The sequence below is a fragment of the Muntiacus reevesi genome, chromosome 13 (genome assembly GCF_963930625.1).
Source record: "Muntiacus reevesi chromosome 13, mMunRee1.1, whole genome shotgun sequence".
Classification (NCBI taxonomy): Eukaryota; Metazoa; Chordata; class Mammalia; order Artiodactyla; family Cervidae; genus Muntiacus; species Muntiacus reevesi.
Window position 1 is genome coordinate 17319065 of NC_089261.1, and position 227367 is coordinate 17546431.

Here is a 227367-nt window from a genome sequence, read left to right on the forward strand (position 1 = left end):
GTAGGACTTCCATAGTGGTCCAGTGGTTAAGAATCTACCTGACAATGCAGGGAACATGAGTTCAGTCCCTGCTCCAGGAAGATTCCACATGCTCTGAAGCAATTAAGCCCATGAGCAACTAGGCGCACAGGCTTTAGCAACTACCGAAGCCTGAGCACCTGGAGCCTGTGCTTCGCAACTAAAGAAGCCACTGTCATGAGTAGCCCCCACTTGCCGCAACTAGAGAAAGCCCACACACAGCAACAAAGACCTTGCTCAACCAATATTAAATAGATTTTTAAATTATTTATTTTTTTTATAAAAGAGGATGTTGAAGTGGGATGCTTTGGGTCTTGGTTTCAGCTGAGGCCCCCATGAGCCAAAAGTAAGATGTGATATTCAAATAGCTGACATTTCAAAGCAAGATGCTAGCCTTGCAAAGTTTTCAGGCAAACACAGGTTTGTAAACATTGATCCAACACCCACCTCCAGAGTATAAAAAAAATTGAAGTTGGAAAATGGGCAGAAGATTTTTTGCAGGAAGTATTCCAAAGTGAAGTGAGTCTCAGTCCCTCTTGGGAAGAGGAGAAACAATTACTCCTGGCCACAAAGTTGTAAGAGAAAATTCAGGCAGTCAACGGTTAATAGCTTGTCATGCTTTGCCCGGACTGCTGGTGGTTGGGTATCTGACTCAGACCTGGAAAGTGTATGGATTGTCATTTTGTGGCTGCAGCCTATCACAGGATGAGGGAAGAAGGTTGCAGTGGAAGCAGGTGCCAAGGATGCATGTGTTTCCCGTGAGTTTAGTAGATGTGTAAAGACTCAGCACAAGCGAGAAAGACAAGCAAAGAAAACACTGAAGACAGTCTTTTATAATCACATCTCCAAAGTCACATTCCATCTTTTCACTGGAGCCTATTAATGAGAAGCAAGTCACTAGGTCCAGCCTTCAGGGTAGGGAATCACAAAGGGTCTAAATACTCGGAGGAGGAGATAATTGCTGGAATGGGGGGGTGGGGGACAGTGAGGCTGTGGTCATCATAGAAGTTTGTCTACCACATATACTGATTTTATCAGAGCAGCATACCATTGGCCAAAAGTCGGCTATAATCAAGACCCAGACCTACAACGTCTATGATATGAACGGTTCCTACTAGTCTCCTGTGCCGTGTGCGCATGTATTAAGTCACTTCAGTCCTGTCCGACTCTGTGCGACCCTAGGGACTGTAGCCTGCCAGTCTCCTATCCATGGGATTCTCCAGGCAAGAATACTGAAGCGGGTTGCCATGCCCTCCTCCAGGGGATCTTCCCAAGCCAGGGGTCAAACCCGCATCTTTTACATCTCCTGCATTGGCAGGTGGGTTCTTTACTACTAGCGCCACCTGGGAAGACTCTCTTGTGCCATACAACCTGCCAATCATCTGTGGTTGTCTGAGGAGATGCTTTATCATCTTTTTCAAAACATTTTATTCTCGAAATTTTCAGCCATTTATAAAAATACTTGTTTCTCCCCTTTCCAAGAGGGACTGAGACTCACATCCCATTGGAATACTTCGTCCAAAAAATCCTCTTTCCTTTTCCAAACTTCAATAATATCAAATAAAAACAAAATAAACCTGGCCCTTCTGGTTTCACTTATGCCCAGCTCTTTCCCCAGAAACTGCCAGCCATTAAAAAGCCAGTCTTAAAAAAAAAAAAAAAAAAGCCAGTTTATACATCATGTTATTTCATCTACTATAATTCAACATGAATCTCCCCATATCATATTTACCATTACAGAGTTAATGAGACTTCCTTAATTTCATCTAATACTATCTAGTCAGTGTTCATATTTCTCCAGGGACAGAATTATAAATTCCTGAAGACATGGATTTTTGCCCCTTTCCTTCCCTGCTGTGTTTTCAGTGGTTAGGAGAGTGCCTAACTTGTAGTTAGTATTCCCTCAAGATTTATTGGTTGAATAATATATTTAATATCAAACTTGTCATATGTTTTGGTGGTGGTTGTTCAGTGAATAACAAGAGGCATTTCTGGAGAGAAAGGATGAAGGGAAATACAAAAATGTTTCCTCTACTTGGAGGTCTAGGATGAGAAGTTTGTTTGAAGAACCAAGTAGCTGTTCCAAGTAAAACAGAGCCCCTGGTCATTCTCAGACCAGAAGGGCCGTCTGCTGCTGAATCAGCAGGAAACAGCGCTGGGGCCATGGGTAAGGTACAGCTTGGCAGCGTGGCGGCAGTTTGGCTGATGATTTCCTTCTATGTTTCAGCATAATTGAATTAGCATCCATGGAGACCGTCTCCCAGACATCAGCACAGGCACCGCTGTGGAACGGGCACTGCCATTCATCCACATTATGAGGCACTGAATTGCCATCCAATCCTGCATGACTCCTCATTGCTTTGTGTGTGCTCATTAGAGGAAATTAGGTGGATGCTACGAGCCTGGGAACAATTAAAATCTTCCCACTTCACCGGTTCCCAGCAGTGGTGCCCAAGTTTCCCTAATAAACTCTCAGGTTTGCTCAGCTAGTGGGCATGATTTTGTGGGTGTGCTTTCATATTTTGAGTAATAGATATCCAATCGTGTTGCTCTAGCTAAGGATATGAACTGTTAGGACATAGAGGAAAGAGGATTTACAGGGACAGTCATAATAAGAACCAAGCAGAATAGCATCCATGATGGATAGAGCCATAACAAGGAGTCCTGGGGCTCAGCCCAACTGGGAAGAGCCTTTCTCTAAACAATGGGGCTTGACAATGGGCCAAAGTCAAGGGCCGGGAAGGTAGCGCCCAGCGTTGAGTCTAGGGGATAAGTTAAGACTAGAAGCTGAGAGGATTAAGAGCAGGATAAAGTAGGGATTGAAGAGTGGCATTGGGCAAGTGACTTCGAACTAAGGTTGAGAACGATAGGAGATGGCAATATTGAACACATTCTGAGGTTAGGTAGGAGTGGCCACTGAAAGGAATTTTGTTTTATGGACTGTCGGGAAAGGGTAACAGTTGCTGGGATGCAGAGTCATATGGGAGAAAAAGCAGGTCTTTGGAGAAATATGAATTTTAGATTGAATCCCAGTCTTACCATGATTAATGGTTAAACAACTTAACCCCTAGGCTCTTTGCCTTATCAGTGCAGACAGGAAGACATCTCTCTTGAAAAGTTTGGAGGATCAGGGTTGTTCTAAGGATTGGGTGTCATAGTTTGAGTTGCACCAGAAAGGGATGTTAAGATAAGGATTCGAGTGCAAGTAATAGTTTTCTTTAGGAGATGATGGAAAGGGAGTAGGAGATGACGCAAGAAAGCCATTGAGGGTTTGGCTTTCAAGCTGGGACCACTCTGGGCATCAGAAATCATCTGATGGGGAACTCATCACATGCCTCAGAGTTAATCCAACTTGGGAGTGAGGAATTTTTTATATTTATTTTTATTTATTTATTACTTATTCAGCCATACCAGTTCTTAGTTGCAACACAGGATCTTTAGTTGTAGCCTGTGGGATCTAGTTCCCTAATCAGGGAGGAGACACAGGTCCCCTGAATGGGGAGCATGAAATCTTAGCCACTGGATCACCAGGGAAGTCCCAGATCTGGGAATTTTGCACATAGATTCTCATTGGTCATTGGCTGAGTGTGCTTCTAGGGACTTTTCATTCCCTGGTACTTCTGGTCTGCCTTGGGAGTGGGGCAGGCTGGTCTTCCTTACCTCCCAAGAAAGTCCCCGGGCACAATGATGCCAATGCTGTCAGATGGAAGTTGGCCTTTCCACTCTGATGCAATAAGTTCTGATGAGGCACTTGACAGTTTCTACTGCTGACTGACATGTTGTCCAAATTTGGAGATGGTCCCCTAAGCAAGCGAAGAATGAAATAGTAAATGCCAAGTCTTCCTGTGTTCCAGAGAGAGGGATAAGACCCCCAACATGATGGGCAAAGGAGATAAACGTGTTTCATTGACCCTTACTTAGCCTCTCGCCTAACTTGAGGGTCCAAGAGGGTTCAGGGTAACAAATGAAGAGAGTAGGAATAAGAGAGGAGAATTTCTTTACAGTGAGATGATGGAGGGCGATAACATTTTATTCTCCCCACTCCATGGGGGTAAGAGGACCATGCTCCCTGATCTAAAGCCTAGTGGGAGAGCTTTGAGGAGAACACTTGTGAGCATGATCTGTGTCCCATGGAGAATGGAATTCCTGTGGATTAGAGTCTGACTTGTGCCTGAGAAATGTAAGAGGTGGAAGGCTGACTGAAGAGGGTTGCAGTCTGAAAAGCAGCTGCACCCCCACAAAAGTCCAGTGTTTTCCTTGGTGGAGGAGAAGGAGATGGGGTGGGGGAGGGGAGAGAGAGAGAACGTGCTGACCTAGAGATATATGAAAGACACTTTGCCTAAGAAGGCTTCTTGGAGGGATGGTGAGACCCAGTCTGTGGAGGTGAACCACACTGAGTCAAAGCCAGAAGGAACATCATCACTGCACAGTCAGACAGGCAAGCCTGGTTCTGGAGAAGCACAGGTGAGAGACTGTGCACACAGGGTCCCCAAAGACAGGCAGACATTCAGTGCATCGGACAAAGTTTCAAGAGAGTGCATTTTGCAGAATGCAGAGCCACACTCCGCTGTCAGGGTGGGCACACCACTATGTGCTTGCAAAAATGTGGAAGGAGAAGGCTTTTTTAAAAAACAAATATTTATTTATATGGCTATGCTGGGTCTTAGTTTTGGCATGTGGGATCTCCTGTCTTTGTTGCAACATGCAGGATCTCTAGTTGCAGCATGGGAATTCTAAGTTGCAGTATGTGGGATCTTTGATCTTCATTGTGGTATGTGTGATCTAGCTGCAGCATGCAGACTCTTAGTTGTGGCATGTGTAATCTAGTTCCCTGACCAGGGATCAAACCAGGCCTCCTGCATTAGGAAGACAGTCTTAGCCACTGGACCACCAGGGGAGCATTTTTCTAACTTGCAAAATACAGTAAGCTGAGCACCCATAAGGCTGTGTCTGAAGGCAGAGGAGGTCTTTTTTCCTTCTTCCTACAAAGGTTTTGTTCTGTTTGGGAGCCAATGGAGACAGGTCCAAAGTTCATGCAAACAGCCAAGGAGGGAGTGGAAGCCAGCAGAAATCAGTTCACAGCAGTCCTGGTCAAGTGAGACCTTTTCCTCCCCATCACCTTTCCCCTGTGCCCTTGCCAACCTTGGGAGGTGGGCAGAGTGGCTGGCTGGGGAAGGAGTTGGAGGGCAGGGTTCCCACTTGCTTAGAGTAAACTCTAGAAGCTGCTCTGGTCCTTTCCCCAGCTGCTTCTGCTGGCAGCGAACCTGAGGTAGTGAAGTCCAGAGGTCTGACCCTTGCACTGGACTGGACATGTCCATCATTGAACTGAAATGGTTTGGGGGATCAGAGACGTCATGTTTTTCTTACCTGCAAATAAGCAGATGAGCTCGAGGGCCTGTCTGACCTTCATTCAGAGACAAGGAAGACCAGTCCTGGAATTGCTCAAGAATTGGGATCATACCCCACAAGCCCTGCTTTTTCAGTAAGCAGGTTATGAAGAGAAAACCTCCCGTAGGTGTTATACATAGAAGGCCATGAATAAATGGCAGCTGGTTGTACAGATGAAGGTTCAACCAGAATCTTCAGATGGTTAGAGTGAATCCCAGGATATTTGTATTCACTGATGAGCCCTGAGCTGGACCTGCTCTTGGCCCCATAGGAGGAATGAATGATGGACAGCAGCATCTGTGTCACCAAGCAGATTGTGGGGGGGCCCTCTGCCCCACAGATGACTGCTGTGAGTCAGCAGCCCCAGGAAGGTTACATTTGCCTTGTTCATGATGCCAGCTCCCGCGAGAGCATCTTGTTTTTTCCTATCAGACCCAGTTAGAGAAGGAGACTTGCTAGTTATTCTTTCTGAAGCTAAACCTCAGGATAGATTGGCGATAGCAGTAGGGGTGGGAGCCAAGACTCCATGCTGCCCACACCCACATCAGAGCACAGCCAGCTGATCTGGCCCCCAGCTCAGATCTCAGACAGGTGCTGACAACAAAATCAGAACTAAGAGGAAGGGGTTTCAACCCACAACTGGGGCCTTCAGTGCCTTCTTTCCTTACTGGAAAGCCGTGATGTGCTCTTGTATGTAGGCATGTTTCAAGATTCAGAGGAGAGCTCTAACCGAGCTGGTTCCTGTTTTCTGTAAGATGTGGCGCTCTGTGAGGGCGTGGCTATCTCAATTCATCTTTGAATCCCTGGGACCTAGCCCAGGGCCTGAGCAATGTGATTAAAGGGGTTTAAATTAAAGGGTTAAATTCACACAGATCAGGGTTTGAATTCTAGCTCTGCCACTTACTCGCTGTGTGCCCTCAGGCAGGTCACTTCACCTCTCTGAGGTTAGTTTCCTCAGTGCAACCTGGAGATGAAAATACCTGCCTCCCAGTTTGAGGGAAGCATAACTATGTTTAACATGCTAATTACAGTGACTGGCCCCCAGCAAAATAGAACTACATCATCATTATTTCCATCATTTGCTATTGACATCTTCTCATTTCATCACACTTATGTTCAGACAGTTCTGGTTCTCTTGTAGAATTTAGTGGGAAAGTGGCCGGATCAGTTATCTACTGACGACACTTTCCATTTTGGGTACAAATCCTTAGTTACACAGACTGTAGAGGTTGTCAGAGCTAAATATACTTTTTCATTATCAGATAAGAAGCTCCCTTCTGCAATGTCTGCATGCTCTAATTCGGTTCCCATTTGGTCCTGAGGGAAAGTAATCTTGCATGATGCTTCAGCTTTAAAGCTAAAATCGAATTTACCACCCCAGTCCCTAACAGGGCAAACCCAACACATTTACACACTTTCAAAATGCCCAAGAGAATAGCTACATCTTTTGTTTCAAGCCAGTTTCCTCCAAGTCAGTTTTCTACTGAGTCATCTCTCTGAGCCTCAGTTGTTCCATCCGTAAAATGGGGCCAGTGATACCCTCCTCTCTCAAAGGATTGCTCTGAGGACGGATGAGTGACCAGAAATCTCAGACCATTGGTGTTGGCATTCCACTCAGGTCTGCAGCACCAGTGGCGGAAATCAGGCGCTAGTCCATCATCATTGTTGGCCAGCATCAGGTCCAGGCTGGATTTGATCAAATTTGCTCTGTTGAGCAAAACTGATCAACTACACCTTTTGTGAATTCTGATCGAAAACCTGATCTGGTGTGACTTCCAGATCCTTCGTTTTTGCCACTTAACCATCTACATTTTTGCCACTTAACCATCTCAGAACTCTATAAGTACAGGAGCATGGAAGGGAGGCAGAGTTCTTTAGGGGAATAGAGGGGTCAGGCCAAGGGTCTCTGGGCGAGAGTGGTTAGAGATGGAGCTAGAAGGAAGCAGGACAGGATAGGCAAGGTGAGGAGGCTGCCTGCCATGGAGAGGCATCTGAATCCTCTCCCTTGAGCATCAGGGAGTGGGGAGAAACATCGGGACAGAAGATGCCTTTCCCTCACCCAACTCAACCAAGTGACCACACATGGAAAAGTCCCCAAGGAAAGAAAAAGGAGAGGTGAGAGTGAGTAACGCTGTGCCTAGCACCTTATATATAGCATCTACTTAATCCTCACAGTAACATGATGAGGTGGGTATTCCTATCCTCATTATACAGAGAGATGATTGTCAAGCTCAGAGAAGTACAGTTCTCAATATTCCCCAAATGAGTCAATCTTCAGCAAATATTTACTGAGTGTCAGGCACTAGGCAGGTTAGATCAGGTAGGCAGAGAAGAGGAACGGTTTCAGGTGAAGAGTAGAGGTCCGCAGAAGCCAGAAGCAGCCTTTGTTCTCCCAAAGTGCTTGGAATAATGGTGACGGCAACCCGTAACCAAGGGCAATCAGAAATAAAATAGACTCACAGACCCAGGAGGAGGGGGGTCCCCTAACCTTGTCTCCCTGAATCATAGGCTTCCCGAAAGCAGAGAAATGACAGTAACACTTAGTAAGCACTTCGCTTTGTGCTGAGCTGGTTATGAGCTCGCTTCAGTGCACCAGCCCTTTTAACCCTCACAATGACCCTATAAACCGAGTAGGATAATGGTCCCCATTTAACAGATGAGCTCACTGAGGCTCAGAGAGGAAGTATTGGAAGTGTTGCACAGCTTGGAAGTGTTGACTGAGGAAAAAAAAGGCGGCCTAAAAGTTGAGAATTATTTTATTTGGCTGACTTTCTGAGGACTCAAGCCCAGGAGGCAGCCTCTCAGATCACTCAAACGGACTGCTCTGAAGAGGTAAGGGAGGAGCCAAGATACAAAGGAGTTTTTGCAAAAAAAAAAAACCCCAGGTAGTTGGAACATCAAAAGATTACTGTTAACTAAAGAAAACCAGACATCGCAAGTTAATGAATCTAGTGCTTTTCTGTGGATGGGAAGATGCAGGAGTCTGGGCTCACTGAAATCATTCCTTCGATTTGTACCTCAGCTATCTAGGGCCAGTGTCCTGTTCTTTTCATCCTGAGTCCCCTCAGGGTGCACCGTCTGGGGGGTGGCTGCAGAGGCTGAGGGTCTGGCAAAGGGCAGTAATGACTGATGGCTTGATGGCCACGGCATCCTTTGTTTGCTGATACGGTAGGCAACAGTTTTCATTCACAGAAGTAGCAGAATTGAGATTCAAACTCAGATGCACCCAACCCTAGGGTCTGTGTTCTGAATCCTGCATGTTACACCATCCCTTCCAGAACCCTGCAGTCCTGAGCTCACCCCACTTCCCTGTGGACAAGAGTTGACACCCTCCTGGCGCCTAAGAACTGTATGATCTCAGGTCAACAGATCTCAGCCTCTTGGAGCCTCAGTCCCCTCATCTGTAGAATGGACACACATGGAATCACATGGGACTTCAAACTCGGGAGATGTGCTCACTGTCCACGCTCCTTCCCTCTGAGGGGCTCTCATACCATCCTTACTGTTTCATGGAAAAACAAAGACCAGGAGTCCTTGGAAAGGTGAAACAAAGTCTGCAATTCCTCACTACTGCTAGACCATCAGACCTAGAGGCTGGGGCTGAGTCTCATTCCTCTTTTTTCCCCACAGAGCTGGTCACATGACATGAAGTCAATAAATGTTTCTTCTAAAAGCACACGCATTCACATATACACATACACAAACATACACTGACTCACACATAGCACAGGAAGGAAATAGGTCAGCACATTCTCCCCAGATATCTCTGAATTGTGACACTTTATCTTTCTTTTCGCTTATCTCCATTTTCTGACTCTCCTAGAAAGCACACATATTATGTGTGGCATCATCTAAGATCCTGAAAGATGCCACGTCCCATTTGTACTATTTGTTACCTCTAGGAAATTGGATGAGAAGGACTAGTTAATTAAGAAGAGTTTTTAACCCTATATTTGCATTCTTACTTTTCAAATTACTTTTGTAATTTGTTATAAAGAAAAATATAAGCCATGTAGCACATGAGGGCAGAAATAGGGTGACAAAATTTGCCTTTAAATCTGGGCTCATCTACTCAGTAAGCTGTCTCAGTTTCTTCTGCAAAATGGAGGTAAAATTGTTATTGTGTAGAGTTCATTGTAAAGATTAAAGATAATGTGTTAAAAAGCAACTGAGCATATAGTAAGTGATTAGTAATTTAAAGTAGTTACAGAGGACTTGTTTGGGGGTCATTTTTCTGTGGCTATTCTACACAAGCAGGTGCTTCTCTAGGAATCTATATAATGAAAAATACATCTTTATCAGATGCCTAAAATTCTGCATCTCACCACAGTGAAAACACATTAGAGAACATAAAGGTGCATGTGAAATAGTTTATCTGCTTATATTTTCTAGTACTGAACTTGAGATAATTAGATAGCATCACCAACTCAATGGACATGAATTTGAGCAAACTCCAGGAGATAGTGAAAGACAGGGAAGCCTGGCCTGCTATAGTCCATGAGGTTGTAGAGTGGAACACAAATTAGCAGCTGAACAACAAACATTGAACTTGACCCCTTATGCTCCCATGGCTTCCCTCATAGCTCAGTTGGTAAAGAATCTGCCTGCAACGCAGCAAGCCCCAGTTTGACCCCTGGGTCAGGAAGATCCCCTGGAAAAGGGATAGGCTACCCATTCCAATATTTTTGGACTTCCCTTGTGGCTCAGCTGGTAAAGAATCCACCTGCAATTCAGGAGACCTGGGTTCAATCCCTGAGTTGGGAAGATGCCCTGGAGAAGGGAAAGGCTACCCACTCCAGTATTCTGGTCTGGAGAATTCTAAGAACTGTATAGTCCATGGGGTTGCAAAGAGTCAGACATGACTGAGCAACTTTCACTTCCACTTTTTTTCCTTATGCTACCTTAGATTCAGCAGTCAGTGACAGATCTTGGACTTCTTCAAGCTGGGCAGAAAAATCTGGAGTATCTTGTTTTATTTATGTCTACTTTCTTTTTGTATACCACCACAGAGTCTTCCTCTGGCTAGAAAATTCACCAAGATCACCCTCCCACCCACCCTCATCCCCATAAGATGAGGAGGAAGTGAGCTTTGCCCCAGATATGGTGGTGAAGTGAGCTAATCTTTGCTTCTGTCTTTGGGAATTTGCTTGTCTGTTGACCCAGCTGCCCTACACATGCTCACAAAAACCTTCTGCCAAACTTCATTAGCCATTTAGGCTTCTGCAGTGCTATTCTGAGTCCCTTATTTTCTGGCATTAATTTAAAGCAACATTTTCTCACCTCTGTCGGCACGCTGCCACGAGTTAGAGGTTTAAAAAAATGAATTGCAATGGATTTTGTCACAAATGGCTTAAAATCAAAATGTTTGGTTTCATCTCCTCTTTCATTTCCAAATGATGAACAGCAGCTGCCTGTAGCACCTGTTAGGAAGGACTCAGACCATTCCCAGGCTAAACAAAAATAAAACAAAGAACAATACTGAAAAAACACCATGGCCTTATTAATTAATATCTTTTGTTAATGAGTTATGGATGTCTGCCTTGGGCATGAAATCAAGGGCTGATGGCACATCTGACACCACAAATGTAAAAAAGCACTTTCTCTTTTACTCCAAAGAAGCAAATTGGTGGGAATTCCATGTGGTACAGTATGGCAATAATAAGTTACTGTTTATGGAATGACACTCTGAGCTAGGGATTTTCCATATACAATACATCTTACAGAAACTACCCAATTATCAGGACAGTTTTCATTGCAAGTGTCAGATAACCAACTCACACTAGTTCAAGCATAAAGGGAATCATGCAAAAGGAGTTATTTGAATCCATGGACTAACAGAACTGAATGCATGCTTAGAATCACAGGAACCATCCTCCACAACTGGCTTCAGGAACTTCCTCTCTATAGCTCTCATTTTAACTTACCTCTTTTTGTCTTAGCCTGTTCATCACATTTCCCCCTACTGTAAATAGGCCTGTTCCATGTGAAGAGGAATGTGGTTGCCATTTCCTCAATGAATATGAAGTGTTACTTCCTTCCAACATGGGTATGTCAATCCCAGGGGAAAATTCTTTTTGGACTGTTTGGGTCACATGACCAATCTGTGAACCAATTGCTATTGCCAGAGGCTTTGACCAGAATTGGGTTATGTTCCCATCCTTTGGGATGGAAGAGAAGGAAGGTTAAAAAGTCAGATCAAATAGGCTGATATAACAAGGCCACTGTGAATAGCTGGGCAGGTCACACACTGCACAAGGGCACCAGTAGAAGGACTAAAAAGGAAACAAAAGCCGCCCTGTGCTCTGCTCAGTAAGCCAAGCACTCTGGCCCCAGAGACATCTGCTAGAAGGAACGCCTTTTCCTGATTTACACAAAGCTTTCAAACAAGCCAGCATCGGCCCTGAGCAAGACCAACAGTTACTGCTGGCCACTGCAAACTCTAGGAAGTAAGTGATAAGGATCTCACTTATACGATGAGGAAGCAGAGATCCATACAGATAAAGTGACTTCCCCAAGTTTATACTGCAGGATATTTTGTTGTTCAGTCACTCAATCGTGTCTGACTCTGCAGCCTCACCGACTGCAGCACACCAGGTTTCCCTGTCCTTCACTATCTCCCAGAGTTTGCTCAAACTCATGTCCATTGAGTTGGTGATGCCATCCAACCATTTCATCCTCTGTCGTCCCCTTCTCCTCCTGCTTTCAATCTTTCCCAGCATCAGGGTCTTTTCCAGTGAGTCAGTTCTTCACATCAGGTGGCCAAAGTACTGGAGCTTCATCTTCAACACCAGACCTTTCAATGAATATTTAGGGTTGATTTCCTTTAGGACTGACTAGTTTGATCTCTTTGCTGTCCAAGGGACTCTCAAGAGTCTTCTCCAGCACCAGTTTTAAAGCATAAGTTCTTCAGTGCTCAGCCTTCTTTATGCCCCAAATTCTCACATCTGTACATGACTACTGGAAAAACCATAGGTACCTTTGTTGTCAAAGTGATGTCTCTGCTTTTTAATATACTGTCTACATTAGTCATAGCTTTTCTTCCAAGGAGCAAGCGTGTTTTAATTTCATGGCTACAGTCAACATCCACAGTGATTTTGGAGCCCAAGAAAATAAAACGGCGGGGTATAGTATAGCCAGGATTTGAATCCAGCTTTGTCTGGCTCCAAAACCCATGCTTTCCCCATAAGAACCCATGCAGCCAATTGTGGGAAGAGTAGCGCTCACCAGTCTCCTAACAGAACAAGGAAGAAGTGAGAAAAGTTGATTCTTTGTGCCTCTTCTCTCTGAAAACCCAGTTAACCCCACGGGAGCAGACAATCTAACCAAGAAATCCAAGCCAAACCCAAGACAAGACAGTTCACAAACACTGTATTTGCAAACAGCTTTGAAAGTCATGGCGTTTCCCTTAAAGAGGTAATTTCTTGCTTGGAACAGTGAGAAATTAGATGCAATCTGTTTTGATTTCTTCCCAATTTAGGACACGCTTTAGTGACCAATCTGAAGACATGCCAGCATCCTTCTGTCTCGAGGATATGTTAGCTTGGTTTATGTCTCTGTTCATAAAGAAAATCTAAATCATCCAGCAGGAAAAGCGGCCCAGGATTTATATGGGAATGTGGATTCAGGCTGAGCTGTCTCTTTCTGGTTATTATTATTAATAATAATAATAATTACCATTCACTGGACATTTACTACATGTCATGTCTGGTACCTGAGCCATCCATCACCACACAGCCCTATGAGAAAGTTAGGGTGGAGGGTATTTTAGCTATTCAGCATCTGAACAGCCATCCTGTTGGGGGAAAATCACCCACTGGGAGATTCTTGGTGGGCACAGGGCCCCTTTCGCTCCACAGAACCAAAAGAGACCAGAACTCCAAGAGCCTCCCAGTATGCTTCCTGGACATTGCCTTTTTGCTTAAACTACCCAATGTCTGTTTTTCTTATTTGCATCCACACACTCTGCTACATAAAAGTGTTATTAGTCCCCATCTCACAGATGAAACTCTGAGACTTAGAGTGCAGGACTTGATTTTATTTAGCTTTTTATTTGGCTTTTTAATTTATTTACTTATTTATTTTGGCTGCACTGGGTCTTCACTGCTGCATTCCTTCTCTGGTTGTGGACAGTGGGGACTCCTCTTCATTGCAGTGCGCGGGCTTCTCATTGCAGTGGCTTCTCTCGTTGGGGAGCACGGGCTCTAGGCACTCAGGTTCAGTAGTTGTGGTGCACTGGCTTAGTTGCTTCTGCATCATGTGCAATCTTGCCAGACCAGGGATCAAACCCATGTCCCTTGCCTCGGTAGGTGAATTCTTAACCACTGGACCACCAGGGAAGTCAAAGACTTGGCCTTAAAAAGTTGAAAAGCTCTAGAGGGGCAAAGCAGAGTTCCAGAAAGGCACTGGAGAGGCATCATGCAGTTAGCACAAGCATTGCTTTGTTGTCTGATTGACTCGGAGATGAACGCCAGCTTCATCACTCACCGACGAGGGACCTCCGGCAAGTCACTTCATCTTTCTACCTCCATTTCTTCCTCCAAAAAATGCAGACAGTGTGCCAATAATGTGGAGTTCTTGAGAGCATTAAAAGAAGCCATGTATGGACTGCTCTTAACCCAGCATCCAGCTCACAGACAGCACTCAACCTAGGAAACCGACCCGTCTGTTATTGCTTGTATCCTCTTTCTATCGTAATTACGTTGTAAGTGGCATTCATCTTTATCTGAGCATATAGTAAGATTCTATCTGCTTTATTTGTCATCCTCCCTCCCCTAGAATCATGGTTGTAGGAAATGGAGTGTGAGGGGAGCAATAACGCTGCCAGCGTATCCTTGACTAGAGGAGTGGGGGTGCGCTGACTTCTGAAACCAGCCACATTCGCTCGGGTTCCCTCTGTCTCAGGAGGGCCCTGGCGCAGACCAGCAGAGGCGCAGCCTGTGCTCATTGATCACACTAATGACGATAGATTTCCGCCCCTTCGCCACTTGATCACCAGCTGCCCCGGGTTTTATCACCGTTTCCCAGGGCAGAGCAGAGCACCCCCAACTCCCTCTCCCGCCCATGAGGGCCATTTTGTCTTACTCTATGTCACCCAGAACAGAGCCAATTAAAGAACTCATTCATTTCTCCACCCTCCACCCCTTTAATTACAAACAGTGCTGAGAGTTGAATAACACAGAACAAAAGACGGATTTATTTACCCCAGGACATAAACAAGATTATCAGAAACCAGCATTCAGAAGCCCTGAGCCCCTGGGAGAATTTTAATTTGCTGACCCCTGCCTTACAGAAATCTCAGGTCTTTCCACATAATTATAAAACCCCAAGAGTTCTGTCGGCTTGAATTATTTGTTGGCACACATTCACCACCCTGGCTCCTTGCTCTCACTGGCCAATTATGAGCATCTCTGTTGGGGCTGTAAACCAGGCTCTTATGAGACAATGCAGGAAGCCTGATAGAAATTCTCTTTTCCTGGTGAAATGTTCCTACTGTAGGCCACCAGGAGTGACTGAGGTATATTAACAGGAGCAGGGAGGGGGCAAAATTACATTGGTTGGTATGTGTTTGGTTACAAATCATTTAACCTCACATCAAAATGTCATTAAGCCCAAAAGGGAATCTGTTGGCTCCTGTAATGGAAGCATCCACTATTGAAGAAATTTTCGAGCTCAGCTCAATTCAGGGGCTTTAAGCATGTCATCGGGCATCCCTGGTGGCTCAGTGGATACAGAATCCGCCTGCAGTGCAGGAGATGCAGGAGACACGGGTTCAATCCCTGAGTTGGGAATATCCCCTAGAGGAGGGTGTGACAACCCAGTCCAGTATTCTTGCCTGAAGAGTCCCATGGAAGAGGAGCCTGGTGGGCTACAGTCCGTAAGGTTGCAAAGAGTCAGACAAGACTGAAGCGACCGAGCACAGCGTGGCAAGCATGTCATCAGGCTCAATCTCTGTATCTCCCACCTGTCCTCTTTGTCAGCAACTCTCTCATAGGAAAGATGGTCCCTGTTACCCCAAGCTTCCAGCCTATCAGCTCCTAGAATAGAGTCTCACTGGATCACCTGAACCAATCACTGTGCCCCCTGGAGGACAAAATATACCCATTGGCTAAATCAGGGTCACATGCCCAATCTCATATCTGGAATTTGAGGCCAATCCTATCTGAACCATATGAACTGAGGGAGTCAGAGTGGTGAGTCCCCCTACCCTCTTTGGGATGCTGTTCCCAGAAGAAGGGAGATGGATGCAGGGCTGATAAAAACAATGAATATCCATCTGAGTACTCCTGTGGGATTAGGGATTGCAGAGCACACCACAGTCTTCCTGGGGCAAATTAAAGTGGTCACTTTAGTATCTGTTACAGGTTGTTGAATTGTGTCTAGGAAAAAAGGTACAATGACAATATTAAAAGTTTCCAAATGATGAGTGCCTACAGTGTAACAAGCCACTTATATTGTTGCCATTTCTGTCCTCAACCATATTATTATCCCCACTTTACAGATGTGAAGCCGGAGGCTTTCGGGGGATTAATCAACTGGTCAAGGTCACATGGCTAATAAGTCAAAGCTATGATTCAAACTTGTGTCACCAATTAGAACCCAAAGTCCAGGCTTCTTTCCTTAATATGAAAGGCTGCTAGGACAGACTTCAGAATATTTCCAATTCAACTCCAGACTTTACCATAGGGATAAGTGACTCCTCCTCCACTGACTTCCAATCAAGAATATTATCACCCCTGTTGATCTTAGAGCATCAACATCTCAGTTTCAAATAACCATCTTAATAGTGAAGGTACTAGTACAATTGTATGAGGCAGGAGCCATCATTTGCTGAGGATGTGCTATGTGTCAGGCACCGTTTCAGGTATTTGTTGTTTCATCTTCACAGCCACTCGCTAAAGTGGAAGCTTCATCTCATAAAAGCAAAAACTGCACAGGTTGGGGCAAGACTTGGATTTGAATCCAGGTTCAGCTAATTCCAGTGCCTCTTCTCTTACCATGCATGCTTGCATGCTAAGTCGCTTCAGTCGTGTCCAACTCCTTGCGACCCACTGGACTGCAGCCCACCAGGCTCCTCTGTCCATGGGATTCTCCAGGCAAGAATCCTGGAGTGGGTTGCCATGCCCTCCTCCAGGGGGTCTTCCTGACCCAGGGATCGAATCCACATCTCTGTGTCTCCTGCATTGGCAGGTGAATTCTTCCTCTCTAGCGCCATTTGGGAAGCCCCTTCTCTTTCCATGAGAGTTAAATAAATCTGCTTTCTCCCCAGCAACTTGTCCCTTCTTTCTGTGGATTTAGACATTGTAAGCCTTTAAATTAATGCAAGTTCTTGGGAATGTTTGTGAGTTTCTTGTTTGAGCAGCTGTTTGTAGGTGATGCGGTGCTGCCAGTGAAGATGAGCACTGAGGATGGAAGATGCTCAGACCTCACTTGCCCTCGCACGGAGAGGAGGTGGGGCAGAGGACTGGCCTGCAAACCCTGGATGCCCTGCAAACCCAGAATGCGCTGACGATGGGCAACTTGGTCCAGGCGTATGAAGCGTGACGGTGAATTGTATGCGTCAGCTTGGCTGGGCCATGGGGAGGGGCCCAGATACTTAGGGAAACGTTATTTCTGGGTGTGTCTATGAGGGTGTTTCTGGATGAGCTTAGCATTTGTATCGGTGAGTCAAGAGGTCCTGCCTCCCCAGTGCGGGTGGGCCTCAGCCCATCACCTGTTAGAGACTCGAGGAGTAGAGAAGGCTGAGTAGAAAGAAAGGATTCTCTCGGCCCATCTCTCCTGACTATTCTCTGACTGTCTCTCCCTGACTCTCTTGGAGTTGGGACATCAGCCTTCCGCCTTCAGGCTCAGACTGGAGCCTCACTGGCTCACCTGGATCTGAGGCCTTCAGGCTGGGATGGCAATTATACCACGGCTCTTCTGGTGTGTTCTACTCAGCCTCCACGTCGTGTGAGGCAATTCTCTATAATAAATCTCTGCATATATATACATAAATACACACGTGCAGCCATCCTCAGCATCCACAGGGGATTGGTTCTGTAACCTCCACAGACACAAGAATCTGTAGATCCTCAAGTCCCATTGTCCACTTTTGTATCCACAGTCCCACATCTGCAGATTCAACCAATCGTGATTATGTAGTGCGTGCGTCCTAAGTCACTTCAGTCGTGTCCGACTCTTTGCAACCCCATGGACTACAGCCCGCCAGGCTCCTCTGTCTATGGAATTCTCCAGGCAAGAATACTGGAGTGGGTTTCCATGCCCTCCTTCAGGGGATCTTCCCGACCTAGGGATCGAACCTTTGTCTCTTGCGTCTCCTGCATTGGCAGGCAGGTTCTTTGCCACTAGCACCACCTGTGTGTATTTACTGAAAAAAAAAAATCTGCATATAAACGGACCCTGGCAGCTTTTAAACCCATGTTGTTCAAGGGTCAACTGTATATATCCTATAGGTTCTGTTTCTCTGGAGAACTCTAACTAATACAGAGGACCACAGAGCAACATCATCTCCCTGATGAGGGTGCTGGATTTCTTCTGAAGGCAGTGGAAATTCCCACTGCCCGTCATCATCCAGGAATGAGGTCACACAATGAGGATGTGGAGAAGCAGGTCTTGGGCTGGACAGTAGGTGCAAACACCAAGGCAAGGCAGTGTCCTGAGCTGCACGGGCACTGACACAATGGAGGGGGACGGGGGTGTCTGTAAACGTCCAGAGAGCTGGGTCCATGATCTCTGACCACGTTCTCTCCAGTAACAGTTAGGAGCCAACACTTCACTTCCGCTCCCCTCCCACTGGAACATTCAGGCAAGTCAGCATAAAAGTTGCAACCTGTTCTTTGCTCATGCCACCGTGGGTGGCAAGGTCTGTGCTGGGCTTGAGGGAAGGTGTGCAGGGCAGAGTGGCAGCTGGAGGCAGAAGGAGGGGAGCTGAAGTGGAAGGAGTAGTGCCTCATGGGAAACGTGAGGCAGTGGTCCAGAGAACCACAGCTGGCTGCACTGACAAGCAAGATGAATTTGTGAAACATGTATGTGGTCCCCAGTGGAGGAAATCTGACTTTACAAGGGAAAATAAAAAGAAGAAGGGGAAAAAACACACACCCAGAAAGAAAGGAAGAAAGGGGAAGGGGGAGGGAGATTCTCGAATTTGAGAGGGATGGAAGCTTGAACCTCATAATTAAGGCCTTTTAAAAGGAAGCACAGCACCACAGACTGGTAAAATCTTGGACCAATTTGGTGAATGAACGAATGAATGAATTTTAAAAACTATGTGCCCTGGTGCTGGACTGAGCCCTTTCCAAGGCTCATTCAATTTATTCCTTACAATGGCACCAAGGTCAGCATGCCTGTCTTACTTTGTAGATGAGGCTATTGAAACTCGGAGAGGTTTAATAGATTTCTCAAGGTCACACAGCTCAGAACTAGTACAGCCAAGAATTGAATCTAATTCACTCAAACTCCAAATCAGAGACTCTTAACTGCTACACTCAAGCTTCTTAAGGACATGATCTGCAGAACAACATACTCAAAGATCTCTGTTTAAAAGAGGAAGGGAGAGGGAGGGAGGGCAGGAAATTTGCCCAAATAAAATTGGAAAAGGTAACGTATTATCACTCACTTGGAAAGTCAAACAATGCAGCAGCAGGCTGAGAGGCTGTGAAGGGCTATTATGGTTAGCTATTGCTGTGTAACAAACCAGCCAATGATAGGTAATTCATGTACCAACTTTGCTAGACCACAGTCTAGCCTACTAGTCCAGGTAATGTTGTGAAGGTTTTTTTTTTTTTTTCAGATGAGATTAACATTATATCAGTACACTTTCAGTGAAGTAGATTTCCCTCTACAATGTGGGTGGGCCTCACCTAATCAGTTGAAGGCCTGGAAAGAAAAAAGGGTGATGTCCTTTAGGGAGGTCAGGGAAAGTGTTAGTTGCTCAGTCATGTCCAACTCTTTGTGATCTCATGGACTGTAATCCACAGTTCCTCAGTCCATGGGATTCTCCAGGCAAGAATACTGGAGTGGGTAGCCATTCTCTTCTCCATGGGATCTTCCTCTTCCTGACCCAGGGATTGAACCTGGGTCTCCTACATTGCAGGCAGATTCTTTACCATCTGAGCCACCAGGGAAGCCCCAGATGTCCTGTAAGGAAGAGGGAATTCTGCCTACTGCTGCCTTTGGACTTGAGAGATAAAGATGGATATTGATTTTGTTTATCTTGAAGATGCTGATTAATACAAACCCTAAAATTAGTGGCTTAAAACAAGAACCATTTTTTTATGTTCACTAATCCTGTGGCTTGGGATCTAGGCAGGGCACAGCCAGGACTACCTGTCCTTCCTCCACAATGGCTGGGACTTTAACTCAGAAGCTTCTCCCAGCTGCAGCTGGAGGGTGCAGCTGCCAGAGAGCTTTTTCACTTAACCTGTCTGGCACCTCAGCAAGACAACTTGAAGGCTGGGCTCTGCTGGGAACCCAGCCAGAGAGGATCTATGTGCCTCTCAGAGGGCTAGCCCAAGGGTATTCACACTTCTTAGATGCAGTCCAGCATTCCAGTGAAAGAGATGGAAGCGGTATGGCCTTTTATGGACCACCCTTGAATGTCACATAGCTTCATTTCCACCATCCTCTATCTGTCTCAGGGGATGGGACAGAGGCCGCAGCTCTCAATGGGAGGAGTGTTAGAGGTTTTTCAGTAAGGTTGTAAAATCGCCACAGAGGCCCTAAATTAATCTGTTTAATTTTGCTGAACCCAGCTTTTCTAAGGTTCCACTTAGCGGCTGTTATGGGTTGAACTGTGTCCCCCTCCCCCAATTCAGATGTTGAAGTCGTAACCTCCAGTATCTCAGAATGTGACCCTACTTGAAAACAGGGCCAGAGCAGATGTAATTAAAGATGAGGTCATACTGGGGTAGGGTGGGCCCTAATCCAATATAATTGTGCCCTTATAAAAAGGTGAATTCGGGGCACAGACACAAACACGCACATGGAGAGAATGCCACTAGAAGCTAAAGGCAGAGGTTGCGGTTATACATTTTTAAGTCAGGGAATATTAAGGATGGCTTCAAAACCACCAGATGCTAACAGAGAGAAGCATGGAACAAATTCTTACAGACTTCAGAAGGAATGGACCCTGCTGACACCTTGATCTAGGGCTTCTAGCCTCCAGAATTGTAAAACAAGAAATTTCTGCTGCTGAAGGGCTTCAGTTCATGGTTCTTTGGTACAGCAATAAAGTAATACAGGCATAAACTCCATTCATTCATTCACTCATTCCTGTAGCCAAATTCAAAGCCCTTCAAAGCATGGTTCCTGCTGATGGACACTTCTTTTCCTCCTCTTCCCTGTCATTCCCTCCCTGAAATTAGAATTTTTGTGAAGACTGAGTAAAATAAGATATGCAAAATACTTGGTAATAGGAAGAACATTATAAATACCGATCCACTTTCTTTGGCCACTTGTCCATTCTTGGTCACTCCTGCTTATTCCCCTGACCCTGCCCTGTTGATTTGGTTTTTTTTGTTGGGCCCTGCATCTTCAGCCTCCCTTTCAGACACCTAGGTTCCCAGTCTCCTAAAGAGTTGGAGCCTGACTGTCTGTTCCTACACAAGCTCCTCCTAGGTCTATGCAGAGGCCCCAGGCAGCCCCAAGGACAAGCAAGGGGCTTATAAGAATAGGAGCATCCAGGGAAATAAGTCTTTGAGACATGTCTAGCTTTGATATAAGCAGCACAATAGAGGGAAGTCTACTTGAGTCGTGTGGAGGGAACATTGCTAAGCCATGGCAAGAGACTGTGCTCAGTCTAGGCTCTAGCAAATATTAGCTATGTGACTTTGGACAGGTCTGGAAACTTCTTTGGGCCTTTGTTTCCCCATTTATGCAACTCAGATGTCCTCAGGGATCTTCTTTCCTTTAAGAGCTAGACAAGGTTGATATGGATATCCTTTGTAAAACTAGAAAAATGTCACCCTCTCTCCAAAATTTCTCTGAAATCCCAGGAATACTTTCCTTTTGTTCTTAGTTGGATTTAGGGATCATTTGGATGTGCCTCTCAAGGTGTCCATTTCTACACTGGGACAAACAAAGCAATTCAGAGCCCCACTCACTCTCCACTAAGTTCACGCCTCCCACAAGGTGTGTCAGAAGGCACGTATCTTGTGTTTGCCTCCCACCATTGGTTCTCCCATTGTGAACCTAGTTTTCTGCAAAGCACTCCTCACCCACCTCAAGCCAAGAGGATGTGAAAGTGACACTATCTCTGGATCCAAGCATGAGCACATGATCCGGCCCTGGCCAATCAGAGCCTTCCATCCCCCTGGCCACAATGATTGGTTCAAAGACGGTCATATGATCCCAGCCCATCAAATAAAAATTAGCCTGAGGTCTTTTTAGAGAAAACTATTGGGAATCAGGGCTTCCACGGTAGCTCAGCTGGTTAAGAATCCGCCTGCAATGCAGGTGACCCGAGTTTGATCCCTGGGTCGGGAAGATCCCCTGGAGAAGGGAACGACAACGCACTCCAGTATTCTTACCTGGAGAATTCCATGGACAGAGGAGCCTGGTGGGCTACGGTCCATGGGGCCGCAAAGAGTCGGACACAATTGAAGTGACTTAGTACAGCACAGCACACATTGGGAATCCATGCCTTAGAATGAACCAAGGAAAAAGGAAAGATATAAAAAAGATACCAAATGTCAGTGACATTATTCAAGACCCTGAATCCAGTCATGTCTGGTGTATTCAATTTCGTAAGTGAATAAACACCCCTAGCTTATTTTGTCTTAATCCAATTTGAGTTGTATTTCCATCACTTGTTGGAAAGAAATCTGAGTAATATTAAGCCTTCCTGAGCACCTGAGAGAGTGGATGAGTGTACAGCACAGCAATGCAAATAACAGAAATTCGATATTTGATATGCTTGTTTCTGAAAGTCCTTTGGTTCACCCAGGTTCTACCCGCCTCTGCGGTGTGGCTCAGTGTTCTCCACCCCAGGTTTGTTTATTCCTGGCATAAAGTGGTCCAGCAACTCCTTCTACAGCAGCCTCCCCCCTACAAGCAGTTCTAAAGGTATTTCCATAAACAAAGAAAATTTCCTCCCTGAGGGGAATTCTTGTACCAGCTATGAAGAAAATAAAATTTTCCCTCCATTGCGAATAAAAATAAGAGGCTGGACAAAACCTCCTCTATAATTCCATGCAACTTGAAAACTCTGGAGTTCAAAATACAATAAAGCTATTGCAATCGTGACCTAGGAGAATATTTTTCAAAATGCAAGTCACAACCCACTGCTGTGCTGTGCCTAGTCGCTCAGTCATGGCCAACTCTTTGTGACCCCAAGGGCTGTAGCCCGCCAGGCAGCTCTGTCCGCGGGGATTCTTCAGGCCAGAATACCGGAGCTGGCTGCCGTGTTCTCCTACAGGGCACAAACCATTAGTGGTCTCAGAACCAATTTACTGGGTCATAACCTGTATTTTTTTAAATGAAAGAGAATAAAACAGAAAATAACAGAAAACACCATACATAATAGTGGTGAATAGTGGTTCATGAAAGTTTTATCTGAATTAGAAATATGTATGTACTATATGCACACATCTGAAATGTATTTCTCATTGTGGTACCAAATGTATGAAAGATAATGGTGTAACTCAGTATTCACTGACAGGGAAAGACTTCAGTAGGTTTTTAAAAATTAGTATATTTAATGCAGCCTAATTTTTGTCAAAATAAGAGATAAGATATAGACATAGATAAGATATAGATATAGGTGTATCTGGAAAAATATGGAATTGTATATACCAAAAAACTAGATAATAATCCCTGGGTAGGGGGGGTGGTAGTTTTTCCCCACATGTATACTTTTTATCTTATGAAACAAAATTCGTTCTCAGGTTTTTTCTTTTTTAATGCATGGATCCGAGAGAATATTATACTTAGCGAAGTAAGTCAGAGAAAGATAATTACTATGTGATGTCATATGTGGAATCTAAAAAAAAGAAAAGAATCTATATATAAAGTGTGTATGCTTTCTAAAATCTAATTTTAAAGATACATATGCTACTTCTACAGTCAAAAATTTCTTAAAGCCTATTTTTATTTTGAAACATAAGTATACTTTTTGAAAAGAATACCTGGAAGAAATATACCCAGGTAATAACAGCACTTTTATTTTTGGTTAATTCTTTGTAATTTTCCTACAACCAACATATGTTATTATGAAAGTAAGAAGAAAAAAGTTCATTTTGATTTCATGATTGTTCAGTGGGAGAAAGAAGTTTGCCAACAAAAATCAGAAACTTGGAAAACATAATTAGGGGTAGGACAGTGTGGGGGTGGCTAGGGGGTGGCAGATATGCAAATCCTTTGAATGGATTTTCTACTTCAATGAGTTCCTTTTCTTCTTTTAGCTACTGTCTGATGAAGGTATATGTTAGAATACAGCTATTATATATTCCGAATGTCATATTCCTCAACACCTGTTTGAAAGAGCATATTTTATTGAGAAAAAAGTGTCACTGAAGCTAAGAGAAAGAAAGACAGTTTCTACCAAAGTGCCAGAAGTCGGGCAACTGCCAGACAAGAAATAGTTGTGTACTTCTGAGGCTGTCCTTGAACAGGATGCAGACAGCGGCAGAGGACAAAGCCAGAGAGAGAAGGCAGAGAAAGCCTCTTGAAGGTAGATGTCAGGAAATTGAAAATTGGGCCACCCCATCCAGACTGTCTAAACAATGATGCCTAGAAGAAGGTAAAAGCAGGAAAATTGCCTCTGAATGGGTAGTTGAATTGTGAGTTCAAAATTATAAGTTATGAAAAGAAATTATAGGGAAAACATGGGGAGAGAGGTAGGAAAAGAAGGAGGGAAAGAGATAGAGGAAACAGCATAGTAAACTAAATTCTTAGCTGTCACTTTTCAGAAAAGCAGGGTTTTGGAGGGGGGATGCAGCAAGGGGGAAGAGATGCTTTTGGGATCAGATAAACAAAAATATGGACATTTCAACTTCATCTTGGTAATGATCAATCTAGCAGCCTAGCCTAGCACACTGCGCCCTCTAAGGAAGAAACTTGTGCCCAAGGTCTGTACCTGGAATAGGAAGCCATTTGTTCATCTCTCTTTTTTTGGAGGCCTATACTTTTCTCTTTGCTTCTGTGTGCACAGTGGCGAAGAGAACTGACATTTACTTTTATTTGTGCCTTTGTAAAGTAATGCTTGCTCATGGGTTAGGCAAAAACAATGGAAAAGGCTATCCAGTGTAAAGTAAGTTGTGCTTTTTGCTAGTCATCTGCTTGCCACTGCAGATCCACTTCTGTGGCACCAGCAGGTTCTCATGCCCTCTGGCTTCTAGGTGGGTTGATCCAATGGGAGACACAGGCAGGAGATCAGAGGAAAGTAGCAGCGTGTGTTTAAGAAAAGGCAGCTTATAGCCGGCAATCCGCAGCATGCCTCAGCTTGTAGACAGACACATCACTCCATTCTCTGCCTCTGTTGTCACGTGCCCTTCTATTACTGAGTCCAAGCTTGTTCTGCTTGCCACATGACAGGCCAGTGAATCAGAAGATGAAGTGTCGGGACAAGGAATAGTGACTTTATTTGGAAAGCCATGAGTCCGAGAAAATGGCAGACTAATGTCCTAGAGAATTACCTTACTGGGCTCTGGATGCTAGTTTCTTTGATAGAATAAAGAGAGGGGAGGTAAAGAGGTAAAGCACAAAGTGGTAAGTTGTTGAAAGTAGGGGGCAGGTTCTCGGAGATGTACCATTATGTTACTTTAAGGCAAAATCCCTTTAGTGATTAACTTGTAGCAAAAAACAATAGAATACAAAGGTTAAAGTAAAAGAAACAGATCTAATATGGAGTCAGATTTGTTATTCCCTACTATAGTTCTCCTTGCTGTCCTCTGTCTCTATGTCCAAACGTTATTCTTCTTATAAAGACACTGGTCATGAGTTTAGGGCCCACCCTAATCCAGTACAGCCTCATCATAACATGATTATAACTGCAAGTAATCTTATTCCAAACAAGGTCACATTCACAGGTGCCCCAGGGTTTAGGACTTGAACGTATCCTACGGGGATAGGGGACATGGAATTCTACTCATTCAGGTAGGAAGTAGGCTAGAGTATACTGAACAGGAAATTCTGAGCTACTTGGAAATCATGGGAATACGTGGCAGGGGAATGTTCTCCTACCTGGGATGGGAGTGGGAGGGTGTTGATGAAGGTGTCTTTTTTGTGGATGTCTTTTTTTTTTTCTTTTTTCTTTTTTTTTTTTTTTTAAATATTATTTTATTAGTTGGAGGCCAATCACTTTACAACATTTCAGTGGGTTTTGTCATACATTGACATGAATCAGCCATATAGTTACACGTATTCCCCATCCCGATCCCCCCTCCCACCTCCCTCCCCACCCGACTCCTCAGGGTCCTCCCAGTGCACCAGGCAAGAGCACCTGATTCATGCATCCCACCTGGGCTGGTGGTCCGTTTCACCATAGATAGTATACATGCTGTTCTTTCAAAACATCCCACCCTCACGTTCTCCCCCAGAATTCAAAAGTCTGTTCTGTACTTCTGTGTCTCTTTTTCTGTTTTGCATATAGGGTTATCGCCACCATCTATCTAAATTCCGTATATATCTGTTAGTATACTGTAATGTTCTTTATCTTTCTGGCTTACTTCACTCTGTATAATGGGCTCCAGTTTCATCCATCTCATTAGAACTGATTCAAATGAATTCTTTTTAACGGCTGAGTAATATTCCATGGTGTATATGTACCACAGCTTCCTTATCCATTCATCTGTTGATGGGCATCTGGGTTGCTTCCATGTCCTGGCTATTATAAACAGTGCTGCGATGAACATTGGGGTGCATGTGTCTCTTTCAGATCTGGATTCCTCAGTGTGTATGCCTAGAAGTGGTATTGCTGGGTCATATGGCAGTTCTATTTCCAGTTTTTTAAGAAATCTCCACACTGTTTTCCATAGTGGCTGTACTAGTTTGCATTCCCACCAACAGTGTAAGAGGGTTCCCTTTTCTCCACACCCTCTCCAGCATTTATTGCTTGTAGACTTTTGGATAGCAGCCATCCTGACTGGCGTGTAATGGTACCTCATTGTGGTTTTGATTTGCATTTCTCTGATGATGAGTGATGTTGAGCATCTTTTCATGTGTTTGTTAGCCATCTGTATGTCTTCTTTGGAGAAATGTCTGTTTAGTTCTTTGGCCCATTTTTTGATTGGGTCGTTTATTTTTCTGGAATTGAGCTTCAGGAGTTGCTTGTATATTTTTGAGATTAATCCTTTGTCTGTTTCCTCATTTGTTATTATTTTCTCCCAATCTGAGGGCTGTCTTTTCACCTTACTTATAGTTTCCTTTGTTGTGCAAAAGCTTTTAATTTTCATTAGGTCCCATTTGTTTATTTTTGCTTTTATTTCCAATATTCTGGGAGGTGGGTCATAGAAGATCTTGCTGTGATTTATGTCGGAGAGTGTTTTGCCTATGTTCTCCTCTAGGAGTTTTATAGTCTCTGGTCTTACATTTAGATCTTTAATCCATTTTGAGTTTATTTTTGTGTATGGTGTTAGAAAGTGGGATGTCTTTTTTTTAATTGAAGTATAGTTGATTTGCAATGTTGAATTAGTTTCAGGTATATAACAAAGTGATTCATATATATATACACATTCAGATATATATATGTGATTCATATATATGTATGTATATGTACGGCATATGTATACATATATGAGATGTGAGTTCAGTCCCTGATTCGGGAAGATCTCCTGGGTGAGGCATGGCAACCAACTCCAGTATTCTTGCCAGGAGAATCCCATGGACAGAGGAGCCTGGCAGGCCCTGGGCCGTAGGGTCGCAAAGAGTCAGACACGACTGAAGCAACTTAGCATGCAGCCATATTCATATATATACATGTACACATGGTGGTGGCTTAGTCATTAAACCATGTCTGACTTTTACAACCCCATGGACTCTAGCTCCCCAGGCTCGTCTGTCCATGGGATTTCCTAGGCAAGAATACTGGAGTGGGTTCCATTTTCTTCTCCAAGGGGTCTTCCTGACCCAAGGATCGAATCCCAGTCTCCTACACTGCAGGCAGATTCTTTACTGACTGAGCCATCAGAGAAGCCCATAGATATAGATATTTTCAGATTCTTTTTCCCATATAGGTTATTACAAAATATTGAGTATAGTTCCCTGTGCTATACAGTAGATCCTTATTGTCTATTTTACATACAGTAGTGTGTATATTCTACTCTGAAATTCCTAATTTATCCATCCACCCCATGGAGATGTTTGTGGATGTTAAAGGAAATCTCCCAGTAGACTAGGGAAGTTAATCACCCCCATGCCCCCCCGTCCCTGGTGGCTCTGAAATCCCTTGTTTTGGCAGACCTTACAGAGGTAACCCTAGGTTATTTTGCTGTGTGAACATACACACAACAACAACACACACACACACACACACACACACACACACACACCCTTGAAGCATACAGCCAGTGCAGTAGAGTGCTGAAAGAACCCACTAAGTTCAGAATCACAAAACCTGGATTCTCAGGCCACCTACACCACTAACAAAGTGCTAGATCCCAAGAACTTCAGTTTCTGTCTTGGTAAAATGGGATTCACAATCCCCTTATTCCAATCTGTCCTGCAGCCTCACACATGGCACCCTGAAGTGTGAAGGATTGGAAAGCTTTATCTGTGGAAGTAGCTTCCACCACATCCTAGCTCCCCAGTGGGGGAAATTCACAAAGAATACTCCTGCAGCCAGTACCACCTCCCCTGCTGCTGGGTCTGGTGAATCAAAATAAAGAGAAACTGGAGGAGAGAGAGGTTAATTTTACATTTTCTCCTCTTTGTTTACAAAGATTCAAATTCACTGCCCTCCCCCTGGGGTGTAATTTAGAGTGCAGTCCGGCCAGAATGGGCCAAAGAGCCCCCAGGGGGCCATGCAGCAGGTAGTCATCCTTCTTTAATCTAATGAAATACAGGAATCAGTAGAGTTAGTGCTAATACACATAATCCAGTGATATTTCATCCTGGCAGCAAGTCATCAATAGATTTTGCCAGTTACCAGGTGTCACGGGAGCCCCAAGCTTTACTTTTGCCCTGGGCCCCATAATTTGTAAATCCAGTGCTGACATTTCAGTAAAAACACCCAGAAGGAGTTCTCTGGGTGCTAGATGCAACACAGACAAGTATATTAAAGATATTCAGAAAATGATGACTTTTCCAATAGGTTTTTAATGCTAGACATATGTAGTACTGACTGAAATGCAAGTGTTTAGCAGATTTGGAAATTTCACTTGGGCTACCCCAGCTGGCACCAGACACATTCTCAAATTTTTCTTCTACTTGATACATCTATTTTTAATCCCTTCAAATGCTTTTCTTTGGGGCAAATTGGGAGGATAGAATACCTGTCGCTTCACGTCTTTCAGTTTCCATTTTGCATAAATCAAGCAGGAATTAAGAATTAAACAATCACTTCATATCTGAGTTGTCAAACATTTCATTGTTGGGGGATGTATTTGCATATCTGAAAACACGTTGGCCTCTCAGTGTTTAAGGGATGCAGAGAATACCCAGTAATGCCTAGAGATGTATCTGTGAGAGCAGAGATGAAGCTGACGATGGGGCAAGATGCCCCAAGAAGGTCACAAGTCCAGATCTTGAGATGAGGAAGAGGGAAGATTTCCAGATCTGACTAAGTCTGACTTCCTGGTTATCTCAGTCAACACTGACTTAGCTTGGGTTCTGCAGAAGCAGACATGGAACAAGAGTTTGGAAATAATTGGGAGGCTGTCCTGGCAGTCCTAGAAAGGGAGTGGGAAAATGAAATAGGAAAGGGTAGAAGCCAATGCTGGGTCCTCGGTGAGCAGGCAAGTGCTACAGGCAATGGGGTTGCCCCAGGGCAGTCCTTAAGGGGACCTCTGGGGGACCACAGAACATGCTCCAGAGATGTCCTACCTGAGGGGCCAGGAGGCGAGGGATTAGCCATGAACTCCCATTAGATGTTATTTTCATGTCTACTCACGTGGGTGTTAACATCTTGCATAAACAGGCTTCTCAGCTCAAAGACAGTAAACAGGCCTGCCCTGTGGTTTCAAAACTGTGAGCCGAGGCACCCAAGGGTGCCACAGAAAATTCATAGGAGAAGATAAGGAAATTTTACTTTTTTGAGGGAAACACAACATCTATCCAACCCTGTGTGAACTTTTAGTCTGAGGCAGCTCACTGTTATAGTTTGATTTGTGTCTTCCCCCCAGATTCCTGTGTTGAAGTCTTAACCCCAGGACCTTAGAATGTAACCTTATTGGGTTGAATACCTCTAGTGCTGGGGAGCTCATTCTTTCTCAGTGGAACACACCCCTTCATGAATGGAAAAGAGAACTAGCATGCCTTGAGCCCTTGCTGGTACTAGACTCTATACAGTCATCATTTCACTTAGTCCTTCCAACTATACAAAGTGGGCATTATCATTACTATTTATATATGATACATGATGAAACTGAGGCTTGCAAAGGTGAAGTAACTTGACCGAGATCTCATTACCAGTAAATGACAGAGCCAGGATTTGAACACAGGTCTTTTCTATTCCAAGACCCTTTCTACTTCCAGTTCTAATATGGCTCTGACAGGTGGTCATTAATAAAAAAGGAAATGAGCTAACATTTATTGATCACTTCCTTTTGGCTAGGCACTGTGCTTCACCTGAATTACTCACTTGGTTTCATCATTGTCCTATGAGATGATCACTGAGGGTGCTTTAGTGACTGAGTCAACCTGATCCCAGAACTCATGCCTTTTATTTTTTTAAATCTTTATTGGAGTATAGTTGCATTACCATGTTGTGTTAGTTTCTGCTGTAGAGCAAAGTGAGTCAATTATATGTATATGCATAGCCCCTCCCTTTTAGACCTTCTTCCATCTAGGTCACTGCAGAGCACTGAGTAGGGTTCCTGTCTCTACAGTGGGTTCTCATCAGTTATTTATTTTATACAAAGTGTATCTATGTCAATCCCAATCTCCCAGTTCATCCCACCTCTACTCCTCCCTTGATATCTGTAAGTTTGTTCTCCACATCTATGTCTCTATGCTTTGCCATTAAGTTCATCTGTACCATTTTTCTAGATTCCACATACAAGCGATATTATACAATATTTGTTTTTCTCTTTCTGACTTACTTCAGTCTGTATGATCATCTCTAGGTCTACGTATGTCTCTGCAAATGACACTATTTTGCTCCCTTTTATGGCTGAGTACTATTCCATTGTATATATACCACATCTTCTTTATCGATTCCCCTGTTGATGAATATTTAGATTGCTTCCATGTCCCGGCTATGGTAAACAGTGTTGCAGTGAACATTGGGGTGCATGGGTCTCTGTGAGTTATGGTTTTCTTCAGGTGTATTCCAAGGAGTGGCTTGCTGGGTCATATGGTAGCAGAACTCATGCCTTTTTTGAAACAACATTTTCCTGTGTGTTTCCCCATATTGAACCCAAACCTTCCTATTCTTTGGGCTCATACAAAACTAGTTGAATTCTTCTTTGCCAAGGCTGTCCCTCAAACCATATGAAGACAGCCCTTTGTTCTGCTCAAGGCTGAACATATTTCTCATTCTATCTTATTTTTCTCATCCCCACCCCATATTCTGAACACAATTCAGTTTATCCTCATCCTTCTGAAAATGTTTTCTGATGGCTTAATGCTGTCTGCAAAGAAGGCGGGAGGACCAAAACTTCCTGTAAAAAGGAAGGTCAGACTCAGTCTTTAGACAATGGCAGGAAAATAATTACTTCCAAGCATCAGCATCTGGAACTATGTGGCTGGGTGTTTTGAATTTTATGGAGAGTCATCTTGTAGCCATGCCTTCTAAAGAAAAGGTGAGGTCATCGTGCGGCTGAGATGATGTCATAATCCTTAGCCGGTCAGGGGTTAGAGATAAAAGGAGTCAGATTGATCCAGTGTGAAATAATGCCAAGGATAAAGCATGTAAGTCAGAACATGTACAATCAATCTGCAAGCTGGAACCTATCCTATAGGGCTACTGGAAGGATTAAATGAATTAACGTATGTAAAGTGCTCAGAACACCTGGCACAGAGCCTGCAATCAATAAATATTAGTTAGTATTAATATCTGTGTGAAATGAACACTACTGCACAAATGGCTAAGTCTTCCTGGGAATGGGGTGTCAGGACATAATACTAGTTGCCACTTAAGTAGGCCTCCTCCTGTGCTCAGTCTTTACATAATGATCTGTTTTAATCCTTGACACCTGTGGCACAGTCACTTTTCCCATGCGAAAGCGATGGAAGTTTAGCCTCATCCAAGGTGTCTTGTCCAGGCTCATGTGGCTAAGAGGTTGGATTTTAGAATCAAACAGGTCTGGCTTTGAATTCTAGTTTACACACTTTCTGTGGGTCCTTAAGCATATCATTCAGTCTCTCTGAACCTCAGTTTTCTAGTCTGTAAAACAGGGTAAGGAAATATCTTCCTTAAAGATGTGCTGTGAGGACTGAGTTAATACATGCAATAAGACAGCGCAACATCGAGCACATTCCAAGCACTTAATTTCATTCACTTCATGCCAACTAGATGGGGAAACAATGGAAACAGTGACAGACTATTTTGGGGGGCTTCAAAATCACTGCAGATGGTTACTGCAGCCATGAAATTAAAAGAGCTTGCTTCTTAGAAGAAAAATTATGACCAACCCAGACAGAATATTAAAAAGCAGAGACATTACTTTGCCAACAAAGATCCAACAACAAAGCTCATCAAGCAGTCAGGTATGGATGTGAGAGTTGAAATATAAAGAAAGCTGAGCTCAAAGAATTGATGCTTTTGAACTGTGGTGTTAGAGAAGACTCTTAAGAGTCCCCCTTGGACTGCAAGGAGAGCCAACCAGTCCATCCTAAAGGAAATCAGTCCTGAATATTCGTTGGAAGGCCTGATGCTGAAGCTGAAACTCCAATACTTTGGCCACCTGATGTGAAGAACCGACTCATTGGAAAAGACCCTGATGGTGGGAAAGATTGAAGTCAAGAGGAGAAGGGGACGACAGAGGATGAGATAGTTGGATGGCATCCCAACTCAATGCACTGTGCGTGTAAGCAAGCTCCGGGAGGTGGTGATGGACAGGGAGGCCTGGCGGGCGGCAGTCCATGGGGTCGCAAAGAGTCGGACATGACTGAGCAACTGAACTGAACTGAACGTCATGCACACATAACATATACATGTATACATTTGTGTGTGTGTGTGTGTGTGTATGTGTTGTGTCTATGAGGGATTTGAAAGATGAGTAGGAATGGTTGTTAGGTGAATAAAACAGAGAAATCTCACGGTAAAATAATTGAGGGGCTCAAGGCCACATAGATCTACCCAACCCAAGGCACTAGGGAATTGTGGCAGGACAGGGCAGAGTTTGGAAGGAAAGAGACGCTTGTAGTTAGACGAAGAGAAAGGGTCAAGGTCTTCAGGCCTGAAAGAAAAAATCAAAGTTTGGAGAACGTGGCTCCCTGGCTAGCCGCCAGCTGCCAGCCAGGGGCCCAGCGGCCTGGGCGAGCTCGCGACCCCGCCCCTATTGATCCCAGCCAATAGGAAACCCTCCTCGGGGCGCGCCGTTGCCAGGCGACCGCGTGGGCCCGGGCCCGGCAGTTATAGGCGGTGGCTTTAGCTCCATCTCGGCCGGCGGCTGCAATCCTAAAAATGGATTTCCGGGGACCACTCCATGGGCCCCCCTCAGACTTCTTCAGCGAAGTTTTATTTTTTTAGTTTCATATTTTATTTTTGTTTCTAGAAGACAAAGCTGTACCCTTCCCAAACGGGAGAAAAACATAAAAGTTTGTGACTTTCTTAAAAGTGAGTGCGGGGCTTGCCTGATTTCACCCCGTGGCAGCTTCCTTATCCTGTTGGTAGGAAACCCAGGAAGACTTGCTTTTCCAATTCCTACCCGGTCAGAAACCTGTCTGGAGTCTCATTAGAACCTGTGAGTCAAGGAGAAATTGTTGGAGAGCCCTTGACACCAGTGACTGCTGACGCAGAAGATTCTGGGGGGAAAAAACAAAAACGTTCCCTGCTGGACACAGTTTAGCCTGAAGGATTTCCAAGATGACCAAGGTACCAGTCACCAAGAAGATGCAGAGTGCCCCTGCCTCCGGGGCCCTCTTGCCCTTTTTTGCCTCAGCTTTCCTAACACAGGTGAGTCTCTTGTCTCTTTGTGAAAGCAGTCGTGTTTTCAAGACAAAAATTAGGAATTAGCCTCCAGACCAACCAGGGACATCAGGAGAAAGAACAGTCAGGGTGTAATTAAATTGTGACACATCCCTGTTGCTATCAGTGGTTGGTTACTCGTGAAGAATGAAAATGCCAGCCAGAACGGGGAGCTGGGCCATCCTATTAGCTAGTAATTCCAAAATGATGGAATAAATCGGCAGTGACACTGTAGAACATCAGGAAAAAATTAAGATGAATTGTAGGTTTGCCATCGCAGAAATTATTTTCAGAGATCCGCTGTGCTCAGGGTACGTGCACATCCTCTCTCTTTGTGGAGGGACTACAGAGTGTCAAACTTTGGGGTTTGAAGCCTGACTTGACGTCTCCCCAGCTATTGAGATGAGTTGCTTAGCATCTCTGAGGCTTTATTTGCTCCTGTCTATGAAATGAGAACAGGAACATCAAGTAGGCAGAAACAGTGTGAGGACTCAGTAAGATATGGAAATTGTTTAGGGTGATGCCAACACTTGATCATGTATGTATGGGACAAGAAATACTGTTGCTGGTTTGAAAGACAAATCAAAAATAAGTATGTGTTTAGTGCTGGGTGTCAAATTGTTTCTGGTTTTTAATGATCAGAACTGGACAGGCCAGTTATGTCTGTGTTAAATGTGTCTTTGTTATTGTATCTGCACACCCATGCTTAAAAATACGCATGTTTACCCCTACCTTGGCCAAGGTAGGTGAACAGTGGGAGGGGAACAAAGCCTATTACTGGCTCTGTGGTCCACCCACAGTGGTATATCTTGTGGCTCAAGGTGCTGCCCCAGGAAGGAGGGCTTTGGGAAAAGTCAAGGCACAGAAGGGAGTTTAAAACTCACCCGCGCTTATGTGGTGATCCAAAGCTTTCCTGAGCTCCTACTTTCTAAGGATTGACACAGCTCTGTGCAGCCTTCATTGCTCAGCCCTCTTATTGAGTGCCCTCTGAAATATGCAGTCTTCACCAGTGTCTCCTCTGGTTTCAAAATGCTACACGGAAATGGGTTTTATGCATAGCAACCCCCTCTGGGAATGAACTTCCCAGCATAGCAATGAGGGAAGGGAAGGAAGTAGATATTTCAGAATCAGCGCTGAGTGTGAGCGCATGGCCAGTGGACCCAACTAGCCTGACTTTAACCCCGGATCTGCCTCTTTGCAACCCTGTGACCTTGAGCAAGTTACAGAACTTTACTGCTCCGGTGTTGCCTGTCTGTAAAATGGGGATATCATAGGACCTCCTCTTGGGATTGCTGTGAGCATGCTCTGGTATGTCCAAAGTTGAAGAACAGCACTTCCTAGATTTTCGTTAACATGGTTGTTTCATTCATTTAGTGAACATGTTGCATTTCTCTTGTGTGCTGAATACCTGCTCTTGTAAAATTTAAAACTTGCCTAAAAAATATTCTCAATCTGTAGTGTGTATGTTGGGGTAGGAAGTGAAAGAGATAAGAAACAGTTCATTGTGATGCAATGTGATAAATGGTATCGCAGGGATGTATCATTGGGTGTAGTGGGAATGCAGAGGACAGGTAATTCAGGCTTGTGTGTGTGTAAGAGAAAGAGAGAGAGATTGGAGAAGGAAGGGGTCATGTAACCAAGTTTTCCATCTTGGGTTAGAGACATTGGGGAAAGTGGAGGAGGATGCAGAGGTTGAAAAGACCATCTCTGTCTTGAGAGGAGCATAGATAGGATTCTGGAAGGTCAAGAGCAGGGAAGCAGGCTTCCAGGCATCTGTTGGATAAACAAGACCTCAGGCACAAAGCCACAGAAATCCTGCTGTCCACACCACACTGTCTAGGAGATAATGAAGACCCTAGGGTGTCCCTGGCTGACATATGAAGTATTATGCCTTTAGAAATTTCAACTTTTTAGAGCTACTGTAAAGCATTGATTGCTTCCCTGGTGGCTCAGTGGTAAAGAATCACCCTGCCAATATAGGAGACACAGGTTCAATCCCTGGGTCAGGAAGATCTGCTAGAGAAGGAAATGGCAACCCGCTCCAGTATTCTTGCCTGGAAAATCCCATGGACAGAGGAGCCTGGCAGGCTGTAGTCCATGGGGTTGCAAAGAGTCAGATGTGACCTAGCGACTAGACCACTAAACCACAACAAATGCCAGGCAGTCAGGTGTCCAGTGAGGCGTGATTTGAGGAAGAATCTGGCTTCTCAGGGGAGGAAGGTGAGACCAGCTGGGCTTAATGGGAATGCCACTTCCTGCCGTGTGCTGGTGTAATGGGTGACACCTGGCGGCGACTCCCGAAAGTGTCCTGAAGCCCTCTGGCCATTTTTCTTCTCACAGGGTTGGAAGTTGCTTTATTATAACTAATGTTACAATAGGACTTTTCTCTGCACAGCATCTTCCTGTAGATTTTTCAGCGGAGGGAGGGAGTGTGAATAATGTATGCAAATCCTCTGCTTGAATGTCTTGTTGAGGAAACCTGCTGCTGCTGCTGCTGCTAAGTCACTTCAGTCGTGTCCAACTCTGTGCGACCCCATATTCGGCAGCCCACCAGGTTCCCCCATCCCTGGGACTCTCCAGGCAAGAACACTGGAGTGGGTTGCCATTTCCTTCTCCAATGCATGAAAGTGAAGTCTCTCAGTCGTGTCCGACTCAGCGACCCCGTGGACCATAGCCCATCAGGCTCCTCCATCCATGGGATTCTCCAGGCAAGTGTACTGGAGTGGGGTGCCACTGCCCTCTCCAGAGGAAGCCTTCTAGCCTGCCCTAAATCAGGTGCCCTAATCTGTTTCAGGAGTTCCTTGTCCCTTGTCCCTTTGTTTCTCAAGGAAGCAAAGAGAAGTTTAATGGGATTAGCCATGGGGGAGGGAGGGAGCAGAGCATATGTAGATTACCACGGGTCCACATTTTCTTCCTTGGAAGAGACTGGAACAGAGAAGGGCACTTCAGACACCCTCTCCATGTTCTGGAATGGAAATGTAGGGAGGGCATTTGGCAAAACTATATAAAGGCATGGAATCCTTGATAGAAGCTCTGTCTCTGGGTGGCAGAAGGGAAAGAAGCATCCTTAGTTTGGGCAGACCCTGAAACAGGCAGGAGCTAGACTGGGTGCTTCAGTGAATCCTAGCTTTGTGGTTAAAAGATCAGATTCTTCAGCAAACGACATGGGTTCAGACCCCAACTCTGACACTCAACTATGTTGTGGGTCCTTGAACAAATCAGTGCCTCTCTGTGCCTCAGTTTCCTCCTCTGTGAAATGGGCAGCTTGTATTTGATCTAAGGCGTCTTCCATTTCAAAAGGCATGACCATTTTCTGCGTGTGCCAACAAGAAACAAAACTCACTGACTAAACTGTGCCCTACTTTCAATTATAAGAAGTACCCCAGTTTCAGAGATGCTGAAATGAGGAAAGAAAATGCACATCTTAGAATAGAGGAAATCCAGCTAAAAGTGTTCCGGTCTCATAGGGTTTTGTGGGGATTAGATGAATTAATATGGGTAAAGCTCTTAAAACAGGGCCTGGCGCAGAGTAAATACTAGGAAATGTTAGCCATTATGACACTGTTGCTTAATCTTTTAATTGACTCTGTGATAGAAGTGTAGTTATTACACCCCCCCAGCCCCCACCCCCACTTTGCACCTGAATAGACTGAGGCTTGAAGAGCCCCAGGGTCTAGTTCTCTGCTGAGAGGTAAGTTGGCAGATTCAGGGAGATAGAGGCAAGCTATATACAGTCCCATCTAAGAAGACGACCTTGGCCTGAGCATCACCGTCCCGCACCCACTACCATCCACTCCAGCGGTAAGGATGGAGTTGCCCAGGGCAGCTCGTAGAAGTTCAGCCCACCATCCAGTCGGGCTATCTGAAATCAGACAAGCACAGGTTTCCTCCAGCAAGAGAAACCTTGACTCCAGCATAATACATTTCCACTGCAAACATGAAGCGATTTTCCTCTTTGTTCAGATAAGAGAAATTGTGACCTGAAGTGGTAACGTGGTGAGTCACTGGTCTTTGTTGGAAGTGGACTTGTCACTCGGTAATTTCTCTAGTCTCTAATCATGGAGACTATGCCCCCTGCCCTGAATCAGTGATTACCCTGAAAAATAAAATAAATAAGAGATCTGAAGACCACTTGAGGTTCAGGTCTAAAAAAATCCCAACCAGTTGCACCTTCATTTTTATCATCACTTTTAGGCCAGGAAGATAGCAATGAGTCCTTTTCTCTCCCTAAGGGATTCTTCTGGCTCCATTGTTACTGCATCGAGACAGTTGCAGAATTCGAGTTGTTGCTTTGTTTTGTTTTCTTTCTGCCCTGAAGCTCTGGACTGGTGACGCTTGCCTCAGTAAATATGGCTGTGTCTAATTGCAGACCCATGTGACAGTCGGCTCCCTCCATGATAAATCAGGGTGTCGGGAGGGCATGTGTTCATTACCTTCTGACATGGGAAGAACGATAGGCACTTTCTTTATGCTGGACAAAATGAAGTAAGTTCTTTGTCTCATCCGCGAAGAAGCAGCTGCTGAGCATGGAGGGGTGAGGGTGGGGATAGGAGGGGAGCGGTAGAAGAAACACATCAAAGAGTCTAGTTGATATGATGCAAGCTTAGTGACAAGGTAAGTTCTCTGCCTTTGAAATCAAACAAGGTGGGTTCGAATCCGCTCTTTGACCCTTATATGAGGTTCTGTGAAATGGCCTGAATAATAACAGGGTCTACCATGTAGATCTTTTGAAAGGATTAAATACAATAATGCGTGAACACAACTTAGTGACTGAACAGCAATAATATCAGCATAATTTTGTGAAGGATGAGATGCCTTGCAGGAGAGAGTTCATCCTGATGGCAGAAATGCATGACCCAGTTAAAAAATCCTAGTTGTAGGAAAGGGAGTGCCCTTGAGCATGATTTAAATCCCTTGGTTTTAACTTTCAACCCAGTCTTATGATTCATGTTTGAATACTATGGAGAGACAGAAGCAGGTTTTAAAAAAAAGAAAACCTTATCTATCAATTAGGATCATTCTTGGCTGCAAGTAAGAGAAAAACTCAAAAGCAGTGACCTAAACAAATGTGAATTTATTTTTCTTATGTGAGAAGTCTGAAGGTATTTGCCCACTGGCATTGGTTCAAGGAGGAACGGTTAATGTTAAGACTGACAGGTCCTTTTCCCTCATGGTCATAGAATGGCTGCCTCATCTCCACCCATTACATTCATATTCCAGTAGAAAGATGATAAAATGAATGGTAAGGACTATTTTTGTCTCTTTAGTGAGGCAAACAAAGGCTTTCCAGGAAAATTCCCAGCATGTTTCCTCTTATGTCTCATCTGCTAGGGTACTGTCACCTGTCTTTTATTAATTGCAAGATTGGCTGGGGGTGGGGAAAAAAAGAATGACTGGGAAAGTGTGTATCTATCCTGAGTGTGGAAAAGCAGGAGCAAGAGAGAGGTGAAAGTATTGGAGATGGGGATCAGGTTGACTGATCAGCAATAACTAGCACAAATGACTTCACAAAAAATCAGATATTGGGGGTCCCAAGCAATACAGTAACCTAAAAAAAAAACAGAGAGAGACAGCTCTTAGCCTGTACCACAGCTGTTTAGGGATGTCAAGGGCCTTTGTCCGTAGTGGTACTTTAAAAAACAGCACAGAATCCACTGAAGGGCTGAGGAGGTCAGGATAAGGGGGAGGTCATCAAGGGAAACATTCATTCAGCTACTATTTACTGAACTCCAGATATGTGCTAAGTGTGATTCTAGGTGTTGAGGATACCTAGAAGTGAAAAAAGACAATCACGTGGGACCACCTTCCAGAAACTGAAAAAATATAGGGAGTCAGATGAAAAGAGATCCAAGATAGTGGACTCTCTATATTCCTTTGACTCCCTTCTGTTTTCATCATTTGGAGAGTGGAGGATGGGGGGGACTTAAAGAATCAATCTCTGATTAGACAAACCTTTGCACAACCATAGAAAGAGACCTATCCTTGACCCCTTTTCAGCATTCCTGCAGCCTATAAAGACTCAGCCGTCATCTGTTCAGTTCAAAAGCTGCAAAATCCACGTGGGGTTCAGTGGCAAGTAGCACTTACATAAAATCTGACAGAAGCCAATTAAACCTTTCTTGGACTGAACAAATAACATATTTTTCTCAGAGACCTTTTTGACAGTTAAATTCAAAATCATAATCACCAGTATTGGGATACCTTCTATCATGAGATGGTGGCATTTTCCCTTCTGAATTCCTGTTTTCAAACTCTGCTGAAAAAATTTCTTGCAGGCTCAATTTTGATCGAATGTGTTTCTGTCTAAGTTGGAATTTATGCAGTCGGCAGTTGTATTTAATAACTCAAAAGTTAGCTCTGTTAGATCTTCCTGCAAGCGTGGAAGTGCTTTGGGATTTCTGGATTTCACTAAGTGGGAAGATTATACAGTTGGGATGATTTCTGGAATGGGTTCAGTGTTGTCAGGGGCTTCAAGGGGTCCATGGCTGGCTACAGCTCAGTGGCAGAAAGAATGGAAAGTAATGCCCCATTGTAGGCTGGTACAGGATCAGTGTGACCCTCTGAGATGTCTATTAAATATGTGTGACAGGTGTTTGGGATGCATTAATATGAATCAGTCTTGGGGGCTTCTCTCAGGAAATCCACAGTTCTGTTGGAGAGAAAATGCATAAGTAACCATGAATCAAAATGGCAAATAAGTCAAAAAGAAAGGTGAAATATATATTAGAGTTGGAGACAGAAGCAAGTTCTATCATGGGAAGAAAGGTGCAGTAAAGCCATCTGACCTGCATCTTCAGTGTTGGCTGGATGTGGACTTATGATATAAGACACTGAATCATGGCTGGATTTTCTTATTTTCTAATGCATCAGGTTGAGGTGGAGTTTGTTGCTATTATCCCCCCAAGGAACAGGTTCTATCTTGATGCCCTGTTGGACAAAAGGCTGTTCCACAGAGCTCCGGTAGGTAAATCTTTCCATGCTCTTCTCCACGCATGAAGTTACCCAAGTTTCTATCCTGGGGGTTTTCAAATTAGGGAGGACTTAGCTCCACGAGTTCCCATTAAATCTTTCAATAACTGAAAAGTTCTAATGTTTTACTTCCTTTAAGACTATGATTTTCAGCAGCACAGGGTTTCTCAACCTTGACTCTATTGACATTTGGGGCCGATGTGTTGCCCTGTGCATTGTAGGATGTTGAGCAGCTCCCCTGGTCTCTAGCCATTAGATGCCAATTGTGACAACCACAAATGCGTTGATATTACCAAATGTCCTCTGGGGACCAAAGTCATCTTGGGTTGAGAACCATGGCAGTGCAGGACCACCCAAGTCCTGAGTACCTTTCCCCAGCTGAATGGTGAAACATTCCCCATTTAAATAAATGATGCCATTGTGTACCCAGTTGTTCAGACAGAAACCTGAGCTTCATCTTTGCTTTCTCCCTCTTCATCGTCTCTTATGTTCAATCAGCTGCCTCAGGGGGGGCACTCTGTGGACACTGCCTCCTTCCCCAAGGTCACTACCTGATCCAGGAAGCCCTCATCTCCATCTCTAGCCTGGACTATTCCACCAGCCTCCCAACTGCCCCCTTTACCTTCAATCTGACCTTCTTCCAACCCATCCTCTTTCATTACAAGTGTGATATTGCCATTTCCCTGGTTAAAACAATTAATGGCCCTCAAAATGAAGATGATTATCTTTAATAAGGTTTAAAAGGCTCTGCATGATCTGGTCTCCACCGACTTTTCCAGCTCCATCTTTCATTACTTGGTCTACTTGGAAGTCACACTGAATTTCAAAGGTGCTGTACCTTCCATCTTCTTCCTCCTTGTAGAACTTTCTCCCCTTCCTCTCCTCCCCACAAAAAAACTGTAGTTTTCCACAGCAAGATGTTTCCAGGGTTCTAAACAGTGGTGCAATGGGTGTGGCCCTTGCTGGGAATTAGGAGGTCAGTTTGGAGTATGATCTCTCTCTGCTACATAGCTGTATGATCTTGGGCAAATCACTTCACCTCTGTAGTTTCTTCATATTCATATGCAGAACCAAGAACCCTAACCTCACAGTCTGGGGGTATCCTCCTTGCCATATGACTCCAGAGAGCAAATAATGGCTACCACTTATTAAGCATCTATTATGCCACTGCTGTGTTCTGCATATTTTATTAAAGTTAGCTCCTTAGTCCCATGGGGCAGATGCTATCATTACTCCTATTTGTAGAGATAAGAAAGCTGAGGCTTGGAGAGATTTTGTAACTTGCCTAGAGATACCCAGACACGTAAGTGATAGTATTTGTCCAGGACCAACTAACTAGAGAGATTCTATGTTCTTAAGATCAGCCTGGTTGCCTGCAGTAAGAAGGAACAGTGGACAAGTATCTCTCTAAAAGGAGCATCTGTCAGTCGCATTTTTAAAGAGTATATTCAGGAAGTCTCCAGCAGAAAAAGGAAAGTGCCAATTTTAGCTGTAGGTGATGTAAACAAGAATGTGACTGTGCCCCGTGACCACAGACAAGGATATTTGCATTTTCTTGAGCTCTTGCTAAAATATGCCAGTGAACTTTTCTGGAAGAGAAGCACAGCTGGGGACAAGGAGGGGCGAGGGTGGGGGGAACCCCTGTTTGTGGCTTAGATGCATCTTTCTGAATAGTGCTCATTTCAATGAAGGTTTATCAGCCATTTCTAATTAGAGTCACATTTCTAAGAAAGGCATATTTTGATGCTGGGTCAGTACACTGTCAAGACCTGCTAGATAAAATGGCAAGGAAGACAGGCCCAGCTAATGAGGAATGAGGTTCTGGGGTGTGTGTGGCTGAGATGTTGATCACCATAAACAGTTTAATTGGTTTGAATAATTTGGATAAATATCTAGTTAAATGGATTTAGTCTAAATCCAAGCTCTGACCTGCTGAATTTTTTATTTTCTACCTAAAGGAAAAAATAACCCCACATCATAATTGCCTGTTAATTTGTCTGGTCCCACCAGTAGACTTGGAGCTCATTGAAGGGAAAGGACTCTGCCTTGCTCACAAGTCTACCCCCAGAGCCTAGTACAGTGCCTGTTGCAGGATTTAAGTTCAGTATGAGAATAGTCTGTATTCTCAGGACCAAGGATAGCTCTACATGGCAAGCGAGGCATCACATCCCCCAGGGTAACTGTAAATTTCACTTAGACAAAGGCCATGGGTGTTTTATGCACCGGTACATCCCCAGCACATACTGGGTGCCCCATAGAGATAACATTCTGACATTTGCTATGTGTATGACTGGGGGCAAGTTGCTCTCTGTGTCTCAGTAACTTTTACCTCACATACAGAAATAATAACAGCTCTGGCTTTGTAGGGTTGTTGGGAGGATCAATGAGATAATGCTAAGGAAAGCCACTGGCAGGTGCTCACTGAATGCTCTCTCTCCTTATTTCCACTTGGGGATTGAAGCCATTGGCTCCCCAAAATATCAAACATTAAAACATATAAATACTGACATTTCCAGAGATGATGACTCTCGTGCTGATCGTTTTTTATACGTTCAGGAAATGGCAGCCAAAAGGGTAACATGACTGAAATGTATTGTTTCCAAGGGTCCCTGAAGCAAATGCCCAAGCGGCAGTTAGCACATGGTTGTCACCTGTGTTGCTCTTGCTTATTGGCTGATCCCATCCTCTGCTAGTCAAACTGCTTCTCTGGTATTTTTAGACCTTCTTAAAAAGTTCTCTTAAAACTCAGGAAGCAGGCGGATACCAAGGAATCTGAGAACATGAATCTGGCATTCTCGTAGGAAATGAACGTGGTGGTTGTGGAGGAGCATTCTGCAGGATCATGGGAGCTAGCATGGGCAGCCTGATGATTCTTTAACCCTGACCAGTCTTCTCACCTTTTCCCTCCCTGACTCAAACCAACAAATAACCCTGCTTGTTCCCTTTTTTGTGCAGCTCCAGGGCTTGAGATTTAATTGTCTCAGTAAAAGGATTAATTCTTGAGTTTCCTAGTCTGGCCAGACAAACCCTTGTCAGGGGTGATTGACTTAGCACCTGGGCCACAGATCACTCCAGGGCCTGAGTCCTGCTTCCACTGTTGCTCATCTGCTCTGTGACCTTAAGCTACCTGTGTCTCCTCTCTGATGAATTGACCAATCCCATTCACTCCACAACACTGAGAGGTAGGCAATATTTACCGCACTTTGCAGGCGAGGAAACAGAGGCTAAGAGAACTACCCTCCACCTTGCTGCCCTGCCCCAGAAGCACAACCCAGCCTGCTTCTGTCCTCTGGGTTTTCCCCGAGGGTATCAGAGACCAGCTCACCAGCCCCCACCTGCAGGGGTCACATTTTATGCCCTTGAGCATCACAGTGGCTGGTCTCTCATTTGATTTGAGCTGAAGGATGCAGCCTCCTCCTCCCTTTGGGTTCATGACTCAAAGTGTCCCAGCAGCTGCTGTCAAATCACTGCACAAATCTCTTTCCCTCTCCCCTCTCTGTTTTTATATTCTCAGCATGGGGATACAAATGGAGAGTCCCATGTGCTCCTGCCGCTACCTCAAAAATGCCTTCCAGGTGGTCTTTCTCACCTTCTTTTGGAGTCTGATGTCTATGGCATCTTGGATCCATACAGGGATCCATACAAGGACAGTCTGTACTGCTGCTGCTGCTAAGTCACTTCAGTCATGTCCGACTCTGTCGGACCCCATAAAAGGCAGCCCACCAGGCTCCCCTGCCCCTGGGATTCTCCAGGCAAGAACACTGGAGTGGGTTGCCATTTCCTTCTCCAATGCATGAAAGTGAAAAGTGAAAGTGAAGTCACTCAGTCGTGTCTGACTCTTAGCGACCCCATGGACCGCAGCCTACCAGGCTCCTCTGTCCATGCGATTTTCCAGGCAAGAGTACTGGAGTGGGGTGCTCTTGCCTTCTCCAGTCTGTACTGTCCTACAACCTATTTTACTTGTTATCCTACCATTTATTGAGGATTCAGAATGTACCAAGTGATTTATATTTGTAAATTTGTCTTACTTGAGGCTTTATGACAACCCCATGATGAAGGTGTTGTCCCCTCCATTTTATAGCTGAGAAAACTGAGGCTCAGACACAGAAAGGAACTTGTGTGATGGAGAAGCTGAGGACTCAAAACCAGACCAGTCTGGCTCCAAAGTCCCATTTTGTTTTCCCCTCTCTGCATGGGGCCCAGAGCTGCTACTCTTTTATTTGCTGAGATGGAGACTTGGCTTCACTTTCAAGCCCCCAAATTTAGGTCTGAACTGTGCTCCCCCAGCCCGCAACCTCCCCATTGCAGAAGCCCTTCTGAGCTCATCAGACATTACGGGAGCATCCTGGGCGGGGGGGATGTCACGGTGTCCACAGAAGTCTCTTCAAATGCATCCATCTCACGGTTCCTCACAAAACAAAGTGGCCCCTTTTCTTCCTTTTTATTGTTAGAACCTGGTCCTACTGCAAACTGTCTTGAAAGGAAATTAGACCTTGCCTGCCTATGAAGGAAGAGAGCCTCTTTGGGCACCTAAAGGACCTGAATTTAGCCCGAGGTAGGGGCCTTAATGAAGTAGGTGGGGAGGTTGGTCAGAGGTCAGACACCCTCTAAGCAACCCCAGCCCTGATTCAGGGAGAGTCAGAACATGTCACACTCCACAGAGAGCAGTTTTCACTCCACCGCAGGTTTGGAGGCTGTGTGCTGTCGGTCTCCTCTCGCTCCATCCTCCACCCACCCTCCTTCCTCTCTGCTCTCTCTCCCCACCCGTCTCCCCTTTGCATCATGAAGCCTAACAGTATTTGCTAGCTCCTCCTGTGCTTCCTTTTAGCTTCTTTAATTATTATAGCAATTTCATCTATTAAAAAAGGAAAAAACCCAGGACAGCCTGGCCACTTGGACACCGAGGGGAGGGAACCGTTCAGACCAACTGCCAAGCCATCCAGTCCTGCAGGCTCTTGGTTTCATTAATGTTCTTTCATCTACCCTAGATTGTAATGGGAGGCTGGTCTGTGATTGTGTACTTTAGGTAAATAGATCGTTAGGTAAGATTGATAGCAGAGCAGAGCAGTCCAGGTAGTGTTTTAAGCCCAAAGCAAAAGAGCACAAGGGTGTCTCCAGCCGTAAATGACAGGACCACAATTCATGCAGTTTCGGTGAAGGGTGTGTCGGGGGCATTTTCAGCATAAATGGCCACTTTCTGAAGGTTTGTTTTTCCTGCCTTCACAAAGGGAGGCTTGCTTTTCCAGCTAGACACAGAGCCATAAGCCTTCAGGCAAATGAGAGGTTTGTTTTGATAATGAACTTGATATCGAGTTACAACTCATTAATATAGACCACACAATGTTATTGCAGCTAATTTCTTCATTTTACAAAGCCTGGTTCTTAACAAAGCATATTGTTGGCCCCAAATGAATTTAAAAAAAGAAAAAAGAGTAGATACCACAAAGGCTCAGCAGGTTCAAGGCAGACATGGCACAGCTGTGTGCAGAACGTGAATGCACCGCGGCCGCTGCCTCTGATTCTGCCAGGGTCACGAGGCACTCAGACTGGGGCTTTGTATTCAAGGAGAGGTAGATGTCAGAGCCCTGGAACCAAAGCCAAAGCATTCTTCTCTTGTGTTCAGGAGGCAGTATAACCCAGACCAATGCTTTTCCCAGAAACTCTGAAGACGGGGACTCGCCACCCAAAATCAGAGAGTCTTTGAGAAACCTTGAAGGGCGTTTCGGCAGCTTTCTGCCCACAGCCAGAGAACACGATGTAACATTTTCTGTCAGATGAGCCCTGGTTCTGCTGTTGCCCAGCTGTATGACCTGAGGCACGTCACCACTTTCCATTCTAAGCCTCAGTTTTCTCAAGTGCAAAGTGGAAATAAAGATAGTCCCCAGGAGTCTCCCTCTGAGAGAGGGCTGGCCAGATGTAGGTGCCGAACTGAGACGTGGTCTGACCCTCTGCACTCTCCTCCTAGTTGCTGTCAGGCAGGTCTTCCACTCAGGAAGGTTCCTCTGACCTCCCTTGTCTCCTTTCTCCTCAGTTGTGAGGGGTGCCGCAGTCAGAGCCCTCATCACACACCTGCTCACAGGTCTGCACCACCACTAACAGAGAGGGCCATCGACAAGGGGCCATCATTAATCTTTGTATTCAGTATGTACAGCCACCATTTGCAGCACACCTATTATGTGCCAGCCTCACGGAAGGCAGGTGATAAATGTGTGTTGACGGAATTCCTACAGCATCTTCTGCAAAGAGAGGACCTGTTATCTCCTTGTACATCTACTCGCTCTGAACAATACAAATCCGATTTAAAACGTGTTGCTGGAATTCCCTGGCAGGCCAGTGGTTAGGACTCCACGCTTTCACTGCTGAGGGCGTGAGTTTGATCCCTGGTCAGGGAACTAAGATCCTACCAGCCGTGCAGCATGACCAAAATAGCAACAACAACAAAAATTGCTTTCGGTATTTTTTAAAATTTCCACTCCTTGCCTTTAGGTTTTCTGTCAATATTCTAGAAGTCTCTTTACTTCTGGGGATGTGGTCTCCTTGCCATCTTTGGTGAAATCCTTTTGAATACCTGAGTACACTGAAGCTCTGTGGAGGTCAGGTTTTCCTTAGGGACTGCACCCATTGCTTTGTTATTTGAACTATGCATAGTTATTCATTCTTATTTCATTCATAGTTGCTATTTAATATTCATTTAGTTCATTCATTCCCATTTCCTTCATTTCATTCAATATTTCATTTTCTAGCCTTACCCACCTTTCTAGCGCCATGTTTGTTTCTAGAGACCTTGGCCACGAGCACATATCACTCTTGCACCAAGTCTTTAGAACATTTCTGTTTAAAGTCTAGTGAGGAATGTGACCAGGATTCTCTTCCTTCCCAATACAATGCCAATCTTCAGGTACATACACTGTGGTCACCTTTCCCCAGAGTTGCCTTCAGGGTTTCCTCCTCTGTTGGTTCCTTGTCTGTTTTTCAGTGGATTCCTATATCTGTACAGAGGGTAAATTTTTGGAAATGCAAATGAGAAATACACTTTGGGTTTATAGCAGAGGCCTGAAAACTGGCCTCTCACCACTGAAATACCTTGCATCAGGAACAGTTTTGCAATTTCTCACATTCACCTGTGTGTTCTGAAGCCTTTTACACGATAAGATTTTTTTTCTAAATCATTTTATTCTCACTCAAATGCCTTAAAATTCTTTTCTTGAGGTATACATAGAGAAATGTATATAGATATGTGTACAGTTTGCTGAGTTTTTACGTGGTTGAAAGATCCATTCTTGGAACTGGAGGAATCAACCTGCCTGACTTCAGACTCTACTACAAAGCCACAGTCATCAAGACAGTATGGTACTGGCACAGAGACAGAAATATAGATCAATGGAACAGAATAGAAAGCCCAGAGATAAATCCACGAACCTATGGACACCTTATCTTTGACAAAGGAGGCAAGGATATACAATGGAAAAAAGACAATCTCTTTAACAAGTGGTGCTGGGAAAACTGGTCAACCACTTGTAAAAGAATGAAACTAGAACACTTTCTAACACCATACACAAAAATAAACTCAAAATGGATTAAAGATCTAAATGTAAGACCAGAAACTATAAAACTCCTAGAGGAGAACATAGGCAAAACACTCTCTGACATAAATCACAGCAAGATCTTCTATGACCCACCTCCCAGAATATTGGAAATAAAAGCAAAAATAAACAAATGGGACCTAATGAAACTTAAAAGCTTTTGCACAACAAAGGAAACTATAAGTAAGGTGAAAAGACAGCCCTCAGATTGGGAGAAAATAATAGCAAACGAAGAAACAGACAAAGGATTAATCTCAAAAATATACAAGCAACTCCTGAAGCTCAATTCCAGAAAAATAAATGACCCAATCAAAAAATGGGCCAAAGAACTAAACAGACATTTCTCCAAAGAAGACATACAGATGGCTAACAAACACATGAAAAGATGCTCCACATCACTCATTATCAGAGAAATCCAAATCAAAACCACAATGAGGTACCATTACACGCCAGTCAGGATGGCTGCTATCCAAAAGTCTACAAGCAATAAATGCTGGAGAGGGTGTGGAGAAAAGGGAACCCTCTTACACTGTTGGTGGGAATGCAAACTAGTACAGCCATTATGGAAAACAGTGTAGAGATTTCTTAAAAAACTGGAAATAGAACTGCCATATGACCCAGCAATACCACTTCTGGGCATACACACTGAGGAATCCAGATCTGAAAGAGACACGTGCACCCCAATGTTCATCGCAGCACTGTTTATAATAGCCAGGACATGGAAGCAACCTAGATGCCCATCAGCAGATGAATGGATAAGGAAGCTGTGGTACATATACACCATGGAATATTACTCAGCCTTTAAAAAGAATTCATTTGAATCAGTTCCAATGAGATGGATGAAACTAGAGCCCATTATACAGAGTGAGGTGAGCCAGAAAGATAAAGAACATTACAGCATACTAACACATATATACGGAATTTAGAAAGATGGTAACGATGGCCCTATATGCAGGGCAGAAGAAGAGACGCAGAAGTACAGAACAGACTTTTGAACTCTGTGGGAGAAGGGGAGGGTGGGATGTTTCGAAAGAACAGCATGTATATTATCTGTGGTGAAACAGACCACCAGCCCAGGTGGGAGGCATGAGTCAAGTGCTCGGGCCTGTTGGGCTGGGAAGATCCAGAGGAATCGGGTGGAGAGGGAGGTGGGATGGGAGACCGGGATGGGGAATTCGTGTAACTCTATGGCTGATTCATATCAATGTATGACAAAACCCACTGAAAAATAAAAATTAAAAAAAAAAAAAAGAAAGATCCATTTTTCTTCTTCACCAAAAACAAGATGTAAAGCATTACCAGAATCCCCCAAGCTCCCTCAAGCTCCCCAACCCCCGCCATGGTAATCATCTTCCTGACATCTATCACCATCAGTATGTTTTGCCTGTTTTTCAGTATGTATAAATGCAATCATACAGTCCATACACTTTGGAATCTGGCTCCATTTGTCTATTACGAGATTCATTTATGTTTTCACGTGTAATTGTCATTTGCTCATTCTCACTGTTGCTGTATTGTGTTCTTATGTGTGAATATACCACAGTTTATTTATCCATTTGCACATTGAAGGACTTTTGGGTTCTGCAGTTTTGGAGGAGAAGGGGATAGAATTATTATGAAAATGCTGTTGTGAATGTTTTCTGTACATGTCTTTTGGGGAACAAATGTTCTTGAATACATATGCACACATATGTATTCTTGAAGATAGATAAGTAGGTGGGTAGATGATGATGTTGATGAATCACTGAGTTGAATCCAGCTCTTGTGACCCCATGGACCACAGCACTCTCCTCTGCCCTGCACTGTCTCTCGGAGTTTGCTCAAATTACTGTCCATTGCGTTGGCGATGCTGTTTAACCATCTCATCCTCTGCCTCCTCCTTCTCCTTTTGCCTTCAATTTTTTCAGCATCAGGGTCTTTTCCATGAGTCCGCTCTTCACATCAAGTGGCCAAAGTATTGGAGCTTCAGCATTAGTCCTTTCAATGAATATTCAGGGTTGATTTCCTTTAGAGTTGACTGGTTTGATCTCCTTGCTCCAAGGAGTCTCCAAGGGACTTTCAAGAGTCTTCTCCATCACCACAATTCAACAGCATCAATTCTTAGGCATTCACCCTTCTTTACAGTCCAACTCTCACATCTGTACATGGCTACTGGAAAAACCATAGCTTTGACTCCACGGACCTTTGTCAGCAAAGTGATATCTCTGCTTTTTAATATGCTGTCTAGGTTTGTCATAACGTTCTTTCCAGGGAGCAAGCATCTTTTAATTTCATGGCTGCAGTCACTGTCTACAGTGATTTTGAAGCCCACGAAAATAAAACCTATCACTGCTTCCACTTTTTACCCCTTCTATTTGCTGTGAAGTGATGGAACCAGATGCCGTGATCTTAGTTTTGTGAATGTTGAGTTTCAAGCTATCTTCTTCACTCTCCTCTTTCACCTCGTCAAAAGGCTCTCATTCCTCTTCTTGAGGCGGTACTATTAGAGTGATATCATCTGCATATCTGAGGTTGTTGATATTTCTCCCTGGCAATCTTGATTCCAGCTTGTGAGTCTTCCAGTCCAGCATTTCGCATGATGTACTCTGCATAGACATTAAATAAGCAGGGTGATGATATACAGCCTTGTCATACTCCTTTCCCAATTTTGAACCAGTCAGTTGCTCCACATTCTGCTCTAACTGTTGCTTCTTGACCCACATACAGGTTTGTTTCTCAGGAGACAGGTAAGGTGGTCTGGTATTCCCATCTCTTTGAGAATTTTCCATAGTTTGTCATGATCCACACAGTCAAAAGCTTTAGTGGAGTCAATGAAGCAGAAGTAGATCTTTTTCTAGAATTCCCTTGCTTTATTCCATGATCCAGCAATTGTTGGCAATTTGATCTCTGGTTCCTCTGCCTTTTACATACTCAGCTGTACATCTGGAATTTCTCAGTTCACGTGTTGCTGAGGCCTAGCTTGAAGAATTTTGAACATAACCTTGCTAACATGTGAAATGAGTGCAATCGTATGGTAGTTTGAACATTCTTTGGCATGGCCCTTCTTTGGGATTGGAATGAAAATTGATTTCCAGTCCTGTGGCCATTGCTGAGTTTTCCAAATTTGCTGTAATATTGCGTGTATCACTTTAACAGCGTCATCTTTTAGGAATTGAAATAACTCAGCTGAAATTCCATCACCTCCACTAACTTTATACTTTGTAAGGCCCACTTGACCTCACACTCCAGGATGTCTGGCTGTATGTGAATGACCACACCATCGTGGTTATCTGGGTCGTTAAGACCATTTTTGTACAGTTCTGTGTATTCTTGTTACCTTTTAAAAATCTCCTCTGCTTCTGTTATGTCCTTACCATTTCTGTTCTTTAAAGTGCATTCCTATGTGAAATGTTCCCTTGATAGCTCCAATTTTCTTAAAGCCTTCTTCTAGTCTTTCCCATTCTATTCTTTTCCTCTGTTTCTTTGCCTTGTTCATTTAAGAAGACCTTCATATCTCTCCCTGCTATTCTCTGGAACTCTGCATTCAGTTGGGTGTATTTTTCCCTTTCTCCCTTGCCTTTTGCTTCTCTTCTTTCCTCAGTTCAGTTGCTTAGCTGTGTCTGACTCTTTGTGACCCCATGGATTGCAGCACGCCAGACTTTTCTGTCCTGCACCAACTCCCAGAGCTTGCTCAAACTCATGTCCATTGAGTCAGTGATGCCATCCAACCATCTCATCCTCTGTTGTCCCCTTCTCCTCCTGCCTTCTATCTTTCCTAGCATCAGGGTCTTTTCCAGTGAGTCAGTTCTTCACATCAAGTAGCCAAAGTATTGGAGTTTCAGCTTCAACATCAGTCCATCCAATGAATATTCAGGACTGATTTACTTTAGGATGGACAGGTTGGATCTCCTTGCTGGCCAAGGGACTCTCAAGAGTCTTCTCCAACACCACGGTTCAAAAGCATCAATTCTTAGGTGCTCAGCTTTCTTTACAGTCCAACTCTCACATCCATCCTTAGATATGCAGACGACACCACACTTAACGGCCAAAAGCAAAGAACTAAAGAGCCTCTTAATGAAAGTGCAAAAGGAGAGTGAAAAAGTTGGCTTAAAACTCAACATTCAGAAAACTAAGATCAGGGTATCGGGTTCCATCAATTCATGGCAAATAGATGGGGAAACAATGGAAATAGTGACAGACTTTATTTTGGGGGGCTCCAAAATCACTGCAGATGGTGACTGCAGCCATGAAATTAAAAGACCCTTGCTTCTTGGAAGAAAAGTTATGACCAACGTAGACAGCATGTTAAAAAGCAGAGACATTACTTTGCCAACAAAAGTTCATCTAGTCAAAGCTATGGTTTTTCCAGTAGTCATGTTTGGATGTGAGAGTTGGACTATAAAGAAAGCTGAGCACCAAAGAATTGATGCTTTTGAACTATGGTATTGGAGAAGACTCTTGAGAGTCCTTTGGCCAGCAAGGAGATCAAACCAGTCAATTTTAAAGGAAATTAACCCTGAATATTCACCAGAAGGACTGATGCTGAAACTGAAACTCCAATATTTTGGCCACCTGATTCGAAGAACTGACTCATTGGAAAAGACTGTGATGCTGGGAAAGATAGAAGGCAGGAGGAGAAGGGGACAACAGAGGATGAGATGGTTGGATGGCATCACCGACTCAATGGATATGTGTTTGAGTAAACTCTGGGAGTTGGTGATGGACAGGGAGGCCTGGCATGCTACAGTCCATGGGTCGCAAAGAGTTGGACACAACTGAGCAACTGAACTGAACTGAACTCATATCTATGCATGACTACTGGAAACACCATAGCTTTCACTAGACAGACCTTTGTTGAACCTTTGTTGGCAAAGTAATGTCTCTGCTTTTTAATATGCTCTTTTTAATATGCTTCTTTCCTCAGCTATTTGTAAAAACCTCCTCAGATCACCACTATGCCTTCTTGTGTTTCTTTTTCTTTGGAATGGTTTTAGTCACTGCCTCTTGTTCAATATTACCAACCTCTTTCCATAGTTCTTTAGGCACTCCATCTTCTAGATCTAATCCCTTGAATCTATTTATCACCTCCACTGTATAATCATAAGGTCATACCTGATTTATGATTTAGGTCATACCTGAATGGCCTAGTGGTTTTCCCTACTTTCTTCAATTTAAGCCTGAATTTTGCAATAAGGAGCTGATGATGTGAGCCACAGTCAGCTCCAGGTCTTGTTTTTGCTGACTGTATAGAACTTCTCCATCTTTAGCTGCAAAGAACATAATCAATCTGATTTCAGTATTGACCATCTGGTGATGTCCATGTGCAGAGCTATCTCTTGTGTTGTTAAGTGAAGGTGTTTGCTATGACCAGTGTGTTCTGATGACAAAACTCTGTTAGCCTTTGCCCTGCTTCATTTTGTACTCCTAGACCAACTTGCCTATTTCTCCACGTATCTCTTGACTTTCTACTTTTGCATTCCAGTCCCCTGTGATGAAAAGGGTATCTTTGTGTGTGTCTGTCTATGTGTATGTTAGTCCTAGAAGGTCTTGTAGGTCTTCATAGAACCAATCAACTTCAGATTCTTTGGCATCAGTGGTTGGGACATAGACTTGGATTACTGTGATGTTGAATGATTTGCCTTGGAAACGAACTGAGATCATTCTGTCATTTTTGAGATTGCACGGAAGTACTGCATTTTACACTCTTTTTGTTGACTATGAGGGCTACTCCGTTTCTTCTAAGAGATTCTTGCCCACAGTAGTAGATATAATGATTATCTGAATTAAATTTGCCCATTCCCATGCATTTTAGTTCACTGGTTCTTAAAATGTTGATGTTCACTCTTGCCACCTCCTGCTTGATCCCATGCAGCTTACCTTGATTCATAACATTCTGGGTTCCTATGCGATATTGTTCTTTACAGCATTGGACTTTGCTTTCACCACCAGACACATCTACAGGTGAGCATCATTTCCACTTTGGCTCAGCTGCTTCATTCTTTCTGTAGCTATTAGTAATTGCCCTCCACTTTTCCCCAGTAGCATATTGGACATTTTACGACCTGGGGGACTCATCTCCCAGTGTCACATCTTTTTTTCCTTTTCATACTGTCGATGGGGTTTTCCAGGCAATAATGCTGGAGTGGTTTCCCATTTCCTCCTCTGGTGGGCCACATTTTGTCAGGACTCTTCACTAGGCCCATCTGTCTTGGGTGGCCCTGTACAACATGGCTCATAGCTTCATTGAATTACCCAAGCCCCTTCACTACAACAAAGCTGTAATCCATAAAGGGGAGGTAGATAGATAGATAGATGCTTATCACAGGTATAATTTGTTAGGAATCTTTCCATTTCTATTGACAGAAACAAACTCATAGAAGAGAAAAAGAAAAAGACAAAAAAAGGAATCAGTGGGTCACATTATAGAAGACTCTAGGGCATGTGGCTTTAGTTATAGCATCCAGGAGCTTAGATAAAGTCATTGGGAATCCGCCTGGCTGTGTTCATTGTTCCTCTTTACATCTATGGTGGTTCCATCCTAAGGCAAGAAATCTCCACTGTGTGTAGAGTGGCCATTAGCAGCTCCAGGCTGAAGTTCCTCTGGTTTCATAATAGCAGGAGAAGAAAAGCTTTTCTTTCTCAAATGAACCATCTGAGTTATCCACTTGGGTGTTGTCCACACCTGGAGCCCAGAGAACCAAAGTCACCCACACCTGAACCACACACACTGAGGAACAGCATTGATCATGTAATTTTTAAAACTTTAGACAACCTAAAATCTTCATCAGCAGCAGTCAAATAATGTCATGTGTTGGGTTCGCCAAAAAATTTGTTTGGGTTTTTCCATAAGATGTTACAGAAAGACCTGAATGAGTTTTTTGGCCAATCTGATACATGCATCCTATAGAATATTACGTCAGAGAAGGCAATGGCACCCCACTCCAGTACTCTTGCCTGGAAAATCCCATGGACAGAGGAGCCTGGTAGGCTGCAGTCCATGGGGTCGCTAAGAGTCGGATACAACTGAGCTACTTCACTTTCACTTTTCACTTTCATGCATTGGAGAAGGAAGTGGCAACCCACTCCAGTGTTCTTGCCTGGAGAATCTCAGGGACAGGGGAGCCTGGTGGGCTGCCGTCTATGGCGTTGCACAGAGTCGGAAACAACTGAAGTGACTTAGCAGCAGCAGCAGCATAGAATATTACATAGCCACAAAAAGTAAGGTAAATCCTTATGTATAGACATAGAAACCTGACTGTTACATATTGTTTGGTGGGGGAAGGGTGAGATGATTGTTTTATGTACAGTACAGAGTGTGATTATGTAATTTATTGTTCACAATATAGATACTTATCAGGGTGAAAGGGGATGCTGTAATTATTTACACTGGCACATGTATAAATCAAGATTATCCTGGGCAAACATACATGAAGAATGACTAGAATTATAATTATTTAAATGTCTATATATCTGTGTCTATCTATCTATCTGCCTATTTATGTATGTTTGTTTTAAGAAAGGCATTGGGGTTGACCCTAGGAAGTGTGAGAAAGAGCAAAAGGGGTCTTTTTTCTTAGTTTTTTTTTTTTTTTTTTTAAGTTGCAGTAGAACTTCATGCACAAACTGTTTTAAATTACAACTCAATTAAGTTTTACAAATAGATAAAATCTGTATAATCACCCCTTAGTCGATATGGGTGACATGACATCTTGTCATGGAACAATATTCTCTAAAGTTTTTTCCTAATCAATACTGCCTGGATTCAGCCCAGAAATAACCACTGTTACACCTTTTTTTCATCCCTGGAGAAGGGAAAGGCTACCCACTCCAGTATTCTGGCCTGGAGAATTCCATGGACGCTATAGTCCATGGGGTTGCAAAGAGTTGGACACGACTGAGCAACTTTCATTTCACTTCACTAATTTGCCCATTTTTGAATGTCATATAGTGAAGTCATTGAGTATGTTCTGTTCTGTGACCTCTTTTGCTCACCATTACACCTGTGCAGGGTTTCTGCCTGCAATGCAGGAGACCACAGTTTGATTCCTGCGTTGGGAAGATCCCCTGGAGAAGGGAAAGGCTACCCTCTCCAGCATTCTGGCCTGGAGAATTCCATGGACTGTATAGACCATGGGGTCACAAAGAGTTGGACACGACCGAGCAACTTTCACTTCCACACCTGTGCAACTTGCCTTATTCTTTTTTATTAGTGGGTAATATTTCATTGTTTGAATTTATAATTTACTGATACGTGTGTTACCCTTTGATGGACATACAGTGTTTTCAGCTTGGGACTATCATGTATAAAGCTATTTGGACATTCTTTTATATTTTTTGTGTGAATATACATGTACACTAAATTCTCTTAGGAGTTGTGGGGTCATAAAATAGCAGTATGTTTCATTTTATCCGAAGCTGCCAGCATTCCACATTGTTGGCCATGGATGGGAGTTCCGGTTGCTCCACATCCTCATGAAAACTTAGTCTTTTCAGTTGCAGCCGTTCTAGGGGATGCACAGTGATGACTCACTGTGGCTTTAATTTCCAGTTCTCTGATGAACAATACTGTTGAACATCTTTTCAAATGTTGGTTGGTCATTTGATTTCTTCCTTTGTGAAGTATCTGTTTCAGTTTCCTGTCTTTTTAAAAATTGATTTATTTGCCTTTTTATTACTGATTTGTAAGAACTCTCTATATGTTCTGTATATGAGTCCTTTGTCACATGAGTGTACTCATCCAGGCTCTTCTAGCTCCTTTGCATGTGTGCTCACTCACTCAGTCATGTCCAGCTCTTTCCGACTCCATGGACTCTAGCCCGCCAGGCTCCTCTGGCCATGGGATTCTCCAGTCAAGAACCCTGGAGTGTGTTGCCATTTCCTGCTCCGGGGGATCTTCCCAACCCAGGGATTGAACACGAGTCTCTTACCTCCTGCATTGGCAGACAGATTCTTTATCACTGCCCCACCTGCAAAGCCCCTTTGACTCCTTTAATGATGCTTTTTGATGAGCAGAAGTTCTTTTTTGTTGCTGTTATTTTTCAGTTATTTTTTTTAAGTTGAAGTATAGTTGATTTACTATGTATTAGTTTTTGGTATACAGTAAACTGATTCAGTTTATACACACACACACACACACACACACACATTTATAAGTTCTTTGTCATTCATTTCCATTATTGTTTGTTGTAGAATATTGAATATAGTTTCCTGTGCTATGCAGTGAGACCTTGTTGTTTATGTCTTTTATAAAAAGTAGTTTGTATCTGCTAATCCCAAATTCCTAATTTTACCCCTCCCTCCTTTCTTTTTCACCTTTGGTAACAATAAGTTTGCTTTTCATGTCTGTGAGTCTGTTTCTATCTTGTAAATAAGTTAATTTGTATCATATTTTTGAATGCACATATAGGTGATATCATATGCTATTTGTCTTTCTCTTTCTGACTTTTTCCACTTAGTATAATAATCTCTAGTCCATGTTGCTGCACATGGCATTATTTCATTCTTTTTCATACCGAGTAGTATTCCATTCGGGACTTCCCTGGTAGCTCAGCTGGTAAAGAATCTGCCTGCAATGTGGGAAACCTGGGTTCGATCTCTGGGTTGGGAAGATTCCCTGGAGGAGGGCATGGCAACCCACGCCAGTCTTCATGCCTGGAGAATCCCCATGGACAGAGGAGCCTGGTGGGCTACAGTCCATGGGGTCGCAAAGAGTCAGCCATGACTGAGTGACTCAGCATAGCACAGTATTCCATTTTGTGTGTGTGTGTGTGTGTGTGTGTGTGTACGTACCACATCTTCTTATCCATTCATCTGTTGGTGGACATTTAGGTTGCTTCCATATCTTGGCTGTTGTAAACTGTGCTAGCATAAGTTCTTAAGTTTAACAAAATCAAACTTATCAATGCTTTTTATTACAGTTGTTGCTTTTTTCTATATTTATTTTAAGGCCACAAAACAGTTATTAATTTTGATTTAAGCAGTCAATTTTCTACCAGTGTGAATGCATATTTACTCTTTCTGATCTCTTTATTCTTTCTTATGGGTCCCTATTTCCATCTGGGATCATGTTCCTAACAGCCTGGCCGCAGACTTGCTTTAGTGTTTCTGACTGCATGACTGCTGCTGGCAAACTCCCTCAGCTTCTGTGTGTCTGTAATGTCTGCATTTTGCTGTCATTTTTGAAGGATGTTTTTATTGTATAGGTGGGATTATTTATTGTATAGAACTATGGGTGGGCAGGATGAGTCTGTTTCTATTTTGTAAACAAGTTTATTAGATGGTTGTTTTTGTTTTTAGCAATTTAAAGATGTCACTTCATGGTCTTACGGCTTTCATAATTTCTAGGAAGGACATTTCTCTCTCTGGAATTCTCACCTAGACTTTTATTTCCATAGCTTTTCAGTGTCTTTGAAATATTATTTTTGTAATTTATCTTTCTAAACCCGATGAAAACAATGAGCTTTCACTAACTGCCACATCCTACTTAGAAGTCTAGCTCCAGCTTGTGGAGAATTCAAGCTAGGAAACTTGCTTCCTTTCTTTCTTTCTTTTTTTTTTTTTTTGTTTTGTTTTGTTTGCTCATTCATCTTTCCTTTCTTATTTAATTATTTTTGCTTTTTTAAAATTTAGTTAGTTTTTAATCAACTTTTGGGGTACAATTTACATGCAACAAAATGCAAACAATCTAAGCCTATAGTTGAACAAGATTTGACAAGTGTACATACCCACCTAATCAAGACCCCAGTAGACTGAGACTAGTTCAGTCATCTCCCAGAGGTCCCTCCTGGCCCTTTGAATTCAGTGCCTTCCTCCCATCTTCAGCCCCAGGCAACCCCTGGTGTACTTTCTATCACTGTAGATAAGTTTCGCCTGCCTTCAAATTTCCTGTAAATTAAACCTTACAGTATATACTCTTCCATCTCTGGTTTCCTTCATTCAGTTTTTCAGACGTCTCCATATTGTTGGGTATACCAGTAGTTTGTTCCTTTTATCATTGAATTGTTTTCCTTCAGATGAATATGTCAGAGTTTATCCATTCCTTTATTGATGGATACTTGGATTGGTTCCAGTTTTTCTTCCTTTTTCAAATCTAAAATGCTATGAGTAATTTGTGGTATGTTTTATAACTGATGCAGAGAGCTCAGTCCCTGCCCTTGTGTAAGCTTCACACCAGAGGAGGAGGTGAGTGTTGGACAAGGAGGTGAGTGTTGGACAAGTAATTTCAAGCATAATGAGTATTGCAGAAAGGCAAACACAGGCTGCCCTAGGAGCAAACAGCAAGAACACCTGGTTTACTCCAGGGCTTCAGAAAAAGCTCCCTTGAAAAGCATTCAAGGTAAGAATCTAGGATGACCAGGAGTAAATGAGGAAAGATTGTGGCAGGCCCTGGGGCATAACAGAAAACTCAGTGGAGATGGAAGGCAGGTGAAAAGTAATACACCACTGAACATAAGTGAGAGACACTGTGATGGATATCTTTAAAAATCTTTATTTGTTTCAACTGAGGTGTAATTGACAATACCATATTATACTGATTTGAGGTATACAGCGTAATGGTCCAATGTTCATATATAGTGTAAGTGACCAACACAAATAGTCTAGTTAACGTCTGTCACCATACCTAATTACAGAATTTTTTTTCTTGTGATGAAAACTTAAAATCTACTTTCTTAGCAACTTTCAAGTATGCAATACTATATTATTAACTGTAATTGCTGTGCTGTACATTACACCCCTATGATGTTATTTTATAGCTGGAAGTTTGTACCTTTTGTTTCATTTCACCCACCTCCAGTAACCACTGATCTGTTCTCTGTCTCTGTAAGTTGGGTTTGGGGCTGTTTTTTAGAGTCCACATATTAGTGAGACCATACAGTATTTGTCTTTGTCTGATTTATTTCACTTAGCTTAATGCCCTCAGGATCCATCCATGTTGTCACAGATGGCAAGATTTCATTCTTTTTCATGGCTGAATAATATTTCATTGTGTATATCTACCACATTTTCTGTATCCATTCATCCATTAATGGACATCTACACTGTTGTCATATCTTGACTATTGTAAATAATGAACATTTAAAAAATATTTTTCATTTAATATTTCATTTAATGTACTATTTTAAGTGTGAGCATACAATAAGCTCCATTTTTACCAGTGAACAGACTAATATCCAGAAAGATGAGGACTTGTCCCAGGTGACACCAGTCGTGGTAAAGCAGCATTTGAACCCCGTTCTGTCTGGTTCCAAAGCTCATGCTTCCCCCCAACCTGAAGTCAACACTGGTTAGACTGATTGCAGTAGAGATGAAAGAAAAGAAACAGGTTAGAGAAGCATCAGCCTGCCTGTCCTTGGCATGCACTAGACAACAAAATATATACTTATCTATTAAATGAATAAGTGTCTAAGAAAAGGAAACACTCTAGCATATGCTTGTGTTTACTAGTATTTATCTAATTGCTTAAAAAGAAAAATAGAGATAAATGTATCAAATCCTATCCATTCTTCCCTCACAATGTCACATTATACAAATGTAGATTTTGCATATGCGTGTGGGTGGGTGTGTGTGTTTTGTGGTCAGAGGCAGGCGCTAGAAGAAAGTGGGATCAGAGAAATACCAAGAAGTGTTTACAAACTAAAGGGCAGCGGGATCTATCAGTTAAGCAAAGTGAGATAAATGGAACTGCCAATTAACTTCGTATTCTCAGAAGCAGGGAGCAGAGCACGCATCTCAAACAATGAAAGCGTTGCTGGGAGCTTTCATATTCCGTGTTGTCTCCATGTAATTTGTTCCCTTTTACATAGAAATATATGGTATTAACTGGGGGATGTGATTAGAATACAGGCGGAGGCTCACTTTGATGGGAAACCCACAGGCAGGCGCCTAACAGCCGCTGGAGATCAGAGACGGTCTCTCTCCAGTAAACTCACAAATTGCAGGGCCCACAGTCTGCCTAATGAGTGAAGAGCACTGGGGCCGAGATTGCAATGTTCCAGAGACCCAAGCCTCCCACTGGGGTCTGGCCTCACAGTAACAGTAATAGGCTGAGAAGCCCCGCAAGCTCACCTGTTCCTATATGCTGCCTGTACTCAGGTGCTGTCCACAAACTCATCCATTTCATCCTCAAGCAGACATAAGAGGAAGATGATCCAATTGTCCCCACTTTAGAGATAAGAAAACTGAGGGTGAAGAGGCTCAAAGACAGGGTCAACCGTGTGGAGCCAGGAGCTCCTTCTTCCTTTTACTGAAGCCCTTGATTTTACCCTTTGCTCTATCCTGCATCCACGCCTCGTAGGGGACAGGGAGGAGCCGTGGCCTGTGGGTTGAGAGCCTCCCCGTGCTGGAAGGCCTGAGAGACCCCACTCCCACATAGACCAAGAGACTGTGCTCTGGAGAGAGCGGGGTGATGATCCCAGAGGAAACCTGAGTAGTCGGAATCTTAACGTTCCTAGAATACATGCACCCATTCTCCTAATTTGATGGCCAGGAAAACAGGTCCTGAGCAGGGCCAGTGAGTCTGTGAATGTTTCTTCCATCAAACATGGCCTTCAGGGTATACCTGTGGGATCAAGATGAGCATCCCCAGAAGACCTCTCCGAGGTAATAAGAGAATTAATAGCAAACGTTTGTACTCGCTGTATGCCAGGCACTGTTCCACTTTTACGAAGATGAGCTACGTAGCCTCTGTTTACTCCTAAAGGGTAGGCATGGTTACTATCTCCCTGTTTTACAGATGAGGAAACTGAGGCACAGAGAGTCTAAGAGGCTTCTCGGAGGTGACTTCCGCCCATGTTCCTACTCTGGAGTATGCCCATCCCTCACTTTTCGCACAAGAGCTCTACACCCCTCTAGAAAGAGCCATCAAGTCTCATGCTTCCCCTTGTTCCTACACGGTCACTCAGAGCTTTCTCTCCCTTCATGATAATCCCCCAAGTTCCCCCAAGTCATGCACTCGGCTTACAGGAGCTTCACATCGCTCCTCAATAACATGGAACGAGATCTGTGTTTTAGCATTTGTGTGCAGGAGCCAAGGAAACTAGCCTGGGTCTTAACTGTGACCTTCAATAAGCTTATACGATGTGGAGATTGACATGTGAGCTCTACCCGAGAGTCCATCAGCTGAGTGAATAAGAAGGAAGTGGCACATCCACATCATGGAATCCTGTTGTTTAGTCAGTAAGTCATGTCTGACTCTTTGCAACACCATGGACTGTAGCCCACCAGGCTCCTCTGTTCATGAGATTTCCCAGGCAAGAATACTGGAGTGGGTTGCCATTTCCTCTTTCAGGGGATCTTCCAAGGATCAAACCCATTTCTCCTACTTGGCAGGTGGATGCTTTACCATCACCTGCATCACCTGGGAAGCCTACAGTGGAATTTTATTTGACCATAAAAAGGAATGAAGGACTGATGCATGTAACAATGTGGATGAACCTTCAAAACACGATACTCAGTGAAAGGAGCCAGACACAACAGGCCACATACTGCAGGATCCATTCATGTGAGATGTTCATTGTGGGCAAATCTGTAAAGACAAAAAGCAGATTGGTTAGCGGTTTCCAGGGGCTGAAGAGACTAGAGGGTAACGTAGTGATACCTAAGGAGTATCTTTTTGAGCTAGTGAAAATGTTTTAACACTGACTGTGATGTTCACCTGTCTGTGAATGTACTAAAAATCATTGACTTGTACACTTTAAATGAGTGAATTGTACAGTATGTGAAATATATCCCAATAAAGCGAAGAAGAAAAAAAAAAAGAGGAAAAGGGAAGACAGGAAATTGGAGAGAAGAGGGGGAGGAGGAGAGGGTGTTTTATTATTGTTTTTTTTTTTTTTTTTGGCTACACTGTGTGGTGTGTGGGATCTTAATTCCCCAACTAGGGGTCAAACCTATGCCCCCTGCAGTGGAAGCCTGGAGTCTTAGCCAGTGGACCATCAGGGAAGTCCCCTAGGAGGGCATTTTAGAGCCTGGATTCCAACTCCAGACCTATCACTTTATAGCTGTGCAGCCTCGAGGTAGTAGCCTCACTTCTCCTGTCCAGTAATAGCTGAAGATGAGAGCAAACACTGTCAAAATGTTGGCCAAGCAGTAATGGCACGGACACCGGATCAGCTGTTAACCCTTCTGTTGCTGGATCACGTGGCGGTGCAAGGGGCGTGCAGATGGACTGGGGTGACGAGGGGGCACCAGGCTTTGCCAACCAGTAAAGAATTATGCCTTCAGAGTTCTAAACTCAGAGTGTGCTAATGTGAAAGAAACCACCTGAAATTCGATTTGTCATCAGTGGTGACAGAAGCCTTGACTGGCGCGAATTCATCAAGGCGTGTGGAGCTTGTTTCCGCCTGCGTTTTCCCGAGCGTGGTTTTCCAGTGCGGAGATTTCCATGTAATTAACATGAGTTCATCAGTGTGCCCAACTTGGGTTTCCATGGAGACTCCCTGGGCTTAATTAACGTGGCCAGGGTTGCGTTGCTGTTCCCGGTTCAGGCTAACCTCCACTTGCTTGCCATTTTATTTTTTAATAATACCCCACGTTTAATCGGTGCTAATTATTGCTCCTCTGCTGGTGTTCACCTGATCACTTGGCAGTTCTTTTTTTCCTTTTTCTTCCTCTTTCTTACTTTTCCTAATTCATTCCCCTAGAGGATAAAGGGGGTGGGATGGGGATGGGGGTGAGGAATAAAACCTCTTCTCTTTGACAACAGAGGTAGAACCCTGGGGGGTGGGGGGTGGGTAAAGTACCAACATCCCACCGCACATCTCGGCTGATAGAGCTCGTGGCTGCAGTACTAGGGACATGGGAGATAAAAACCAGGCAGGCAGGTTTGTGTAAGGAGATGAAGACTACACAAGCATGACCTTATATGGGGCCTTCCTCGCTTCTGCCAGAGGAGCGGACGCTGAGTCCAGGCCTGAGAAGTCGCCATATTTGGAGAGAAAGACGCTTGCCATGTAGATTTCAAAACGATATACAGCACACAAAGCTCCCAGGCTTATCTTCCAACAGTCTCCCTTGAAGCCCAGAAAGGGGTGAAAATTGCAAGCAGAGGGCTGACAAATGGCATTCCTCAGGGAGAGGGAGACGCTTTCTAGTTTTATTGGGTTAAAAAACACTTGCATGAAATTGCATTTCTCAAATCTGCAGAGCGGGTGAGCTTCAGAGGGCAGCGGGAGTTTAAAGCCAGATGAATCTCTGAAAGCTAATGTAAGCTCCATGGGAATCAGCCTTACCAGAGAAACAGTGGTGTGTGGTAGTTAAGAACATAGACTTAACAGCTATGCAACCGCAAGCGAGTTACTTCACCTCTCTGAGCCTCAGTGTCCCCATCCACAAATTGGAGATAATTGTACTTACTCAGGGGGCTGTATGAGGATAAATGGGTCATGAATTGAGACAGCATCTGGCAAGTGGTAAATCATCAGCGAGCCTTAGTTCCTACTGTTCGCTGCCTCCCCGGTGCTCCTCCTCAGGGCCTGGCAGAGAGCAGGTGCCAGTGAATGATTGTTGAATGAATGAATGTGATGAAATAGGATGCCAGAGCACTATTGAGGGCAGCAGGAAGTACCTGTGTTACCCAGACCTGTGTCTCTTAACTCATTTCCTAAGAGCAGGGATTTCAAATTTAAATAAATGCCTTCAAGGGCCATTCAGAAAATACAAATGAATAAAGTAGGCTTGGAGATGTGGGGACACACCTCTCTAACACTGGGGGAATCCAGCCAGACCCAGCCTTGAAACCTGGTCAGAATCAGGAGTCACTCGACCTGCCCAGACCTGCGGGGACCTGTGGAAACCTGCCCGGCCACGGGCTCAGTCCCACACCCCATCGCTGCACTGAGATGATGCAGAACAAAACACAGTCCACCTTTAAAGTTCAGTTTCTCTCCAGCCTGCAGTATCCATAGTGAATTAAGGGAAGCATTGTCGTTAACTTCTTGGCAAATTTGCCAGATGTCAGCCAGCCAGTGTGCCCTCGCTGCGCTCCACATCTGGGACCAAGGCTTCAGCTGTCACAATAATGAATTGCCCTGCTCACTTAGGCTGGGGAGTGGATCCAGGATACCATGTTGGGTTGAGAAAAGAAGTGCGTCACCAAGAAGGACACACCCTGTAGCTTGTTCACAAGGCAGCAATCCCAAACACACATGGCCGTGGGATGGATGAGAGAAGAGTCTTTTCAACACAGCTCTTTAAAACTGTGCCTGGGGGTCTCAAGTTTGTGTGAAGGGGCCACACAGGTGGAGCATTCAGCTCCTCCTCGCTCATCTCAGCAGTGTTTCTGACATCTAGCCTAGGACTCAGAGGCTGAAATGCAGATGCTCAGTAATAACGACGTGGGTATTGGTGGTGGTTTAGACATGGGGGCATTCATCAAAAATACTTGCACTCCAACCATTTGGTTTAAAAGATGTGAGCAGCTTTTTAATCAGCCTGACACCTGGAATCTACATGCCTCAGCATTGGGCGCTTTGGCTCTCTCTGCATGATTCCATTCCTTGGAAGATTCTCATATTTCTTCATTAAGTGACCAACGCTGGGGAAATGATTCCTTCTGTAGGAGAGCAAGATCGTGAGATTGCGTCTACATCAGCAGAATAGATGTTTAAGATAATTAACAAAAAATGCAAGACCCCCAGGTGATGCCTGTGTCCACTGGGGGTAGGGGGTAGTGGGGCTGAAATCCAGGAAATTCCAGGGATTTGTCTCCAGAGCCCAAATCTCAAACATCACTCCTAACTTATTCCCATGGCCTAAAAGCTGTGGAATGAGTGAGTGAATGAGTGAATGGATAAATGAATGACTCAGTGACCTGTCAGGACAAACAGCTACCTTTACAGTCAGGACTGGGTTAGAACCCCAGGTCTATCACTTAGAGGCTGTCAGGTCTTGGTCAAGATACTTGGTTTTCTGAGCCTCCATATTCTCCCCCATGAGAATCTCAGAAACTCTCCTAAATCTGCTATGTAGATTTTGTAAAACAAACCCCAGCATTCATCCGTTTCTCTAAGCAGCAGCTGTGCTTTCTAACCCCGAGCTTGTTCATTTCATCAGGAGTAGGCTTTTCTCCAGACCAAAAACAAAAAATATTGCCTTGGAATTCTTTCTTCTCCCTCCTGCACAATCTGGCTGGTACCTACCTCCACTTTCCCATCCCTGGGAAGACCCCAACATCTTAAGCCTATATCCACTTTTAAAAAGCACTTGTGCTGATCTCCTGTGACAATCATTCCCCCCAGGGACCCTCCCAGATCTGGCCAGCCGAGGTGGGAGATGACAGCAGGACAGGGACCAGGGTGGCGGCCAAGCATCATGTTTCAGGGTCTGGGTTTTGGAGTTAGGCTAACCTGGGCTCGAAACTGGCTCCTCCTCTGGTCAGCTGTGCCACTTTGCGTCTCTTGAGTTCCCATCTGTCAAGTTGGGGTTTAATGTAAATCGTTCACGAGGCTTGAGGTCCGGAGCTGACGCATAAGGAGTATGGTGACTGAGGACCATCCATCCTCCCTTAGCCTGGCCTCCAGGGTCCTGGCCTTGGTCCTCACTGGCTTCTTGAAAGTGCCGAATCTCTAGAGTCTACCGGAGAATCCCGTCTCAGAGACATCGTGGCGCTTGGGCAAGCCTCCTTGTCAGGAGACGGGACAGATTTCACACCACACTCAGGCCATGATGCCTGGAGGCTGCTACAAGCCACCAGTGGTACAAAAGATGAGTTTTATATGTACAGCCACTTTTAATCTTGATAATTATGTGTTAATTTTGATGGTGCATTAGGAAAACTTTAACAAGCCCTTCAAAGGCATAGTGCCATGGATATTATTGCTTAAGAAGAAAAGTAGATTGGGTTTTTTGTTTAATATTAATGTAAAGAAAAGTAATAATAAAAGAAGTGGTATGTGGATGCCACAGTAGGTTATGATGATTGTGTGTGAGTGACTCAGTTTCAGAAAACTTGGAATCAGGCAGAGGGGGGCAAATGTCAGGTTTAAGTGGCAGGGCAAGTGGTGGTGTCTTTACAAAGTCCTGAAGTACAGCCGAGATGGCTGACCTTGACCCAACCCCAGAGCAGCTTTAACTCCCCAGTGTTAAATGGGGTGCTCTGGATAGTCCTCCAGTTCTTTTTAGTCGTGTTTGGCCTGGCATGTAGCACATACCCGAAAAGCAGTTGTGTTCTTATTGTGGTGCTTAAGAGGAGGTGATTGTGGCCAGTTGACCTAATGGGTTCAGATTCCTGTCAACCCCACCAGCAGCTGTGTGACCCTAAGCAAGTTACTTAACCTCTCTGAGCCTCAGTTCCCTGAACTGTGAATGGAAGTTTTCCTCAGACCAGTTCTGTTTATCAGAGGCAAGTCTTTTCCATGAGAAGCTTGCTCCCAAATCATGTACAACATGCCTTGTCAGCTTGGACTCTGTGCCTGGCACCATGTCGAGCAATTTCTGCCAAAGTCAGACAGTGCGGTGGGGCTTAAGACCACACGGTTGAGATTTTATACCCCAGCTCTGCTGCCAAAAAATCCTGGTAACCTTAGGCAAGGTACTTCCTCCCGGGAGTCTTGATTCCCTGATCTATAAAGTGGAGGGGGTGTCCTTCATTCCTGTGTGGTCTCATTAAGCAAAGCTTGGGTTGGCCCCTTTGCCAGCCATCCAGATGTTTCTAAAATACAGCAGTTCTGACACCGCAGAGACCAAACATGTGGGTGATTATCTGCATTTTTCACATTTCATTTGTCATCTAGACAGGCTTTAAGTACATGGATAATGAACTCAGAATTCCAAATGAACTTCACCCGATTCCTCTCCCGTTCTCTGTTTGAGGCGAGAACGTTTTCTTTGAAGGAGATGTGGAGAATTTCATCCTTTTTTTCCTGCTCCCAGCAGAACTCCAGGGCTTGCCCAAGCCTGCATGGTGAGAAACTGACTTGCCAGAGGAAGAAGGCAGATGCTTCAGAGGGAGGTTAAGCTGGCGGTCAGACACGCAGGCTCTGGAATTCCAAAAGCCATGTGTTCTAGTCTTGCCTCTGCCACTTACCCACTGCGAGAGTTAAAATCTTAGGGGCCTCCTCGAATGGATAATAATGCCGGTCATTGGATTATTATCCAGCCTGGATAAAGTAAAATAGTAAACATAATGTATTGTGCCAGTCTTCCATGGCAACTGTAAAGACACTATCCCATGAGGTTTGGTGCTGTTCTTATACCCATTTTACTGATGAGAAACCTGAGACCCAGAGAGGCTGACCAGCTTGCCCAGCTTCAGAGGTAGTGAGTGGTGGAACTAGGAGAGGAAACACTGAGGAAATAATAAACCTGTGGATCGTTACAATTGCAAAGGAACGGGTGTGAGAAGAAATGCCATGAGGGGATCTGTGGTTTGGGGCAATGCCTCTTAGGAACGGGTCCGTTCTGACAAAAGTTTTTGTCCCGGTGACATGCTGATAAATGTCTAACAGCTCTGCGGGGAAAACAAAACCAACCAAACCATCCAGGTCTGTAGTGTTCGCCGGTTTCTGTGGTGCAAACACTGTGGCCAATTTCAAGCTACCGACGCGGCGTCGCTGAGCACCGAGCGAGGACAGAAACCCTCGCAGTCAGCCCCCACACCGTCGCTCTCTTCTCTTTTTTGTCCCCACGTGACTTCTGGTCTCTCTCGAAACCACCCTTCAGCTGCCTCTTCCGGGCCCCGTCCCTCCACCTGCGCTGCTGAACCCTCACAGAAAGTGCTGGTGCAGATGATGTGTATCCGTGGGGCCCCACCTTACCTCCCCAGAGGCAAGCTTCTGACTGTGACCAGACCAGTCAAAGTGATGAGGTGTGGGGTCAGGGAGCGATGTCCTTCCTTGAGCTCAGCGGTCCCTGCACACGGCAAAGACAGTTTTCAGCCAAATGGACAGCAGTGGAACCATGGAGAGAAGTGGCTCGGATGTCGTTAAAATTTCATGTACTCCTGCTGCACGCAAAATGCAGTGGGGTGGGGGGAGAGACCCGCCAGCCCCCGAGCCAGTTTTCAAAATGAATCAAGTCCACAGCTCCTTCCTGCCACAGCCACCCCCTCCCTCTGAGTTCTTAATGTAAAGTCTGACAAATGTAGAGCCGCCTAATTAACGTGCCTATTGTCTCCTAAAAATACCTCTTCTCCTGGCTTTCCTTTGGCGAAAAGAGCAGAGTGGTAATCAGACAGAAAGGTCACATTATACCAAGAAATGGGACTGTGTTGGACGAGGGCCCGCATCCCCCACCCCGCTGCCCAGATGCGTGTCTTGGACATGTTTCCTGTCTGCATCTCAATAACTGAGAAAGCAAAGTCGCCTTCAGAGAAACCCGTTTGCTGCTGGCCCAGGGAAGCTTAATGGAGGGACCCCTCTCCTAGCTGAAGGATGGGGTTTTCCCAGCTGCCTTACACAGCAGAGGCTCTTGCTCAACCACCTTGCTGCCTCCCACCCTGCCCTCCCACGAGCACCTGCAGGGATCCACTTAACCAGAGTGAAGACACTGGCTCACTCTGGCGGGAGGAACATAGGTGGTCGTTTCCATTGGGGTCCTTTGGGAAGCAGGTACCAAGACAGTTACAAGGGCGGGGGGATTGTTCCTGGCCATGCCTGTGATCATTCAAAAGGAGAGGAAGCAGGATTGAGCAGGGCGAGCCTCAGACTGTGATGAGGTCTGACACTGGGGAGAAAGGGGAAGAAGACGGATTGAGGAGGGAACATGTGAGGCTTCCATGCAGCTCTGAGCATCTTGGCCGGCCCCACGCAGAGCTTCGGCGAGCCTGCCCTTGGGAGGAGTTGGGCAGAAACGGCCAGCCCAGGACCCTCCTGTGCTCCGTCCCCACGGGGCTGTCCCGGCAGTGAGTGTCCACAGCGCCGGCGCTTTGCTCTCACATCTCTCAGGGGCTTGTCCCACGTGCAAGGGTGAAGTCATCTCAGGATGCTGGCTTTGTCTGGTCCAGCCTCAGGCCTCCCCTCTGTTCCTTTAAGCAGTTTACCCTGTGTTCCCAACAGCGGGCCACGTTATAGGCAACAGAGCCCCAGTCGCTAGGAGCGGGGGTTACATCCCCATTTCAGAATAAGAGGCGGGAGGTGTTCCTTAGCTGCAAGGACCTAGGGCTAGAGAGAGACTTTGCCACGCCCTGGGCTGGAGAGCATGTGCAGGATGGAGTTCCAACCCTCGATGTTCCAACCCAAGTCGCAGGAGATGGAGAAGGAGACTAAGAAGGATTTACCAATTTCCAATTTGACAATTCCAATTTCCAATATGACAGTTTCCAATTGTCATAAAGCCTCATCTCTATGGCCCACAAAAATCTGGGAAACTCCAATAGTAACCAGTTCTGCCTCCCTTTATTCTCAGCATTTGTATACATGAGTAATAGCATAAGCACATTAACCTTGTAAACACTTATGATACTGTAAATAAGGTTGATGTCATCTTTGACCATCATCCCAAAACAGCTCCTACTGTAGAAGTAACTGTTGTCAGCTATTTAGTGTGACTCCTGCCATAGCCCTACTCCCTCCCCCCAACCCTTTCACGCACACCTAGCAATGGGGAAACCGAGTCAAACCCAGGACAGCTGGTTTCAGTCTTTCCGTTTTACCTCTTCACCACGTGTCACTGCTCTGTGAGCCCAGGCTCGTAAGTGCTTTGCCAAGGAGCATAAAGAAGTACTTACTGCGTACCAGGCTCTGTGCTAAGTACCTCAGCTAACCTTTGCAACAGCCCTGCAAGGGGGCCGTGCTATTGGTCCCATTTTACAGACACAGACCGAGGCTCAAAAAGATTAAGTGGCCATAGAGCTAATGAGTTTCAGAGATGGGATTTGAACCTAGGTCTGTCTGTGCTCTTAACAAATATGACACCTTCCTCCCAGGAGGGCTTCCCTGATAGCTTAGTTAGTAAAGAATCCACCTCCAATGCAGGAGACCCCAGTTCAATTCCTGGGTTGGGAAGATCTGCTGGAGAAGGGATAGGCTACCCACTCCAGTATTCTTGGGCTTCCCTCATGGCTCAGCTGGTAAAGAATCCACCTGCAATGAAGGAGACCTGGGTTCAGTCCCTGGGTTGGGAAGATCCCCTGGGGAAAGGAAAAGCTACCCACTCCAATATTCTGGCCTGGAGAATTCCATGGACTGTACAGTCCATGGGGTCACAAAGAGTTGGACACGACTGAGCAGCTTCCACTTCACCCTCCCAGGACTTGGCTGAAATTTGACCTCCCTCCAGCAAGTGGCAAGTGCATTGCTGAAATTGATTTCTTTAGCCAAACTTCTCAAGTCACAAGCCTAGAAAACATCACAGGCAGAGCCCTATGCACAGGTCAAGCTTGACACAGGCTTGTCAAGACAGCAGGCAGTGGCCCTGCTGGATGTGTGTGGAGATCCAGGCCCACCGATGGAACCCTCCTTCCAAGTATGTGGTGGTCAGTCACTAATTAGTTGGTACATTAATGTCAGTACCAACTGATGCTCAGTTCACAGCCAGCACATTCTGGGTGGATCTGGGACCAGCGCACATGGTCATTGGATGACCAGTTTTGTTTAACAGTTCTCTATTCATTCTGGAAATCCCTAGCTCAGCCTGGCCAGGTTATACCAGACAATGGCCAATTCCAGCATTGAAGGGGGAAAGAAAAAAAGAAAAATAGCTCCTGCCAAACCTTTTCTGGGAAACTAAAAATAGCCATTGCTGTGATGGCCACAGATCGTGAAACCCATATGCCAACATAATAGCCTTTTGTAAAATCACCCCATGTGGGGCTTCCTCCAAGCCACTCACAATTAAGCTTAAGTGATGATATATAGGACGTCGTTTTTCAGGTGGAGAACACTCAAATGCTTTGTGGCCTGAGTACTCAGAAAGTGTTGGGAAGGCCAGGCTGAACTGAAGAGGAGCCAGGGCTAGCATCTGGAGCTGTTGGCAGTCCCACCACCTTTGCTGAGTGTTGCCTGGGGATCCCCAGGACTCACAGCACTGTTTTGGGCTTCATGGGGGCGTAGGAATGAAGAGAAAGCATGGCATAGCATGCCAAAGGTGGGTTAACATCTTGTGTTACAATTCTGTGAAACAGACCCCGACTCCATGGACATGAGTTTGAGCAAACTCCAGGAAATAGTGAAGGACAGGAAGTCTGGCATGCTGTAGTCTGTGGGATCGTAAAGAGTTGGACACAGCTGAACAACAACAAATAATCATATAATGCCTGGTGCATAGTGAACCCTCAGCGAAATGTTATTTATACCCAGTTCTTCCTTGAAAGTATCTACGGTGAAATGTGCAAACAGATCAGATGAAGATTTAATCACCACAGCAATACACAGGAATTCACCTGCATAAAGATGTAGATAGTAATTGACATGTGGGAGATGCTAGACCTTGAAAGGTGATGGCAGGTGTGAACTGACCCAGGGAGGCTACTGAAGGGGGTAATGATCCTCATGCCGTGACTTAAAAGTTGAGCAGGCAGGAGTCTGAACACTTTGCTTGGACATGAAGCAAAGCTACAGTTGAGAATATACAGCAGGTAGAATGCAGATGTGAATTAAATATAGATGTGCTGAAAGCAGACAACTTGAAAGCCAAGCCCAACCCTGGTGGTCACTGAGAGGTCTGGGGATGCAGGCAGGAGGGTACTTCTGAAGTGGTCGTAAATGGAATCTGATCATGGAGTGAAACTGCAGGAAGTCTAGTCCACCCCTCCCACACACACAGGTCCTGGGAGAGGGCCAGGTGTCTCGGAAGCACTTAGTACAGGCACACCTCATTTTATTGCTCTTTGCCTTATTGTACTTCACAGGCATTGCAGTTTTTTACAAAGTGAAGGTTCCTAGCCACCCTGCTTCAAGACAAGTCTGTTGGCACCATTTTCCAACAACATTTGCTCACTTTGTGTCTCTGTCACATTTTGGCAGTATGTCAAACTTTTTCATCCTTACTGTATTTGTTATGATGATCTGTGATCAGTGACCTTTGGTGTTACTCTTGCAAAAAGATTGCAACTCACTGTAGGTTTAGATGATGGTTAGTGTTTTTTCTTAGCAGTAAAGTAATTTTTAGTTAAGGTATGTACATTGTTTTTTTAAGACATCGCTGTTGCATACTTCTTGTATAAACACGACTTTCACATGCACTGGGAAACCAAGAAATCATGTGACTTGCTTTATTGCAGTGGTCTGGAACGGAACCTGCAATATCCCTGAGGTGTCCTCTATTGGAACTGAATATTTTGGGTGCCATTTATTTCATATCCTTAAGAGGACAACCACAGTGGGTGGAAATGGTCGTGTGCTGGCTCCAGCTCATCCAGGCTCCCAGAGCCTATTATCCTCATCTTCTCCCAGAAATCTGCATTCAGTGACATCTTGAGAGTAGCTTGAAATCATCCATGGGGGAAGTATTTACACCATAGGAATGGGCAAAGGCTTCAAGTCAAGGTTTTGTTTTGTTATCTACCTGGAGAACAGATGTTTAACATTTATCAGCATTACTCGGTGGGAAATTCATATCAAGAAAGGATAATGACATGATGAGCTCATAAAATCTGAGAGTTGGGATGGATTTTAGATCTTCTCTTACCCAGCCTCAGATCTGGTGCTGAAACGCTTCTCCTGGAGGTTTCCCTGAGGGTAAGACAGGCGCCAGTAACAGTGAGATGAGTTTTCCGTGTTGCACAGACTACATGAAATGACACGGGAGAGAAGGCCGTCTTTTTTCAATCCTCCTCTGTCCTTTTGTATTATGCAGAAGAGAAAGTCTCCGTTTAGTGCTCAGTTGAGTCTGTAACACCTCTCTAACCCTTGTAACTCTCCCTTTTAACCAGGAGAGGGCAGGCCCCCCAAACTTAGAGCCTTGCGCAGACAACTGTGCAAGCTCTGATTGAATAATGTTATTTTGTTTCATCGTATTTACTTTTATGGTTACCTTCTGTTTGTGACAGGCAGTAGCGACTTTCCACTTACAGGGCTGGTATCAATTTTTCTTTTTACTGTGTTTTTAAATGAGCCCATATAATTATTCAGTAATTAAGAATGCAGGTGGTGCAGAGACATGACAAATACCCTGAAGGTGGTTTGTGAATGACCAAAGTATGAGGAACCCAGATGTACCCTAGATCAGGCAGATTTTACTTGAATACATCCCATCAGAGAGGTCACCACTTCACAAGGCATCACTTCTGTTAACTGTCATCAGTGAGATGCCCCATTCAAATAAAACAGGCTTGTTTTGTCTTCCTCCCTACCAACACCATTTTAAAATTAAGTGTATTTTCTATACTCCTTTCCCATTAGACCAAACCCCATCTACTCCCTCCCTATCCTCAAGATTTCCTGTTTGTACTCTTGCCCTATCTTTGGCTCGACTTTCAATAATTATCATGGACCTTTGAGCCTTGGTGGTGCATTGAGCTGTAATGTCCCTGAAGGTCTAATTCTGCCCTTGATGTGTCAACATTTCTCCTGTTAAAGCTATTCCGCTTATACAGGAGGAACTGAGGTTGCAGGTGCCCAGTGAAAGTGGCAGGACGATGGGTTTCTCTGCATATGGTGCCCAGAGTTACAGCCTGCAGGTCCCGCTCTGTGCCCTTCAGAAACCAACTTCTCTGTGAGATGTCCTGACATTCAGACTCGGTGGTAGCTGACATGAGCCGCTGTCGGCCGTGGCCCTGCTCGGTACTAGGAAGCAGGCACCAGGCACCAGGCTGAGAACTCCGCGTGCATCCTCTCACCCGCACCTCACAGCAGTCCTGCAAGCATCGGCTACTCCCACCCCGTTCTCCACAGTTAGCTGCAGCTGAGAGAGGTTAAGTCACTCTCTCAGGGTCACCCAGTCAGTGAGCAACAGAGCCCAGACCTCTGAGCAGATCTGTGAGCCGCACCCTTAGTCCATGACAAGGAGTGCTCCTCTCAAACCCACAGACCTGCAGTGGGAGGTTGAAGCAGGTGACAGGGAAGGCTGTCCACGCTGTAACCAGAGAGCCGCTGAGAAAAGGTCTGAGAAATAGTGGGAAGAACGTGCAGCCAGTGAACGCAGAGCGAGCAGGCTGTCTGCAGGCAGCTGGCACCACCTCATAATCTTCCATCCTTAGCATTAGTGACCAAGTGTGTGTGTGTGAGAGAGAGACGGACAGAGAGAGGCAGAGACCCTGCTCAACCCTCGTCTAGACAAACTCACACCCCTCGTCCTCCTCAGCAGGCATACAGCCAGTTGTCTAGCACTTTAGCCCAATCCTTTTTCTCTTGCCAATATTCAGTCATTAAGAAATATATCAGTGAACAAGCTCAGTAGCAGTCTGCTGTGTTTGACCACAAGGCAGGGATGTGTATCTCCCAGCCCCCTTTTCAGTATCTACCCATGGAGCAGACACTGCCCACTGCCCAACTGCATGCCAGGCAGCACAGTGGTCACCGTGGGTCGGCAGGAAGCAGGACGGCGCTATCTCCACCCTCTGCGTGCCTCCCATCCCATCGAGTGCTCACCACCATGAAGGGTGTGACAGAGGAGGGTGACAGAGGGTGAGCTGACCACTGAGGGGGCAGAGGGAAACGTGTTCTCTGCAGGGGGATAGAGTCTGTGAAGGCTCTGAGGCCTGAGAAAGGAGGAGGGACTCCAAGAGGTCCAGGAGGGCCTACACGGGAGGACTGGCCCATCATGTGTATTCAGTAAAGTGTGAATGAGCGAATGAATGAATGAGCAGAGAGGATGAGGGGGAACAGTGGGAGCTGGGCATGGAGAGATGCACTCAGGTGAGCTATGAGGTCTCTGTTACAAAAATTTTAGCCTTGACCTTGACAGCAAGGGGAGGCCTTAGAAGCATTCTGAACAAGAATATGATCATATTTGTGCTTCTCCAGAAATGCTGGGCCACCGAGCTGTGACCAGCTTACCTCTCACCCTCCAATTCCAAGAGGAAACTTTCTTTCTCCCCTAGGCCATGAGGCAGGTGAAAATGCCCCAGCCCCATGGAAACTGTCTCTCCTCTCCCATGGGCCGTTCCTCTGACCTTCGAGTTCTGCACATGCAGAAACTGCTCCCGGCCAGCCTGTTAGCCTTGTTGTCGAAGCTCTTCTTGGAGGCGTGGCTCCCGGTGGGGATGGCACTTGACCCACTCCTAGGTTGGTGAACCAGCTAGCACACTGTGTATGTGCTTTGATTTTGTTTTCTGCAAAAGCAGAGCCTAAGACAAGGACTTGGGGGCAGGGAAATTATTTGGAAGGTGATTCCTGGAGGAAGGACTTGAGGAGTAGGGGGTGAGAAGATGATGACAGACCCATGCAGGGGCCCACTTTGGGGAACCCTCAGGGAAACCAGTGCAGAGGAAAGGCCAGAGCCTTCATCCACCATGGGTTGGGGGTTGTCCCACAGGTGTTAACTCTGAATGTGTTGAATCTAGTCTAAATTTGGTCTGAATCTGCATTGTAGGCTCAGTTGGCTCCTGGAGCTGTGGAGAGAGGACCCGAAGCAGAAATGAGGACACGCAGGTGCTAGAGGTGGGGCAGTGTCACTGTGCAGGGGACCTGTCCCCACCACAGCAGCTGAAGTTGGAGGAGGGCCCAGAGGATGGAGTGTGTTCCACTAAGTAACATTTACCAGGCATTTCCCATGTGCAACCTACATTAACCACGTTCAAACATCCCTTGACTCATTCAGCCCACTCAAAAATACCATGAGGGAAATCTTACGACTCCCATTTGCCAGATGAAGACATGAGACTTAGAGAAATTATGTAATTATGTAACTTGCTGAAGGCCACAGGTCTAGAGGTGGTTGTACGAATAACAATTTAAATCCAAATCTGCTTTTGCCAGCACAGCATCTCTTTCTGGGAGTTCTAGAGAAGTCATTCTGGCTCCAGCCACATTCCCTGTTTTCACATACCATGTAGCCCCTCCCTCCACGGCACAGATGATTGAATCAAAGGAAAGCATCTGATACAAGCTGCACCAATCAGGTTTGGTGGAAATTTGGACTTTAGATACTGATCCGAGTGGCCACAGAGTAAGGTGATGAGAATTTGGGGCTGGAAGCACCAGTTTTGCACCGCTATTATTGGCTCTATAAAAAGGGAGCAGAGGGAGCCAGGATGCAGAGAGAAAGAATAAAGCAACAGATATGCAGAGAAATAGCACATAGGAGGGTCCGAGTCTTTTTTGACAAACTCAAGAGACAAAGCAAGTAGCTGAGCCTTCCCACTCATTGGATTCCATTCCCCTCCCCCCCCCACTGGAGTTGGATGAATTTGTTTCTGCTTCTTCCAACCACAGATTCCCCCAATAAAATGCAATCTAAAAATGACAGGAGCTATCAAGAGGGCATGTTTGTGAGATGCGTGAGTATGTTATGGGCAGATGAGAAGATGAGGGGTGTCCATGGGTTTTTGCATCATGTCTTTGTCTGGCCTCTTTAAAGAGACAAAGCAAAGATGGTGTGCAGATGAGTGAGAGAAATTGGAGAAAGGTGTCTGAACGTGGCTGCAGGATGAATGATGCTTCACTGGGGGTCCAGCATCTGATTCTTACATAAAGGACCGCATCTCGGCCTCCTCTCCAGCTCCTGTTTTACCACTAATAAAAGCAGCTGGTGACGGGTTTCTACATCCAGCAAATCCCACTCTATTTTTCACCCCTCTGTTGGCTTCAGTGTAAGACAGTTCGAGAAGAAATTAATACTTGGAGTCAGTGTCAGCCCCGCCGACAGCAGATCAAGGCTAAAAGACAAATTGCTCATTACAGTTCAGGGAGCCGGAGCTGGGAGGAAACAGCCAAGCCATCCCTGCCCGCTCCAGTCGGCTCCCACCGGTGACTGACTCCAGCCCAGGACTCATCCTGGCTCCTGCCTGCCTTGTGAGGTTTGTGCAGGGGGCTGACTCTGGGCAGGCAGCCTGTTAGAACTTCCTTGGGGGCCCCTCATCAGCTCTCTTTGTATCATGTCACCAGCATGACACAAGCCAGAGCTCTAGAAAAGCTGCCTGTCCTAGGTCATCGTGGTGGCCCTGGCTGGTGGCAAAGCCAACAGGAAGGCAGAGGGACCTGGGAACAATGAGACATCAAACATAGACACAGTCCCCACTGTCTCCCCTCGCCTCACATGCTCTATCACTCTCCTCTGATTTTATTAATTTATGAAGCCGTAACTGCTCGACATTCAAGGGTATCGTGTTTTGTTCACTGAGTCCCACACAAGCCCAGACCCAAGAGGAAAGCTGACACCCAGACAGCGCTGCATGTACTTACACATCCCGTGGCAAGGGGCTGCATCTGTTCAGAGGACGGTGTCTGTCTAATTTGCACAAAGGTACTGCTGCTTGAACATATGAAGGTCCTGGAGACATTATACTTGAGAGCTATTGACTGTCTCCCCAGGTAGAATATAATAAGTTCAATGAGAGGAGGGACTGTGCTGGAAAGAGTCCGCTTGCCTCTCCAGGTTCACTGGCCACCACCTCCTCCCTACCTATCACGTGCGCCAGGGTGATGATGCACCATTGGCATCCATGAGCAGCCCTGGTTGGATTCAACCAACAAGAGGCACCATTAGGAGCTCAAAGGGTAGGGGAACGGACTGGCCAGAGTACTATTCTTGCTCTCCTTCCTGTCCTGCTGACATGGTGGGTCGTGAATCATTGTACAGCCTCCCCTGGGTTCTGGTCGCTGTTCCCTTGCTCTGCCCCGTCTCACATCTCAGAGAGGCTCCCTGCTGCCCCTGCCATGGTGTAGGTGTCTTTGCCTCCTGCCCACACCTTTGTAAACAGTCCCTTTATTCACCATTCCTCAAATTCCAATGTGAGTGCATCATCTTTCCTACTGGGAGCCCTGTGAGGATTTGCAGCTTTGCTTGGTTTGTTGCTAGGTGTCCCCACTGGTGCCTTGTGCAGAGCAACCATTAATAGTTATTAAATGAATGAATGCTTTTTTTTTTTTGGTAGTATATGTGAATTTTATTTCTTTTTTATGGGAATTTATTTTAACTTTTTATTTTGTATTGGAGTATAGTCAATTAACAATGTTGTGATAGTTTCAGGTGAACATGAATGTATGAATTCTGGACCCCCAAAGTGGGGACAGGCTCTTGGTTTTTCCTGGTGCTTTGTCAAAGGCTCACTGGTATCTTCTTTATTCAATTATAGCACAGTTGTTGGAAACTGATCACCAGGACTGTCTCTCCCACCTCATCCTTTCCTGCTGAGCAGAACCCCACATCACCCCCACTGCCAACCCTTTATTTCAGAGACGACAGTTAAGACTCTGTCTGAACAGTTTTGCTTTTCTCTCTCACTGGGAATGGGGTGGGGTAGGAAATAAGTGAAACCCTTAGAGAAGCATCCTTTTTGATTTCCAGAAAATCGAATATTTCCTCCACCATTCTTTCCTTTTACACCTGTCAGCCAGACCTCATCTCCTAAGTTAGCACTGGTGGGTGCTACTTAGCCTGGAAAGTGTGGGGCACTCACGGGAGTGACAGCGAGTCAGTCTAGGAGATTGGTGCAACGGCAGCAGAGGCATGAATCCTCCGGGACCGCCGTGCAGGGGCTGCTGGGCGTGATGACCTGTGGCGGCATTCCAGCCCTGGGGACCATGCAGGATTCTCCCCGCAGCATTGTGTAGGAATGACACTGTCAGAGAAGACAGTACCTTCATAGCAGGATGACAGCAGCCTTGAGACAAATGATGCCCAACCCAGGAATTGGGGCCCGACCAACAGAGGCCACAACGAAAGGCAGTCATGACACAGCCCAGGCCCACAACACTGTCATGGCCATCTGAGCATCCCAGGAATCCTCTCCTCACACACCCCAACACAAGTTATGCAGCCCTGGGGACTTCCCTGGTTGTTCAGTGGTTAAGACTCCATGCTTCCACTGCAGGGACCCCGGGTTCCATCCCTGGTCAGGGAACTAAGATCTCACATACCACACAGCAAGACCAAAAAAAAAAAAAAAAAAAAGCCTCCACCTCCATACAAATGATGCAGTCCTTCCACCTCCCAAACCCAGTCCCACAGAGCTTTGTTTATACAGGCTAGGGGGAAAGTGGCATTACCCACTGGACAAGCAGCTTTTGATTAAAAACACTGAACACTGCCCAAGTAATTGTGCTGCATACAAGGAAAACATTTGAGGGCCTGAGGAGAAGTTCCTCTTTGTTCCCAGGAAGACTAAAATCATGGTTTAAGAAAGAAAAGAAAAAAAAGACCTCTGGCTGCATGGTCTGAACAAAACTTACATTCTGCCACATTTTTCTATAATGAGCATGTGGGATGTTTTCTGCACGTTATTTTTAATGGCAGAGGTCATAAATAAAATTCACTGATGTTGCTGGAAAAGCATTAAAAAATATAAAAAATAGAAGTCTCCCTTAAGTATCACCTTCTGTCTGTCTCCAGCTGGAGATCAATATTTTTACCTATGTGGTGTGGCTACCTCCATCCACTTTCTCTGTAGGTCTGACTGTAAATATATATATGAATCTTTACACAGATTTTGTTTTGAGGATTATTTTGCTTGTCCTAAATGGGGTTCTCCCATATGTATAGTTTCATATACATGCTCATATAGTATAGTTTCTTTTTAAAACTTAAGAATGTATCTTGGAGATCTTTGCATGGTGGATCCAGAGTATAAAGACTAACCTTATTATTTTTATTGGCTTCCCAGAATTCAGTAGTGTTACCAACCCATAATTTATTTCCCTAGGTCCCTGCCAATGCACACTCTGGTTACTCCTAATATGTCATCGTGGTACGTGGTACTAACAATTAAATGCTGGTGCATTGACTATCTGGACATATGAGCCACTATTTCTATATAGAAGAGGCAGTTATATCAATTAAGATACTTTGGGCTTCAAGGAAAAGAAGACTCAAATGGCCAAACAACATGGGCTTTATTTTCTCATGTTGATGAGAAGTCAGATGAGGGTCAGTTCCAAAGATGGTTAATTCAGGGGTATGAAGCCATCATCGTGGACCCAGGTGCTTTCTCTGCCACCCTTAGTGAGATGGGAATGCCTCCCTCATAGTCACAGGATGGCTGGAGATGGGCTCGGTGACATGTACAGCCATATCTTCAGCTCCCTCTGGTCCCACGTACTCCAGTTACCGGTGAGGGAAATGGAGTCACCATGACTGACCTGGACCATTACGACTTCTCCTCTGGGTCTTGGAAGAAGAAGGGAGAGAAAATGGATTTTATTGATCAATTCCCTGATAGCTCAGTTGGTAAAGAATCCACCTGCAATGCAGGAGACCCCAGTTCAGTTGCTTGGTCAGGAAGATCCATTAGTGAAGGGATAGGCTACCCACTTACTTCCCTGTGGCTCAGCTGGTAAAGAATCCGCCTGCAATGCGGGGGACCTGTGTTGGGAAGATCCCCTGGAGAAGGGAAAGGCTACCCCACTCAAGTATTCTGGCCTGGAGAATTCCATGGACTGTATAGTCCATGGGGTCGCAAACAGTCGGACATGACTGAGCAGCTTTCACTTTCACTCTCCAGAAAACATGTCCCAGTTTGCAGCCTGCCAGTGGTACCTGATTACAATTTCGCCACATATTCACCTACTCTAAATAAGATGTTTAAACTTTTGTCAGTATGATGATTAAAGAGAGTATCTCATCATGGTTTTCCTGCATTTACCTGATTCCTAATTGATGGTCAGATGTCTGTATACTGTGATCCATTTGTATTTTCTTTTCTGAGGATTATGTTTTTGAATCACTTATTTTCTACCGGATAGTGTGCTGTGTTTTTCTTGATTTGCAGTAGTTTGACATATACATTCTGAACACACACAATCAAGCAATTTTAAAAGGTTGTTAAGAATGAAGAACACTTAGATCATCCATCTCTGTTCTTCCTTGGATTCTCAAGGGTTTCTATAACAGTTCACAAAACAAAGGAAGAAATTCCATTTCAAGGAAAAGGTTATGATGACATGCTTTCCAAACTCTGTGCTTCAGAACAGAAGTGCCTTGACAGATGTTAAAATGTGATTTTTAAACACCACATTAAAAAAAAATCCACCTTCAGAGTCTCACAATTCACAGATAGCATAGGGACCAGCTCTGTTTTTACCATGACTGCTTCTGAACTGTGTGACCTGAGGCCCATCACTTCACCTCTCTGAGCCTTGTTCTACTTATGGTCAGAAGGCCTCACATGGCCAGTGGGGAGGGTAGCAGGCGCTTTAGTGTTCTCCATCTCCCCTTGACTCTTCCCAGGCTCACACACATCCACGACTTCCTACAGCAGCATCTCTTGCTCTCTGTCTTGGGTCTGGGGCAGTCCAGAAGGGGCAGGAAGGTGATGCCCTCTAGAGCAGCCCCGTCTAGTGGCAGACCAACATCTGTGGATAAGTCCCCGGTTGCACTGCCCTCAGATACAACAACTCCAAGGCCCATTCTGTATCAGGAATTGACAGACAACATCTCTGCAGCTAAATCCAACCCATCACCTGCTATTATGAATATAGTTTTATTGGAAAACAGTGACAACGACTAGTTTACATATGATACATATTGCCTGTGACTACTCTCCTGCATCAGGTTGTGCATAAACCGCGTACCCTGCAAAACCTAAAGTAGCTACTGTGTGGTCCTTTCCAGACAACTTTGCTGAGCCCTCCTCTGTCCTGTCCCCCAGTGGTCCCAGCGGGATGAGCCCTGAGTGGCCACAGTGGTAACCTGCTTTCTCATTACAGGCTCTCTTCTCCTGGTCTCATCCCTCACTGTGCTTTCTGGGGTCTCCTCCCAAATATGCGACTTGTGCTCATAAAGTGGCAGACTTGGAAAACAAGTAGATTAGAATGGAAAAAGGAAGCGTTACAGACAAGAGCAGGTCTGAGATCCAGGGCCAGTGCATTTTGGTGGAGTGGAGTGGAGTCTTCCACCTCTCATCATTTCCATAAACTCTCTCTCTCTCTCTCTCTCTCTCTCTCACACACACACACACACACACACACACACACAAGCAGGCACACACATACAGTGAGCTTGCTGTTTGTTTGGGACAGTGGTGTTGCTCCCATTTGTGTTAGAGTCTGGGGGCTTGCAAACTAAATGGAAAATGTGAATAAAAATGTGAAGATGCTTTTCTCTCCTCTGTACCAAGAACATCCCAATCCCCGCCTGGTAAGTGGCCACATGCACAAATTAGATTCTCCATAGAGAAATGCCTCTGTTTAGTCTGTGACTATACTTTTTATAAGTGTAAGATAAACAGGTCATCAAACACCTCTCCTTGAAGGGAAGGGGGCTCTTGATGTCTCACTGTTACATACACTGTCACAATAATGCCAGTCTCTATTCAAGGGATAAGAGTATATTGTCTTAAACACACCCAGCATCCTCCTACCTCCAAGCACCTGCAGAAGCTGCTTCTGCTACTAGAATACTCCCTCACTAAAGACACTTTTATCACTGCTTGGGTCTCAGTTTAAACACCACCTCCCCCAGGGAATCTTCCTTAATTCTCCCTCCAAATGCCCCTCAGTAACACTGTTTGCTGTGCTTACTAGGCTTTTCCATTGTGGTACTTACTTACCATAGTAACTAAATCAATGTTTGTGTAATATCTTCATCTCCTAACAAGACTATAAGCTTCATGGGTATATAAGCTTCTTTTGAGTATCTACCCAGAAGCAGAATTGCAGGATCATGTGGTAATTCTGGATTTAATTTTTTTTTTTAGGGAGCCATCATATGTTTTCCACAGCAGCTGTTCCAATGTCTGTTCTGTCGAGGTACTTTCAGGATTTATAGATATTCTGAGCTATAAACCTGAGTTCTTGGATAGTAACCATCAAATTGTTGGAATGCCACACAACAGATCAGTGCTTCAGGCTTGGAGGAAAGTGCTGGAGCTTGGAATCTAGTCTCAGACTGACCTGAGATTGGAATACCAAATCCCAGACTTCATAGCTGTGTGACTTTGGGCAAGTTACTTAACCATTCTGAGCCCTGATTTCTGCCTCTGTACAATGACAGCAATAAGAATCCTGACCCGAAAGGCTGTTGTGAATGTCCTGTTGAAGAGTGAGTGTAAGGTATGTGGTGCAGGCTCCGGCACGTAGCACGAGTCAGCGCGCGAGAGCTGGCATCGTTGTTTCTGTCGTTGCTGTGGTTGATACCCCTGGAGAAAGCTAAGAGAATGTTGACATGTAGGTGGAAGGAGCTTTTCTGTGTTAGAATAAGTGAAGGTCTGGTGTCTTTTTCTTCCTCCTGAACCCTGGAAGCCTTTGACAGTGAGGTCCCACAGTAGTGTGCCGGTGGGTGGCTCAGAACCTGTGTGGTCTCCTACTTCTCCCCACTGCAGGGCACAGCATTGCAAAATGCAGAGGCCAAAGCTCAGGACAGTGCTCTGGAAATACCGAGAAATCTGTGACTTCAGGGACAGCTAACCCAAGCCCTCTTGGTCATCCATGACACAAATGCTCCCAGAGAAACTTGATCAAAACGGGGGATTTATCCTAGAATAGAGATGTCCTGTAGTTCAGTGGCAGAAGGTACAGTGGGGCCTCTTAAGAGTGGTCCCAGGACCTAAGTCTCCCCCCAGCCCTTCGAAGGCCTCTCGCCACATCCAGTGTCTGCAGACTAGTGTACATGGAGGAAGGTATCTGCTCCCAGAGACCTCACTGCTCTGAGAACTACCTTCTGCTGGACTGCATCCAGGGTGCTGTGACATAGCTCCACCGTCTTGGTCCAGCTGTGAGCAGGGGTGGACACATGACCCCAGCTGGGCCAATCAGATTCTTCCTTGGGAATTTGGAATCGAGGCTGGTTAGTCTTGGCAAAATGGTGATCATAGTGGTTCTACTTACCTTATGGGATGGTGGTAGAACTGGATAGGGAAATCCAGGCCAAGTTCAGCTCAACACAGGGCACATAGCAAGCACTCAGTAAAGTATGACTGATATTATCCTTGTCATCCCTAAAACCAAGCTCTGTAGCACACAATCTGGGACATAATGGTGCTCAGTAAATATTTTTTGGATGAATCAGTCAGTCAGTCAACCAGTCAACAAGAGAATGCCACAGACACAGCCACCCATGCTCTTTGATGATGCTCAGTTACAACACATAGACTGCATGTTTGTGCAGAGTTTCTCTCTCTCAGATACTTGACTTTGTCTCCTACAGAAAACCAAGCTGAACACTCCACAACCCCAGACCTCATGGTGTGAGATGCAGGTGCTGTGTAAAAGAGTTTTGAGGGTTGCCAGGTGCCAATGATACATTTTATGGGTCATTAAACCTCTAGTTATACAAACTCAATCACGTGTATTCGTTGAAATGAGATTTGGACCATTTCAAAGATTAGGCTCATAGTGCAGGAAACATGGTTTATGCTTTCCCTTGACACAGAGCAGGGAGACATGCGTTCCACAATAGTGCCGCAGATTCCACAGCACATTTCTCACTCTATAGTTCCTGCAGTCATTCTCTCTCTGCCACATGACTCCTTGCTCTGCATGCCCTACTCCCAAATAGTATTTATTTTATCTGAGTCTCCACCTACACCACGGGCTCAAAAGTGTACATCCTGGAGATTTGTACCTGCATCGAAATCAAGAGAATGTCTATATTTTTAAAACGTAGCTGCAGTAAGAGACTTTGGAAATGTACCTTGAACAAACGCAAACAAACATGGCAAGTCAGCTCGCCCTCAGAGAGGCAAGTCATGAGGAAAGTTTTGCAAATGGAATTTTCTCCAGTTGGTTTAGAAAAGAGCCTTCCAAGTGGTGCCTGGGTTCCCACCTGGGCAGATTTCAGGGGGGAGAGAAGCATGAGTCAGGTAGCTCCCTGCTCCTGTGTGGCATTTTCAGCAAAGGGATCCAGCAAGGAAATAATGGCTCATTTCACGGAACTCCCCTCAGAGGTGCAGGCAGGGTGACAGAGGGGCAGATGGCCTTTCCGGTCCAGTCAGGCTACAATGAAGCCGTCAGACATCAACAAGTACCTTCGGGAAGAGAGTGTTCGCACACCTTCTTTGGTCTCAAAAAACAATGTTTAACAGCCCTGAATGTCTCGAGTTGAAACATTTTTTTAGCCACCAAGATCCTAAAAGGATGACAGACCCTTTATAGGGTCCCAGAAAATATTGTTAAATTAATAATACTCCTTCCAGAAAAAAAGAGAGAGAGAGATACCATTCACCAACAGTGCCACATGCCAGGCACTTCATGCACAGTGTCTCAGGGCCACAGCCACACTGCAAGGCAGGCCTTCCTCTGAGCTGCTTCACCACGTCAGAGGTGAGGACAGAGAGGATAAAAGGCTCATCCAGGCTCACTCCTCCCAGCAGTAGAAGACTGAGGATGTGAAGCCTATGTCAGTCTCTTGCTGATGCCCACACACTCGCCACTTGTCCCCTCCGCTTCTTGTGCCCCCTTTGGCTTCATAAGTGCATCTCCTCTGGTTCAGTCTGTCTGTCATGAAGCAGGGGATGACTCATGATGAGAGGGGTCCATGTTAGCATCCACCCACCATGTTGTAGTCCATGTAAGGACCACACTCCTTGCTGTTTGCCTGCAGACAATCCCCGCCCCCGATAAAAGCAGAGTTGTACTTTCCAAAGGCACCCAGAATGGGAAGGCTTCTGACTCTACAGAAAATAGTACTTCTCATGGATGACCACTCATGGTGCACATGGCAACTTGGGCAACTGGCCTCCCCAAGACTGATTAGGAAAAGTTATCATCTTGACCCTTCATGTCCTGGTCATCTTTGCATATATTCTGCCACCTCTCAGCTGTTGCATTTCCTATTCAATGGTATCAGTTCCCTCCATCTTTCATTATCCATTCCAAAGAGTCATTTAGTCAATCAGCAAACATTTATCAATCTCTTACAAAGATAAGACCTTCTGATCTCGGAGCTCACAACTAGTATAAGCGTGGCTGCATCACAGGGCCTAAGTGTGTGAACTCAGTGTTCGAGGGAGAGAGGCTTGTCCAATATGCTGTGGGAACAAAGAGATATAACTAGCTTGGCCAGTGGAAGTAAAATAGAAGAGGGTATGCTGGGGAAGGCTTCACGGTGGTGGTGATATTTAAATTGGGCCTGGAAGGATGAGCAGGAGTGTTCCAGGTGGGAGAGGAGAGGAAGGGCATCTCCTGCAGGAGACATGGCATGTCCCAGGAGTACGCACGTTTCTGAGGTGTTTAGGCAGGAGGATGGGGTGTGTGTACCAGGAGATGCAACCATGAGAGACTCGATGGAGTAACCCCAAAGAATTGGGACTTTGCTTTGAGGCCACTGAGGAGAGTGGTAGAGACGTTTGTTTTATGGAAAGATGGCAAGTCAGTTTCCTAGGGCCACCGTAACAAATTATCACAAACCGGGTGATTTCAAATGATAGAAGTTGGTTCTCTCACAGTTTAGGAATTCAGAAGCTCAAAATCTAGGCCCATTGGGCAGGCTTGGTTCCTTGTGAAGGCTCACTCCTACCAGCTTGTAGGCTCCTTGGTTCCTTGTGAAGGCTCCTCCCTACCAGCTCCTCCTGACCACTGGCAGTCCTCAGCGTCCCCTGGCTTGTAGGTGGTTCCCTCCACCCCCACCTCCATCTCCACATGGCCTCCTCTGCTGTCCTCTCCTCTTCTTAGAAGGACACCAGTCATTAGATATAGGGCTCACGCACGTCCAGTATGCATGCATGTGTGTGTGTGTGCATGCACACGTGCTAAGTAACTTTAGTTGTGTCCAACTCTTTGCAACCCAGTGAACTGTAGCCTGTCAGGCTCCTCTGTCCATGGGATTCTCCAGGCGAGAATACTGGAGTAGGTTGCTTTGCCCTCCTCCAGGGGATCTTCCCTATCCAAGGATCGAACCCGCACCTCTTATATCTAACCTGCATTGGCAGGCAGGGTCTTTACCACGAGTGCCGCCTGGGAAGCCCCTATCCAGTAAGACTTTATCTTAACTAATTGTGTCTGCAAAGACCCTCTTTCTGAATAAGGTCTCGTTGTGAAGTTTCACGTGGGTGTGAATGTTGGGGATGATGCTGGTAAACCCACTGTAGATCACAAAGAGGCAGGACTGTCAGTGGGAGCCTGCAGGACTAGCTGGGAAGCCAGTCCTGCAAAGAGAGCATGGGACCTGGATGTGGCAGCAGCAGAAAGACCCATCACCACCCAGGGGACTTGTTCACGTGGGTCTGAGGCCAAGGAGAAGGGACACGTAATGACACAGCAAGTCCCGTGGAAGGGACCTTAAAGGCCAAATCATCCACTCTTCCTCTGTTTAAACTTCCCTGGTGGCTCAGACGGTAAAGCGTCTGCCTATAATGCGGGAGACCCAGGTTCAACCCCTGGGTCGGGAAGATCCTCTGGAGAAGGAAATGGCAACCCACTCCAGTACTCTTGCCATGGAAAATCCCATGAACAGAGGAGCCTGTAGGCTACAGTCCATGGGGTCCCAAAGAGTCGGACACAACTGAGTGACTTCACTTTTCACTGTCTTCTGTTTACTGAGAGGCGTGGTCACAGATGCCATTACCTGGTGGAACCAGCATCTTAAAGCCAGACAGTTTGTCTCAAGGATCCATCTCTATTCTTAAGGTTGTTTTAATGCACACTCGCTCTTCCTAGTAAGGTCTCATTTAAGACAGGGCCTTAAGCTGAGAAGCTTATTGGCAGAGCTCGTAATCGTCTTAATAGCCAGCATTTACAGAGCACGCGTTAAATGCCAGGTGCTATGTGAGATGCCTTGAATTCATTAGCTGATTCTCACAACATCCCTAAAAAGAAAAGCCGTATCATGGATGTCCTCTTTTTACACGTGAAGACACTGATTCTCCAAGAGGTTATAACTTGCCCAGGGTCACACAGCGATGAACTGGAATCCAGGGCCATGTGATGCCAAAGGCAGTCTCTAAGCTAATAATAACAATAGTTTTAGAGACTTGCCTGGTGGTCCAGTGGTGAAGACTTCGCCTTCCAATGCAGGAGGTGCGGGTTCAATCTCCAGCCAGGGACCTAAGATCATGCATCATGGCCAAAAAGCCAAAATGTAACACAAAAGAAATATTGTAACCAATTCAATAAAGACTTAAAAAATGGTCCACATCAAAAAAAAGTCTTAAAAATGGTGATTTTAAAATGCCTCCATTAAAAAGTATTTTTATATATATACATAAAAACCCTATATATATGGGATTGCTGGAATGGGGTATGGAAATTTCAGAATGTATCCTACTCCCAGAGAAAGTCTCCATGTCCTTAGCATGGGATAAAGAACCAGCTCTGGCCTGGATGACAAACTGGGGTCATCCCCCCAAGCCTGCAGGGGACTTAAACGAGATGCACACAAGACCCAGAAGGGCATCCACCTGTCAAGTGAGGGGCCGGAGCTCCAACTTAATTAATGCCCTTCTCCCTGCCAACATTTCTTTTGCCCTCCCATCTGTTAGAAGGAAGCCTTTTCCTCTCTAGGGATTAAGGGACCTTTTCGGTTCCAGCTTATTCAGAATAAAGTTCCTTCGAAGAAGTGCCCAATTTCTTTTTTTCCTTTGAGCCTGACATGCAGAGCCAGCTGTTGAATCAGGAAACTCTGCCAAGAGAGCCTTCCATGCCCAGATCTCATCTGGTATCTGATTAGGTGGGTTTTTGCTCCTCCCCACCTTTTTTTTTAAAAATTCTTGTAGGGTTTTTCCACTTAATTATTATTATTCTTCAAAGGGAATCTGGAACTGGCAGATCCAGAAATCAAAGCCTCAAGAGAGGCCGTGTTCCTCCCTAAAGACATAAACAAGACTCTAAAGACACAGGACCAAAGACAGGATGGAGGTTGATGCCGTCAGCCTGACCGGCCTCAGCGCCTCCCTTTTCCCACAGCTTCTGGTGCTCATCTGCCTTCACCCAGGCTGGCTGCCTTTGGGCACCCTGACCCACCAACTGGTCCCCCTTGTGTTGTGGCCAGAGGAGCAGGTTACCTGGTTTGAGGGTGGAATTTGAGGATGGAGCAGCTTGGTCTCACCCAGAACATTCCCCAACACACTAAATCTGGTACATACCTCAAATTATACCACTGGCCAAGCATCCCATGGATGGGCCTGCTCCCTGGCCTCAATTTTCAGGGGAAAGCGCTGCTAGGTGCATTCATAGGTTATGCCATTCTACGAGTTGGTTTCCATAGGTCAGAGCAGCCCAAGAATGTTTGGTACCTTGGGATGGAGGGAAAGGAAGAATTAAAGGGAAGAGTAGCATTTATACATCAGTAGAGAAAGAAAGAAAAGGAAACCCAAAGTTATTATGTGCCTACTGTATACCGCTCCTTTCCATATGTATTATTTATATTTTCATGACAACCCTAAGGTTGTTCATTATCATCTACATTTTTGTAGTTGACTCACCAGTGACCATCCCAGCCGAGTGGTCTAACCCAGTGGTTCTCGGACTTGGGTGTAAGAATCCCCAAGAGTGCCTGATGGAGATTCCTGGGCCCCACCCCACCCCCAGGTCCTGATTCACTTGTATGTGGCCCATGAATTTGCAAGTGTAATACACTCCCAAGTGATGCTAATGGTGTTGGTCCATGGGCCACAGCTTGAGCGTCACAGGTCTAGTCACGGCAATTTTACCTAGCCAATGATAGGTCTGAATGATGGGCCAGCCTGAGCCCATTTGGGCCAGTGAGACATGAAAGTAGATTTACCAGGGGCTTCTGGGAAAGAAGCCTTGACCCTGCTGGCTACCAGCAGTCATTTTACAGGCACATGAGGAGGATGTCTAAGGATGAAGCTGATTCTATGGATAGTTGACTCTGTGGGAAGCTCAGTGAAACAACAGAACTTCAAGGCCAGCCCTGGATTCTATTCTGGAATCCCTCTTGCGTAAAGTAAGAAATTTCCTTATTGCTTATGCAAGGGAGCATGGAGTTTCCTGTTGCTTTGAGCTCAGAGCATCCTAACAGATATTAGGTCATATTATTGTCATTCTCAGATGAAGAGAGGTCCAAGCCCAAGGTCACTCAGCCAGGGACCCAGGTCTGTGTGATGCCAATTTGTTACTTTCTGTTGTGCACTTCCTTACACTTTCTCTCCAGTACCTGATGTGACTCCACATCAGGCCCAAGTATTTGGGGCCAGACCCACTGAATCTCCCATCACCAAGAGGTTCAGGGCTCCATCCACCCCTCTGTCCACCCAGCTTCCCCCCAGTCATTAAGTCAGCCTTCCCTCCACCTAGTGATGATCATGCACTTGGTGCACACCAAGCTCTGTGCTCAGTACTTGTGATCCTGGGTGACAAGTTTCCGTCTTAGCCCCGAAGGAGCGCAAATCCAGAGGAAGAGAGAGCCCCACAATATCCGCATCTCTGCTACATCCCCAAGACTTTGGCTCAGCAGCCAGTCCGCTGAGGCCAGATGCCCAGTCCTGTTGGGTTTCTAACCTGTCAGCAGATCATAAAAACCCAGTCTTCTTTTATTTAACTCAGATTTATTTATACACCTTTGGAAAGTTGGATTTTTTTGTTGTTGTTCATTTGTTTAATGTCAGTAAAGCAATTCAAGATCTGTAGTAATGGGGATTATATACATATCCAGCCGTCACATTTCTATGTTTATAGAGCATCAAAGAGCACAGCACATTATTAAACTTCTAATTAATGCTCAAAATGCTCTGGTGTCATGAGCAAAGGGCGGATAATAACCTTATTTTACCGAGGGGACCAGCGGCCACTGTAATTCATCAACTTGCCCATGGTCCTATGGCAGATCACCTGCATTTTGCACCTTCATTAACAGCACCGCTTATTAATTATAACAGTTACGGGAACAACTAGTATTTACTGAGAAGACCCCATAAACCCGGCCTTGTCCTGAGAACTTGACACACATTAGCACTGAATCTCTGTCACCACCCTATGAGGTAGGTTCTGTGCATGAGGAACCCAGAGCTCAGAGAGGTGTCGTATTTGCCAAAGACTCTGTCTGTCACGTTGAGAAGTGAGAACTTGTGTATTCTTGTCCTGAGTCTTCTACTACTTTGCTGTGTGACCTTCGGAAAATTCTCAGCCTTTCCAGATCTTGGGTTGCTCATCTGTTCGTGGAGCAGGGAGAAGGGAGAGTACAGACTTTGGAACTAAACTGCATGTTGGATCCGAACCCCACCTCGGCCCCGTGCTTGTCCTGCAACTCTGGAAGCACCCTTGACCTCTCTGTAACTCCATTTTCTACATCTGTGTAAGGGAGGTGATTAACAGTCCTATCCCACAAATTGTGTCACAAGGATGAAATGAGTTAATGCACGAAAATGTTTGCAACCGTGCCTGGTACTTAGTAAGTGCTTGATAAATGTCAGCCATTTCTTTAAAAATTTATTTTCAATTCGAGGATAGTTGCTTTACCATGCTGTGTTTCTGCCGTACAACAACATAATCGGCCACAAGGAAACATATATCCCCTCCCTCGCACCCCCCCCAAGCCGCACCCCTCGAGGCCGTCACAGGGCACCAAGCTGAGCTCCCTGAGTTACGTGGCGGCTTCCCACTGGCTATCTGCTTGACACATGGGGACGTATGTGTTTCCAACATTCCCACTCAGGTTGTCCCTATCGGCCATTTTACGTTTATCTGTCATGTGGTGAAAAGATTGTGCTGGGTGATCTCTCAGCTCTGATACTCCCTGATGATCCTAAAATTAATGACCTCCCATGGGATGTGGTTTAGCCACAGGGTAATAGCATATACAGCTCTCCTTGGGCGTTGTTTGGGGTCATCTAGACAAAATACTTGCCACATGCTAACAAAAATCATGGTCAAGACCCTTTTCATTGCAATTGACAGGAAAACCCAATTCAAAGTGCCCTGAGAAAATTGCCTCAGGTAAGCAAGAGTCCGCAGGTAAATCTAGCTTCTGCTCATTACACCTGCCTCTCCTTCCTCACTCCTCTGCACCCCCGACCCCACTTCTGTGCTCCGCTTGGACTGAACCGTCTTCAGTATCGAGTTGTCGGTCACCTCAAGGTTTTTTCGTGTGCTGTTACGTCTGCCTGGAACACCATTCTCCTCCTCCCCCTTTTAGAGCCTCCTAGTCTTCAAGAGCCGCTTAGACTAAGAAGCCACCTCCGTGCCCTGACTGTCCCTCTGTCCTCGATGAGTCAGACATGCCTGAAGCCCCCGAGCCCGCCCTGGCCACAGCCTGCTCAGCACGGCATTAGCGTTTGCCTAGTTGTATCCCTGCCCCCATGAGACTCCGAAAGGGCGTGTCTGTCCTAGTCCTGGGCTGGCACCCTCAGAGGAGCTCAGTGAGTCTTCTGGATGAAAGAACACCCAGTGTGTCCTCCACAGTGGGGATGATTCATTGATAAGTTCAAAGACCAGAGTGCCAGGAGCAACGCCCAGAGTGTGTAAGGGAGTTAGGAAGCCCTAGACAACTGTCAGGAGACCCCAACGCTGGCAGGAACAGGTAGGTCTGCACGAGGTTAGGCAAATGGGCACCCCTGAATCTCGGCTCTGGCTAGGTTCTCACCCCAGCCCGAACACCACGTCCCAGCCAAACCTGGCAGGTATGCAGCAGGGCCCCTTGGAACAAGGCTCCTCACTGCTTCTCCCCGAAAGGCACATCCAAGGTGGTTTTATTTGTAGGTCCTGCATGGATCTTGTGAAAACAAAAATAATCTCTCACCCATCTCTGTGGTGTTGGGTTCACTTCCCTCCGTTTGCCCGGCAACCCGCCCCTCCTCTGTGTAGGCCCAGGAAAGTCTGAAAATGAATATTTGACAGTGTCAAGGGCATCCGTGCTGTCGTCTTTTTGGAGAAGCGCTCTTTGTTCAGGCTTTCGCATTTGAGAAGCACACGCAGGTTCAGCTTCTGATTTCCTCCACCCCAGGCTGCCAGCCACAGTCTTCGCCCTTCTCGGCTCATCCCCAGCCCCCGCCCGTGTTTGCTAACTCTGAGAAGGAGGATGTTTTGCTGTTTTAAACAAGCCTGAACCCCAATTAGTTTCTCAGTAACTTGATACTCATTGGTGGCAGCGGTGGTTTCTCATCTAGCGTTGTTATTGATTTGGTCAGAAGTAATTAAGGAGATAATTCTTACTCAATTACATTTCCCTGAATTTCCCGAGGTTGCTAGCTCTGCTCCCTGTCTGTATTTTCTTTTCCAAATTAATTTTGTCTTGACTCCGAAATGAGAATGGATATGACAGGCTTGTTGTGTTGATTTTCATGAGAACAAAGTGGGGCTCTGTATTTTAATTCCAACTAGGGCTCCCACATTCTTTTAAGTTAGATTTTTTGAAATTCTTAAATTTTTTTTTAGGCTGGGCTGCACGGCATGTGGGATCTCACCAGGGATTGAACCTGTGTCCCTTGCATTGGGAGCGCAGAGTCTTAACCACTAGACCACCAGGGAAGTCCCCTTACATAATTTTTTTAAGCTAATACACACAAGTCAAAAAGAAAAAATAGCACAGAAAGGCTTTTACCGAAGAGGAACCCGTCTTCCTGGCCCACATCTCACTCTTGATGCCATTCCCCAGGCAGCCTCGTCTAACACTTGTTTCCAGTGATCTGCACCTCCAAGGTATTTAAGTTTTACCTCTATTTCTTAGTTGATACGTTTAAGGCTGTAATGATTTTCTATGAAAGGTGAGGATCTAATTTCTTTGCACCCCTGTGCACTCACTGCCCACTTCCGAATCCCATCCCCTGGAGGACAGTGCTACTTTTATAGTTCCGGTACTGGTTAATTTTATATCTTTTAAAAGTATATGTTATCAGGTCAATTAACCTATTCCATATGATGCTGTCATGATAGATACATGACTTTAGACATCTGTGCAAGCCCATGGACTACAGAGCAGGAGCGAATCCTAATGTAAAGATGGGCTGTGGGTGGTGATATATCACTGTAGGTTCATCACTTGTAAGGCATGCACGTCTCTAGTGGGGATGTTGTTAATGATGAATGTGGACACATGGGCCTGGTGTGGGGAGGTGGTGAGAGGTGGGGGTGGTGAGAGGTGGAGGGGGTGGTAAGGGAGCTCTCTACACCTTTTGTTCTGTTTTGCTGTGAACTTAAAACTGTTCTTTAAAAAATTACCTTTAAAAACAGCTGTTACACTTGTAACATAGCTCCATTCACCCTGAAGAATGGAAGAAGAAAAGACTAACTCCTCATTGGGACTTCTCATGTCTCTTACTACTGCTCTTCCATTGTTGAGATTGGTAACACCTACATTCTCTTCAGGACTGATAATTCCCTTTTCCAGGCTTTGTCTGTGAGCTGAGTCTAAAAGTTGAAACTCAACAAATGTTACAGTTGCGTTTTCACCCATTCACCCACTCACTCAACCAAGAAACCTCTCTGTCCTTGTCATGGTGCCAGAGACCAAGGTCACACACACTCCCTGCACAAACTGCAAGGCTGGAATTTAGAGGAGGAGAGAGGAAACGTATGATTTACAGTGTAAGCATAATAACCACTTAAATCAGTGGTTTTTAACTTTATGGTCAAAATACAAATATGAAACCCAACAAAGAGGTAAGCTGAATATATAGCTAATATCTTAACTAGGAACCACTTAGCTGTCTTTGTGAGCCTAGGCAGAATCTCGGCCCTTCTGCACCACCCCCCCCACCCCCCGCCACTGATCCTCAGGCTGAAGCCACAGCTCTAGAGCGGTCTACATGCTGAGGACTGAGAGGTGATGAGAGGCGTCGCAGCTGCAGTTCTGTTTCATGGTTGTAAAGCTCCTTCCCCACCAGGGAACCTGCGCAGCATCGGATGCACTTGTCCAGGACACACTTCTGGGAAGTAGCACCCAGAGGACAGCTTGGGACAAACATCTGCTCATCGCGAGAGGGGCCAGACCCATCTTGACGATGCCTGTGACCCAGCCCAGGGCACCTGGGGGGGTCTCTGCGACTGTGGAGGGGAATATTCTGACTACGCTTGACACGAGGGTCCCACCCAGGTGGTGCATGTGTGTGGTTGCTTACTGAAGTATAAAATCTGTCTGGAAGGTTACAGAACTTGATAACACTAGTCATCTCCACAGAGGGAAAGGAATGTCTAGAAGACAACGTGGAAATAATACTTTTTAACTACATACCCTCTTGTATGTTTTAAAATCATTTGAAAATATTACCTATTCAAAACAATTTAAAAACAGGTAAAAAATGAAGTGAAATGCAGTAAAACTCAAGGCTTCATTTTCAGTTCAAAGTGAGGACCCTCATCTATAATCTTATTTTGCTGAAGTGGCTTCTCATGGTTCCTCAGCAGCAGTAAAGCTTTAGGCATCTTTCCTCCAGCTTGGGGATGTCAAGAGAACCTTCATCAGCATCACACTCTACATTTCGCTTCTCATGGTTCCTTCTGTTTGAGAAACTGTTCCCTCCACTTTCTGTGTTCAGTTCAGTCTGAAACCGGGGTGATAATCTCCCTCCCCACCCCTAAGCTGTGTTTGGTGCCTTCATTTGTCACGTTGTCGTTGAATTGCCTGTTTGATACATGTCTTCCCACTAGACCATGAACTCCTTGAGGGCAGAGATGGTGTCCCATTCTGAGTCGTGTCCCCAGCTGTTTTCTAACCCCGGTAGGTGTTTAAGAAATAGCTGGGCTACTCTTGCCCCTCACCCAGCCTCCTTAATGGGTTCATGTACCTTGGGATTGAATAGCTCCCAGTGGACAGCACTCCAGGATCCATACCATCACAGCCCTGAAGTCACACACAGCCTCATCCCAAGGGGAGAGGCCCCAGCCGAGCTCTTCTGCATCTTGGCTGTTTTCTCTTTCAGCACTGGCTTAGATGCTCTGCTTCTGCTTCTTAAATGGAAGGTGAGCAGATATTAACCAGTGGAAGACTGGGTTTCCTTGGACCTTCAGGGAGTTTGCCCAGATTTTGCAAAAAATGTTGATGTTGTCTTCCAAGTTAAGAAAAAGAACTGAAGCTACATGGGGACTTGATCCTCTCCCCCCACCCAACCCATATGCCCACCTGGCTATTGACAACCTGAGGGAGATTTTCTTGGGTCACTACTTGTTTCTTTTCTCCAAGATGAATTGGCAAGGAATTTGTTTCGTTTTCTAGAAAGGGATTAAGTTGTGGTGTGATCAGCAATACAGAGAGCCCCACGATCACCAAGATTGGCAGATTCTCACTCCTGTAGCCAAAATCCAGTCTTTGTACCCCTGTACTGAATTGAATCTCAGAGACAGAGTTTATGGTGAAGCAGAAAGGAGGAACTTTATTGCTTTGCCAGGCAGAGGGGGCCACAGCAGGCTAATGCCCTTAAAACTGTGTGTCCCAACCCAGAGAGCGTAGTGAGGAGTTTTATAGTAATGGTTCAAAAAGGACAATGTGATCAGTTCGTGGACATTCTTCTGATTGTTTGGTGATGAGGCTTCTGGGAGTCAGCATCATCCACCTTTTGGTTCCAACAGGTCTAGGGTCTGCATACTTGGGGGCAGTATGCAGTTAACTTCTTCCGCCTGGAGGGGGTTTTCCATATCTGCGAAACAGCTCCAAGCTCTTGTTACATGTATCCCTTTGGGGGGGGGAGGGGGGCGGCCAGGACCCTGCCCTAATGCTGCACTATTGTTTCCGGATTGGTTCTCTCTCTCCTCCCTGGTTAGCCGCTGTTTGAACTGGCTACTGTCACTCAGGGAAGCTCATGGAGGCAAAAGAAACCTATTTCCTGTAATCAAGAAACCAGGGACACAGAAAGACTTTTGTGCCCAGGAGCCCCACAGGGTCTTGCTCTGTTTCACTCCTACCAGCTGGGTGACCTCATACAGGTTATTTAATTAATCTGGTTTCAGTTTCCTCACCCATAACATGGGGATAATAATAGTGACAGCCCTTAACTTTTGGAGTGGTTGTGAAGACTTCATGCGAAAACATATGTAAAGCGCCTGGTAAAGGAATGGCAGTCACGCATCATGACGCTGATTTTCCTTCCTGGGACCGTGGCGGACCTTGCTGATCAACCACAGAACTCCTTTCTGAAGAGATCCATCTGCAGGGAGCTACAGGCAGCCACTGCTTCTAATGGGCAGATTGAAGCTAGCTTTCAACTTGGAGCCCATCTGCCATCTCTAGCCTAGGATGTTTCCAGACATTGGGGAGGTGCTGAAAATTTAGGCACTGTTATCATTATTAAACAGAAGCACCTTTGGCAAGGTGGCTGTCACATCCTGGGGCCCCTTCCCTGAATCTCCTTCAGGAGGCTGAGTGGCAGACTGTCACATGCATTCCCATTGGCTGCTAATGCCCAGCAGCTAGCCTGCTGGCCCCCCCTATTTAGTCTTTCAAAAGAGCTTATGAGATTAATGTATTTAATTTTAATTTTTTTTTTTTTTTTTTTACGGGGTGGATAGCACATTTGCTGCTAGCAGGCCAGCTCAATCCCAGGGCTGATGGGGGCTCATTGACAGTGGCCTCCAATTTCCATTTCTATCAAGCAAGAGCAGGGAGGCAGAGAAAGATTAGGAGGATCCAGGACTTGATTGCAAGCTATGGCATCTAGCGCCACCTACTGTTATATCTCTGCATTGCTACCATTGCCAACTGTGTTGAAGTTGATAGCCTTACTCTGCCCTTAATGAGTAAATGGGAATATTTTCACAATCTCACTCAAATTACATTTTTTCATTTATAACTTAATTTTGTAAAAATGCCAGATCCTCATGATGTCGTGGCAATGTTAGTAACCTTTCCTTGGCGTGTTTGGTTCCAAGGACCTACGTACCGAGTGTGTCTTTTAGTCCTCTCGTGTCTTTTGAATAAAGACCCGGCAGGTGCTTGCCAGGTGAGAGCCCCGGTAACTGGAGGGAGTGACTTGCCTGGGGTCACACAGCTGGCGGGCGGGGGAGGACTTGGGGCTGAATTCACATGCCATTATTCTCCCTCTGTGTCTCTCACTCCTCCACCTCTCTGCTCCCCCCAGGGCCACCTTGGGACCACCTAGCTCAGCATCTTGCCAGACCCCTCAAAGCACAGTTTGCGTTCCCATGGTGCCCGTGCATAATGTGGACCCTGCTGGATGATTCACAAAAGAGAGGAAGGGGAAGGCTGTGTTGCACCGCGTGGAAGGAAAGCCAGGGAAGCAGTTCTTTATACTGGTGCTTTTTTCTGAATGTCAGGTGTGCCCGCCGCCGCCCCACGGCTCCCTCCTCACCCTCTGTAACACATCACTCTGCCTTCACTAACTGGAACGCTCATCCCCGCTGTGTGCTGCTCCAGAATCCATCTTCACACTCGTCTTCCTCCTCAAGGAGACTGGATGTATTAGTCAGAGGTCTTCAGAGAAAGAGAACTAATGGGATACATTTAGATACCTAAATGTATCAATACGGATACGGATTTGTTGTTGTTGTTCAGTTGCCAAGTCGTGTCTGACTCTGAGACCACATGGACTGCAGCACGCCAGGCTCCCCTGTCCCTCATCATCTCCCGCTGTTTGCCCAAGTTCATGTCCACTGAAATGGTGATGCTGTCTAGCCATCTCATCCTTTGTTGCCCTCTTCTGTCTTTCTATAGAGATTTATTATAAAGAATTAGTTCATGGACTTGTGGGAGACCTGCATTTGGCAAACTGGAGACCCAGGAGAGCTGTTGGTGGAGCGCCAAAGGCCTAAGAACCAAAAGAGCTGGTGGTGTAAGTTCTAGATCAAAAACTTCCAGACTCAAGACCCAGGAAGGGCCGACATTTCAGTTTGAGTCCAAAGGCAGAAAATAACTGATGTCTCAGCTGGAAGGCAGTCAGGCTAAAGGAATTTCCTCTTACTGGGGATGGTCTGCGTTTTATTCTGTGCAGTCCTTCAGATGATTGGATGAGGCTCACCCTCATTAGGGAGGGCAGCCTGCTCTCCTCTGTCTGTCAGGTTAAATCTTCATCCAACAACATCCTCACAGAAAAACCCAGAGTAACGTTTGTCCAAGTGTCTGAGCAGTCCATGGCCCCGTCAGATTGATACACAAAAGGAGCCATCACACCAGGCGTCTGATCTTGGCTCTGCCAGCTGACGAGCTATGTGAGTGTGAATGATTGCCTCTCTGCCTCTGTTTCTCTTTATGTACAGTGGGTGGCACTTTCAGGATCCACCACAGCTTTCACACCAAGACCAGGCCCGTCCAGCAGTCCCCAGTCAGAGAGTCATTTCTGCCCTACGCTTGGACTCCTGCCGTGGGCCAGCTTTGCTCTGGAGCTCACGTTGCACGGGCTGAGACTTCAGCAGGTCCCCATCGTGGTCTGAGACTCTGTCTGCCCAATCCTGCTCACTCCTTTTCTCTTTCTCACCCTCAGTAAGACTCTTGTGCTCCTGTCTCAGTGCCCACTTCCCAGAGGGCCCGGCTGATGTAGATGTTAATATTTTTAAGGGGTTCAAGTCATTTACTCTGCAGAATGACTATACAGGTGGCTATAGTTAGTAATACTGTATTACATATTTGAAAGTTGTGAAGGGAGTCCGTCTAAGAAGTCCTTATCACAAAAAAAATTTTCTGTAACCATGTAAGGTGACATATATCAACTAGATTTTGCAGTGGATTTTTTGTGGTGTATAATACAAATATCAAATCATTAAGTTGTACACCTGAAACAATGTTCTATGTCAGTGATACCTCAGAAATAACAAATGCTGTCTAAAGGAGGCACCCTGCCTTGAGTGAAGAGAGTCACTAAAGAATTCAGGAGCTCATTTCATATTTCAGTTGCAAGGTCTGCATCTGGATGAGGTCACTAGTTCAGGGTTATCCATACATTGTAAATGGGTGCCTGCCTTATACCCTTATGGCAAAGAAGTTTACTCTCCCCAAAGGCAAGCATCTGTCACCATCATAAAACCACCAGAAGCTTAAATATCCGTGTGCAGGCTGAGTTCCCTGGACTCATGTACACTCTTCCCACGGACCCTGCCCACGCTCTGCCTGCTCTGTTCTGGGGACCTTGTCCATAATGAGTCTGCAATTTGCTAGACGTCTTGCCTGTTCCTCGGCGCTCTCTTTTCCACCATCTCCCTTTCCCTGCCCCCCTCACACTTGACAGAGCATCCCCAGCTGTTCCCCTGACGTCTGTATCAACCCAAGTACATTCAGCAGGAATTCATTTCCATCTTAATCTGATTCGAGGAAGTGGATCATATTTTAAGAACTAACGAAGATGGGTTTAGAACATTCTTTCATAAAAGAGAAGAGAACAACAGACATTTGAAAGATTGCCTCTCTGGCCTTGACCTTCAACCAGTCATTCTGATCTTCTGCCGTATAAAAATTCTTACGACAAAATCTAACAAAAACTAAGTGGGCCAGCTTTGGAAGCAGCATCCATAAATTAATAGCTGTCACTGCTATCCCTGGTCTAGTCCCTGCCATGCAAAATTGGGAGCAGGGTAAAGTAGTGGTTAAGAACACATGCTTTTCAACAACAAACAGCAACAACAAAACCCGATTAAAAACTAGACAGAGGATCTGAACAGACATTTTTAAGGAAGATGTATCCTGATGGTCAACAGATACATGAAAAGACATTCGGCATCTCTATAATCATCAGGGAAATGCAAATCAAAACCACAATGAGATATCACTTCACACCTGTTCAGCTGGTTACTATCTAAAAGACAAGAATTGAAGAATGTGGAGGAAAAAGAAACTTGTATACTGTTGATGGGACTGTAAATTGGTGCAGCCACTCTGGAAAATAGTATGGAGATTCCTCAAAAAATTAAGAATAGAACTGCCATATGAGACCTAAACGTTCTACTTCAATAGCCAAGGTATGAAAACAATCTAAGTGGCCATCAATGGGTGAATAAATAAAGAAGATGTGGTGTGTGTGGTTAATACTTCTCAGCCATAAAACGGATGAAATCCAGCCATTTGTCACAACATGGATGGGCCTTAAAGGTACTATGCTAAGTGAAATAAATCAGACAGAGAAAGACAGATACTGTATGATTTCACTCATATGTGGACTCAAAATCAATAAATGAAACAAAAACAAATATATAGATACAGAGAGCAGATTAGTGGTTACCGGAAAGGAAGGCGGCTGGGGAGGTGAGTGACACAGGTGATGGAGGTCACCTGTTTGGTGATGGATGGTTTTAGACTGTGGTGGTATCACTTTGTGTGTGTGTACAGATGTCAAATTATAGCTGTACGCCTGAAACTTATATACTAAAAGAGAGAGACAACAACAGAAACCTAAAACAAGACATGTGCTTTGATGTCACTTGAACTGATTTCAGTGCCTGACTTTGCCATTTAATAGTATGTTGTTTTCTCCTTTTGAAGCCTCAGTTTGCTCCTCCATAAAATGGGGAGAATAGTAATGAGGTGAGGACTAAGTGGAATCATGTATTTCAAAGAACACACTCAGGCTCGTGTATGGCATGTAGGTGAACGATGATGTCATTGGTAGACAGCATTAGGTCCTCTTCACAGAAGAGGTGTGTGACTTGCCCAGCTACCCGACACTGAAGTGACAGAATCAGGACCCCAACCTGGGCCTTTTGGACAACAAAGGTCTTTCCACGCATTCCTACCACCTCCACTTGTCAGCTATCAGGTTAAGTCAAATCATTTCCAAATGCTACTGTTTAAAACAATCCCAGCGCACGAGTATTAAATGTAAGTGTGTGTGCATGCCCTAAGTCACTTTAGCCACGTCCAACTCTGCAACCCTATGAACCGTAGCCCGCCAGACTTCTCTGTCCATGGGATTCTTCAAGCAAGAATACTAGAGTGGGTTTCCATTTCCTCCTCCAGGGTAACTTTCTAACCCATGTCTCCTGCATCTCCTGCATTGCAGGCAGATTCTTTACCACTGAGCCACAGGGTCATAAGCCCCTAAATGTGAATCTACCTGCCACAAAACCATCCCTACCTCAGGCTCCACTATGGGTCTATACAAATGTATCATCTTTCAGCCTGGCACATTGCAGGATGTCACGTTGTATTTCTCACAGTCCTGCCCTCAAAGATGAGAGGTAGGACAGGGCAGAGATGTAGAAGGGGACAGGGCAGAGATTCGCATTGGTTTTCCAGGCAACAGAGATGGAGGTACCACCTACACTCTGCAAAGCAATGGAAGAACTGAAGGATCTTAAGTCCAGTGGCACACCCAAGGGAAGCAAAGACAAAGTCAAGTCTCCCAGGCTAGCTTTTCTGAAATTCAGCTAGGGACTTTCTGTGACTACAGAAAGTAAAACAAAGGACATCCAAGGACATGGTGATAGGATTGTACTTGGCTTTTATTTTCTCCTATTTTTTTTTTAAATCTTTCCCTGGTACCTGTTAGTTCATTTTTTAACCAGATGATAGTCTAAAACGTAGAGTTGTATTACAAATGTGTTACCTCAGTAAGGAGATACCTTAATCAGTGTCTGTAGGGAAGAAATTCTTAGCATTAGCTTGTTTTTCAGCAGGAAGGACCTAAAGGGTGTGGTACACAGAACACAGGAGTTTTGACGCAAGCAGAGCTGGTCTCCGAGATCTGGAATATACAGTACTTCCTGGGGAAAGAAACTGGGGAAAGTTGGAGAGTTCTGCATTTTCTCAAAAGGTGGGTTTTGATAATGATCTTGAGAGAGCAAGAATGATCCTAATTTTGGATTTGCATCTTAGCCACAGGAAATTCTGGGGGTGTCAGGCTTAGAATCAAAAGATAAGGGATGTACAAAGTTATCATCTGCAAAGGGCTCCTCGATTAAAGGGAAGACCAGACTTATAGTCCGGAAATAACTGATCAGCAGCTGGAGCCAAGGTGTTTGTATGGTGGGGGCTGGGGAGGCATTTTCACTTCCTCCTCCCCGAGGAAGACTGATCCTTGCAAACTACATTTCCCGGGCACCCCTTACCAGCTGGCTTCCCTGTAGGTTTGGCCAGTAGGAGGTGGAGCAGGAAAGTGGAGGGAGGGAGAAACAGAGGGAGAGAGAGAAGGAGGAAGGCTACTGTATTTCTCCCCATCTCTCACTCAGCTTCTGGTGGCACCTTCAGCTGAAAATACATCTCTTCCACAAGTCCAGCTTCTGCCAAGTGGCCCAATTCTAGAGCTTCTGAAGGCTACCTTTTCCCTTAGTCCTAGCACCGGAAGTGGTAGAACTTTCATTTTGCTAATCTCCAGCATGACTTATCTTCCCTAATGTGGCTTTTCAGCTCTTCTGACACCTTTGCAACTGCTCCCCTATGTTACAGTCCCTCTCTTGAACTATCTAGCATGATTTCCTGCCTGTACCCCTGCCTGATACTGTGTGTTAAAATATACTTTAATTTTATTTTTTTTACTAGAATATAGTTTATTTACATAGGGCTTCCCTGGTGGCTCAGCAGTGAACAGTCTGCAGTGTAGGAGATACAGGAGACACAGGTTTGATCCCTGGGTCAGGAAGATGCCATGGAGGAAGGAATGGCCACTCCAGTGTTCTTGCCAGGAAGATCCCATGGACAGAGGAGCCTGGTGGGCTACAGTGCATGGGGTCTCAGAGTCAGACACGACTTAGAAAATGAACGCACTGAACACAGTTCATTTGCAGTGTTGTGTTAGTTTCTGCTCTACACACACACAAACACACACACACGCTATTTTTTTAGCTTCCTCTCCATAGTGGTCACTACAGACCATTGAGTAGAGTTCCCTGCGCTGCACGATAGGCCCTTTTATCTGTTTTCTATATAGCGGTGTGTATATGTTTATCCCCCCCAGTCTTCTAGTTTACACCCCCCGCCAGTAACCATAAGTTTGTTTTCTGTTAATACATCTGTAACTCTATTTCTGTTTTATAGATAAGTTCATTTGTGCCCAAAATAGACTTTTAAATTCCCTCATTCCAGGCTCTTAGATTACTTGTTTAAAACAACATTAAAAACTTACATTTTGTTTATTTTGATAGTTAGTCAGAATTGCGTTACAAATAAGAACAACGGTATTATTTTATTATTAGATAGTTGACATAAGTAAACTATTTTAGAATCAGGAAAAAATGTAGCCAAAATAAAAATTATTATTTATCTACAATTCAAGCAGTCTAAGATAATATCCCTTTTAACAATATGTTATATTTACTCCATGGGCTTCACTGGTGGCTCAGATGGTGAAGAGTCCTTCTGCCAATGCAAGAGATCCGGATTCCATCCCTGGGTCAGAAAATCCCCTGGAGAAAGGAATGGCAACCCACTCCAGTATTCTTACCTGGAGAATTCCCATGGACAGAGGAGCCTGGCGGACTACAGCCCATGGGGTCACAAAGAGTCAGACATGACTGAGTGACTAATACCTACTACCTGCTTATACCTTGCCATGTATCAATATTTTAAATCATAGTTTATATCAGTTTATATATTTTTTCAGGAATTTCTATAGATTTTTATGAATGTAAACTTTGAAATTCTCCATGATGTAAGCTCTTAAGCTCTTCGTATTTGTAACATTCATTTTCCCCTTGAAATTATACTCCCTTCCACATCAGTTGAGTATGCATCTCACCAACATTAAATGGTAGCACCAAATTCAGATCATCATATTCCATTGTCTGGCTCAACCACAATTTATTCGCCCAGTGCCTGTTGCTGGACATTTAAATGTTTTTCACCATTACTCACAGTGCTGTGGTAGACATCCTCATGGATAAATCTTTTTTTATCCTTGCTGCATAATTTTCTTGGATAGAAGCAGATTTGCTGGAGCAAAAGCGTATATAGTTTTAAGAGTTGTCATTACCTATGGTGAAATTGCCCTCTAGAACGGTTGTAGAGATGGCAGTTCTTAGATGCTTTGTGAACTCCTCATTGTGCTCACATCAGAGTGTGTTTATAAATATCCTGACAGCCAGCACTCCCTCATTCAATGTCAGTTATTACCAGTGGCTTATTTCACTTGTAATTAAACAATTGTCACAATAAAAATGGTCTCCTAAGAATCCTCTGAAATACTGCAATAATTTCAGCACTTGTGGAGCGAATCTTCTCCTGCTAAAGCCTTGTGTCAAGCCAAGGACATAGTCTGTAAATTGTTCAGCACCAATCCCAGTCTATATAAACTCAGTCTTTTAGAGTAGTGTGAATTCCTGGTGCACAGGCAACTGTCATTAGGTGAGATTTCAGGGGAAATACTTGAAATGTGGACAGTTATCATAGTTCCTTCATGAAGGGATGAAACCTGGGATGTTTAGGAGAGTAAAGGGTATATGACTGACACCAGGAAGCATTTCAGTCATAGATTTTCAAATTGTGGCAAGGAAATCTGACTGTGTTCATTTTGTCTTTGTTCATAAATGTGTTCTAATCATAACATCTGTGATGAAAGTTGCTTTGGTTCTGAAAGAAGGAATTAATTGGGTGCTTATAAAAGGGGGAGGAAATTAGAAAAAGGCAACCCTGATTTCAAATGTTTGATCTCAAAATAAGGCCAGTCTCATTGCTTTCATTGAAAAATGCACCAGAACAGAGATCATCTGATCTTAATTTTCTAGAGGAGAAAGAGAACTGGTTGAAATAATTATTGATCTGTTGCTGCCCTGACACATCTAAGGGAGGAAGCTGTTTAAGAAATATTGTGGTTGTGAGGGAAAGAAAAGCCAAGTCAAACCGGTTGAAATAATAAAGGAAATGTTTGTGAAAAGTTCAGGTTCTAATGAAGGTTGATCAATTCAGCAAGGTACCATGGAACAGGTTTTTCTTTGACTCTCCTCTCTGCCCCTCCCCACATCTTCTTCAGCTGGAGGGTGGCCCCCTCATGGGCACAAAACAGCTGCCAACACCCCCACAGGTTATCTGCTTCTCTGTCCATAGTCTCTGAGGAAATAGAACTTCTCTGCCTGTGGTTCCTTAGACTTAGGAATCATGTTTCTTAGAACCGTGTAACTCATTAGTCCAAACTGGATCACATGACCATCCCTCCGCCAGCCCACTGAGAGGTGGGCTCTGTGCTGTCTGGCTCCAGCCACTTAGGACCACCCCTGTTGCTGATACCATAAGTTTTTTCCAAGGCTCAAGTGCTGCATGGGAGAGGGGCAGGAAGCCTTAGCAGGCAAACCCATATCAAGGGAGAGAAGGGATACCAGGAGTGTGAGAAAAGCCAGTGTCCATTATTTAGAAGTTTTAAGAACTCCTGGAAATTCTTACAGGCCTCCTTGGAAGTCTACCTCTCCACCCACTTCACCATCCCTCAAGATGAAAACTGATAGATTTGCCATCAATTTTCAGCCAAGGGATAGAAACACCCTGGTATATCAGGATAAGCTTGATATATTACCTTTAAGTTATTGCTAATGGTAACTAGAAAGATAAAGTTTATAAATGACTTCATTGTTTCATGTCTAGCAGAACTTATTCAAGGCTGTCTCAGATACTTTTTTGTATCCTCTATGCTTTATTTGGGCTTCCCAGGAGGTGCCAGTGGTAAAGAATCTTCCTGCCAATGCAGGAGACACAAGAGACATGGTTCAGTCCCTTTTAACAATATGCTATATTTACTTCCATGGGCTTCCCTGGTGGCTCAGATGGTGAAGAGTCATTCTGCCGATGCAAGAGACCCAGGTTCCATCCCTGGGTCAGAAGATCCCCTGGAGAAGGACATGGCTACCCACTCCAGTATTCTTGCCTGGAAAATTGCACAAACAGAGGAGTCTGGCGGGCTGCAGTCCATGGGGCCGCAAAGAGTCAGACACTGCTGAGCACGCATGCATGCATGCATGCTTTATTTAGTGAACCAGAAGGAGTACCCTGGGGACTTGCAGTAGATTCTCCACCTCTAATCTGAGCTGCGTGGCACAGGACACATACTAGGTAGCCCAGGAAAAAAGTGGTTCAGAATCAGGCAAGCCAGTGACAGTCCCTTCCCTCTACTCCAGACCCCACTCTGCATCTCCTCCACCCCACCAGAAATGCCATTCAATTTTTAAAAAATATTTTACTGGAGTGTAATGTCTTACCATTGTCTTACTTACCATTACTTACTTATGTTAGTAATGTCTTCCATGTTGCATTAGTTTCTGCTGTACATCTAAGTGAATCAGTCACACAGTATACCTGTATCTACTCTTTTCTAGTTTCCTTTTCCATATAGGTCATAACAGGGTATTGAGTAGAGTTTCCTGTACTACACAGTAGGTCCTTATTAGTTATCTATTTTATACACAGCTGTGTGTATATGGCAATCCTAACATCCAAATCCAACCTCCTATCCTAACCTCCCCCATCCTATGATAACCATAAATTCATTTGCTAAATCTGTGATGCTGTTTCTGTTTTGTGAATAACTTCATTTGTACCATTTTTTTAGATTCCACATGTAAGCAGTGGCGTACGACATCTGTCTTTCTCTGACCTGCTCCTCTCAGTATGACAATCTCTGGGTCCATCCACATTCATTCAATTTTGATATGGCTCCATTCCCTTCCTTCTTCATTCCACTCAAAAGGCCCAGAGCAGCAGGCACCACCGCCCCCAATTTTATTTTTGGAGAAAGTGGGTGATGATAGCTGCTGAAAAAGCACCAGGCCTCCTCCTACGTGTGCACATTACTATGATTTCTGTTAGTGAGTAGCTGACCTGTCCTCACTGTGCCTTCAGAAACCACCCATCCGCTGTGGTCAAATTTCACTAGCTGTTTATTTTTTCTTTAAATCTTTTCTCTTTGTTTATTATATAACTGATTAACATTTACTGCAGAGCAATAGGAAAATCACATAACCTAAGAGAATGTAATAAAATCTGCCATAATCCCACCCCAGAGAGAATTACCACATGACAAGGGAGTTTTTTTTTTTTTTATATCTTTTGATATGTGTACATCCAAACAGATCATTTTTCCAAAAACAAAGAATCATGCAATACCTATTACTTTGTAATGAGTCTTTCTCAGAGAACTCCTCAGAGCATCTCTACACTTTGCATTGTTATACTGTCATTACATTTAATTGCTGCATAGCATTCTGTCCTTACGAGGCACCATGATTGCTGAACCTGTCTTCTATTGTGAACTTGTGATTTCAATGAGTTTGCTGTCACAGGCAGCATCCTAGCAGTTTTGTGGATGAACCTCTGTGCCCGTGCAAGGATAGTCCCACAAGATGCCTAACAGCAGAAGAATCGTTAGACCCAAGGGCATGCCCCCTTTTACAGCATTTAGTATGCACTGATGAACTGCCCTTCAGAAAAGACAGTGCAATGTATTCTCCCACCAGTTTTATCTGAAAGCATCCATTTTCTCATAATTTCTTGGCATTTCCTTTAATTAAAAAAGCCTAATATTACAGGAATTAATTTTAAGACAAGATAATCAAGTTAATAGTCTTGTTATTGTTCACCAAATTGGTGACTGAGAAAAGTGATTTTTATATTAAAATATAGTTAATTGAACTCTCTTCTTTATATTGACCCAGTATCCACCTCTGAGTAATAAATTTGTCTTGTGAGGTTTCCCCAGTGGCTAAGAAAGGCAAATGAATAGCAAAAAGGGAAAGAAAAGCCCATAAACAATTACTTGGATAAATCACTCATAAAATCCTGCTAGGGGAGCAGTGGGAAGGGTACATTTGCATCTTTATATTGACAAAATTCAGCTGTCTAAATCCACTACCTGTGCCGCCTACAGCAATGATTATCAATATTTAACTTTTTGTTTGAGTATGATGCTTGTAATAGAAGCTTCTGTTTTTCCAAAGCTTGCAGTGAGTCAGAAATTTAGCAACTAATTTGATCATCACAACAAGGTAGGAAATAGCCCCTCATTCTGCTGAAGAAACTAGGACCCAGAGAAGATGAGTAACTTTTCCAAGGTCACACAGGCTGTCACCAGACAGAACGAGGTTCAGAGCTCAGATTCGTCCATCTCCAAAGCTCTTGCTGTTTCCAGCATGCCCCGGGGCCTCTCTTTGGTGGAGCCAAGGATGCTGTGACCCACAAGGGCCCCTCCAACCTGATCAGACGTCTCACGTGAACACATGAGCCTCCTGCACCCCAGCTCACTGCTAACAGTTGTACTAATGCTTTTCCTCTCACTTCTTGACTTCCCTCAGGTCCCAGAAAAGCCAATGAGAAGCATCAGGTATATGGAGAAGGAAATAATAAACCTCAAGAAAGACCTTAAACGAAGCCGGTGAGTGAGCCCCTTACTGAACGACCCGCAGACAAGTTGATAGGGATGAGCTGATGGGCTACGGGGGGATGCGTGGGGTCTTTACCCAGTCTCAGTGCCCCTCAGCCTGAGCCATAAGCCAGAGATTGGCAGGAGGGCAGCCTAGTAAGGACTGGGGACAGACCCATTTCTTGGCTGGACTTTGCAGGGAGTACCAGAGTGACCTCCCCATTCTTGCTCAGGCCAGTCCCAAGCCTAGAATTCCCTCTGCTTTCCTTCCTGGGACTGAATCCAACTCAAAAGAGTCTTCATGTGCTGGAGCACATGAAAATTCTTCCCTTTTTACGGCACACCCACAGCATGCTAGCCAAGAGTCAGATGGACTTGGTCTCAAATATGGGCCCAGCTACCTGCCAGCTGGTGACATTGGAGGAGCTTCTTAACCTCCCTGAGTCTGTTTCCTTAACTGTAGAGTGAATATAATAATATGGGGTTGTTAGAAAGACACGGTGAAATAATACATTAAAATGCCAGAGCCTTGTATACCGTGTCGCTCATAGCTTTTTCCACCCCACCAATTCCTTCCTGCACGGTAGCAAGAGCAGAGATCTGGGACCATATTTTATTCATTGCTGCGGGGTGAGGTGGAATTTCCTGGGACCTGTAACATTCCAACATGGGGTTGTACATGGGGCTTTTGGCAGAGCAACTCAAGGCAGGGTGAGAAATGGAGATTCTTTTAACAGAAAACACACAAGAGACATGCTAAGCAGGGGGTGCTACAGGCAGCGTGGGGGTTGGCGGTCTGCTTTTCTTACGCGTCTCCCACTCTGAGCCAGAGCCTGGTAAGAATCACAGGGACATGTTTCCGTCCTCACTGCTGTGGTCAGGAAGTCCTTCCTTCGCTGCCCACCCAACTCTCTACCCTGTGTAACAGCACAGCTTTGACCGAATGGGTTGACTCAGCCCAAGAAGAGGCAGGGAGGTATGGGCTTCAGAAACTGGGGAGAAGGAAGGGATGAAGGGGGGATGAAGGGAGGCATCAAGACAGGGCCCCGGAGAACAATCCCCCACCAACCACCAGAGGGGTGGCTGTATCAGCTCTGAGAGGGTCTCTGGACACCCACTGTCCAGCAGAAATATAATGTGATCTGTTCATGTAAATTAAAAATTTTCAGTAGCCCACATTGAAAAAAAATTTTAAAGTGGGGGAAAAAACAAGTGAAAGTCATTCTAGTAATATATTTAGCAAATATATCCAAAATATTATCATTCAACATGTAATCAATATAAAAAGGTATTTTTTAATTCAAATAGCATTTTTAAAATTTATTTATTTATTTTACTTTACAACATTGTATTGGTTTTATATTTTTTAAAAGATATTAATGAGAAATTTGTATTCCCTTTTGAACATGTGATGAAAACGGGTGAGTGATGAAAATCCACAGTGTACAGTTACACTTAGAACATATATTAATTTAGACCAACCACATTTCAAGTGGTCAGTAGTTATTACAGACTGAATTGTGTCCGCTCAAAATCTGTGTGTTGAAACCCCAACCCTCTACATAATTGCATTTGGAGAGAGGGCCATTGAAAAGATCAGTTCAGTCTCTCAGTCATGTCTGACTCTTTGTGACCCCATGGACTGCGGCATGCAAGGCTTCCCTGTCCATCACCAATTCCCGGAGCTTGCTCAAACTCATGTCCATCGAGTCGGTGGTGCCATCCAACCCTCTCATCCTCTGTTGTCCCCTTCTCTTCCTGCCTTCAGCCTTTCCCAGCATCAGAGTCTTTTCAAATGAGTCAGTTCTCCGCATCAGGTGGCCAAAGTATTGGAGTTTCAGCTTCAGCATCAGTCCTTCCAATGAATATTCAGTACTGATTTCCATTAGGATTGACTGGTTTGAACTCCTTGCAGTCCAAGGGACTCTCAAGAGTCTTCTCCAACACCACAGTTCAAAAGTATCAATTCTTCGGTGCTCAGCTTTCTTTATAGTCCAGCTCTCACATCCTCTCACATACATGACTACTGGAAAAACCATAGCTTTGACTAGACAGACCTTTGTTAGCAAAGTAATGTCTCTGCTTTTTAATATGCTGTCTAGGTTGGTCATAGCTTTTCTTCCAAGGACCAAGCGTCTTTTAATTTCATGGCTGCAGTCACCATCTGCAGTGATTTTGGAGCCCCCCAAAATAAAGTCTCTCACTGTTTCCACTGTTTCCCCATCTATTTGCTATGAAGTGATGGGACCGAATGCCATGATCTTAGTTTCTGAATGTTGAGTTTTAAACCAACTTTTTCATTCTCCTCTTTTACTTTCATCAAGAGGCTCTTTAGTTCTTCGCTTTATGCCATAAGGGTGGTGTCATCTGCATATCTGAGGCTATTGATATTTCTCCCAGCAATCTTGATTCCAGCTTGTGCTTCATCCAGCCTGGCATTTCACATGATGTACTCTGCATATAAGTTAAATAAGCAGGGTGACAATATACAGCCTTGACATACTCCTTTCCCAATTTGGAACCAGTCTGTTGTTACATATCCAGTTCTAATCGTTGCTTCTTGACCTGCATACAGGTTTCTCAGGAGACAGGTAAAGTTGTCTGGTATTCCCATCTCTTAAAGAATTTTCCACAGTTTGTTGTGATCCACACAGTCAAAGGCTTTGGTGTAGTCAATAAAGCATAGGTAGATGTTTTTCTGGAATTCTCTTGCTTGTTTGATGATCCAGTGAATGTTGGCAATTTGATCTTAAATGAAGCCAGTGAGCGAGCCCTACACTAAACGACCTGCAGACAAGCTGATAGGGACGATCTGATAGGCTACGGGGTGATGCATGTGGGTCTTTGCCCAGTCTCAGGGGCCCTCAGCCTTAACTGTAAGCTAGAGATTGGCAGGAGGGTAGCCCTGTGAGGACTGGGGAAAGACCCATATCTTGGCTGGACTTTGCAGGAAGTACCTGCATCAGAGTGACACCCCCCCATTCTTGCTCAGGCCAGTTCCTTTGCCTTTTCTAAATCCAGCTTAAACATTTGGAAGTTCACAGTTCACATACTATTGAAGCCTGGATTGGAGGATTTTGAGCATACTTTGCTAGCATGTGAGATGAGTGCAACTGTGCAGTAGTTTGAACATTCTTTGGCATTGCGTTTCTTTGGGATTGAAATGAAAACTGATCTTTTTCAGTCCTGTGGCCACTGCTGAGTTTTCCAAAGTTGCTGGCATATTAAGTGCAGCACTTTCACAGCATTGTCTTTTATGATTTGAAATAGCTCAACTGGAATTCCATCACCTCCACTAGCTTTGTTCGTAGTGATGCTTCCTAAGGCTCATTTGACTTTGCATCCCAGGATGTCTGCCTCTAGGTGAGTGATCACACCATCGTAGCTATCTGGGTCATGAAACTCTTTTTTGTATGGTTCTTCTGTGTATTCTTGTCACCTCTTCTTAATATCTTCTGCTTCTATTAGGTCCATACCATTTCTGTCCTCTATTGTACCCATCTTAGCATGAAATATTCCCTTGGTATCTCTAACTTTCTTGAAGAGATCGCCAGTCTTTCCCATTCTATTGAAAATGTAATTATGGTTAAATGAGGTCAGATAGGTGGGGCCCTAGTCCAGTAGGATTGGTGTCCTCATAAGAGGAGAAGAGGATGCCAGGAACATGCACACATAGAGAAAAGGCCAGGTAAGGGCTTAGCTAGTAGATGTCTTCTGAACTGTAGGATATGCACCTTGATCATGGGCTTCTGGCTGCCAGAACGAAGAGAAAATAAACATCTATTGTTTAGACCTTGTGCTCTGTTCTGACAGCCCCATCAGACTCATGTAATTGTCACTGTTGCAATTACCCTGCAGAGAATATCCCAAGGGAAGGGGGTGATGGCGTAGTCTCAGAGTTTCAAGCAGAGCCAGGCTCAGAGATGGCCTGTGTACTTGGCCCTCAGAATCAAGGGATGAGATCCACAGGGATCCCTCTGTTAGTTGCAGACACATTGCCCTGTACAGTGTGGGAACCCAGGTTAGAGGGCTTTGACTTCCCCCGTGGCTCAGTGGTAAAAAAATCTGCCTGCCCTGCAGGAGATGTGGGAGATGAGGGTTTAATCCCTGGGTCAGGAAGATCCCCTGGAGGAGGAAATGGCAACCCATTCCAGTATTCTTTCCAAGACAGATCCCATGGGCTGCCATCCAGAGGTTCACAGAGAGTCGGACACATCTGAGTGAATGAGCATAGAAGACTTTAGAGGTTGATGCTTTGGAAACCCAGGAGCCCCAGGAACCCATGAGAGGTAGAGTTAAGAGGCCAGGAGTTACCTGTGTGGGGACATCCAGGCCGGTGGCAAAGAAAGAGGGTTGTGCACAGCTGTGGGCGCACCTCCCAGCGGGGATCTGCCCTCTGCTCTGCAGTCATGCCTGGAGGATGTTCCAGGTTTCAGAGGAAGTGTTCCAGGCTTCAGAGGAAATGGTACAGCAGGAAAATTGGATCAGAGGTGAGGTTCAAAATACAGGATCATCATGTATGTCATGGGCACTCATCAGTCAGAATAGACACTGGCCATACAGAACCGGTATGACCATGTCAGTTCTCACCAGCTGAATGTTAACAGCCTTGAGGTCGATGATTCTCACTCAACATGCAAAGACACACCAGAGTCTCTGGAGCCTGGAAATGAGAGTTCCACGGTAATCTGTATTGTAGACTAAAGGATGATAACTGTGCCTTCATCCACAAAAGTTCCAGATACCAGGACTCAACCCAGTCCAAGGAGGGTAGCAAGCAGTAGTGAGTCAGCCTGTAACCAGAACTGATTTGCTAGATTTCCAGGAAATCTGCAAACCAGTTATTAAGCACAGCTACTGTTAGGAATTAAATTATATAAACTTACACGTTGGGTTGTAAGTTTATAAATCATATAAACTTAAATGTTGGGTTGGCCACTTTCCCTGGCGTCATTCCGTCCTGTGCGGCTGCTCGTTTGAATAGTAGTCGTTTAATTCCATCCGGCTTCTCTCCCACATAAGTGCATGCTGCCAACCCATGGAGGATTCAGTGGACGTGGACATGAGCCCCTTGAGGCCCCAGAACTATCTTTTCAGTTGTAAACTAAAGGCTGACAGAGATTATCACTTCAAGGTGGATAATGATGAAAATGAACACCAGTTATCTTTAAGAACGGTCAGTTTAGGGGCTGGAGCAAAGAATGAGTTACACATTGTTGAAGCAGAGGTGATGAATTATGAAGGCAGTCCAATTAAAGTAACACTGGCAACTTTGAAAATGTCTGTACAGCCAACGGTTTCTCTTGGGGGCTTTGGAATTACACCACCTGTGGTCTTACAGTTGAAGTGTGGTTCAGGGCTTGTGCACATCAGTGGACAGCACTTAGTAGCTGTGGAGGAAGATGCAGAGTCAGAAGATGAAGAGGAGGAGGATGTGAAACTCTTAAGTATATCTGGAAAGCGTTCTGCCCCTGGAAGTGGTAGCAAGTTTCCCCAGAAAGAAGTAAAGCTTGCTGCTGATGAAGACGACAATGATGATGAAGATGACAATGATGATGATGAAGACAATGATGATGATGATGATTTTGATGAGGACGTTGAAGAAAAAGCTCCAGTAAAGAAATCTGTATGAGATACTCCAGCCAAAAATGCACAAAAATCAAATCAAAATGGAAAAGACTCAAAACCATCAACACCAAGATCAAAAGGTCAAGAATCCTTCAAAAAACAGGAAAAGACACCTAAAGCACTGAAAGGACCTAGCTCTGTAGAAGACATTAAAGCAAAAATGCAAGCAAGTATAGAAAAAGGTGGTTCCCTCCCCAAAGTGGAAGCCAAGTTTATCAATTATGTGAAGAATTGTTTCCGGATGACTGACCAGGAGGCTATTCAAGATCTCTGACAGTGGAGGAAGTCTCTTTAAGAAAGAACTGATTTGAATCAGTTCTAATGAGATGGATGAAACTGGAGCCCATTATACAGAGTGAAGTAAGCCAGAAAGATAAAGATCATTACAGCATACTAACACATATATATGGAATTTAGAAAGATGGTAATGGTAACCCTATATGCAAAACAGAAAAAGAGACACAGATGTACAGAACAGACTTTTGGACTCTGTGGGAGAAGGTGAGGGTGGGATGTTTCGAGAGAACAGCATGTATATTATCTATAGTGAAATAGATCACCAGCCCAGGTGGGATGCATGAGACAAGTGCTCGGGCCTGGTGCACTGGGAGGACCCAGAGGAATCGGGTGGAGAGGGAGGTGGGAGGGGGGATCGGGATGGGGAATACATGTAACTCCATGACTGATTCATGTCAATGTATGACAAAACCCACTGCAATGTTGTGAAGTAATTAGCCTCCAACTAATAAAAATAATTGGGAAAAAAAAAGAAAATAGCTTAAACAGTTTGTTAAAAATTTTCTGTCTTATTTCATTTCTGTAACAGTTGATATCTGGCTGTCCTTTTTATAATTCAGAGTGAGAACTTTCACTACCATGTCTGATAAATGTTGTCCACGTTCCATTGCCAAGAATGTGTTGTCCAAAATGCCTGTTTAGTTTTTAAAGATGGAACTCCACCCTTTGCTTGGTTTTAAGTATGTATGGAATGTTATGATAGGAATAGTAGTAGTGGTGGTCAGACAGATGGAAATGGTGGGGAGACAAAAATATACATGTGAAATAAACTCAGTATTTAAAAAAAAAATGTTGGGTTGGCCAATAAGTTCATCTGGATTTGTCCACAAGATATAACAGGAAAACCCCAAATGAACTTTTTTGGCCAACCCAGTACATCATATTAAAACAAATGTGATAAATAGTCATAACTCATCACTCCTTAATGATTTCATAGATTTTTACTGCTGGCTGTGCTCTTGAGATTACTTCTGTTTATAGTATCTGTGTGGTAGACGTTATGTATAATGGGGGTTCCACATTCACTGATTTCATATCACTAGCTCAGTGTCAGCCATAGTGGCAGTACTTGTGCACAGAAATCATCAGAAGCTACAAATCAGGCTCATTGTCCCTCCAGAGAGGTGGCTGTTACACACACACCAGCACCCTCTGTGGACATGCCCCCAGATAACCAAGGTAGAGCTTTCCTCTAAGCCTGTAGAGCAGAGGGGTGAAGGAAAGGTGATAAAGACAGTGGCTTTTCTGCCATCCTTGGTTTGGCAGGCTGCGCAGGCTGCACCAGACACATCTACCATGGCTAGAATTTAACATCCTCATCAGACAGGCTTTAACATCCTTATCCAAGTGCTGGACGTGAAGGACAGTGTGGAAAGAGCCAGACAGAAAAGCCACAAAGCAAGAAAACAAGAAACAACAGAAAAACCTTCCCCCTGGCCATGCTCCTGGATCCCACTGACACTTAAGGAGCCAGAGATCCCCCTTCAGAAGCAAACACCTTGTTTTCCAGGGGAAATCACCCTCTAAGAGATGCACACCCCTTGGCCTCATCACACAGTATTAAATGAGGTGTATAAGTGGAGAAGATATTGTCTTTTCTACTTACTGTTTTTAATATCCATTTCACCTCCTGTTAGAATTCAGCCTACCTTGTGCCAAACACCTTCACTGTCTCCTCGATTTTTATTTAATACTTCAACCCTCTTATAATTCAATTGCACCATCCCTGGTTTCATGGCCAATTTAACATGATGCTAAAAAGAATAAAAATCTAACTGCTTTCCTCCTCGCCTGTTCCACCAGATGTTCGGTGGCACTCAGCAGCCGCCATGCACTCACTTGCCGAATTTCTCTTCCCTCGTGGACGTTGACACCCAGGGCTTTTGTGTGTGCCCAGTTCTAGGTGAAGGCAATGGCACATCTTTCTCCAAAGCTGCTGATGCTTTTTATTGCACATGTTTTAAGGGAAACAGACATCTCTGCAACTAAAACAACAGACGTGTCGAAACTGAAGCTATGATTTACCCACACGAAGTTTAGTTAGGTACCAGCAATTGCAAATAAGCAGTGGCAGCCCACTCCAGTGTTCTTGCCTGGAGAATCCCAGGGACGGGGGAGCCTGGTGGGCTGCCGTCTGTGGGGTCGCACAGAGTCGGACACGACTGAAGCGACTTAGCAGCAGCAGCAGCAGTGATGAGTTAGCCCTCTCCCCCAGAAGATCCCAGCAGGGTACAAACGATGCAGGTGTTTCCAAGGTCTGAGGCTTTGCTTTCCAGCTGCATTTTGGGAGACAGCCAAAGCAGGGCAATGAGAAATGACGGAGGTGGGATTTGGGCACAGGAAGAAGCTTTTCTTTTGTGTGAAGTTAGACATTTCTTCTTGATACCTCCTTAGTTTTCTGTGGTCGTTCATTTTCTTCAACAAGTATTTATTGAGTACCAGGAATCACAGGTATACACCAGGCATCATAGTATATGCAGGAGACAGGGCAGTGAAATAGACAAAATTCCTGTCCTCAACGAGTAACAGACAATGACTTGTGTTGAGCAAAAAGACAAACAAGTTAGCAAGTAAATGTACAGGATTGGGGTGGGAACATTGACCATATCCTGTGAAGAGTATAAAAGAAGGCGATGTACAGGCATAACTTGTTTTACGGCGCTTCATGGGTACTGCATTTTTTACAAATTGAAAGTTTGTGGCAACACCACAAGTCTGTTATAGGCACATTTTTCCAATAGTATTTGCTCACTCTGTGTCTCTGTGTCACATTTTGGTAATTCTCTCAATATTTCAGAATTTCCCATTCTTACTATATGTGCAGTGGTGATCTGTGATCAGTGATCTGTGATGTGACTGTTGCAAAAACATTAGAATCATTGAAGTTTCAGATGATAGTCTTCTCTAGCAATGAAGTATTCTTTAATTAAGTTACATACATTTTTTAAGATATAATGCGATTGCATGCTTAGACTACAGTACAGTGTGCATGCCAAGTTGCTTCAGTCGTGTCCACCTCTTTGAGATCCTATGGACTGTAGCCCACCAGGCTCCTCTGTCCATGGGGATTCTCCAGGCAAGAATACTGGAGTGGGTAGCCATTTCCTCCTCCGGGGGATCTTCCCAACCCAAGTCTCTTACGTTTCCTGCATTGGCAGGCAGATTCTTTACCAGTACAGTGTAAACATAGCTTTTATATGCACTGAGAAACCAAAAAAAAAAAAGTGTGACTTGCTTTATTGCAGTACTCACTTTATTACAATGGCCTGCAACCCAATTCACAATATTCCCGACATCTGCCTATATACAGCAGTGGTGCTGATGGGGAACAAGTGCTGCTTTAGTGAGAGGGGTCAGAGGAAGCAGTCTTGTAAAGGGAGCCATGGGCTGACATCTGAACGGTGCCTCCTGAATGGAGTATTTTATGGGTCAACAGGTGGATGGGTGCCGAAGCCAGAACAAACCAACAGTATTGGAGAAGCAGAAAGAAAACCAGCGTGACTGGAACAGATGAGGGAGACGGGCGCAAACTGGAGCCTGTATACAGGGCCTTCAGCCACACAGGCCACTGGGAAAAGCTTGGGTTTTAGTCTAAATCCAATGAGAACCCTCAGGAGGGTTCTGAACAAGAGAAGAATATCGTCTGATTTTTAAAAAGAACATTTCATCAGCTGCGTAGAGGTCAGTAGGAAGGCTATGGTAAGAGATATTGATGACTTGGATCAGGCAAATAGCAGTGCTTTGGAGGGAAGTGGGTAAATTTGAGATTTTTTTTTTTTTTTTTTTTTTCTATTTTGGAGGCACAGGACTGGATCAGATGTGGGACATGAAGAAGAAGGTGCAATCTCTTCCTCCCTCACTAGGTTGTAAGATGTGTCCTAACCTAGAATATATCATGTCCACCGTCATGGTCCCTGAGTGTTTACTGATGGAATATTAATTCTGTGTCCATGCCTGGAATTTAGCAATTAAAAATAAAGGGGAAGACCCGTGTATTAATTTAGGGGAAGTGAGTGAAGGAGACAGCTTATCTATAAATCTGTGGGATAAATCAGTTGATGAGATGGCAAGTCGATTGCTGTCTCCATCGGGCCAGTCTCTCTCTTCCAGTGCCTTCAAACTGGAGTGTTCACTCTGCCTTTTTTGGGAATGGCCTGTGATTGGGAAGAGAAGGTATTAATGTTGTCCTACAACATAATCAGTCTGTTCTGCAAATCCCCAGGCTCTAGCTCAGTTCTTAGCATAGAGAAATCCCTCAATAAATATTTGCTAAAGTTTATATTTGCATCATGTCTTAAAAATCTTCCCTGAGGCAAGCAGGAAAGTTCCTTTTGCTCCATTTCTCAGATGAGAAAACTAAAACTCAGAGAAGCTCAGAGATTCCCTTGCAGTCATTGTGACAGTTAGCTATCACCACATAACAAATCACCTAAAAAAAAAATCAATGACTTTAAAATAATCACATTTACTGATGACTGTGAGTCTGTAATTCAGTTGGGAGATTCTCTGGTCTCAGCTGGGCTCTCTTGAGCATCGGTCCTCAGCTGAGGTTTGTGTAGGAGGCTTTGCAGATCTTGGCTGGGCTCCCTCCTAGGCTTGGAGGACAGCATCGTAGGTGGGTCTAGGATGACCTTGGCCCTAACACCACAGTGTCTCATTCTCAAGCGGGTCAGTTGGGTGAGAATAGGATTCTGAGGGAGAATGAAAGTATGTGAGGCCTCTGAAGTTTTAAGATAGGAAACATCACTTTGTGACCGAAGCAAGTCACATATCCAGCTCGGATTAAAGGTGCGGGAATAAATTCTACTTCTTTATGGGCACAAGGGCAGAGATTTCAGGTCATTTTTTCAGTCAACCACAGTCAGGTAGCCAATTCCGAGCTGGTCTTTGACTCATGAGCTAGTTTCCCGAAAATTAATTTGTACAAATCAGAGTCTCCCTCTTGGGAGTATAAAGTGGAAACCACATCAAGAGCCAAGCAGGTGACAGTGGGGGAAGAAGCTACAAGGTTAGGAGGAAGGGAGGCCAGAGAGGCCATGGAGAACTGTGGGGAGCCAGGCCATGGGGGGCAATGACTGTGTGTGAGCAGATGCTGCAAAGAGAGGAAGGATGGAGGACCCAAGTGGAAAGTGAGAGGAGACAGCAGCGGAAGAGAAGAGAGTCACGTCAAGACTCAAGCTGAAGACTTTCAGATCCTGCTCCGAGGACCCTGAAACTCTCTTTCTGGAGAAAATCTCCAGTGTCTATCTATAAGTTCCCAATCTTGAATCCCCACAAGATTTTTCAAGCCCTTTATCACCCCATGTATCCTCTCACATAAACCCCTCTTGAGTGGAACAGCTTGGCAACCAAGGACCCTGATGACTGAAATGGCTTCTTAGTCTATAAAGACAGATAAATCCAGAGGAAATGTGACACTTTTATCCTCCCACCCTGTTTCTGGGATACCTTATGAGTTAGTGGTGTTTAATAAGGGACATTCACTTTGAGTTATGGTTTGTGTCTAAGCTGGAGGTGAACTTCTCTTTCTGAAACAAAAGAGATGAAACTAATAATTTAACTAAAAGTTAAATCTAGCTGGGTGGCACATATACTCCCCCACCACCGCTTCTTTCTTTTGTGCCCAAGGCAGACATCATTAATAGATCCCAACACTCTTTCCACCTGAGCCCAGACTTGGTCTTGAAAGTCCTCTCAATCCAGAACTGAAGATAGCCACCACCGTTGATTAGAGTTGTTACACAGAATGTAATTTATTTGTCATCTCTAAATTAGAAGACTCAGAAGGAAACGCTGATATCTGTTAACGATGATTAATCCAAATTGAGGGATGGAGAGTAAGAGACCAGCAGGAGAGCAAACCTTACCCAAATCCCTTCATAAATGAGGTTGATTTAATCAGTGAGTTTAAATATGTTGAAAAACTGTAGTTGAGCTCTGACATTCACTGACAGTTCTCAATAGCTTTTGTATCCCATCAGTCAGCACCCAGGATCTCCATATATACAGCCTGTATCCCAGAACGTCTTCACTTAGAAATTCAAGCCTGATTCTTCCCACTGCCTTCTCCTCAGACTTGAGACTTGCCTCAAAGCCCTAGAATTGTTCAAGATCATGGATTTATATGCTGATCAATCCTTTGGAATGCAGACAAAGTTAAGGCTTCTGAATTGTACCTTATGAATCATTCAGAGAAGACCTCAGTCCCCCCTACATTACATCATCCCTACACACACACACACATACCCTACAGCCAGCGGGCGGGCATTAATGAGTCCCCAGCATGTTCCATAAAGGAAAGTACTTGGCCCTGTGTCCTTAGCCCAGAACTGATCAACACAGCTGCACACGGAAGGCTAGGTCACTGCTTCGGGCTGGAGGAACCAGGCTCAAGTTAATTGCATTTTTATCATCTTGAATGTGACCCCGAGGCCCTCCCCATTTCTTCTTTGTTACTGGCATCTTGGTGTGTCTTTGACACCTCTAGTTAACTACAGTTACAGGGCAAGTTTTCTTCTCTGTTTTTCTTGCACCACTCTCCACTGAGGGTGGGTATCTTTCTTTAATTTCTTTCCTTGTGGCTAAGGCTGCCTCAGAGGATCCCACCTTAAAAAAGAACTTACATGTTTTCAAATTTAAGCATCAAAATATCTTGAACCCTTGAACCTTTGTTACATAAAGGTTTGCACAAAAAACTCTGTTTTGTGAAATCCTTTCCCAGACAACAGACTGTTCTCAAGCTGATAGCCAGGCTTGAGGGTGGGGGAAGCGGGGTGGTTCAGACAGTACAGTTGAAAGTGTGCTGACTTTGGAGTCAGCTGTGGATTCAAATCCTAATTCCACCAGTTATAACCTGGGTGGCCATGCACGAGTCAGTTCCCTTCTGTGGAACTGGTTTCTTTATCTGTGGGATGGGGTACGGGGGTAAGAAGTCTGCTGCACACGGTGGTTGAGATTTGTGGAGGCAGATATGGGTGAGAAACGTAGGAACCACTCGAGGAAAGGCAGTCATTGTCGTCTTTGAGCTGCTCTAATGTTATTCTAGGGTTATAACTGCTCTAGAGTTATTCAAGAGCAGCAATGAAGAGTATGAGCTTTGGAGACAAAGAAACCCCTTCCTCCCCCTCATCAGCCAAGTGACCTCAGCCTGGTCATTTTACTTCTCTAAACCTCAGTTTTTCACCTGTAGGATGGAATCAGTGCCTTCTTTCAGGGACAGTTTCGTAAGGACCAGGAGACTCACAGTTCCTCCCATCTCTCATGAGCTAGAAGACCTCAGGCTTCTCCCATTTTCTAGACCTCAGTGGCCCTAGACCATGCAAGCACATGCTCCCCACCATTGTAGGGGAAGCCTGCATAGTATAGATAATGTGTGCTTCTCTCTTGTGGGTTAAAAAAAAAACAAAAAACAGATTTAACTCAGTCTTGTGCTGCCCTATCAAACTTTTAGGTAAATAGGTCCTAAAAGGTGAATTTATCCTGTTGATTAAATGTGTGTGTGTGTCTTTGTGTTTGAAAGAAAGAAAAAGAGATGGTCTGTGATCTAAAATAAAGATCTCACACACTGTTTTTAGCTCCCCCAGAGTTCAAGTCAAAGGTTAGTGAGTGACACTATGTCCTTCACCACTAAAACTGGGTCTTTGGGCCACCAGTTGGTACTCATCACCTCCCATCACCTTATCTAGAGCCTCCTCACCTTTGCCCAGCACTTTGACTGGTCTGGGCCATTGCCCTGGTCATTGTGCCTTTCTCAAACCATGGCTGCTGCTCTTGTTCATGGTGGGTGGCCAGAATTGGGCAGGGGAATGCACGAGTGCCCCAGTGACTTCGCTGTTGTTTAGTCAGTCAGTCATGTCCAACTCTTTGTGACCCCATGGATTTTAGCACATCAGGCTCCTCTGTCCTCCACTATATCCCAGAGCTTGCTCAAATTCATGTCCATTGAGTCAGTGATGCCATCCAACCATCTCATCCTCTGTTGTTCCCTTCTCCTCCTGCCCTCAGTCTTTCTCAGCATCAGGGTCTTTTCCAGTGAGTCAGCTCTTGGCATCAGGTGGCCAAAGTATTGGAGCTTCAGCTTCAGTATCTGTCCTTCCAGTGAATACTCAAGGTTGATTTCCTTTAGGATTGACTGGTTTGATCGCTTTGCAGTCCAAAGGACCCTCAAGAGTCTTCTCCAGCATGACAATTTGAAAGCATCAGTTCTTCTGAGCTCAGCCTTCCTTACGGTTTCAACTTTGGTCCAGTCGATTCATTCTTTCTGGAGCTATTTGTAATTGCCCTCTGCTCTTACCCAGTAGCATATTGGACACCTTCTGACCTGAGGGGCTCATCTTCCAGTGTCTTATCTTTTTGCCTTTTCATACTCTCCATGGGGTTCTCCAGGCAAGAATATTAGAGTGGTTTGCCATTTCCTTATCCAATGGACCACAGTTTGTCAGAACTCTTCATTATGACCCATCCATCTTGGGTGGCCCTGCGTGCCATGGCTCATAGCTTCATTGAGTTATGCAAACCCCTTTGCCACGACAAGGCTGTGATCCATGAAGGGGTCTCAGTGGCTACCTGGGGCCAAATAGGTTAACAGTATACATCCTTGACATAATCCTTTCCCAATTTGGAATCAGTCCGTTGTTCCATGTCCAGTTCTAACTGTTGCTTCTGGACCTGCATACAGGTTTCTCAGGAGGCAGGTCAGGTGGTCTGGTATTCCCATCTCTTTAAGAATTTTCCACAGTTGGTTGTGATCCACACTGTCAAAGGCTTTAGTGTAGTCAATGAGGCAGAAGAAGATGTTTTTCTAGAATTCTCTTGCTTTTTCGATGATCCAAAAGATGTTGGCAATTTGATCTCCAGTTCCTCTGCTTTTTCTAAATCCAGCTTGAACATCTGAAAGTTCTTGGTTCTCTGGGCTTCCCAGGTGGCTCAGTGATAAAGAATTTACCTGCAATGCAGGAGACCTGGGTTTGATCCCTGGGTCAGGAAGATCCCCTGGGGAAGGAAATGGCAATTCACTCCAGTAGAGGAGCCTGGCGGGCCACAGTCCATAGAGTCGCATAAGAGTTGGACACAACTTAGCGACTGAACAATACTGTTCTCCATAGTAGTTGCACCAATTTACATTCCCACCACAGTGGAGGAGGGTTTCCTTTTCACCACACCATCTCCAGCATTTATTATTTATAGACTTTTGGTGATGGCCATTCTGGCCAGTGTGAGACAATACCTCATTCTGGTTTTGATTTGCATTTCTTTAATATTAATAATTAGTGATGTTGAGTGTTTACTTGTGTGCCTGTTAACCATCTGGACGTCTTTTTGGAGACATGTCTGTTTAGGGCTTCTTCCCATCTTTGATTGGGTTGTTTGCATTTAGATGTTGAGTTGTGTAAGCCGTTGGTATATTTTGGAGATTAACCTCTTGTCGGTGGCACTGTCTCCAGGTATTTTCTCCCATTTTGTAAGTTGTCCTTTTGTTGATGGTTTTCTTGGCTGTGCAGAAGCTTAAAAGTTTGATTGGGTCCCATTTGTTTGTTTTTGCTTTTATTTCTTTTGCCTCGGGAGACTGACCCAAAATCGCATTTTAGAGTCTACTTCTGAGGACCACTCCTGCACCTAACTTCTGTAGGTCAGTTTCCCAGGGACAGACTCTGAGGTGGAGATTTGCATGCAGGTTCTTCATTGAGAGGTGCTCTTGGGAGCAACACCTGAAGCAAGTAAGGGCAGCAGGATGGGCAGAGAAGAAGCTGAGCCAAGAAGCAGTCACAGCACAAGCTTCCGATCAGCCCACAGGGAGCTCTGAAGCTAGGAGGGTCATTCTGAGATATCCCAATTTTTGAGGCAAGAGGACCAGACCTTTGTACTCTTACAGGAACCAGTCCCTGAATGCAGGTTTCCTACAAGGAGGGGTATACCATTTATGTAAGCAGCTCCTTTCATTTGAGGGCAATTCCTGGGAAAGAACTCAGCTATGAGCCCCCAGCACCTAGAGAAATGGGGGCCTCCATCTACAAGGAGGATTCTGCATGGCACACCCCGGCAACTCCTAGAATATGTGTCCAGAAATAAAAGCTTGAATACCAAGGAGAGACAGGTTATGAAAAAACAACCAAACTGACAATGGAATGTTTTATCCTCAGGCACAACCGTCCTGATTTAACATCACACAGAAGGGATGGTCACTGGAAGTCAGTTTGGGAATTGATCATCTAATCTAAGGCCTTCTTATGCCAGATGAGGAACCCACAGGCCAGAGAGAACGGCCTTGTCCAAGGTCACAGAGTGTGTTAATAGCAGGGCTGGCACTCACATCTACTCTGGGGCCTTTGTTCCACATCCCACTTTTGCTTAATGTGTATAATTTCTCGGTTTTGTTTAGTTATTTGAATAATGGCCATTTCCCACTAGAAATAATAGCCATTTCCCCTGACAACAGGGGCCGTATCTCTTTCTGCTCACTAATTTATTGCCAGTGTCCAGCGCAGTGTCTGAAATGTACTTGATGGTTAGAAGTGTTTTTGTTGAATGCATGTTTCAGAACTCCTCATTTTTTGTATTTTTTTTTTAAGGCATCAGGCTGAGGGGAGATGGGGAAGTGGAAGGTGACTAAGACACACCCCTGAAAAAATCAGGTGGCCAGGCTGAGCCACGAGGGAACCCAGCTCAGAGTAACAGGCACAGAGAGGCTGTCGCGTGACTGTGCAGGTTCTGAGCCAGACTGCTTGGGCTCAAATCCCAGTTCTGTGGCTTCCAAGTCACGCAGTGATCAGCAGTCTTCCTAGTGTCTCTATTTCCGCAGAGCAGAGATTGCAAAAGCACTGTCTTCCTCTCTCAGGGATCTTGTGAGGACTGAATGAGTTACTCCAGGTGATGCACTTAGAGCGGTGTCTGACACATAGTCAGTGCTTGATAAATGCTGGCTGCCTGTGTTCCGTCCTTCCTGCTCCCTGTGTGGCTGTAGCTGTTGTGCAGTACGACCAGTCTCATGGATTTCTCCCTGCTCCCAGGCACATGGCCACAGGCAGAGCCCCAACAAGATCCAGCCCGTCATACGCCACCCCAGGTCCTGAACCTAAAAGGTCCATGCTGAAGGGACCATAGGCGCAAACCTGACACGGGGACGAGGGAGACATCAGGACAGAGAGTTTGTAAGTGAGGCTGTGCAAATGCAGCTGTTAGTGCTGGATCTCCATATTAATTTGAAATCTCTTCCTATTGGGATTGTTCAACAAGCCATTATTCTAATGGATGTAACCACAGGCTGTACAATAAAGCTCTAATCCACCACTTAGCATAAATGCTGCCTGCATTAAGCCCTGTAATTTTTTTGAACTTTTTATTGAAATATAACATAATACAGGAAAGCACACAAATCATTAAGCCTACAGCTCAATAAAATTTCACAAAATGAACACACCCATGGAACCCACACCCACATCAAGAAAAGGAGCATTACCGGTCCCACCCCCCACCCCCGAAGGAAAACCTTCTCATCCCCCTTGCAGTCACTGCCCCACCCCACAGAAAATCACTCTCCTGACTGCTTAGACTTACGTTAGTGTCTCCTGTCTTGAACACTGTGTAAGTGAAATTGTACAGTTGGCACTATTACCATATTTTTTTTTCCCCACTCAACATTGTTTCTGAGATTTATTCAGGTTGCCTTACAGAGTCGGGGTTTGTAACCTTTCAGTTTCCAGGCAGTTTCCGTCGTGTGGAGGGAGCACAGCGTACCGTTCTGACATTGATGGGCATTCGGGTTGTTTCCGCTCTGGCGCTGTTATGAAGAGAGCTGCTACGGACGTTCTTATGCATGGTTTTTGCTGAACATCTGTATGCATTTCTGCTGGGAACATACCTAAGAGTGGACTGGTTGGCTCCCAGAGCATGCATAGGCTCAGCTGTGACTGATATTGCTAAACAGTTTCCCGAGCCCTGTATTTTAAAGAACTTTTAAAAATACACAAACAAGATGATTTAGGAAAACTGGAAAATATGGAGAAATATTAATAGTATAAATGGGTCATAGAACCACACTCAATTACATCACCTAGGAATCATCTCTATTTGTATTTTGGTATGTCAACTTTTATCAATATTTTTATATATACATGTGTTGTGTTTTTTTTTTTTACCAAAAATAATAGAACCATTCGGCATATTTGACTTGGTAAACTGATTTTTTTTATTTAGCAATAGATTATGAACATCTTCCATGTCAATAATTGCACATCCACAACTTCATTTTTTAAACTTTTTAGTATGAAAATATTAAAATATCTGTATTTGAACCATACAGATTTGAACAAAAAATATTATAATGAACTTCTATGCATGCATTACTCAGATCAATGATTATCAACTTGCAGTCAGTCTTATTTCATTTACACATCATCCTCCCCTATTATTTTGAAGCATTTATAATTTTATCTGTAAAAATTTAAACAACTATCTAGGGAAGGACTCTCTTTAAAACCATAACCTCAGTAATATTATCACATCTAAAACAAATAGCAATCTCTTTCCTATCAAATATTCACTCAAGTACAACCATCTGGATGGTTGTATAATATTCCACTCTAAGAATGTAGCTAATAATTTATCTATACTCTAAGAATGTAGCTAACCATTTCCTGTCATTGGACTTGTTGGTTGTTCTCCTTTGATTTATTCTCCTCTTATATAAACAGTGCCTAGATGGACCTCTTCAGAGTTACATCAGTATATACTCTAGTTCCTCAAGATAAATTCCTAGGACATGCAGATTTTAGATTCTTGACCCTTAACTAAAGTCCTCTAGATTCACACTGGGTTTTAGTTGCTGAAAAGTAGCTAGCTCATAAATGCTTGGAACAAATGAGCTTTTCTCATAAGAAATGAGAGCAAAACAACCAAAAAAAAAAAAAAGTGTGAGAGATTGACTATACCTCAGACTTGATTTTTGCCCTTTTCACCTTAGCATTGTCATTGGAAGCAAATGAGCAGTTTATGGAAAGGAAAATTAAAACATAAAGTAGTCATGAAATAACCACCCACTAAATTTACTGTCCAGCTGAGCACTAGGCAGACCCAACATGCATCTATGTGACCATTTCTCTTCCTCAGAGTTCTTCACATAAAATTCTTGCCCTACTCAGCACTCCCTTTAATAAGCCCCTTCATAAGTGGTTGTTCTGATGATTTTCACTCAGATGAGCCTGTGCCCAAGACTGTAATCCATTCACCTTTTTCAATGCAAGGGAAAACTTCCATTTGTCCTGAACACACTACCTATAGTTTTTGACCACATCTCTGTCTGGATTTTCTCTGTATTATCAATTGACATTTTGCGGTCATGATTTCACCTGAAAGTAAAATAAAATTATCTTAAAAAGTCAGAAACCTCACAAGTTCGCCAAGCTTATCTCTTGAGCATCTTGCAGCCCACTGTGAGAAAAGTGACACTCTGTCATTTGTCCAACCCACGACCCACAGGAGTATAAAGCAATAATAATAATAAAATAAGCAGTTCAAACCCTGTTATTTCAAAATTAGTGCTTGTAAATATATTTTAACAGATTAATTTCCTCAGGGCTCTGTTCCAAAAGTGCATAAGAATAAGAATCATTTTTGAAACCAGTTTCCCAGCCACATACCCCGCCTCTGATCTAATGTATTGATAGGCAATAGAATACTGGAGTGGGTTGCCATTTCCTTCTCCAGGGGATCTTCCCCACCCAGGGATCGAACCTGGGTTTCCTGAATTTCAGGCACACTCTTTACTGTCTGAGCCCCCAAGGAAGCCCAGAATATATCATGGCTTTTGGACCCAGCTTGAATCCTGGCTCCACCGCTGACAAGCTGTTTGAATATGGATAAGCTACCTAATCTTTCTGAATCTCATTGTCCTCATCTGTAAAATGAGAATAATAATAAAACCTGGTTGTGATAGTTAAATGTGTTAAGATGCATGTATCTGGCCCTTGGATTGCATGTGTTAAACATACAACTAACACGATCAGTCAGTACTCCTGATGGCTGGTGTTTATACATCATGCTGACTGCTTGACCATGCCCCTGGGATTCTGTCCACTCTTGAGCAGAGATTTTCTTGTCACCTGTGTGGGGACCCAGCATTTTCTCATTCCTCTCTGACTGTAAGGAAGGTCAGATGCTGGAGAGCATACGGTGAAGAAGCTTAGAGCGCCATAGTCTGTTCTATGCCTTGAAAGACAAAGAGCTAGCTACTTTCCAGACGTTTTTAAGATAAAATTAGTTAGTACAAAGAAAGCATTTAGAATATGAGCAGCTATTTCATAAGCACCATCTCTTTTATAACTTAGCGAAAGTGAAGTCGCTCAGTCGTGTCTGACCCTCCGTGACCACATGGAGCCTCCCAGGCTTCTCTGTCCATGGGATTTTCCAGGCAAGAGTACCAGAGTGGGTTGCCATTTCCTTCTCCAGGAGATCTTCCTGACCCAGGGATCGAACCTGGGTCTCCCGCATTGCAGGCAGACGCTTTACCCTCTGAGCCACCAGAGATGCCCTTTTATAACTTAAAAGAGGTTACAAATTTAAGTCACTTCTTTTATTTTTAAGTCACTACTTCTTTTATTTTTCTAGTTAGCCATATGAGCCATCACATGAATTTTTCTAGTGTCTGCTTCTGGGCGCTTCGCCCCCCGCCCCCCGAACCTTGAATTGTCTAATAAATAACTTTCTTGGTTACCTTCCAAATCCCAGAGGAGGAGGGAGAAAGTTGATGCTGTGTCCTCTAGCGCCATTGCTGCTCACAGCCACAAGGTGTCGCTATCGAGAACCGGTCCTCCATGATCTCACAGACCACACTGGCCCTTCTTCCTGACATCTCACTGATCCATCCACACCATCATAGCTCTCAATTCCCATCGGGTTTGATTAGAAGCCTTCCCCCAGACAATCAGGCTACTTGCCTATGAGAGGTTATCATTAGGGGTTCCCGGATGCCCTTTCCCCACTCGAGGAAAGCTGACCTGCCCTACTGTCTAACCACAGAGTTTTTCTGGGCTTTTTCTTATTGAAAAACTTGTAGAGAGAGCACAGTTTTTTTTGGGGGGGGGGTGGGGGGGTGGGCTGGATTTCTATTGACGCACCCAGGTACAGTACTTAAGTCATTCTGAGAGACGGATAGTGATATGGAGTGAGACATTTTTCCGAAATCAAACCCCCCAGAGCCAAACCTTGCCATTCCCCGGGGTTAGAAGGATTCCTTATAAACTTACTTGCCTGGACTTTATCTTCCCTGAATTTTCCATGAATATGAGAACAAAGTCAGCAAGAATGCTTGCAGAAGCACTTTTCTTCCCTGAACTCCAGGAAAAAAAAAAAAAATGCAGGACAGTCAAACAGCCTGAGAAGTGCCAAGAATGATGTTTCAGCAAGTTCTCTTACGTTACATCCGAGGCAGACAGAGTTTGGGGGTCAGGAAATTGAATGTGTCTGATGCTGCTCTGGCAGGCCCATAGACACCTTTTACAGAAAACACACGGCCTGGCCCTTCAGCACATGTGTGTGTTTAGCTTTAGGAATCGTTCTGGGTCAGATTAACACCAGACAAGAATCTATTGGCAGAATGTGGATGCAGAGTTAAAGAAAGAAATTAGAATATCTCTTTGCGAGATAATCTTTAAATCAGAAGAGCTTATTCAGTAACCTGTTGTTGTTCAGTCACTAGGTCATGTCCAACTCTTTGGGACCCCATAAACTGCAGCATACCAGGTTTTCCTGTTCTTCACTATCTTCCAGAGTTTGCTAAAACTCATGTCCATTGAGTCAGTGATACCATCCAACCATCTCAATCTCTTTCACCCCCTTCTCCTCTTGCCCTTCATCTTTCCCAGCATCAGGGTCTTTTCCAATGAGTCAGCTCTTCGTGTCAGATGGCCAGAGTATTGGAGCTTTAGCTTCAGCATCAGTCCTTCCAGTGAATATTCAGGATTGATTTCCTTTAGGATTGACTGGTTTGAATCTCTTAGTAATTCATTAAATAAAGCCATATCCAAACAACTAGTTAAGGCAGGAATCTGAATCTCCACCCCTGCCCTGAAACAGCTCAAAATGCACATTGGTTGAAAAGCAACCTTTAGATCCAGTGAACTTTCTCTGAAGGTCTCCTATTACCCATGCGAGGACTGGGGTGGGGAGGGAGCGGTATGTGTTCAGAACAGGGCTGTCCCTTTGCACACTTAACAGGGACTACGTCCATGGTGTGTGTTTTGCCGTGAATGGCACCCCACCACCCCAACTAGTTTGTAGGCTACAATGTTAATAATGGCCCCAAGGTTATACAATTAAGCAGCCCTTTATTGGTAGTTACACAAAGATAAAAATAAGAACTAAAAGAGCTCACAAGGCCTGGGGTGTGGAAGCAGGGTGGTGTTAGAGAAGGGATCACAGGCCAAATTATTGATATGCGTTCCTATGGTGATTTATAGACTAGATATGAGCCTTTAAAAGTGAGTTTGGACTCATTTACCTTTTCCCTGCAATACCTCTGTGGTTCTGAGTTTACACCCTTTGGAAGTGTTTGATCTAGAAAAGTGAATAAGAAATGACCAGGTGAAAAGGATGCAGGGTTGAGGGAGGGTTCCCTGGCAGAGAAAACAATGTACACAGGATTGCAGTCAGGACAGGAGCTGGAAAGTTGGGTGACTGTAGACACTGTTTGCTGAGTTTCTGCTCTGTCTCAGGCACTGGGCTAGGGACTGATGTAAGGCCATCTCAGATGGGAGAGGAAGATGAGAGTTTAATCCTGGGGATCAATCAGATAGTTAACAGAGCAGCTTTCAAACCTATGCAGCTCAGCAGACCCTGGGCGAATGGGGGTGGGGCAGCTGGCCATGGTCCTGAGCAGAGATTTTGCATCTCCTGGGATCCTTCTGAATGTCCCATGACAAGGACAAGCTGTGACCGACAAACACGTCCTGTCTAGGAAGCCATCGACTGAAGTGACTTAGCAGCAGCAGCAGTAGCAGGAAGCCATCAGCAGATGCTTCTGGTGGTGACAGGCGAGACCCAAGTTGTGAATTCAGGAGAGAATCTTTGACCACACACTCCCCGCCACCAACTGCTCCACATCTTGTGTGTGTGTGTTTGTTAGTCTCTCAGTCATATCCAACTGTTTGTAACCCCATGGTCTGTAGCCTGCCAAGGTCCTCTCCAGGCAAGAAGACTGGAGTGGGTAGCCATTCCCTTCTCCAGAGTATCTTCCTGACCCAGGGATCGAACCTGGGTCTCCTGCATTGCAGGCAGACTCTTTACCATCTGAGCCACCAGGGAAGCCCGCCTCTGCACCTCAGAGCCCTGCAATTTCCCCTTGTACTGAACTCAGTGGAAAAAGCCATTGTGAATTCCTGAGTGGTTTTTGGTCTCTAGCAAGTAATCCCCACCATCAATCAAACAGAAGAACATGGATCAGAAGCTCACAGGCCAGTGGTCTTGTGCCTTATTTCATTGTCTGCTTCTAAATTATAAGCCAGGGGTTCTTTGGAGACAATCAGTGCACTCTAAAAAAAACCTGCCTCCCTGCTGATGCATATTTTCTGTCCACACTGGCTGGTCCGTGAAGAATAATTCTTCTATCCCATTTAGTCATTAAGCACAATAGGTAATAATGGGTGCTGCAGGGTGGGGCTTGCATTCTTTAAAAAGTGACAACAACAAAAAATACTCACTTATCTCAGAACCAAAAACTGACTGCTGAACCACCTCCAAATGCTATGCTCTTTTTCCTCAGGTGGGATAAATTCCTGTGTACTGACAGATGGCACAAGAGGGCAGTGGTTAGGAAAAATACAATATATAAAATAAATAAGCTGCAAAGATATATTGTACAGCATAGGGAAATATAGCCAATACTTTATAATTTCATTTTTTCCCTGTAACTTTTCACTTTTAAATAATCACAGAGGTACAGGAAGGTATAAAGACAGTAGAGGCATTCAGAACCTTCGCCCCGCTCCCTCCAGCTTTTCCATCTTACGTAAATACACTACAGTGTCACTCTGTGACCACAGTAAACACGTTGGCAACCAGAATTGCTGAGAAAATGTTTCTACCCAAAAGCTGTCTCTGCGCTGAAGATTCCTGTAAAGATGAAGACTATGGAGTTGGCTACAACCAAGTGCTTGAACATCTAAACCATGGACCTTAACCATCACCTATGTAATGTAATGGTGATGAAGGGAGAAGTTCTCCAGGCTTCTAATCATAGTCTCTGGTTTCTATTGCCAAAAACATGGAGAATCTGCTAGTTTCCAATGACTCACATTTTTTTTCTTGGGGGAGACTGCATGAGACCCTGAAGCACTGGTTGCATTTACCATTTCAACTGAAATTCAGTATTGTTCATTTATGATTAGTTCCCCCTGAGAGATATTTACTTAAAAGTTTTACTTTCATTAAGAGCCTTCTTAAAATTGGATGGGTTTCCCAGGTGGTGCTAGTGGTAAAGAACCTGCCTACCAACGCAGGAGACAAAAGAGACACAGGTTCGATCCCTGAGTCGGGAAGATCCCCTGGAGGAGGGCATGGCAACCCACTCTAGTATTCTTGCCTAGAGAGTCCCATAGACAGAGGAGCCTGAAGGGCTACAGTCCATAGGGTCGCAAAGAGTCATACAGCGCTGAAGCAACTTAGCATGCATCTGCATAGCAGTTGAATATTCTTTATGATGTAAGAATCACTGCTAAGAAGCTCAATAACATCTTCATTCTTCAGAAATCTTGGAGGTATAAACTACTACTATATTTATTCTGTAGGAAGAAAACTTAAGCTCAGGGAGTTCAGCAATTTCACTATATTCAGACATTGGTGAGCAGCAACTTAATGGAGATGGTATCAAAGTAGAGATTTAGTCATCATAATATACTGAAAAAGAATGTTAACTACATTATTCCAGTAATCTGGACCTATATTTAGCTATTTGCATAACTTGTCAGCATATTTTAGATTTTGTTATTATTTATTCACTGAGTCATGTCCGTAGCCTGCCAGGCTCCTCTGTCCATGGGATTTCCCAGGCAAGAATACTGGGGTGGGTTGCCCTTTCCTTCTCCATATAATAATTTTAAATGGGGTATAATCTATAAAACTGTGTTGACACCTGAGACTAATATAAAATTGTAGATCAACTATACTAAAAAAAAATAATAAAAAGACAGTGGCTCCTGGATTCAGACAGACAAGAGTGAAAATCCTGACTTTGTTACCTTCTCATTGTGTATGACTTTAGGCAGGCAGCTTCAATTCTGTGAACCTCAGTTTCTCCAACTTTGCAACTATAGTACCTGCCTTGCAGGGCTCTTATAGGGATTAAATGAGATAATACATGTGAGGCCTTGGGGCCCTGCCTGGCACTCAGAAAGTGCTCTGTAGGTAATGACTATCATGAGGATAATTTTCCAAGTCTAAGTCCTCCCCAGAGTTTTTGTACTCAAGGATAGTTAACTTCTTCCACACCCCCTCCAAGCTCTAAATATGTCGGGGTAAATAGACAAAATGGGGGTCAGGAAAGTGAGGGCATCATGAAGAGCACACTACACCCCTTCACAGGGCCTGCCGGCCCATCTTCCCTTCCCTGTGAGGTTCAGGACTGCTGAGAACAGTTGCCTAGAAACCAGATCCGTGGGGGCTCCTGCTCCCTTCCAGAAATCGCCCTAATTGGGATGCATGTAGCACAGTTTGATGACCCTTGGCGGGTTTTTATTCTTCTTCTTCCAGAAGAATTGCATACATCTCTCATACAAATGCTGACTCACTTTAACTGAAGAGTAGCCCTGGGGCAAGGCACCTTTTAACCACGAAGGAGTCAGAGGGATGGCAGCCTTGTTCAGCATCCTCAGACAAAATGGCCTTTAGGTTGCTGTCACTGTGTTTGCATTTCAAGATGTTTATAAGGCCTGAAATGGATTTGGGGAGAGGATGGTGTGTGAACAAGAGTGTGTGTGTGTGTGTGTGTGTGTGTGTGCACTGTGAGCTCACAAAAGCTTTCAAAGTCCATTAACTTGTGCCGTCGACCAGAGCACAATGTGTGCCTACTGTTTAACCGGGTATGAAGGGCTGGACCTGTGTTCCTTTGGGGGGATTCAGCACCTCTTGTAGTCATTGGGCACAGGGTAGGTCGGGGACCACATTGCAAGTTAAAGAAATAACTTTCCTGAGAAGCACATGGATGGATATTTCATTTGATCACTTCTTCCAGAACACCACTTGCTATATTCTAGTTCCCAGTTGGAAAAAAAAAAACAAAAAAAACTCAAAGGCATCCATTTATCTCTATCCTGTTTGGACGAATCAGCTTCTGCACAGACGATTCTGCACCTCTGCTCCATCCAGAGAGAAATGCGAACACCCCACATCAGATAGGGTGGCGCCATTGTTACGTGCCCAAAAGGAGGCATGTGTTTAATTCAGATTTGAGATGCAAGAATTTCAAGTGGTTAGCTATTTAGGCAACAAGCGTTTTTCTGAAGACTCCCCATGTACTGGTTCCAGGGACACAGAAAAGCCTTAGAAATTGTCCCCACCTTACAGGCACTCCATCTGGTGGTGGGGGTGGGAGGAGGGTGTATACAACCAGGAACAAGTCAACAGGCCGTTGAGGGCTGCACCCACCAGAGATGCCTGGGAAAAGCAGAGGCAGCTTTGGCACAGGGTGGGGTTTATACCTGAGTAAGTTCTAAAGGTTGAGTAGAAGTTGGCCAGGTGAGGAAGAAGAAAGGACATTGCAAGCAGAGGGACAAAGGTTGCATGATGACGTTGCTAGAGCATCAGGCGGCAAGTGAAAGTCGCTCAGTCATGTCTGACTCTTTGCGACCCCATGAACTATACAGTCCATGGAATTCTCCAGGCCAGAATACTTAGAGTAGGTAGCCATCCCCTTCTCCAAGGGATCTTCCCAACCCAGAGATGGAAGCCTGGTCTCCTGTATTGTGGGCAGATTCTTTACCAGCTGAGCCACAGGGGAAGCCCAAGAACACTGGAGTGGGTATCCTATCCCATCTCCAGTGGATCTTCCTGAGCCAGAAATCAAACCGGGGTCTCCTGCATTGTAGGCAGATTCTTTACCAGCTGAGCTATAGGGAAAGAGGCTCAGAGGGTGAGAAAAATCCAGCTCACGCAGAGCCCTGGAGGCTGGACTGGAAAGCCCAGAGACAAAACATTGGAAAGCATTGGGGGGGTGGGGGGGTGCAAATGGTCCAAGGTAAGGAGGCCAGTGAAGAGGGAATGACAGGAAAAGATAATGATTTGAGGGCATGGCAGTCAGGATGGGAACCTTTTATTACTTAGCCCCATGAAGGGGCTCCAGCCCTGAAACAAAGCAGGGTAGAGCTAGCCCAGATGGAGGGGAGCTGTGAGAACAGCGGGGGGAGGGGTGCTCTCTTCTCAGGATGTGCATCTTCACATTGAGGAACCTGAGTCTGGTACCTGGTGGAGGACCAGAACATCAGGGGTGTGGGGCTAAGAGGCAGAAATGCTATGGTCGTTACATGGCCAAGACTTTTGGATTCCAAACCCCCGGCTAAACATGTCATGCCTTTTTCAGTTTCTTGAGTGGTACCTAAGGTGCTTTTTTCAGTTCCTGAAAAAGGTGTAGAGGGTTGAAAAGAGGGAGATTAATAGAGATACAGCTTTTTTTGCATCTTAATTTACTCATCACCAGCTCACCTGTGTGTGTACCCTACATCCATGAGAAGACTTGATTTTTTTGACTGTGGCCTTGACAATTAGCCATAGTGTGATGGGATAGTGAGGACCTATCCTCCTCTTTATAAGCAGTTTTGAGTATCTAATTTACAACTGTACTTCATTGTACAAATTGTGCTCTGACTTTTTTTTAATGCCTTCACATCTACTTCCTCACTTTTCATCTTTCACAGATCAGATAATATTATCTTTAAAAACAGATGAGGAAGACAGGCTCAGGCCTAGATGCTAGTGCAGACTTCACCACACCTCACCTGAGTGACCTCGCATAAGTCAGGGAACCTCTGTACTTCACTTCCTCACTGTGAGGTGGGCTTGAGAATGCAAGTTGCTAATAGCTAGATTAGTAATTGTAAAGCATTTTTCGTAGTTATTGGCACGTGGTAATTATTCATGTTCTAGTGGTGATGGTGGTGGTGATAGAAGCAATGGTGGTTATCCCTAAATTATAGTAATTGAACAGAGTGGTTAATTATTCTGCCTAAATCACACAGCCAGTTGTCAGTCGAATTAGAACCTGGCTTCCTGAAAGTGTCAAAATGTTAGCCACTCAGTCTTGTCCAACTCTTTGCGACCCCATGAACTGTAACCCTCCAGGCTCCTCTGTCCATGGGATTCTCCAGGCAAGAATACTGAAGTGTGTTGCCATTCCCTTCTCCAGGGGATCTTCCCGACCCAAGGATTGAACACAGGTCTCTAGCATTGTAGGCAGATTCTTTACCATCTGAGCCACTGGAGAAGCATTTCAGCTACACCTGTCAACCTGATTATAATCCACTGTCTTCAGCATCATTTCCCTCTAAAACATCCATGAGGCTGGATGTGGGTTCCTTATACTCTTCTTTTCCATCTCTTGCTCCTCCTCGTTTACCTCCTCATTCTCCTTTCCTGCTTTCTTCATTTTCTTTAGTGAAGGTCTGAGACAGAGATTATGTAAAGAAAGAACCCAGAAGGAAAAAAAAAACAAAAAACACTTGAAGCAATTAGGTCTCTGCATGTCATTTCTTATTCAGTAGAGCGGAGGTTAACTTTGTGGCCCTTTAGCTTAATAAATTTCATCACTTAACATGATAACTTGGCGTTGATCCTACCACCACCACATACGGTAGATTCACAGACCTTTATAAATTACTGCATAATGCAGCTGACCAAATCTCAAAATATTAATAATTTCGGTCTAATTAGACTGTTTTTGATTCCACTCTCGGAGAAGAGAAACCCCTAAGCTTGACACTTGAACCAAGTGCCACTTTCCAGACGCCCGTGGGAGCTTGGAGCCAAACCGCCGTCCTGGCTGTGTGCAAAAGCAAAAGAGTTATAACAGCAGTCATTTAGAGCTTCACAGAGATAATGATAATGATGATGATGAAAATGATGGTTAGTGCCATTTATTGAGGGGCTTCCCTGGTGGCGCAGCGGTAAAGAATCTGCCTGCAATGCAGGAACCACAGGAGATGCAGGTTTGATCCCTGAGTGGGGAAGATCCCCTGGAGGAGGGCATGGAAGCCGACTCCTGTGTTCTTGCCTGGAGAATCCCACATACAGAGGAGCCTGGCAGGTACAGTCCAGAGGGTCACAAAGAGTTGGACACGATTGAAGTGACTTAGCACACATGCACTATTCATTGAAGATCTCCTATGTGCCGGGCAATATGCTAAGTGCCTCTCATTTCAGCAATGTCCTAGGAGGGTATCGATTTATCCCCATGTTAGAGGGGTGCTGAGTGAATCAGACAGAGGAAAAACTGACTCACACAGAGTCACAGACATTGAATGACAAGGAAGCGATGACCCAATTAAACCCAGAGAGACTTTTGCTAAAACCAGTGCATTTTCCTCTTGCAACACTTTGAAATCAGGCTACCTGGGTTTAAATTCCAGCTCTACCAGTAACTAATCTCTGGTCAGACTACTGCTTAACCTCTCTGAGCCACGGTTTCCTCATGAGCAAGATGGAGACAAGAGTACTTCCTTCCTAGGGATGCTGTGTGGGTGCACAGAGAGAATTGCCCACGAGAGCTCAGCCCTCAACCCTCCTCGTGCACTGCCTCCCAGGGCCCCAGGCAGCACCTGCTGCTCTCCAACTGCAGCCGCTCGCTGGGGCCCCCAGTCCTCATTCCTTCCAGCTCAGACCCTCCTGTTACATATTTCCCAGCTGTTCAGACACACTCCGTGGAGACGATTCCAGACCTACCTCTCTTGGCAGTTTCGTGCTTCTAAGTTTCTTTGCCTCTTTCCCATGATCCAGAGTAATCCGTCCTAATATCACTCTCTAGTCTATGGCCAGTGATTTAGCCAAGATGACAGCATTTTCAATGTGATAATCATGATAGTTTAGTCAAAGAAAGAAAGAGACAGAGAGAGACAGAGATTGTCATTTGCAGACTGTATTCAACTGCAGAGCAAACAGAACCCTGAAATTACCATAACTTAAGTAAGACCAAGTCTTACCTCCATCACATAAAAGAGGTTTTTTGTTTTGGTTTGGTTTTATTTTTTATTTTGATTTATTTATTCATCTGTGCTGGGTCTTAATTGTGGCAGGAGGGATCTTCAGCCTTTGTTACAGCACACGGGATCTTTCAGTTCTGGCACCTTTCCTTGTGGCATGTGAACTCTTGGTTCACTTGCTGATGTGGGAGCTAATTCCCTGACCAGGGCTAGAACCTGGGCCGCTTGCATTGGGAGGGCAGAGTCTTAGCCACTGGACCCCCAGGGAAGTCCTGAGAGGTTTACCTTGTGGAAGATGCACTGGTCATCCAGGACCCAGATTCCTTCTGTCTTTTAATCCCCTATCCTTAGTGTTTTCCTCTATCTGCAGGGTTTCCTCGTGCTCACACAATGAATACTGGCACTGCAACCATTGCAGTTAAGTTCCAGGCAGCAGGAAGAAAGAGAGGAAAAAGGGCCTGAAAGGCAAACACCACCCTGCTGTGTTAACTTCCCTTGTCAGGTTTTCCTAGAAGTTCCTCCCAGTGATCTCCTCTTGTACATCATTGGCTTGTCCTGTCTCCAGGAGAGCTGGAAGAGGTAGTTTTATTTTTTGTTGTTTTGTTTTGATGACTTTTTGTCTAGATATTTAATGTCCAAGATAACTTGATCTGTTTCCAAGGAAGCTCAGGAAATGGATATTGGTACTTCCTGCTTTGGGGAGAAAGGACAAGAGGTAGGGAAAGAAAACCAGCAAATGCTCACAGCCTACTCTTTATCAGGCACTGTCCTCAAGGAGTCTGCAGTCTAATAGGAAAAGCAGACAAGGAAATAGACAATTGAACATATAGCATGACAAGTGCAACAATGGGGAGCACATAGGCATAGGGAGCTGTCGGGGCGCAGAGGAGGCACTTGTCCTGGCCTGGACTTGAAGCAGGGAGGAAGCAGCAGTATTGAATGGTCAACAGCTGACAGTTTCTCCCAGACCTTAGAATCAGCAAGTGAAGAAGGGGAGGAAGTGCTGCAGGAAGGGGCAAAATCATAGAATTCTGAGGGATGGAGAGATACAAATGAATGATTGGGTAAGTGGTCAGAGATAAAACCCAGATCTTAGAGGACCTGACTGCCATAGGGAGGAGTCTGGACTTCATCCTGAGAGTAGTGGGAAGACCCTGAAGGGTTTGGAACACTCTGGTGGGAATGAATCTGCCTTTCAGAATAGTCCTGTGACAGCAAGGTGGATAATGGATTGAGGAGGAGAAAGATGAAATAGGAAGCTACTCAGAGGAACAGAGGCAATGAATGATGGCTTCCAGTTAGGGTGGTAGGAACAGGAAGTCAGTCTAGTGACATTTAGGAAGTAGTTGATATCACTTTGTGATCAATTAATGATGAAGGGGGTGAAGCAGACAAAAGCAGTCACTCCATTTCATAGGTGAAATGAATTGTATTTTGCCACTGTGAGGACTCCTGAATAGCAAGCACACTTATCTGTGTCCAAAGAAAAATTCTAGGCTGCATCTTCTTCCAGCTCAAACAACATCTGCTAGGTGCATGTGCGCTGTTCGCCCAGACCTCAGAAATGCCACGTAAATTTCACAAAGGAGCCAGAGAGAACAAAACCCGAAGCAGATAAAGCTACTTCTCTAATTGTGAGTCAGTTCTTCTGTGTCTTTATCACAGCCTCAGTAGCATCTTTCTGCCATCTGATTAAAAGGAACCCTTGAACCGGCTCTCCTTTTTGGGCTGAGTCATTCAGAAAGGAGAGAAATCCATCTGAAACTTCTGATCTCAGAGATGAAATCCTAACTTGGCAAATCTCCCATCGTTGGGCATTAACAATTAGCAAATGACCCAGGGCCAGTAAAGAGATGTTCAGATGTGATTTAATAAGAGCATGGTTGCAGTAAGCACTCAGAATATGTTTGCAATCAATTTGCTGTATACACAATATGCTACCAGAGCAATCTTTTGTGTATGCAGTTGACCTTTTTTCTGGCAATCTTGTCCTGTAAAGAAGAGTGCAATCCTCCATTGCAAATCACTGGCGCTCAGGAATTGGCTCTAATTTGCATTCTGACAAAGATATTAACTTGAGGGAGGGGGGTGTTGATAATACAACACGTCCTTTTGTCTGAAAGGTAGTTCAAAATCTGTGTTGTGACTACAGTTGACTGAAGTTCAATTACTGTAATAAATGTATTCCAAATTTCATCTCAATTGCATTTGCATTTTAATGAATGACTCTCACCTTCTTGTCAATTTGGCAGCCAGGCTAGATTTATTAAGTTATTGTATAAACAGGGCATTCTAATGCGGGAATTTAAATGCAAAATATTTGCTCGGCCACATTTGAACTGGGGCTGCGTTATTAATTCGCCTGCAGGGGTTGCCTCAAAATTCAAGAATTTAAGGACCGTGTTTCAGATCCCTCCATTCCATCATGTTTGCCCTGTCCTCCTCTGAAATCGATCTGTCTGGGTGGGCTGACAAAGCAAGACGTGAGCCAGCCAGATGAAGTGGTCTCTCCAAGCTTTCAGCCTCCACAAGCTGGGAAGAAACTGATTTATTTGCTATTATTTGAAAACAGTAAAATTTGTTAAGTGAAAATTTCCCACGTAGGCAATTCCCTTCTGGGAGAGCAGGACATTCTTGAAATCAGATTGCCAAGAGTGTTTGTTCATCTTAATGTCATTCCGCCCTCCCCGTCGAAGCTCTCCTGGCTTTATAGCCCCATATTTCTTGCAGGCAGAGACAGAAAATGTGAGTGAAAACCAGCTGGATGCAGAGCCATAATACCATTAAAAGTTGTGTTGTTTTTTTTTAAGTACATCTGGACTGTTGATTTTTAACAAAGCGATTTGCAGTGGTTAATCCCATGCCCCCCATAATAGAAAGGTTGAACGTGAGTTTCTGTCCCCGCCTCCTAACTCTCCAGTGCCCCACAGCTTCCTGCCAGGCCCTTGTGAAAAGAACAGAGGCTGTCTGTTTTAGATGACCATCAGTTTCTTCAAGGCCCTGGGGATGGAGGCTGATTCAGGTAATGGGAGACTCAGGAGAGCAGAATGCCCTCAGAGTGAGAGATGGCTGCCACAGCTATGCTCAGAGAACTTACTGAGATGAATCAACTGCTGGTGTGGGTCAAAGTTTTATTTCAAACTTGTACCAAGGGAATCAGGCTTCTAATTAAGCCAGTTTGAAGATTTCTTTCTGCAAGAGTTTTTTCTTTTTCTTTTTTAATAAAAGGAATAGGACAGCTAAACCAGTGTGCCTCAAACTTCTATGTGTATATGAGTCATCTAGGGCTCCTGTGAAAATGCAGACCCTCATTCAAGAGGTCTGAGAGGGGGGCACCCAAGATTCTGCCTTTCTAACAAGCTCCTGGGTGTTGCTGATGGTGCTGGTCCAGGGACCACACTTTGAGTAGCAGGAAGCTAGATAGCATCACTCAAGGGTGGAATGGCTTGGTAAAGATTAACAGCCCTGTTACAAGGCTGATGGGCCAGATGTGTGGGTAAATCTAACAACCAGAAAGGACTCTTGACCTCATAGAAAATACCAGAAAATTGCTCAGCTTATCAGATATGCTATCAATAGATACTTCTCTGAGGGGCTATTAATTACCTTATGCCCCAAGTTCTGTTCCACATCATCTCTTCTCGGGTCTGAGGCATTATTTTCTCAGTGCCATATTTTGTCATATCTAATAGGCCCATTTTTCACATTTTAACATCTCTGTACTGGAAATGCAACATATGGTCATGTCTTGATTGACTTGGCATGGGTTTTTCCTTCTTTGTGGTTCATAAAATAATGTCATGTCTTATAACAAATGATGTATCTGTCAGCTATTTTCACCACAATGCTGTGTAACATGTGTAATGCTACCCTGAAACTCAGTGATTTTCAGTTAAGTATTTCTTCCTTGCTCATGCATCTGTGGGATAACTGGGATTTGGCTGACTTAGGTTGAGATCAGCTGGTTCAGATATGTTCCATGACTTTTTTATTCTTCTGGGGTCAACAAAATAGTGGGTTTTGTTCTTGTCATGGACCCAACTGAGCAAGCTTATTTCAAGCTTCCATTCAAGTCATGCCTGCTAACACCCCATTGGCCAAAGAAGTCACATGGTGAAGCTCAAAATCAGGATGCTGGGTGTACATTCCACCCCTGAATGTAGGGAAGCGGGGAAGTGGGGACAGAGAGTATCCCGTGAATGATGACCTAATCTGCCGCAGGTGGTGACTTGGATTGGATTGAACATGACCTAAAGAAGGAACATGTACACCCCCAGTTTCTCTTCTGAGGGCCTAGAGGTGAACCCTGTGCAATAAGAACAGCCCAGAGATACATAAACTTGAAGCTTTAAAGCTCCCTACTGAATAGTCTGGTGTTTGCAGCACATGCAGATGGAGAAATTCCAGAATCAGCCCTGGGGCTCCCAACCCTTGCTTGCTGCTTTCCAGCCACTATGACCCTCATCGTTCACTTAACCTCTTCCTTCTGTTTTCTTAACTGCAGATCACATCACCCTCTCAGGACTGCTCAATGAGTTGACAGTAGTAATCATAGTACCCAATCATTGAGTCCTAAGTATAAGACACTACGCTAAGCTCTTTACATCCGCTGTCTCATTTAACCCTCCCAGCAGCCCTTGGAGGCAGGAAGGACTTTTTTCCTCATTTGGAGGTGGAGAGACTTTCAGAGAACTTTAAAATCTGCCTAAGCAGGTAACAGAGACCCTATCCAGAGGCTGCCCCTCCAAGCCTCAGCACCGCATCCACTGGCTCTCAGGTCAGAAGGTGCTTGGAGGGAAACCCACCCCTTCAGTCTGACTCAACTGAGACCCAGGAGACTATTCCTATTGTCATACTGCACATTTTTCATTCATCAGCTCACACAGACTCCCATACAGAGAACGTGTGTCTCTTAAATGTAAAAACCTTCTCCACTGCATCAGTGAAGAGGAAGTGGCTTTGGGTGGAGGAAACTTTCCATTCTAAAATCTGCTTCATCCCCTGCTTGCCTGATGCAGTTAATTATTTGCCTCCCCATTGTTCCTCTTACAATGTTAGCCAGGAGAGTTTTACATTGTGGGAAGCAGTGAGCAGGAGGCACCGGGTGAGTGGACTTAAAGGAGGAAACTGCTCTTCCTGCAACTACCTCCCTTCTTGCAAATAGCCTGGTAATCAGCAATAATGATGAAGAAAATAGAAGGAACATGCAAGGGAATTAAACAAGAATTTGATAAAATATTAAGCAGTTTTAAATGGGCTTCCACAGTAGCAGGGGTGCACTTCATAGCACGTGGAATGAACACCCAGCAGTCCTGAAGTTCCCAGAATAGGCTGGTGGGTCTGACCTGAGGGCCCAGACACCTCCCCCGCCCCCACCACACACACACACACACACACACACACACACACACACACACACACACACACACACACACACACACACACACACACACACACACACACACACACACACACTACCCCTGGCCACCTCTGTTCATCTCTCAACCAGTTCTTTCCAGAGGATCTAACAGCTGGGAGTCTGGCTGCCTTGCTTGACAGAAGCTGCAATTCTACCAGAAAACTTGCTAGATTCCTCAAACTGGCCACCACCAACTCCCCTAGTCTCTTCTGTGAGTTCACCAGTAAGACAGGCATTTATCAATTCCCATATCCAGAGGTGTGTCGCAGACTTGGCTTTTCACAATGTCCTCCATATTCAGATCCTTGAAAGAAATCTCTTCCTCTTCCACCTGGAATGGCTAGGCATTACCCAAACAGCTTTTCGACGTCTCATGGTCATTGGGAATCACATGAGGGATTGTGTTTCCCTCTTTGCATTGGCTTCTAGGATGCACAGGGCCAAATCTGTGTATTAGCTCGTGTGTCATGAGATTTGATATTTGTCTTACCTGACCTTGTTTTCTTATTTGTCATGTCTCCTGCCCTTCTCACTTTTTAAATTGTCTGCCCCTAATCCTTTTTGGAATAAGGGCATAAACAAGTCAAATAAATTTGTTGCCAAACTCTTAATCTCTACTTTTGTAGAAATAAGGTAACTTAAATATAGAGGTGGAGTCTGTGAATTCTTTGAAGATGTGTCCTTCTTTGAAATACCAGTGCTTGAACAGAACTTGACACATTGTAACTGCCAAGCACAGACTCTGTCGCAAAATAGGTGTCAGCTCAGGGCTTGGCACATAATACTCAAGCCCCTTTTATTTGCTGTGGCATGGATCATCAGCCTGTCACTTATTATAAAATTTATAAGAATTTCGTTAACCTTCGTAGTCAAAGAAAACAGTTAGGCTGTTCCATGTGTAGGCTTAAATATTTGATCATACTGTACTTAGTTTGCTAGGGCTACCATAACAAAGTACTACAAACTGGGTGGCTTAAACAACAGAAATGTGTTGTTTCACAGTTCTCGAGGCTAGAAGTGCAAGATCAAGGTACCAGCAGGGCAGGTTTCTTCTGACTCCTGAGAGAGAAACTCTGTTCCATGCCGCTCTCCTAGCTTCTGGTGGCATGCTGGCCATCTTTGGCATTCCTTGGCCTGCAAAGCATCCAGGCCTTCACTGACCATGAGTTCAAAACGGCACTAGCCCTTCTGCCAGCCCTGTCTCTCTCTCTCCCTGTCCCTGCTTCACGCTCCTCCCAGTACTTAGCCTGTCACCTACAGTTCACTGCTTGTTTCGTGTCTGTCTCCATCCCCTGGAACAAGAGCTTCATGAGGACCAGGATGCTGTGAGCTGTTTCGTTTGCTGCTGAATCTTAGCACCCAGAGTAGCTCCTGGTACACAGTGGGTATTCAGTACCTCTTTGTTGAATGGTTAATAATGATGCAGCTGTTTAGGCAAACACACACATTTGAAACTGGGTGTGAATTAATGCAATGACGAGTCTGACTTCATTGTTGTAAAATTTATTTCTGATTGAAGGATAATTGCTTTAAAATATTGCTTTGGTTTCTCATTCTAAGGAGATTGGCTTGCCTTTTTGGAGGTCTGGAGTCTTCAGCTGTCATTTAGAAGTGGTTCTGTAGGAGTTGTTCCATATTCTCATGAGTTTTTGATGTATTTGTGGGGAGGCAGGTGATGTCCCCATCTTACTCTCCACCATCTTCTTCCATTCTTCTGACTTCATTGTGTGACTGTTGACAGCTTTTGCGCTGCCCAACCCCCCTTCCCTCTGCCCCACGTCAGGGTGAGCTAATAAGAAACCCAAGGTGCTCCTTGTTTGTTTCTGGAGAGTTCAGTCCCCACACAAGCAAAGGACCCCTCACTCCAGCCCCACTCCCACAAAACCCTAAGCCACCCCTGCTCTGCCCAGAAAGCCTCACAATGTGAGTTGTGTCATTTTATACCTTTGTGCTGTGTGTATGATGACCGTCTTGACCTCTGAACCAAATTCTGAGCAAAGAGGCTCCATGAAGTAACATAATCATGAAATAGTGGTTGCTGTCATGCCAGCCCCAGCTCCCAGATTAGCTCTGCATTTGCTTTGTTTGCGCCACATCAAGAAAATCCTCTTTTGTGGAATTGAGGGGTTGCACATGGTTACGGTTTTTCTATCAGCTTATCTGGCAATCTCAGGGTGCTCTTTGATGAGTGGATTCAGAAGCTTGAAAGTGAAACAGAGGAGCATTTTTGTTTCAAATACGAATTCCACCTCACATCAACTGCTTGCATCCCTAAACTTAAAAGCCCAAATGGACAATTCAGGGCCAGTTGTGTATAATCTGGCTTCACTGTGTTCCACCAGGTACACAGTCATTTGGTTTTGCACAGTTTTATGCATGAGGAACCTGAGAGATTATTTTGCTGTGACAAGAATGTGGCTGGACAGGTGACACCTGATCCTTGCCTGCCAAATTTTTGTGAAAATTTCAAATTGTTCCTATGAGATAGATGCTATCATTAACCCCATTTTAGAGATTAAGAATGTGGCACATAGCATAGAAACTCAGAAAAGTTTACGGGCTGAGAAGCAGAGTCTACACTTAGGAAAAGATTGCCAGTGGCCTTCCAGTGACATATGTGTATGGAACTCGACTACCACATGTTGTTGAATATAAGACAAACCATGACAAACAAAACAAATAAAAATACTGCCAATTAAATCAGTCCTCCAGAGTGTGAATTGTTATTCTCATTTCATAGTACCTAGCAGAGTGCCCAGCACATAACAGTCATTCAGTAAGTATTTGTTGAGTGGTGGGACCCAAACCTGGAGAGGTTAGGTAATTTGTCCAAGGTCTTTGGTAGGAGGTGGTCTTTGATAGAATTCAAGCTTAGGGTAAGTAACTCTGTGACTTTGGAATTCTAAAGATAGGAAGTCTCCTCCTACTGGGCCTGAGAGTGTCCTTCAGTTAATTGTCGGTCCCAAGATAGTAAGATATTGCCCATCTTCCTCCCTCTTTCTTTTCTTCAGCACCTTAATTCAGTGGGTGAAGATTGGCCGTGGATACTTCACCATCCTGAAGGAGGAGAGTGCCTTGAAAAAGAAGCAGCAACAATTGGAGAAACTAAAAGAGGAAGAAAGAAATAAATTCCAACCAGCCAAAATGCTGTCAGATATCCAGTATGGGGATTTTGTTCTGCCGTAAGTAGACCTCTGTTGCTGCAGCCCAGTGGTCTTGGGAAGGACCATTGAGAAGGAACACTGGCTGGTTGCGTTGAGGGGTGGCAGATGTCTCACATGGGAAGCCCCTTCTTAGGATGGTGTCTGATGATTTCTTTCAATCTGACTCAACCTACTTCACCAGCCTCACCTTTTGCTATTCGGTGATCTTCTACTATACCATGTCTGTTCTCGTATCCAGAGCCAAGAGCCAACCAAGAAATCTTGTAGGTCCCCAGATGTGCTTTTTTCCCTCTTCTTCTTCTCAGTAGGCTTATCCCTACTTCTAGGTATTTTCCTGTCCTGTTTCCTGGGCCTTAAATGCTGTTCCCTACATCCTCTCCCAGCTAAAGTCCTACTTATTCATTATCCTTACAAGCTCAGCTTAATTGCCACCCTCTCCTGCAGCTTCTCAGATTTCAGCCCCACCACCTCCAAAACCCATTCTGAGCTCTTTTGAGTTCCCATACTGTGTTTGTATGCTACTTTGTTTCATTACAGATTAATATCCCTGTTCTAGACCTTCTCCTGAAACCTGAGATCCTAGTTCAGTGTCCACCCAAAGCAAGTGAACCAAAACAAAAAAGTTCGTTGTGGTTTGTTGAATACAGTAGCCTCCCTCTTTTTGTAAAGGTCTCTCCTCTGGTTGGCAGAAGACCATCAACAGATGGAAAGCGTCCCCTAAGTCCCAAACTGTGACACCAACGTTCATGGATTGTGCCATTCTGCAGAAACAAGCTCTGGGGATACTTCACCTGGGCAGAGCGAACAAGGCATAAATCAGGGATGGGAAGGAAATGCTACAGCAGGAAGAGAGGAAGTGTTGGGTTGGCCCCAGTTTTCCATAAGATGTTATGGGAAAAACCTGAATGAACTGTTGACCAACCCAATATATATGGTAGAAATGGCCTGCCACTGCAGCCATTGTCTGGTTAAAGCAACGGGCTCAGCCCTGGCTCCACATTAGAGTCACCTGGATGCTTCTCAGACCCATTACATCAGACTCTCTGGGGTGTTACCTGGACATAGCCTTTTTCCAAGCTCCCCTAGAGAATTCCCATGTGGAGCCAACGTTGAGAGTTACTGTGCTAGAGTTGACTTCAGGAACCCAAGTTGCCGTGTTGGTGCCTAAGGAGGAAATGGGATCCCCAGCAGATGGTCCCTTTCTTCTGCACCGCTTCCCAGATTCTGTTCTTCACAATCTTTCTGACCCAAAGATAGAGCCCGTATCTCTTATGTCTCCTGCATTGTCACATGGATTCTTTACCCCTCCACTGGAGAGCCCTCTTAACATAAAGAAATATGAATGTGTGCATCTTAAAAGCAGTAGTCCTATCAGTGGAATCGCACAGTATGGGACCTTTCTGTGTCTGGTGTCTTTCCCTTATCATAATGTTTTGAGGTTCATCCCAAACAGAAAGCAGACCGGTGGTTACCAGGGGTTGAGGAAGTGGGGCAGATAGAGAGTGACTGCTTAACGGGTGCAGTGTCTCCTCTGGGGCTGATGAAAATATTTTGGCACTAGATTCAGGTGATGGTTGTAAAACCATTGGTTCAAATCCCATTGAATTCAGCAACCTTTGAAACAGTTAATTTTATGTTATGTAAATTTCAGCTGAAAGGGGAATAAAGGGAGTTCTAGTCTGGCAGGCCCTGGAGTGGGGGTGGGGGTCGGGCTGGACAGTAGTGGTTGCCAATCCTCTTAAAGCTCGAGGCTCCCTGTGACTGTTGGGAACCCTGAGTGTGGACCCCGAGGGGCTGGTATAGTTCTAGTCACCTTCCCCCTGAAAGTGTGGCCCACCTTATTTTAAGGAAGGTCTCTCTCCTCTTTGATTCCTCATTTGTGCAGACTTTGTTTTCCATCCCCCTTGCCCTGTGAAGCTGTCAGAAGGAAAGTTAACCTTTTATTGCTTTACAAACATCCTTAGGACCAAAGCGGCACTCAGGCTGCTTCACCTTTCCAGTGGTCTCCCGTCTTACTCCAGTTTTGGCTAAGAGATTCCCACTTTGTTGTTGGCTCTTTGCCACTTTTTAAAAAAGAATATTTTGTCCAACATTTTTTTGGTTATTTATACCCAAAGGGTTGGTCTAAATAAACTAGCCTACCATTTGTGCATTTAAGAGGAGAAAAAATATCTGTGACTTACAGCCCCCACCCACATACCTTCCAGGTAGTGACCATCCCAAGGAGAAGCTGCCTTTGGCGAGCAAAGGGTATTCAGGTGAACACACAGATACCGAGGGAGAGCAGAAAGGCTTCCCAGATAGATAGAATGCAGACATTCCGCAGACAGGCCAAGGGTGTGAGGAGAAGGGACCCTTCAGAAGAGAGAAGAGCGGAAGGGCAGCCATCACTGGGTAAGAACAGAAATATCTAATGAGGGCTTTTATAAGGCTTTGCCTCAGAGTGTGAGATGTAAGGCCTTCCCTGGTGGCTCAGCAGCCAAGAATCCACCTGCAGTGCAGGAGATTCAGGAGATAATGGGTTCAGTCCCTGGGTCAGGAAGATCCCCGGGAGGAGAGCATGGCAGCTCACTCCAGTATTCTTGCCTGGAGAATCCCATAGACAGAGGAGCCCAGTGGGCTACAGTCCACAGGATCACAAAGAGTGGGACACGACTGAAATGACTAAGCACACATGCATGTGAAATGTAAATCTAATTCTCAGTTTCCCCACAAGACCTTCAGTAAAATATTCATGGCCCCTTAGTGCATTATGGTCTCAGACCTTTATCTTGGCTTCCCAGCGAGTGTAGGGGTGACAAGGGGGACAATCTCGACCCTGGCCCAGTCTCATTGTACAGCCAGCCATTTATGTATTGAAGACCTACTGTGTGCAGGCCTTCTGATGGCACGAAGATGTGAAAAGGGTGTACGAACAGTCCCTACCACACATGATGCAACAACACAACACCATGGGGTACACCCAAAGTTCTCCGAGGTGTGCCTGTGAAAGAAGAATACTCCTCCCACGTGTTCCTCCTTTGCTCTCGTGCCATGATCATGCTCACACTTCTGACACCAGATGTGTGGGTTTCTCCCCCACACCAGGCAAATGTCTGTGACACCAGTGGGGTGTCCCACCATCCTATTCAGTTCTGATGCTTTCCACGTGGAGTTAGCATCAGAGCCTACAGGTTAAGGGTTCAGTCCCACAAGGTGACCCCCCACATCAGATGCCAATCATTAGTCCCAGGTTGTCACCTGTACTTCTGATCAGTCAGCTATAAGTCGGGGTTCTCATGACCTCCTCTTTGAGTTTGATCATTTTCTAGAGTGGCTTATAGAACTCAGGGAAACACCGACTTACATTTTCCTATTTCAGTTCAGTCTCTCAGTCGTATCCGACTCTTTGCGACCCCATGAACTGCAGCATGCCAGGCCCATTTATTATATAATAAAGAGTACAGATGAGCACCCAGATAAAGTAAATAGGGTGAGATATGGGAGGGTCCCAAGCACAGGCTTCTGTTCCCGTGGAGTTGGAGGGTTTGCCATCCTCCTGTTACTTGGGTGTGGTTACCAACCCAGAAGGTCTCCAAACCCTGTACTTCTGGGATTTTTATGGAGGCTTCATCACATAGGCATGAACTATCATGAACTCAGTCTCTAGCCCCTCTCCCCTTCCCAGAAAGTTCCCAGCTTCTAGTGGCTCAGTCTTTCTGGTAACCAGTCCCTATCCTGAAGCTATCCAGGAGCCCACTAAGAGTTGCCACATTTGAATAAAAAGACACCCTGGTCACCCAGGAAATCCCAAGAGATTTGGGAACTCTGTGTCATGATCCAGGGTATATCACCAAACATTAGAACAAGAGCTGCTCCTGGTGCTCTTGTATCACTTAGGAAATTCCAAGAGTTTTAGGAGCTCTGTGCTAGGAACTGGGGGCAGAGACTGATATATATATATATATATATATATATATATATATATATATATATATATATTTCCATTATTTAGCAGTGTCCAGCCCCTTCAGTTTTGGAGGTGGAAAGGAAATCAGGAAAGAATTCCCCAAAATGTGGCTTTTGAGCAGGACCTTCAGTGCTCAGTGGGAGTTTGTTGGGTGACACTACCCTGCTGTTTCAGTTCACCACAAATCCTGCAGCCAGCATGCCTGCTTAGAAAGGCCAGGGCTGGAGGAGGAAGCTGTGATAGTGTTTATCTTTTGCCAAAAATCAGAAATGTGATTTTCAAAGTGAAAAAAGAAAAGCAAGCAATCCATGGCCTGAGCCAGCACCATCCAGCCAACTCAGTGGGCCCCGGTGAAGCGTCCTCACAGGACCTTGAAGGGGCACAGGATAGACAAAGCCACTCAATGAATTGAAGGAGTCTCACCCTTTCTGTAAAGGTCCCAAGAGCTCAGAGCAAATCTTGCCCATAGTGTCACCTGAGAGCCCAGTGGCACTCTTTGAATCTGGTAGCTCCAGTGACACTAGCCAGCTGGCAGCCTTTCTCTAGAATAAAGAGAAGGAATGAACTTGTGGCTCTTTTCTGGAAGAGCTTTTTTCTCAAGTTAACAGGCACACGGACAGGCGCTGGGGAAGGTGGCCTCTGTTAAGGACCCTTCTGTGACCATTTCAATAGTTCAGTTATAACTTTTGCATATGGTCATTAATCCATGGTTGCAGAACATAATCCTTCCCTCTCCAATCCATGTTTCGTGTGCATGACATGGTTTATTTAAAGTTTAATAAGTTTAAATATGCATGAGATCTTGCCTCTCATAGACATTGGTCTGGTTATGTCTTACCCAGTGGATTTTATAAGCTGTGCAATGCTGGTTATTAAAGTAAAACTGGAGGCTCTTATTGCACATAGCCATCAGATGCAGGTGGGGAGGCAGGTGTTGTAAAATAGCACTAGGAGATGATCCATACCAGCACGAAGTAGTGGGTAAGAGCCCAGGACTGAGGTTCAAGTCCCAGCTTTGCCCATAACAGCTGTTTAAATTTGGGCAAGTCACTGCGCCACCCTGAGCCTCCTCTCTCTACACCCTTATGGACCTTACCAAGCTCTCAAATTTATTGTGAGGATTAAATAAAATAATGCTTAACATAGAGCCTGGCATATGAGACATACCTAGTAATTACTAGCTGTTATTACACAGTGAAATGAATTTGATCTCCCTGGGCCTCAATTACCTACAACCCTCAGATCTATGGCTAAAAATCTCAATTTCCAGGCAGGCTAGAAAGTATCTCACATCTAAGAGCTATGTTCTGTAAATATAATTCCAATCACAGAATTATCAAAAATACAAGTGTTCATTTAGAACTGCTTTTTTAACACAGTATTTGATCCTGTGCATTATAAAAGCAAAAGGGATTAAAAAGAATTATCCCCCCCTCTCCCCATCACCACTCCCCCCCTCCCCACCAGATCTAAGGCCATAGGGTAAGTTCTTTCAGACCAAAGTTTTAAGTCTGACAAACTATGTAGGGAAGAAAGAAAATCAAGCATGTCCCCAAAGATTCCTGCCTGCAAGCAGTCTTTCTCACTGTGTTCAGTGACCTCATTTCTCAGCTGCAAATTCAGCTGAAAAAGGTGAAAAACACAACAGGTAGAATTTGTCTTATTATTGCAGTTGAGAGGACACATAAAACAAGAAATTAAGGAATGTAAAAGCTAGGTTAATTTCCACATATTCCAAACTACTGGGGTACTCGGTGGAGCCAGTAAGACTGCGAACACCAACGTATTGGTTTGTGGTTTCCTCAGCTCTAGGGCTGAATTAAGAGCCTGTGGAAATGGAAATCAGGGGACCTAGATTCTGCTCCTATTTATTTTTTTGGCATGCCTTGTGACTTGCGAGATCTTAGTTCCCTGCCAAGGGATTGAACCCCTGCCCCCTGCATTTGGAGCACAGAGCCTTAACCACTGGACCACTGGGAAAGTCTCCTTACTCTGGTCTGACTCTTTAGTTAACTCTGTGACCCCAGGATTGTCCTCAAAGTCCCAGGAGGAAGGTAATTTCCTAGTGGGTGCCCCCACTTCACCTCTTCTGCTTCCCTCCGTCTCCTTTCCCCATGCTAAGCCAGGGTGATCTTTCCAAATGTAAACTGCTGCCAGTTTAAAATCCTCAAAGGCCACCGTTCTTTATAAGATGAGGACTGGAAAAGTCTGAGCCGAGGTTGCGAGGCTCTGGACAGCCTGGCCCTCGGCTTCTCCTCCAGCCACACTTTCCCCCACCTTGCCTCCTCCACAGGGCCTCTCACCCCACCCTCTGCCTACTTAATTCCCATTCAACCTGCAGCTCTCGGCTCAATATTTACTTTTGTTCCAGTTACTGTTGCTGTGAGCAACCACTCCAAAACCCATTAACTCAAGACAACAAACATCTATTTCACTCACACATCTGCCATTTGAGTGAGGTTCAGGGCGGAAGGATCATCTACAGAACCAGCTGGGGTGGCTCAGAGTGAGTGTCTGTTTCCGAGAGGGCTCATCCATGTGAGTGGCACCTTGGGGCGGCTGTCACTCTGAGCTCGGCCAGGACTGAGACAAGCAGCCTTGGTTCTCTGCCCAGGAGGCTCTTCACAGGCTTCCCGCCTCCCTCCACCAGCATGGTGGTGGCTAGGAATTAAGAATGAGCCTCCCAAGACATAGAACAGAAAAGCTGCCAGTTCCTGGAGCCCGGGCCCAGAAATGGGCATCATACCGCTTCTGACATGTCCTGCCGGCCCAGCCATTCACAGAGCCAAGATTTCAGGGAAATGGGACTATATATTATAAAGCCACCTTCCCACTGAAAGAGACTTGGGGCATATATTTCTAAATTGATACAGCTCCCTCCGGACAGTATTCCCAGACTCAGTTTGAGTCAAATTCTGCTTGGGTCTGTCCGAGCACCATTCACGCTCCCACCGAGTCTTGTCACAGCTCTCTTTGCGTGAAGCCCATCTCCCCCATGAGGCTCTAAGCTCCAGAGGGGAGGGCTGGTTCTGTCTCCTCCATCACTGCACCCACAGCCCCCGGCACAGAGAGGTTTGATAAATGTGGGTAGACATGAATGAATCAGGGAACCTGTCAACGATTCAGTCAATGTTTAAGTGCTCAGGCTGAGAAACTACAAGGCTTTAAAGGAGCACGCAGGTAGCCTGAATACGCAGGGCAGGCTGGGAGTGAGATGCCAGGGGCTCTTAAGTCTCAAGCAACCCAAGGGGCACCCACCTCCTGCACAGGTGGGCATTGGTCTTGATCTTGGACCCCGCCCACCTCTTACCCAGAGTGGCAAGAACTTTAGTCTTTTAGTCTTTAGTCTCCATCTTTGTGTGACATCTCCCAGTTTTAAAATATAGACAATTGATTCCATTATGCACACAGTAGGCTTATTAAGATGTGGTCATGGGCAAAAAATATATGCCCTATGACTCAGGCATGCCAAAATTCAGGGGAAAAAAAGATTGTTTTCTCTGACTGAAATGACTTGCTCCATAATGTTGCTGAAAAAAAAAAAAAACTTAACTATGTTATTAAAGGTAGCTTAATATTTTTCACTTTTTGAAGCAGTCTTTTTCAGACAAGTGTCTGTCTGGGCTGATTCACTTCTCTGTAAGCATCATGTCCCCTCCCTTCCTGTGATGGTTTTGGCTTCAGAGGAAGCCCCTGTGTTCCCTGTGAGGCAGGGAATGGGCTTTGGAAGAGGTATGCCTGGTCATGGCTGATCTTTGGGGGCACACTTGTGCCCACTTCTAAAGTTCGAGATCCCCACATCTCATGGCCGATTCATCCAACTGGTGAGTCAGCAGTCTAGAGGGTTGGGAGAAATTCCTTTAAGGAAAAGACCACAATCGAGAACCACTGACTCCAGGCAGCTCTTTCCCTGTGTCCATCCTGTTGATTTCACTTCTCACCATCCCCGTTGATAGGACCCCGGCACAGCTCTCTCCAGCTGAAATTATCGCAGCACTTCTCATCTGTCTCCTGGCCCTCTTCCCCTGCCATCAGTCATTCTCAAAACAGCAGCCAGAGGGCTCCTCTGTAAGAGGTCACATCATGTCTTGTTTCAGCTCAGAATCCTTGACTGTCATTCACAGAAAAGGCCAGGGTCCTCACACTGGTCTGCAAAGCCCCTGTTCTCTCTGCGTCCCTCCCTCTCTCCTCTTTCTGTTGCTCACTCCACTCCAGTCACCCGTGCCTCCTTGCCATCTCTAAAACATACTCCCACCTCAGGACATTTACACCTGTCACTGCCTCTCTCCAGAAGGCTCTGCCCCAGACGGATGAATGGCTCACTCCCTTCCACTGCAAATTCTTATCAAATGTCACCTCCTCAGTCATGCCTGCCCCAATCATTCCGTTTAAGATTGCAGACCCTAGCTCTCACAGCCCTACTGAACTCCCTTCTCTTTTATTCTCCCCATAGCATGTATCGCTTACTAGTGGGAGTGAGGGGCTGGGGAATGGGTCAGCAAACTCCAGCCCCTGGGCCCCCAAGCTGGTTTGGTAAATAACGTTTTATTTAAACCTTGCCATTAACTTACTGTTTACATCATCAGTGGCTTTTATGCTACTAAGTAGTCAAGATATGGACTGAATGCCCCATAATAGCATAACTGTTTGTCTAGCGGGATAAGAAAACATATCCAACCCCTCATCTATTATATCAGTGTACCACACAGCTGCCCAACTGATCTTATGTGTTCTCTCTGCTCGTTCACAAGAACAGATGCTCCATGGGAGAATGGGGTCTTACATGCTCTGATTACTGGCTGCATCTGGGACCTTCACCTTTCCAGCTGAAATTACTGGCTGGTCCATAGTCGGTGCCTAGTGATATTTGCCAAATAGTCCCTTGCAAAAGATGTGGGCAATTAAAACTGCTCCTTGTCATTCACTCTGCTTCTGCTTCAGCACATACGGCAATGAGAAGACGAAGAAGGCAGCGGCTGAAGTCATCCTGCGACCGTTCACCCCCATGCACAGCTGCATCATTTCACCCTCACTGCCCGAGGCCCACGTGTAAGTAGGCCCACCTCAGGCTTGTTTGCTTCACTGCCTTGTCATTCGCAGCCAAGGTCAAATGACTCAACCAGCTAACAGTCGTTGGGAGCTATTCCTTTGTCCTCTTGAAAGGGACAGGGAGCCTGGGGCCAGCAACACTCTGTGGCGTATAAAAATAACAGAAAGCAGACATGGTGGCTTAGAGCTAAATGGCAATCCAGCTGGGACCGAGTCATTCCATTCCTTACCAAGCCATACGCTCTAATGTCAAATAGTTTGCAAAGCCTGATAAAATCTATCTGCAGCGCACGCCTGGCGGATTTCTCACCCGAGCCTCTAGGGACACGTTTTCCCCAAGACTCAGGGAGTTATTTCCCAGAGAAGCCCCCACTGCCTTCTGAGCCAACCCCAGGCACAAACTCATCATAGTATGATGTAACAGGGGCTCAGCAACCCTCCAAGAAATACTCAGGCTTTCCAGAACCTTGACATCTCATTCCCCTCCTATCTATTCCAGAGAATTCTCAGCCCAGCTTTTCCTTTCTCACTAGTTAGCCCTCTTCAACTGGGAGAATTCAGAGACAGAGATTAAGGCAAGACTGCTCAACCTCAGCACTATTGACATTTGAGGGCAAATAATTCTTCGTTGAGAAGGACTATCCTGTGTGCTGTAGGATGAAGGATACTGAGCAACATCCATGGCCCCCACCCACCAGATGCCAGTAGCCAACCCCCCCCCCCCCAGCTCTGACAACCAGAATGTCCCCAGACATTGCCAAATACCCCTGGGGGCACAATCGCACACACAGGCACCCCCAGCCCCCTCCTATAAGAACCACAGCTTTAGGTCAATGGGCATGGGGCAGTGGATTCTAGACTTCTCTTTCTGCTCGTTTGTCAAATATTTGTTAGGTCCCAAAGGCATGCACAGTAAAATGACAGTACTGACTGCTCTGGTGGGCCCTGTTCCACTCAGTCCTCTCAGTAGCGCTTTTGTATAGGTATCTTATTAGCCCGTCCCTGCAGATGAGAGAACAGAAGCTCAGAGAGGTGTCGTAGCCTGCCCAAGGTCACAGAGCTCAGCTTGCCACTGCACCGGGGTGTTAAGCCAAGTGTGTCTAACTTCAGAGCCTCAACTCTCACCACCACACACTACACAGAAGGTATATCCCAAGGTTTTACCTCTGAGGAGCTCATAATGTATTTGGACTACCAGGTCTCATGTACTTAAAGAGTAAAGTAATAGAAGACTAAAATCCTAGGACAATGTGGCAAGTCATTAATAAGAGCATTTATTTTGTGGGTGGATAATGCCACCATTACCAACACTGTTGACATCATCATCACTGTCATCATCACCAGCACCATTGACCGTATCACCGTCCTCCTCATCACCATCGTTATCACCATCAACACCAACACCATCATCACCACCACCACCATGTATTTGGACACATTCCTCTCCCTTACTAGTATTTCCACTTTTCATGAGCCCCACTCCCCACTTTTCTGCTTTCTCCCTTTGATGGATATTATGACTGCTTTCATCACAGAGTTATTTGTTTAGGGACATGCCAACTGGTGGCCTCAATTGGATGTTCTTAAAACATCTCTTTACAAAAGTAAGTTTTGCAGTTTCTCATAATGACCCTTGGAAACACTTACACTTCCATATGTCTCTCCATGGACAAACCTTCTGAACCCAAATGGTGTAAATCAGTGGTTCTTGGGCTTTTACTTGGATCTGAATCATTTGGGGATCAGGACTTGGGTGAGGGGAACGGCAAGGTAAGGAAATGCCTGGAAAAACACATATTTCTAGGTCCCAAAACCCATTCCCTTTTATCTGAGCAAACAGAGGTTTACATCAATTGCAGAAGTCACTGGAGTTTTTTGCTCATCTTCCTTCAGTGCCAGATGGGGAAACTGAAGCCCAGAGAGAAGGCAGCACCTGCCAAAATTCTCACAACATTCTCACAAAATTCTCCCAACTTTTAACTCAGACTTTGGTGTCAGGTTTGTTGACGATGAGGATTGTGGTGGTGATGATTACAGTGGTGGCTGTTATTTGTTATGGCCTAGCAACCTCTTTCCTAGAGGGAAAAGGGACAGGCAGTAAACATTTCAGGCTTTGCAGACCAGATGATCTCTCTGGCACCTGCAGACAGGTATCTGTGGGGGATTGGTTCCAGGACCTTCCACACATACCAAAATCTGTGATGCTCATGTCTTTTATGAATATAAATGGGAGTAGTATAGTCAGCCCTCTGTATCCACAGATGCAGAGGGTCAGCTGTACTTTGTCGTTGCATCGTGAAAGTTACAGTGAATGAGTGATGGGGCCATGTTCCAATAAAGTTTTATTCGCAAACACAGGCACACACTCCTGCAGTAGACTGAAGGCTGACCCTTCTCTTCCTTGGCTATTAAAAGGCTCTGGCTGCATTTGAAGACTGTAACAGTAATATGTTGCTATATGACAGAGCATCTCAAAGTAGAGTAGCGTGAAACAGCAACCATTTATTGTTCAAAGTCTGCAGGTCAGCTGGGTGGGTCTGCTTGTCTGGATCAGTTCCGCTGGTCCAGGCTGGGCTTGCATGTGTGTGGGAAGCTGGTCCCATCCACACCCAGGTCTGTTGGTTGGTTGGTGGCTGGGGTGACAGGAGAGACCGTCACTGTCATCACGCAGCATGCTAGCTGGACTTGTTCCATGGCTCTCAGGAAGGGCTCCAAGGACGGGAGCCTAAGCACTCAAAGCTTCTTAAGGCTTAAGCTCAGAATGGACCCAAGGACTTTTCCACTGTGTCCTACTGGCCAAACAAGACATCAGGCACGCCCAGAGACAGGGATGAGGGAAAATAAAGATTCTACCTCCCGATGTGAGAAATGCCAGATCACACTGTAAAGTACATGGATGCAGGGAGGGGTGGAGAATCCAGGCAGTTTTGTCATCATTCTACCACAAAGCATCGGGCAGAGCCTGCCAGGTCAGTTCTCAAATTCCGAGTCTTCACACCAGCCAAGGGGGATTTCAGTCCCAATAGGAGTGATCCCAGAACCGGCTGAAAATTCTAAAATGACTACATGGGGATCAGTTCAATGATGCCAAGGAAGACTGGACCTTTATCTTTAAAAAAAAGAGAGAGAGAGAGAGGTGAGATGCTGTCTGCAGGAAAGAGGACAGCCCATCCTTTCCTCTCAGAGCTGACTGGACTGTCCTTAAAACCCTTCCTAAGCAACTGTGCCTGCAGCCACTGTCCTGGTTTGCCTGACAGTCAGCATGGGGTGTCTTGTATGCATTTTCTGATTTCTCTTAGTAAAAGGACAAAACGTTGTTTTCTTCTCAGGGATGTAGATGCCCACTTGTATTCTGGTTGGTATGGCCATTTCAATAGAGTGGGCTGCTTATTCAGCTACACTGACCCCTGGGAGCTCTCCCAGAGTTCTGACCACTAGGATTTTAGAAGCAGGCTTTGTGCACCCTGGTTAGCGTTTCCATCTATTATGCCCCACATTTAAGAAAACAAATGCTTTCTCTTTTAATTTGATACCATTCAAGACATTGCGCTTTGCCCTGACAGACAATCACTGTGAAGAAGGAACACTTTCTATCAAGCATGTTTCTGGGGACCCTTTCTTTCTGCCTCTCTGGTTTGCTGCATGTGAGATGAGAGATCACTGGGTTTGAGGCACTTTATCTTTTCAGTAAGACCTTATTTTTTTTTTTAGAGCAGTTTCAGGTTTAGCGTAAAATTGAGTGGAAAGTGTAGAGAGTTCGCATTTACCTCCTCCCTCTGCCCAGCCTCCCATTGTTTCCATCCCCCACCGGAGTGGGCTATTTGCTAGAATTGATGAACTGACAGTGACACCTCATAATCACCCACAGCCCCTGGTTTGCATTAGGGTTTGCTCTTGGTGGTATACATTCTATGGGTTTAGACAAATGTATAACGACATGTATCCATCCATTCATGTATTATTCAGAGTATTTTCACCGCCCTAAAAATCCTGTGTTTACTCTGCCTATTCTTCCCTCTCCCCATCCCCAGCCCCTGGCAACCACTGATCCTTTTACTTTTCCATAGTTTTGTGCTTTCCAGAACGTCATATTGTTGGAGCCATGCAGTATGCAGCCTTTTCAGATTGGCTTCTTTCACTGAGTAATACGCTTTTGAGGTTTCTCCTTGGCTTTTCATGGCTTAATAGCCCATTTCTTTTTAACACTGAATAACAGTCCATTGTCTGGATGTACCACAGATAATTTATCCATACGTCTCTAAAGGTTACTTCCAATTTTGAGCAATTATGAACAAAACTGCTGTAAACATTTGTGCACACATTTTTTAAGGCACTTTTTATAAATGGAAAAAAAGGTCCACACCCATTAGATGAAACCCTGTTCTGCTGAAAAGAAAGGAACAGCTCTGCCCTGTAACAAGAGACATCAACATTGTGTTGATGGTTAGAACACAGATTCAGTAACCAAACTATCTGGGCCCAGGTTCCAGCTTTGCCATTTACTGCCTTTTTGACCTTGGATAATTTCCATGACCTCAGTTTCTTCATCTGAAAAATGGGGATACTGATAGTACCTTCTTCAAAGTGTTGTTACAAGAATGACTCTAATTAATGGATGGTAATTAAAAACAGTGTCTGGCACAGAGTAAGTGCTCTGTGGGAAGTGTTTACTATTATTGTCATTTTGCTGGTGTTGCCACTCTCCTTTGTTACCTCTGTGGTTGTACACATAAGAATTGTGCCCAGATTTTCAGCTCCAGAAAATGTCAGATCCAAACCAGTTTATTCCCACCATATGCCATTTAGTAATCAGAAATGTATTGAGCCTACTCTGTGCCTGGCGCAGGATTGCCTGTGGTAGACAATACTCTGTAGCTCCATAGCTTGTGGGCTCGGGAGACAAGTAAACAGGTAGTTATGAGACAGCAGGGACACAATGTGTATGGACAAAGGGACACATTGTAAGGGTAGGGAGGCTTTAGAACCTCCTCAGAGAGAGGAGGCTAGAGAAATCAAGGAAGGCTTCCTGCTGGAGGTGACATCTGAGCTGAGACCCAGTCACCGAGAGGCAGAGGAGAAGGAGGAAAGGGAGTGTGTATCAGGAGCACAGAACAGTGCTGATCGCCTCACCTCACCTTCACTGGAAGGATTCCCACCATTATACAGATGAGAAAACTGAGAGTCAGGAAAATTAAGTACTTTGGCCAAGACCACGTGGCTAGTAGATGGCACAGCGAGGGTTTTAACACAGTGCAGAGGGGTGCAGCATGCTTGTGCTACGGAGCAGAACTGCACCAGGCTGCAGATGGCAGCGCAGTGGGGGCAGGGAGACTCCCGCCTGAGGAGGTGGACAGTCTCCCCCATGTGACGGGTGCTGGTTTGCCAGGGCCACCATAACAGCACACCGCAGACCAGGCGGCCTAAACGTTCCCGAACAGAAATGTATTCTCTCAGAGTTCCGGAGGCTGGAAGCTGAAGGTCAAGGTGCCCACGTGCTGGCTTCCTCTGAGTCCTCCCTCCTCGGCCTCAGAGTCTGTCCGCTGTGAGCATGTGCTCTGGTATTCGTGTGCCACACCGCCTCTTCTCATGAGGACACCAGTCAGGTTGGATTAGGACCCACCTTAATAGCCTCTTTTTAACTTCATCACCTCTTTAAAGGTACAGTCATAGTCTAAGATGCTAGAGATTAGGACTTCAGCTTGTGAATGGAGGGGGCCATCGTTCATTCAGACGGTTTGGGGAGTTTGAAGATTTTAAGCAAGGGAAGGAGCGGGCCAGGTTTGTGCCTCTTCCTGTCCCTTGCAGAAATGAACCGAGGCTCACCTGCCCCTTGTCCCCCTGTGATGCAACAAAATAGGGGTGTCTGCACAGGGTCAGGCGCATGGCACAGCCACTGCTACTGTTGGCACCCAGAGCTGCCAGCATGCACTGACCCTGTGGGGATCGAGATGGTATAGGGAGGGAGAGAAAGGGGCGGAGGACTGTGGACTTGCAGTTTCTTTAAAGCAGAAGGGAAACAAAGGAAGGAAGGGGCTTAGCAGAAAAAGAGAGAGCGAGCTGCTGACTCTAGTTTTCCTAACACCTGGTGGACACGTCCACCCCAGAACATGGGGGCTGTGAGTGGGGTGCCTGGAAGCAGCTCCCCTGCATGCTGAGTGACTCTCTGGGATAGCCCTGTGCCAGCTCCACACTTGAGCCCCAGGGCTCAGGTTCTACCTCGGGAGCCAGGCCTTCCTGGAAGCTGGAGGGTGGATGCCTGCATGCCCCTCTGAGCACCAGGCCCAGGAACCCCGGGGAGCATCGATCAGGCCAGGAGCAGTTGCAGAGACGAGCACTTACACAGGTTCTAATGGAGACTCTGGCGCATTAGTGGAAGAGGAGGAACCAGGCAAGGAGGGGGCGGCTAGTTAGGACTCCCCCTCGTTTCCAGGAAGAATGCAGGCAGTGAGTTAACCCTGTGCCAGCCTTGCTCAGGGTGGCCACTGCACTGGGCCCAAACCAGCACCTCAAACAGAGCTCAGGTCCACAAAAGAACAGTCTCTGGGATTAAACAGATGTAGGTTCACACCCTCACCAATCCTAGTGTGGCCTCGGGTGGCTCACTTTACTTCCCCAAGTCCCTTGTCTGCAGAAAGGATGGTGTGGAGGCACCCTTTATGGGGCTGTCGGTAACATTAAATGGGATACTCATCCCGTCTCTGTCAGCAGCACGTTGCGTGACCCAGAGCTCGCTGACTGCCCCTCTCTGAGCCTCTGTTTCCTCTTCTCTAATATTCATGTATGATTTATATCCAGCAGGGTTTGGGGAGAATTAAATACCGTGTTAGATGGTTAGGTAGCATCACCAACCCAGTGGTCATGAATTTGAGCAAATTCTGGGAGATAGTGAAGGACAGGGAGCCTGGCGTGCTGCAGTCCATGGGGTCGCGAAGAGTCGGACACGACTGAGCAACAGAACAATAACAACAAACCCTGTGTGCCAAGTGTCCTCCCAGTGTCTGGTCATCATAATACAAAGTGCCCCCAAATCACAAAATACAGGTTAAACCTATGTTTAAATAGTGTCTTAGTTACACTTTCAAAAAAATGTATTCGGTGTGGTTTTCCTCAACATCCAGCTACATCTGGGGGCAAAGGATTTATAAATTTAAAACAGTGAGTCCAGTTGTTAATTGGAGTAGGGGGAAGGGAAGAAGTACAATAAATACACTAGTTTCCCTGTGTTTCCAGACATTTCAGACACTGCTAGTATATTTATTGTATTTTTATCGGATGAGTAGTTGGAAGTCCATTTCCTTCAATCCTCTTGTTTGCCTGAGTCAAGACCTCTAGCTTTAGGACCCCTCCTTTGTTCTTCCCACTGGGCATGCCGACTCCCAGTAACTGGTGTGGGGTCATCTCATGTCTGATCATAGTTCTGCCACCTGGCCCAGTGACCGGCACAGGCTCCTCACCTCTGAGCCTCAGATCCCTCACCTGTAAAAACGGGCCCAAAACACAGCTCAGGAGCCCATTGCAAAGCTTTACTGCTGTGCACAGGAGATACACACACCCAGAACCTGGCGACAGCCTTCCAGCCAGGAGCCAGCACAAGTCAGCAGAATGTTGCTCTAACAGGATCCCCCTGGACTCCTGCCCTCTGTCTTCGCAGCGAGCCAATCTTCCGCCAGCTCTGCGTCCTCCACTGGCTCCTGGAGGCCCTGACTATCGACCACAGCCACCACACCATGAAGCCTGTGATCACCTGCTGGAATCCCAAGTAGGTCTCAGCCCTTCTACCTGGGCTATCGGTGGGGCAGAAGCTCCTGTGGGTTCCCCCGTCCTTTTCCTGTTTTTGGAAGGGGTAGTAGGTTGCTTTAGGAGTTCTATCCTGTTGGGTCCAAACTGCAGCAGTGAGAACCCTCATGTGCATGTTCTCCCAGCATCTCTCCCCAGTTTCACCTGCAGTGACATCACATCGGAAGCTCAAAATCAGTCAGCCAGGGTGAGAGTATTCACACCATAAAAACTGGCTGGCCAGCCATCCCAGCCCAACCCAGCACAGCTAGGTTCTCTCAGCTCTCTTCCTGGATCCTGTCTCCCCAGCACTGTTCATCATCTGTTTCTCTTCCTTTTTCCCTCCTGTCCCCTCCCCATCTACTCTTCCCACTCTCCATGTTTCCCCCTTTCTCCTAAGGTTTGTTTTCTCTCACTGTTTTTTTAGTATATATTGAAAACTGTTTCTCCACTTGGACCCAAGGGAATATTCTGTGTTCAGGTCCCAGGAGCAGCTGACTTTGCTCAGGCAGAAGCTCCAGCAGCTGTTATCTAAGCCATGAAAAGTGTTAGATGCGTCTCCACCAGAGAGCAGGGCTCCTCACAGCCTTGAGGCCACTGTCGCAGGAACTATGTGGCACATACAAGGCAGAGCGAGGAACAGGCAGGCCTGTAAGGTGTTGTTTCTCTAAGGGGAGTCAAGTTGTCTGCAAGAACAGAACCAGAAGCGTTCTTATAAGGATTAAGCAAGATAAAGTATGTAGAACATTCGGCATGATGTCTGAGGACACAGTGAGTGCTCATTAAATGATAGCTATGCAAGATTAAAATCCCGATTTTAAAGAGCAGTTAGGGATGTGACTGTCAATACCATTGAGACTTAGGGCAAGGGAAGAAATACACCTCCGAGCAGAATTTTACCAATGGCTGAGAGCTATGTTCACTGGGTGAATGGACAAACATACAAAGAGATGGAGAGGGAGGGGTGGAGAAGCTCCATGAGTTCAACCCAAATCTGGTTGTGAAGATGGGCAATCCAGGGAATGACCCCACGAGGAAAATAGCAAGTCTTCAGTTCTCCTGACTGAGATTTTCTGAGTTGCCACTACTAAGCAGCAAGTATCTCCTGATACTGAAGTGCTTAAAACATAAACCCTGAGTCCTGACACCCACCATGCATTTTTCAGAAGGAAACATCCATCCTCTGGGACCTGTAGTTCCCAGAGGTTTCACTTGTGTTAGACGTAATGATGGCTGTAGGTCTAGTCCCTGCCCCCCTTACAGATTTTATAGAAAGGAAATGGGGTGATTCAGTACCTCAGAGTGGACTTTCTACAGGCAGCAAAATTCTACTGACTGGCAGCAGGCATGCTGCAAACATGATCTTTGTTCATCGCAGGAAGATCCCATGTTTGGGTAGATGGGTGGATGGTCGGGAAAATGGAGAGATGCAGATTTTAGGATGTCCTTCTGAGTTGTATCTGAGTCTCTGCTTTATTTAGCAAGGAAAGAAAAAAAAAGATCTTCCCGATTTCATTATGTGGCAATAGAAATACATTATCATTTTCTAGTATCTTCATTAATTCTACTTCTAGCAAGAGAGTTTATTTCAATTGACAAGATGATCAGGTCCAAACAGAGCAGAAACAGAGCCTTCAGTAATGAATGCACTAATTACCCTCCTCTGAGAGATGGAAGCTTCTGTTTAGGCAAAGTAAGACTTGTTTTATACATGAAGGCCCACAGATTTTTATTCAAACCTTTGGGGCCAGCTGCATTTCCAAATTGTGGTTTTTGTTTTTTTTTTTTCTTTTTCGGCATTTTAGAATGGAAATATGGGACAATATACCATATAGAGCATTTTACTCCCAGAGGGAGCTAGGACAGCACCCTGTCATCAAACATATTTCTGCAGAAAAAAAAATGAATATTTACACTAAATGGATACTCAAGGTAAACAAAGGTCATCAATAGTCTTCCATCAGTTCAGATCATGTTTTGCTGCCAAGTAATTTATGAGTTTTTGTTTTGTTTTCAAGACCCTTTGGATTTTGGGATTGAATAAAGGGTTGTGAACTTATATTGGTTTTATTCTTAGTAGAGGCTCACTTTCCAAGGACTGACTAGAAACGAGTGGACCTTTACAGAGAAGCAGACAAGGCCCGGTGTAAGCAAGCGCTTCAAGCCTTAGTGACACCTCTTCTTAGTCCTGCTCAGTGGGAAAGAGCAGGGCAGACCCCAGGTCAAAGAGGGGAGTGAGAAGTTGCCGATTCACCTTCCTGCCCAGGGTAGGAGCTGTTCCAGCGGCCCTGAGCCTCCATAGTCAGGTGATCGGTGCTCTGCCCTAGAGCTACGTGGGGAGCACAGTTAAGCATGTCTTATTGCCTCAGCTGTCCCAGAGACACCAGTGGACCCACTCTTTTTTCTTCTTCTTCTTTTTTGACTGCATTGTGCAGCTATAGCAGTGAAAGCCTGGAATCCTGACCAGTAGACCACCAAGGAATTCCTGGACCCACTCTTTTTTTTTTTTTTTTAAGATTTATTTACTTATTTTAATTTTGGCTTTAGTGGCTCTTCATTGCTGCATGCAGGCTTTTTCTAGTTGTGGTGAACAGAGGCTACTCTTCATTGCAGTGCATGGGCTTCTCATTGCAGTGACTTCTCTTGTTGCAGAATGTAGGCTCTAGGCACATAGGCTACAGTAGTTGCGGCTCAAGGGCTCTAGAACATGGGCTCAGTAGTTGTGGTTCATGGGCTTAGCTGCTCCATGGCATGTGGGATCTTCCCAGGCCAGGGATCGAACCCATGTCCCTTGCCTTGCAAGGCAGATTCTTAACCACTAGACCACCAGGGAAACCCTGGACCCACTCTTAATTGAAGACTCCAGATGGTTATAATTTTTACTTTCATTAAGAGAGTCCAGACACTCAAGGGCTAGGCTTCTAGGCCCAAAGAACCCACCGCCTCCTTTAGAAAAAGATAGATGACTTTCTACATATAAAACATTTCAAATATGAAACAGGTACCTAAATCTAGCCACTGTGTTATAAGGAAACTAGCTGTCATTTGAGTGCTTTCTATGTCAAGCACTGGTCAGGAGATGTGACCTCATTTGAGCCTCATTCTGACTTAAAAATAAGGAAACTGAAGCAAAGAAAATTAAGTAACTTGCTTTAAGTTACACAGCTAGTAAAAGTCAGGATTTGAACCCAGGTAGCCCAGAAAGTGAAGAGGAAATAAAGAGCCTCTTGATGAAGGTGAAAGAAGAGAGTGAAAAAGCTGGCTTAAAACTCAGCATTCAAAAAACTAAGATCATGGCAGGCAGTCCCATCAGTTCATCGCAAATAGATGGGGATACAATGGAAACCATGACAGACTTTGTTTTCTTGAGCTCCAAAATCACTGCAGATGGTGACTGCAGTCATGAAATTAAAAGGCATTTGCTCCTTGGAAGAAAAGCTATGACCAACCTAGACGGCATAGTAAAAAGCAGAGACTTTATTTTTTTTGCCTACTGCAAAGGTCCATCTAGTCAAAGCTATGGTTTTTCCAGCAGTCATGTATGGATGTCTGAGTTGGACCATATGGAAAGCTGAGTGCCAAAGAACTGATGCTTTTGAACTGTGGTGTTGAAGAAGACTCTTAAGAGTCCCTTGGACTGCAAGAAGATCAAATCAGTCAATCCTAAAGGAAATCAATTCTGAATATACATTAGCAGGTCTGATGCTGAAGCTCCAATACTTAGGCCACCTGATGTGAAGAGCTGACTCGTTAGGAAAGACCCTGATGCTGGGAAAGATTGAGGGCAGGAGGAGAAGGGGACAACAGAGGACGAGATGGTTAGATGGCATCACTGACTCAATGGACATGGGTTTGAGCAAGCTCCAGGAGGTGGTGAAGGACAGGGAAGCCTGGTGTGCTGCTGTCCATGGGGTCACAAAGAGTTGGACATGACTGAGTGACTAAAAAACAACAACAAAGTCCAGATCCAAAGCATCTGCACTTAACCACTAAATGACTGTTTCCTCTGTTTCTAGCTAAAGCCCCAAAATCTTCAATTAATTTAGGAAATAATCCAGTATCAAAAAAATAAAAAAGGATAACTCATTACGAAGTATTATTTGCCAGGATATAAAAAGGGACCATAACTTACCAAGATCGTATGACATGTAAATATATAATTTCCTTTAGAAGAAAAAAGCTAGTCTACATTTATTGCTTTGCAACTAAATTTTTGTTGTTTACCATAATACACGGGGATTATCTCTCAATGTCAAAACTTCTTTTAATAACTGTGGGGTTTATTAACATGCTTAACCAGTTCTCTCAAGATCGTGAGTATTTGCCAGATTGTCACTTAAAAAGAAATGCAGCATTGTTCTGAACAACACACATAATAGTAATTATTAAACTAAGTTGTTTTCCCCTTGTCATGCATCCCCACCACCCCCACCCTGGAAAGCCTCATTTTCCTCAAACCTACTTTTTTCAGGCACTCCTGGGGATACACCCGTGGGAAAAACAGACATTGTCCCTGCCCTCTGGAGCTTCTATTCCAAGGGAGGTGGTGAGGAGCAGCAGATGATAAACATGTAATAATCAAGATACTTTGAGATAGCAGTGGGTGTCATGAAGAAATTGACAGGGAGATGTGATAGTGACAGGGTAGTGGGGTGACTTTTTTTTTTTAGCCTCATGTAATTTTATTTTATTTTATTTTCCATTTATTTTTATTAGTTGGAGGCTAATTACTTTACAGTATTGTAGTGGTTTTTGCCATACATTGACATGAATCAGCCATGGATTTACATGTGTTCCCCATCCCGATCCCCTCTCCCACCTCCCTCTCCACCCGATCCCTCTGGGTCTTCCCAGTGCACCAGCCCCAAGCACTTGTCTCATGTATCCAACCTGGGCTGGTGATCTGTTTCATCCTTGATAATATACATGGGGTGACTTTTAAGTTGAGTCGTCAGGGGAAGACTCACTCAGAAGGTGACGTCTGAGTGAAGTCTCTGATGTCCCTGCTCTGGTCTAATCGCATCCTCCCACTCCTGTACTCAAGCAGACATCTCTATGGGGGCAGGAGAACATGGCTGGGTGGCCAGAGAGTCTATCACTCCAGAGGTGGGGCAGGCACCCTGGCCAGGGAGAGCCCGGGAGCTTTGACCTCCAGCCTCTCCCTGCTACAAAGTCAGCAGGTACCTCCATCCTCCATCTCAGTCGTGGACTCGTGAACATGTCCTAAACCCGCCAGCAGACCCTCTACCCTCAGAAGCAAATGCGGATTCAGAAAGAGTGAGTGAAGCATTTGAGAAAATTACCCAGGTTGCATTGTGGATAGATGTCTTCAAGTAGCAGCTAGAGTTAGAAGAGATGCAACTGTGCTCAACGACCTCTTCCCTTGGTTTCTAGCCAATAGAATCCCCCAGAAAGCTTTAGCAGGGAGAGACTGTGGTCTGAAGATCATAGCAGCTTCTCCCCCATGGATGTGCCTGAGTGCCTCCTACCCACCAGCAGCACCTCCTCCATACCACACTGAGATGTCTGTCGAAAAAAGTGCATGTAGTTCATATTCATAGTTCAGCTGTATTCAGTTCTCCATACACGGCATCCTGCCAAGCTCCTAATAAGCCCATTTCTTTGCATCTTCACTCTAATCATCCTCTGACTCAGCTACTATTTCCCCGTTTGACAAATGGGGACACTGAGGCTCAGAGAGGGTCAATATTACAAGAAAATCTCAGGAGCAGCAGGACAGGCAGAGGACTCAGACGGCTGGTCCACCAGATTCTTAAACCCACAGTTAACTACCTGGGTATACCCCTTTTCCTGGTTCTGATGCTCAGAGAGACTGACCTGAGATCACACAGACAATAAATCAGAGCTATCAATTAGGTCAGGTAAATTAAGCTGCCGGGACAATCAAGCCCCCATTTCAGCCACTTAGCACAGCCCAAGCTCACATCTCGCTTACCCCGTACATGTAATCCACATGGGACTGTGCTCACCTCAGTCACCTGGGGGCCCAGGCTGATAGGAATTCCATCTCATCATAAGCTTCCCCATCAGCACAGCAGGAAAGGGAGTCTGACATGAGCTGCTGCTGCTGCTAAGTCGCTTCAGTTGTGTCCGACTCTGCGACCCTATAGACGGCAAGCCCACCAGGCTCCCCCATCCTGGGATTCTCCAGGCAAGAACACTGGAGTGGGTTGCCATTTCCTTCTCCAGTGCATGAGAGTGAAAAGTGAAAGTGAAGTCGCTCAGTCGTGTCCAACTCTTCGAGACCCCATGGACTGCAGCCCACCAGGCTCCTCCATACGTGGGATTTTCCAGGCAAGACTACTGGAGTGGGGTGCCATCTGACTTGAGCACTGGCCCTTAAAGCACCCTCCCTGCAAGCCACAGGTCACTTGCACTCATTTTTTTTTTTTTTTAACAAAGCAAGTGACAGAGTTATACCCAACTTCAGAGAGCCAGGAAAACCTGGGACCCCGGTGGATGAAGGGCACTCACTGTGCCTCCAGGCCTCGGGAAGGAGCACCAGCCTGCCTGCCCTCGTTGCTTGAGGTGTGTGCAGTCAGCCCACTGTGGACAACAATGCTCGGGTTATTTCCTTTTCTCTCCCTATTGATCTCCTGTTTGGTTTATTTGCTACTGAAAATGAAACATCAGAGAGACCAATCCTGTCTAACCAGGCCCTTTCTTTATCAATGGCTTTGCAAGAGCGATGCTCAGGGCTTTTTAAGATCCCTGGGAAGCCTGCTGCATTTTTAGCTCATTTAACCTGCTGCCTGAAGTTGCAATAGATTTCAGGTTGTCTTGGAAGTCTGTGTGAACGAAAAACCTCCATCTTCCCAACTGGGTCTGAATATTTAAGATTTTGAAAGCTTGGCCGGTACCAGATTTAATTTTAAAGGGGAAACAGGGGCTGCTTTTGAACTTCAAGAAGAAGACTGGAGGCACAGCAGGGGCTGAGTTAGCAAAGGGAAAAGGCAAGAAAAGCCCTGTGGTCTTGAAAGCAAACGCTCCAAAGCGGAAACGCTAAAGCTTTCAGTTGGTGAGCCTTAAACCAGACTTCAAAAGCGCCGCTAGTTTAAATATTGTTTATAGGACTGAAGTATCGCTCCTTTCTCTGGCTGGATTTTGAATATTCCCTAATTTGACTACTCGGGGGAGAGGCAGGCAGCATCAACGTTAAATGAGCTTCACTGTTAATTATTCAGAGGGCTTTTTATTGTGTAATCAAACATAAAGTCTTACAAAAAGCTTGAAGGCACATTCTCACCCCGCCCTCCGCAGCGCAACTTTCACCCTGTATACACTTCTCGGGCATCGAGGCTGTGAGCTGGGAGATGCCCAGCAAGGCTCTGCCAACAGAGAGCGCACACATGCCCCTCTCCATTGGGGCTGGTAAAAGCCTTTGATTCTGCTACTCAGACCCCCATGCCACAAAAACCAGTCAGTAAGTAAGGTTCACCTTGGTCTCCTATCTGAGCATCTCCCCTGACCAGCAGCCCCTGATGAGTATAGATTCCTGTTGGTGCCTCCCTAACAATCAAACTGGTCTGACTGTCTCATTCCTTCTAGTCCCTCCTCTATGCTGAGTGACAGCCAGCCAAATGATTTGAAGGCTCCCAGACATCTAAAAATCCTTTCTGCAGGGAAAAAGGAGATAAACGGATGGATGGATGAATGGAGAGATCAAGAGATCAGTCAATCAGTTGTTACAAAGGTAGAGGTCGTTTCTGAGTCTTCCAGCTTGCTTGTCAGCAAAGGCTCCACCACTCTGTAGCCACAAGTCCAAAATCCAAAAGGCTCTGAAAATTCAGTTTTTTCCCGTAACTCAGTTTGGTAGCAAAATCTGACATGAACCAAACAGATCTGGTGGCAAAACTTGAAGCTATTTGTAGTCTTTATCCCACCTAGTATAAATATTCATATATACTGCTGCAGAAATATTAACATGTTTAATTAAAAGGTGGTGCTTCAAAGCCCACTGGAAGGATTATGTTAATATGTAGTATACATACAGCGTATTTCCATTGCAAAATGCCAAAATTCTGAATTTGGCAGCACATCTGGTCGCATGGGTTTCAGACAAAGGATTAGGTAGGTTACTTTCCAGACCTACTGGGGCTTCAGTCTTCTACTCAGAAAGTTACAGCCCATGAGGGAAGATCCAAGTTTCCTGGGACCTGAAGTTTATTCAGCTGGGGAAAGGGGCACTTTAAGGAAAAGAATACAAAGTTAAAATGCAAAAATTAGGTACAGGGCCCTGGAGGGACCCACTCAAGGAATGGTCATTAGATCCATTGTAAATATGCATCTGGGCGAGTGACTGAAGACCCCAAGTTTGTTTTCTCATCTGTAAAATGAGATGATAAATGTCTGCTTCACAAGGTGATGTTGAAGTGATTCAGCGAGAATGCCCAGAAGCGTCTTACATGTAGGGTTGTATAGAACTTTCACTCAGTAAACTCCAAACCCGTGATTTTCATTGTGCAACTCATCCCACAAGCTTCCCCCAGCACCCCTCCCCACAGCAAGCACACCCAGAAATTCTCTCTGTGTCACTCAGAATTGTCCCTGATGTGAGACCCTTAGGCACCAGAGCAGGCAGAGATTCAGAAACAAACATGCTTTTCAATTCACCCCCAAGAGGAACCACAGACCTGCTCTGGAGTCTGCTAGAGGACCCGAGTCGAAGATGCAGATAGATGCAGAACGTGGACAAATACGCTCCACCTCCCTCAGGCCCTACCCAGCAGGCTGCGGTCTCTCCTAACCTCGATTCCCACTCACAAGACCCCGGCCATGGAGAACCGCCCCTCCCACTGTTTCCTGACTACAGGAGGGGGAAAAATCACAGCAGAGAAGTGCCACCATCCATCACTGATTTATTGCTTTTCTTAAAAGTACTTGTAATAAACTGAGGCTCTAGAAACGGAAAACTCATTAAGCTGTTTCTCACTCAGGGACCCAGGTGGAAGCAAAAGCACAATAAAAAAAATCAATAAGGACAAGTCCATGGGACAGAGATGGGAGCACTTTGTCACAGCGCCGAAGGTAACCGTTTACTCACCACTCTCCCGTCTGGTTACCAACCCCAACTTGGGGGGGAGGCGGGTTTTGCCAGTCTTTTCTCTAATGGGATTTTTTTTTTTTTTAGTTGGTTCTCTGAGTGAAGGGAAATCAGAACCTCTTGCTGTCGGATGGCTTTTGTGAATTTTAATTAAAATGGTTATCTGGGGATTGTAGAAGAAATGTCATTTGGCTAGATACCACTTCCCAGAGGAGGGGAGGAGTGGGGGAGTAGCTGCCTATGAAGATGTCACCAGGAGGAAATGGATTCACCTTGCTCTTTAGCTCTATATTTCTAATCAATAACAGTCATTTCTCTTTCTCTCTCTCTTTTAACTCAGAAACAAGAAATGAGTGATTGAACAGACAGGGCTTTCTACAAACTGGAACGTGGGTCTCTTATTAAGAGAAAATCCAGAGTTCTGTTCTTTTCACTCGAGTATTCCTCACTCCCAAACTCATCCACTTAGCAAACAAGCCCCATAATAATAATAATGGCAGGAGTAGAGCGCTTAAGGCAGTTGAGAGAACACACAATAAGATTTTTGTTGAACCTGTGCCCCAACCCACAGAATGGAAATAATGTTGGTTTCTGCCCATTTCTCAACATTAGCAAAGAACCCCAGGAAACAATACACAGTCTCACTTTGAAAATGTTAAAATGCTGTGCATTATTGTGGTTATATAGTTTTTAGAAGGCACTCTGTAAACAGAATTACAATGGGCCGGGTTCTGTGCTAAAGAAGCTCTTTAGGTGTGTTAGCCAATCCTGTCCTCCTGAAAACTCCATAAGACACTATTCTTATTTCTAGGTAGGAGATCATAAAGTTGGGGCTCAGAGAGGTTAAGTAATTTGCATAAGCCATGCAGAGCCAAGAGTTAACTAATCCTGGGTCTATTTATTAAAACCTGTTTATTAAACACCAAGCTCTTCAAAAGCATGTTCTCTCTGGCATCGTGATTATCATCGCCCCTCAGGAAGTTTCACCGTTTTCTTGCTTTTTCATCAGAGCACTCCTAGATCTGAGAAGTAGAGCCTTTGTTTTTATCGCAGAAAGTTGCTATGGAGATACCATGTGCATCTGTATCCAGAGATGCACAGAAAAAAGCGGCAGAAGCCACGAACCTTTAAAAAAAAATGTCCTTCAGGAATATTTCAACTATAGTTGGAGGAGGGGTGAGCTAATCACTGCACTTGAACTCAGTTGAAATCCCTCCTGGGCAAGTTTGTGGGTCACATTCTAGGCTGCAGTGTGCTCTGTCCTGAGGGTGGGGAAGCACTGAATCAGGAGTCAGGAGACCTAGTTTAGCCACTGTGAGCCAGTTCACTGCCTGGCTTTGGAGAAGTCCTTTCTCTCGGCCTGTTTCTCCACCTGCAGAATAAGGACTTTGAAAGAGAGGCTCTAGGCAACTTCCACAGCAATCAGTATTCTTCTTTATATGTAGAGCTCACCAGTGCCAGGGCAGTGATCCTCAAGGGCTGGGGAAATTGCATAAATGAAAAGATTAGGCTGGGTAATGTAGTAGGGAGTGGGGAGGTCTATGGGAAACAGGAATTCTCCTGCACAGCTAAAGGAAACAACCTCTGCCTAACTCTACTCACTTCACCATGTGAAAATGGGATCTAGAGCTTATTTTCAAGAGACCAGTAACCTCAGTACTTCATGTGAAGATATCCCAGTTTGTAGAATTCTGAGCAGTTAAACATGTCTCCCCATGGTCCGCCAGTTTGAAACCCCTGCTTCTACAAAAGTATAAGGAAACCTTTTCCTTGTTTTGCCAAAAAGCAGCCCCTTCTGGGTAGAGAGACAGCAGCCAATTAACACCACTCTTCGAGTGAAATACCAGACACAGAGAAGAAGCATTTGGGGATTTAAGTCAACTCAGGGAGAGTCAGTTCAATAAAGGGCAAGCAGGATGCCGAATCTGCCTATCACACATCCCCCCACACACATTTTATTCTTCTGCCACTCTCAATTAATCAGAAGTGTCAGCCCTTCACTTTGGATTTCCTGGCTGTGTCTGTTAATTGAATTTTAATTAATGGCAACTTTAGGAGCACTGAAATCCTAATGCAAGGAAGATGTACACAGAACTCTGTGTGTGGAAATCTCTTCTGTGATCATCCAAGCCCATCCTCTCTGTTGTACAGATGAGGGAGTGGAGGTGGGGGAGTGACCTGCTCCAGGCAAGTCCCCGGGCTGTGGGTCCAACGCTCATTGCAAGACTCCAGGCTGCCCTGGTGACACAATCTGTCCAGTCTTCAAAAATGACATTGATGTAAACGAGCCTGGTTTCCAGAATCAGGAATTCATGCTGTGCCAGGTGAGACAGGAAGAACTGACTTCTACAGGCGTTACCCCGGAGCTCTGATGTTCTCTCTCCTTAGGGGGGCAGGGAGCAGAGGGGCCCTCGGCCAGTCTGGCAAGCTCTTGTCCAGTTGCAGTGCTGTGACTAACGGGACACTGCATCAGGCTGCTAATTTATCAAAGGGGAGAGCATGTCAGCTTTGGGCATTTGCTTTTTCTTTATCTCAGTCATTTTGTAACATTCCATCACTTGTGTGGCATTTCACTGAAGGTTTGTTGGGGGAGGTGGTGTTCACAGGGAGACATCACATCTTAAGACCCACAGCCTTCTCCCATCTCTGTTCCCCAACCTTCTCCTTGCCTGTGTAATGGAGAAATCCCTTCCCTATTCCAGAGCAGGGAGGTTCCACCTACACTCAGGGCCCCTGAAGTAGTGATAGCTTACAGTGAACAGTAAAGAAGATTTAGCTTCGGGACCGGGGACCAGGCTTGATCACTCAAGAGATTTTGTATAGCAGAGTTTTACTAAAGTGTGAAAAGGGACAGAGAAAGCTTCTGACATAGACATCAGAAGCAGGACAGAGAGTGCCCCCCTTGCTAGTCTAAGCGAGGAAGTTATATACTTTTTTAATTAGTTATTACACTAAATTAAAAGAATGTCTCAAGGTTGTAAAGATCTTACTAGACCCACTCCCATAATTTACATTTTAAGATAACAGGATTAGCCAGAAGGTTTTCAGCAAGGAGAAACTGTCCTCAAGCAGAATACATTGCTGTCATATAATCCTTAGTACAGAGTTTAAACTGAGTTGTTTGTTGTGTAATCATCAGTTCTGGGCTTAAAGAAAAAAACATTTTATGTGACTAAGACGAGGAAATGTAGAGGAAAAAGAAAAGATGTTTGTCCTTTTGTCCTCCTTGAGAATTCCAGACCCCTATCTCTGCTTTGAGAGTCCCAGACCCCTGGGGGACCCCAGACTTATCAACCACCCTAGAAACTGACTCTCTTAGTAGCCAGTCGAAAAATAACTTCTGATCACACACTGTGAACTCCCTAAGATGAGTCCTGGTGAAAACCATTCTCTCCGCCCTGTTAGATGCTTATTATTGTGTGGTCTTCAGGTGTGCCTCTTCTCCTTATCTTCTTCCCTGGGGTATCTCACACTATGAGTTTCAGCCAAAGAAGATCTCAGACTGCCCTCCAAGGGCTTTCATTTCAAGTGTTCTCAAACGAAATTGTTTCTATTTACTTGTAGCCCAGACCTGCATTGAGCTCTTACCCAGAGTAGCTGAGTAAATTGGGACAGGTTAGGAAGCCTACGACTTGAATCATGAATTAAATGAGGACATAACCACACAAAGTACATTCTAAACCAGTAATGCAAGAGGGTACGCACGCGCGCGCGCGCGCACACACACACACACACACACGCATACCTGTAACCTGCCCACTCTGACTCCTTTCAAAAATTCACATTCCTCTCATAGGACCTTCCCTACCTTCTGCCTTTTACCTACTAAGACTTGTCATCTCAGTCTTCCTGCCTACCTCCATCATGGTTCCTCCCCTTCTCCCCAAGAGTGCCACCTCATCAGTCAAATCTGCCTCCCCAACTCCACCTCCCATTTCGTATTCTTCAGAAAACCCCAGCAAATATAAATCTTTATTCTTTGAGGCCCAGAACTTGTGTTGAACACAAAGTTGACACCTAGAACTGGGGGAGTGAAAAACAAGATGCAGCTAAAAGAAAGTAGACCCATCCTCCCCTTGTTTAAAAATCAACTCTGATGGTTGTCACAAAAGGAAAGTCAAAAAGTGTTCTGGTTCATGGCAGCATCATTGGATTACATGTTTAGCTTCCTGTGGTGACTACTGGGCAATCATGGCACTTACTGAATAGAGTAAGTCCCATCAAACTTGTTTCTGGTAATACACATGTATAAATGACGTCAGTGTGTGACAGGTTTCCCCAGACCCAAAATATATCTCATGGTGTTTGGAAAGAGTCAAAAAGAATTCACATTCAGAGCCAGAGTTTTGCTTTTTTTCTTCCTTCCCTTCCCTTGCCGCCCCCTCCCGCCCCCCGCTTCCTTCATTCTTTCTAAAATCCCCCTTTCTTATTTTTTTTCTTCAGACCAAGAAATTCAAAATTCCTGTAGCACGCCCCACCACCCGCAAACCAAGCCGGCGAGGCTCCACCCTCAGTCTGTCTCGGACAAGTGGAGGGTCATCCCCCCAGAGCAGCATGGTCTCTGTGAACCCGGGCTCGGATGAACCCCCAAGTGTGATCACCCAGGCGACAGGCAGCAAGGACATCGAGGACAATGAATCGTCTTCGACCAAGCCTGAAGAAGAGCCTGTCCATATCAGTAAGTCCTGCCTTAGATCTGACCAGTCTGCGCTGACTCTGCCTTGAAGCCAGACATCAAGAGCCCCTCATGCTTCACCTTTACCTCCACTCAGTTAAAGAAGACACACAGGTCCTCTAGCCCTGGTCAATTTCCAAAGACCCCTTTGCTTTCCCCCAGTGGAAATCAGAAATAAACTCTAACCTGGGTTACTCTGAACCATTTCTACTTGGGAGACAGCCCATGGTCATCAATTGCTCTTTTTAAAAATTTTAATACTGTATTTTACTTAGCCCAATTTATAAAATATTGTCATTTTAACATGTAATCATATAAAAAATATTGATAAGGTTATTTATGTTTTCACACTATATTTTTGAAATTCAGTACTTGCTTTTTTAAACAGCTTTATTGAGATATAACTTGCATACCATAAAATTCACTTGTTTTAAGTGTACAATTCAATGATTCTTTGTAAATTTATAGAGTTGTATAACCATCACCACCATCTAATTGTAGAACATGTCAATCAACCCCAACGGAAAGCTCATGTCCATTGACAGCCCTTCTCCTTTCCCACCACAGACTTACTTCCTGTCTCTGGAAATGTGTCTTTTCTGGATATTTGATATAGGAAGTTGTATCACACTGTGAGCCCCCTTCTAAGACACCTCTGACGCTTTCCCAGTGGCCTCCCTCCTCCAAGCCTAACCAGTTGCCTGCTGCAGCCAGTGGCACTCCCCAAACTCTTTTGGACCCTGCCCTCTTTACTCCTATCTTTTGTCTTAGTTTAGAGATAGAAAGCTAGGACACATAGGCTAGTTCCTGCCATCCATGTGTTATTTAGCACAGAAGGCTTTGTTTAAAAAAAAAAAAAAAAGTAGGAGTGACTTTTTAAGCTTGAGAGTTTCTACATGGAAATCCTGGCTTTAAAAAATGTTACTCTTTGTGGCAACAGAAGCCCAGCAACCTGTATGAAAATATTCAACTGGAGCTGCCCTTCTTAAGTGGGGTGTATGCTCTTCACTGCAAAGTTTTCCCTGACTTTCCTCTCAACTCTTCATATTTTTACTTGCTTGTGTTAAGTTGTTAAGTGCATGCATGCTCAGTGGTGTCTGACTCTATACAACCCCAGGCACTGTGCCCGCCAGGCTCCTCTGTCCATGGGATTCTCCAGGCAAGAATACTGGTGTAGGTAGCCATTCTCTTCTTCAAGACATCTTCCCAACCCGGGGATTGAACCCCCAACTCCTGCGTCTTCTGCACTGGCAGGTGGATTCTTTGCCACTGAACCACCTGGGAAGTCCCATTAGGTACTTAATTTTCATTTAGTAATCTCCCTGTTTCAGGTAGGAACTTCTTTTGGCTAGGTATGGAGACCTGAAAAACACTAGTTTAAAAAAGATAAAAATTTATTATCTTTTTCTCTTTTTTTGCAGGTTAGAGGTAGTGCAAGTTGCTCAGTTGTGTGCGACTCTCTGCAACCCATGGACTCTCCAGTCCATGGAATTCTCCAGGCCAGAATGCTGGAGTGGGTAGCCATTCCCTTTTCCAGGGGATCTTCTCAGACCAGGGGTTAAACCCAGGTCTCCTCTTCTGCAGGCAGATTGTTTACTAGCTGAGCCGCAAGGGAAGCCCGGATTAGAGATAGGGTGGTTCCAAAATATCATTAGGGATCCTACTTCCTTCTGTCTTTCTTCTTCACCATGGGTCACTTCATGGTCCAAAATGGCTGCTGGAATGCCAGTCATCAGAGTCACATCCTTGGACGGAAGCAGAAGGAAGTAGGTGAAGTAGAAAAACGCTCACTTCCAACCGAGTTTAAGCAGTCTTCTCAGAAGCTTCATACAACATTTCTCCTAAAATCTCATGGCTCAGAATTTAGCCACAGGACTTAGTCACAGCATTTAGTCCTTTGGTTGCAAAGGATGTTGGGAAATTGGGGTAATATATGCTTCCTCCCATGCCCACCCCCTTCCCACACACATACACAGAGTACATATGCATACATATATTTGTGTTACTAAGGAAGAACGGGGAAAGGAGTGTGAGCTCCCTTCAAGCATGAAACAATATCTTACCTTCAACCTTGGTGCACAGCAATGGCTGGGAGATGCATTCCTGCCAGAGACCAACGTCCAGAGAGAGAGTTCTTCTCCCTCCAGCTCCTCACCCTTCTCCTCTATTCATCCCTTAACCTCAACTGCATTTGTCAGAGCCTTCACAAAAGTAGATTAATTTCCCAGACTTTCATTGCCTTCTAAAACCTCCTCAAATTGATTCTGAATTCATGAATCCTATTCTGAGAGACACACCATCTGACCAAGGTTTAATTTCCAGGGCTGGCTGCATAATGAAGTCTTTGTAGACACAAATCACTGGGGACAGCAGGCCGTGGCCTCTGTGTGTACTGGTCTCCTCCCAAGTCAGTGATCAGGGGATTCCAGAGAAACTAAAGCCTGGGCCATTTCTCTTGCCAGTCTTGAAGCTGCTGGTCTTGGAACTGTTAGAGGAAAAACTCACTTAAGTAGTAACTCAAAAGGAAGGGCCCTGTGGCTTCTACTGTTCCCCCATCCCCTTGAACCAACCCCATACAACAAAAGGACTCCCTCTCTTTTCCCCCAAAGAAAGGGTATAGTTGCTCTCAAGTAAGGTTCTTAGACTGTCTGGGGATGGGCGATGGAGGAGGGAATTAGAATTTTTTCTTTAGGGGTGTGGTTTGTCATCCAGAATCAGAGGATGCTGTTGTCTCTGAGCACTGGATAATGGCATGTCCATAGCCCTGGGGACTAAGAACTAGGCAGGTTCCTCCAAGTGTGGGCATCCATCACAGGGCTGTGTTCCTCAGGGAAACGATCTCGTGGCGTCTGTACCTTTTGCAAACAAGTCTCTCCTTTCAGGTAGCTTCTGTGGTTAAATGCAGGCCTCACAGCCCCAAGGCTTTGTTCCAGTTCATACACATCCAGCCTCAGCTACGGGATGGATGGACCTCGATGTTGGCAGGCACCATTCCTGCCCAGAGGCATTACTGGCTAGCAGGGGGGGAAAAAAAAAAAAAAAAAAAAAAAACTTCAGTTCCTTAAGTGGCATATGGAGCCATAGAGGGGATTCTCTGGGAGAGCTGCCCAGTGTGCCAGGTCCCTGGGGTCATTCTCTGGGATCCACCCACTAGGCTGATTTGCTTACAAGTAGGGGCTTCCCTGGTGGCTCAGAGCTTAAAGCGTCTGCCCGCAATGCAGGAGTCCCGGGTCCAATCCCTGGGTCGGGAAGGTCCCCTGGAGAGGGAAATGGCAGCCCACTCCAGTATTCTTGCCTGGAGAATCCCATGGAGGGACGAGCCTGGTAGGCTACAGTCCACGGGGTCGCACAGAGTCGGACATGATTGAGCAACTTCACTTCACTTTCAGGGGCAGAAATGGGGGAGAAGAGAAGGGAAGAAAGCCAGAGCTCCCTCACTAACAGGCTTCCGGACACACCACAAGGATGCTGGGGTGCACAGCAGGAGGGGAGGTAGGCATGACGAGACAAACATGAAGATCAGATTGAGGTCAAATGGAACCCTGCCCACAGGTTACTAGGAAGGTGAACTGCTTGAGAATGAGGAAGGTGGAGTAGAAAATAACTAAATGTTGATGATTATCACAGCCTGGATGGCTGAGGGGAGGTCGCTGAGGGGAACACCCTCTTCCCAGCACGCAGTGACTGCGTTCACAAACCAGGCTGGACATGAACGGTCCTGGGAAGCGCTGGCCTCACCCATCCAGGTATGGCTTTTGAGCCTTAACCCTGAGGCAACTCCAGACACCTACTGAAGAAAAGTGTCTACACTGGCATTGTCTTCCTTCATCGATATTCCAAATCTAGCTCAGAGCTTTCCAAACCCTTCCTGTTTTTTTCTCCTTAGTCGTTTACTGATTTATTCTGCAAATATTGACAGTGCTTGGATGACAAGCACAGTGCCAGCTACCTACCCATCTGTATGCGTATAAAGCACTTAGAGCTTCTCTCCTATTCACCCTGAGGCATGTAGCTTACTCCAGATATATGTTATTTTCCAGCTTTTAAGAGTGTCCATGTACTAGATTCCTGGAGCTGCCTTAACAAAGCTCCGTGTCCTGGGTTAAAGCTGCACTAATTTCTTGTTTCACCATTCTGGAGGTTAGACTCCAAGGGGCTTTGTTTCCCCTGATATCCGTGTGGAAGAACCCTTCCCTGCCGTTTTTAGCTTTTAGCAGCTGTTGGCATCCTTGACAGTTTGGCTTGTAGATGCAGCAACAGTCCGGTCTGCCGCTGTCCTCACATGGCCATCTTCTCCACTTACTACAAAGACACCAATCACATTGGATTAAGGGCCCACTCTACTCCAATGTGGAGCTTCCCAGGTGGTGTTAGTGGTGAAGAACCCGCCTACCCATGCAGGAGACGTAAGAGACACGGGTTTGATCTCTGGGTCAGGAAGATCCCCTGGAGGAGAACATGGCAACCCACTCCAGTGTTCTTGCCTGAAGAATCCTGTGGACACAGGAACCTGGCTAGCTACAACCCATGGGGCTGCAAAGAGTCAGGCTTGACTAAAGACACTTAGCATGCACACATCCCACTCCAGTGTATCCTCATCATTACTACACCTGCAGCAACCATATTTCCAAATAAAAACATGAATAACTTGTATTCTGAGGTACTGAGGATTAGGACTTGAACATTATCTTTTGAGGGAACTCAAGTCAACACTCAATAGTCAGACACAGAGAAATATCTCTACATCATATAAAAAGCAACAATACAAAATATGGAAATACAAGTGTGATGTATCACAATCAACTAGTGTGATGATGAGGAGGGGGAGCGATGGTGAGCTGGAGAGTGCCCTGAAAGTCTGAAGGCCCCATCAGCACACAACAGTGATGAGCCCCACCTCAGAGTCTTTACAGGGAAGCTGGAGGCCTGGGTGTTTTTATGGGAAAACTGCCAGTTTTAACAAGTTTGGGCATCCCAGTCCAATCCAATCCAATCAGCTTATGGGGCACCATTTTGGAACCTCAGGCCTATGGGGTAAGAGAAAGTTTTCGCCCACAAGGTGATTTCTTGATTTCTTCTTGGAAGTAGAAGCAGTGCTCTCAGGCTGACAGTAGAGTTCCAGGGGGAAGAGGATGTGGAGAACGGCGTGAGACAGGAGGGACAAAGAGCAGCCAAGACCCACAAGGCCTCACAGGCCACAGGGAGGAATCTAGATGGCATTCCAAAGGAGATGGCTGGTCACTGGTAGGAGGCAGAGGAGTCGTATTTACAACCTGTCAGACTTCTAGACCCTGGTCTTATCCTTCTCCAGCCCCGCAGTACTCCAAAGTGAAGTGAAGTGAAAGTCACTCAGTTGTGTCTGACTCTTTGCGACCCCATGGACTATACAGTCCATGGAATTCTCCAGGCCACAATACTGGAGTGGGTAGCCTTTCCACTCTCCAGGGGATCTTCCCAACCCAGGGATCGAACACAGATCCCCCCCCCTCCCCCATTGCAGGCAGATTCTTTACCAGCTGAGCCACAATGGAAGCCCAAGAATACTGGAGTGGGTAGCCTATCCCTTCTCCAGTGGTTCTTCCTGACCCAGGAATCAAACCAGGGTCTCCTGCATTGCAGGTGGATTCTTTACCAACTGAGCCATCAGGGGCCAGTGCTCCAAAGCAAAGGTGACATCAGGTTGGGGGCTGGGCCCTGACCTGCTCAGTCCTGTCTCACAGGCAACCTGCAGACAGTGACTTCTTGTGTTCCCATCAGATCTGCAGAAGCTCCTAGAGTTGGTTCGGGAAGATGCCCGGAGAGCAATCACCATGGAAAATGAGATGCAAAGACAGGCACCCAGGTATATTCTCTTGATACCTAGTCAAATAAAGGATGTCAGCATCAGAGTGATATCGTGCAGGCCAGCAGTGCCCCATGGTTGAGCATTTTCTCTGTGACAAGTGCTGAATTGTGTACTTTGTTCACATATATCACCTCCCTGAGTCCTTCCAACAACCCCACAAGGTAGGTACTGTTGTCTATATTTTACAAATAAGGAAATGAGGTTCAGAGAGGGTAAGGAACTTGTTTCAGGTCACCCAGCTAACGAATGGCAAGGCAGAAACTCAAAGCTGCAACTTTCTTATCCCAAAAACTCTTCCTTTAATGACTCCGCTGCCCTTCTTCCCAGGAACCCAAAGGTTATTCATTCATTCTCTTAGTGAGTATTTATAAATATGGATGGACCACCCATACTCATTATTGTAGGAAGTGTTATGAAAGAAATCTCAAACCTGTGAGAGGAAGTAGTAGGAGCATCTGATCTCATCTGGGATGGGGATCAGAGAAGCTCCCTCCAAGGAGGAAACTTCAAGCTGAGATTTTGGATGAAGCATGAAGAAGAGCTAGCTAACCAAAGTTATGAGAGGAGCAGGGAGAGCAGGCAAGGGGAGTGAATATTATAGGCATGCATGTGCAAGCATGCTCAGAATGGACCAAAATGCTGTCAGAATGGGATGGGGAGAGATATAAGTCTGCTGGGACCTTGGAAGCCACCTCAATGATTCTGATTCCTATCCAAGGAGAAAAAAGAATCCCTTTGAAGTTTTTAGCTGACAGGTAACCAATGTAATTGGCTCAGAGAGTCAGGACTTGAACCCGAGGTGTCCTCCTTCCGGCGGAAAGCCCCGGGCACTGGACATCTAAACCTCTAAAAGCCTCAGAGAGCATGCAGGCTAGAACAGAAGCTCCCTTCCCAAGCATGGATCCCTCTGAGTAAGGAAATTACTTCCCAAGAATAAATGAGACACAAGAGAGGTTCATCATCGCCTTCAGCCTACTAGGATGCCGGCTGTGACTTATTGGTTATTGTTATTACCATAATTACAGTTCACCAAGCAGGCTCACATGCATCACACCCGCCTCTGCTTGTTCATGATGAATTGGCAGCTGCTTCTGCTTCAGCTTCTTCAGGGCCCTGGAGGGTGATTCTGAAGGCGCGCAGCGACAGTGTTGGCCCGTACGGCCCCAGCCTGTTTGCCTGACTTATCAGCATTAAAAACAGATGACAGTGATGAAGCATCAGCTCCAAGAAGCTCCTTTCCTGTGTGAGCACTCACGTCATGAACACTGGCTTTGGAATCAGACTAACTTGGGTTCAAGACCTAGTGCCTTTGAACAAGTCCCTCGGCCTTTCTCTAAACCGCTGTTTTCTCATCTGTAGAATGAGATTGTGTATCATCCAAGCATTGGCAGTGGTACCAAGCAGAGCAGGGTTGAGCTCCATTTCCATGAGTTAATGGCTGTGTGCTGTTGGGCAAGTTGCTTCACCTCTCTGAACCTGATTCCAATTCTGTTAAATGAGGCTCATTAATAACTTATCCAAAGGGCTGCAATGAGAATTAAATGATAATTTCCTGGTAAAGTGTTTTTATTATTACGGAAATAATGTCTACGTCACCAAGTCACATTAAGCATTTAGTGAGATAATGCATTTAACATATTAGCCTGTGCCTGGCATATTGTAAGCATGTAAAAATTGGTGACAGTGGAGGTGGTGGTTACTTTTATTTCATGTGCAGTGTCCTATGGAAACTTTGCAGCACTTTGCTGAGACAGATTGATTAACCAGTATCCTATTCCTTTGCCCCATCTCATAGATGGAGAAGGATGACTCGCTTCAGGCGCTCAAAGACTAAACCACACAAGAACCTGGTTCTCACAAAATCCTCACCTGGCCTCTGCATTCACTTTAATGATAAAATAGCCATGGTTACAGTGCAAGAACCTGTTGAAGTTTCCCATCTGCTTCCGTTCCTCTAGGAGAAAAGTCTCCCTAATCTGTCACAAAGACAGCAAATATTGGAGTCTTCTCTGCAGAGATGCACAGAGCCAGTTAGGGAAAGCTGCAGGTTTTCTTTTGCCTGCCTCACTTTAAAAATGTAGATTCCTATTTCACTTTAGACACCAAATCTGCTCCCATTAAGACTGACGTAGAATTCTGGGATTTTTAGAAACCCCTGAAAGCCTGCCTTACCAGCCCCTAGCCTCAAGGGCCAGACTGCCCTCTGGTCCCATGTCTTCGTGTGTTCAGGCTGATATAACAAAAAATACCATCAACAGTGGCTTGTGAACAACATTTATTTCGCACAGTTCTGGAGGCTGGAAAGTCCTGGATCCAGATGCCAGCAGATTCAGTGTCCAGCAGGGACTCTCTTCCTCATAGATAGCTGTCTCCTCACTGTGTCCTCACGTGATAGAAAGAACAAGCTAGTTCTCCAGGGTCTGTTTTACAAGGGCATCAATTTCAATCATTAGGGCTCCCCCATCATTATCTAATCACCTCCCAAAGGCCACCACCTCCTAACAGCATCCTCTAAAAGGTTAGGATTCAACATATGAATTTGGCGGGCGGGTAGGGGGGCAGTAGTAGTAGACCATAAGCATTCAGATCATAACATTGTCTAGGAAGATGACCTTTTCTTAAAATCCTCTTGCAGTCTTTCCCAAACATCCCTGAAGATCAGAATCAGTTGGGGCGCTTGAGAAAACTACTGATTTCTGGTCTTCATCCCAGACACACTGAAGCAAAATCCCTAGAGGAAACCATATTTTTTAACAAGTACTTTGCGCAGGCATTGTTTCATGGTGTGTCAGGAAATTCTAAGGTTTTCAAAGTATGTTCTCTGCGAACCTGAGTCAGAAACTGCGCGCGCGCGTGTGTATGTGGTTTTAAACACAGCTTTGGGGTCCCACTCCAGATCTCTAGGAATGTGGCTCAGGAGTCCACACTTGCATTCTGAGCCGTTCCTCCAGGTGACTTATATGCCCTCCTATAGAACCTAGGATCCCTGCTGTGGATGAGCACCCTCCGTTCTCCCATGGATGTTCACTGCCTCAGAGCATCATATGTTCAGAGCCTTATTAAGTGACTCATCTTGCTTTGCAGCATCTTGTCAGTGCTCAGACAAAACAAGAGCGATTCTGCCTATAAAGACATGCAGACCACCCGCAAATCAAGGTAGGAAGGCCTGGGGCCCTAGCGGGTAAGTCAGGAGGCAACACGCAGTTACGGGGGACATTGCAGAGACACCCTCGCCAGACTTCTTCACTGAAAATAAGTTACTTGACTCCCAGGGCTTGGTGGTGGGTATCCAGCCATTCCTTCCCAGCAATCGTGTGCCATAAAGTTAGTCTTCTCTGGTAGTGGAGGGATGAAGGGGGGACGGTGTGTTTTGGGACTAGCCCCTCCCTCTTTACTCAGGAGACTTGTAATGGGATCGGGGCAGGTCTGCCCCCAATTCATTTGTTCATCTAGAGAATACTTCTCAGTCCCCACTTTGTCCCAGGAGCTGTGCTCAGCTCTTTTGAGATTCAGCAGCAAACAAGACAGATGCAGTCTGCCCTGTGGGTAAAGCCCACTATCTAGTCTGGCATCATAACTCCTTCTGTGTCATAGACTCTTTGACCATCCAAGAAAGCTTATGGATGCCTTTCAGCAAAATGCTTCCAAATGTAGGCTATAAACTACAGAAGTTTACAAGGAAATCTATAGTAATATTGATTATAATGTTACAACCAGCTATGGGATATATAGTCATCTGTGCGCTTTGTCAGCAGTGCCTTATACAACAAGACATAGCAGCAGTTCTGATGACTATTATAATTTTGGATTAAGGTCAAATGTAAATGATTTTTTAAAGTATCTCCCATAATTTTAATGTGATGTGTAAAAACCTGTGATTTCCATTTCTGTGAAAGGCTAAAGATGCAACCTGTTGGGTTTTTTGGGTTTTTTTTTTCTTCCATCTGTATTCTTGAACTCCTTGAATCCTGCCAATGGTTAAGAGCTGCTCTTCTAATGGGAGAGTCATGCATTTATCAAATAATCCCATAGAGATAACTATGTCATCATGACCATAGATAGCATTCTGAAGGAGAATTATGGAGGATTAGGTGAATGTTGAGCACCAGGATTCTAACCAAGACTGAGTCTGACATTTAAGCTAGGACCTGAAGGGAAAAAGAAGAATTAGCTAGCCTATGGCTGGGAACAGTAGGATCTGAAATCTGCATTCATTCTGAGCAGTTTCTCCTGGTGATTCCTGTGCCTTCCCATAGAACCTAGGATCTGTGCTGTGGAGGGAATAGAAGGAATAGCGTTCCAAACAGAGGGAACAGATGTGCAAAGGGTCTGAGGCAGGAGGAAGTTTAGAGGCACTGAGCAAAGACCAGTATGGCTGAAATTCAAGGAGGGTCAAGGAAAGGATTGACTGGGACAGGCGGAAGGGTCCTTTGTTGTTTTGTTTCTTTTTTAATCACAGCTAATAACACTACTTCCTTCACCTCCTGCCTCCCCCTGAGTCACACTGTCAGCTCTAGAAGAGAGCCATCTATAGGAGGGGGGTCAAAGCCCACTTTCTCCCCCAAAGAATTCATCAGCAGAGGTAGGGGTAGCTGGTTGGAATCCAAATGCAATGCCTTCTGGGTTTTATTCCTGGGGCTCTGCTCCCTAGTAAGATGGGATAAGGGTTTGCTCCATCACCTGCCAGGCCTGAGACCTATGGGTCCAGTCCCATGAGCCTCTGGGAAAAGCAGCAAAGGCTGAGCCCTTTCCTGTGGGGAGGGGTCTGAGAAATGGCTGGCCTCCCTGAAGAAGTCCAACATGTCACAGGGCAGGAAGGGGAGGATTTGCCACACATTGCAGGGATAAGAAAAATAGTCTCAGTCTCTAGAATCCCACAGATAAGGCAGTCAGGTCAGGGTCTCAAACGTCAGGAAGGAACAGAGTGGGGCAGGATGAGAGAGAAGATGCTGGACACGGCGCTGGAGGCCCAGGTCCCCGGGGGAGGACCCAGCAGAAGGTATGGGGGGACGGGGATGAGCAAAGTGCCTCACCCCATCTAGGGACCCCAGCCAGGCAGTCACTGGAGGGAGCAGCCCCTTAAGGAAGTCAGTCACCTCCCAACCTAGAAAGGGTCAAATGGCACCAGGCATTGCCTAATCACAGATGAGGGAACTGACACTCCAAAGCAGAGGCGCTTCTCCACAGTCCAGGAGTGGACAGTTTCAGGGCTGGGCTCTGAACCCAGCTCTGTCTGTCTCCCAAATTGAGTGAAATGGGTGTTCAGCACGAGGGTCCAGTTCAGATAAGAGAATCCTTGAATGAAGAGGCAGCCTGGGGCTGGGACCACTCCAGAGAGCATGACCAGGAGGACTTGCCCCTCCCCAGATCTCCACTCAACCCCAGGAGAGGCACAGACAGAGAGCAGGATGGGTGTGTCCACAGTGAACCTGTCCTCTAGGTGGAGAGGCTGATTTTATACAGAAGCTGGTTTCTGAAAACTTGTCATCCCAACAATATGCAGAAGCAGTAGGCCACCACTGGACTAGGAGAGTCAGAGCAGTACTTGCTCTAGGCCATGAGATCGGGCAGGAATTGAGCAGCTGGGGAAGAAACAAAGAAGACTCTCCAAGCAGAGTGTCCAGTGGGAGCAAAGGTCAAAGTGTGGGGAAAATACGCAGTTCTATCAAATGCCTTGATTAGAACCACCACACTCACCTGAGGCTGGCAGGTGTCATGGGGGCCCTGAAGTCACCCTTTGGGGGCAAATCAGACTCCAAGCAACATGAAACCATTTCTCTGTGTCTCAGTGACAGATCCAGCAGTACAAGTGGAGACAGCCACTCCCAAGTGCTCCAGAAGAAGCTTAAAAGGTACGCCAGGTGGGCAACGGAAGGTGCCAGGCAAGAGGGACTGTGACAACTGCAGCCTCCATCTTTCCAGGGATGTAGAAATAACCCAGTGCCAATCAGACTCCCTGAAGCCATAGATACAACTGAAGGACAAAGGACTCCCAGGGCAAGGGGCTTATAGCCAAGATGTGGAGCATCCCATGCAGACAGTGGCACTTGTTGTTCAGCCACTCAGTCATGTCCAACTCTTTGCAACCCCATAGACGATAGCATGCCAGGCTCCCCTGTCCTTCACTGTCTCCCGGAGTTTGCTCAAACTCATGTCCATTGAGTCGATGATACCATCCAACCATCTCATCCTCTGTCACCCCCCTTCTCCCCCTGCCGTCAATCTTTCCCAGCATCAGGGTCTTTTCCAGTGTGTCAGCTCTTCACATCAGGGGGCCAAAGTATTGGAGCTTCAGCTTCAGCATCAGTCCTTCCAATGAATATTCAGGGTTGGTTTCCCTTAGGATTGACTCGTTTGATCCCCTTGCTGTTCAAGGGACTCTCAAGAATCTTCTCCAGCACCACAGTTTAAAAGTGCTATATTCATTATTACTTATTCCTCAAAACTAATTCTGTGAGGCAGGGGTACTGTCCCATTCTACAAGGAAGCAGTCTGAAACCTGGCAGATGAAATGTCTCACCAGAGGCCACATAGCTAAAACTTGGTGGTAGGGAGTTTGAACCTGAATTTCCCACCTCCCAGCTCCAGGTTCTATTTTCATCTCACTGTCCTTAGAACTTACTGAGCTAAAGTGACCAGCCATGGGCTCATGTAATAAGGCCTGAGTCACCAGTCCAACATTGTTGGGAAGATCTGTTATTCCCTACATCCAGGGGGATGCTGTGTATTACTGCAAAGCACCTTGGGCCCCAGGGATGCATCTGTCCCCTGGGCTTGGTCCCCTAAGCCCATCTTATCTGTGTCCACAGCCGCGCCAACCGTGACATCATCCAGTGCAAGAGTGGGGTGTGTAACACCATGAGGGCCAAGTTTTACAGCGTGGCCCAGGAGGCTGGCTTCTGTCTACAGGATAAGATGGAGATCCTCATGAAGTAAGAGCACACGTGTGTCCATTCATTCAGAGGACATTCATCTGGCACTTAGCATGTAACCACCAGATGCTTGGTGTTGGGGCCATAACAGGGAATGAGAAGGACATGTTCCCTGCCCCCAGGGAGCTTATAGTCTCCTGGAAAATCTGGGCAGAGACAAAGCAACTGAGCTGATAGATTTATAGGTACAATTTATAGTCATTGCTCCACAGTAAGGGGAAAGGGTTCAAGGAGAAGGAGTGAAACCATGAGGACCTAATGCAGGCTGGGTAATCCAGCAAGACCTCTCTCACAAGGTGACATTAAGGCTGAGCCCTGACAAGTTGGGATTTATCTCAGAGACTTTGTTCACTCAAGCTCCGTCGCTTAGTCATGTTTGACTCTTTGCGGCCCCTTGGACTGTAGCCCACCAGCTTCCTCTGCCTGTGGATTCTCCAGGCAAGAATGCTGGAGTGGAGTGCCATTTCCTTCTGCAGGGGATCTTCCTGACCCAGCTCATGAACCAAACCCTAAAATGCTGGGAGAAAAGGGGTGGGAAGGGTAGAGATAAGGCTGGAAGTTGCCCTAGGGGTGGAATAATCCAGAGCCTTAGGGATAAGTCACTCAAAGAACTTTATTCTGAGTAAATGGAAAGCCATAGAAATGCATGAATGGTTGAGGACATGGTTATATTTGTAATATAGTCTCTTTGGAGAGAGAAGATACATGCACAAGATGATGAAGGGCATGAGGAGGAGAGGAACCAACATGAGTTAAACACCTGCTGTGAGTCAGCACTATACACACATTATCATTTACTCCTCACCACTGGGATCTAGGAAAATTATTATCCTCCATCTTACCGATGAGAAAACTGTGGAAAAACAGTCAAAAGTAGGGAGAGAACGAGGGCTGATTAAAAAGTGACTGGGTTTAGTAAGACATGAGCATTTCAGGACCTTGGAGAGAGCTGTAGCCTCTTGCCCAAAGCCCACTGGTATCTTACAGGGTAGTTGAGAGGGCTAAGAAGGACCTCAAGAAGGAAAAGGTGTTTAACTCAGATCTCTGAGGGCAGCTAGGAAGGTGAAAGAAAAAGAGTATCTGATTCATCTTCCTCTTTCTCATACCATCTGTGATGCAGGCGCCAAGAAGAAAGAGGTATCCAGAAGTTCCACTCTTTCAACCTTGTCTCAAATTTCCAAAAGGACATAACCAAAATGAGACACCAAGTCTCCATGGTAAAAGGTGATGCGGAAGAAATTGCAGACCACTGGTAAAGATCCTGAGAGCCTGATAAGGCAGTCCCTGGAAGGGGTGAAGGGGGTACTGGTGTTACAAAGTTACATTCAATCCCATTATCCTCAAGACAGAGAGGCATCACTCCAAAACTGTCCTCAGCCACCAGGAGGGCCCCGCTCCCAAAACAGGCTATATCCAGAGTATAATCAGGCAAGAAACCCCTCTGTTCCTGAGCCACAGATAATCTACCTAGCTGCACTCTCCATATTTACCTTCTCTTTGCTTCAGCTTGCAAATATAGACTCATTTGTCAACCTCTATAAGAGAAGCAGGAGAGGCAAACCAATCTGAAAATACCTACAGATCCTGAGGTCTGTAGGGGAAGAACTATAGTCCCCAAATAATTTAACTTTTAATGATACAAAACCAGACAGGCATACCTCAAGAACACTGTGCCCCCAACACAGGGGTGATAATAAATACAGCACAAAATATTGCAAATTGAGTGATTACTGGATGGCAGACACTCACTCCTAAGCAGTTTTCATGAATTATCTATTTTATTCCACACAAAAATCCTGAAGGGTACATATTACCCCCCACTTTACAAATCAGGAAACTTTAGGATTTAAACCCCTGTCTGACCTGTCTCTATGCTTATCTGCAATATAAATTTGGAGTCTGATTTCCCAAACCTCCATCCTGTCAGGGTGAGTAAATCAAGATCTTAGAGTAAGATAGGAAAGCCTAAAAATGTACCGAGAATCTGTTCAACAATTTTAATAATGCAGAATGGGAGCTTACAAAGAGATCAGAATAAATATATAAACATACATCACAAATATAAAGCAGTATGAGCAGCCAAAATGTATGATGGATGATCAAGTTTTTCTCAACTTTTTCTACCATCAGGGAAAAACCCATTTTCCATGAGATAACACCCCTACCTTCACCTACATCTGAACCCCCAGGTTAGAACCTACCTTTTTGCCACTGTCTCAAGGATGCATTCCCAAATTACCTTCACAAGCTGTCATAATGTTAATTTTTTTTGTTCAGTCACTCAGTCATGTCCAACTCTTTGCAACCCCATGGACTGTAGCATGCCAAGCTTCCCTGTCCTTCACCATCTCCCAGAGTTTGCTCAAACTCACGTCCATTGAGTCCATGATGCCATCCAACCATCTCATCCTCTGTCCCTCCTTTCTCCTCTTGCCTTCAATCTTTCCCAGCATCAGGGTCTTTTCCAGTGAGAAGGCTCTTTGCATCTGGTGGCCAAAGTAGGTTCTTTTTTTTTTTTTTTTCATTTATTTTTATTAGTTGGAGGCCAACCATTTCACAACATTGCAGTGGGTTTTGTCATACATTGACATGAATCAGCCCAAAGTAGGTTCTTAAAACCTACTGAAACACCAAAATCATGGCCCCTGATTGTTCATTTTCAGGAGCATGGAAAATACACACACGCACAGACACACGTCCCCAGCAGCTGGTGTGTGAGAACCTCTTGCATCCTAGAAGGTATCCCCCAAGTGTGTCCATGTCCTCCTTGGCTCGGTTAACTCTCGAAGAGTAGCTTCAGAATACTGGTATTTTTCCTTCCTTATAACTTTTCACATTGTCTGCTTGGCAGAAGAATCATCAATGCCTATGTTTAAAGCATGCCTTCATTTTCATTGTTGTTGTTTATTTTCCAAGACATATCTGACTCTTTGCAACCCCATGGACTGTAACCCACTGGGCTCCTCTGTCCGTGGGACTTCCCAGGCAAGAATATTGGAGTGGGTTGCATTACCTTCTCCAGGGGATCTTCCCAACCCAGGGATCGAATCTGTGTCTTCTGCATTGCAGGTGGATTCTTTACCACTGAGCCGCTGTGCAAATTGTGACTCTGGTTTTTACTATCCCTAAAAACAAAGACTTGCCTGATCTGTGGACACTTTACATGGAGGAGGGAAGAAAGTCCCCCAGATAAAGATTGTTACTATCCTGGAGACATCCCAGGTGTAGTGGAGAGAGAGAGAGAGTGGAGATGAGGTCCTTTGGGTGCCCAGACCATCTGCCAGCAGTTTCCTAACTGATCCTCTCCTCTTGGAACTGAAGGTACTTTGACCTGCTGTCCAGACTTCCCGAGGATCTGAAGAATTTTCGCCCTGCGAGGAAGATCCTGACAAAACTGCAGAAGTTTGGGGAAAACCTGGACCTGAGGATCCGACCGCATGTCCTCCTAAAGGTGCTCCAGGAGCTAAGACCCTGGGAACTGTGCTCCCCAGACATCGCAGTGGCCATCGAGGTGACGAGCACTTCCTTTCCCTTCATAACACCCCAGACACACTCATTCTGGCCTGTCTACATCCAGGCACTGTTGAAGTTTTTAAAGTTTTTTAAAAGGCATAAAGGCCTTCATGGAACTCATCATCCAATAGAAAAGGCATTGTCTTGTGACCTTGGTTGTTCAACTCCAGGGGACATTATATTCTGTGTAAATGATACCCCTAGGAAACTTGGAATCTTTGGAGAAACATAAATGAATGGACATGTGAGTGCAATAACTGACAGTCATAGTGAGCAGCACTCTAAATCTTGCAACTAAAATCGTGGCCTGTGAACCTCACATGGGTGCTTGTTAGAAACGCGGCATCCCAGGCTCTGAACTATATCTGACCAGCTCAGCATCTGTGTTTCAGTGAGATGCCGGGTGACTGGTACACACCATAAAGTTTGAGGAGCACTGATTTAAGGTAAATGTAGAAGAGGCTTCTCTTAACGAGAGCCCCCTGAGGAGGATGACTATTAAGCTGAGTTCTGAACAATGAAAAGGCAGCAAGCTGAAGAGAAGGGGAATAAGCAGGTGCCCAGGCCCCGGAGCAGGACAGAACTTGAGCTGCTAGAGGGACTCAGCGGCAGTCAGTGGCTCTGGAAGGAAGAGAGCAGGAAGGTGCATGGTTCCCAGGGGACCAGAAAGGTCAGCATGTGCAGGTCTCCAAACATCAAGTTAAGGATTTAGGTCTTTAGCTGAAGGGTGCCGAGGAGACTCACAAGGGTCTGTAGTAGCAGCCTACCTTCCCCACTCCCCCCACCCAGAAATTCCTGGTGCCCTATTCCCTTAGGGCATCAAAAGTTGTCAGAAGATGGGGGGAGGAGGAAGGCCCCCCTACTAAGGCATTAACAGATGTCTGTGAAGTCACTTCCTTAGTTTTATGTGATGGCAAATGTACATTTTAATGTACATTTTCGGTGTCTCAAGACAAAGAAGTGTTTTCAGTGTCTGAAGGTTTTCAGTGTCCCAAGACAAAGAAGTGACTCAAATGGTGGCTTTTTTGGGCCTCTCAGTGTTTTCATGATGGTCTGGCCCTTCCACAGGCTGACCTGGCTTGTGTATGTGGGTGCACAGTCAGGAGTGGGGGGAGGGAGAAATACCCTGTGCACAAGCTCAAATGTCCAGACTCCACTTCCCACATCTCATGAAGCTCTCTTATGGGAGAATCTGGCAGGCTAGCCTGAAACTAAGCCTCTAGGGCATCTTTCCAGTTGTGGGGTGTGCATTCCACCTGCCACTTAGAGAAAGATTGAAGGCAGAAGGCGACAACAGAGGACAAGATTGTTGGATGGCATCACCGACTCAATGGACATGAGTTTGAGCAAACTCCAGGAGATGGTGAAGGACAGGAAAGCCTGAGCTGCAGTCGGTTGCAAACAGTTGGACACAACTCAGTGACAGCTTATGGAAAGGCTGTTTCTGAGTGGGTGAAAGGAGGGGAATATGGATATAGATGCTCCCCTTTCTCTGGGCTGAGTTTTTTTAGCCCTACCTCATAAAAGTCAGCATGCTCTTCTCCCAGTAGAACATCACAGAACTTCTGTTAACCTGGATGTGGGGGGTCTCTTAACCTGAAATTCATGTGAAACTCTGTGCTTTGTGTCTTAACCCTTTCCTGGAAGCAAGCCTGTGGCTGTTCTCAATTCTCAAGGGAGTCTGTGAACCCAAAAATGTTTATGGACAAATGACTTTTTAAGAAGATATTCAGCAGTAGAAAAGAGAAAAAGATGCAGACAGCTGGGTTTTTCTACTCTCCCCAGATTTCTTTGGGTCAGTAGTGACAAAAGGGGGCTTAAAATTAGCCTGCTGAACTAGGAAACTGGAAAGAGGCCCTTTTCTTGATTATGAATGCCTGAGGGGTTGGCGGCATCCTGGGGCCACCAGCCTCAATCACGAATCTTCTGGGATCTGCTTGGGAAGGGTAGGGGCACTGAGTCTAGCTTTCAGACCAAATCTGAGGCTGTCGTATGTCTGCCCCCTTAGTTTGTGCGAGAACACATCATCCATATGCCTCAAGAGGATTACATCAGCTGGCTGCAGAACCGGATCAACATCCCCATCCGGTCCCAGAGTGCCCAGACATAGTGGGCCTGGGTCGACCAGTGACCCCAGTGGAGGAGGGCTGTCTACACCGTGTGCCTGCTCTCATGGAGACTCATTGTGATCTGGTAGGGTCATCTGGAGACCAGATTCTGAAAACATTCTAGGGGGAGCTGCTCCCAGGTGGAAGTCTCCTTCTCCCTCACACACCAGCCTCAGGCTCCCAGCCACTGGTGTTCATTGGTCCAGCCTGACCCTACCTACGCCCTCTCCAGGATCCTTCCCTCTAAGCCTTCTCCTCAAATTCTGGATAATAAAATTGAGTTGAATGTTTGCTCTCCGGCTGGGGAAAAGTTGGAGCTGTGGGATCTAGGCATGGTGTTGAAATCCTAATAGTAACATACAGTTATCATTTATTGATATGCAGCAGGCCCAGTGCTGGGTGATGTTCTTGCCGAATAATCTCACAACTACAGTTAAGTAGGTGCTGATGCTATGCCCATTTCATACCATTAGAGCCAGAGTGCAGTTCTCCACTTTATGTATACTGTCCTAGATAGAGATGAGTGGGTGGGTTGGTGAGTGAATGGATGGAGCACTTCCCGACAAGGCAAGTGACGTGCAAGAAAAGCTCATCCTTAAGAGTCCTTGTAATATCTTGTGTTGGGTTTGGTTGTACAAGGAAGCTTAACTTCCAGTCATCTCAAAATTGTATGGGTTTATTGCCATTTAACCTCTTTTCTCATCTTTTGTCTTCTTTTCCCATCTCGGTCTTCTTCCCCCCTACATCTTACTAAGTTACAGGACCTGTAGTCATTTTAACTCTCTCACTGACAGCCAAACTGAATTAACAGTTAAACAACTGGACCTGATTATTGGAATGCTCATATAGGCTGGAGCCCAGCATCTCCGCATGATCCAGAAGGGGTGGGAAGAAGAAGAAAGTCGAACTATTTTTCTGTCTATGCAGCATCTCACCTATTCAGTTATTTACTCTTTTTAGTCAATGAATATTTATCAAGAACTGAATATGCATCAACCAAGTTCTAGGTTCTAAGGGTAGAGCAATGACCAAAGCTAACAAGGTCCCTGATCTCAGATAATTTACCTAGAGACACAGGTCAGCAAGGGACAATGGAGCGAGCAGAGGGTCTACATGATATCCACATGTGCTCTTTGTTTAGTGTGATGGCGTGACAAGCCACTGGGGTGTAGACGTGAGACGCGGTCTCTAAGGAGGCCGCTCAGCTAAGAGACTCAAAACTTCTCTGTGTGTGTTCAGTCACTCAGTCGTATCCAACTCTTTGCAGCCCTGTGGACTGTAGCCTGCCAGGCTCCTCTGTCCTTAGGATTCTCCAGGCGAGAAATACTGGAGTGGGTAGCCATTCCCTTCTCTAGGGGATCTTCCTGACCCAGGGACTGAACCTGGGTCTCCTGCATTGCAGGCAGATTCTTTACCATCTGAGCCACCAGGGAAGCCCCTAAACTTTTCTGTATTAAGTCAGGGTTGGGGTGAGGGGGAGTGGAGAAGAAAGAAGGAGGGCAAAGCCCTAGAGGCAAAAAGAAACTCGATGTCATCTGAGGAACTAAAATAACATATGTCTGTCTGGACTGTAAGGTCAGGTTGGTAGTGAGCACAGGGAAGGAGAGGAGATGGAGGCTGGGGAGGGAGTTTTAGATGCCTTCTAGGCCACGTTAATTTTCCCTGGTGGCTCAGACAATAAAGAATCTACCTGCAGTGGAGGAGACCCAGGTTTGATCCCCAGGTCAGGAAGATCCCCTGGGGAAGGGAATGGCAACCCACTCCAGTATTTTTGCCCAGAGAATCTCAAGAACAGAAACAGGCTACAAGCCATAGAGTCGCAAAGAGTCAGACACAACTGAGTGACTAACTCTTTTCTTTCTTTCACGCCATGTTAGAAAGTTTAGGCCAACTTACTGGCCATGGGGAGCCAGGGAAGGATTTTCAGCAGGGGAATAATCATATTTCCATTCAGGAAAACAAAATAACCACTGTGTGAGTGCAAGGCAGGGAACAGGGTGCTAAGATGAGGCTGCCGTAGCAGTGATTGTAGGGAGCACATGACGGTGGGGCCAGGGAGATCCATTAAAAGGATATTTAAAAGGTGGAATCAGCAGAAGTCGGTTTGGTGTATTACCAGTGGACAGAAGACGAGAACATCGGGAATCATGTCCGATTTTCCAGCTCAGACCACTGGGTGGAAGTTGGTACCTTTAATGTAGCAGAAGGAAAGGAAGAAAAGAACGTTCAGAATGAGAAGGTAAGGAGTTCTATTTTGAGCATGCTGAGTGGGAGATGCTTGTGGGGCAGTCAAATGCAGGGATTTAAAACTCAAGAGAGTGGGTGGCAGCGGAGACAGACACAGGTCATCAGCATCCTATGGGTCATGACAGTTAAAGCAGGAAGTGGGAGGAGAGGGCAGAAGAGGAGAGGAGAGAGAGGGTCTTGAGGACTGGGTTTGCAAAAAGCTTCAAGCAGCCACTCACAACCTAGCACTGACATAGGCACCGCTTCCTCCAGACACTATGTGAAATGCTTGCTATGTGTTATCTCATTTCATCATCATCATCCTGCAAGGCGGGGCTCCCCTGCCTTACAGATGGTGAAATGGAGCCTCCAAAAGGTGTTTTGTACCCACGTTCAGCTAACTCTGCATTCCCTCCCTTTTGCTGCTGCCCTCTGACCCTGCCCCCCAGCCCTGATCATATGAGACAAAGAGGTCACCAAAGTTACCTTGCTTTTGGAACCATGCCCCCAGGAGTAGCTCTAGTGATGGAACTTCCTAGCGTCCCGTTAACTTGCTTTTACTCTGTGTTCCACAGTTTGCATCCTACTTGATGGTCACAGCATACCTCTCATGTGAGCATTGTTATAATCCCCATTTCACAAGTAAAGATGCCAGCACTTGTGATCTTTTGCCAACAGTCACATAACCGGTAAGCAGCAGAGCCAAGTCTAGAACATGTCTGTCTTTCTCTCTTGGGCAGGGGAGATGAGAGACTTACTCCACCCTTTTTCTCATCCTGTTCCCAGCCTATTTCTCAGAGCTGTCGCTCCATCTAGTGGTGTGTATTAGTATTATCCTTACGTCTTGCTCTCCAGGAAAATATTTAAAACCTGCCAAAAAGGAACTGGGCAGGCATTAACAGCTTAGGCAAGGAGTATTTACTCAAAGGAAGATCTTTTATGACTAAAATAGTCTAGGGACTGGAAGGAGGCAATACATCACCCCCAACTCCTAAGCTCAAAGAAGAACCTCAGGGAGTATTTTTGCCATGAGCATTTCATCAGAACCATAATTGAGTACCTACTATATGCCAAGCCCGTGTCAGGCGGTCCCCTGTCCCACTGCTCCTCTGACTGAGCCACCTGCATGGTTATCATGAGAGTATTTAAAACCCCATGTGCCCTGGAGAGGCTTTTTCTGTAAAGGAGCAGGAGCAGATACAGCAAATATCTGTTACATATTCTTTTTATATACATGGCCGTTTAAAAATGTAAAAACCTGAGATTGCAGGTCATATAAAAATACATCACAGGTCATATTTGGAGCATGGACCAGAGTAGAACAGAGGGATGGACATGTAAGGTAATCTGATAAAAGTCAACCCCTGATCTTGTGTTGGAACTGGTGAGAGCAAGGAGCTTTCTGCTGGAATTAATGACAATAAGGATAAAATAAGTCTACAGCTTCCAAGAGCCACCACACAGACACTGCCAACCAGGAGAGGAAAATGAAGTTGAGAAATGCAGTAAGAGAGGTATCAAATCTCGGTTACACAGTGAGGGCACCTGGATCAAGTCGGACCTTTGAACTGGACAAAGCCTGCTTAATAAGACAGATTTGGTTTGGTCTCCTTCACTTGCAACAAAAGGTTTCCTAATTAGAGAAGAGGGATCCGTGTGTAAGTGTGGCTAAATTCCAGACAGCCCCGAGGAAGGGTCCTTCCTCTCACAGGGCTAGTGGCACAGCAGTGGGAGAGACTGTCTTCAGATACATTGTGCAGGTAAAGCAAAGAGAAAAATCGGAGTTAAAGCCACAGCATCAATCAAGAGACAGAGGAAAGACTAGGAACACAGATGTTTTATCACTCAGCTTTGCAAATGTCAATTTTGCTTTAAAAGAGTATAAAATACAGGTAAGGTGGGTGTCATTTATCATAGCCAACCCTCCTGTATGTGACAGAACGTGCTGGATAGGTGACGTCCCAGCTCCATGGTCTCCAAAGTGGGAGCTGAGGAGGTAAAAGAGGTGGCCCTGCCAAAAAGGATCCATTAGGGAGAAGATGATATTGGAATTTAGAGTTATCTTAACTAAACTAGTAATTTAGATGTGGCTTGACTCCGGAACCTTTGCTCAGTCTATACTGAGAATGGTCCCATGCGTCTGGTATCGGTCAAGCCAGGAAACCCAAGAGGAGAGGAGAGAGTTCCACAATATAAAATGGTTAATCATGGCATCCTTGTCTTCTCACCCTCAGTCTTCCAATAAACTACGATACTTCTTTTTTTTCTATTTCTAATTGTTTTTTTAATTGAGATACAGTTAACATATATAACATTGTATTAGGTATACATCATAATGACATATATATATGTAAATTGAGAAAGGATTACCAAGTCTAGATATTATCCATCATCAACTCACACAGTTACATTTTTTTTCTTATGATGAGAATTTCTAAGGTCTACACTCTGAGCCACTTTGTCCAATATGGTAGCCACTACTTGCTTGTAGCTACTGAGCACATGACATGTGGCAGGCTCAAACTGAGCTGAGCTATAACTGAAAATATACATGGGACTTTGAACCCTTAGTATGAAAAAGTGTGGGATATCTCATTAATGTTTTTTTAACATTGATTGCATGTCAAAACGATAATATCTGGGGTATATTGGGTTAAATAAAATGTTGTATTAATTTCACTTGCCTTAGCTTTTTAATGTGACCCATAGGAAACTTAAAATTGCATGGTGCGGCATGCATCATGATCCTACTGGATTAGAGGGCTTGAGACTGAAGGTGAGAAGACCAGTGAGGAGAAATCGGGAGAGGGTGAGGCATCCCCGGGCCGTGGGGTGGGGAGAGAGTATAAGGGGAGACACTCAGGCTTCTGTTGCAGGATGCAGCGTAGTGATGGAGTTGCAGTGTTTTACTCCAGAATTAAAAGCCTGGGCTCTGGGACCTGGTGGTCTGGTCCCAAACCTGACTCTGACACTTACCAGCTCTGTGACCTTGGGAAAGTCACTTAACCTGTCTGTTGTGCACCAGTTTCCTCAATAGTACAGTGTGGGTAACAGTACCCACTTCATAGACTGGCTGGGAGGATTATATGAGGACCTTCACTGAATCTCGTCCTTGACTGCACGTTTGAATCACCCAGGGAGTTCTTAAAACTCTTGCTGCCCAGTGATTCTGACGTCATTGGTACAGGGTGTGGCCTGAGCATCAGGACCTTTAGAAATTACCCAGGTGATTCTAGCATGCAGCAGAGTTTGTGAACCACCGAGTCAGTACACATAGAGGGCTTAAAACCCTGTCTGGCACCAACCATGATTTAGTTGTTTGCCATTGTTTTACCTTTAATGGCCCGAGTAATTCACAATATATTTATATTATGAGAACAGCTGAGAGCCTACTATGTGCCACTAAATGTCCCTGCAGGAGCAGGGCATCTTCCAAGTCGATTCACAGAGCTCACGGCAAACGATTCAATATGTCCTCCCTGGCGAGTACAGGTGCACCAGTTGGAGACCAAGGTCAGGTCTGGCGGCTCATTCAGCAGTTCCAACTTTCCAGAGCCTCAGTTGGCAGAATAATACAGTCCATTTCCCAAAACACTTAACTCCCAACAACAAGGTTTTAGTGTCTGGCAACATACAAGCAGAATGCAATTAAGCCTTGGAGCTGTGCAGTAGGTGTCTACCAGCTGGAGCCAAATGGAAATGGAATGAGGTGAGGCTCCTTTTGGAGTGTGGGGTAAACCCATCTGTCTCAGGCCCCCGTGGTGGGAGCCACTTCCGCCAGAACTGGCTGAAAATGGTGACGGCCCTTCAGAACTCAGGTTGTCATCAGAGAAGGAGGCGTGGCTGGGTCAAATGAGGACAGAAGGCACTGAAGTCACAAAGAATGACCCTTCTCTCGTGGACAGAGCTGAAAGAAGAATCAATACTCTTTTCTGATTCAACAGGCTTAGAAGGAGCACCCACATTGTCTGCAGGCACCATGGGTACTGATTTAAATAATAATCATTGTTAACAATTATTGGTCACTTATTATATGTCAGGTGCTACCTTGAACACTTTATATGCAATATCTTTAAAATATTCATAACAATTCTATGAAAAAGGGATTATCATCTCTTTTAATGAGAAAACCAAGGCTCAGAGAGTTTGCAGCAAATAGGTTACAAGGGACAGAATTCCAGTTTAGACTAGTTTAGAAATTTGTTGGAATACAATGAAGGATTGAAACACCAAGCTACAGGATCAGGATGGACAAAAACACGCCTGGATCTCTGGATGCAGCTGGTGCCTGGGCCCTTTCTGTCTGTGCATCGGCCATATGCTGTCCTGCTACAAGCCTTCCTCTTACACAGATGGCAGTATGACTTCTGGTCTCCCCCAGGCTCTCCTCCTCTGTTCTGGTTTTTTAAATTCCAGGGGAAAGTTATAATTGGCCCAGCTTGGGTTAAGTGTCCACCTTGGACCAATCAACAGTGACCAAGAGAGTGAAATTGCATTAAGAACATGGCAGCTCACTCAAGTACATGGGTTGGAGTTGGAGGAAGGGAAAAGGAAAACAATTTCCCCAAAGATGGGTAATATATTTTCCCGGAAGAAAGGCAAAACAGCCTGTCATAGCTGACTGATGAATGATGGAGGTAACAGCAAGGCATAATGGGTTTTCCACATGTGTGCGTGCTCAGTCACGTCTGACTCTTTGCGACCCCATATGGACTGCAGCCCGCCAGGCTCCCCTGTCCATGGGATTCTCCAGGCAATAATCTTGGAGTGGGCTGCCATGCCCTTTTCCAGGGGATCTTCCTGACCCAGGGATCAAACCCAAGTCTCCCACATTGCAGGTGGATTCTTTATCATCTGAGTCCCCAGGGAAGCCCATAGCTGACTACCTCCAGAAATGAAAGCCAAAAGTCTTTTAAGTATGGAGGAAAGCGACTCCTCCTTAAAGTTACACCACTGTGAAATTCCTCTGAGGATTTGGGGTGCAGGCCACTTATGACATTTCAACTCAGTATAACGTTGTTTTGACTTTTACCATATATTGGCATTATGTACCAAGCTGGTGCACAGTATGGGCTCAATAAATATTTGTTGAATGAATTATGCAAAAATGAACAGGGTGTCCCTGTGACCAATAGAAAAGGTGGGAAAAACCTAAGTGTCCCTAACAGATAAATAAACAAAATGTGATATATACATACAATGGAATATTATTTAGCCATACATAAGAATATAGTTCTAGCTCATGCTACCACATGGATTAGCCACAAAAACATTATAAATCAGACACAAAAGGATAAATGTTATATCATTTCACTTATATGAAATATATAAAATAAGCAGTTGGTAGAAGCCCCATATTACAGTCTAATAGGGACTTAAGAAAACAGCCCAAAAGAAATGTATAGAGAATTCCCAAAGCCCAAACAAATTAAACATCACATTGATTTGATTGGAGGGACAATAAGTTAGGAAAGTCATCAAGGAAAGAGGTAGCATTTGAGGTAGGACTTGGAAATGAAATGGGATTTCAACAGGCAGAAATGTTAGGAAAAACAAAATGTGCACCAAGAAGAGCCAACTTTGTGACTAAAAGCACAGAGGCGGGGATGGACAAGCCATCCAGTGTTGTGTGCATGTCTGTGCGGCAAAGTATAACATGGCATAAAATTGGCCACCTTACCCTTTTTAGGCACATAATTCATTCACATTAATCACACATTCACACTGTTGTGCAGCCATCACCATATGAAAACCTTCTAATCCTCCCAACGGAAACGCTGTACCCATTAAGCGACAACTCTCCAATCTCTGGAACATGGTCATTTCTCGTCACTTCCGTTTCTATGAATTGCTTATTTTATATATTTCACGTAAGTGAAATGATCTAACATTTATCCTTTTGTGGCTGATTATATACTCAATTTTTTCGTGGTTAATCCATGTGGTAGCATGAACCCGAACTATATTCTTAAGTATGGCTCAGTAATATTCCATGGTGTGTATATATCACTTTTAGTTTATCTGTTAGGGACACTTGGGCTTTTCCCCACCATTTTTGTTGTTGTTCAGTTACTAAGTCATGTCCAGCTCTTTGTGATCCGTGGACTGCATTACGCCAGGCTTCCCTATCCTTCACTGTCTCCTGGAGTGTGCTCATATTCATGTCCATTGAGTCGGTGATGCTATCTAACCATCTCATCCTCTGTTGCCCTCTTTTCCTGTTGCCGTCAATCTTTCCGAGCATCAGGGTCTTTTCTAATGAGTCGGCTCTTCACATCATGTGGCCAAAGTACTGGAGCTCCAGCTTCAGCATCACTCCTTCTGAAGAATGTTCAGGGTTGGTTTCCTTTAGAATTGACTGGTTTGATCTCCTTGCAGTTCAAGGGACTCTCAAGAGTCTTCTCCAGCACCACAACTCGAAGGCATCAGTTCTTTGGTACTCAGCCTTCGTTATGGTCCAGCTCTCACATCCATACATGACTACTGGAAAAACCATAGCTTTGACTATACAGACCTTTGTTGGCAAAGTGATGTCTCTGCTTTTTAATATGCTGTCTAGGTTTGTCGTAGCTTTCCTTCCAAGGAGCAAACATCTTTTAATTTCTTGGCTGCAGTCACCATCCCCAGTGATTTTGGAGCCCAAGAAAATAAAATCTGTCAGTGCTTCCACTTTTTCCCCAGCTATTTGCCATGAAGTGATGGGACCAGATTCCATGATCTTTGTTTTTTGAATGTTAAATTTTAAGCCAGTTTTTTCACTCTCCTCTTTCACCCTCATCAAGAGGCTCTTTAGTTCCTCTTCACTTTCTGCCATTAGAGTGGTGTTATCTGCATATCTGAGCTTGTTGATATTTCTCCTGGGAATCTTGATTCCACCTTGTGATTCATCCAGCCCAGCATCTCACATGATGTACTCTGCATATAAGTTAAATAAGCAGGATGACAATATGCACCCTTTTCATACGCCTTTCCCAATTTTGAACGAGTCCCTTGTTCCATGTAATGTTCTATCTGTTGCTTCCTGACTTGATTGAGAATACAAGTTTCTCAGGAGACAGGCAAGGTGGTCTGGTATTCCCATCTGTTTAAGAATTCCAAGTTTGTTGTGATCCACACTGTCAAAGACTTCAATATAGTCAATGAAGCAGATGTTTTTCTGGAATTCTCTTGTTTTTTCTATGATCCAATGAATTTTGGCAATTTGATATCTTATTCCTCTGCCTTTTCTAAACGCAGTTTGTACATCTGGAAGTTCTCACTGATGTACGGTTGAAGCCTCACTTGGAGAATTTTGAGCATTACTTTGCTAGCATGTGAAATGAGTGCAATTGTGTGGTAATTTAAACATTCTTTGGCACTATCCTTCTTTGGGATTGGAATGAAAAGTGACTTTTTCCAGTCCTGAGGACACTTCTGAGTTTTCCAAAGTTGCTGGCATATTGAGTGCAGTACTGTAACAGCATCAACTTTTAGGATCTGAAATAGCTCAACTGGAATTCCATCATCTCCACTAGTTTTGTTTGTAGTAATGCTTCCTAAGGCCCATTTGACTTCACACTCCAGGATGTCTGACTCTAGGTGAGTGAACACACCATTGTGATTATCCAAGGCATTAAGACCTATTTTGTATAGTTCTTCTGTGTATTCTTGCCACCTCTCCTTAATATCTTCTGCATCTGTTAAGTCCTTACCATTGCTGTCCTTTATCCTGCCCATCCCTGCCTGAAATGTTCCTTGATATATCCACTTTTCTTGAAGAGATCTCTATTCTTTCCCATTGTCTTTCCCATTCTGTTGTTTTCCTCAACTTCTTTGCATTGTTCACTTAAGAAGATCTTCTTATCTCTCTGCTATTCTCTGGAATCCTGCATTCAGTTGGGTATATCCTCCCCTTTCTTGCTTGCTTTTTGCTTCTCTTCTTTCCTCATCTATTTGTAAAGCCTCCTCAGGCAATCACTTTGCATTCTTGCGTTTCTTTTCTTGGGGATGGTTTTGGCCACTGCTTCCTGTGCAGTGTTAACAAATTTCTATCCATAGTTCTTAAGACATTCTGTCTACCAGATCTAATCTCTTGAATCTTTTCATCACCTCCACTGTATAAGCATAAGGGATTTGATTTAGGTCATACCTTAATGGACTAGTGTTTTTCCCTACTTTCTTCAATTTGAGCCTGAATTGTGCAGTAAGGAGCTGATGATCTGAGCCATAGTCTCCTCCAGGTCTTGTTTTTGCTGACTATATAGAGCTTCTCCATCTTTGGCTGCAAAGAATATAATCAATCTGATTTTGATATTGACCATATGGTGATGTCCATGTGTAGAGTTGTCTCTTGGGTTGTTGAAAAGTTGTGTTTACTATAACCAGCATGTTTTCTTGACAAAACTCTGTTAGCCTTTGCCCTACTTCATTCTGTACTCCAAGGCCAAACTTACCTGTTATCCAGGTATCTCTTGATTTCCTAGTTTTGCATTCCAATCCCCTATAATGAAAAGGACATCTTTTGTACGTGTGTGTGTTAGTTCTAGTTCTTGTAGGTCTTCATAGAACCATTCAATTTCAGCTTCTTTGACATCAGTGGTTGGGGCATAGATCTGGATTACTCTGTTGTTGAATGGTTTGCCTTGGAAACCAACTGAGATTATTCTGTCATTTTTGAGGTTGTACCCACGTACTACATTTCAGACTGTTTTGTTGACTTTGAGGGCTACTCCATTTCTTCTAAGGGAATATTGCCCACAGTAGTTGATATAATGGTCATCTGAATTAAATTCACCCATCCCCATCCATTTTAATTCACTGATTCCTAAGATGTTCACTCTTTCCATCTCCTGTTTGACCATGTCCACTTTACTTTGATTCATGGACCTAACATTCCAAGTTCCTATGTAATATTGTTCTTTACAGCATCGGACTTTACTTTCACCACCAGACACATCCATAACTGAGTGTCGTTTCCGCTTTGACCCAACCACTTTATTTTTTCTGGAGCTATTAGTAATTGCCCTCTGCTCTTTCCTATTAGCATATTGTATACCTTCTACCCTGGGGGGGCTCATCTTCCAGTGTCATAGCCTTTTGCCTTTTCATACTGTTCATTGAATTCTCACAGCAAGAATACTGGAGTGGTTTGTCGTTCCTTCCTCCAGTGGTCCATGTTTTCTCAGAACTCTCCACTATGACCCGTTCATCTTGGGTGGCCCTGCAGGGCATGGCTCATAACTTCAGTAACACAAGCCCATTTGCCATGACAAGGCTGTGATCCATGAAGGGGTTTCCACCCTTTACCTAGTGTGAACAGTGTTACAGTGAACACCAACATACAAGTATCTGTTCATGTTTCTGTTTTAAGTTCTTTTGGTTATGTACCTAAAAGAGGAATTGCTAGGAACCACAGCAATTCTAGTTTAGCTGTCTGAGGAATGGCAAAAATGTTTCCCACAAAGACATTATATTTCCACCAACAATGTTACAAGGGTTCAAGTTTCTCTGCATCGTTATCAATACTTGTTATGTTTCAATACATCACGCCATATATTGGAGTATGTATATATATTTATCCTAGTAACTGTGAAGTAGTACCTCATTGTGGTTTGGTTTGCATTTCCCTAATGCCTAAGAATGTTGTGCACATGCATCTTTTCATGTGTTTGTTCAAGCCATCCAGTTTTATTGGTGCACAAACCAAGAGCGATAAAGTTATGGTGTTTAGGCTTTATTGTGTACACAAAGGGAGCCAATGATAGTTTGGAGGCAGAAAAGTGTCATCATCAGCAATATAAAGTCTGCTCAGAAGAGTGTACAATGGAAACAGAGCACCAGTTAGAAGGCTGTTTCAATGGTCCAAAAGTGAGGGTCAGTGTGAGCCTGAGCCAGGGAGGCGACAGTGATAATGGAAGGAAAAGGACAGACCCCAGAGACATCATCCCTTCAGCACACTGGAAGCAACCCGTGTGCAGTCATAAGGGTCATATAAGTGTGGTACAGCCTGTCTGAATAATTGCTCCACATCCATAAAAAAATAAAAGATGCAGATGAATAAGTAATGAAACCAAAAGATGTGCACAATATATCAAGTGAAAAAAAAATAAGGTTACAATACAGAATGTACATCATGATCCCATTCTCAGATAGATGATATATAGTTAGCTCAGGAGGGCAGATACTGAGGGGAAAGAGACCCTGCAAAAGCACACACATGAAAATGTGATTAGTGGTCAGCTAAACTCCCAAGAAGTTACTCTCTGTGCTCTATTTTATTTTCTTCACTGCCCTTAATGCTTTCCGAAAATGCCTTATCCATTTGTTCATCTGTTTTTAAATTCCAGGAAAAAGGGAGTCCTTCATTCTCCCTCTATTCCTAGAATCCAGAAAAAATCATAGGAGAATCTCTATAGATAATGTTTAGTGAAATTGCTCGAGATGAGATCCAACCTTTTTTTTTTCTTATTTTTTTTTAAATATGCAGTGATTTTATGACTTTTGCCATAAGAAAAAATGGCAAAGAAGCAAGACATTAAAAGGCACCATTCTCACCACCAGCAATACCCATCACCACCACCCGCTGCCAGCTCCACTGGTTCTTTGATCACCGCCGTGGTCCCCAGAAGGACCTCACAGTCAGAGGCTAACTCCAGACACCAGTAACTGCACAACATCAGAGTGCTTTGCCCAGCCTGTGAACCCACCCAGTGCCTCCCTTGCCTTCCTCCAGCTTCTTGGGTACCCGCTTTGTCCATCTGTGCCCACTTAGCACAGAGGATATTATTAACATCATTACACCCCCATAGACTCAGGAGCCCAGAATAACCTGCCACCACTAGGGCAGGCACTCAGAATATTTCCAGGAAGAGGAAGTCACGAAACTGTACCCACGTCTGTCCTGTCCTCATCCCCTCACCTCCTTTGCCCCCAATCCTGAGGACAATGGAGATCATTATTAAACAGCAGAGCGAGCTGGAGTCAGGGAAGGAACCCAGGCTGTGGGCATGGAAAAGGAAGAACGAAGGCAAGTAGATGACTCATTCTGTCCTTTTCAAGTCAGGTCCCAGCAAAGTTCCACCTGCCTGGTATTATTCCAGCCAACAGAAGCAGGCCCAGCTTGGTTCAGAAACAAACGAAAGCTTTAATTCTTTGATCAAAGAATTGTCAGTTACCAATTCATTTGCCACTTGCCTCTGTAGGAGTTGAATCCTGCACTGCTGCAGCTGTTGACCTTCAATACGCCCTGAGGGAGTTCAGGGTAGAGAATGAGATACTTTATGCTCCAGGAAACTAGTGGAACATATCTTTAGATAGATATTTTCAGGAATTGATCCCAACCCTTGCATCTCCTCATATCTAGAAAAGCAATAAATCTCATGGTGACATCTGCTCCTTGTGACTAGTAGAAAACCTTTTGTAAGACAAGTGCTTGATTGCACCAAACTCCCCCTTCGCCAAAATCATACATGTTGACCTTCTCCCACTGTTTGGAGCAGTTTCTCAGAGCTATATGAGGTGCTGTCTCCTCGGCTGCAATCCTCATTTTGTCCCAAATAGAACTTAACTCACAACTTTCACGTTGTGCATTTTTTTTAGTCCACAGAATGGAGACATGTAAACCCCAGCTCCAGAGGACAGGCACTCAGGACAGGCTCTGCTTGGGAGCCACTTTATAGGGCCCAGGTCAGCAGAAAGGGCGGAGCGCTCACAGGTCAGGCGCATGCGCTGTTCACAGCTTCCTCCCGCGCAGTGCCTTGTGGGCAACATCTCTGCAAGTCGCGCCGCCATTTTGCATTAGGAGGTCTGGCCTGAAGTGCCTGGAGTAAGGCCTCTGCCCGGCGACTGCAGCTCCCTCCCTGGAGGAAGCGAAACCAGACCAGATCCTAAGGAAAAAAGGTTAGACTTATTTCCCTGGAATTGTTCACCGGCTTTGCGGGTGACAAAGGCTTCTTCTTGTCTTTCGTTGTCCTGCTCCTTACTGTCAGGGGGCCCTCCGGGCTTAGGGCATCTTTTGTGGAGGTGCAGAGCTCCTCCTAAACGCCCCTAGAATTGCCCTCGCTGCCTTCAGGCCTGTAGGGTGGTCACTAGGCCTCGGCCCTGACTGTTTATTCCCTGAGCGGCCTCAGTTTGTCTAACTGCTGGGAGACAAAGGATGCCTAACAATTGAGGGTGTGTGGCCCAAAAATTAGCAGGAGCACATGGTCGCAGGTTTTTCCTGAAAGTGATGTTCTCTAGGTCTTCGGCCTGCAGCCAAGCCTGCTCTGGTGTGGAGGCTTACCGCCGGGGTGGAATCTTCCTGGTCAAGCTTTGGTTGTGATTTTTGGAGAAGAAGCTTGAAGTCAAGAGGTTGGCATAAGTAGCCAAGGGGGCTGTGATCCCAGGTTGCCTCACTAGAGGTTGGGGCTTCGGGGCCCTTTCCCTTGAATGTGTTGCACCCCTACAACTTCAGGGCAGATGGGTGGGATGTAAAGTGGGGTCAGTCCACATGGGGGTGAGCTGGGCCCACGGGCTCCTGGTTTTCCAGGATTTTTGGTACACCCAGGCCCCAATGCAGGGCAGCACCTGGTAACCACATTCCATGAGAACTTTTGGAGTTTGTCCCGCTTGGAGAGCACGTTTGAGTTGTTCCATTTCAGAGGGGCTCAGGTGTCCCTTGTCTCAAGCTTGAGGAATGGGTTTACCATCTGTGAGCTCTAACACACTGAACTTTACCTTACTGTTTGGGGCTAGCTGCTTGCGAGCCAGGCAGTTGGAAGCAGCTGCATCTAATTTTCCCAAGTCTCGTGGCACAGCTCAGCTGAGGTTCATTTTCAGGTCTGATTGGCTCCCTCTACTTTCTCGAAAGATTGGAGTCTCCAAGCTGAGTTCAGGGTCCACTTTATGCCCAGGGCACTCATTATTCACTTAGTCACTCGAGACACAAATGCTGGACCACTATTACTTTCCAGGGATCCTGGAACCCCAGACCAGGGTCCGGGGGACAGGGTGGATTATTTCTTTTGGTAATGCCTTTAGCTACTTGAGCTGCTGTTTCACTTCTAGCAGGAAACACTTTCCTGTCCCACCCAGATAATGTGTCTCCCAGCACCAAGAGGTGCCTGAAATTGCCAGGTGTTCTGGGCATGACAGTGAAATCTGCCAGTCTTCCCCAGAACATGTTTCTCTGGTCTGAATGGGCCTTATCTGGGGGCCTCCTTACGTGGGGTCTGGTGTTGGGTTGTTTGTGTGCAGATGGAGCTGGTCACAACTCTCCAGACTGATTGTATGTTTCATGCCAGTAGTTACCCTGATCCCAACTAACCAGTTATAAAGGACTTTGCTTCCCTACTGAGTTCCGAGATGAGCCTCCCCAGTGGCTTGACAAGCTGCAGTTGGGGGAAAGAAGTATTGCTCATTTTCATTAACTAGCCACCCAAGGCCTCCCAGACCTCTACTGAAGTTCATTCTAGGGCTGTTTCTCATTCTTCCTTTGTACAGATTGGGGAATAATTGGATGGATCTGGACTTAAGGTATGAAAGGTTAGTTGCCAAGTTACCGGTTCTAGGGCTGCTGTTTTGGCAGTTGCAACCATCTTGTTTCCCTTTATCACCTCTGCACCTGCTCTTGGTGACCCCGATGGTGAATCATTGCCACTTCTTTTGGAGTCTGCATAGCTTCTAAGAGCTTCCGTATGCTGAAGCCACAATTACCTATTTATTCTCCACAATAAGTGTATCTCTTTCTTCCCAAAAGCCCTGTGCGCGTGTAGAATGGTATATGCATACCAGGCATGTGTGAAAACTTTTAAGATCATCCCTGTTCCAAGCCCTAAGTCTTGGGTTGCAGGCTCTCAGCCTGGCTTTTGAGGCAGAAGTCCCTGGAGATAAGTTTATGCCTCCATGACTTGGGTTTAGGAGGTCACTGTGTATCCCAGCAGCCTTTTCCTCTTCCCATAAAACCGCTTCTGTCTGTGAACCATTCCCCCTTGACATTCCCCTTCTTGGGTCCCAGTGACAGGAATAGATCATATCTGTGGTTTCTATATAATCATGCTCCAGGGGCCCCATTTCTGTGGTGGGGGGCAGGATTTAGCGTATTTAGATTTTTATGGTAACCGCTGGGTCGTCTGAAAGTATAACCTGAGCTCAAATCGACCTTCTGTAGGAAACCCGTTCTGTTCCCTTAGAATTTGCCAAAGTCTGAACCTGGTGTTGAGTCATACAGTGATTGGTTGATCAAGCGTTAACTGTTCAACTTCCTTTTGAAGGGTTGTAGCAGCTACCATTGCCCAGAAGCAGGCCACCTCTTAAAATTTGATCTAATTGTTCAGAGAATTAAGCAAGAGCATCCGGTCCCATTATTTCCTGGCAAATAGAAAGGGAAAAAGTGGAAACAGTGACAGATTTTATTTTCTTGGGCTCCAAGATCACTGGGGACAGTGAATGCAGCCATGAAATTAAGACACTTTCTCCTTGGAAGGAAAGTATGACAAAGCTAGACAGTGTATTAAAAGGGAGAGACACCACTTTGCCAACACAGGTCCAGATAGTCAAAGCTGTGATTTTTCCAGTAGTCATGTACCGATGTGAGAAGGAACCTTAGGTAGCTCACCCTAGTTTGTGGTATTTGAGCCTTTTTCTTGGATACTTTCTATCCTTTATTGGCTAAATGGTGTAAAGTGCATATTACAACAACTGGATACAAATGTGAAGTTGATTCCAATAGAGATAAGAATCTGTGAACGTGTCAACAAACTTTTTCTGTAAATGACCAGATGATACATATTTTAGGTTTTGGGTCCTATGGTATGTCACAAGTGCTCTACTCTGCCGTTGTAGTGTGAAAGCAGTCACAGCCAGTCCATAAGCAAAACTAGGCATTGTTGAATTCCAGTAAAGCTTTATTTACAGACACCGAAATTTGAATTGCATACAATTTTCACATATCACAGAATATTATTTTTTTAACTAATTTCAGAAATTATTCTTAGCTCACAGGGTATCTAAAAGCAAGTGCCAGGCTGGATTTGGCTTCTGGAATGTAGTGTGACTATCCTGTGTATGTTAGTTGCTCATTCATGCCTGACACTTTGTGACCCCATGGACTGCAGGGTTCCTCTGCCCATGGGATTCACCAGGCAAGAATACTGGAGTGGGTAACCATTTTCCTCTCCAGGGGATCTTCTTGACCCAGGGATCAAACTTGGATCTTCTGCATTGCAGGTTGACTCTTTACCTTCTGAGTCACCAAGGAAGCCCTTGGCTATTTTAAGTTGTCAGTTAATCTTAAATATAAATAATAATAATTTAAAATATTATTTTAAGTTATTTTAGAGAGAATTAGTTTTGAGAATTTGCTAAGTATCAGGTGCTGTGTTAAATATGTTTCACTATAATAATATTACACTTATATTGGGTTGGCCTAAAAGTTCATCTGGGTTTTTTTTTTTTCCCCCTATAAGCTGTAACAGGAAAACCAGAACAAACTTTTTGGCCAACCCAGTAATTAAGCTTGCCAGTGGACTTTCTGAGTGGCAAAGGAGAGGGTGGCATTGCAGCTACTTTTCCAAGAATTGAGCATGTCTGTGGGTGATGTCGGCCTATGAACATCACCCATTATATCTTATCTCTTTTTAGAGAAAGTGTTGAAACAGCTGACCTAATCACCTCCTCTCAAAACTCACCAAATGCCAAATAAGAAGGAATCATAAAGTTCAATCCCTCCACTTTATTAAAGAATATCTTAATCTTAGAGGGACTTGCAGAAAAGGCACCTAAACACAGCAGTCATCCTCCATGTCTCCTGGCCCCATTTACCACTGCCTTCCCCTCAATGGTCATCCAGGTTCTGGTCACAAGTTGACAAGTGGGAATCACAGAAAACCAGGTGGCCTTGGGTCAGCAGAGCATCTTGCCCCAATTGGGGAACATCTGGCTAAAAGTGACTCTTTCTGGGTGGGGAGATACAAGTTTAATAGGTATCTAGGCAGGAAATACTGCCCTGTTTATTGATGGAAAACTGTTTGCCAGATTAAGAGCTCTTTGGGGACCTTTGAAGATGTTTGGCAAAACCCAGTCCCGAAATCTGATGCGTGCTGAGAAAAAGAATGTGGGCCTGTAAACACTGAGCAGCCAAAAGGCTACCTCCCCAGAAGCCTGTTAATGGAGCAGCATGACAAGTTCCACTTCCAAGGAGAATGCATGGGAGGGAGCTACCATGTCTTTAAGAGATGTTCCTTCTCCAAGATTTGGTCAGGCACTCCAACCTGGCCCCTCAACTTCTTTGGATCAATTTGCACAACTGTAGTTAGTCACTTGTATGTGTTTTATACCTACAAGCCCCAAACCTGTTCGCCGTGCTATACTAGCGAAGTGCCAGGTGGTGGTTTAGTTGCCAAATTGTGTCCAGCTCTTGGGACCCCATGGACAGAGGAGCCTGACAGCCTCCAGTCCATGGGATTCTTCAGGCAAGAATACTGGAGTGGGTTGCTATTTCCTTCTCCAGGCAAAGTGCCAGACACGTGATAAAAACATTGACCACACAATGAGTTACACCCATTAGGATGACAACTGTCAAAAGAAACAGCAGCTGTTTTGGGATGTTTTTGGTCACATGAGCCAAGAAATCCTCTCAGGCTCATCTTGCACTCCAGGGAGTGTGGGAGTAAGTGAAAAGAGTGGGGTAGAATGTGACTACAAATGGATAACACAAGGAATTTTTTCAGAGTGATAAGATTCGTGGTCATGGTGATTACACAGATCTATGCATATGTTAAAATTCCTAGAGCTGAACAGTCCCCAAAGTCAATTTTTCTGTGTGTTAATTAAAAAAAAAAAATTTATTAACAAAATGTAAGGGGGGAAAAAAGAGTGGACAAGAAATACTAACCTGCTTATATAATCAGGAAATTCTGGAAAGTAAGGAAATGGAACTATTAGAAATTTTTTATTGTAATCTGGTAATTTAAAACCGAGAGGATGGGCTAAAAGGCAGTTTAAACCTAGCTAAGTAGAAAATTGATCTAACTAAAAAATTCTGAAGAAATTACCCAGAAAGCCACATGGAGACAGATAAAATATATGAAATAAATATTAAGTGACATAGAAGATAGATAAGAGGGCCAAGCAAATACCTAATCAACGTTTATGTAAAGGATAGAATAGAAAACATGACATTTGAAGATAGGATGCTTGTGATCTTTCAAAATTAATTTTTAAAATGTGGATCTGGAGATTAAGAAGCCCAGCAAATCCCAACCAGAGCAGATTAAGGTCTTACTATATGTTATACATCATGGTACAATTACAAATAGCAAAACAAAAACCTTAAAAGCAGCCAGAAGGAAAGAAGGTCATTTGTAAAGAAAAGGCAAGTAAACAGCACACATCTTACCAGTAACAAATGAGTGAAATAACAGCTTTAAAATACAAAGCAGAAATAACTGTCAAACTAGTACTGTGCTCTCTGAAAAAGCTGTCTTCCAAGAATGTGGACTATATACAGACATTTTCCAAAAATCAAAAACTGGAATCATTTATTCCCAATGCTCACTCAGTCGTGTCCAGCCCTTTGTGACCCCGTGGACTACAGCCCACTGAGCTCTTTCCATGAAGTTCTCCAGGCAAGAGTACTGGAGTAGGTTGCCATTTCCTATGCCATTATTCCCAATAGATCCCACTAGTAAAGATCCTGAAAGATATATTTCATAAAGAAGAAAAGTAATCCCATAAGGAAAATCTGAAATGTAAGAAGGTATAATACCAAAAACATTGATAAATAGTTAAATATAAACAAATATTATCTATAAAAATGAACATAATAGTAATAGTTGATTTGTGGGGTATAAAAGTAGACTTAAAATTTTGTCATGGGAATGTGAGCACTTTCCAAGGCGTTACAAATGAGTATATATATACACACACATATATATATTCCATTGACCCTTGAACAACATGGTTTTGAACTGTATGGGTTCATTTACAGACAGATTTTTTTTCAATAGCTACTGCAGTACAGCACAGTCTGCTGCTTGTTGAATCCACAGACGAACTGCAGATATGGAAGACCCACTCTAAAACTATATGCAAACTTTGACTGCCCCCAGCCCCCACATTTTTCATATATATATATATGTGTGTGTGTGTGTGTGTGTGTGTGTGTGTATAGATAAGTGTGTGTATGAATATAATTCAGCCATAAAAATGGCAGTCCTGCCACTTGAATTTTTTGACAATATGAATGAAGCTAGATCACATTATGCTATATGAAATAAGCAAGACAAATTGTGTATAGTCTCACCTATATTTGGAATCTCAAAGAACCGAACTCACAGAAGTAGAGAGTATGTTGATAATTGCAGGATCTAGGAGTGGGGGAAATGAGATATTGGTCAAAGAATATAGACTTCCAGGTATAAGTTCTGGGGATCTAATGTACAGCATGGTGACAGTAGTTAGGAGTGTTGAACACCTGAAAGTTGCTGAGAAAATAGATCTTAAATATTCTCACCATAACAAAAAAATGATATTAATAATTCTGTGAGGTGAAGGATGTGTTAATAACCTATGTGGCAACCACTTCTCAATATATACTTATATTAAATCATCACATTGTACACCTTAAACTGATACAACATAGAATGTCAACAATGTCTCAACAGAGCTGGGAAAAAAGCAATAATACAAATTAAAAGTGGTCATCACATTATGAATAACAAAAATAGGAAATATTCTTCCAATATTTGAAACTGTTCTCCAATTCAAAAAGTTGCTCATATCATTGACAAAAAGTGAAATTAGCACGAGTCTTGATCCTTTCATTTTTGCCTTTCTCATTAACCTAAGCGAAAATGTCAGCTAACATTATTGTCAAAGCTACACTCATTCATCAGTGCAATCATAGACTAAGAGTACAAGAGTTTGATGAAAATGAACAAAAGGATTCTGTGAGAATTAATTGGGTATTTGGAATTTACAATAAAGAATACTGTGTTTTTAATTATTTGTAAACTGAATGTTACACATCCTTTATATACTAAAGTTTATAATAAACACGTATAACTTGTATATGTGTAGACAGATAAATGGAGTTTTCCAGAGCAGTCACCACAAAAGCTTTGTGAAGAGAGACATCTAAAAGCACTAGAAATCAAGATGGAATCTTTAAAAGTATTCAAATAACATATAGGAAGGCAAGAAATGAGAAACAGGGAAGCAAACAGAAACCACATAGTAAATGGAAGACTTATTGTCTTAAATGTTAAATGGACTGAATATACCAATTAAAAGGCAGAAATTGGCAGCTTGGCAAAGCAACCAACAAAGCAAGATCAAGTATATCCTGCCTTCAAGAAGCTCACTTCAAGTGCAGTGTCATAGGTTAAATTAAAAGGATGAAAAAATATATACTATACAAACATTAATTTTTTAAAGACAGAAATGACTGTAGTATCAGAAAAAGTAGACCTCAGAGCAAAGAAAATTACTAGAAACAAAGACATTATGTAATGAGAAAAGAATTCATCAGGAAGACCTAACAGTTTTAATTATGTATACATCAAACAGTAGAATCTAATGATACATGAGAAGAGAAATAGAAAAAACCACCATTGAAGTTAGGACTTCAACATCCTCCTCTCAGCAATAGAATTACTAAAAGAAAATCAGCAAGGATACAGAAAATCTGGACCACATGGTCATGCAACAGGATTTAATCGACATATTTAAAAGACTCCAACAACAGTAAAATAAACACATTTTTCTCCTAGAGCTCATGGAATATTGACCAAGGTAGATTATATTCTGGTCCATAAGACAAACTCAGCAAAAAATTTAAAATCATAAAATGGTCAAGAATATAAAAGAGACAACTGAAGAACTATTCCAGATTGAAGGAGACGTGATAACAAAATTCACTGCCTGTTTTAGGTGCAGTCAGGACCCACCTATTGGGACAGGGAGCAGCCTTTGAATAGGATCTGTAGGTGAGATGGTAGTGTTGCATCAAGGTTGATATCCTTACTTGAAGTGTTGTATGGTGATTACGTAGGAGAGTGTTCTTGTTTGGAGAAAATAACAGGAGAATTTAGAGGGGATAAAGCAACACATCTGTAGTTTATATTCAGGTGGTTCATAAAAACTAATGATAGTAAGTTTGCGCATGCTGACAGACATTATAGAAAGAAAAAGGGAATAATGAATTAATGCAGTGAAATGTTAAGAGGTTGAGAATCTGAGTAAAGGATGTATGGATGTTTTTGCTGTTCTAACTTTTCCATAACTTTGAGATTATTTCAACATAAATTATTTTGAAACAATGAAAGTTAAATATATACATATTAGCAAAAGCTGGAGGAACCCATTCACTAAAAGAAATACAAAGTAGATTCTTCAGACAGAAGACTCATGTAGTTATAGAAATTTCAACAATCCAGTACTTCTGCAAGGAGAAATTAGTAGGCCAACCAGTGGAACAGACCCACATGTATTTAGATATTTGACTCATGACAGATTATTAACGGTGCTATGTTAATCAGATATTTACATTGAGAAAGAATATTGACTCCTTCTCACCCTACTCACTGCATATCCCATTTTCACAAAGGATGCTATGAGATTTAGACTCACAGTGAGGAGACAGAAGGCATCCTCCCCACTTCTTTAGCGATCAGAGGTTACCATTGTAGCACTTCAAGCTGTGGGCAGGATTAAGAAATTGTACCTTTGCATGGAAATCAGGGTTTCAGGGTAGGACCAGCAGCAGTGGGGTACCCCCAGATGGCTGCAGAGCAGAGTACCAGAGCTAATGGGTTTCAGACACAGGAGATTCGACATAGTGACTGAAGCTGGCAGACCTGCCTGCAAGCCCATGTGACACACCGCCAGAGTCTTACCACACGGGAATGGAGGATCCCTTGCCATAATCTGGAAGTTCTGGGTGTGTGGGTGGAGGCAAGGGCCGGTTGGCTCTTCCTGTTTCAGTGACTCCAGTTGAACTCACAGGCACACAAACCGATGAGCTCCCCATTGGTCTGGATTAGGTCTTATCTGTTACTACCTCCATGTCCCCGATGCCTGGCATAGGGTAAATGATTGACTCAGGCTGCTGTAACAAAGTACCATAGACTGAGAGGTTTAAACACAGGAATATATCCTCTCATAATTCCGGAGGCTGGAGTTCCTTTGTTGGTGGAGTTGGTTTCTTCTGAGGCTTCTCTCCTTGACATGTAGATGACCATCTCCTCCTTGTGTTTCTACCTGATCTTCCCTCTGTGTGTCTGTGTCCAGATTTCCTCCTTTCGTTAGGACACCAGTCATACTGGGCTAGGGCCCGCCCTTAATGACATTAATCGTGTCTTTGAAGACCCTGTCTCTAAATGCATCCCATTCTGTAGTCCTGGGGGTTAGGACTTCGACATATGAATTTGTTGGGGGCAGGTCACAAAGCAGCCCATGACAGTAGCCATTTGAGACGCTATGATAAGTAAATGAATGAATGAGTGAGTGAATGAGAGACGCCTCTGTCTCTTCTGTGAGAGAAGATTTCAAACCCAGGTGCCTGAACTGAGAGCATGTGGGCATTTACGACTGTCCTGGGCTCCTGCTGTCAACCAGTGAGACACAGTGGGGGGTGCAGCCGTCCCCAGTGGGACACCAGGGAGCAAGCTAACTGCTGATACCATCTGCTTGCTAGGGCCACTACCTTGATGTCTTCAACTTTGCAGCACTAAACATTGAGGCTAATTTTCTAAGTGCCAAGGAGGCTTCCAGGGGTCAAGTTAAGTTACCTTTTGGGAATTAACCCTTACTAGTCCCAAAATTCTGTAGAAAACATTTAGACACAAACACCACCCTAATAAAGACTTTCATTGTCAGGATATGTGGTAGAATAAGCTGACCTATAGCCATTTATTATTTTTTTTAATTAATTTATTTTTTATTGAAGAATAATTTCCATCTTGATACAACCATTATGGCCAGTGTCCTAATTTCAAATACACAATTCAGTTGTCTTCACATATATCCTTGCAGTCATGGGAGCACATGCCCAAATTTTGGTAACTGAGAAAGCTATGGGAAGGAGTTTGGATGGTAGAATATTAAACCTGGTCCTACTCACCACCTGTAAATATGTGTGCTTTGAAGTTAATCATCTCACTGGTCCCTTCAAGTCTTAAGATTGCTTGTCTCTAGATACCCTGGTTCTTTTATATTAAAAAAAGAAATTGTGGCTTTTATACCCATTTATCACTTCATATTTTATTCATTTATTATTTTGACCAAGATTTATTCATTCAGTATTCTTTCATCTGATCAGTATGTACTGTTTACTATGTGCTAGGAACTGTTCTAGACCTCATTTACAGCAGTAAAGGGAGGTTTTTGCTACCATGAAGCTTATTATGTATTAGTGGGGAAGATAGATGCTAAGTAAATAATAGCAATAATAATTGAAAAAAATGTAATTGAAAGCCATGAGGATCAGAGATATAATCCAGCTGAAGGGAACAGAATATGCAGACGCCCTGAGGTAAGAACAAGAGTGAAAGGATATTTGTTCTTGTAAACAAGTAACTTCTCCATTATCACTTTCATGAGTTTAGACTTAGATCATGGCTACTCTTAAGCGTCATCCTCTAACTTGAAGCATCCCAATGGTTTTAGGTTATCTTGTGCCACCTCAAGTCCTCTCAATAAAAATAACTTTGTCTTTTTTGAACTCCCAGTACTTAACATTGATTATGTGTCAGGTACCTTGCTAGGCACTTTAAGTGCATTTCCTCCTTTAATCCCTATAGCAACCCTGTTAGGGATGGTACCATTTTACAGGCAAGAAAACAGGTTCAGAAAGACTAGATGACTCATCCGAGCTCACTCAGGAAGGAAGTAGGAGGCAGGAATTTGACTCTCTCAGGGATGTGCCATGCCACTTTTGGCCACACTCTATTGACTACAACCATCATCCCCCATCTGATATACATGACCCTTGACCTAAAACAGTGCCTAAATTCAGGGAGGCTCTGGGGGAGTCCTCAGGTTCTTCTAAGGAAACTTTCAGTTCTGCCAGTTTATTGGTTCCAAATGCCTTTTGGGACCAGAGCCAGGTTGACTTCATCTGCATCTCAAGGGAGGATTTTTTTAAATAGAGGTGCTAAGATTTGAACCCCAAGGCTGAAAAATCACTTGCCTCTTTAGGAAATCTCGCTCAGGTAATTCTGGTGCGCAGCCAGGAAGAGGTCAGGTTTATCCAGCCTGACCTGCCTGATGTAAGCGGTCTCTGCCAGGCAACTTTCAAAAGGTGGAGAACGCGTCACATATCATCTTGCTAGTCCTAGTATTGGGGAACCTTCTTTCTTCTTTGCCTGAACTCTGCTCTTCCCAAACTTTGGTCACCTGAAGAAAGTCATCCGGTGTCAACCAGTACTATATGGTTGAAAATTCTTATAGCTGATAATTTCACATCCATTTCCTGGAACCATGAGGCTTTGTCTGGTTTTTGTAAAGGGGGGGTGGGGGACGGGAAGCACAAGCAGAGAACCTTAGAGTACAAATCATAAAACAAAACTGTTTTATGTGTGTGCCCGCCTCATTATATTCAGAACTCTGCGCCTCATTATATTCACTTTGCAAAAAGATTAAAGGCACAGAAAGAGAAAAATGGAAAGAGGAACAGGGGAGGAAGCATCTGATAGAGACAGAAAGAGAAAGAAGAAAGATTAGGTCAAATATGGGCTCTGCTGACTGTGGTTCTGAATTTTTAAAACCCACTTTCACTCTTACTCAAAAGAACCATAGAGAAAATTTTCCCTTACCAAGAGCAGTTTGTACCTTCATTGGCCCAAAAGATCCAGGGAAGTTTTAATCCTTAATGCACAAAAATTCCCCAAGAGCCCAAGAAAAGCTTTTTTGCTGGATTGTGATAGAAAACCCCCTCCTTTATGTATAATTGAAGACATTTAGGGCAGCATTACAACCCTTCCTGCTTCTACACAGCCTCCAAACCCTTGCTGAAGTGCAGCTTTCCCAGGAAGCTCTCTTAAGCAATTAAAAATGATTATTCTACTGCCTAGAAAGAGTCTGAGCTCATCCCAGCCTTTGCAGTTGCAACAACACATTAAGGGGTTATTCACTTCACTTGTACTCATTCTACAAACTTTTCTCAAACTGTGCTTGCTGAACATGTAGGTGAGGCACATTACATTTTTTTAAAATAAATATTGAAATGATTATTTTTGATAATAATTTCCTCTTAGTTTCTCCAGTTGATTTCTAATTTGCCAAGTGTAGGAGGTAAAATTATGTGTGATCTCTACCCACCTCAGGAAAAATTTGCTTCTGAAATTTTAATGCTGGAATCTACATCTTCCACATAGGAGACTTAATTTCATTCATAGCAAATGTCCTGAATGGAGTGTTAATTTGCATTTCATCTCTGATAAGCACAATGCTCCAAAAATGGAAGGAAACAATGGTTAGACTGTGTTGTTCAGAGCAGTGTTATTCAGTGTGTGATCTACAAACTAGCAGCACCAGAAGGACCTAATATTTTATAGAAAGAAAAAAGCACTGCTTCAGAGCAGTGATAACCCAGTTGGAGGAATTTTTGCCCCCCAGGAAGCTCTGAAGATATTTCTGGTTGTCACCACTGGAAGTGAGAATGCTATTGGATTCTAGTGGGTAGAAGCCAGGAATGCTTCTCAACATTCTCTGTGGCACAGGACAGTCCCCACAACTAAAGAATTATCTGACTCAAAATGTTAATAGTGCTGCCCTTGAGAAACTCTTAATTATGAAAGTAAATTGGAAATAGTGTGGTGGGAGTGAGGAGAGTAAAAAAAAGTCTTTCAAGATGATAAACAATAGAAGTAAAAGAGAAAGAAAAATATATCAAGAGAGTCATGGAACTTGGGCTGTGATCCTGGGGATGCATGCCCATAGGGAAGTCTTTTACCCTCTCTCAGTTTCATTTTACACATTTTATAAATGAAGGGAAAGATTGAACCAAAAGAATGGGATTCTAATCCCTAGGATTCTTTTCAGAATAGATGCATTATAATTTAGGCAGTATTTCTCAGCTTAAGTTATCCAAAGATTGCCTCACTATGTTTGCTGTCTCTGTCATCTTTGCTCTTTAAATTTCTTTAAATTTTTACTTTAATGTATTTTTCTATTTTTAAGATATATTTTTAAAGGGAGTGTTATGTCACTGCCATTAATTTATAGCCACTCCTGCTTGTCTTAACTGGAAGTAGGCATCATTAAAAGAAAACAATTCTGGCAAACTAGAACATCTTTTCACGTTAAGCAGTTGTATTTCTTTTGTGGGTTGTCATGTCCTCTGCTCTTATCTATTGGGGTCTGATAAATTTGTATGAGCTTGTTAAAGATATTAACCTGTTTTTTAAAAAAATTAAAAGAAAGCAATGTTATTAAAGTCTAGCTAGACTTAGAGGCTTGAAGCCAGCCCTGGCAGAAGAATAAATGATGTTTAAGAAAAAGAGAGGAAAAGTCTACAACCAATGTGACTAACTATAGAGAACATACAAGATAGATAAATTATTAGAGTCAGTAAGAAGGTTCAGCAAGACTATTGTGTAAAATAACAACATACAAATAGCAGTAAAATTTCTACATCCCAAGAGCTACCAGTGAGAAAATGCAGTAGGAAAAAATATATCCTATTCAAATAGCAACAAAAAATCTACTGTGCCTAGAAATAGAAGACCTTTATTGAAAAAATTATAAAATATTACAAAGATACCCCAAAATATGATCCTAGATAAATATAAATTGGGGAAGACTTGGAAATGTTATCATTTTTTGTTCCTGTCCATATAATATATATGCATGTGTTTCAGGAGACTTATTAAAAGTGATTATGAGTTTTCTAAGCCAATTTTGCAAATAAAAATTAGGAGGAGGGTTTACCGTATTTTATCACATCATACAAACTCATAGCATTAAAAACCTGAAGTGCTAGTGTAGAAACTGGCTATCAAACAAACCCTTAATCATAAATGATTTGGGGAAACTAGTTCATTATTTGGACCAAAATGAAGGAGGATCCCTACTGACGCTTTTACAAAAGTGAGCTCCAAATTCTTTGAGGACCGAAATGTCAGATGTGGAGCCAGAAATCTAGTATAATAAATTGTCAGAGAATATATTTGTAACTTCCAAATGGAAATGAAATTATTAAGTAAAATCCAGAATTTCATGCCCAAAGTGCGAAACTCTTAGTTCTGAGAATATCAAAATTAAGGACTTCTGTTTTTTAAAAAAAAAATAAAAATCACATAGTTAACAGGTAGATGGTAATATGGGATTAAGTCCTCTCTACAAGTCCAGTCACACAACTTGATTCTGCAGTGAATGGTATTTACATAACACTTTGGAAACTATCAGTTGATGATTGCAACTTAACTTTGAGACAAAGCCTCAAATAATTTCTCTTCATGATAAAGAACAAAATGTGGATGTTATACACATTGATAATGTACATGTATTGGCAGAGAGCAATTAGGAGGTATTTGGGCCCTTATTTCTTTTACAATACATTTTTTAAATTTAACTTTTGTTTTATATTGGAGCAAAGTATTAATTTGCAGCATTGTTAGTTTCAGATGTGCAACTAAGTAATTCAGTTATACATATACATATATTTGTTCTTTCTCAGCTTCTTTTCCGTAGGTTATTACAGAATATCGAGTAGAGTTCCCTGTGCTTCACAGTAGGTCCTTGCTGATTTTCTGTTTTATATGTGATAGTGTGTATATGTTAATCCCATTTTCCTGATTTATCCCCCTCCTACATTTCTCCTCTGGTAACCATAAGTTTGTTTTCAAAGTCTGTGAGTCTGTTTCTATTCTGTAAATAAGTTCATTTGTATCCATTTTTTTAGATTCCACATACAAGTGATATATATTTGTCTTTCTCTGTCAGACTTACTCCACTTAGTATGATAATCTCTAGATCCATCATGTTGCTACAAATGGCATTATTTCATTCTTTTTATGGCTAAGTAGTATCCCATTGTATATAAGTACCACAGCTCTATCTGTTTCAGGCAGACATCTAGATTGCTTCCATGTCTTGGCTATTGTAAATAAAGCTGCGATGAGCATTGGGGTGCATGTATCTTTTGGAATTATGGTTTTCTCTGGATATGTACCCAGGAGTGGGATTGCTGAATCATATAGTAGTTCTATTTTTCCATTTTTTTAAGGAACCTCCATACTGTTCTCCATAGTGGTTATACCAATTTACATTTCCACCAACAGTGTAGGAGGGTTTCCTTTTCTCCATACCCGCTCCAGCATTTATTGTTTGTAGACTTTTTGATAATGGCTATTCTGGTTGGTGTGAGGTAGTACCTCATTGTAGTGTGTTTTTTGTTCTTTTTGTTCAGGGATTGAACCTG

At 44.7% G+C, this 227367-nt stretch overlaps 1 protein-coding gene and 1 pseudogene across 1 annotated transcript; both read left to right on the forward strand.

The window, feature by feature from the left end:
• The first annotated feature begins 33526 nt into the window (after nucleotides 1-33526).
• CCDC60 (coiled-coil domain containing 60) lies at nucleotides 33527-197764 on the forward strand. The gene is made up of 14 exons (XM_065903789.1): nucleotides 33527-33616; nucleotides 110103-110182; nucleotides 148699-148869; nucleotides 157742-157849; nucleotides 165501-165608; nucleotides 174583-174673; nucleotides 179133-179367; nucleotides 185122-185206; nucleotides 188294-188365; nucleotides 190999-191061; nucleotides 192019-192141; nucleotides 193262-193393; nucleotides 195463-195652; nucleotides 197663-197764. Exons 1-14 carry the CDS (start codon nucleotides 33527-33529, stop codon nucleotides 197762-197764), a joined length of 1650 nt encoding a protein of 549 aa, XP_065759861.1.
• LOC136145783 (nucleophosmin pseudogene) lies at nucleotides 115209-116093 on the forward strand (annotated as a pseudogene).
• Nucleotides 197765-227367: the final 29603 nt, after the last annotated feature.

What these genes read in the sequence shown, in the direction of transcription:
- CCDC60 (XM_065903789.1), top strand. Translation starts at nt 33,527, where the DNA reads ATGACCAAGGTACCAGTCACCAAGAAGATGCAGAGTGCCCCTGCCTCC. An exon ending in ATCACCTGCTGGAATCCCAA is followed by an intron (nt 165,609 to 174,582) that starts GTAGGTCTCAGC and finishes TTTCTCACTCAG; the next exon opens with GGACCCAGGTGGAAGCAAAA. An exon ending in CAGACCACCCGCAAATCAAG is followed by an intron (nt 188,366 to 190,998) that starts GTAGGAAGGCCT and finishes TCTGTGTCTCAG; the next exon opens with TGACAGATCCAGCAGTACAA.